The 288,358-nt window shown below is 43.2% G+C and overlaps 10 protein-coding genes, 1 long non-coding RNA gene and 1 pseudogene across 31 annotated transcripts in view; 7 read left to right on the top strand and 5 right to left on the bottom strand.

Moving 5' to 3' along the window:
- LOC124040858 (leukotriene B4 receptor 1-like) overlaps positions 1–284 on the top strand; it is a 3,758-nt gene extending 3,474 nt beyond the window's left edge. The window contains exon 5 of the mRNA XM_046357960.1: positions 1–284. This exon is cut by the window's left edge and continues 505 nt beyond it. The gene's annotated coding sequence lies outside the window, so the exon portion shown is untranslated.
- A 50,149-nt stretch (positions 285–50,433) lies between these two features.
- On the bottom strand, positions 50,434–69,989 carry LOC124041605 (E3 ubiquitin-protein ligase znrf1-like). 2 transcript variants are annotated; one of them, XM_046359372.1, is made up of 5 exons: positions 69,263–69,989; positions 65,844–65,939; positions 65,177–65,282; positions 54,988–55,087; positions 50,434–50,701 (listed from the first exon to the last, which is right to left on the bottom strand). In XM_046359372.1, the coding sequence occupies exons 1-4, from the start codon at positions 69,774–69,776 to the stop codon at positions 55,030–55,032; spliced, it is 774 nt and encodes a 257-aa protein (XP_046215328.1). In that variant the 5' UTR covers positions 69,777–69,989; the 3' UTR covers positions 50,434–50,701; positions 54,988–55,029. The 2 variants fall into 2 exon arrangements, with proteins under 2 accessions (XP_046215328.1, XP_046215327.1); XM_046359371.1 differs by lacking the exon at positions 50,434–50,701 and adding an exon at positions 53,185–54,828.
- Positions 69,990–85,968: 15,979 nt separating this feature from the next.
- Positions 85,969–123,971, top strand: LOC124041604. 4 transcript variants are annotated; one of them, XM_046359368.1, is made up of 22 exons: positions 85,969–86,052; positions 86,244–86,300; positions 106,717–106,788; positions 106,886–106,948; positions 107,021–107,092; positions 107,393–107,470; positions 107,556–107,627; positions 107,771–107,845; positions 109,414–109,491; positions 116,047–116,097; positions 116,214–116,291; positions 116,591–116,668; positions 116,758–116,817; positions 116,946–117,026; positions 117,281–117,334; positions 118,587–118,664; positions 118,880–118,939; positions 120,473–120,535; positions 121,213–121,287; positions 121,470–121,509; positions 121,696–121,747; positions 121,898–123,971. In XM_046359368.1, exons 1-22 carry the CDS (start codon positions 86,050–86,052, stop codon positions 122,862–122,864), a joined length of 2,307 nt encoding a protein of 768 aa, XP_046215324.1. In that variant the 5' UTR covers positions 85,969–86,049; the 3' UTR covers positions 122,865–123,971. The 4 variants fall into 4 exon arrangements, with proteins under 4 accessions (XP_046215324.1, XP_046215323.1, XP_046215326.1 ...); XM_046359367.1 differs by having other exon boundaries at positions 121,467–121,509; XM_046359370.1 differs by lacking the exon at positions 106,886–106,948 and having other exon boundaries at positions 121,467–121,509.
- Positions 123,972–129,293: 5,322 nt separating this feature from the next.
- LOC124041603 lies at positions 129,294–170,575 on the top strand. Its single transcript, XM_046359366.1, has 39 exons — positions 129,294–129,332; positions 140,891–140,948; positions 141,257–141,286; positions 144,171–144,220; positions 144,569–144,655; positions 144,832–144,891; positions 144,994–145,065; positions 145,232–145,297; positions 145,425–145,520; positions 145,647–145,718; positions 146,309–146,383; positions 146,821–146,889; positions 147,004–147,075; positions 147,226–147,282; positions 147,370–147,441; positions 150,079–150,150; positions 150,236–150,304; positions 150,420–150,494; positions 150,735–150,806; positions 150,902–150,970; positions 152,600–152,668; positions 158,134–158,205; positions 158,291–158,359; positions 158,493–158,567; positions 159,700–159,771; positions 159,863–159,931; positions 161,561–161,629; positions 168,294–168,341; positions 168,432–168,521; positions 168,616–168,684; positions 168,776–168,847; positions 168,949–169,008; positions 169,164–169,238; positions 169,426–169,484; positions 169,615–169,677; positions 169,765–169,842; positions 169,944–169,983; positions 170,108–170,159; positions 170,278–170,575. Exons 4-39 carry the CDS (start codon positions 144,209–144,211, stop codon positions 170,424–170,426), a joined length of 2,517 nt encoding a protein of 838 aa, XP_046215322.1. The 5' UTR covers positions 129,294–129,332; positions 140,891–140,948; positions 141,257–141,286; positions 144,171–144,208; the 3' UTR covers positions 170,427–170,575.
- A 7,007-nt stretch (positions 170,576–177,582) lies between these two features.
- LOC124041602 lies at positions 177,583–182,139 on the top strand. Its single transcript, XR_006839968.1, has 2 exons — positions 177,583–178,957; positions 181,747–182,139. It is a non-coding gene; the product is annotated as an uncharacterized LOC124041602 (long non-coding RNA).
- On the bottom strand, positions 179,498–199,807 carry LOC124041601 (heterogeneous nuclear ribonucleoprotein C-like). 12 transcript variants are annotated; one of them, XM_046359355.1, is made up of 10 exons: positions 199,436–199,776; positions 199,254–199,345; positions 190,166–190,326; positions 188,599–188,864; positions 188,305–188,389; positions 188,123–188,173; positions 183,352–183,518; positions 182,201–182,314; positions 181,732–181,871; positions 179,498–180,171 (listed from the first exon to the last, which is right to left on the bottom strand). In XM_046359355.1, exons 3-10 carry the CDS (start codon positions 190,168–190,170, stop codon positions 180,052–180,054), a joined length of 948 nt encoding a protein of 315 aa, XP_046215311.1. In that variant the 5' UTR covers positions 190,171–190,326; positions 199,254–199,345; positions 199,436–199,776; the 3' UTR covers positions 179,498–180,051. The 12 variants fall into 12 exon arrangements, with proteins under 12 accessions (XP_046215311.1, XP_046215312.1, XP_046215314.1 ...); XM_046359356.1 differs by having other exon boundaries at positions 196,235–199,345; positions 199,659–199,754; XM_046359358.1 differs by having other exon boundaries at positions 199,659–199,754.
- A 14,314-nt stretch (positions 199,808–214,121) lies between these two features.
- On the bottom strand, positions 214,122–235,885 carry LOC124041600 (DDB1- and CUL4-associated factor 8-like). 2 transcript variants are annotated; one of them, XM_046359350.1, is made up of 13 exons: positions 235,638–235,885; positions 233,027–233,097; positions 222,904–222,993; positions 222,079–222,713; positions 221,768–221,908; positions 220,853–220,947; positions 220,575–220,685; positions 220,321–220,451; positions 220,087–220,194; positions 219,678–219,808; positions 219,399–219,518; positions 216,324–216,440; positions 214,122–216,204 (listed from the first exon to the last, which is right to left on the bottom strand). In XM_046359350.1, the coding sequence occupies exons 2-13, from the start codon at positions 233,061–233,063 to the stop codon at positions 216,097–216,099; spliced, it is 1,824 nt and encodes a 607-aa protein (XP_046215306.1). In that variant the 5' UTR covers positions 233,064–233,097; positions 235,638–235,885; the 3' UTR covers positions 214,122–216,096. The 2 variants fall into 2 exon arrangements, with proteins under 2 accessions (XP_046215306.1, XP_046215307.1); XM_046359351.1 differs by having other exon boundaries at positions 233,048–233,097.
- A 3,591-nt stretch (positions 235,886–239,476) lies between these two features.
- LOC124041598 (calsequestrin-1-like) lies at positions 239,477–264,160 on the top strand. The gene is made up of 11 exons (XM_046359344.1): positions 239,477–239,891; positions 255,385–255,478; positions 255,967–256,067; positions 256,229–256,340; positions 256,527–256,600; positions 256,708–256,838; positions 261,704–261,749; positions 262,510–262,564; positions 262,689–262,789; positions 262,905–262,979; positions 263,102–264,160. Exons 1-11 carry the CDS (start codon positions 239,655–239,657, stop codon positions 263,360–263,362), a joined length of 1,287 nt encoding a protein of 428 aa, XP_046215300.1. The 5' UTR covers positions 239,477–239,654; the 3' UTR covers positions 263,363–264,160.
- Positions 264,161–264,289: 129 nt separating this feature from the next.
- Positions 264,290–267,738, top strand: LOC124041599 (zinc finger protein 880-like). Of its 4 annotated transcripts, none has more exons than XM_046359348.1 (4): positions 264,290–264,962; positions 265,222–265,337; positions 265,516–265,533; positions 265,723–267,738. In XM_046359348.1, exon 4 carries the CDS (start codon positions 265,796–265,798, stop codon positions 266,681–266,683), a length of 888 nt encoding a protein of 295 aa, XP_046215304.1. In that variant the 5' UTR covers positions 264,290–264,962; positions 265,222–265,337; positions 265,516–265,533; positions 265,723–265,795; the 3' UTR covers positions 266,684–267,738. The 4 variants fall into 4 exon arrangements, with proteins under 4 accessions (XP_046215304.1, XP_046215302.1, XP_046215303.1 ...); XM_046359346.1 differs by having other exon boundaries at positions 265,516–265,600; XM_046359347.1 differs by having other exon boundaries at positions 265,516–265,619.
- Positions 267,739–267,937: 199 nt separating this feature from the next.
- LOC124041597 (E3 ubiquitin/ISG15 ligase TRIM25-like) lies at positions 267,938–276,864 on the top strand. 2 transcript variants are annotated; one of them, XM_046359342.1, is made up of 8 exons: positions 267,938–268,046; positions 268,238–268,520; positions 272,397–272,714; positions 273,710–273,802; positions 273,893–273,977; positions 275,755–275,844; positions 275,975–276,031; positions 276,150–276,864. In XM_046359342.1, exons 2-8 carry the CDS (start codon positions 268,251–268,253, stop codon positions 276,680–276,682), a joined length of 1,446 nt encoding a protein of 481 aa, XP_046215298.1. In that variant the 5' UTR covers positions 267,938–268,046; positions 268,238–268,250; the 3' UTR covers positions 276,683–276,864. The 2 variants fall into 2 exon arrangements, with proteins under 2 accessions (XP_046215298.1, XP_046215299.1); XM_046359343.1 differs by having other exon boundaries at positions 267,944–268,046; positions 268,235–268,520.
- Positions 276,865–277,948: 1,084 nt separating this feature from the next.
- Positions 277,949–285,664, bottom strand: tox4a (TOX high mobility group box family member 4 a). Its single transcript, XM_046359340.1, is given in 10 exon segments — positions 277,949–279,421; positions 279,595–279,749; positions 279,831–280,586; positions 280,704–280,784; positions 281,370–281,720; positions 283,648–283,902; positions 284,031–284,214; positions 284,216–284,328; positions 284,466–284,531; positions 284,706–285,664. Coding segments are annotated over 10 exon segments (2,124 nt in total). The 5' UTR covers positions 284,811–285,664; the 3' UTR covers positions 277,949–279,363.
- Positions 285,665–286,355: 691 nt separating this feature from the next.
- LOC124041596 lies at positions 286,356–287,380 on the bottom strand (annotated as a pseudogene).
- Between the last annotated feature and the right edge of the window lie 978 nt (positions 287,381–288,358).

The raw sequence follows: 288,358 nt of genomic DNA, 5'->3' as shown, positions 1-288,358 counted from the left end.
GCCTTTTTTACTTTTAATTAATTTCTTGTGCCTCTTGAATGTTTGTTGAATCGCACGCAGGCATTCAATGCCCTGCGTTGACAGCCACACACCCAACAACCACAGTACTAGCACACAAACACATATTCTCAACCCCTGCCCCATGGAGAGCATCACTCCAGACACCACACAGCCAGAGCAGCACACAGCCAGTGCAGCACACAGCCAGAGCAGCACACAGCCAGAGCAGCACACAGCCGGAGCAGCACACAGCCGGAGCAGCACACAGCCGGAGAACCACACAGCCGGAGCAGCACACAGCCAGACACCACCCAGCCAGAGCACCACACAGCCAGAGCAGCACACAGCCAGACACCACCCAGCCAGAGCACCACCCAGCCAGAGCAGCACACAGCCAGACACCACCCAGCCAGAGCACCACCCAGCCAGAGCACCACCCAGCCAGAGCACCACCCAGCCAGAGCAGCGCACAGCCAGAGCAGCACACAGCCAGACACCACCCAGCCAGAGAACCACCCAGCCAGAGCAGCACACAGGCAGAGCACCACACAGACAGAGCAGCACCCAGCCAGAGCAGCACACAGCCAGAGCACCACACAGCCAGAGCAGCACACAGCCAGAGCACCACACAGCCAGAGCACCACACAGCCAGAGCAGCACACAGCCAGAGCAGCACACAGAGGACAACATTGTCATCCTGTGTGACTCCAACGACAAATATCTTGATGGAAGACGGCTGTTCCAAAGAGAGGAGTGAGGAAGATCTGGTGCCCAACTATGCAGTCAGCCCTTGGGATCCTGGCAGAGCAGAGACTGAGACCACCAACTCACATAATCTTTCACACAGGGACGAAAAATCTCTGCAAGCAGGGTGGATGTAACCAAGGCTCTGACCAAGAGGTTTTATTTTTTATTTGTTTTATTCAGTTTAATTTAGTAAATACTAAATTGTTGGTTAAGGGCTTGTAAGTAAGCATTTCACTGTAAGGTCTACAGCTGTTGTATTCGGTCCATCTGACAAATAAAATGTGATTTGATTTGATGTTGATCTATTAACAATTTTAGAGACATGGTTGAGTAGGAACATTTCTGACACTGAGTTAAAAATCCAGGGTTACACATTATATAGCATTGATAGTGTTACGATAAATAAGTGAGGAGGTGTGGAGTCAGGCGCAGAGAGCAAAAGATGTGGGAAAAAACACGCTTTAATGTCCCGGAAACATAACATGAACAAAAGTAGGAAAACAAATGATCAGAAATATAAACGGACAACGTGAAACCCAAATACAAACAAAATACACTCAAACAACAAAACAGACGAACAAGCCCGCACGAAACAGAAGCGGGCTGAACAAACTATATATAACCCTACCCTAACAACCAAACAAGAAACAGGTGATACCAATCAGACAAAACCAAAGGAACACAGAACAACGGATCGGTGATAGCTAGTAGAACGGCGACGACGACCGCCGAGCGCCACCCGTACAAGAAGGGGAGTCACCTTCGGTAACATTCGTGACAGTACCCCCCTCTTGACGCGCAGCTCCCGCAGCGCGCCGACGCCGGCCTCGGGGACGACCCGGGGGCCGAGGCGCTGGGCGATCCGGACGGAGGCGATGGAACTCACTCAACATAGATGGATCTAGAATATCCCTCACCGGAACCCAGCACCTCTCCTCCGGACCGTACCCCTCCCAGTCAACGAGGTACTGCAAGCCCCTCACCCGGCGTCTCGAGTCCAGATTAGCTCGTATCTTGTACGCCGGGGACCCCTCGATGTCCAGAGGGGGCGGAGGAACCTCCGGAACCTCACCTTCCTGCATGGGACCAGCTACCACCGGCCTGAGAAGAGACACATGAAACGAGGGGTTAATACGATAATACGAAGGAAGTAATAATCGATAACAAACCTTGTTTATTCTCCTCATGACTTTAAATGGCCCTATACACTGCGGACCCAGCTTCCGGCAGGGCAAGCGGAGGGGCAGGTTTTGGGTCGAGAGCCAGACCCTGTCCCCAGGTGCAAACACGGGGGCCTCACTGCGGTGACGGTCAGCGCTCTTCTTCTGCCTTATACTCGCTTGCTGTAATGACTCTTGGACAGCCCTCCAGGTCTCCTTAGAGCGCTGCACCCACTCCTCCACCGCAGGAGCCGCAGTCTGGCTCTGATGCCACAGTGCCAGGACTGGCTGGTACCCCAACACGCACTCAAATGGTGACATGTTGGTAGAGGAGTGGCTTAGTGAGTTCTGGGCTATTTCTGCCCAGGGAATATATCTCGCCCACTCCCCTGGCCTGTCCTGGCAATACGACCGCAGAAACCTACCCACCTCCTGGTTTCACTCTCTCCACCTGCCCATTACTCTCCGGGTGATACCCTGAGGTCAGGTTGACCGAGACCCCCAGACGTTCCATAAATGCCCTCCAAACACGGGAGATAAACTGGGGGCCCCGATCAGAAACTATATCCTCGGGCACCCCGTAGTGCCGGAAGACATGGGTGAAAAGAGCTTCCGCAGTCTGTAGGGCCGTAGGGAGACCGGGCAATGGGATAAGACGGCAGGACTTAGAGAACCGATCCACAACGACCAGGATCATTGTTTTACCCTGAGAGGGGGGAAGGTCAGTAAGAAAATCCACCAATAGATTGGTCCACGGCCGTTGTGGAACGGGAAGAGGTTGTAATTTACCTCGTGGCAGGTGTCTAGGATCCTTACTCTGGGCGCACACCGAACAGGAGGAAACATAGAATCGCACATCCCTCCTCAAAGTCGGCCACCAGTACTTCCTCTCAAGACCTCGCACTGTCCTAAAAATACCTGGGTGACCCGACGAGGGTAGACAATGAGCCCATCGAATCAATTGATCACGAACAGCCAGCCAGACACTGTGGAGGTGCAGGTTCCTCCCTTAGCGCTCGCTCGATGTCCGCGTCCACATACCATACTACTGGTGCCACCAGCTTAACTGCCCGAATGATGGGAGTAGGATCGATGGACCTGTCCTCAGTGTCATAGAGTCTTGACAGCGCGTTGGCCTTAGTGTTGAGGGAACCTGGTCTATACGAGATAGTGAAACGAAATCTGGTGAAAAACATGGCCCACCTTGCCTGACGAGGATTCAGTCTCCTAGCTGATCGGATATACTCCAGGTTACGGTGGTCAGTCCAGATAAGGAATGGGTGCTTAGCCCCCTCAAGCCAGTGTCTCCACACCTTCAGGGCCTTAACCATAGCCAACAACTCCCTATCCCCCACATCATAATTCCGCTCCGCTGGCCCGAGTTTCTTCAGAAAAAAGGCACAGGGGCGGAGCTTCGGTGGCGCACCCGAACGCTGTGAGAGCACCGCTCCAACCCCAGCCTCGGATGCGTCCACCTCTACTATAAACGCCAAAGAAGGGTCCGGATGCGCCAACACCGGCGCCTCAGTAAACATCGCCTTCAACTTATGAAAAGCTCCGTCCGCCTCTGCTGACCACTGTAAACGCACCGGCCCGCCCTTCAGCAGTGAGGTAATAGGGGCAGCTACCTGACCAAAACCCCGGATAAATCTCCGGTAGTAATTGTCAAACCCCAAGAACCGCTGCACCTCCTTTACCGTGGTCGGAGTCTGCCAATTACGCACGGCCTTTACGCGGTCACCCTCCATTACAAACCCAGAGCTGGAAATGCGATAACCCAGGAAGGAAACTGATTGTTTGGAAAACTCACATTTCTCCACCTTCACATACAGGTCATGCTCCAGCAGTCGTCTAAGAACCTTGTGCACCAGAGATACATGCGCAGTGCGTGTAGATCAAAATATTGTCAATATACACCACTACACCCTGTCCGTGCAGGTCTCTGAGAATCTCATCCACGAAGGATTGAAATATAGCTGGAGCTGTCATGTTTTGTCATTGATTATCATGCCTTGTCCCTGTTCTTCTCCTTCTATTCGTTTCCCTCTGCTGGTCTTATTAGGTTCTTTCCCTCTTTCTATCCCTCTCTCTCCCCCTCCCTCTCTCACTCTCCCGCTCTCTCTTCTCTCTATCGTTCCGTTCCTGCTCCCAGCTGTTCCTATTCCCCTAATCATCATTTAGCCTTCCCACACCTGTTCCCGATCCTTTTCCCTGATTAGAGTCCCTATTTCTCTCCTTGTTATTCGTTTCTGCCCTGTCGGTTCCTTGTCTAGATTTCACCGTGCTGTGTTTGTGTATCGCCCTGTCGTGTCGTGTTTTCCTCAGATGCTGCGTGGTGAGCAGGTGTCTGAGTCTGTCTGGTTCAAGTGCCTTCCCGAGGCAACCTGCTGTTCACCTGCTGTTCAAGATCGAGTCTCCAGTTTGTCCTCGTCATTTCGAGTGAAAGTTGTGTTTTTTTGATTGTATTCACTTTACTGGATTAAAGACTCTGTTTTCGCCAAGTCGCTTTTGGGTCCTCTTTCACCTGCATGACAGAAGGAACCGACCAAGGAATGGACCCAGCGACTTCAGACGCTCGTTACACTGCCGTCGAGATCCAAGGAGCCATGCTCGGCAGACACGAGCAGGAATTGTCTGCTGCTCGCCATGCCGTGGAGAACCTGGCCGCTCAGGTTTCCGACCTCTCTGGACAGTTCCAGAGTCTACGTCTCGTGCCACCTGTTACTTCCTGGCCTGCCGAGCCTCCAGAACCTAGGGTTAATAACCCACCTTGCTACTCCGGGCAGCCCACTGAGTGCCGCTCCTTTCTCACGCAGTGTGAGATTGTGTTCTCTCTCCAACCCAACACATACTCTAGAGAGAGAGCTCGGGTTGCTTACGTCATTTCACTCCTTACTGGCCGGGCTCGAGAATGGGGCACAGCTATCTGGGAGGCAAGGGCTGATTGCTCTAACAAGTTCCAGAACTTTAAAGAGGAGATGATTCGGGTTTTTGACCGTTCAGTTTTTGGTAGGGAGGCTTCTAGGGCCCTGGCTTCCTTATGCCAAGGTGAACGGTCCATAACGGATTATTCTATTGAGTTTCGCACTCTTGCTGCCTCTAGTGAGTGGAACGAGCCGGCGCTGCTCGCTCGTTTTCTGGAGGGACTCCACGCAGTGGTTAAGGATGAGATTCTCTCCCGGGAGGTTCCTTCAGATGTGGACTCTTTGATTGCTCTCGCCATCCGCATAGAACGACGGGTAGATCTTCGTCACCGGGCTCGTGGAAGAGAGCTCGCATCAACGGTGTTTCCCTGCTCCGCATCGCAACCATCTCCCTCCTCTGGCTCAGAGACTGAGCCCATGCAGCTGGGAGGGATTCGCATCTCGACTAAGGAGAGGGAACGGAGGATCACCAACCGCCTGTGCCTCTATTGCGGAGTTGCTGGACATTTTGTTAATTCATGTCCAGTAAAAGCCAGAGCTCATCTGTAAGCGGAGGGCTACAGGTGAGCGCAACTACTCAAGTCTCTCCATCAAAATCCTGTACTACTTTGTCGGTCCATCTACGCTGGACCGGTTCGGGTGCTACATGTAGTGCCTTGATAGACTCTGGGGCTGAGGGTTGTTTCATGGACGAAGCATGGGTTCGGAAACATGACATTCCTTTCAGAGAGTTAGAGAAGCCTACGCCCATGTTCGCCTTAGATGGTAGTCATCTTCCCAGTATCAGATTTGAGACACTACCTTTAACCCTCACAGTATCTGGTAACCACAGTGAGACTATTTCTGTTTTGATTTTTCGTTCACCGTTTACACCTGTTGTTTTGGGTCATCCCTGGCTAGTATGTCATAATCCTTCTATTAATTGGTCTAGTAATTCTATCCTATCCTGGAACGTTTCTTGTCATGTGAAGTGTTTAATGTCTGCCATCCCTCCCGTTTCTTCTGTCCCTACTTCTCAGGAGGAACCTGGCGATTTGACAGGAGTGCCGGAGGAATATCATGATCTGCGCACGGTCTTCAGTCGGTCCCGAGCCAACTCCCTTCCTCCTCACCGGTCGTATGATTGTAGTATTGATCTCCTTCCGGGGACCACTCCTCCTCGGGGTAGACTATACTCTCTGTCGGCTCCCGAACGTAAGGCTCACGAGGATTATTTGTCTGTGTCTCTTGACGCCGGTACCATAGTGCCTTCTTCCTCTCCGGCCGGGGCGGGGTTCTTTTTGTTAAGAAGAAGGACGGTACTCTGCGCCCCTGCGTGGATTATCGAGGGCTGAATGACATAACGGTTAAGAATCGTTATCCGCTTCCCCTTATGTCATCAGCCTTCGAGATTCTGCAGGGAGCCAGGTGCTTTACTAAGTTGGACCTTCGTAACGCTTACCATCTCGTGCGCATCAGAGAGGGGGACGAGTGGAAAACGGCGTTTAACACTCCGTTAGGGCATTTTGAGTACCGGGTTCTGCCGTTCGGTCTCGCCAATGCGCCAGCTGTTTTTCAGGCATTAGTTAATGATGTTCTGAGAGACATGCTGAACATCTTTGTTTTTGTCTATCTTGACGATATCCTGATATTTTCTCCGTCACTCGAGATTCATGTTCAGCACGTTCGACGTGTTCTACAGCGCCTTTTAGAGAATTGTCTCTACGTAAAGGCTGAGAAGTGCTCTTTTCATGTCTCCTCCGTTACTTTTCTCGGTTCCGTTATTTCCGCTGAAGGCATTCAGATGGATTCCGCTAAGGTCCAAGCTGTCAGTGATTGGCCCGTTCCAAGGTCACGTGTCGAGTTGCAGCGCTTTTTAGGTTTCGCTAATTTCTATCGGCGTTTCATTCGTAATTTCGGTCAAGTTGCTGCCCCTCTCACAGCTCTTACTTCTGTCAAGACGTGTTTTAAGTGGTCCGGTTCCGCCCAGGGAGCTTTTGATCTTCTAAAAGAACGTTTTACGTCCGCTCCTATCCTCGTTACTCCTGACGTCACTAGACAATTCATTGTCGAGGTTGACGCTTCAGAGGTAGGCGTGGGAGCCATTCTATCCCAGCGCTTCCAGTCTGACGATAAGGTTCATCCTTGCGCTTATTTTTCTCATCGCCTGTCGCCATCTGAGCGCAACTATGATGTGGGTAACCGTGAACTGCTCGCCATCCGCTTAGCCCTAGGCGAATGGCGACAGTGGTTGGAGGGGGCGACCGTTCCTTTTGTCGTTTGGACAGACCATAAGAACCTTGAGTACATCCGTTCTGCCAAACGACTTAATGCCCGTCAAGCTCGTTGGGCGTTGTTTTTCGCTCGTTTCGAGTTTGTGATTTCTTACCGTCCGGGTAGCAAGAACACCAAGCCTGATGCCTTATCCCGTCTGTTTAGTTCTTCTGTGGCTTCTACTGATCCCGAGGGGATTCTTCCTTATGGGCGTGTTGTCGGGTTAACAGTCTGGGGAATTGAAAGACAGGTTAAGCAAGCACTCACGCACACTGCGTCGCCGCGCGCTTGTCCTAGTAACCTCCTTTTCGTTCCTGTTTCCACTCGTCTGGCTGTTCTTCAGTGGGCTCACTCTGCCAAGTTAGCTGGTCATCCCGGTGTTCGAGGCACTCTTGCGTCTATTCGCCAGCGCTTTTGGTGGCCGACTCAGGAGCGTGACACGCGCCGTTTCGTGGCTGCTTGTTCGGACTGCGCGCAGACTAAGTCGGGTAACTCTCCTCCTGCCGGTCGTCTCAGACCGCTCCCCATTCCTTCTCGACCATGGTCTCACATCGCCCTAGACTTCATTACCGGTCTGCCTTTGTCTGCGGGGAAGACTGTGATTCTTACGGTTGTCGATAGGTTCTCTAAGGCGGCACATTTCATTCCCCTCGCTAAACTTCCTTCCGCTAAGGAGACGGCACAAATCATTATCGAGAATGTATTCAGAATTCATGGCCTCCCCGTTAGACGCCGTTTCAGACAGAGGCCCGCAATTCACGTCACAGTTTTGGAGGGAGTTCTGTCGTTTGATTGGTGCGTCCGTCAGTCTCTCTTCCGGGTTTCATCCCCAGTCTAACGGTCAAGCAGAGAGGGCCAATCAGACGATTGGTCGCATACTACGCAGCCTTTCTTTCAGAAACCCTGCGTCTTGGGCAGAACAGCTCCCCTGGGCAGAATACGCTCACAATTCGCTTCCTTCGTCTGCTACCGGGTTATCTCCGTTTCAGAGTAGTCTGGGTTACCAGCCTCCTCTGTTCTCATCCCAGCTTGCCGAGTCCAGCGTTCCCTCCGCTCAAGCGTTTGTCCAACGTTGTGAGCGCACCTGGAGGAGGGTGAGGTCTGCACTTTGCCGTTACAGGGCACAGACTGTGAGAGCCGCCAATAAACGCAGGATTAAGAGTCCAAGGTATTGTTGCGGCCAGAGAGTGTGGCTTTCCACTCGCAACCTTCCTCTTACGACAGCTTCTCGTAAGTTGACTCCGCGGTTCATTGGTCCGTTCCGTGTCTCCCAGGTCGTCAATCCTGTCGCTGTGCGACTGCTTCTTCCGCGACATCTTCGTCGCGTCCATCCTGTCTTCCATGTCTCCTGTGTCAAGCCCTTTCTTCGCACTCCCGTTCGTCTTCCCTCCCCCTCCCGTCCTTGTCGAGAGCGCACCTATTTACAAGGTACATAAGATCATGGACATGCGTTCTCGGGGACGGGGTCACCAATACTTAGTGGATTGGGAGGGTTACGGTCCTGAGGAGAGGAGTTGGGTTCCGTCTCGGGACGTGCTGGACCGTACACTCATTGATGATTTCCTCCGTTGCCGCCAGGATTCCTCCTCGAGTGCGCCAGGAGGCGCTCGGTGAGTGGGGGGGTACTGTCATGTTTTGTCATTGATTATCATGCCTTGTCCCTGTTCTTCTCCTTCTATTCGTTTCCCTCTGCTGGTCTTATTAGGTTCTTTCCCTCTTTCTATCCCTCTCTCTCCCCCTCCCTCTCTCACTCTCCCGCTCTCTCTTCTCTCTATCGTTCCGTTCCTGCTCCCAGCTGTTCCTATTCCCCTAATCATCATTTAGCCTTCCCACACCTGTTCCCGATCCTTTTCCCTGATTAGAGTCCCTATTTCTCTCCTTGTTATTCGTTTCTGCCCTGTCGGTTCCTTGTCTAGATTTCACCGTGCTGTGTTTGTGTATCGCCCTGTCGTGTCGTGTTTTCCTCAGATGCTGCGTGGTGAGCAGGTGTCTGAGTCTGTCTGGTTCAAGTGCCTTCCCGAGGCAACCTGCTGTTCACCTGCTGTTCAAGATCGAGTCTCCAGTTTGTCCTCGTCATTTCGAGTGAAAGTTGTGTTTTTTTGATTGTATTCACTTTACTGGATTAAAGACTCTGTTTTCGCCAAGTCGCTTTTGGGTCCTCTTTCACCTGCATGACAGGAGCATTCTTTAAACCGTATGGCATGACGAGGTACTCATAATGGTCAGAAGTAGTGCTAAATGCAGTTTTCCACTCATCTCCATCCCGAATACGCACCAGATTATAAGCACTCCTGAGATCCAGTTTAGTGAAGAACTGCGCTCCGTGAAATGATTCCACTGCCGTAGCAATGAGGTAGTGGGTAACTAAAACCCACCGTGATGGAATTTAGACCTCTATAATCAATACACGGACGCAAACCACCATCTTTTTTCTTCACAAAAAAGAAACTCGAAGAGACAGGTGACATGGAGGGCTGAATGTACCCCTGTCCCAGAGCCTCGGTGATATAAGTTTCCATAGCCACCGTCTCCTCCTGGGACAAAGGATACACATGACTCCTGGGGAGTGCAGCGTTACCCTGGAGGTTTATCACGCAATCCCCCTGCCTATGGGGTGGTAATTGGGTCGCCTTCTTTGTACTGAAAACGATAGCCAAATCGTCATACTCAGCTGGAATGCGCACGGTGGAAACCTGGTCTGGACTCTCCACCGTTGTCGCACCAATGGAAACCCCTACACACCTGCCTGAACACTCATCAGACCACCCCTGTAGAGTTCCCTGTTTCCACGAAATCGTAGGATTATGAATAGCTAGCCAGGGAATCCCCAGTACCACTGGAAACGCAGGTGAATCGAGAAGGAACAAACTAATTAGCTCCTTGTGATTCCCCTGCGTAATCATCTCCAACGAAATTGTGGCTTTCCTCACCAGCCCTGACCCTAATGGTCGACTATCTAAAGAGTGCACGGGAAAAGGGGGGTCTACTTTTACTAACGGAATCCTCAACCTCTGAGCGAGTCCGCGATCTATAAAGTTTCCAGCTGTGCCTGAATCTACCAGTGCCTTATGCTGGAGAGAAGGAGAATAATTAGGGAAACAAATTAATAGGAACATGTGACCAACAGGAAACTCTAGGAGAGTATGGTGCTTACTCACCTGGGGTGACCGAGGAGTGTTCTGCCTGCCTTCTCGATTCCCAGATGAATTCCTCCAGCACCGACCAGACGTGTGCCCTCTCCGGCCACAACTGGTACAGGAGGAGCTTCCTCCTCCGATCTCCCTAGACGCGGTCCCTCCTAGCTCCATCGGGATAGGAGCAGGAGGGTCAGGAGGTAGAACTGACAGGACCCTTTCAGAAGGTCCGCGAGCAGCTAGCAGATGGTCCAACCGGATCGACAGGTCTATCAGTCCATCCAGGCTAAGTGTAGTATCCCGACAGGCCAGCTCCCTACGGACGTCCTCTCTCAGGCTACATCTGTAATGGTCTATCAGCGCTCTGTCGTTCCACCCTGCTCCAGTGGCCAAGGTCCGGAACTCCAGCGCGAAGTCCTGCGCACTCCTCGTCCCCTGTCTGAGATGGAACAATCTCTTACCCGCCGCTCGACCTTCTGGAGGGTGATCGAACACGGCCCTGAAACGGTGGGTGAACTCCGGGTAATTGTCCTTCGCTGAGTCGGGCCCGTTCCAGACCGCATTAGCCCACTCCAGGGCTCTACCGGTAAGGCATGTGATGAGGACCCACACTCTCTCCTCTTCCGAGGGAGCCGGCCGAACGGTGGCCAGGTAGAGGTCTAGTTGAAGCAGGAATCCCTGGCACCCCGTCGCTGCTCCATCGTACTCCCTCAGAGGCGTAATGCGCAGAGCACTGGAACCGGATCCAGATGGGGGAGATGGTAGAGTTGCTGGTGGGAGGGTCGGTGGGGTAGTAGGGAGACCATTCCTCTCCCAACGATCCATCCTCTCCATCATCTGATCCATCGCTGATCCTAGGCGATGGAGGATGGACGTGTGATTAAGGACTCTCTCCTCCATAGTGGGAAGAGGAGTGGTCGCTGCTCTGTGATAGCTAGTAGACCGGCGACGACGACCTCCGAGCGCCACCTGAACAAGAAGGGGAGTCACCTTCGGTAATATTCGTGACAGATAGGTGCACTCTAGGTGGGGAAGTAGCAACCTATGTCCTTGATAAATGACTGTTCATGAAGATTTCACATTAAATTGTCCCTCTACATTTTGAAGTTTTTTTGTGAAAATAACTCTACATGTCATTGATGAATGGTAACATTTACAAACCACCCAATGCCCAAGTAGACTCCATTAACAATATTATCACCACAGTAATTGAATGCATTGGTCAAATGAATGGATCATGTTAGGTGACTTCAATAAGAATCTGCTAAGGATTATAAAACTATTTTAAAAATATGTACTTTACTGAATTAAAGTACCAACTAGAGTCAATCCACAAACTCATAATGGGACTTTGGTGGATTGGATCTTGGTGACATGTCCTGACAGGATTATACACTGCTCAAAAAAATAAAGGGAACACTTAAACAACACAATGTAACTCCAAGTCAATCACACTTCTGTGAAATCAAACTGTCCACTTAGGAAGCAACACTGATTGACAATAAATGTCACATGCTGTTGTGAAAATGGAATAAACAGGTGGAAATTATAGGCAAGACACCCCCAATAAAGGAGTGGTTCTGCAGGTGGTGACCACAGACCACTTCTCAGTTCCTATGCTTCCTGGCTGATGTTTTGGTCACTTTTGAATGCTGGTGGTGCTTTCACTCTAGTGGTAGCATGAGACAGAGTCTACAACCCACACAAGTGGCTCAGGTAGTGCCGCTCATCCAGGATGGCACATCAATGCGAGCTGTGGCAAGGAGGTTTGTCTGTCAGCGTAGTGTCCAGAGCATGGAGGCGCTACCAAGAGACAGGCCAGTACATCAGGAGACGTGGAGGAGGCCGTAGGAAGGCAACAACCCAGCAGCAGGACCGCTACCTCCGCCTTTGTGCAAAGAGGAGCAGGAAGAGCACTGCCAGAGCCCTGCAAAATGACCTGCAGCAGGGCACTAATGTGCATGTGTCTGCTCAAACTGTCAGAAACAGACTCCATGAGGGTGGTATGAGGGCCTGACATCCACAGGTGGGGGTTGTGCTTACAGCCCAACACCGTGCAGGATGTTTGGCATTTGCCAGAGAACACCAAGATTGGCAAATTCGCCACTGGCGCCCTGTGCTCTTCACAGATGAAAGTAGGTTCACACTGAGCACATGTGACAGACGTGACAGAGTCTAGAGACGCAGTGGAGATCGTTCTGCTGCCTGCAACATCCTCCAGCATGACCGGTTTGGCGGTGGGTCAGTCATGGTGTGGGGTGGCATTTCTTTGGGGGGGGGGGGGGTAGCTCATTCAGAGCCATATAAGGAGTCATTGGCATGAGGCGGTTTCAAAAAATGCGCCACTTCCTGATTGGATTTTTATCTGGGTTTCGCCTGTAACATCAGTTCTGTTGCACTCACAGACAATATCTTTGCCGTTTTGGAATCGTCAGAGTATTGTCTATCCAAAGCTGTCAATTATATGCATAGTCGAGCATCTTTTCGTGACTGTCATGTTTTGTCATATATTGTCTTGTCATTATGCTTTCCCTTCTGTTCGTTTCCCCCTGCTGGTCTTATTAGGTTCGTTCCCTCTTTCTATCCCTCTCTCTCCCCCTCCCTCTCTCACTCTCTCGCTCTCTCTTCTCTCTATCGTTCCGTTCCTGCTCCCAGCTGTTCCTATTCCCCTAATCATCATTTAGTCTTCCCACACCTGTTCCCGATCCTTTTCCCTGATTAGAGTCCCTATTTCACTCCTTGTTTCCCGTACCTGCCCGGTCGGATCCTTGTATGTATTGGTCACCGTGCTGTGTTTGTGTATCGCCCAGTCGTGTCGTGTTTCCCTCAGATGCTGCGTGGTGAGCAGGTGTCTGAGTCTGCTAGGTTCAAGTGCCTTCCCGAGGCAACCTGCTGTTCAAGATCGAGTCTCCAGTCGGTTCTCGTCATTACGAGTGGAAGTTGTGTTTTTTGATTGTATTTTACTTTACTGGATTAAAGACTCTGTTTTCGCCAAGTCGCTTTTGGGTCCTCATTCACCTGCATAACAGAAGGATCCGACCAAGAATGGACCCAGCGACTATGGATTCTCTCTACTCTACTCTCGAGTTCCAGGGAGCGATGCTCGGCAGACACGAGCAGGAATTGTCTGCTGCTCGGCATGCCGTTGAGACCCTGGCCGCTCAGGTCTCCGACCTCTCAAGACAGTATCAGAGTCTTCGTCTTTACGTGTAGTATTATGCTTTTTGTTTTGTAAAGTTTATTCTGGATTAAATACTCTGTTTTCGCCAAGTCGCTTTTGGGTCCTCATTCACCAGCATGACAGTGACAAAATATCTTGTTTAAAACGGGAACGTTTTTTATCCAAAAATGAAAATACTGCCCCTAGAGTCGCAACAGGTTTTAAGGTTATGACTAAAGAATTCCACCATGAAAAGTAATTATTAGATTATGTAACATATATAATAAATTAGAATGATAAACTTCAGTCTAATAAGGTTTGGTCGAGACAAGTAGAAATGTGTGTGGCTAGGAAAATACAGAGAACAATTAAACTATGTATGACCTGACCTGGTTAGAAACTTATGACAGGACAGGGAGTCTTGTCAAGTTTCCTCTAATCTCGAGAGGAGGGAACTGCCAGCTTGGAAGTGATAAACGAGTGGTGAGAACTATGGGGAAAGATACATCCCATCTACTGTTTGTGTGTATGTATGTGCGTGTGGTAGGGAGGGAGTGAGTTATAAAATGGCATGTGTTTGTATTATGGACTTTAGAACGTTCTCGTAAATAAAGAGCCAACCGTTTGCGTAAGCTGAGTCTTTGCCTAATTATTGTTAAACCCAGGGTCTTACAAACCTTGGGGATTGGTCAAAGCTTAAATAATTGTTAGTTATCATCATTGGGATTGAACATTCTCATGACAAGGACTTTTTAATATTGGTTATTTTAATAACCCTTTGTATAAACATTTGTATGATTCTTCATTACACTGATAGAGCCAAAAGGTTTTCATTACACTGTAATAATCCTGGCTACTAGTTGCAATGAATATACAGAAAATATACAAAACATTGCTGTATTTTAAGAGCTGGATTGAGGTATTTTTTGCAGCCTTTTTTGCAGCCTCCAGTGTTTTTGTCCGTTCTTGTAGTACCTCTAAAAAGTGAATGCTGCTGTGGATCAGTTTATCAGTGGTCAAGCCTCTAATGGCCTCCGCAGTGCATACACGTAGGCTATAGTTCATCATCATTCTTGCCACCGCCAGAGAGAAGACAGGAAAGAAACCACCATTTACCTACCTCTAGGTTGCTGTACATATTTATTTGTTTTTTCATTCTATTGTTTTTCATGGAACGTTTGTGGTAATTAAATATAATTTATTTAGAAGTTATCAGAATAGATTTTCCAGGAATAGTTTTACCAGCTCCGTGCAATGTTCCCTCTAATTGTTTTCGTCACTGAGCAAATGTCAGGTCTGCTGAGAGCAAACTTGAAAGTCGTGAAAATTCTGTGCAACTTCCAGTGCACATTTACTGTGAATCATCAAATCAAATCAAAATGTATTTGTCACATGCGCAGAATACAGCAGGTGTAGAAATGATTATTTACAAGCCCTTAACCAGCAATGCAGTTAAGAAAAATACCTAAAAAAAAGAAACAAATTAAAGCAACAAATTATTAAAGAGCAGCAGTAAAATAACAATAGCGATGTTATGCAGGTGAGTGAGGACCCAAAAGCGACTTAACAGAAACTGAGTTTATTTAAGTCCAAACAGAAATAACGTAATCCTCAATCCTATACAGGAAATGTCCAAACGGGGATAACAGAAATCCTCTAGTTGTAGAGGGGAATTGCAGGATAAGCGGCAACCGACTGCAGGTCCCTTCGGGTAGGCGCGGGCCGTAGCTGACAGAGACACCTGCTCACACGCAGCATCTGAAGAAGGTAAAACACGACAGGATGGAACAAGAACACAGCAACAGCAAACAAGAATCCGACAAGGACAGAAGCAGAAACAGAGAGAGAAATAGAGACTTAATCAGAGGGCAAAATAGGGGACAGGTGTGAAAGAGTAAACGAGGTCGTTAGGAGAATGAGGAACAGCTGGGAGCAGGAACGGAACGATAGAGAGAGAGAGGAATAGAGAGAGAGAAAGAAACCTAATAAGACCAGCAGGGGGAAACGAATAGAAGAGAAAGCACAGGGACAAGACATGACAATATATGACAATACATGACAAGCGAGGCTATATACATGGGGTACGGTACAGAGTCAATGTGCGGGGGCACCGGGCTGTGCCCTCTTAAAGTTAGTTTTAACAGTGGTCAAGTAGGCTACTACTACATTATGTGATTATAATGTAGGCCTACCAGAGTGGCTTCCATCAAAAACAATGGAGAAAATGCATCCCATAACATTTTAACATGGACATATCTGTTCTATCGTTCAAACTATAGTAGTAGCCAATGTGTGGTGTTCAATGTAGGCCTATTACATTCCATGAGACTTTCGAAAGAAACATACAGGGCTTGACACTAACCAGTTTATTCATTTGTCCTTCAGGCAAGGATGTGACTGAAAAATGTTTTTGTTGTTTTATGCAAGAAACCACTTCACAAAACAAAATGCATCATTATTCACAGAGAATCAGACAAATTATGCTACCCTCTGCCTATTAGCTACTTAGCTTATTCAAGCCTGTCTCAAAATAAAACACTGCCCCTTTAAGACAAAAAAAAGCTCTTTATCTGACTGGCTTCTCAAAGATTTCTAGAAATGTACACGTTTTGTGCTCTTGTAGGAAGCAATCAGTCCCCCATTGCTGACATAAATGATCTTTAACTGGGCTAATAACTCACTAACTAGCGAAGGAAATGAACAAATGTACAAAGGTGCACACATTGCTACATGCAACTCTCGCTTTGATCTCAAAACATGCACTACTCATGACCACTCATGCTGTAAAAACAGTCCAGTTGAAAGTGAATGGCACAGATCCCCATATGGCAATAGTTGATTTGTATATAGACCTACTGCAGCTCTGATTGATTATGCCTGTCAGTGCAATAAAATCCTACTCTGATGTGTTCTGCCTACAACAAAATATCTTGCATAGTAGGTTTTGCATGCTAAGCCTTGCATAGTTAGTTTTGTTTTGGTATGTTGCTATAAAAGTGGCTAATATTGCATTGATTCGATCACAATTACTACAATGGGAAACGTTGATAGTGTTAACTAATGGGGTGAAGTGAACTAATGGGGTGAACTAATGGGGTGAAGTGAACTAATGGAGTGAAGTTCAATCTCATGCTTCTCTGTGAGTGCTATTTCTTCTGTGCTACAGTCCCAGGGAGCCACGGACGCGTGTGAGCGATCCCGGTGGCTGTCACCCTGGCCCGATGTTGCATATATTGGCTTCACTATCTAGCTACTTCCCTTCCTTCCCTCTCCTGCCAGACAGCAGTACATGCCAAGTGGCAGGGAAGCTGTGCCCCATGGTATTGTTGTGTTCCCGGCTTGCAGCACACAAACTCGCCCCATTGAGCGGTAATGTTAGACTGTATCACGACAAACAGATTACTACCAATGCAATATTATGAGTTATATCTTGTGTAGGCTGCTATCCTACTCAAAATAACATCTAAGTAAGATGGAACAAATTACCCAAGTAAACTACTACACTGCGACATGTGATAGAGCTGCCTAGTGGGAAGCAACTACATAGCACTTTGATGCAACACCGCAAGCATCGGCTTGTTGATGCATTAGCTAATTGTCACAGCGACATTCAAATGGTGCCCAATACTAAAAGTTATTTCTCCATCACCCATTGAAATAAACAACACATTATTTTGCAAGTTTTAACTACAGCCATGCTGATGTTATTGCCAGCTAGCCAGCATAAATTAGCTGGCTGGGAAGGGCTCATCAGGACAACTGACTGAACCTAAACTTTTTTTTAATAGTATTTTTTATTAACAATAATAAATCTACTTCCGGTTGGAGCGAGTGGTCGCATCTGCACTTCGCTCCCGCGGGTAGTATAACTTTTTCATTATATTTCATTATAGCACAACGGTTTGATTTGTCTAATCTTAGCAATTTCTTCTCAGCTAGCTACATAGCCGTCTTTGTATCAAAGATAATTGCGTAATTATCGTATTTCGCCGTCCTAACGTAGTCTTCACTAGCCAGCTAGCTAACGTCCACTGATTAGCTGCACTGGAGAAACTATTACACTCAACTGAACGACTTGATTAGTGTAGTGTTAGCTAGCTACATAGCTGTCTTTGCTGTCTTCGTATCATCGTATCCAAGATAATTGTGTTGTTTAGGTTTAGAGTGTGTAGTCTTAGAGTGATTATCTTAATTTACCGAGGTTAGCTAGCCAGCTATTTGTCGTCCTTAACGTAGGAGACTCTGCTAGCTAGCCAACGTCTTCTGAATAGAACTCAACAACCCGGTCGCATTCACAGGTAGTATCACATTTTCACTTCATTTCATTACAGTACAACGGTTTGATTTGTTTGATCGTAGCTAGCTACATAGCTAGCTACATAGCCGTCTTTGTATCAAAGATAATTGTGTAGTCTAGAGCGATTTTCTAGGTTCGCTAGCCAGCTATTGTCGTTCTTTTAACGCAACATAACGTAAACAACACTGCTAGCTAGCCAGCTAGCCCCCGAATAGCAACACTGCAGAAACTATTACACTCAATGGAACGACTTGATTAGTGTAGTGTCAACAACGCACCCACTGCCAGCTGGCCTACTTCAGCAGTACTGTATCATTTTAATCATTTTAGTCAATAAGATTCTTGCTACGTAGCTTAACTTTCTGAACATTCGAGACGTGTAGTCCACTTGTCATTCCAATCTCCTTTGCATTAGCGTAGCCTCTTCTGTAGCCTGTCAACTATGTGTCTGTTTATCCCTGTTCTCTCCTCTCTGCACAGACCATACAAACGCTCCACACCGCATGGCCGCGGCCACCCTACTCTGGTGGTCCCAGCGCGCACGACCCATGTGGAGTTCCAGGTCTCCGGTAGCCTCTGGAACTGCCAATCTGCGGTCAACAAGGCAGAGTTCATCTCAGCCTATGCCTCCCTCCAGTCCCTCGACTTCTTGGCACTGACGGAAACATGGATCACCACAGACAACACTGCTACTCCTACTGCTCTCTCTTCGTCCGCCCACGTGTTCTCGCACACCCCGAGAGCTTCTGGTCAGCGGGGTGGTGACACCGGGATCCTCATCTCTCCCAAGTGGTCATTCTCTCTTTCTCCCCTTATCCATCTGTCTATCGCCTCCTTTGAATTCCATGCTGTCACAGTTACTAGCCCTTTCAAGCTTAACATCCTCATCATTTATCGCCCTCCAGGTTCCCTCGGAGAGTTCATCAATGAGCTTGATGCCTTGATAAGCTCCTTTCCTGAGGACGGCTCACCTCTCACAGTTCTGGGCGACTTTAACCTCCCCACGTCTACCTTTGACTCTTTCCTCTCTGCCTCCTTCTTTCCACTCCTCTCCTCTTTTGACCTCACCCTCTCACCTTCCCCCCCTACTCACAAGGCAGGCAATACGCTCGACCTCATCTTTACTAGATGCTGTTCTTCCACTAACCTCATTGCAACTCCCCTCCAAGTCTCCGACCACTACCTTGTATCCTTTTCCCTCTCGCTCTCATCCAACACCTCCCACACTGCCCCTACTCGGATGGTATCGCGCCGTCCCAACCTTCGCTCTCTCTCCCCCGCTACTCTCTCCTCTTCCATCCTATCATCTCTTCCCTCCGCTCAAACCTTCTCCCACCTATCTCCTGATTCTGCCTCCTCAACCCTCCTCTCCTCCCTCTCTGCATCCCTTGACTCTCTATGTCCCCTATCCTCCAGGCCGGCTCGGTCCTCCCCTCCCGCTCCGTGGCTCGATGACTCATTGCGAGCTCACAGAACAGGGCTCCGGGCAGCCGAGCGGAAATGGAGGAAAACTCGCCTCCCTGCGGACCTGGCATCCTTTCACTCCCTCCTCTCTACATTTTCCTCCTCTGTCTCTGCTGCTAAAGCCACTTTCTACCACGCTAAATTCCAAGCATCTGCCTCTAACCCTAGGAAGCTCTTTGCCACCTTCTCCTCCCTCCTGAATCCTCCTCCCCCTCCCCCCTCCTCCCTCTCTGCAGATGACTTCGTCAACCATTTTGAAAAGAAGGTCGACGACATCCGATCCTCGTTTGCTAAGTCAAACGACACCGCTGGTTCTGCTCACACTGCCCTACCCTGTGCTCTGACCTCTTTCTCCCCTCTCTCTCCAGATGAAATCTCGCGTCTTGTGACGGCCGGCCGCCCAACAACCTGCCCGCTTGACCCTATCCCCTCCTCTCTTCTCCAGACCATTTCCGGAGACCTTCTCCCTTACCTCACCTCGCTCATCAACTCATCCCTGACCGCTGGCTACGTCCCTTCCGTCTTCAAGAGAGCGAGAGTTGCACCCCTTCTGAAAAAACCTACACTCGATCCCTCCGATGTCAACAATTACAGACCAGTATCCCTTCTTTCTTTTCTCTCCAAAACTCTTGAACGTGCCGTCCTTGGCCAGCTCTCCCGCTATCTCTCTCTGAATGACCTTCTTGATCCAAATCAGTCAGGTTTCAAGACTAGTCATTCAACTGAGACTGCTCTCCTCTGTATCACGGAGGCGCTCCGCACTGCTAAAGCTAACTCTCTCTCCTCTGCTCTCATCCTTCTAGATCTATCGGCTGCCTTCGATACTGTGAACCATCAGATCCTCCTCTCCACCCTCTCCGAGTTGGGCATCTCCGGCGCGGCCCACGCTTGGATTGCGTCCTACCTGACAGGTCGCTCCTACCAGGTGGCGTGGCGAGAATCTGTCTCCTCACCACGCGCTCTCACCACTGGTGTCCCCCAGGGCTCTGTTCTTGGCCCTCTCCTATTCTCGCTATACACCAAGTCACTTGGCTCTGTCATAACCTCACATGGTCTCTCTTATCATTGCTATGCAGACGACACACAATTAATCTTCTCCTTTCCCCCTTCTGATGACCAGGTGGCGAATCGCATCTCTGCATGTCTGGCAGACATATCAGTGTGGATGACGGATCACCACCTCAAGCTGAACCTCGGCAAGACGGAGCTGCTCTTCCTCCCGGGGAAGGACTGCCCGTTCCATGATCTCGCCATCACGGTTGACAACTCCATTGTGTCCTCCTCCCAGAGCGCCAAGAACCTTGGCGTGATCCTGGACAACACCCTGTCGTTCTCAACCAACATCAAGGCGGTGGCCCGTTCCTGTAGGTTCATGCTCTACAACATCCGCAGAGTACGACCCTGCCTCACACAGGAAGCGGCGCAGGTCCTAATCCAGGCACTTGTCATCTCCCGTCTGGATTACTGCAACTCGCTGTTGGCTGGGCTCCCTGCCTGTGCCATTAAACCCCTTCAACTCATCCAGAACGCCGCAGCCCGTCTGGTGTTCAACCTTCCCAAGTTCTCTCACGTCACCCCGCTCCTCCGTTCTCTCCACTGGCTTCAAGTTGAAGCTCGCATCCGCTACAAGACCATGGTGCTTGCCTACGGAGCTGTGAGGGGAACGGCACCTCAGTACCTCCAGGCTCTGATCAGGCCCTACACCCAAACAAGGGCACTGCGTTCATCCACCTCTGGCCTGCTCGCCTCCCTACCACTGAGGAAGTACAGCTCCCGCTCAGCCCAGTCAGAACTGTTCGCTGCCCTGGCCCCGCAATGGTGGAACAAACTCCCTCACGACGCCAGGACAGCGGAGTCAATCACCACCTTCCGGAGACACCTGAAACCCCACCTCTTTAAGGAATACCTAGGATAGGATAAGTAATCCCTCTCACCCCCCCCCTTAAGATTTAGATGCACTATTGTAAAGTGACTGTTCCACTGGATGTCATAAGGTGAATGCACCAATTTGTAAGTCGCTCTGGATAAGAGCGTCTGCTAAATGAGTTAAATGTAAATGTCAATAAATCAATACAAAGGTGCATGGGAAACACAAGTACACATAAAGAGTATACAAAGGACAGTTGGGCTAGAGGGTACTATAACACATTACACAAAGACCATAAAAGCTGTTAACTCTGACCCCCTCTGGTGGCATTTTCTAAATTGCGTATAGTATTTTATTCTACCCCCAAAGTACATTTTGTTTTCAAAGCTACAAGTCCTACAAACACATGCTGTTAGAAAGGTAAGAAACAATGTGACTACTATAGAGCCTGAGATATAGCAGACCCAAAAAAGCTGAAACTTAGAAAATAAGATAATTGAAAGTCTAGGTTTTAGAGAAATTATGTCACCAATCACTGTTCCCAAAATAGTTTTTTTAAATGACAAAAAAATGGTTGGATCTAATGGTGGCACACTAAACATGCGCAAATTCCCATTGAAACACAGTGCTTGTGCAACGTGCCATACATTAATTTTCCGTCTTACAGGAGTTATATACAGTGGGGAGAACAAGTATTTGATAACCTGCAAAATCGGCAGTGTTTCCTACTTCCAAAGCATGTCATTTTTATCATAGGTACACTTCAACTGTGAGAGACGGAATCTAAAACAAAAATCCAGAAAATCACATTGTATGATTTTTAAGTCATTCATTTGCATTTTATTGCATGACATAAGTATTTGATACATCAGAAAAGCAGAACTTAATATTTGGTACAGAAACCTTTGTTTACAATTACAGAGATCATACGTTTCCTGTAGTTCTTGACCAGGTTTGCACACACTGCAGCAGGGATTTTAGCCCACTCCTCCATATAGACCTTCTCCAGATCCTTCAGGTTTCGGGGCTGTCGCTGGGCAATACGGACTTTCAGCTCCCTCCAAAGATTTTCTATTGGGTTCAGAACTGGAGACTGGCTAGGCCACTCCAGGACCTTGAGATGCTTCTTACAGATCCACTCCTTAGTTGCCCTGGCTGTGTGTTTCAGGTCATTGTCATGCTGGAAGACCCAGCGACGACCCATCTTCAATGCTCTTACTGAGGGAAGGAGGTTGTTGGCCAAGATCTCGCGATACATGTTCCCATCCATCCTCCCCTTAATATGGTGCAGTTGTCCTGTCCCCTTTGCAGAAAAGCATCCCCAAAGAATGATGTTTCCACCTCCATGCTTCACGGTTGGGATGGTGTTCTTGGGGTTGTACTCATCCTTCTTCTTCCTCCAAACACGGCGAGTGGAGTTTAGACCAAAAAGCTCTATTTTTGTCTCATCAGGTCCTGCCGTGTAGTTATGGGCTGATCCCTCACCTTCCTCATGATCATTGATGCCCCACGAGTTGAGATCTTGCATGGAGCCCCAAAACGAGGGTGGTTGACCGTCATCTTGAACTTCTTCCATTTTCTAATAATTGCGCCAACAGTTGTTGCCTTCTCACCAAGCTGCTTGCCTATTGTCCTGTAGCCCATCCTAGCCTTGTGCAGGTCTACAATTTTATCCCTGATGTCCTTACACAGCTCTCTGGTCTTGGCCATTGTGGAGAGGTTTGATTGAGTGTGTGGACAGTTGACTTTTATACAGGTAACGAGTTCAAACAGGTGCAGTTAATACAGGTAATTTAATTTTACCTTTACCTTTAATGAGTGGAGAACAGGAGGGTTTCTTAAAGAAAAATTAACAGGTCTGTGAAGGGCTAGAATTCTTACTGGTTGGTAGGTGATCAAATACTTATGTCATGCAATAAAATGCAAATGAATTACTTAAAAATCATACAATGGGATTTTCTGGATTTTTGTTTTAGATTCCGTCTCTCACAGTTGAAGTGTAACTATGATAAAAATTACAGACCTCTACATGCTTAGTAAGTAGAAAAACTTGCAAAATCGGCAGTGTATCAAATACTTGTTCTCCCCACTGTACATCTGAGGAGAAAGCTGAAGTCTCTTCCTATCCATTGACATAAACATATCCTCCGTCTGATTCCCTGTTAATCCAATAGATAGCAGTAGGAGAGCATATGACGTCTCTTAGCCAGTTTAAACCAGTTATGTCTGCTTTGGGTAGTGAGTCACTGTGCCAAAATGGCTGAACAGAATTTCAAGCCTCACATCTTAAAATGACCATAGCAATCAGGGCTTTTAAGAGATGGAGTTTTAAAAAACACAGACACAGACAGGTGAAGTAACTTCAAACCTCTTTTCCCACTTTTCAAATTGTAAACGATGAGCTAGCTAAAAAGCGCATGTGGATGGAGAAGGAAATGCATTGCTAATGACCATCAGGGTGTACCCTTTCCATGCATACTGTAACGGCTTTCTTCCTGGGAAGGAGAGGCGGACCAAAACGCAGCGTGGTTAGAGTTCATGTTCTTTAATAAGAGACACTTAACATAAACTAACTACAAAACAATAAATGTGAAAACCGAACAGTCTTATCTGGTGCATAGACACAAAGACAAGAAACAATCACCCACAAAACCCAACACAAAACAGGCTACCTAAATATGGTTCCGAATCAGAGACAATGGCGGATCCTGGCTGACTGGCGGCTCTGGCGGATCCTGGCGGCTCTGGCGGATCCTGGCTGGCTGGCGGCTCTGGCGGATACTGGCTGACTGGCGGCTCTGGAGGATCCTGGCTGACTGGCGGCTCTGGCGGATCCTGGCTGACTGGCGGCTCTGGCGGATCCTGGCGGCTCTGGCGGATCCTGGCTGACTGGCGGCTCTGGAGGATCCTGGCTGACTGGCGGCTCTGGAGGATCCTGGCTGACTGGCGGCTCTGGAGGATCCTGGCTGACTGGCGGCTCTGGAGGATCCTGGCTGACTGGCGGCTCTGGCGGATCCTGGCTGACTGGCGGCTCTGGCGGATCCTGGCGGCTCTGGCGGATCCTGGCTGACTGGCGGCTCTGGAGGATCCTGGCTGACTGGCGGCTCTGGAGGATCCTGGCTGACTGGCGGCTCTGGAGGATCCTGGCTGACTGGCGGCTCTGGAGGATCCTGGCTGACTGGCTGCTCTGGAGGATCCTGGCTGACTGGCGGCACTGGCGGATCCTGGCTGACTGGCGGCTCTGGCGGATCCTGGCTGACTGGCGGCTCTGGCGGATCCTGGCTGACTGGCGGCTCTGGTGGATCCTGGCTGACTGGCGGCTCTGGCGGATCCTGGCTGACTGGCGGCGCTGGCGGATCCTGGCTGACTGGCGGCGCTGGCGGATCCTGGCTGACTGGCGGCGCTGGCGGATCCTGGCTGACTGGCGGCGCTGGCGGATCCTGGCTGACTGGCGGCTCTGGACAGACGGGCAGCTCAGGCGGCGCTGGGCAGACGGGCAGCTCAGGCGGCGCTGGGCAGACGGGCAGCTCAGGCGGCGCTGGGCAGATGGGCAGCTCCGGCAACGCTGGAGAGGAGGAAGGCTCTGGCAGCGGTGGACAGAGGAGCTCTGGCGCCTCTGGACTGAGGGGCTCTAGTGCCTCTGGACTGAGGGGCGGAAGCTCTGGCAGCGCCGGCACTGGTGGTACTGGGCCGAGGACATGCACCTCAGGACGAGTGCGGAGAGCTGCCACCGGAGGGCTGATGGGTGGAGGTGGTACTGGTTAGACCGGACCGTGCATGCGCACTGGAGCTTTTGAGCACCGAGCCCGCTCAACCTTACCTGGTTGAATGTCTGGACACGTTCCTGAATAATAAAGCATCACCCCTGGGAATGGGATCAAAAACGATTGCAAAATCTTTAGGTGTTACAGGGATCTTGTAGAGTGATAAGAATTCCTCAGAAATAAGTTTTTAAAAAACAGCATTTACAAGTTGGCTCACCAATAGGATATTATTTTGGAACCAACAGGGTTCAAATTTAGGAAGCCTCTAGACTTTAGATCCTTAGTAATGGTTACGCCTAAATATGTAAGTTCTTCTTTCACTGGAATACCACAGTATTTGTATTTGTATTTGTATGTATTATGGATCCCCATTAGCTGCTGCCAAAGCAGCTACTTTTCCTGGGGTCCAGCAAAATTAAGGCAGTTTATACAATTTTAAAAACATTACAATACATTCACAGATTTCACAACACACTGTGTGCCCTCAGGCCCCTACTCCACCACTACCACATATCTACAGTACTAAATCCATGTGTATGTATAGTGCGTATGTTATTGCCTGCGTGTGTCTGTGCCAATGTATGTGTTGCTTCACAGTCCCCGCTGATCCATAAGGTGTATTTTTAATCTGTTTTTTAGATCAAATTTTACTGTTTGCGTCAGTTACTTGATGTGGATGTAGTCATTGCTCTATGTAGTACTGTGTGCCTTCCATAGTCTGTTCTGAACTTGGGGACTGTGAAGAGACCTCTTGTGGTATGTCTTGTGGGGCATGCATCGGTGTCAATACCTCTCATAAATAAAAGTAATGCTGAAGTCAATCTCTCCTCCACTTTCAGCCAGGAGAGATTGACAGGCATATGATTAATATTACCTCTGTGTACATCCAAGGGCCAGTCGTGCTGCCCTGTTCTGAGCCAATTGCAAAGTCATTTTTTGTCATATCGTCGCTGTCCCTCTAATCTCCTGTATTTCTCCTCGTAGTATCGCCGTTCCGCTTTCGCTGCCTCTAACTCCTCCTTAGGACAGCGATACTCTTCCGACTATGTCCAGGGTCCTGCTCCATCTAATACCTCCTCCCAGGTCCATTTCCCCATTAATCGCTGTTCCTCATTTTCACGCTGGTTGGTCCTGGTTTGGTGGGTTATTCTGTCACGTTCGTCATATTGATGAGACCAAGGCGCAGCGTGATAAGCATACATTCTTCTTTTAATGAAGGAAAAACACTAAACAAAGAAACAAAAACGACCGTGCCACTATATCACATAAGTGCTGCCAGGCAACTAACTACACATAGACAATAACCCACAAACTATCCAAGGCATATGGCTACCTAAATATGGTCCCCAATCAGAGACAACGATAAACAGCTGCCTCTGATTGAGAACCAATCTAGGCAACCATAGACATAAAAACACCTAGACTGGAAAACCCCATAAACAAACAAATCCCCTAGACAGGACAGAAACACATATATCACCCTCGTCACACCCTGACCTAACCAAAATAATAAAGAAAACAAAGATAACTAAGGTCAGGGCGTGACAGGTAAACTCGGTCTGTGTAACTATTTAGTTAGGTATTTATCAGTCGTATTGCTTGGGGATGGAAGCTGTTCAAGAGGCTGTTGATGTCAGACTTGACGCACCAGTCTTCTTGCCGTGCGGCAGCAGATAAAATAGTCTACGGCTTGGGTGGTTGGGGTCTTTGACAATGTTCCGGGCCTTCTTTTCACACCGCTGATATAGAGGTCCTGAATGGTAGGGAGCTCGGCCACGTAAAGTACTGGGCTGTCCACACAACCCTCTGTAGCCCCATGCAATATCAGTGTAGACGAAGGGTTAGATGACAAATATTAGTAAGGTGGTCCTAATGTTTTGTACACTTAAATCGTATATATTGTTGTGTTTGTATGCATAGATTGTGGGCTGTAGGCTTGAGAGAAGTGGAAATACTCGGTGAAATACACTAGCAAATGAGACATCAGAATGTGTTCAAACGTGGTAATATAATGTGTAATAACATACTGCAGTCTTCTGGGGACATTGGCTGCCTTTTCTTGTTTCTGGGATAAGACAGAGTAATTTCAATGACTATCATGTGTTTAGATATTAAAAGTACGTGGCTAGGCACAGTCACCTCCAAATTGATTTTCACCCTTGATGAAGATGAGCAAAAAAGACGTGTCACTAAAGACTCTGTTTTGATCCCAGGCTTTGTGGCAGCTGGCCGCAACAGGGAGACCCATGTGGCGGAGCACAATTGGCCCAGCATTGTCCGGGTTAGGGGACCGTTTGGTCGGCCGGGATGTCCTTGTCCCATCGAGCTCTAGCGATTGCTTGTGGCGGGCCGGGCGCATGCATGTTGACTTCGGTCGCCAGCTGTACAGTGTTTCCTCCAACACATTGGTGCGCTGGCTTCCGGGTTAAGCGAGCAGTGTGTGAAGAAGCAGTGCGGCTTGGCGGTGTCGAGTTTCGGAAGACGCATAGATCTCTTCCGAGTCCGTATGGGAGTTGCAGAGATGGAACAAGACTGTAACTACCAATTTGGGAGAACAATGGGTAAAAAGTACCCCAAAAAATAATAAGTAATAATAATAATTTACGCGGATAATGGCACCTAGCCTTTTTCTATAATGCTTTATGAGATTGAAGACCACATTGGGAGAGATCTTAGACCATTCCTCCATATAGAATCTTTCCAGATCCTTGATATCCTTCAGTCTTCACTTATGGACTCTTTAATTTAAACCACAGGCTTTCAATGGGATTCAAGTCCGGAGACTAAGATGGCCATTACAAAAGGTTGATTTTGTGGTCAAAACCATTTCTATGTGGATGTTTACGTGTGCTTGGGGTCTTGCTGGAAGATTAACTTGTATTCAAGTTGTATTCAAGTTTCAGCCTCCTGGCTAAAATGTTCTTGGTAGAGTTTGTGATGCTATTGACCTTAAAACCTCTTAAGGATTAGATCCTTTTTTTATGTTAAAAAATTTGAATAAAATGACAAACTCAAATCTAACTGCCTGTAGCTCAGGACCTGAAGCAAGGACATGCTTATTCTTGATGTAACTTGAAACAGCAGGGGTTCAAACTATAGAACCCAGTTCCTAGATTTGAATATGAAAATTGATTTTTATCAAACAAAACTATGATTCATGTTATCTCTGGGACCCTCAGGATGACAAATCAGAGCAGGATTACTGAATGGAAGTACATTATTTACCTTCAGAGGTGAATGTATCAAACCAAGTAACGTGATAAAAGTGTTTTGTTGTTGTGCACTCTCCTCAAACAATAGCATGGTATGTTTTCACTGCAATAGCTACTGTAAATTGGACAGTGCAGTTAGATTAACACAAATTTAAGCTTTCCGCACATATAAGACAGGTCTATGGCCGGGAAAGTTGGATGTTACTAACAACGTCATTCTAGCGCACGTTAGCAACAACCACACCGATCACGTAGAGGTTAATAAGGGCCCCAGGAGCAGTGGAAGCAAAACAGTCCCATAACATCAGTTCCACCACCATATTTTAATGTAGTTATGAGTTTCTTTCTGCATATGCATACTTCTTTCGATACCAATCCCACCCGCTGGTGTGCGAGGCCAAAGAGCTCAACTTTCGTCTCATCTGACCATAGCACTCTGTTCCAATCCAAGTGCCAATGCCGTTGAGCAAACTTCAGATGTTTACATTTGTTGGTTGTCAATAGAGGCAAGTTTTCTGCTGTTCCCAGGGACTTTAAACTTCTGAAATTGTTGCCCGAATAAAGGTAAGTGGAATATTTGGTCATTTCAGTGGGTTTCTCTACCCATAGCCATATTTATGAAAGTCAACAACCATTTCTCTCTTCATTTGTGAGTAAATTTCCTTTCCCATGGTGATGTATGACAAAGGGATTTTACTTGCGTGTTACCTCATTTTTATACACCAGTGAAACAAGAAGCCATGGAAGTTCACAGTACAGTTCCTTAAACTTAGAATAATTTATAAAAGTACAATGTTAATGCAGATTTTATTTTGTCCGATTTTATTTCAAATCATTTTTATAGGTGCCAATCATTTTTTTAAATGTGTTTTTATTTTTTACCCCCTTTTCTCCCCAATTTCGTGATATCCAATTGTTAGTAGTTACTATCTTGTCTCATCGCTTCAACTCCCGTACGGGATTCGGGAGAGACAAAGGTCGAAAGCCATGCGTCCTCCGAAACACAACCCAACCAAGCCGCACTGCTTCTTAACACAGCGCGCATCCAACCCGGAAGCCAGCCGCACCAATGTGTCGGAGGAAACAGCGTGCACCTGGTGACCTGGTTAGCATGCACTGCTCCCGGCCCACCACAGGAGTCGCTAGTGCGCGATGAGACAAGGATATCCCTACCGGCCAAACCCTCCCTAACCCGGACAACGCTAGACCAATTGTGCGTCGCCCCATGGACCTCCCAGTCGCGGCCGGCTGTGACAGAGCCTGGACTCGAACCCAGAGTCTCGAACCAGAAACCGTGGATTGATGGCAACATTCGCGAGAAACTGAAAGCGCGAACCACTGCTTTTAATCAGGGCAAGGTGACTGGAAACATGACCAAATACAAACAGTGTAACTATTCCCTCCGCAAGGCAATCAAACAAGCTAAGCGTCAGTATAGAGACAAAGTAGAATCTCAATTCAACGGCTCAGACGCAAGAGGTATGTGGCAGGATCTACAGTCAATCACGGATTACAAAAAGAAAACCAGCACTGTCACGGACCAGGATGTCTTGCTCCCAGGCAGACTAAATAACTTTTTTGCCCGATTTGAGGACAATACAGTGCCACTGACACTGCCCGCAACGAAAACATGCGGACTCTCCTTCACTGCAGGCGACGTGAGGAAAACATTTAAACGTGTCAACCCTCGCAAGGCTGCAGGCCCAGACGGCATCCCCAGCCGCGCCCTCAGAGCATGCACAGACCAGCTGGCTGGTGTGTTTACGGACATATTCAATCAATCACTATCCCAGTCTGTTGTTCCCACATGCTTCAAGAGGGCCACCATTGTTCCTGTTCTCAAGAAAGCTAAGGTAACTGAGCTAAACGACTACCGCCCGTAGCACTCACTTCCGTCATCATGAAGTGCTTTGAGAGACTAGTCAAGGACCATATCACCTCCACCCTACCTGACACCCTAGACCCACTCCAATTTGCTTACCGCCCAAATAGGTCCACAGACAATGCAATCTCAACCACACTGCACACTGCCCTAACCCATCTGGACAAGAGGAATACCTATGTGAGAATGCTGTTCATTGACTACAGTTCGGCATTTAACACCATAGTGCCCTCCAAGCTCGTCATCAAGCTCGAGACCCTGGGTGTCGACCCCGCCCTGTGCAACTGGGTACTGGACTTCCTGATGGGCCGCTCCCAGGTGGTGAGGGTAGGCAACAACATCTCCACCCTGCTGATCCTCAACACTGGGGCCCCACAAGGGTGCGTTCTGAGCCCTCTCCTGTACTCCCTGTTCACCCACGACTGTGTGGCCACGCACGCCTCCAACTCAATCATCAAGTTTGCGGACGACACAACAGTGGTAGGCTTGATTACCAACAACGACGAGACGGCCTACAGGGAGGAGATGAGGGCCCTCGGAGTGTGGTGTCAGGAAAATAACCACACTCAACGTCAACAAAACTAAGGAGATGATTGTGGACTTCAGGAAACAGCAGAGGGAACACCCCCCTATCCACATCGATGGAACAGTAGTAGTGTTATGCAGGTGAATGAGGACCCAAAAGCGACTTAACGGAAATAGAGTCTTTATTCCAGTCTTAAACAAAAGCGATAATCCTGGATATTATCTAGGTAAATGCAAAAACAGGAAAACTGAAATCCACTCGTCAGTAGAGAGGAATGACTGGAGACGCGACCACAGACTGCAGGTCGCTTCGGGAAGGCACCGGCCGTAGCTGACATTGACACCTGCTCACACGCAGCATCTGAAGAAGGTAAAACACGACAGGGCGGAACAAGGACACAGAACAGCGAACATTAAACAAGGATCCGACAAGGACAGAAGCGGAAAACAGAGGGAGAAATAGGGACTCTAATCAGAGGGCAAAATAGGGGACAGGTGTGAAAAGAGTAAATGAGGTAGTTAAGAGAATGAGGAACAGCTGGGAGCAGGAACGGAACGATAGAGAGAGAGAGCGAGAGAGGGAGAGAGGGAGGGGGAGAGAGAGGGATAGAAAGAGGGAAAGAACCTAATAAGACCAGCAGAGGGAAACGAATAGAAGGGAAGCACAGAGACAAGACATGATAATCAATGACAAAACATGACAGCACCCCCCCACTCACCGAGCGCCTCCTGGCGCACTCGAGGAGGAACCCTGGCGGCAACGGAGGAAATCATCAATCAACGAACGGTCCAGCACGTCCCGAGATGGAACCCAACTCCTCTCCTCAGGACCGTAACCCTCCCAATCCACTAAGTACTGGTGACCACGTCCCCGAGAACGCATGTCCATGATCTTCCGTACCTTGTAAATAGGTGCGCCCTCGACAAGGACGGGGGGTGGGAAGACGAACGGGGCGCGAAGAAAAGGCTTGACACAGGAGACATGGAAGACAGGGTGGACGCGACGAAGATGTCGCGGAAGAAGCAGTCGCACAGCGACAGGATTGACGACCTGAGAGACACGGAACGGATCAATGAACCGCGGAGTCAACTTGCGAGAAGCTGTCGTAAGGGGAAGGTTACGAGTGGAAAGCCACACTCTCTGACCGCGACAATACCTAGGACTCTTAATCCTACGTTTATTGGCGGCTCTCACAGTCTGCGCCCTGTAACGGCAAAGTGCAGACCTGACCCTCCTCCAGGTGCGCTCACAACGTTGGACAAAAGCCTGAGCGGAGGGAACGCTGGACTCGGCGAGCTGGGACGAGAACAGAGGAGGCTGGTACCCCAGACTACTCTGAAACGGAGATAGCCCGGTAGCAGACGAAGGAAGCGAGTTGTGAGCGTATTCTGCCCAGGGGAGCTGTTCTGCCCAAGACGCAGGGTTTCGAAAAAAAAGGCTGCGTAATATGCGACCAATCGTCTGATTGGCCCTTTCTACTTGACCGTTAGACTGGGGATGAAAACCGGAAGAGAGACTGACGGAAGCACCAATCAAACGACAGAACTCCCTCTAAAACTGTGACGTGAATTGCGGGCCTCTGTCTGAAACGGCGTCTAACGGGAGGCCATGAATTCTGAACACATTCTCAATCATGATTTGTGCCGTCTCCTTAGCGGAAGGAAGCTTAGCGAGGGGAATGAAATGTGCCGCCTTAGAGAACCTATCGACAACCGTAAGAATCACAGTCTTCCCCGCAGACGAAGGCAGACCGGTAATAAAGTCTAAGGCGATGTGAGACCATGGTCGAGAAGGAATGGGAAGCGGTCTGTGATGACCGGCGGGAGGAGAGTTACCTGACTTAGTCTGCGCGCAGTCCGAACAAGCAGCCACGAAACGGCGCGTGTCACGCTCCTGAGTAGGCCACCAAAACCGCTGGCGAATAGAAGCAAGCGTACCCCGAACTCCGGGGTGGCCAGCTAACTTGGCAGAGTGAGCCCACTGAAGAACAGCCAGACGAGTAGAGACAGGAACGAAAAGAAGGTTACTAGGACAAGCGCGCGGCGACGCAGTGTGAGTGAGTGCTTGCTTTACCTGTCTCTCAATTCCCCAGACAGTCAACCCGACAACACGCCCTTCAGGGAGAATCCCCTCGGGGTCGGTAGAAGCCACAGAAGAACTAAAGAGATGGGATAAGGCATCAGGCTTGGTGTTCTTATTACCCGGGCGATAAGAAATCACGAACTCGAAACGAGCGAAAAACAACGCCCAACGAGCTTGACGTGCATTAAGTCGTTTGGCAGAACGGATGTACTCAAGGTTCTTATGGTCAGTCCAAACGACAAAAGGAACGGTCGCCCCCTCCAACCACTGTCGCCATTCGCCTAGGGCTAAGCGGATGGCGAGCAGTTCGCGATTACCCACATCATAGTTGCGTTCCGATGGCGACAGGCGATGAGAAAAATAAGCGCAAGGATGGACCTTATCGTCAGAATGGAAGCGCTGGGATAGAATGGCTCCCACGCCCACCTCTGAAGCGTCAACCTCGACAATGAATTGTTTAGTGACGTCAGGAGTAACAAGGATAGGAGCGGATGTAAAACGCTTCTTGAGGAGATCAAAAGCTCCCTGGGCGGAACCGGACCACTTAAAGCACGTCTTGACAGAAGTAAGAGCTGTGAGAGGGGCAGCAACTTGACCGAAATTACGAATGAAACGCCGATAGAAATTAGCGAAACCTAGAAAGCGCTGCAACTCGACACGTGACTTTGGAACGGGCCAATCACTGACAGCCTGGACCTTAGCGGGATCCATCTGAATGCCTTCAGCGGAAATAACAGAACCGAGAAATGTGACAGAGGAGACATGAAAGGCGCACTTCTCAGCCTTCACGTAGAGACAATTCTCTAAAAGGTGCTGGAGTACACGTCGAACGTGCTGAACATGAATCTCGATTGACGGTGAAAAAATCAGGATATCGTCAAGGTAGACGAAAACAAAGATGTTCAGCATGTCTCTCAGTACATCATTAACTAATGCCTGAAAGACAGCTGGAGCATTAGCGAGACCGAACGGCAGAACCCGGTATTCAAAATGCCCTAACGGAGTGTTAAACGCCGTTTTCCACTCGTCCCCCTCTCTGATGCGCACGAGATGGTAAGCGTTACGAAGGTCCAACTTAGTAAAGAACCTGGCTCCCTGCAGAATTTCGAAGGCTGACGACATAAGGGGAAGTGGATAACGATTCTTAACCGTTATGTCATTCAGCCCTCGATAATCCACGCAGGGGCGCAGAGTACCGTCCTTCTTCTTAACAAAAAAAACACCCGCTCCGGCGGGAGAGGAAGAAGGCACCACGGTATCGGCGTCGAGAGAAACAGACAAATAATCCTCGAGAGCCTTACGTTCGGGAGCCGACAGAGAGTATAGTCTACCCCGAGGGGGAGTGGTCCCCGGAAGGAGATCAATACAACAATCATACGACCGGTGAGGAGGAAGGGAGTTGGCTCTGGACCGACTGAAGACCGTGCGCAGATCATGATATTCCTCCGGCACTCCTGTCAAATCACCAGGTTCCTCCTGAGAAGAGGGGACAGAAGAAACAGGAGGGATAGCAGACATTAAACACTTCACATGACAAGAAACGTTCCAGGATAGGATAGAATTACTAGACCAATTAATAGAAGGATTATGACATACTAGCCAGGGATGACCCAAAACAACAGGTGTAAAAGGTGAACGAAAAATCAAAAAGTAAATGGTCTCACTGTGGTTACCAGATACTGTGAGGGTTAAAGGTAGTGTCTCACATCTGATAATGGGGAGAAGACTACCATCTAAGGCGAACATGGGCGTGGGCTTCCCTAACTGTCTGAGAGGAATGTCATGTTTCCGAGCCCATGCTTCGTCCATAAAACAACCCTCAGCCCCAGAGTCTATCAAGGCACTGCAGGAAGCAGCCGAACCGGTCCAGCGTAGATGGACCGACAAGGTAGTACAGGATCTTGATGGAGAGACCTGAGTAGTAGCGCTCACCAGTAGCCCTCCGCTTACTGATGAGCTCTGGCTTTTACTGGACATGAAATTACAAAATGTCCAGCAGAACCGCAATAGAGGCAAAGGCGGTTGGTGATCCTCCGTTCCCTCTCCTTAGTCGAGATGCGAATACCTCCCAGCTGCATGGGCTCAGTCTCTGAGCCGGAGGGAGGAGATGGTTGAGATGCGGAGAGGGGAACACCGTTAACGCGAGCTCTCTTCCACGAGCTCGGTGACGAAGATCTACCCGTCGTTCTATGCGGATGGCGAGTGCAATCAAAGAGTCCACGCTGGAAGGAACCTCCCGGGAGAGAATCTCATCTTTAACCTCAGCGTGGAGTCCCTCCAGAAAACGAGCGAGCAACGCCGGCTCGTTCCAGTCACTGGAGGCAGCAAGAGTGCGAAACTCTATAGAGTAATCCGTTATGGATCGATCACCTTGACATAGGGAAGCCAGGGCCCTGGAAGCCTCCTTACCAAAAACTGAACGATCAAAAACCCGAATCATCTCCTCTTTAAAGTTCAGATAATTGTTAGAACACTCAGCCCTTGCCTCCCAGATAGCTGTGCCCCACTCCCGAGCCCGACCAGTAAGGAGTGAAATGACGTAAGCGATCCGAGCTCTCTCTCTTGAGTATGTGTTGGGTTGGAGAGAGAACACAATATCACACTGGGTGAGAAAGGAGCGGCACTCAGTGGGCTGCCCAGAGTAACATGGTGGGTTATTAACCCTAGGTTCCGGAGACTCTGAAGACCAGGAAGTAGCTGGTGGCACGAGACGAAGACTCTGAAACTGTCCTGAGAGGTCGGAAACCTGAGCGGCCAGGGTCTCAACGGCATGACGAGCAGCAGACAATTCCTGCTCGTGTCTGCCGAGCATTGCTCCCTGGATCTCGACAGCAGTGTTGCGAGAATCCGTAGTCGCTGGGTCCATTCTTGGTCGGATCCTTCTGTTATGCAGGTGAATGAGGACCCAAAAGCGACTTAACGGAAACAGAGTCTTTATTCCAGTCTTAAACAAAAGCGATAATCCTGGATATTATCTAGGTAAATGCAAAAACAGGAAAACTGAAATCCACTCGTCAGTAGAGAGGAATGACTGGAGACGCGACCACAGACTGCAGGTCGCTTCGGGAAGGCACCGGCCGTAGCTGACATTGACACCTGCTCACACGCAGCATCTGAAGAAGGTAAAACACGACAGGGCGGAACAAGGACACAGAACAGCGAACATCAAACAAGGATCCGACAAGGACAGAAGCGTAAAACAGAGGGAGAAATAGGGACTCTAATCAGAGGGCAAAATAGGGAACAGGTGTGAAAAGAGTAAATGAGGTAGTTAGGAGAATGAGGAACAGCTGGGAGCAGGAACGGAACGATAGAGAGAGAGAGCGAGAGAGGGAGAGAGGGAGGGGGAGAGAGAGGGATAGAAAGAGGGAAAGAACCTAATAAGACCAGCAGAGGGAAACGAATAGAAGGGAAGCACAGAGACAAGACATGATAATCAATGACAAAACATGACAAGTAGAGAGGGTAGTAAGTTTTAAGTTCCTCGGCGTACACATCACAGACAAACTGAATTGGTCCACCCACACAGACAGCATCGTGAAGAAGGCGCAGCAGCGCCTCTTCAACCTCAGGAGGCTGAAGAAATTCGGCTTGTCACCAAAAGCACTCACAAACTTCTACAGATGCACAATCGAGAGCATCCTGTCGGGCTGTATCACCGCCTGGTACGGCAACTGCTCCGCCCACAACCGTAAGGCTCTCCAGAGGGTAGTGAGGTCTGCACAACGCATCACCGGGGGCAAACTACCTGCCCTCCAGGACACCTACACCACCCGATGTCACAGGAAGGCCATAAAGATCATCAAGGACAGCAACCACCCGAGCCACTGCCTGTTCACCCCGCTATCATCCAGAAGGCGAGGTCAGTACAGGTGCATCAAAGCTGGGACCGAGAGACTGAAAAACAGCTTCTATCTCAAGGCCATCAGACTGTTAAACAGCCACCACTAACATTGAGTGGTTGCTGCCAACACACTGACTCCAGCCACTTTAATAATGGGAAATGATGTAAAATATATCACTAGCCACTCTAAACAATGCTACCTAATATAATGTTTACATACCCTACATTATTCATCTCATATGTATACGTATATACTGTACTCTATATCATTTACTGCATCCTTATGTAATACATGTATCACTAGCCACTTTTACTATGCCACTTTGTTTACATACTCATCTCATATGTATATACTGCACTCAATACCATCTACTGTATCTATGCCGCTCTGTACCATCACTCATTCATATATCTTTATGTACATATTCTTTATCCCCTTACACTTGTGTCTGTCTATAAGGTAGTAGTTTTGGAATTGTTAGCTAGATTACTTGTTGGTTATTACTGCATTGTCGGAACTAGAAGCACAAGCATTTCGCTACACTCGCACTAACATCTGCTAACCATGTGTATGTGACAAATAAAAATTAGATTTGATTTGGTGGCACAGCTAGCACTGAGGTGCCAATAATTTTGACACTTATCTTTTTGATAGTAGTTTTTTTTAGCAGTTGTATTAGCTAGTATAAAATAATGTATTTCCCACATTTTGCATACAATATAGCTCTGTATTTGTATTATTTACTTTATACACAATTATCAAGGGTGCCGATCATTTTGGGGGTGACTGTACTGTATATGTTAAAGAGAGTGAGACCTTAAGTTGTGCGTTTCTGGTATCCATAAGTGTCTGGACGCCCTCTTTCGTCTCATTTTCCAACAACACCTTCAACATGAACAGAGTTCAAAGAAAAGAGGTTGGGGTAATTCTTGGTAATATTACTGATTGTATACAGGAGGAGCTGGTCTTTCTCCACAGAGTGAGTATGGCATCTCCCCTCTCCTTCTGACTGGCCAATTCTGACAGAGAAAAGTCCCCCACCACCAGGTCAAATTGCACCTGAAAGTATACACAGCATCATCATCACCACTAAAGCCAACACATTGTTAGCTTTTCACATAATCAGACACAAAGACGGGAAATTAGACAGGTTCATCATTTTCACTGCCGCCTGGTCAACAAAGGACAGCATAATGACTATGTAATCTCTCAGTCTGTCTGTACATTGACATGAATGACTGGACATGCATGCCCCTAAGAAGGAGATCTGCTATAGTGTTCATTGCCCCGGAGTTGTCCACACACACCATCTCCTTCACCGTATCAGTCCAAAAGGAGTATGATGCCCTGGGGGAAAGGAGGAAGAATATTAATGTGAGGTCTCACTACACAAACAGACAACTGAAATTATGTTTTTGTTCTGATCCTTACCAGAGAGCTGTTTCTAACACTGAACCGAAGTCCAGGAGATAATGAGGAGAGGAGGGATCTATTTTCTTTATCAGGAAAGAGTGGTGGCATAAAAAAGAGAGAGGTTCATGTAATGCTCTCAATGTTGCCAAGAGGGGATTAGACTGTACGTAGCATGGCTGTATTAGCCCTTTCAAACCAGGACGAAAAGCCACCAACTATTTTTTCTGCCTTTTCTTAATATCTGAAAGGTATTGCAGGTAACAAAGCCTGTACTTTTATTTTCAACCAACCAAGGTAGTCATGAATGCGGTAATATGTCCCGCCAACGCCTTAGTTTAACGCCTCTTACACACCAGTTGCGTCAAACTGTATGGTCCGGCAGAAGTCGGAATGGTTCCGACATCATTTTTAGCCGACACTGTCAGCTACCGTTCACGGGCACGATCAAAGACCCTTGCCCAATCCATGATGAATCCATGTGCTGTGCTGAAATGAATTGAGTAAAGTGTTGAACTTCTTCCGTCCCATTTCTCCGTCTTAGCTAGCCACTGACTACTCTTTAGCTAGCTTGTTAGCAGAGCAGTAGATCCAAAAATAATTTTGTATTACTTTGCCTAGATAATTGTTTGTACACTATGTCGACTTTGGTGTCTATTTCAGACCTTATGGTATTTTTCAAGGATGAGCATAAGCGCATTTAAAAGGGGAGAAGACCCCTATAAGTCTGGCCATGTGGAGAAGTGCAGCTATAGTGAGGGGCAACTTACCAGTCTGGTCAGGGCGAGCATGAGGGATAAAGTGAATTCCTGTGTTGGTGAGTGTAGCTATTAAGTTTCAGCATCTTAGCAATACAACGTGTTCTATACTGCTGTCAACATTCTACAAGGAAAGAGACACTTAATCCATTTTAAAATCTTTAACCAGATCACCCCGGATACCAGACTCTCAGTACGAGAATGTTGTCATTGATGAGAATTAATGTAAAAATCTATTAACAGTCGGAATTGACTTTTTTTAGACATCCAGCCTGCATTGTAGTTTCATGACCAAAGACCAATCTTCAAAGGCACAGTATGTATTTATTCAGAGTGGTACATGCATTCAAACAGTCTTGATTTATAGGATCCTTCCCACTATAACACTGTCATTTTCACATGAGGAAAACTGCAGTTTTTCCATAAACTTTGAATTGATAACATAGGATTTTATCACTTGACATATGTCAAGTTTTCCTCATTTGAAAATGACAGTTGATTAAATATTCTACAGCTGTAATGTCATCAGTTAAATCAAACTGTATTTATACAGTTTCAAAGTCATACATTGAAAGGCATGTGGCACTTAACATCCTTCCTGTTGGCAGATTCTCTCTACCACATGCGAATGCCTCCGTGGAGCTCAGAAGTGTAGCAATGCAGCCTATTTTGGCTGTTCACAATATCGACCATACGGATGTGGAATGCGAGTGGAGGAAGCCAGCCGTGCCCAACCAGGTTTAGTCAGTGGAGGACCTGTCCAGATGAGCCCAGAGAGAAGAATCTTCAGTGTCTAAGGATCTGTCTCCGGGGCACGTTCAGTGGGATGGTATGTCTCCTTGAACCTGAGCCAGAACAACTGCTACCCTCACTGTAATCCCTGTCTGTACCAAACATTGTTAAAAAACAACGGCACCTGGGGCATGCAGGCATCCTGGCTGGCATGGTGCTGTCGGTGGAGCAGAAGGAGGCTATATGGCAGACAACAGTTGGACAGCGCACAAACCCCAACTGGCACACCATGACGAGATCGAGGTTGACAGCCAACAATTATGGAGCAGTGGTTAGGGCAAAGCATGTAACTCCGTTGCTGCTAAAAAGGGTGTTGTCCGTAAAGTGGGGGGCATTCAAAATGGCTACCGGGATAGATGTGCAGGAGTCAGAGGTTTGGGTCACAGGGTCTGGGATCCTGGGAGCCTCACTGGATGGTCTGGTGGGCATCACAGCAGTGGCGGAGGGCCCCTGAGACCCTCAACAACTTTTACAGATGCACCATTGAGAGTATCCTGTCGGGCTGTATCACGGCCTGGAACAGTAACTGCATCGTCCGCAATGGTAGGGCTCTCCAGAGGGTGGTGCGGCCTGCCCAACTCATCACCGGAAGCACATACAGTGGGCGTGGTCATCAGCACTGAGCACTCCTTCCCAAGGCCGACCCGCCCGCCCGTTAGGCAGGATTATCCCACTTGGAGTTTGCCAAAAGGCACCTTAAGGACTCTCAGACCATGATGAAACCAAGATTGAACTCTTTGGCCTGAATGCCAAGAATCACATCTGGAGGAAACCTGGCACCATTCCTACAGTGAAGCATGGCGGTGGTGGCAGCATCATGCTGTGGGAATGATTTTCAGCAGCAGGGACTGGGAGAATAGTTAGGATCAAGGGAAAGGAGCAAAGTACAGAGAGATCCTTGATGAAAACCTGTTCCAGAGCCCTCTGGACCTTAGACTGGGGCAAAGTTTCACCTTCCAACAGATCGACCCTAAGCCCACCGTCAGGACAACGCAGGAGTGGCTTTGGGACAACTAGAGCCTGGACTTGAACCCGGTCGAACATCTCTGGAGAGACCTGAAAATAGCTGTGCAGTGATGCTACCCATCCAACCTGACAGATCTTAAGAGGATCCGCGGAGAAGAAGGAGAGGAACTCCCAAAATTCAGGTGTGCCAAGCTTGTGGCATCATACCTGAGAAGACTCAATGCTGTAATCACTGCCAAAGGTACTTCAACAAAATACTGAGTAAAGGGTCTGAATACTTATTTAAATGGAATATTTCCATTTTTTAATTTAAAATCAGTTAGCAAAAATGTCAAACAGTTTTTGCATTGTCATTATAGTAACAAAACGTGGAAAAAGTCAAGGGGTCTGAATACTTTTCAAATGAACTGGATATACAGAACCAGTCACCTACTCATTCAAGGGTTTTTCTTTATTTTTTAATATTTTCAACATTGTAGAATAATATTGAAGACATCAAAACTATGAAATAGGACATATGGAATCATGAAGTAAGCAAAACAGTGTTAAACAAATTCAAATATATTTTATATTTGAGATTATTCAAAGTAGCCACCCTTTGCTTTGATGACAGCTTTGCACACTCTTCGCATTCTCTCAACCAGCTTCATGGGGTAGTCACCTGGAATGCATGTCAATTAAGAGGTGTGCCTTTAATTAATTTGTGGGATTTCTTTCCTTCTAAATGTGTTTGATCCAATCAATTGTATTGTGACAACGTATATTCGTATCAGTGGCAACCCATCATTCAAGGCACCTGTTTTGAGCCCCACATTTTTAGCTAAATCAAAATATATATACAGTTGAAGTCGGACGTTTATATACACCTTAGCCAAATACATTTAAACTCCGTTTTTCACAATTCCTGACATTTAGTACTCGTAAATATTCCCTGTCTTAGGTCAGGTAAGAATGTGAAATGTCAGAAAAAAAGAAGAGAGAACGATTTATTTCAGCTTTCATTTCTTTCATCACATTCCCAGTGGGTCAGAAGTTTACATGCACTCAAAAGTATTTGGTAGCATTGCCTTTAAATTGTTTAACTTGGGTCAAACATTTTGAGTAGCCTTCCACAAGATTACCACAATAAGTTGGGTGAATTTTGGCCCATTCCTCCTGACAGAGCTGGTGTAACTGAGTCAGGGTTGAAGGCCTCCTTGCACGCACACGCTTTTTCGGTTCTGCCCACAAATGTTCTATATGATTGAGGTCAGGGCTTTGTGATGGCCACTCCAATACCTTTGTTATCTTTAAGCCATTTTGCCACAACTTTGGATGTATGCTTGGGGTCATTGTACATTTGGAAGACCCATTTGCGACCAAGCTTTAACTTCCTGACTGATGTCTTGAGATGTTTCTCAATATATCCACTTCATTTTCCTACCTCATGATGCCATCTATTTTGTGAAGTGCACCAGTCCCTCCTGCAGCAAAGCACCCCCACAACATGATGCTGCCACCCCTGTGCTTCAAGGTAGGAATGGTGTTCTTCGGCTTGTAAGCATCCCCGTTTTTCCTCCAAACATGACGATGGTCATTATGGCCAAACAGTTCTATTTTTGTTTCATCAAACCAGAGGACATTTCTCAAAAAAATAAGATCTTTGTCCCCATGTGCAGTTGCAAACCGTAGTCTGGCTTTTTTTATGGTGGCTTTGAAGTAGTGGCTTCTTCCTTGCTGAGCGGCCTTTCAGGTTATGTCGATATAGGACTCATTTTGACTGTGGATATAAATAATTTTGTTCCTGTTTCCTCCAGCATCTTCACAGGGTCATTTGCTGTTTATCTGGGATTGATATGCACTTTTCGCACCAAAATACCTTCATCTCTAGGAGACAGAACGCGTCTCTTCCTGAGCGGTATGACGACTGCGTGGTCCCATGGTGTTTATACGTGCGTACACTTGTTTGTACAGATGAATGTGGTACCTTCAGGCATTTGGAAATTGCTCCCAAGGATGAACCAGACTTGTGGAGGTCTAAATTTTTTTCTGAGGTCTTGGCCGATTTATTTTGATTTTCCCATGATGTCAAGCAAAGAGGCACAGAGTTTGAAGGTAGGCCTTGAAATACATCCACAGGTACACCTGCAATTAACTAAAATGATGTCAGAAGCTTCTAAAGCCATGACATAATTTTCTGGAATTTTCAAAGCTGTTTAAAGGCAGAGTCAACTTAGTGTATGTAAACTTCTGACCCACTGGAATTGTGATACAGTGAATTATAAGTTAAATAATATGTCTGTAAACAATTGTTGGAAAATTACTTGTGTCATGCACAAAGTAGATGTCCTAACCGACTTTCCAAAACTATAGTTTGTTAACAAGAAATTTGTGGTGGTTGAAAAAACGAGTTCTAATGACTCCAACTTAAGAGTATGCAGACTTCAACTGTATATATTGTAGATATATATACACTATCGTTGAAACGTTTGTGATCACTTAGAAATTTCCTTGTATTTAAAAGAAAAGCATTTTTTTGTCCTTTAATATGACATCAAATTGATCAGAAATACAGTTTAGACATGGTTAATGTTGTAAATGACTAAATGGCAGATTCTTTATGGAACATCTGCATAGGGGTAGAGAGGCCCATTAACAGTAACCATCACTCCTGTGTTCCAATGGCACGTTGTTTTAGCTAATACAAGTATGTCATTTTAAAAGGCTAATTGATCATTAGAAAACCCTTATGCAATTATGTTAGCACACCTGAAAAATGTTGTCCTGATTAAAACTTGCTATGGGATAGGGTCCTTTTTCCCCAATTTCCGCCTGACTGACTTCCCCAAAGTAAACTGCCTGTTACTCAGGCCCAGAAGCCAGGATATGCATATAATTGGTACCATTGTATAGAAAACACGCTGAAGTTTGTAGAAATGTTAAAATAATGTATGAGACTATAACTCAATTGTTATGGGAGGAAAACATCCAAAGAAAATCGTTTTTTTTTGAGACCCCATGCTTGTATAATGGAAAGCTATGGGTCATATGCAATTCCAGCTCCCAGATTGCAATTCCTATGGCTTCCTATAGATGTCAACAGTCTTTGTTCAAGGTTTCAGGCCTGTTTCTTCCCAAAAGAGGAAGAATTTTGAGTTTTGGTACTGGGAGTCAGAGTTGGAAATCAGTCTGTCCCCGCGCGCCAAAGAGGACACAGACCTGCTAATTTTACTTTCCTATTGAACATACTTCTTTACTTATGAAATATTATAGATTAATTACATTTTAGGGTACATGATGATTACGTAGAAATGTATTTTGACTTGTTTTAACAAAGTTTAGCGGTAGCTTTTTGAATTCCTTTCTCTGCATGTTAAATGAGTGGATTACTCAAATTGATGGTGCCAACTAAACAGACGTTTTGGGATATAAAGAAGGATTTTATCTAACAAAACAACCATGTATTTTGTAGCTGGGACCCTTGGGATTGCAAATCAGAGGAAGATTTTCAAGAAGTAAGTGAATATTTAATTGCTATTTGTGATTTTACAAAGCCTATGCTGGTTGAAAAATATTTTGATGTGGGGCGCCGTCCTCAAACAATTGCATGGCATGCATTCGCTGTAAAGTCTATTGTAAATCGGACAATGCAGTTAGATTAACAAGAATTTAAGCTTTTAAATCAAATCAAATGTATTTATTTATGTAGCCCTTCGTACATCAGCTGATATCTCAAAGTGCTGTACAGAAACCCAGCCTAAAACCCCAAACAGCAAGCAATGCAGGTGTAGAAGCACGGTGGCTAGGAAAAACTCCCTAGAAAGGCAAAAACCTAGGAAGAAACCTAGAGAGGAACCAGGCTATGTGGGGTGGCCTGTCCTCTTCTGGCTGTGCCGGGTGGAGATTATAACAGAACATGGCCAAGATGTTCAAATGTTCATAAATGACCAGCATGGTCGAATAATAATAAGGCAGAACAGTTGACACTGGAGCAGTAGCACGGTCAGGTGGACTGGGGACAGCAAGGAGTCATCATGTCAGGTAGTCCTGGGGCATGGTCCTAGGGCTCAGGTCCTCCGAGAGAGAGAGAGAAAGAGAGAATTAGAGAGAGCATATGTGGGGTGGTCAGTCCTCTTCTGGCTGTGCCGGGTGGAGATTATAACAGAACATGGCCAAGATGTTCATAAATGACCAGCATGGTCGAATAATAATAAGGCAGAACAGTTGAAACTGGAGCAGCAGCACGGCCAGGTGGACTGGGGACAGCAAGGAGTCATCATGTCCTGGGTCCTGGGGCATGGTCCTAGGGCTCAGGTCCTCCGAGAGAGAGAAAGAAAGAGAGAAGGAGAGAATTAGAGAACGCACACTTAGATTCACACAGGACACCGAATAGGACAGGAGAAGTACTCCAGATATAACAAACTGACCCTAGCCCCCGACACATAAACTACTGCAGCATAAATACTGGACCAGGAGGGGTCAGGAGACACTGTGGCCCCATCCGAGGACACCCCCGGACAGGGCCAAACATGAAGGATATAACCCCACCCACTTTGCCAAAGCACAGCCCCCACACCACTAGAGGGATATCTTCAACCACCAACTTACCATCCTGAGACAAGGCTGAGTATAGCCCACAAAGATCTCCGCCATGGCACAACCCAAGGGGGGGCGCCAACCCAGGCAGGATGACCACATCAGTGAATCAACCCACTCAGGTGATGCACCCCTTCCAGGGACGGCATGAGAGAGACCCAGCAAGCCAGTGACTCAGCCCCTGTAATAGGGTTAGAGGCAGAGAATCCCAGTGGAAAGAGGGGAACCGGCCAGGCAGAGACAGCAAGGGTGGTTCGTTGCTCCAGAGCCTTTCCGTTCACCTTCCCACTCCTGGGCCAGACTACACTCAATCATATGACCCACTGAAGAGATGAGTCTTCAGTAAAGTCTTAAAGGTTGAGACCGAGTTTGCGTCTCTCACATGGGTAGGCAGACCGTTCCGTAAAAATGGAGCTCTATAGGAGAAAGCCCTGCCTCCAGCTGTTTGCTTAGAAATTCTAGGGACAATTAGGAGGCCTGCGTCTTGTGACCATAGCGTACGTGTAGGTATGTACGGCAGGACCAAATCAGAGAGATATAGGTAGGAGCAAGCCCATGTAATGCTTTGTAGGTTAGCAGTAAACGATATAAGACACTTGTATGTACCTAGATGTTTAATAACCATAATTTTTATGATTATTTATTTGAATTGCTCGCCATCCAATTTCACCGGAAGTTGTCGATGGGACACTAGCCCTAAGTAGAAGCAATAAAAATGGCCTTCTTTAGACTAGTTGATTATCTGAAGCATCAGCCTTTGTGGGTTCGATTACAGGCTCAAAATGGACAGAAACAAAGACTTTCTTCTGAAACTTGTCAGTCTATTATTGTTCTGAGAAATTAAAACTATTCCAGATTACCTGGCCTCCACAATCACCTGACCTCAACCCAATTGAGATGGTTTGGGATGAGTTGGACCGCAGAGTGAAGGAAAAGCAGCCAACAAGTGCTCAGCATGTGGGAACTCCTTCAAGACTGTTGGAAAAGCATTCCAGATGAAGCTGGTTGAGAGAATGCCAAGAGTGTGCAAAGCTGTAATCAAGTCAAAGTTGACTACTCAAAGGGTGACTAAAAATGAAGAGTAGCCTTGAATGAGTAGGTGTCCAAACTTTTGACTGGTACTGTGTGTACTGTATATACAGTGCATTCGGAAAGTATTCAGACACCTTGACTTTTTCAACATTTTGAGTGAGTTCTGTATCAGTGAGGAGAGCAGGGCTCCCAGAGATCCGTAGACTATCTGCAGCACATGGGAGTGGTAGAAACAGCAGAAGAAGCTGAACATGAGAAGGTCCACTGCCAGCACCAGCAGGATGCCATTGCAAAACGTGAAGTCCACTCGAGTCTGCAGACCAAAGAGAGGAGAGTGATTCACTTTTATTTCTGAATTCCAAAGCGACCCTGGGCAATATGGTATTTGTTGTCCAATAAGCTTGGTCACCTGACCACAAACTGATGTGGTATGGTCGATTTGGAATTAGGCATAATACCATGTTTTTAGTGATTTGAAAAGACAGTCAGACCTGGGCTGAGAAGATGATGATTATGAGATGACCACTGTTGCTCCCATGGCGATGACTACAGCAGTGTTGTTGAATGAGGCCACAGTGCCGACCATGTAGGAAAGGCTGAGAGCGACCACTGACTAGAGGCAGTACACACACCATAACACTTAAAATACCACTCACTCAATCCCAAATCTCACATTATCCTATCATTGTGTTTAAGTGGTGATAGAATCAAAACAAAGCAAGATCAAAGATGATGTTCTCATTAGTCATGCAACCAAGTTCTAGGAGAATGCATTTGGCATTAACTAATAGGGAACTGTGAATACAGTAAGATACATTTATAACCATCACCGGTAACTTCACTTTTTAAATAATGTTTGTGAACACATCTAAAAAACAATTGTATAATTTATATCTATATGTGAACAAATACATTTAGAGCTCAATTCAGTCTAAACCACACTTCAGTATTTACTTAGTGACTTTGCATGGGCCAGTTGGTCAGTCGCTGGTCTAGCTAGTTGTGATGGGGTTGTGTTTATGTGTTTGTGAGTGCGCGTGACCCACCAGGGTCCAGGGATGGCTACTGCTAAATGAGCTGCAGCAGATCAGGCAGATGGCCACTGAAGCAAACAGGATGGAGGAGCTGAGGTAAATCAAATGTTATTTGTCACATGCTTCGTAAACAACTGGTGTGAACTTAACAGTACAATGCTTACTTACGGGCCCTTCCCAGCAATGCAGAGAGGAAGAAGTGCAATGCTTACTTACGGGCCCTTCCCAGCAATGCAGAGAGGAAGAAGTGCAATGCTTACTTACGGGTCCTTTCCAACAATGCAGAGAAGGAAAATGGAGAAATAATATAAAAATTGTCCATATGTTGCTCTGCACCACTGCCCTCACCATACTGGAGAAAGTGTTCACACACAATGCTGAAGGTCACCGGCAACTGCAGGGTCACAATACTGAACACCGGGTAGAAAGACAGGATTACCATTAGCCCCTTGGCAGGTATACTTGGGAGGATACCAAGAAACTTAGGGCTCCAAGACCAAATCTCTCTGACATATCAGTACAAACCTTTCTGATATTGTCTCGTGATCAAAAGATGATCTTTTGTGAGTGACAGAACAACAGTCTCATATTATTGGCCAAGACAACACTGGAATATTGTAGTGACTTTGCAGACTTTTCAGTGGTCATGTAACCCAACAAGTCAATTCAACAGACATACATTATTCCAGCAGAAATGTTCAATTTTGCATTGACATTTTATTGTAATTGGCAGTAATACGAGGAGAGACCTGATTAATCCACCAGCATGACAGATTCCCCTCTTTCCTTGCTATTGCAGGACGGGATAGATAGTTACCTGGCTCTCCCACATGGTTGCACTCTCTAGGTGGGAGGGGTTCGAAGTCCACCCATGCCTGTAGTGGGTACAGGACTGGGGGGTAGAGTAGGGCACACTGAGCCTCTGTGGGCGTGGGGTAGTTCTGTGCACCTGTCATTCTGAGCGAGGGCGTAGTGTGAAGAGGAGTGGGTTGGAAGATACTGATGTTTGGAGGAAAATATAGAGGGCTTAGATGATATCAAAAGGCCTGTGAGAAAAGAGATGTGAGATACTAGCCTGGGGGATTCCACTGTCCACATGAGGAACCTGGAATTGAGTAAACCTTCATGAAGTAATGTAACAGTTACATGTCAGAACAATGCAACAACAACATCCTTGCATTTATGACCAATTCAGCATACCGTGTATGTTAATATCACCAAGGAATGTTTTGTATTAGTGTTCTCGCTGACACATTGTTTTGTCTATAGATGTGTGTGAATGCAGATATTTCTTAGTAACTACAGTTCTCAATAACAGGATTCAGTAGGTCAAACCACTGGGATAAACTGAATTCAAAAACATAAATATCTTTCCTTAAAAGATATATATTTTTTTCCTTAAAATATATATTTTTTCTCCATAAAATATTATAATTTGTATTTTATTTTTTACAAATTACAACTGGAAAACTGACCCCAAAAAGATTAAATCAATTATTTTACTATAGCATTCATTCACAATTAGATCACATGTTTGTGTTGTCCAATTTATTTCATTATTTTGTCCAAACTGGCACATCATCCTCTACCAACTGGAGATTTTTGACAACCCCAAAATGATGTCATCTTAGTTCCTTGAAGTAGTGGACCAATTGGGAAATGACTAACTGAGCACTTACCTTCTTTATACCTGGGTTTCACTTGTGCTGAACCTCAATTACCACACTGCACTTCCTGTGTAGTGGAGTGATGATCTAGTGGCTAGCCTACACAGACTGGCGCTTTGCTGTTTGACTCAGACTGAGAAACTGTTACTTCTACCTTCACCTTTAGCAGCTTGTGCCCGTTTGGGTTATTTCCAGAACTGAAATGTCACTGACAGTGATGTTGAACTAAGGCCTTGTTCACCCTGCAGGCCTTAATGCTCAAATCAATGTCATTTTTCAAATCCATTTTGGACTACTGACTGTCCAAACAGCAAGTTACAAGTGACCAAATAGAATTTGTGTGTATTCAGACAGCATTCATTTGCTGACAAGGCTACGCTTGTTGTTATAATAACGATGAGTGTGTGCAGTGGGGTAGGCTGACTGGTGGTGGTGCTCAGGGTTCCTATCAGAAGTTATGTAGCAAGCTGTAGCAATGTTATGTAGCAATGTTCCCCAGTTGCTTTGAATGCTCAAAATCATAGGGTAAGAACACATTTAAAGCCTCAAAGGACAAGATGATCCAACTTTCAAAACGAGTCGCTAGTCACAGCAGTCAACTAGCGAGCTCGTCACAGCAGTCAACTAGCGAGCTAGTCACAGCAGTCAACTAGCGAGCTATAGTCACAGCAGTCAACTAGCGAGCTAGTCACAGCAGTCAACTAGCGAGCTCGTCACAGCAGTCAACTAGCAACTAGTCACAGCAGTCAACTAGCGAGCTCGTCACAGCAGTCAACTAGCAAGCTCGTCAAAGCAGTCAACTAGCTAGCTAGCCACAAAAGTAAACTAGCTAGCTGGGTACTATAGCTGTTCAGCTTTCTAGCACATTCACTAATTTGTTTGAACAATTCAGACTTCAGGAAAAATAACAGACTTGAATCGGATATCGGATATGAAAATAAATCGGATGAGAATCACTGCAAATGTGAACTTGGCTTAAGTGATAGATCATACAGTGCCTTCAGAAAGTATTCATACCCCTTGACCTATTCTACAGTTTGTTGTTAGTCTGAATACAAATGGATTAAATATTTTCTCTCACCCATCTACACACAATACCCCCTAATAAAGTGAAAACATGTTTTTAGACATTTTTGCAAATGTATTAAATGAAATACAAAAATCTAATTTACGTAAGCATTCCCACAAGAGTCTACTTTGTAGAAGCACCATTGGCAGCAATTCCAGCTGTGTGTCTTTCTGGTGACACAGCATTCCACACCTGGATTGTGGAACATTAGTCTATGATTCTTTTTTAAATTCAAGCCCTGTCAAATTGATTGTTGAGCATGGCTAATTAGGAAGGATATTTTTTAACTCATCTACCAATAGGTGCCCCCTTCTTTGCGAGGATTTGGAAAACCTCCCTGGTCTTTGAGGTGGAATCTGTGTTTGAAATACTCGACTGAGGAACAATACAGGTAATTGTATGTGTGGGGTATAGAGATGAGGTAATTGTTCAAAAATACCTGTTAAAGGAGAGCCACAGTCGGTGCAACATGTGCAAGAAAGCATTTAGCTCAAAACATCGTTTTATCCATTGTGTTTTATACTTGATATCGCTTCTCACCAATAAAAGTTGTATTTATCACCAGAAGAGATCTAAAGGATTGAGTAACCAGTACCATATTTTTTTTTAATCCAACTAATGCAGGAAGGAATATAACATTTCACATGGTTGAATTTATTTTTATTTTTAAGATATGCTAGTTTTCCATGTATGCTAGTCATTTACAGTAGATAACTGAATCTGTCACAGCAGTCAGCACTGCCTATTTGGCAAAGACCTTTAACAAAAATGCCATAAAAGTTAACAGTAACCTAAACAAGGACATTGACAAAACAGGGCTCAAAAGTATATTTATTGTAAAAAATACATATAAAACCAATTTTGAGACATACAAAAGACTGGAGCTTAGAAACAGTCAAATGAACAGACAAAGACCAAGCCAGTTTGAATTGCAATACATATTTACACTTTAATAAATAAACATAATTGTTCTATTATACCAAAGAGAAGGCAGATTGTCCATATCTTGGGATGCAGATATCGCTGTGGTGACAAACATTCTCATTGAATATATCAGCATAACCGTCACAAAGCTCCGCGTCTAGGAGGAACAGAACCCTGTGATTAAACGCCAAGAATGCACATAGAAAATATCATCCCTGGAGAATAGTTATGCTTTTGTATTTGTAAAAATTGAGGTATTGCACCACACAGTAAAAAGGGAGAATAGTAATGTAACATTTGGGGCTTCAGATTGTCCAGATTTTTACTGACAACCCCTCCTCCTCCTCTTCAAAGTACACAACATAATTATTCATCATATTCACCACACAAAAAAAGTACATTTAGGGCTTATGATCAATTCCTCTTTTTCACACACATCCCTTCCCACGGTTTCAGTTACACAGACATACATCATTTTGGCGTAATAGTTTCTTTTTTGAAGTGGAAAGAGTAACATGCACAGGGCTGGCAGGGCACAACACGTCGTAGCACCTCAGCGAGTGCAGGATGTGGTGCAACAACTCAGGGAGATCATCCAATAGGAATGCTGAACAGGATTGATCCTCATGCTGGTCTACAGCAGTCCGCCTGTGCTTTGATAAACTCACTGTAGCGTCACCACAGATCCCCAGACTAGACTACACCATAGGAGCCTGGACAGACACAAACCTCTCACCAGGCAAAGGCAGCCAACACAGGCAACGGTAGCTTGTTTAACACATATGGTAATAATACAATGTCTAAAAATCCTCTTATGGGGAAGGGTGGTGGCTTAATACAACAAATCCCCCCCATCAGATGTTCATTGCCTCCAGCAATGGGAATCATGGGATAGGCGAGGCAGATGCCTCATGGCGTAATCATGCCCTAAAATACATCATCCCTCACATTGACATGAACACAGCCAGATGGCCAGACAAGTGCACAGGGCCTGGTCCAATATTCCGGACTACACCCCAGACAGAGCGAGAGAGGCAGGGGGAGACACCACCACATGTCTTCAGCACGACAGGACGGGTTGGTCTCACTGAGACGAGGGCCAAGTCATCGTAGCAGTATGGTTTTTAATCACACTGCTTTAGGAACAAAGTAGCACTATGGTCGTTCCACCTTCGTTCCTAAGGTGGAACGACCATAGTGCTACTTTGTTCCTAAAGCAGAGGAAAGAGGGTAGACATCAACCATCATTGATTGTTCTAAAATCATTTCTGTTAGAAACATAAGATTAGCATTTATGCAACATATTTTTGAAAGCTAACTGATTGCATCCAAATTGGGCATTTTAATATATAGGATTCATATAATATTTATTCAATATAGAACCTAACATCTGAATTGGGCCACACTTTCTTCAAACAATGAGTTAGACATGAGGAATCCAAAGGAATGGTCAAAAGCCAGGCACTGACCCCCCACACCAGTCCCAACCCAACAAGTATATACAGTGCCTTTGGAAAGTATTCAGACCCCTTGACTTTCTCCGCATTTTGTTAGGTTACAGCCTTATTCAAAAATGTATGAAAAATGTTTCCCCTCAATCTACACACAATACCCCATAATGACAAAGCAAACATTTTTTGTGGAAATATTCCACTTACACAAGTGTTCAGACCATTTACTCAATACTTTGTTGAAGCACCTTTAGCAGTGATTACAGCCTCAAGTCTTCTTGGGTATGACACTACAAGCTTGGCACACCTGTATTTGGGAAGCTTCTCTCATTCTTCTCTGCAGATGCTCTCAAGCTCTGTCAGGTTGGATGGGAAGCATTGCTGCACAGCTATTTTCAGATCTCTCCAGAGATGTTTGATCGGGTTCAAGTCCCGGCTCTGGCTGGGCCACTCAAGGATATTCAGAGACTTGTCCAGAAGCAACTCCTGTATTGTCTTGGCTATGTGCTTAGGGTCATTGTCATATTGGAAGGTGAACCTTCTCCCCAGTCTGAGGTACTGAGCACTCTGAAGCAGGTTTTCAACAAGGATCTCTGATGTACTTCGTTCCGTTCATTTTTGCCTTGAACCTGACTGGTCTCCCAGTCCCTGCCGCTGAAAAACATTCCCACAGCATGATCCTGCCACCACCATGCTTCAACGTAGGGATGGTGCCAGGTTTCCTCCAGATGTGATGCTTGGCATTCAGGTTAAAGAGTTCAATCTTGTTTCACATGGTCTGAGAGTCTTTAGGTGCCTTTTGGCAAACTCCAAGCAGGCTGTTATGTACCTTTTACTAAAGAAATGCATACATCTGTCCACTCTACCATAAGGGCTTGATTGGTGGAGTGCTGCAGAGATGGTTGACCTTCTGGAAGGTTCTCCCATCTCCACAGAAAAACTCTGGAGCTCTGTCAGAGTGACCATCGGGTTCTTGGTCACTTCCCTGACCAAGGCCCTCTCCCTGATTGCTCAGTTTGGCCAGGCAGCAAGCTCTAGGAAGAGTCTTGGTGATAGCAAACTTCTTCCATTTAAGAATGATGGAGGCTACTGTGTTCTTGGGGACCTTGAATGCTGCAGACATTCTTTGGTACCCTTCCCCAGATCTGTGCCTCGACACAATCCTGTCTTGGAACTCTTCGTACAATTCCTTTGACATCATGGCTTGGTTTTTGCTCTGACATGCACGATCAACTGTGGAACCTTATATAGACAGGTGTGTGCTTTTCCAAATCATGTCCAATTGATTGGAATCCATCTGTGTTAAATTCAATTAAGTAGTAGAAACATCAATGGAAACAGGCTGCACCTGAGCTCAATTTCCAGTCTTATAGCAAAGGGTCTGAATACGTATGTAAGTTAGTTATCTGTTGACACATTTTCTTTTGCAATTTAAAAAAATAATAATACTGTTTTCGCCATTTCATTAAAGGGTATTGAGTGTAGATTTATGAGGATTTAATTTTTTAAAATCCATTTTAGAATAAGGCTGTAACGAAACAAAAATGTGGAAAAAGTCAAGGGATCTGAATACTTTCCGAAGGCACTGTAGTATCAGTTCTCTGTGACAGACAAGCAGTGTCAGGAACTCTTATCGGTTACTAACTACAGAAACAATTTCTGAACAATCTGAGATGTTGGGTGTCATGGCTTGCTGAAATGACATGTAACAACGCTAGGGTTAAAACAAATCTCACCCAGAGGGTATAAGGGCACTAAGAACACACACACACACCTCTCATTTACACAGCCAGTGAGAAGTCTGCAGTTCGCCTCTGCTGTCCAGAGTCGGGCGCTGTCATCCAGGACATTGACTGTCCACACCGCTCACACACACACACACAACTGTTGTTACTAAATTAGCAACTGTGGTTCAGTCAAGCACACCTTATCTAAGAAGTGCTCAGCCTTGGGGTAAGAAGTGCTCAGTATGGGCATAACACCAGTACTATGGCCTAGGAAATGCCAACAACCTACTGTAGTTGCGGTAAAAGGCGCTAACACAGTGGGTTCAGCACCAACCAACATCATCCGCTTTTAACTCCACAATCAACTCACACCCACCATCCCTCTCCTGAAATGTATCATGGCGACAATAGAAAACCACCTACAATCAATACTACTACAGCAACCCCATCCACAAAATAAAGACCTGCTTTCCAACATCGGGCTATAAAAAAAAACAATGCATTGCAATATTTAAGCATGAACAGTTAACATTTTCAGAGCTGAGTTGTTTTTTTTTATGGACAGAAACATTTATTCACTGGAACGCGAATCTCTGCCCAATATTGTTTTGCTGCATCATAAGACAAAAATGACCTATCCCATATGGAAAAGTCCACATTAGGGGAAGAGGAATGCATGGGACAACAGAAACACACATTTTTCCTCGCCTCCTCGAGTTAAAAAAGGACTTTCACGGGACTGTCAACCTTGTATGATAATATATCGATTTACCATTTTTCTGGAGTGCAGCAGTTTATCGTTTGGGCTATGTTCACAGAGGAGAGGTGGCTGTCTATTCCAGCGGTAGTTATAGTGGTCTGAGTTGAGATCAAACGGACTGAACCAGCTCAAATGGACTGAACCAGGTCGAAGAGAAAAAAAGTGGTCTGCGGTCGCATCCTTGTGGGGCTGTGTCTGGGTCAGTAAAATTAGGAGGCTTGCCTCTGGTATTTTTCATTGACATCCTTGTGGGGCTGTGTCTGGTTCAGTAAAATTAGGAGGCTTGCCTCTGGTATTTTTCATTGGCATAATATATTTGCTGCAATTATAGAAACATTGCAGTCTCCTGTGGGGAAAAAAGTACATCAAATATTTATACTTTCCTCACACTTGGAATGTAACTCTTCCTATTTCACATAATATTTTGTCCACACTAACTTCTGCCCTGTTGGCTAGTGTGACATCATGGGGTTGGAACTAAATGGAGTCATGAACACGTACGTACCCGAGTCAGGTGTGTCCCTGAGCAGGACATGTGACCCATGAGTCAATCAAAAGGGTGTTCGGGACAGCATGGCTTCACCTTGGACCAGGAGTCTATACAGCTGGACAGAGAAAGAGAGAGACAAAGACATGTAATGAGACATACAGAAATGGAATGGCTGTTTTCCCTTTTGATTATCACTTATTCTGGACCATGCAGAACACATGTATTACAGCAGTTTAAGTTCCATAATTCAATCCCATCTGCGGTCCCAGGGTGGGACTTAACCCGGACCATGGTGCAGGCAGCTGACTGACTCACTGTGAGACAGCCAGATTAGAAACACTGGTTGTGGTTACTGTATTTCTTTCAAAAGGAGGTTCACACCTTAAAATACCTCTTAGTCAAACAGAGGTGAATGACTTGCGATAAGGTTCGGTCATTCTGGTAAAGAAAATAAGGTTATAGCCGCTCACTGCTTGACGCTCCCGCAAGTGTTCTTCAAAATCAAAAAGCAAATAAAAATGTGAAACGCTTAATTATGGGCCATTTCCAACAATGCAGAGAGGAAAAATAGAAAAATAAAAAGAGGAATAAATAATACCTTGGCTATACATTGAGTATACCAAACATTAATAACAAACATTAGGAACACCTTCCTAATATTGAGTTGCACCCCCCTCCCCCTTTTTGCCCTCAGAACAGCCTCAAGTTGTCTGACATGGACTCTAAAACATGAATAAAGTGTTCCACAGGGATGCTGGCCCATGTACACACGGGAAACTGTTGAGCGTGAAAAACCCAGCAGCGTTGAAGTTCTTGACACTAAAAATATTTTGCCTCCCATACACCCTCTGAATGGCACAAACACACACACAATCCACATCTCAATTGTCCCGAGGCTTAAAAATCCTTCTTTAAGCAGTCTCCTTCCCTTCATCTACACTGATTGAAGTGAATTTACAAGTGACGTCAATAAGGGATCATAGTTTTCACCTGGATTCACCAGGTCAGTCTGTCATGTTCTTAATGTTTTGTATACTCCGTATATGCATGGGGTACTGTATACTGAATAAAAAACTAAAGCAACATGTAAGGTGTTGGTGCCATATTTCATGAGCTGAAATAAAAGATCGCAGAAAATGTTCCATATGCACAAAAAGGTTATTTCTCTCATATTTTCTACAATAATTAGTGAGCATTTCTCCTTTGCCAAGATATCCATCCATCTGACAGGTGTGGCATATCAAGTGGCTGATTAAACAGCATGATCATTACACTGTGTGCTGGGGACAATAAATGGCCACTCATATGTGCAGATTTGTCACACAACACAATGCCACAAATGTCTCAAGTTGAAGGTGCAATTGGCATGCTGACTACAGGAACGTCAACCAGAGCTGTTGCTAGAGAATTTAATGTTCCTTTCTCTACCATAAGCCGCCGACAATGTCATTTTAGAGAATTTGGCAGTACGTCCAACCAACTTTACAACCGCAGACCACGTGTAAGCATGCCAGCCCAGGACCTCCACATCCCGCTTCTTCACCTGCGGGATCATCTGAGACCAGCCAGCAGGACAGCTGATGATGTCCTAGCTCCCCAGCGGGTGGGCCTGGCTCCCAAGTGGGTGGGCCTTTACCCTCCCTGGCCCATCCATGGATGCGCTCCTGTGCAGTCATGTGAAATCCATAGATTAGGTCCTAATGAATTTATTTCAATTGACTAATTTCCTTCTATGAACTGTAACTCAGTAAAATTGTTAATTGTTGCATTTATATTTTAGTTCAGTATACATACAGGAAGGGGCAAAGTGACAGGAAACAGGATAGATAATTAGTAGTAGCAGCAGCATATGTGAAGATTTAAGAGTTAGAGCAAAGGGGGTCAATGCAGATAACCAAATAGCTACTCGGACTAACTATTTAGCAGACTTATGGCTTGGGGGGGTAGAAGCTGTTCAGGGTCCTGTTGGTTCCTGACTTGGTGCATCGGTACCACTTTCCATGCCGTGGCAGAGAAAACTGTCTATGACTTGGATGGTTGGAGTCTTTGATACATTTTAGGATCTTCCTCTGACACCGCCTGGTATAGACTGGATTGCAGGGAGCTCAGCCCCAGTGATGTACACTGCCGTAAGTACTACCCTCTAGCGCTTTGTGGTCAGATGCCAAGCAGTTGCAGAGATGCAGTCAGTCAAGATGCTTTTAACTGTGCAGCTGTATAACCTTTTGATGATCTGAGGGCCATTGACAAATCTTTTCAACCTCTTCACGACTGTGCTGGTGTGGGTGGACCATGTTTAATTCCTTATGCTGGGCATACACTATACAACTTCTAAAATCTTAAAATTGTCCATTCTTTAATTCTGTCCATTCTCAACCCCAGGTCGTGGGTGCTCACAGTACACGATAATTCCCTAGTTGATCCTGCCGACACGCAAACAGGGAGTTGCTTTATAAAAGTGTGCAAATTATTATGTGCAGAAAAATAAAAAAAATGTTTAAAAAAATTAAGATACGGAAGTGAAGAAATAGACCCACAAATGGTTGGGCCGACGTGGACAATCTGGACCTATATTCTCGAGGGAAATGGAGGTGAAAACATTTCATATTGAAAAAGGCAGCTGCATTCTCTCCACGGCTCCACCAATCTGTCATAATTAAGGCTAAACCATGCTTATTTCTACAATCTCTCCTTTAAAATCTGATTTTAAACCTAACCTTAACTATACTGATAATTTAAGGTTAAGCAAAAGGTTTAGGTCTTTATGAATTTTTACGATATAGAACATTTTGACTGTGGCAACTAGTGACAATCTGCGCGTTGTTGTTGCTTTCTTCTTCGCCATCATTGTTTTGGTCTCACATGTTGAGTGGTCCTTGGCTATTAGCTGCAGTCCTTGTCCAATCACGTTGAGGCACCGCTCATACTACAAGATGGACAACCAAAATTTGACACTTCAGAACATTTTCTGGACAACAAAAGGTTGTTGTCCTGGCACCACACTGCCAGATCATGACCTCTTCCCTATAGGCCGTCTCATCATCGTTGGTGATCAGGCCTACCACAGTCTTGTCGTCAACAAACTTAATGAGGGTGTTGGAGTCGTGTGTGGCCATGCAGTCATGGGTGAACAGGGAGTACAGGAGGGGACTAAGCATGCACCCTGAGGGGCCCCCGTATTGAGAGTCAGCGTGGCGGATGTGTTGTTGCCTACCCCCTACCTATCACCTGGGGGGCAGCGCGCCAGGAAGTCCAGGATCCAGTTGCAGAGGGAGGTGTTCAGTCCCAGGGTCCTGAGCTTAGTGATGAGCTTGGAGGGTACTATGGTGTTGAACGCTGAGCAGTAGTCAATGAACAACGTTCTCAATTCTTAAATTATTCAATGGAGCTTTTAGTGATATCAAAGATGACTTGTGGGAGAAAAACATTACATGATTTCTTTTCGCAGTAAGCAGTGACAAAATAACCATGTAATTTCACACGGAAGGCATATTACTAAATGAGAGTTCCAAAGAATGCAACTCATGATTGCATCACAACTCTTTGCACAGATCTGTGCTTGGTTCCCCCTTTGTCTCCTGGGCCACATGTACAGTGCTTTCAGAAACTATTCACCACTCCTTGACTTTTTCCACATTTTGAGATTTTGTGTCACTGGCCTATACACAATAACCCATAATGTCAAAGTGGAATTATGTTTTTAGAAATGTTTTCAAATTATTTAAAAATGAAAAGCTGAAATGTCTTCAGTCAATAAGTATTCAACCCCTTTGTTATGGTGAGCCTAAATACGTTCAGGAGTAAACATTTGCTTAACAAGTCGCATAGACTCACTCTGTGCAATAATAGTGTTTAACATGATTTTTGAATGACTACTTCATCTCTGTACCCCAAACATACAGATGTAAGTCGCTTTGGATAAAAGCGTCTGCTAAATGGCATATATTATTATTATTATTATAATTGTAAGGTCCCTCACTCAAGCAGTGAATTTCAAACATGTTCAATCACAAAGACCACACTATTGGTAAATGGCACAAAAAAAACAAATGTTGAATACCCCTTTGAGCATGGTGAAGTTATTATTTACACTTTGGATGGTGTATCAATACACCCAGTCACTACAAAGATACAGGCGTCCTTCCTAACTCAGTTGCTGGAGAGGAAGGAAACCACTCAGGGGATTTCACCATGAGGCCAATGGTGACTATAAAACAATTACAGAGTTTAATGGCTGTGATAGGAGAAAGCTGATAATGGATCAACAATACTAACCTAAGTGTACAGATTCAAACAATTACAAAACATGCATCCTGTTTCTAATAAGGCACTAAAGTAATACTGCAAAAAAGGTGGCAAAGAAATGTACCTTTTGTCCTGAATACAAAGCGTTATGTTTGGGACAAATCCAACACGTCACAGAGTACCACTTCATATTTTCAAGCATAGTAGTGGCTGCATCATGTTATGAGTATGCTCGTCATCGGCAAGGACTAGGGAGCTTTTTTTTTAGGATAATAAGAAACGGAATAGAGCTAAGCACAGGCAAAATCCTAGAGGAAAACCTGGTTCAGTCTGCTTTCCAACGAACAAATTCACATTTCAGCAGGACAAAAAACACAAGGTCAAATATACACTGGAGTAAGCTTATCAAGATGGTGCCAAAATAGCCAGCGTGAAACAGGGTCAAGAACAATGCATAGAATCTTCACTGTCCAATCACAAAAGCTGCACTTTCACTTACTTTGCATATGCTTGTGATTCGTTCTGCACGCAATTTTGACAAGTACATGTATACTATGGTTCACAAGACTGTCTGATTCGCGCCTGTCTCAGTGGACTAATCCATTGCGGAGGCCACGGGGATGGCACATTCCATCACTAAGACATGTGATACTGAAATTGTATATGGTTATATTATGGAAAAATAACGGTGCAACACTATAAAATCTAATATTTTATAACAAATGCGCTTTCTCCCGCATTGGATAAGTTAGTGGTTTGTGGTTCTGAAACAATATTCAGTGCGCAGTAGAATTGGCGCCTTCCCCTATGTTGCTATGTGCAAAATAGCTAAATTAACCAGCATATTGGGATTGAGAACAATGCGATGGAGGCAGCAGCGGAGACGAGGAAAAAGCCCTGGCCTTAGCTTAATTGAATATTGAGGAGACAGGAAACCCCAACTTAATTAGGCTTATAATCAATAGCCTAACTGCTAAATGTGCTTGACTTTATAAATCCTCCATATACATCTACAGAACTAAGACAGATATTGCTTCTGTTGCCTGTTTGTTTAATACCCTACTGATTCTGTGAGCACCAAGCCTCATGCTTGGTAGGCAGTCATTGCAAATAAGGATTGGTTCTTAACTGACTTGCCTAGTTACAACAGCAAAATTTTGGAAAAAGCAATTTCACAGATTCGGTTGCTTTATCATTTATTTTGTTAGAACAGACTGGTATTACTTATAAATGTATTGTTTACACTGTTCCAAACAGGCAGAACAATAATATTGTGATCTAACAGCACCTGTTTGTTACACATATGCACGCAGCACTCGCTCCTATACCCTCCTTTTTCTTGATCTCCTTATTGTTATTATTACAATTATTATAATTACCATTATAGTAATAAGTAGTCGTTATCATTGGTAGGCTTTGTATAGTAGCCTTGTATAACCACCATCGAGCTGCAGGCCTAAGAGAGGGTACTGTTTGATCTTAAAATCACAACTTACTTAAACCTACATTTCAATATACAGGCTACTGTATCAATCAATCATTCATTCATTCGTCCATGCCATCACACAGCATATGCTTTGAAATGCAAATCAAGCATTTTAGTTTTAAAATTAACCAAAGGGCGCTATAAATAATTAGCCTAAATGATACAAACTGCAATGCACGAACGCATGCAATTGTTTTTAGGTCTGCTGTAATAAAGGCTTTATAGATCTTTTGTCCCCGTTAGAAAAGACTCCTCGGTACACTTATTTATTTTGTGTTGTTTACACGGTTTCAAATGGTCTGAAAAAATACACACAATACTCACGCAACCCTTGCTCCTATACCTTCCTTTTTCAAATGCCAAATGTTTTCCACAGACCTGACTTCCTCTTTCCCTCCTGAGCCACCAGTAAACATTTGCCTGTTTCCGAGTTTCTCTTTCACTTCCTCCACATACATTTTGCTGTCATGTGTTACTGTGTTTAGAGTTTGCTATAACAAATGCATTGTTGTAATTATGATGGGCTATAGGTCAGGCCCTATTGGTCACATGCATGCAATGCTTACATGTTTCACGTAAAGAGAGCAAGGGTTGAGGGAGTGTTTCTCCAAATTAGGGATTTTGGTAACCAAACTTCTCAGTCAGAAACAAGTAAAAAAACGAAATGGCTGAAATGTTGCAGCTTCAGCACGGACAGCACAATAAACCCTTGCTCTGCTGTGGTTCCTTTTCTCTGCAGTAGACCCTTCTCCTTTCTTCCTGTGCCAATCTAATTATCCTAAACCTACTGTCACGTTACCAGGAGGCTGCATAACAGTGAATTTGCAAAGTCTACTCAGACTGGTCTGTGCTCTAACTATAACAGGCGATGAAACAATGCATCAACATTGCTCTCTGCTCGAATGTAACAAATGTACAACTCTGACAGAACACTCATCAGGGTCTGGGTCTGCATCCCGCTCGCCATCACGTCAAACTTTGATTTGAAAAAAAAACAGATGGAATAGACACGAGTGAAGAGAAGGTGAGAAGCAGGTGAGTGAGGGCTGATAGGGTCTGCGGGATATGGCTCGCATGAAAGTATAGTGGATATTATTGGACCTGCACATACAAGAGACAAGTGACTGGTGCTTAAATGTATAAACAAAACTGACTTCATAAACATTTCATAACAGGCACAAGCAGAATCTTTAGATTGGTAGGGGTGAAAAAGTCGTTGATATCATATGAAAACGGTACTCTAAAAATGTTGGTATCATAACTATCATGAGGTTTTGGTACGATGATATTACCATCGTACAGATATACCGTGCAACACTAATGTCCGGCCTATTGGGCCAAAATCAATGATAGACCATTGTATAGATAATAGAACGAAAATGAACTAAACTTTTAAAAGATCAGATTTCTGGTTTGTTTATTTTGCTAAAAGGACATACTTTTCCAGCTACCCACCTCGTTCCTTTCTGCTAGCATGTGCACGTTTGTTCACCCAACCTAGAATACCTCAATCAAATGTCAACCGCATTACCGCCCAAGAGAATTCTCTTCGGTCATCGTCACAGCCGTATATATTCCCCCCCAAGCCGATACCGCGAAGGCTCTCAGGGAACTACACCGCATATCCCGAGGCAGCATTTATTGTAGCTGGGTAGTTAACACATTGCCTGCAGTACTCAAGCTTCAAAAACTCAACCATTGTTACACTCCCTTTCGGAATGGCTACAAGGCCCTCCCCCACCCTCCCTTTGGCAAATCAGATCACAACTCCATTCTGCACCCCCTTCCTATAGGCAGAAACGCAAACAGGAAGTACCATGCAAAGGTCTACTCAACGCTGGTCTGACCAATCAGAATCCATGCTTCAATATTGTTTTGATTACGCGGACTGGGGTATGTTCCGGGTTACCTCTGAGAATAACATTGACACGGTGACTGAGGTCATCAGGAAGTGTATAGGGGATGCTGTTCGCACTGTGATGATTAAAACCTATCCAAACGCAAAAACGTGGATAAATCTAAAATATCGAACCACTGCATTTAACCACAGCAAGGTGACTGGGAATATGGTTGAATAGAAACAGTCCAAGTAAGGCATTCAAAAAGGCAAAACGTCAGTACAGAAACAAAATGGAGTCACAATTCAGCGGCTCAGACATGAGATGTATGTGGCAGGGACTCCAGACAATCACGGATTATAAAGGGAAAACCAGCCACGTCGCTGATACCGACGTCTTGCTCCTGGACAGCTAAACATGTTCTGCGACCGCTTTGAGGATAACGCCGTGCCGCAAACACGGGCCACTTCCCAAGGACTGAGCTCTCGTTCTCCCTGGCCAACACGAGTAAGACATTTAAGCATGTTAACCATCGCAAGGCTGCTGGCCCAGAATGCATTCCTAGCCACGTCCTCAGAGCATGTGCAGACCAGCTGGCTGGAGTATTTACGGACATATTCAATATCGTCCTATCCCAGTCTGCTGTCCCCACTTGCTTCAAAATGGCCAGCTTTGTTCCTGCACCCAAGAAAGCGAAGGTAACTGAACAAAATCACTATTGCCCCGTAGCACTCACTTCTGCCATCATGAAGTGTTCTTAGGGGCAAGTTTTTTTTTCTCCTCGGCTGAATGATCTGAATCTAGGATTACAGGGACTCTCCGCAACTATATTCAATGTGCGGGACAAAATTGAGGCTATGATTAAGAAGTTGGAGCTGTCTGCATTATCAAGTACAATATACAGATCTTTCCATCATTGTATGATTTTTTGTGTGCAAATGAACTCAAGCTTACAGACAATGGCAAACCATCGAATCCCCAAGCTGACATGGTAAAAATCTGTCGTTCTGCCCCTGAACAAGGCAGTTAACCCACTGTTTCCCGGTAGGCCATCGTTGCAAATAAGATTTTTTTCTGAAATGACTTTCCTAGTTAAATAAAAGTTTAAAAAAAATGTCAAATGTGATATAGCGAAGAACCCGAGTGAGTTGTGTGAGCAATTACACGGGTACTTTCCCGAAATGGATGACAACAACTGGATTAGTTATCCCTTTCATGCCCTGCCTCCAGTCCACGTACAGATATCTGAACAAGAGACTTATCGAAATTGCAACAAGCGGTTCTGTGAAAATGTCATTTAAATCAGATGCCACTGCCAGATTTCTGGATTGGGCTGCGCTCAGAGCTTTGTCTATTTCAACAGTATATCTTTGCCGAATATTAAAATACATTTCAGATCATGATCGAAAATAAATAAATTTGGCAAATTTGCCTTAGCAAATCACGCTGTTAAGACACTGATGCCCTTTGCAACCACGTACCTATGTGAGAGTGGGTTTTCGGCCCTCACTAGCATGAAAACTAAATACAGGCACAAACTGTGTGTGGAAAATGATTTAAGACAGACTCTCTCCAATACAACCCAACATTGCAGAGTTATGTGAATCCTTTCAAGCACACCCTTCTCATTAACCCGTGGTGAATTATTCACAATTTTCAATTAACAAATAAGGTTTTATGTGTAGAATGGTTAAATAAAGAGCACAATTATTGATTATTAATAAGAGCTGTCACTTCCCACGAGCCTGGTTGTGACAAAAAAAAGTATTGTATGTGGCAGGCTTACAATGATGGCAAAAAACAACATTTCAGAGTGCGCTGACTGACCCTGGTGATAGAGGGAAGGGTACGCAGCTGGAGGTTGAATGTTTGAAGGGGTACAGGACTATAAAAAGTTTGGGAACTACTGAGAAGGAAATCGGTCAATTTAAATAAATACATTAGGCCTTAATATGGCTATAGCAAAAGACGGGGAGCCTAAATGCATGCTGGGCCGGGCATGTCATGAACTGGTGAAGTGAGCACAACTGGAGGGGATGTGTTAACAAGGGCCTTATTGCTTTATATCATTGGTCACGTGGCTGAGATTGGCACAAGCACTGTCCATGACAAACTGTTCACACCCTTCTTGTTGGCGAAGAGAACATTTTGCAGGTTTACGCGCTTATTTCCTGCTATTCGACAACTTTTTGCCATGTCTTGTGTGTTCATGTGATATCTGAGTGACTCAAACACAACAAAATCAATGGGCTAAAAAAAAAACTAGCTAAATAACATTAGCTGAAATGGGCTAGTTGATCTAGACATTTCTGCCAAGTTACGAATAGCTCTTTTTTAGGTCTGCAATTACGAGAGGGAAAGTGACGATTTGAAAATTGCACCTCGTGCATTGTAATATTACAACTTTCAAGAGTAAGCCTGACTGAGCTCCTTAAAAAAAAATGTAAGTTTAGGAACCACTGGCCCAGGGTTTTGAGAAGTGTGAGTCCTTAGCCCTGAGCTCGAGCTTAGCCCATGTTAACAAAGGCTTGGTGAACACAGGATAAGCTAGCCCAGGGTCAGCCATAGCCTGGGGCTAAGATAGCCAGAGGTCGAGGTTAAAAACAACGCGTGTGAAAAGGCCTAGTGCCATTACCCCTTGTGGTAGACACATAGGCAGGCCAGCCGGGCAATGGTCTCTCCTTGCTGCAGCTCCTCCAGACAGATGGAACACTCACCGCTGTCCTTACTGAGCACGTCCGCTGAGAACACAACACACACACATCACAAACATGACAGTTAGACGTTAAAGTATCCTCACAAACCCAGGGGGGCAGGGAAGGGGCTTTTAACATACATACTTTCAACACACATTATGCCTGAACTTTCATATATGCTACTGTTTGTGTAATAGACTGTAAATATTATTATTTGGTGGGTGCTTACATTCATCCTATTTCAAACATGTACAAGTGTGTATTAATGTGTGTGATTTGGAAATGTGTTTTTTCCATATCCCTCTGAGAACAGGGTCACGGCCAGGGTCTGCCATTCAAAGGTAACCCTGGAGCAAATATGATTTAAGTGCCTTGCTCAAGAGCACAGACAGATTTTTCACCTTTGTCGGCTCGGAGATTTGAACTAGCAACATTACGGTTACTGGCTCAACGCTCTAACCGCTAGGCTACCTGCCACCACTATAACGCCACTGTTTTACCATCCAATGTCAACCCTTTCTCTGGGTGAATGTAAAGAGCCTCTTTTGTTTGTAACAAATGAAACAGGCCTCTGCTCTGAGTTTTTTTTGGTGCACTCATACCCACTGTTGTAAGGGAGAGACGGAGATGTGAGGCAGCTCAACAGGTGATTCTCAATCTTGCCCCCCGAGAAAGACTTGGAGCAGAACGGACAGCGGATATCTGTGGATGAGATGGCAAAGAACATGCACATGATTAACAACGAAACATTAGACAAACAAAGGAGGGGAGAAGATCAAATCAACTTGTCCATCATGCATGCCATGGGTCTTTAGTAGATGTTGACATTTGTGTGATCCGAGTATCATCCTGACAATGGTGAAGTCAGGTCAACTCAACTCATGATTCGTTTTCCAGTCATCATCATTCCACCAGAACAACATGCATAACTAGGAGTTCAGCCCCAGGGGTGGGACGACAAGGGGAAAGAGTGTGCCCAGTTGGATTCCATATCCCCTCCCTCCCTGGCCCTGCTGTCAGCTGTGCCCATGTGATTACTTTGACCCATTTCCTAGACTTGCTTGGGGGCTGGATTAATGGCGCGTGGGAAAATAAATCCAAAGCTTGGTTTGGGTAGGGGTCTCACTGACATACAACCACTTCTGTCCATCTGTCTGATTAATAATGTAGGCCTACACTGAGATTCTTCCTTGTCAGTCAGGACCTGGCCATATGTGAAAGCTTCTTTAAAAAAAATAGCTGTGGATTGTTTCGTAGGCCTATGACTATAAGGAAAGCTTTTTTTAATTTTGATAAATTCCCCATTACATGCCACCAGTAGTACATGCGCAGTTAATCCCTGTAATTTGGTTACATCAATTTCTGTTCCTGCATGTATAAATTACAGTCATTTACCGATCTCATTCTCAGAGTGGAAATGTTGTTTGTAGAGTTCACAACCTGCTACACAATCTGAAACTAGTTTTGGTTAATTTCATAACCATAATTGACGAGTTGTCCATTTTTTTCATTGTCTTTTGTTTGGAGTGGTCCATGTGACCAATGAGCATGTGTCTAGTTTCTCTGTCCTGTTAATGTTGAGGGAGCGTGGGCGCCTGAGCACATCTAGAAATACCTGGCCTGCTGCACAGCAATGTAGGAAAGTCAAAGTATTTTTTATTTTATTTTTTACATCCATTGCGAACAACAATATAAAGCTATTAATACTTTAGTTCCTCACTGGAGGTTATTTGAAAAATCTTTCCAACAATCTCCCCCTTGATAATCACCAAGCCTCAGTGTTTAAGAGCAAAATGTAATGTGGTGATCTCATACAGCGCAATTGGAAAGTATTCAGACCACTTGACTCTTTCCACATTGTTACGTTACAGCCTTGTTCTAAAATTGATTAAATCGTTTTTTCCCCTCAACAATCTACACAATACCCCATAATGACAAAGCAAAAAAAGTTTAGAAATGTTTGTAAATGTCTTAAAAAATAAAAAACTGATATACCTTATTTACATAAGTATTCAGGCCATTTGCTATGAGACTCGACATTGAGCTCAGGTGCATCCTGTTTCCATTGATCATCCTTGAAAATGTTTGTACCACTTGATTGGAGTCCATCTGTGGTAAATTCAAGTCATTGGACATGATTTGGAAAGAAACACCTATCTATATAAGGTCCCACAGTTGACAGTGCATGTCAGAGCAAAGACCAAGCCATGAGGTCGAAGGAATTGTCCGTAGAGTTCCGAGACAGGATTGAGTCCCAGATCTAGGGAAGGGTACCAAAAAATGTCTGCAGCATTGAAGGTCTCCAAGAAGTGGCCCCCATCATTCTTAAATGGTAGAAGTTTAGAATCAACAAGACTCCTAGAGCTGGCCGCCTGGCCAAACTGAGAAATCGGGGAGAAGGGCCTTGATCAGGGAGGTGACCATGAACCAGATGATCACTCTGACAGAGCTCCAGAGTTCCTCTGTGGAGATGGGAGAACCTCCCAGAAGGACAACCATTTCTGCAGCACTCCACCAATTTATGGTAGAGTGGCCAGACGGAAGCCATTCCTCAGTAAAAGGCACATGACAGCCCGCTTGGAGTTTGCCAAAATGTCGCTAAAGGACTAACAGACCATGAGAAACAAGATTCTCTGGTCTGATGAATCAAGATTGAACTCTTTGGCCTGAATGCCAAGCGTCACGTCTGGAGGAAACCTGGTACCTTCCCTACGGTGAAGCATGGTGGTGGCAGCATCATGCTGTGGGGATATTTTTCAGGGGGAGGTAGACTAGTCAGGATCGAGGGAAAGATGAACAGAGAAAAGTAGAGAGATTCTTGATGGGAACCTACTCCAGTGCGCTCAGGACCTCAGTGGTCCTTCTGTAGCTCAGTTGGTAGAGCATGGCGCTTGTAACGCCAGGGTAGTGGGTTCGATCCCCGGGACCACCCATACGTAGAATGTATGCACACATGACTGTAAGTCGCTTTGGATAAAAGCGTCTGCTAAATGGCATATATTATTATTATTAAATAGGGGCGAATGTTCACCTTCCAACAGGACAACGACCCTAAGCAAACAGCCAAGACAAACGCAGGAGTGGCTTCAGAACTAGTCTCTGAATGCCCTTGAGTGGCCCAGCCAGAGCCCGGACTTGAACCCAATCGAACACCGCTGGAGACCTGAAAATAGCTGTGCATCTAACCTGACAGAGCTTGAGAGGAACTTGAGAGGAACTGCAGAGAGGAATGCAAGAAACTCCCCAAATACAGGTGTGCCAAGTTTATAGCGTTAGGGTCTGAATACTTATGGAAATGTACTATTGTTTTAATATTTGTTTACATTTGCAAAAATGTCAACCTGTTTTTGCTTGGTCAAACATTGAGTCACCATCAGTCGATTCTTGTAAAAATGGCAATTCTGAAAATGTTTGTCCTGTACAACAGTGGTCCTTCTGCAGGGTGCTGAAATTCATACTTCTAATAAAAACTATTAGCAAACTTTTACTGGGAAGGCACTAGCATAAACTAACATTAACCCCTGCCCAAAACTTAAGCATAACCCTTACCATAACCCTTACCATAACCATTTAAAATGTAAACTTCCATTGCGTAGGGGCATCCCAATCATCCCATCCTCTGTCTCTAACTACAGAAAACATTTCAGCACAATCTGAGATGGTGGGAGTCAATTCCCTTTCTTGTGCTTTTTGAGGTGGAACGACGCAGCAGCCTGATTATCACAACTTAATACAATGGGTTCAGCTGTAAGTCAAGTAGCCTGTATGCATGAGAGAAAAATCACCCCTCCAAGAATGCCGTTTCAGTAGTAAGTCTGACCAATTTGTGTCACGTCTCACATATTAGCTATAACAGATGTTTGCGCCCAAGCCAATTAACGTTGCTACCTAGGGTACATTTGTGTTTTTGTTCACACTGACTGACTGCCTAAATGATGCCGTGTACAGGATTTAAATCTGCCAAAAGTGAATAGCAACTGCAACTTAATAAAGCAATACATAAAAAACACAAAAAGGGTTGTCACCATGTCGGTTGTTGACACGGTAGAGGCCAATCCAAGCCTCCGACGCCGGGCGTTGATTGATGCCTCTCATTCGTGCGGATCTTGCGCTGACGTTGCGCCAGTTAGAGTGTCGATTGCCGGGTAAACGTTCAGAGAAAGTGCGGTGAGACACGCGGCCTGTCTCCTCTCCAGGCAGATGTTCCCCGTTGACAGCACCCTCGGGACTGCTATTACCGTCTTCCTCGCGCTTGCATTCGCTGTTGTCTTCCGCTGGTGATGACTGGCTGATGGATGGGTGGCTGTTGTGGTCGGCGGGGCTTCCAACGGCACTCGCCTGTTGCCCTATGTCCGAATCGCTGCCCTCCTCCGATCGGCTAGGGTTAGTCTCCGAATCGTCAAAACTCCCCGAAAAGTCTATTTTAAGACTGGCGGGCCTATTGCAGCGGGGTCGTCGATAGGAATCCCGCTTTATGCCATCTTTGACGAAAGCCGAAGACACTGGGTCCTCTTGTAAACGACTAGCTCTTGTCCCCATCTCTTTCGTTTTTTACCCACAAAACAGGAGATTTAGCTAAAAATGTGATATTTTCGAAATGTCTATTTAAATTCTTACCACGATCTCTTAAACTATCTTCGTTCTATAAATAGAGTATTGTCAAACGGTTCCTTTCCTGTTTCTGAATCGTCTCTTCTCTCCACATTTAATTTTCTTTGACATCCCTCACGTCTGACTGCTTTTGGTTACCAGCGGAAGTGAATTCAGTTTCATCTTCTTCTTCTTCTTTGGGTTTAATTGCGAACTACGCGCAAAAAAAGGTGTATCGTCGCCACCAACTGGATGGTTGTGAAGAAATTCACAAAAGAAAAGTACATTCCATTATGGGAAAGAGAACCTTGTAATTAATCCACACAAACTTCAAAATAATTTACAAAAATAAATAATATATATTCCCACTCCTTCAGACAATTCAAAACTTTAAATCCCCTGCTCAGGCTCTGGGGCCTGAGAGTGTGGCACTGCATGAGCCAATACTCCAATAGCTCCTCAGATGTATTTTAATCCCAAAGGGGAACATCAGTGATGTCAATCTATTTTTTTTCCAACTTGCACAGTACCATTCATCACCATTGCTATAAAAGCCGATAACCATATGATCCATCATACGAACATCGACCACTCCAAAATTATTCTTTAGTATATCAATGTCAACTTCTTCCGGCACTCCAGACATTACTCTTTTGACATGTGCCCTGCTCCGTAGCTCAATGCACGACCCAGGATAATCATCAACTTGAGTGAGGCCCAACACACATTCCCTCTGATCAGCACAAACACAATAAATCAAAACATGCACACTTCTCGTGATCTTCACAGATGGTACTTTACCCAAAACTTTCATACCAAGGTAAAGACAGTTTCAAGTTGGATATTCAACTGATATTCATGCTTTCAAACCACTTGAGTCACAGACTCCAAATAAGTGTCATGATGTTGGAAAAATTGCACACAACATTGCACAGGTCTTATTTTCACGATTTGGACATTAATTCGCTTTCCAAAGCTAATACACATGTGGAAATGTGAGCAGCATTTTGTATTTTGCTGACCAACTGGCAGGTGTCTTCACTGACATTTTCAACATGTCCCTGATTGAGTCTGTAATACCAACATGTTTCAAGCAGATCACCATAGTCCCTGTGCCCAAGAACACAAAGACAACCTGCCTAAATGACCACAGACCCGTAGCACTCACGTCCATGAAGTGCTTTGAAAGGCTGGTCATGGCTCACATCAACACCATTATCCCAGGAACCCTAGACCCTCTCCCATTTGCATACCACCCAAACAGATCCACATGTGATGCCATCTCTATTGCACTCCACACTGCCCTTTCCCACCTGGACAAAAGGAACACTTATTTGAGAATGCTATTCATTGACTACAGCTCAGCGTTAAACACCATAGTACCCTCAAAGCTCATCACTAAGCTAAGGATCCTGGGACTAAACGCCTCCCTCTGCAACTGGATCCTGGACTTCCTGATGGGCCGACCCCAGGTGGTGAGGGTAGGTAGCAACACATCTGCTACGCTGATCCTCAACACTGGAGCACCTCAGGGGTGCGTGCTCAGTCCCCTCCTGTACTCCCTGTTCACCCATGACTGCATGGCCAGGCATGACTCCAACACCATCATTAAGTTTGCAGACGACACAACAGTGGTAGTCCTGATCGCCGACAATGACAAGACAGCCTATAGGGAGGAGGTCAGATACCTGGCCGGCTGGTGCAAGAATAAGAATGTAACCAAGACTATGGAGATGATTGTGGACTACAGGAAAAGGAGGACCAAGCACGCCCCCATTCTCATCGACAGGGCTCATCGACAGGGCTGTAGTGGAGCAGGTTGAGAGCTTCAAGTTCCTTGAACAACAAACGAGAATGGTCCAAACACACCAAGACAGTCGTGAAGAGGGCACAACAATGCCTATGTCTGTTTATCAAATATGCATAGTCACTTTAACTATACATTCATGTACATACTACCTTAATTGGGCTGACCAACCAGTGCTCCCGCACATTGGCCAACCGGGCTATATGCATTGTGTCCTGCCACCCACCCCCTGCCAACCCCTCTTTTACACTACTGATACTCTCTGTTAATCATATATGCATAGTCACTTTACTACCTCAATCAGCCTGACTAACCGGTGTCTGTATGTAGCCTCGCTACTTTTATAGCCTCGCTATTGTACATAGCCTGTCTTTTTTTTGTGTGTGTGAATTTTACCCCCTTTTTCTTCCCAATTTCGTGATATCCAATTGTTAGTAGCTACTATCTTGTCTCATCGCTACAACTCCCGTACTGGCTTGGAGTTTGAAAGTTGTGCATCCTCAGATACACAACCCAACCAAGCTGCACTGCTTCTTAACACAGCGCGCATCCAACCCAAGCCAGGCACACCAATGTGTCGGAGGAAACACCGTGCACCTGGCAACCTTGGCTAGCGTGCACTGCTCCCGGCCCGCCACAGGAGTCGCTGGTGCGCGATGAGACAAGGATATCCCTACCGGCCAAACCCTCCCTAACCCGGATGACGCTAGGCCAATTGTGCGTTGCCCTATGGACCTCCCGGTCCCGGTCGCAGCCGGTTATGACAGAGCCTGGGCGCGAACCTAGAGTCTCTGGTGACACAGCTGGTGCTGCAGTACAGCGCCCTTAACCACTGCACAACCCAGGAGGCCTTTGTTTTATTTCTTTACTTACCTATTGTTCAACTTATACTTTTTTTGCACTTGTAAGTAAGAATTTCACTCTAAGGTGAATACAACACCTGTTGTATTCGGCGCACGTGACAAATAAACTTTGATATGATATTCCTAGATTAATTAGTTAAGGAGCGTAAACAAAGTACAAACTTTTTTTGAATTCAAATTTTAATAGCTCCTTGGTCATGTGACCTACTGACCTCAACCAAGGTTCAGAATGTCCACTGACTACCCTTCTGTATTGCATACCCTTTAGTTTGTCCATTTTCATATCACTCAATTTTACATGATTTTTTTCCAAATGTACCATTTAAATAGCTCCTTGGTCATGTGACCTACTGACTTCAAACAAGGTTCAGAATGTACATTCAGTGGGCTTACACATTGCACACCCTTTAGTTTGTCCATTATCATCTCACACATTTTTACATTCATTTGTCAACTTTCTAATTTCAATAGCTCCTTGGTCGTGTGACCTACTGTCCCCAACCAAGGTTCAGAATGTCCACGGACTACCCTTCTATATTGCACACCCTTTAGTTTGTCCATTTTCATCTCGCACGGTTGTACATATTTTTTTTAACATGTTTAATTTCAATAGTTCCCTGGGTCATGTGACATTACATCCCTCAAACTACTTTCAGAATATCCACTGACTAGCCTTATACATGGCACACCCTTTTGTTTATCCATTTTTATCTCACATGATTTTACATTAATTGCCTGCTCTGATTCCCTGAAGGACAGTGTCACTCACACACCTATTCACTTGGGTCTTCTCCCTGGGGCCTTCCTGACCTCCAGGCATGCCCCCATTGACCTGGTGATTCCAGGCCTCTAGTGTGAGATGGAAATGGACAAACTGAAGGGTGTGCAATGTGTAGGCCCACTGAGTACATTTTGAACCTTGTTTGAGTCAAGTAGGTCACATGACCAGGGAGCTATTGAAATTAAAATGTTTGAAAAATTAATGTAAACGTGTGAGATGAAAATGGACAAACTAAAAGGGTGTGCAATGTGCAGGAACACTGAGAGTAAATTCTGAACCTTGTTTTAGGTCAGCAGTTCACATGACCAAGGATATATTGAAATTCAAAAGTTTTCAAAATTACAGTAAAATCATGTGAGATGAAAATGGACAAAATAAAGGGTGTGCAATGTTTAGGCCCACTGAGGGGACATTCTGAACCTTGTTTGAGGTCAGTAGGTCACACGACCAAGGAGCTATAGAAATTTACAATTTTGAAAAATTCATGTCAAATCACCTGATATGCAAAGGGACAAGCAAAATTGTGTGCAATATAGAAGGACATTGTGGACATTCTGAACCTTGTTTGGGGACAGTAGGTCACATGACCAAGGAGCTATAGAAATTTACAATTTTGAAAAATGCATGTAAAATCACCTGATATGCAAAGGGACAAGCAAAATTGTGTGCAATATAGAAGGACATTGTGGACATTCTGAACCTTGGTTGAGGTCAGTGTCACATCCTGACCATAGTCCCTTTTGTAGGTCTCTATTTTAGGTTGGTCAGGGCGTGAGTTGGGGTGGGCATTCTGTTTTGTTCTTGTGTTTATATTTCTATGTGTTTGGCCTGGTATGGTTCCCAATCAGAGGCAGCTGTCGATCGTTGTCTCTGATTGAGAACCACACTTAGGTAGCCTGTTTTCCCACTCTTGTTTGTGGGTGGTTGTTTTCTGTTTAGTGTGTTGTTTCACCTGACAGGACTGTTTCGTTTCTTTCATTCACTTTGTTTTGTGTGTTCAGTTATTAAATAAATAAATTAACATGGACACTTACCACGTTGCATATTGGGCTGATCCTTCCTACTCCTCCACAGACGAAGAGCAGAAGCGTTACAGTCAGTAGGTCACATGACCAAGGAGCTATTTAAATGTGAGTGAAAATGTATGTATAATCTATTGAAATTAGAATCTTAAAATTATTTTAAAATCTCATGAGATGCAAATGGACAAACAAAAGGGTGTGCAATGTGTAGGTCCACTGAGTGGACATTATGAACCTTGTTGGAGGTGTGTGGGTCTAAAGTGTGTGCAATGTGTGTCTATGTCATCGGGTTAGCTAGAACCAGTTTTGAAAGTTTTAGGAGTATTGGTTAAAGAGCTATTAAAATGTGAACATTTTGATTTGTAACTGTTGACGGTCCCTAACTGCTGTTGGTGGACGTAAGGAAAACTACAGCCGAATATCCGTTGAATATCCAACCTGAATCTGTCTTTACCTCGGTAGCTATCATCACCAATATTCCCTGAATTGTTTCAATTTAGTTCACCTTTATTTAACCAGGTAGGCTAGTTAAGAACAAGTTCTCATTTGCAACTACGACCTGACCAAGATAAAACAAAGCCGTTCGACACACAACAACAGAGTTACACATGGAATAAACAAACATACAATCAATAGTACAGTAGAACAATCTATATACAGCATGTGCAAATGAGGTAGGATAAGAGAGGTAAGGCAATAAATAGGCCACAGTGGTGAAGTAATTAAAATATAGCAATTAAACACTGGAATGGTAGAATGTGCAGAAGATGAATGTGCAAGTAGAGATACTGGGGTGCAAAGGAGCAAGATAAATAAATAAATAAATTATGGGGATGAGGTAGAGTGGATGGGCTATTTACAGATGAGCTAGTGGGGCAAAATAGTATTTAGTCAGCCACCAATTGTGCAAGTTCTCCCACTTAAAGATGAGAGGCCTATAATTTATCATAGGTACACTTCAACTATGACAGACAAAATGATTTTTAATTTATTTATTTGCAAATTATGGTGGAAACTAAGTATTTGGTCAATAACAAAAGTTTCTCAATACTTTGTTATATACCCTTTTTTGGCAATGACAGAGGTCAAATGTTTTCTGTAAGTCTTCCCAAGGTTTTCACACTGTTGCTGGTATTTTGGCCCATTTCTCCACGCAGATCTCCTCTAGAGCAGTGATGTTTTGGGGCTGTTTCTGGGCAACAGACTTTCAACTGCCTCCAAAGATTTTCTATGGGGTTGAAATCTGGAGACTGGCTAGGCCAATCCAGGACCTTGAAATGCTTCTTACGAAGCCACTCCTTCGTTGCCCGGGCTGTGTGTTTGGGATAATTGTCATGCTGAAAGACCCAGCCACGTTTCATCTTCAATGCCCTTGCTGATGGAAGGAGGTTTTCACTCAATCTCATGATACATGGCCCCATTCATTCTTTCCTTTACACGGATCAGTCGTCCTGGTCCCTTTGCAGAAAAACAGCCCCAAATCATGATGTTTCCACCCTCATGCTTCACAGTAGATATGGTGTTCTTTGGATACAACTCAGCATTCTGTGTCCTCCAAACACGACGAGTTGAGTTTTTCAAAAGTTATATTTTGGTTTCATCTGACCATATGACATTCTCCCAATCTTCTTCTGGATCATCCAAATGCTCTCTAGCAAACTTCAGACGGGCCTGGACATGTACTGGCTTAAGCAGGGGGACACATCTGGCACTGCAGGATTTGAGTCCCTGGCGGCGTAGTGTGTTACTGATGGCAGGCTTTGTTACTTTGGACTCAGCTCTCTGCAGGTCATTCACTAGGTCCCCCCGTGTGGTTCTGGGATTTTTGCTCACCGTTCTTGTGATCATTTTGACCCCACGGGGTGAGATCTTGAGTGGAGCCCCAGATCGAGGGAGATTATCAGTGGTCTTGTATGTCTTATATTTCCTAATTACTCCCACAGTTGATTTCTTCAAACCAAGCTGCTTACCTATTGCAGATTCAGTCTTCCCAGCCTGGTGCAGGTCTACAATTTTGTTTCTGGTGTCCTTTGATAGCTCTTTGGTCTTGGCCATAGTGGAGTTTGGAGTGTAACTGGTTGAGGTTGTGGACAGGTGTCTTTTATACTGATAACAAGTTCAAACAGGTGCCATTAATACAGGTAACGAGTGGAGGACAGAGGAGCCTCTTGAAGAAGTTACAGGTCTGTGAGAGCCAGAAATCTTGCTTGTTTGTAGGTGACTGACCAAATACTTATTTTCCACCATAATTTGCAAATAAACTCATTAAAAATCCTACAATGTGATTTTCTGGATTTTTTTTCTCATTTTGTCTGTCATAGTTGATAATTACAGGCCTCATCTTTTTAAGTGGGAGAACTTGCACAATTGGTGGCTGACTAAATACTTTTTTGCCCCACTGTATGTACAGGTGCAGTGATCTGTGAGCTGCTCTGACAGCTGGTGCTTAAAGCTAGTGAGGGAGGTAAGAGTCTCCAGCTTTAGTGATTTTTGCAGTTCGTTCCAGTCATTGGCATCAGATAACTGGAAGGAGAGGCGGCCAAAGGAATAATTGGCTTTGAGGGTGACCAGTGAGATATACCTGCTGGAGCACGTGCTACAGGTGGGTACTGCTATGGTGACCAGTGAGCTGAGATGAGGCGGGGCTTTACCCAGCAGAGAATTGTAGATGACCTGAAGCCAGTGGGTTTGGAAACATAGGCTACTAGATACTGTACAATATTATCAACACTAGATGTTCTCACCCACATTTTAGTTTATTTTTTCTATTATTTTGGACAAAAGTCTATTCATCCTTATTTCCACTGCCATCAGATTTAAGCTCCATATCCACTTCTGCCATTGTCTCATCGTCCGCTGAATGTAAAATGCTAATGCTCAGCGGGCCAGAGTTCAGTTTGCGTTTTTAGAATGACAATTACTGTAGGGCAGGCCCATTTTGAATACTTTTAAGCACACCCTTCTCCCCTACCTTAAAATATCACTGGTCTGATGACTGGACAGTAGATTTGTTTTAAATTTGACACCCTCTCTACATCCCTCTCATTTTCCTGTGGGTGAAAACAACTAGTTGATGAGAGGGGTCGAAGGAGAATGGCAAGAATCGTGCAACCTAACAGGTGGGCCACAAACAGAAAAATAAGAGCGCAGCATCTCAGCAGACGACCACAACGAGTTTCACTCCTAGCAGCTAAAAACAAGAAGCAGCTGTTCCAGTGGGCACGTGATCACCAACACTAGGCAATTGAGAAGTGGAAAAACATCACCTGGAACATGACAGTGAGATCTGTTTCCTTGAGTGGCCTGCACAGTCCCCAGACCTCAAGCCATTAGAGCATCTATTGAGAGATGGAACAGGCTGTTCACAGCATGAATGTAACCACCGTCCAATCAGCAGCAACTGCGTGATGCCATGACGTCAGCATGGACCAACATCGCTGTGCAACGTTTCCGACATCAAATCCCCAGCTGACCTCTTGGGGGAGGAGAAGATGGAACTAATTGAGTTACAAAATAAACTGGATAATATATATAAATTAAAAGCAGAAGGAGCCTTTTAGATCTACGAAAAAAATGGATTGAGGAGGGAGAACAGAATTCATCCTATTTCTATAGACTTGAGAAATTTCACTCTAAAAATAACACTATCCATAAGTTAAACATTGATGGTGTTATTACAGATGACCAAAAATTAATCGCTAAATACTGCAGCAATTATTACAGAAAATTGTATAGCTCTAAGTACTGTCAGGAATCCACAGATATGTTTTTTAACTCACTGAATAATGTTCACTCTATCAGTGATATAGAATCTAAACAGTGTGAGGAACCCATCAAAGTTGAAGAGATTAGAGTCTATCAAACATCTAAAGAACAATAAATCACCAGGTGTTGATGGAATTACATCAGAATTTTACAAATTGTTTTCTGAAGAAGTAGCTCCTTTCATATTTGAAGTCTTTTTAGAGAGTATTAAAAACAATGTTCTCCCTCCTACAATGAGTCAGGGGTTAATAACACTGATACCTAAACCTAAAAAAGAAGTGCTGCTCATCGATAACTGGCATCCAATTTGTCTTCTTAATAATGACTGTAAGATATTAGCCTCACTACTTGCAAAAATAATTAAAGAAGTCCTGGATGCAATCATTGATGAAACACAGTCTGGCTTCATGAGGAACAAACATATTTCTAACAATGTCAGACTAGTATTAGACGTACTTGACTACTCAGACCTAATAACTGAGGATAGCTTCATATTATTTATGATTTTTCTAAAGCATTTGACACAGTAGAGCATCAGTTTCTCTTCCACTCCCTTGAGAGACTTGGCTTTGGGGATTTTTTTCTGTAAGGCTATTAAGACTCTATGCAAATGGTAACAGCTCTATCAAATTGAAATATGGCACCTCACCTAGATTTGAGTTAAAGAGAGGAATTAGGCAAGGTTGTCCTATCTCTCCGTACCGGTTTTTGTTAATCACCCAACTTCTTGCAAATTCTTTAAATAATAGTCCCGTACAAGGTATTTCCATAGCTGGTAAAGAAATTATTATAAGCCAGCTGGCTGACGATACTACACTTTTTCTGAAAGACGCTAACCAAATTCCCATATCGATCAATGTGATACAATCCTTTTCCAAAGCGTCTGGTCTATATCTTAACATTAAGAAATGTGAACTCATGGCTGTCAAAGATTGTGTGACACCTTCATATTATGGTATTCCAGTAAAAGAAGAACTTACATATTTAGGCATAACCATTACAAAGGATCAGAAGTCTAGAGGCTTACTCAATTTTAACCCTCTTATTTAAAAAACCCAGAAGAAACTAAATCAATGGCTACAGAGGGACTTATCTTTAAAAGGTAGAGTCCTAATAACCAAGGCTGAAGGTATCTCTAGACTAACAAATGGTGCGCAATCTTTATATCTTGACTGTAAAATAAGCAAGGAGATAGTTGAAAAGCATCTGGTCTTTCTTTGGAGAAACTGTACCCATTACATTAGGAAAACTGTTGTAATGAACACTTATGAGAATGGTGGACTGAATTTTCTGGATTTTACTACTTTAAATAATACTTTCAAGATCAATTGGATAAAACAATTCCTAAGAAGACCCACTTCTATCTGGAATTATATTCCTCATCATGTCTTCTCTACTTTTGGTGGCCTTAACTTCATGTTGTTTTGCAATTATATATAATATTGAGTTCCAGTGAAACTTTCTGCTTTTCATCGGCAGGTTTTCTTGTCATGGTCCTTAATTTATAAACACAATTTTTCTCCACACAGATATTATATATGGAATAATCGGGATATATTGTATAAAAATACCTCTGTTTTTAGAATATTGGTTCAGAAATAATATCCTATTGGTGAGCCAACTGGTAAATGCAGAGGGTCTTTTACTCAGTTATAAAGAATTCTTATCACTTTACAAGGTCCCTGTAACACCTAAAGATTTTGCAATTGTTTTAGATGCCATTCCCTCAGGTGTTGCTATGTTATTCAGGAACATGTCAAGACCTGACCCTCAGAGCCTACCTTCTGTTGACCCTGTTGACTCATCAGTAGGAAAGATTTGTTTCTCTTTTGGTCCATTCAACAACAGAGCGATACGAACCTTGTTTCAGCAGGATGTTGTATCTATACCTTATGTCATGCCTTATTGGAATGGATTTATTGATAATATCTGTTGGGAAAAAGTTTGGATGTTGCCACACACATACCTACTTGTTAACAAAGTTAAGGAAGTTTCCTTTAAAATTATTCATAAATATTATCCTGCCAACCACTATATGAAGAAGTTTAAGGAAAACATCAACTCAAATTGCTCCTTTTGTAATGACCACCCAGAAACAGTTGTGCATCTTTTTTTGGCATTGTATGCATGTAAGAAAACTGTGGCAAGACATCAGTAGGTTTATAATTGAACACATTTATGAAGATTTTACACTATTGTGGAGAGATGTACTGTTTGGATTCTTTACATACAATAGAAATAAGCGGAATCATTTTTATGTAATTAATTTCCTTATTCTTTTGGCCAAATTTCATATACACAAATGTAAATTTACAAACAGAAAACCACATTTTCGTACCCTACAAAAAGAAATTGAACTGTATTTTAAGACGGTTAAATGCTCTACTAACAAAAAAGCTGTTAGAATTGTAAGTATCTGCATGTCCCTTAAGGTCCTTGTGTAATTGTAATGTGATTATTGTACCCCCTAGCTCGATTGTCTATAGTTTGTAATCTATGTATGCTTGTGTTCCCTCATGTGCTTTATGTATTGATTTGATATAAAAAATAAATTAAAAAACGTTTCCGACATCAAAACATTGATGTAGCAATTAAGTAATCTAGATTTAACATGTGCGTTAAAAATCTGTCAGTGGCGGCCACCTGGGCAGCTTGGTCCCGTTTCAATTTAAACCCCTGAAACATATCAAAGCCAGCCCATGGAAACATAGGGCAGGCCTAGTTCTATCACATTCTTTTGTCATTTTCTTACTCTCTTTCTTGAGAGACAACTCTCTTATTGTGACCTGTGTATTATATGTTAACTTTGACGCCCTCTATTGACGAGATACAGATCTTTACGTAGCCAGGGTTGGATCTCACTACAGCTTCCTCTCCACTTCCGCTTTAATAATCTCACTGATTTGAAATAATTTAACAGGTGAAACCAAAATCCCAGTATCCACCATATTGCTTTCACCTGTCCAGGGTTTTCAGATCTTTGCAGGTGAAGGGAAGGAGCCAAGGAGATGAGCCAAGAGTATTGACATTTCCCCAGTGTACGTGTATGAAAATGACTCAAATGAAGTAGGTTTAGTATGCTGCCTGCCAATAATTCTTGTCAGCAGTTCATTGATAAATGCCAACTTCAGTTTGCAAGTGACAGCTGCACCCTATTTCAGCCAACCGTTCTTGTGAGGTAAGAGGAACCCACCTTACTCGTTTGGACGCTTTCTTATGTTCTTCGAGAGGGAGAGTCAACAAAGGGAGGACAGGGAAGTAGGTTACTTTTTACAGCCTCGCTCAAATAATCAATGGTTTGCGCAATCCGGGATCCCTGGGACGTCCCTACACTAAACTCTAACCACTACCCTAACCCTTACCTAAACCCAACCTTAGCCATTTTAAATGTCAACTTCAATTGGGTGATGTCAGAGTCTGGAAAGTCCCAAGGATTCAGTTTCAAATAATCAACAAACAAAAAACTATTCGGCACAACCCCCCTTTCAACAACCACAGCAACTTCTTTTACAATTGGTAAAGGCTAGGTGGGCAAATTATATATTGCCACAAGTTCACAGACAAACAAATACCACACGCAATCCTAACGGTAAGAGGTGGAAAGCATCGCCGTGGGAAGTAGTTTGGGGTGGGGGTGTTGCATTTTTTTTTTTTAGGGGTGAGAAATAAAAAGCCCATGCTGAAGATGTAAATATTGGTCAGGACTAGTAAAGGCTCAGTGCACTACTTTTGTGAACAAATTTAAACTAAATGTATTTACCAGCATTTGTAACTTGAGTCTAATCATTATCTGTACAAAAAAGTGAATCTGATAAACAGGATCTGTCCAGTTTGTATAAATACTTTGCAAATGCACTTATTTCTATGTGAAAACTGAAATGGTCTATTCATTATTTTGTAGACGCTCTTATCCAGAGCAACTTACATTAGTGAGTGCATACATTATCATACTATTTCAAACTGGTACCCCATGGGACTTGAACCCACAACCCTGGCATTACAAACACCATGCTCTACCAACTGCACCACATTACATAAACCCAAACTAACTTTGCACTTTTTGATGTATCCTAAATGTTTGAGGACAGTGTTTGTCCTTTCTAGATTCCATTAGAATCAAACGTATTTATGAAGCCCTTTTTTACATCAGCCGATGTCAAAGTGCTTTACAGAAACCCAGCTTAAAACCACAAACAGCAAGCACTGTAGATGTAGACGCACAGTGGCTAGGAATATCTCCCTAGAAAGGCAGGAACCTAGGAAGAAACCTAGAGAGGAAACATGCTTTGAGGGGTATCCAGTCCTCTTCTTGTTGTGGCGGGTGGAGATTATAACAGTACATGGCCAAGATGTTCATAGATGACCAGCAGGGTCAAATAATAATAATCACAGTGGGTGTAGAGGGTGCAACAGGTCAGCACCTCAGGAGTAAATGTCAGTTGGCTTTTCATAGCCGAGCATTCAGAGTTAGAGACAGCAGGTGGGGTAGAGAGAGAGAGAGTCGAAAATAGTCAGTCTGGTACAAGGTAGCACGTCCGGTGAACTGGTCAGGGTTCCATAGCCGAAGGCAGAACAGTTGAAACTGGAGCAGCAGCACGACCAGGTGGACTGGGGACAGCAAGGAGTCATCAGGCCAGGTAGTCCTGAGGCATGTTCCCAGGGCTCAGGTCCTCCGCGAGGGGAGGGAGAGAGAGGGTGCATACTTAAATTCACACAGGACACAGGATAAGACAGGATAAATATTCCAGATATAACAGACTGACCCTAGCCCCCAGACACAAACTATTGCAGCATAAATACTGGAGGCTGAGACAGGATGGGTCGGGAGACACTGATGCCCCGTCCAACAATACCCCTGGACAGGGCCAACCAGACAGGATAGAACCCCACAGCAGGGGTTCAAACTGTAGAACCCAGTTCCTACATTTGAATACAAAAATGTATTTTATCAAAGAAAACTATGCTACATTTTATTTCTGGGACCCTCAAGATGACAAATAAGAGCAATATTACTGAATGTAAGTACATTATATACCTTCAGAGGTGAATATATCAAACCAGTTGCCGTGATAATTGTTGTTGTTGTGCACTCCCCTCAAACAATAGCATGGCATAGCTACTGTAAATTTTACAGTGCATTTAGATTAACAAGAATTTAAGCTTTCTACCCATATAAGATATTTCTATGTCCTGGGAAATGTTCTTGTTGCTTACAACGTCATGCTAATCATGTTAGCTTACGTTTGCGCAACCGTCCCGGTGGAGGTTCACCGATCCCGGAGAGGTTTTTAAGAGACCGAATCTGCGTCTCTCACATGGGTAGGCAGACCATTCCATAAAAATGTTGCTCTATAGGAGAAAGCCTTGACTCCAGCTGTTTGCTTAGAAATTCTAGGGACAATAAGGAGGCCTGCGTCTTGTGACCATAGTGTAGGTATGTACAGCAGGACAGATAGGTAGGAGCAAGCCCATGTTATGCTTTGTAGGTTAGCAGTAAAACCTTGAAATCAAGCACTAGCCCTGGAAACCAGTGTAGAGGGGCTAGCACTGGAGTAATATGATCAATTGTTTTTGTTCTAGTCAAGATTCATGAGGTGGCAGGTAGCCTGGTGGTTAGAGCTTTGGACTAGTAACCAAAAGGTTGCAAGATCGAATTCCAGAGCTGACATAGTAAAGAAAAAGCTGTCGTTCTGCCCCTGAACAAGGCAGTTAACCCACTGTTCCTGGGCTGTCATTGAAAATACTAATTTGTTCTTAACTGACTTGCCGAGTTAAATAAAGATCAAATGTAAAAAATAATAAAATAATAAAACAATTTAGCAGCTGTGTTCGTACCTAACTGAAGTTTATTTAGTAGTTTATCCGGGTAGTCGGAAAGTAGAGCATTGCAGTAGTCTAATCTAAAAAAGCATGGATTCACTTTTCTGCATCATTTTAGAACAGAAAGTTTCAGATTTTTGCAATGTTACGTAGATGGAAAAAAGCTGTCCTTAGAATGACAATTGCAGAGAAAGGGACAAGGCAACAACTCTTACAATTCCAACTATTGAATCATGCAAGATACTGTTCTTAATTATACAACTACCTTTTTTGCCAAAGCTGAGATGTGAAAATGTTTTTTTTTTTTGCCAGGGCTACAGATGTCTATCGTTCACTAATACAAGTAAAGGCAAAGTGCACTAGTTTTGGAAAATACCCCCCCCCAATTTTTTTTTTTTTTTTTTACAAGCACCCTCAGCACCCCTACTTCCTGTGGCCATGGCCCGAAGGGATTCATGAAGTTGTAAATATTCAAACTATTTTGGTTATAATTTTAAGGGATATTTTGATCTGTTGTCAGCCGAGATGCATTATTGACTGGGGGAAATACAATACTGTAAATTGTAAGCGGATGGTAAATTGCTCATGCGTTATTATGGGAGATTGCTTAACATTTGTTTTGACAGGATCGGAAAGGGCGATATGATGACATGCTGGATTTGGAGTGTGAGGGAGAAGTTATGGTTAGACTTGCACTGTTGAATAGCATCATTCTATTCTAATCTGAGTAGCCTACATATGTTTTCTTTAATCCGAGACACAGGACCAATCCCTCTGTGTAAATTGTATAAGTCCTCTGTGAAAGAATACATAGGCTACCTAGCTCCAAGAATGTACTGTTAAGGAGTGTAGCCGACCCTTCCCAGTGGGCAAAACCTGATTTGAATCATGAAGTATTAGCTCGAACATCCCCCCCCAAAATTTACTGACCAGAATGAGATTTACACTACATGACCAAATGTATGTGGACACGTGCTCTTCAAACATCTCATTCCAAAATCATGGCCATTAATATGTAGTTGGTCCCCCCTTTGTTGTGAAAACAGCCTACACTCTTCTGGGAAGGATTTTCACTAGATGTTGGAACATTGCTGTGGGGACTTGCTTCCACTCAGCCACAAGAGCATTAGTGAGGTTTGGCACAATGTTATTGTATGCTGTAGCATTACGATTTCCCTTCACTGGAACTAAGGGGCCTAGCCCGAACCATGAAAAACAGCCCCAACCCATTATTCCTCCTCCCTCAAACTTTACATTTGGCACTATGCATTTGGGAAGGTAGAGTTCTCCTGGCATCCGCCAAACACAGATTTGACCTTCGGACTGACAGATGTTGAATCTTGTTTCATCACTCCAGAGAACGCGTTTCCACTCCAGCCGTCGCTTGGCATTGCATATTGTGATCTTAGGCTTGTGTGCGGATGCTCGGCCATAGAAACCCATTTCAAGAAGCTCTCAACAAACTGTTCTTGTTCTGACTTTGTTTCCAGAGACGATATGTAACTCAGTAGTGAGTGTTGCAACCGAGGACAGGTAAGAGCGTCTGCTAAATTACTTAAATGTAAATGTAAATGTGATTGTTACGCACTACGCGCTTCAGGACTCGGATGTCCTGTTCTGTGAGCTTTTGTAGTCTACCACTTCGCGCCTGAGCCGTTGTTGCTCCTTCACAGTAACAGCATTTAAACCCACTACCCTGGCGTTACAAGCGCCATACTCTACCAACTGAGCTACAGAAGGACCGCATCATATGACGGTGCCACATTGAAAGTCACTGAGCTCTTCAGTAAGGCCATTCTACTGCCAATGTCTGTCAATGGAGATTGCATGGCTGTGTGCTCGATTTTTATACACCTGTATGCAACAGGTCTGGCTGAAATAGAGTTTCCACATACTTTTGTATATTTAGTGTAATTTTCTGACCACCATACGACCAGCTGGTCATAATTCTGACCACTATATTAAGTGCTATATTTTGTAGTCTACTGGCCATAGGGATAACGTCAGTGCTTCGACGTCCCAAGGATCCCGTTTAGACATTTCAAACAATCAAGTCCAGACAGAAACTATTCGGCACACCCTGCTTTTCAGCAACCACCAGCTAAGCGAGCAAATCGTATATTGCCATTAGTTCACAGACCAACAACCACTGCAGGCAGTCCCAATGGTAAGCGGCGGAGCACTGCTCACACTTGAAGCAACTCCTGTCATTTTGAATATTGGAACTATTATGGTTATACATTTAAGTGGTGTTAGCCGATGTATTATTTGTTGGGGGAAATACAATGTTTTAAATTGTAAACGGATGGTAAATTGCTCTTGAGTTAGCCTAACATTGGTTAACATTTGTGTTGACAGGATCTGAAAGGGCGATATGATGCTATGGTGGATTTGGAGTGTGAGGGAGAAGTTATGGTGAGCCTTGCACTGTTGAATAGCATAATTCTAATCTGAGTAGACTACATATGTTTTCTTTCATCCAAGAGCAAGGACCAATCCGTGTAATTTTATAAATCTGTGAATGAATGCATATTTACATTTACATTTAAGTCATTTAGCAGACGCTCTTATCCAGAGCGACTTACAAATTGCATATAGGCTACCTAGCCCAAGAATGTACTGTTAAGGAGTGTATCCTACCCTTCCCAGTTGGTAAAACCTGACTGAATTACATAATATTCTTGTCGCGAACTGGTTGAAAAAATAAATAAATATATATATATATATTTATTACTTTACAGTTGGTCTTAATTCTGACCATAATATTATGTAGCCTACTGGTCATAGTTAAGACCTCATAACCTGGTAATGACCACCTGACTACAGTTTACCTACTGTAAAAGTATTGCAGAGGATGGTTGGATATTGAAAACACAATTCATCACATTTGTATTTGTTTCCATAGTCACCAATTAAAGTTGAAATATCCAACATTCTTACATTTAAAATAGATCAAGCAATGGCAAAAACAAATCTTTCGCACATCTGCATACAGTAATTGTTTCATAATTCACCCACATACATTACATGCATAGAAATACTGGGACACAGAGTATATAAAGGCTGATTGTTTTATTTGATTGATTAATAAAAGTGATGGGTTAGATCCTCATCTAGGACCTCTGAGCACAGAAGGTCATCTGGAGCGTGGTTTCTCTCTCGAAGAGTTGTGCATTACAACTGTATCTTCCCTGAAGACATTTTTTGGACATTTTTTGGATTTTTTGGCTAAAGTATTTCCATGGTACTAGTTGAAGAAGCTTGTGGCAGTTATCACTAAGTTATATCTTCAAAAAATAGCAATTTTTTTATGCAGACTTTGCATCCTCCTCCACCACTGTGGTCAGGGGCATATTTTAGGGCTTTCCAGAGGGCCCGCAACTCATTAACCTCCTACATTTTCTGGCTTTTCATGACACTTCAGCATACAAAGCGAAGAACATAAGTTAACGAATGGCATATTGTGGGCATGCAAGACAACAGTAACGCAGAGTATAATATCTTTAAAAAGTCAGAATCTACAAAGAAATTCTCATTGTCTATGTCAAATGTCTCAACTGCTTACATTTACTTACCAACTACAATGGAGCACACACACGAGTGGTAGCGAAGGCATGTTTGCTCCTCTGTCTCTTCATATTGAAGTGGGATCATTCATTGGTCATCAATCTGAAACATTTTAAGAAAGAGGATATCAATATTAGATAGTAGTTGGATAATTATAGTTTTGAACTAATCTCTACATTTTAAAGTTTTGCTTAATGTTAATACATGTTGTAATATTCAAATAACTTTTTCTAAATGCACCACTCCGTATTCCTGAGGACATGGTCCGGGACAGAGGTTCCCCAAATTGAGGACAGCTTGGCAGTCTTAAACGGATACTTCAGGCCCGATATCTACTTCCCCAGAGTTGAATTAACTATTGGATACCACTTGTCTCTGTGTCCAGTATGAAGCATGTTAAGAACTAGTTTCTTGAGCCAATGTTAATTAGCGTTACCGCAATGCAAGCAGATATCGCACAGAACTGTACGTGAACGGACCTCTGTCTGGCTTGGCGTCAGAGAATTTCTCAATAATGATTTGTGCCGTCTCCTTAGCGGAAGGAAGGAATGAAATGTGCCGCCTTGCAATGAGTCTTCCCATGAGCAAAGGCAGACCTCAATGTGTGAGGCCATGGTCGAGAAGGAATGGGGAGCAGACGACCGGCAGGAGGAGAGTTACCCGACTTAGTCTGCGCGCAGTCCGAACAGGCAGCCACGAAACGGCGGTGTCACGCTCCTGAGTCGAGCCACCAAAAGCTGAAGCAAGAGTGCCAACACCGGGATGACCCGCTAACTTGGCAGAGTGAGCCCACTGAAGAACAGCCAGACGAGTGGAAACAGGAACGAAAAGGAGGTTACTAGGACAACCGCGGCGGCGCAGTGTGCGTGAGTGCTTGCTTAACCTGTCTTTCAATTCCCCAGACTGTTAACCCGACAACACGCCCATAAGGAAGAATCCCTCGGGATCAGTCGAAGCCACAGAAGAACTAAACAGACGGGATAAGGCATCAGGCTTGGTGTTCTTGCTACCCGGACGGTAGACTTCCAGTCATTGAGCTATCGCTAGTCTGACTCTGGAGAAGTAGATAAAGGACCCGAAGTATCATTTAAAAAAAAATAAAGGTAAATAAAATACAATATGAAAAATGGGAGAAACTTTACATGACTCACCAAGGGAGGTGTCTGTTGAATCAGGACACAAGGGTTTTGCACCAAAAAAAAAAGGCGAGTTAAAATAGGATTTTATTTGCTTTACACAGACTTATATTATTAGAAGCAGTGCTAATTTAAGTTGGACCTACTTACACTACACTCTTAGAAAAAAGGGTTCCAAAAGAGTTCTTTGGCTGTCCCCATAGGAGAAACCTTTTTGGTTCCGCATTTAACTCTTTTTCTTGTTCCAGGTAGAACCCTTTTGGGTTCCATGTTGAACTTTGTGGAAAGGGTTCTACATGGAACCCAAAAGGGTTATTCAAAGGGTTCTCCTACGGGGACAGCTGATGAACCCTTTTAGGTTCTAGCTAGCATCTTTATTGTTCGGGAGCCGACAGAGAGCATAGGCCTCCCGAGGAGGAGTGGTCCCCGGAAGGAGATCAATACTACAATCATTTGCCAGGTCCTCCTGAGAAGACATGAGGGATGGCAGACATTTTCACATGACAAGAAACGTTCCAGGATAGGATAGAATTACTAGACCAATTAATAGAAGGATTATGACATACAAGCCAGGGTGACCCAAAACAACAGGTGTAAACGGTGAACGGAAAATGTAAGATCAAACAATCATGGGCAGCTGAATAGCATGTCTCTTGGGAAATCCAGTCTCAGTGAGACCTGATGCAGAGAAAATGTTAATTATCATCAGCATAGCTAGTACAACCCTACTGTAGTTTGTACAAAGCTGGTTAGTAGGAATATATACACATTGAAGATCATAGTATCAAACTGAAAAAAAAATGGAAAAGAATTGCACAAAAAAAAACTTACTGCCAATACTGGATTTAAGGAGTAGTGGTGCTGCTCTCTCCTTTTGTGGCAGAATAGGTCACTGGTAATGGAGTTGGCCATGCATTAGGTCATTGACATGTTTCAGGAATTGTAAAGACCGAGAGAAATCACGATTAACCATTACCTATAAGGCCTTCACTTCACTAAGACTTAGCCTAGCAAGTTCATTGATTGTTGCCCCTCAGCAGTCTGGCAGACATAGAGACAGAGAGAGAGAGAGAGAGCAAAACATATGCTATTTACATTATCTTAGTCAGCCGGCTGGATAACTTCTGTACTCCTTCCCTTGGTTCCCTCCTCCATCCTGGCATCCAAGCTAGAAGATTCCTGCAAAAAAAGTAACGTTGGAATGAGTGTTGAGGGGGAGCAGGGATAGGAAAACTGTATCCTATTCTGTAATCATCAGGAACTGATTTTCTTATTTACAATGACGGCCTACCCCGGCCAAACCTGGACGACGCTGGGCCAATTGTGCGCCGCCCTATGGGACTCCCAATCAAGGCCGGATGTGATCTAGCCTGATATGCATACCACCTTATTTAGCTATTAAAATTAAATGACTGCACGTATGTTAATTGCTTAAAAGCGTTAAGGGAAAATATAGTCATGTTCAAATTGAGGTGCAATAATTTTTGACTGATTATGGGAATAAATGTGATTAAAAATAGGGTTGCGTAAATCCTGGTGGATTGAAGTAGGATATTGAAAGAAAAAAGACAGACCGAAGTGTTAAATTCTGAAAAATGTAGTTAGTCGTATTAAAACATCAAAACAGCATTCAGTGGAACAGAAGAAACATGCAGCACAATAAACAGTGCAATTAGCTAACACTGACAAAATATTACCATTAGAAGCCAACACACAGTAAGCTATCAGATATCATTAATTAAACCACCATTACTTAATTGTTCTGCAGTTTTACGGCAAATCATTTTTTGTTAGGGTATCCTGTATTATTGTACATGGGGCGGCAGAGTAGCCTAGTGGTTAGAGCGTTGGACGAGTAACCGGAAGGTTGCAAGTTCAAATCCCCGAGTTGACAAGGTACAAATCTGTTGTTCTGCCCCTGAACAGGCAGTTAACCCACTGTTCCTAGGCCGTCATTGAAAATAAGAATTTGTTCTTAACTGACTTGCCCCCGAGCTGACAAGGCACAAATCTGTCGTTCTGCCCCTGAACAGGCAGTTAACCCACAGTTCCTAGGCCGTCATTGCCTGGTTAAATAAAGGTAAAATATACGGCCTACCACCTTGCCACAGCAAACATTACTATGGAGGTCAATTTGACAAATGAAAAAATCTTACATGCTGGTACCTAGAACAAATTTTATGGAAGTGAATGTGCACTTTCAAATTGGATGGACTGCAAACTACAAAAACACTGTCATTGCCTGTAGTAAAAGAATCAGAGATTCTCTAAATTAGGGACCATCTCTGATAGCAAGAGGACCAGAGACTGTCACAAATGTTTGCTTTTATTTTACCTATCAAATTCGCTGAATTGGTGGTGAAATATCAAATTTTTGATTAAAAAAATCACTGCTCAAATAAATAAAGGGAACACTAAAATAACACATCCTAGATCTGAATGAATTAAATACTTTTTTCTTTACATAGTTGAATGTGCTGACAACAAAATCACACAATTATCAATTCAAATCAAATGTATCAACCCATGGAGGTCTGCATTTGGAGTCACACTCAAAATTAAAGTGGGAAACTACACTACAGGCTGATCCAACTTTGATGTAATGTCCTTAAAAACAAGTCAAAATGAGGCTCAGTAGTGTGTGTGGCCTCCACGTGCCTGTATGACCTCCCTACAACGCCTGGGCATGCTCCTGATGAGGTGGCAGATGGTCTCCTGAGGGATCTCCTCCCAGACCTGGACTAAAGCATCCGCCAACTCCTGGACAGTCTGTGGTGCGACCCCCCCTTCTTGCCACAGCTTGCATTGATGTGCCATCCTGGATGAGCTGCACTACCTGAGCCACTTGTGTGGGTTGTAGACTCCGTCTCATGCTACCACTAGAGTGAAAGCACCGCCAGCATTCAAGTGACCAAAACATCAGCCAGGAAGCATAGGAACTGAGAAGTGGTCTGTGGTTATCACCTGCAGAACCACTCCTTTATTGGGGGTGTCTCGCTAATTGCCTATAATTTCCACCTGTTGTCTACTCCATTTGCACAATAGCACGTGAAATTTATTGTCAATCAGTGTTACTTCCTAAGTGGACAGTTTGATTTCACAGAAGTGTGATTGACTTGGTTGTTTGTTTAAGTGTTCCCTTTATTTTTTTGGAGCCGTGTATATATTTCATCACCTGGTGAGTAAAAACCTCAAATGGCCCTACTCCTGAAGAAATTAATCTGTCTGGATAAGCTGAAGTGGACTCGGCCCGAATACCATTATCAAATAAAATTGTATTTGTCACATGCTCCAAATACAACCTTAGCGTGAAATGCTTACTTTTACAAGCCATTAACCAACAATGCAGTTAAGAAAAATAAGGGTTAAGAAAATATTTACTGAATAAACTAAAGTATAGCACAAATAAGTCCCACAATAAAATAAGAATAACGAGGTTATATACAGGGGTACTGGTACCAAGTCAATGTGCGGTGGGACATGTAGGTAGGGGTAAAGTGACTATGCATAGATAATAAACAGCGAGTAGAAGTAGCGTAAAAAAAATGGGGGTGTCAATACAAATAGTCCAGGTAGCCATTTGATGAACTGTTCAGAAATGCTACGGCTTGGGGTAAAAGCTGTTAAGGAGTCTTTTTGACCTAGACTTTGTGCTCCGGTACTGCTTGCCGAGCGGTAGCAGAGAGAACAGTCTATGATTAGGGTGGCTGGAGTCTGACCATTTTTAGGGCCCTCCTCTGACACCGCCTGGTAGAGAGGTCCCGGATGGCAGGAAGCCCCGGTACTGGGCCATACGCACTACCCTCTGTAGAGCATTGTGATCGGATGCCGAGCAGTTGCCATACCAGGCAGTGACGCAACCAGTCAGGATGCTCGATGGTGCAGCTGTAGACCCTTTTGTGGATCTGAGGACCTATGCCAAATCCTTTCAGCCTCCAAGGGGGAATGGGCAGTGTTGTGCCCTCTTCACAACTGTCTCGGTGTGTTTGGACCATGATAGTTTGTTGGTGATGTGGACACCAAGGAATATGAAGCTCTCAACCTGCTCCACTACAGCCCCATCGATGTGTATGGGGGCCGTGCTAGGCCCGCCTTCTCCTGTAGTCCATGATCATCTCCTTTGTCTTGATCACGTTGAGGGAGAAGTTGTTGTCCTGGCACCACTCTGCCAGGTCTCTGACCTCCTCCCTATAGGCTGTCTCATCGTTGTCGATGATCAGGCCTACCACCATTGTGTCATCGGCAAACTTAAGAATGGTGTTGGAGTCGTGCTTGGCCTCGCAGTCGTGGGTGAACTGGGAGTATAGGAGGGGACTAAGCACACACCCTTAAAGCGCCTCCGTTTTGAGGATCAGCGTGGCAGATGTGTTGCTGCCTACCCTCACCACCTGAGGGCGGCCCGTCAGGAAGTCCAGGATCCAGCTGCAGAGAGTTGTTTAGTCCCAAGCTCCTTTGTTTAATCAAATCAAATGTATTTATATAGTCCTTCGTACATCAGCTGATATCTCAAAGTGCTGTACAGAAACCCAGCCTAAAACCCCAAACAGCAAGCAATGCAGGTGTAGAAGCACGGTGGCTAGGAAAAACTCCCTAGAAAGGCCAAAACCTAGGAAGAAACCTAGAGAGGAACCAGGCTATGTGGGGTGGCCAGTCCTCTTCTAGCTGTGCCGGGTGGAGATTATAACAGAACATGGCCAAGTTGTTCAAATGTTCATAAATGACCAGCATGGTCAAATAATAGTAAGGCAGAACAGTTGAAACTGGAGCAGCAGCATGGCCAGGTGGACTGGGGACAGCAAGGAGTCATCATGTCAGGTAGTCCTGGGGCATGGTCCTGGGGCTCAGGTCCTCCGAGAGACAGAAAGAAAGAAGGAGAGAAAGGAGAGATTTAGAGAACACACACTTAGATTCACACAGGACACCGAATAGGACAGGAGAAGTACTCCAGATATAACAAACTGAACCTAGCCCCCCGACACAAACTACTGCAGCATAAATACTGGAGGCTGAGACAGGAGGGGTCAGGAGACACTGTGGCCCCATCCGAGGACACCCCCGGACAGGGCCAAACAGGAAGGATATAACCCCACCCACTTTGCCAAAGCACAGCCCCCACACCACTAGAGGGATATCTTCAACCACCAACTTACCATCCTGAGACAAGGCTGAGTATAGCCCACAAAGATCTCCGCCACGGCACAACCCAAGGGGGGGGGGTCGCCAACCCAGACAGGATGACCACAACAGTGAATCAACCCACTCAGGTGACGCACCACCTGCAGGGAGGGCATGATGAGCTTTGAGGTCACTGTGGTCTTTAATACTGAGCTGTAGTCAATGAACAACATTCTCACGTAGGTGCTCCTTTTGTCCAGGTGGGAAAGGGTAATGTAATTTGTGGATCTGGTATGCAAATTGGGGTGGGTCTAAGGTTTCTGGAATGATGGTGTTGATGTATATACTTACGCTAGCGAAGGGTTTTCTCAACCGAGTAGGTAATCACTTGTAACTGCGTTAACGTTAACTGCGTTCATTAACGGGAGGTGCTACAGAGCATCCTGGTAACACACTTCTGAGACCCGAGAGACAGTGGCCCTTGTGTCGAACTGCACATCCAAGTCCTTTCCATACAAGGAATGTCTCTTTGTAATGCCATTTTTCCCCATTGGAGGTAGTGTAAGTTTGAACAACATAGCCTAGGTTTGAACAGCCTGTTTAGTGCCCTGCCTGGATAAGAATATGCTTATTTATCAGATTAAGCGTGAGTTTCCAATTCCTTATACAATGGCACATTTATAAAACACATACTAGACAGCTAGCACATAAGTCTGTGGCTAAAATACTGCTAGAGATACATGGAACCGCATTGCCACACGCAACAAACTGAGCATTCATGTTCATTGACACCCGTCTGCTCTGTTAAAAATGTTGGGAGTTGAGACATAAAAAGGGTATCGTTAAGGTCAAGTTCTCCTTTATTACAGTAAAATAATGCCAATATGTTTGGGTGTCCATATAACAAATGTCACACCAACCCTCAAATGCAAATAGCGAGTTGAAACTGCTTGTCAGACAGGATAGTCTTTCATCTTTGTTGTTGTGAGTGGCAGGGTGTGGGGCTTGGTGTCTGTGTGTGAGTGGGAAGGTGCACAGATCCCACAGCACAAAAGGGGCGAAGGAGACGAGACCAAAAAGACAACACATAAAAACTGAAAAAAATTAAACCTCAATTCTTGCGGTACAGGTGTTTGGAACATATTGAAACATACATTTGAATTAATTCGATATATCACCCAGCAGCAAAGATTTCAAAGTAACGATAACACACCTTGACACTCAGTCCATTTTCCAGAAGGCAAGAACAGTGCCATGCGCATTGAAGGAAGCTGTGGACAACGAGTTGGATATGCTCGAGGAAACAAAGATGACCAAATTCGTTCCAGAGAGTGTAACGATTATAAGGCCACCATCAACCAGAGTGTGAAAGAGGCTTATCCCTTACCAAGCACAGTGAGGGACTTAAATAGCTCAACCTGCTGGATGTACATCAGTCAGCAAGTTGGATCCCTTGCACGCCTACCAGTTGGATGCAGATTCTGAGAAAAACCTGACAATCAACACTCACCTTGGGCTGTGCAAGTATCGTCGCCTTAGCCACGGTGTCTCAAGTGCTACTTACCTTTTTTTAGTTGGTCATGGACCTACAAGGAATCACTGCACTGATCTCCCACATCATGGACAACAGATAATAAAACCCCATTGTGTTTGCTTTGCGGACACTATTGGACACAGAAAAGAACTAGGCCCAGATTGAAAAAGAGGCCCTGCCAATCTTCGGAGTCAAGAAATTACATAAGCATCTATACGGACAAAAGGTCATGTTGATTACAGACCAAAAGCCTCTTCTGGCTATCTTGGGACGCAAGTCTGCTGTTCTAACCTTAGCAGCATTGAGAATGCAAAGATTGCACTCCTACTCATGCCCAAATGGCGACATCGAATACAGAAAGTCATCTGTTCAAAGTAACACGGACGTGTTGTCAGGACTACCAAGAGAAGACAAAGACATATTATACTTCTCACATGTGGATGAGCTGCCAGTTTTTGCAAAATACTGAGCAAAGTACAAGAAAAGATCCTCTACTCAGCAAAGTGTGGCTCACAGTAAATGGGTGGCCATGCTACGTGACAGGTGAAACCATACTTCGTGAGAAGACACGAGTTGTCTAAACATCCTGGCACCTGTCGTATGACAGCCTTAGCCCGTAGCTACATCTGATGGCCAGAGTTGGACAGTGACATTCGGAAGGAAGTGCAGAGTTGCCAAACAGTACAGAAGATGCCGGCTGTCGCACCACTTCACCCTTAGAGAATTCACATTCGTTTTCACTGAAAAGGACAAGCAGAACTTTTTAGAGATCAACAGCTATTCAATGTGTTTGGAAGTTATTCACGTGACATCAGCAAACCTCATCAAAAAGCTACAAAGGATGTTCGCAGCCTACAGATTTTGCAAAACAAAATCATCCCAGACAATGGACCCCAGCTGGTCTCTTCAGATTTGAAACAATTCCTGAAAAACAATGGGATCAAGCAGACCCTTCTTCCCAACTACCATCCCGCCTCGAACAGCCAGTACTTAATTTGTGTAACATATACGCTGGGAGTCAGGAAGCAGGTGCAGAAGGGGAGTTTAATGATAAGGCAGGTGTACTGAGTGTGACCAAAACTGCCTGATTACTGAGGGCTAAATAAAGGGAGAGTAATCAAGGTGATGAGGCCAGGTGTGCATAATTGGGAGAAGGTGTTCGTAATGATGGTTGCCAGGACCAGTGGTTAGTAGACCTGCGACATCGAGCGCTGGATCCACCTCTCCTTTTTGGACTGTTTCATTTTGGGAACTATTTGGCCAGTATTTGCACTTCATAATTTATGTCCTTATAGAATCATAGCTGCGCAAAGGGTTCGGGGGGAGGGGGGTCCGCAGCACCCCTGATAGAGTTACAGATGTATGTTCAGAAATAAATTAAATAATTCAGAATAGCATAATTTAACCAAAATAGTTGATCAACTTCTAAATAGTCTTTTTGTTTTGAGAGAGAGAGAGAGAGACTTATGGCACTAGTGCATCGGCCATCACCAGCCAGTGAGTCAGTGAAATTGAAAAGCTTAAGACACATTTCCTCCTCATAGTGTAGCCTACAATATGTGTCTCCATATGCCTAGGCAATTGATGGATTTAAGACAAGGTTGTTTTCATTGATCTCAGTTTTATCAATGTCAAAGTAGCCTGTCATTTCGAATTCCGAGTTGGATGACCGCTCAAAACGAATTTTCCCAGTTGGAGCAAATGTTTTCTTCCAGACTTCCCAGTTGTCTTGAACACACTGACGTTGGAAGTCGGAGCTTAAAAAGATTATGCCAAAGTCCAGTCATGTAGAATTGCATGAAATGCGTTTATGAAAGGCCACATTTTTTCCTCAGACTCTAGGCCACAAAAAATGGTATCCATGTGTGACTCTACTGCTCTATGCCACTATGCAAATGCGATGATAAGGTGATCTCCTTTTTCCGGTACCTCAGAGGTCCCTAGGTCAGTGTTTACAACTTCCATGCAGTGACCCTTTAAAGATTCACTGGACATTTGAGAAGCAGTGCTGAAGGTCAGCAGCACTCCATATTTGGTTTTCACCTGGTTGAGTGTTTCAAATCTCTCATCCACTCTCTCACAGAAGAGTCGACCACAATGTTGAAGTAGTTGACTTCAAGGTTTTTCAGTGCGTCAGTCACTGGTTCATCAGGAGCCTCATAGCTGAAATTCCTCCGGCTGTTTCTCAATCTCTTCTCTTTCAGAACAGCCTCCACATTCATTTCTTAATAAATACTTTTGGCTGTTGTCTGGGCCTCAGAATCCAGTTATGTACTGAGGGAGGCCTTTGCATTTGAGATTAAATTCACTGCGATATCCAAATGCATTGAGGTGGATTAGAGGAGCTTGTTCACCTTGTTTGACATTGTCAGTATCTCACCCCATACGACACAGAAAATCAAGTAGCGGTAGAACCCAACTTCCTCTGCAAGTGCTTGTGCCTCCACTTTGGCCACAGGATCGTTGATCGTCTGTCTGGGTTCCAGTAATGCCTCCCAAACTTCAGAAGCCTGATACCTGTTTGCATGAACACTTTGGAGCCTAAACTCCCATCATGTGTCACTCCACACATCTTTGTGTGCCAGCTGAGAAGGTGAAGAGCTTTTACACATGCCCAAAAAACCCAACTGCATCTTTTGAAGATTTGGCAGCATCTGCAATGACAAGGTTTAGAGTATGTGCTCCACATGGGATGAACATGGTTCTGGGATTTCTTTTGAGCAGTCTGGCTTGTACTCCTTGGTGCTTGCCCTTCATTTTGGGCCCCACTATCATAAGCTTGCCCTCCAATCTTCAAATGGAATCTTCAACTCGTTCAGCTTAACTAAGATGACAGTGGACAGATTCAAGACTGTTGTAACCTCAACATTCACAAAGCCGAGGAAGTGCTCCTTGATCTCTGGCTTTCCCTTTAAAGCCACGCTTCTCAGAATAATGGACATTTGCTCCTGGTGACTGTCAGGTGTACAGTCCAAGAGAGAAGTACATTGAGTCTCTTACATGATTCACTATTGCTTCCAGAATCTTGTCACGCTCATACTGTGTGCGCTTCCCAAGGTGTCTCAATCTTTAAATTTTGCTGAGATTATTTTCCATAACTGGGTCAAATTTTGCCAGTAATTTAACCTCTTTTTAGGAAATCTCCATTATCTGGTTGGAAGAGCTTGTCTGATGAACCCCTGAATGCTAGGTTTCTTTCAGCCAGACACTCTGTGATACTCATTAAACATGCATGAACATCCAGCCATTTCTTTCAGCCTACAAATTAGTAATTTGTATCTGGTCAAGAGTCTGTCCCCGACTTAGGCGCAGATCAAGTTCTCTCCACTTAATCATATTATCTGTGTTCAGGACTACCCTCATGGTGTTTCAGAATCGCGTTGATATTTGACCAGTCATTCACGCCTTCCTTTATTATTTTGTAGGCTTTTGTAGAAAAGAGCTTACAGCAAAAACAATACACAGCGTTGTTTTTGAGTGTGAAAGCCAGCTCCTGGTAATCTATTCCCCATTTGACAACTGTCTATGTAATAAGCCTGAATGGAAAACCTTTTCTAGACTTGTCTGGACCTCTGCGCACTAACTTGGTCCTCATAAAGTCTGTTAAGCAGCAACTGTTCTATTCGGGTCTGAGTTGTTTGTATCTGATGGTGGCTGGATGTGGATCAACTGAGTCTGCTTGTACTGGCTGATGATCCAGCATCTCCTCTACTGACAAACTTAAGCATAGCACCTGTAAATTTAAGCTGCATATCAGGCCCATTCAGGCTCGCCCCATGGACCTCCCGGTCACGAACCCAGAGTCTCTGGTGACACAGCTAGCGCTGCAATGCAGTGCCTTAGCCCACTATGCCACTGCTTTCCATCTTGCATTAGTCCAGAGTTGTAACTAAACCTTGATTGAGAGACTAGATAATCATTGCCTTGTTTTAACATGATGTGCGCCTATGAGGAGTGCAATCACTCATATTGTCTCGACTGGTCCCCACAGAGGTTGCTGCTGGAAAGCGCAAGTTTCATTTTGTGCACTCGCATATGAACTCATGTTCACGCACGACACAGTTATCCTTTCCGAGCTGCAGTTTATAAACACCATTACCCGTTGGCGTTTATCAAAAGTAATAAATAGTTGTATTTCACTCTCACTTTTGTCAGGCACAAAGTCACAGAACACAGTCCTGGAAGTGGCTGGCAAGCGAGACACAGACAGACCAAGAGATATCACTGCCCAGCTAGGTTAGCAAGACAGACAGACTAGAGAGAGATGCACTGCAAGCTAGCACATCAACTTAACGTCACTGTTAACATCAAACTTGGAGAGGAGAGAACATAAGTTTACCTGATTGCTCTTTCCACAATTCACTGTGTTTTTTTTCTCTTTTTGTGATCAGAAGGATAGTTCTGCCTCATCCTCTCATCGAAGTTGTAAACATTGACACGAAGGGGAGACCGGCCCTTGCGTAATTTGCAGGGCCCTACACAACTTGCGTATAGGGCCGCCCGGCTCTGCCCAACAGACCGCTCCAGTCCTGACCACTCACCAATGTTCCCACACAGCAACCTCAGCCCAAGTCAAGTTGCTCAACCAGCACTGGAAACTTACCAGCTAAAGTGAACTCAAAGATTGCCACAAAAGTCTGCAGAGCGCAGGTACCCTGAAAGGAGCCGTATGGTTCCTAAAAAACTTGACCTGTAAATAAACCGAAACAAAAGAGTGCTCAGTTAAGAGACTGAGTTCAAAGACTAGAAAATAAAAAAACTAGACTAAAAAGGTAAAAGGAGACATTCTTAGTTCAGTTGTTGAAGTTTATTGAAAGAAAATATTTAAAAAGAAAATCAAAAGCATAAAAAAATACAATTAAAAAAATTTAAAAACCCGACCTCAAATTTGTATCTCAAACAGATCGTTGAGAAAATGATTGCTTTTGCCTCAGAGGATGATATCATGAACTGGCCAATCAGCGATCTACTGTCGTTGTAAGGACAGACGCTGGAAGATTAGAAGCAAGTTCAGGGAGTGAAGATTTAATGAAAAAACAGATAGGAAACAAACCACGGAGAGCGTCTGGACAAGGGAAATATAACAACATTAATGCTGACACAGGGATCAAACTGAGGAATAGACAGATATAGAGGAGGCAATCAATAAAGTGATGGAGTCCAGGTGAGTCCAATGAAGCACTGATGCATGTAACGATGGTGACAGGTGTGTGTAATGATGGACCGTCTAGCGCCCTTGAGTGCCAGAGAGGGATAGTGGGAGAAGGTATGACAGTTGCTGGTACGCCCACACCATCCCAACACACAAAAGCTGCTATTCAACATACCCAATAAAAAAAAGTTGGAAGGAAAACTATTTATCTTTAATTGTAATGAATTATTGGTCATATTTCATAGAAATCTGGAAGGACAGTTACTGTAGGGGAAAAAGTGTAATAGATTGGTCTTTAATACCACTTTAATACCACTAATACCACAAATTCCACACCAGCCTAGCCTGAAAATATTTTTCCTATCACAGATTGCCAGAACAATCCTCACATAGTACTTGAAGAAAGGAAAAACCCACTCACTGAAATATTCTTTACGTTTTAATGTACTGTATATATTTATTTTTTTGCAGGACAAATGCAAAACAAATGGACCTCGTTTCGGTGGCAGCCTTCATCAGCATTCTCACATAGTAACTTCATTGGGAGGAAGGATGTTTGACGTGCTTTTACTTTTTTTCATTTATTCAACATAAAGAATATTAATACTGTATTGGTATCTCAAAAGCACCCCTTTAGACATATTGTTTGTGACAATATACTCCAAACATGTCAAATGTTCAGTGTGGGGGCTCTGGTACTTTTAATGATATGACTCATTTTATACAGTGCCTTCAGAAAGTATTCATACAAAAATATATAATTTGCATAACTATTTTACACCCCTGAGTCAATACTTTGTAGAAGCACCTTTCTATTACAACTGAGTCTTTTTGGGTAAGTCTCTGAGCTTTGCACACCTGGATTGTACAATATTTGCCCTTTTTTAAATATTTTTTATTCTTCAAGCTCTATCACGTTGATTGTTGATCATTGCTAGACAGCCATTCTCATGTCTTGCCATAGAGTTTCAAGCTGATTTAAGTTAAAACTAACTAAGCCACTCAGGAACATTCAATGTCATCTTGGTAAGCAAATCCAGTGTAGATTTGGCGTTGTGTTTTAGGTTTTTGTCCTTCTGAAAGTTGAATTAGTCTTCCAGTGTCTGTTGGAAAGCAGACTGAACTAGGTTTTCCTCTGAGCATATAGCTTTATTCGGTTTATTTCCCCCTCTAAAAAACTCCCTAGACCTTGCTGATGACAAGCATACCCATAACATGATGCAGCCACCACCATGCTTCAAATATGAAGAGTGTACTCAATATTGTGTTGAATTTTCCAAACATAATGCTTTGTATTCAGGATAAAAGGCTCATTTATTTGCCACCTTTTTTTCAGTATTACTTAAATCCCTGAGCAGTTTGCTTCCTATCCAGCAACTGAGTTAGGAAGGACACCTGTATCTTTGTAGTGACTGGGTGTATTGATACACCATCCAATAGCCTCATTAATAACTTCACCATGCTGAAAGGGTTATTCAGTGTCTGCTTTTTATGTATGTAATTTTTTTACACATACCAAACGATGCCCTTCTTTGCAAGGTATTGAAACACCTCTGGTCTTTGTGGTTGAATCTGTGCTTGAAATTCACTTCTAGATTGAGGAACCTTACAGATCATTGTATGTGTGGGGTACAAAGATGGGGTAGTTTTTCAAAAAATCATGTTAACCCTTATTATTGAACAGGAAATGAGTCCATGCAACTTATTGTGCGATTTGTTAAGTATATTTTTACTGCTGAACTTATTTAGACCCACCATAACAAAGGGGTTGAATACTTATTGACTGAAGACATTACAGATTCACTTTTTTATTAATTTGAAAACTGTATTGTGTGTAGATCAGTGACACAAATCTAAATAATCAATGTTACATTCAGGCTGTAACACAACATGTGGAAAATGTCAAAGGGTGTAAATAATTTCTGAAGACACTGTACACAGAAATGGACATAATTGTCATGTTTTGTCATTAATTATCATGTCTTGTCCCTGTGCTTCCCCTTCTATTCGTTTCCCTCTGCTGGTCTTATTAGGTTCTTTCCCTCTTTCTATCCCTCTCTCTCCCCCTCCCTCTCTCACTCTCTCGCTCTCTCTTCTCTCTATCGTTCCGTTCCTGCTCCCAGCTGTTCCTATTCCCCTAATCAATCATTTAGTCTTCCCACACCTGTTCCCGATCCTTTTCCCTGATTAGAGTCCCTATTTCTCTCCTTGTTTTCCGTACCTGCCCTGTCGGATCCTTGTCTATATTCACCGTGCTGTGTCTATGTTTTGCCCTGTCGTGTCGTGTTTCCCTCAGATGCTGCGTGGTGAGCAGGTGTCTGAGTCTGCTAGGTTCAAGTGCCTTCCCGAGGCAACCTGCAGTTCTTGATCAAGTCTCCAGTCTGTTCTCGTCTTTACGAGTAGTATTATGCCTTTTGTTTTGTTAAGTATCTTACTGGATTAAAAACTCTGTTTTCGCCAAGTCGCTTTTGGGTCCTCATTCACCTGCATAACAATAATGGGCTCTATTTTCGGCTTGCGAAAGTGAGCACAATTATCAAATGCATGCTTGTTTGCAATTTCGACCTTTTACAGCAGTTGTTCTTCTACACTGAACAAAAATATAAATGCAACATGTAAAGTGTTGGTCCCATGTTGTTTCATGAGCTGAAATAAAAGATCCCAGAAATGTTCCATATGCACAAAAAGCTTATTTCTCTCAAATGTGTTTACATCCCCATTGGTGAGCATTTCTCCTTTGCCGAGATAATCCATCCAGCTAACAGGTGTGGCATATCAAGAAGCTGATTAAACTTCTTATGGCTGCAATCCCGTTAACGGGAGCGATATGTCAGCCAGTGAAAGTGGCTCAAACATACATGTATCTCATACCATTTTAAAGCTAATCTCGTTGTTAATCCCATCAGTGTCCGATTTCAAATATTCTTTACAGCAAAAGCACCACAAACGATTGTTAGGTCACCACATAGCTACAGAAAAACACAGCAATTTTTCCAGCAAAAGATTTCAGACAGTCACAAAAACCACAAATAGTGAAAATGAATCACTAACCTTTGATCATCTTCATCAGATGACAATCGTAGGACTTCATGTTACACAATACATGTATGTTTTGTTTGATAAAGTTAATATTTATCAAAATATGAGTTTACATTGGCGCGTTACATTCACTAGTTCCAAAAGCATCCTGTTATGCAGGTGAATGAGGACCCAAAAGCGACTTGGTGAAAACAGAGTCTTTATTCCAGTAAAGGAAATAGGCAATACTCCTAGACAAATCAGAGCAGAAAACAAAACATAAAAAACTAATTCCACTCGTAGTGACGAGGACAGACTGGAGACTCGACCATAAACTGTAGGTTGCCTCGGGAAGGCACCGACCGTAGCAGACTCAGACACCTGCTCACACGCAGCATCTGAGGGAAACAAGACACAGCACGGCGAACAATATACAAGGATCCGACAGGACAGAAACGGAAGACAAGGGGAGAAATAGGGACTCTAATCAGAGGGCAAGATACGGAACAGGTGTGAAAAGAATAGAAGATTGATTAGGGGAATAGGAACAGCTGGGAGCAGGAACGGAACGATAGAGAGAGGAGAGAGAGGGAGGGGGAGAGAGAGGGATAGAAAAAGGGAACGAACCTAAAAAGACCAGCAGGGGGAAAACGAACAGAAGGGAAAGCATAATGACAAGACAATATAAGACAAAACATGACACATCCAGTGATTTTGCAAAGCCACATCATTAAAACAGAAATACTCATCATAAATGTAGATGATAATATAAGTTATACCCATGGAATGATAGATATACCTCTCCTTAATGCAACCGGTGTCAGATTTTAAAAAACTTTACGGAAAAAGAAACCCATGCAATAATCTGAGACGGCGCTCAGAAGTAAAAATCACAATAGCCGCAACGATGGCGCCAACATAAACAAGAAATTGCGTGATAAATATTCCCTTACCTTTGATCTACATCAGAAAGCACTCCAGGAATCGTTTGGTATATCGTTTGGTATACATATCCAAATGCTCATTCTGGTCAGCGTTGCATCGGACAAAAACTTTAAAGTTATATTACAGGTCGAAGAAACATTTCAAACTAAGTACAGAATCAATCATTAGGATGTTTTTAACATATAGCTTCAATAAAGTTCCAACCGGAGTATTCCTTCGTGTCTTCATGAGCAATAGAACGCAAGTGGGTTCCATGAGGAATAAGCGTGATCAGAAAATGCCTGACTGCCAGTCACCTGATAGATTCTGCTCTCATTCAGTCCCACAACGTAGAAGTCTCATTCAAATTTCTATTGATGGTTGACATCTAGTGGAACCCCTAGGCAGTGCAACATCATTAATATCTCAAGGGGATTTCATTTTGGACTCTGGTGAATACATACTAAACTCAGATTTCTCACTTCTTTTTTTGATTTCTCCTTAGGATTTTGTCTGCTTTATGAGTTCTGTTATACTCACAGACATCATTCAAACAGTTTTAGAAACGTTAGTGTTTCCTATTCAATACTAATAATAATATGCATATATTAGCAACTGAGCCTGAGGAGCAGGCCGTTTACTTTGGACACCTTATTCATCCAAGCTACTCAATACTGTCCCCAGCCATAAGAAGTTAAACAGCATGATCATTACACAGGTGCACCTTGTGCTGGGACAATAAAAGGCTTCTCTAAAATGTGCAGTTTTGTCACACAACACAATGCCACAGATGTCTCAAGTTTTGAGGGAGCGTGCAATTGGCATGCTGACTGCAGGAATGTCCAGCAGAGCTGTTGCCAGATAATTTGATGTTAATTTCTCTATCATAAGCCACTTCCAATGTCATTTTAGAGAATTTGGCAGTATGTCCAACCAGCCTCACAACCGCAGACCCACCTGTATGGTGTTGTGTCAGGGGAGCTGTTCGCTGATGTCCACGTTGTGAACAGAGTGCCCCATGTTTGGCGGTTGGGTCACGGTACAGTATGGGCAGGAATAAGCTACAGACAATGAACACAATTGCATTTTATCGATGGCAATTTGATTGCACAAAGATACCGTAACGAGAGGCCCATGTCATTGAGCATGTTTGGGATGATCTGCATCGACGTGTACGACAGCGTGTTCCAGTTCCCGCCATCATCCAGCAACTTTGCACAGCCATTGAAGAGGAGTGGGACAACATTTCACAGGCCACAATCAACAACCTGATCAACTTTATGCAAAGGAGATGTGTCGTGATGCATGATGCAAATGGTGGTCACACCAGATACTGACTGGTTTTCTGATCCACGCCAGCACTTTTTGTTGAAGGTACTATATTTGTGACCAACAGATGCACATCTGTATTCGGTAAAATGTTTGAAAATATTGTATTTTAGTTGCTAAGGGCAGCCTGCAGTACCTCAGTCGGCTTTCAACTTCAGTTATTCAATGAGAGGGTGCAGCACTGAACTAGTCTGCAACGTCACTTTCTGGTGTAGCTCAAACGAAGCATGGTATGTCTCCATGAGACGCAATCTTAACTGACTTAATTTGTCTTCAATGCGCTATTGGCTGCAGTCCAAACGCAAAGTAGACAGCCCTTGGCCCTTGAATGGCGTTTTACATCGTCACATCCGAGTGTACTTCAAATGTCCCTTGCTCAAGCGAGGGAGAGTGATGATCAGAGAAGCAACCTAAAGCTATTAATGTACCTAGCAAGCTAGCTATCACTCCTGTCATCTAGGTAGCTACAGTTACCCATAGCTGGCTAGCTAGTTTTATAGTTTTGGTAATTTATTCCAATACATTTCAGAATTACACAAAATATGTTTATGAAGCTAGCTACGTTGTATAGGCTCCTTCCTATGAGACTACGCCAATTTGAGTGTCATTCTCATTTGCCAACTCTAAAATCAATGTCATCTATATATTTTCTTTAGCAAGCTAGCGTCATAATTATGTCTCACATGCTGAAAATGCAGCCGTGTTGATTACGTTTGACATTTCGTGGCCACCAGAGTTTGACACAACTACGGTTTGCATTAAACTGTGGGTCTTGTTATCAAAGTTCTTCACTCTCTAACTTGAGGGCCGAGGGGGCAATGTTTGTTTGTGAATTGGACCTCTACTTAATTAAGTTGGCAATCAAACTGCATCCAATTTTGACGGGGATCTCCCCAAGGGAAAGTGGCTAGGGCGACGGCTGAGGGGGTAAAATGAACTTGTTTGGACTGCAGCCATTGAGTCTTTAAATAGGAATGAATGGTGTCACGTGATCGATGGCTTTGTCCATTCATATATACAGTCATTGATTTCCACTCTTACCCCACTCTTTCCCAGGAAAAAGGAGGAAAATTCAGTGGGATGTTCAAAAGATCCTCCAAACCAGCAGAACACTCAGTACCTGTGCAGGTGATAATGATGTCAATATATTAAACTATTACAATGTATCTACACCTTGATTTGATGAAGTCTGACTGTATTGACCTAACATACATCCTATTGATAGGATCATTTGTCTATAAACACTGAGCTCTCAGCCAGCAACGTCAGCCTCAACAACAACACTAAGGTATGTGTGAGGCTGGGGGATTGATTGATCAATGGGCAAAATTATCAACTTGCCTCCTACTTTTTTTTCCAGGAGAAAGGAGGGATGTTCAAAGGAATTTTAAAGAAGTCTCCCAAGCCTTCCCGAGATGTAACACATGCTCAGGTGTGTGTGTCCATGTCTCAAGGCTTATAAATCCTTCTTTAATCTGTCTCCTCCCCTTCAGCTACACTGATTTGAAGTGGATTTAACAAGTGACATCAATAAGGGATCATACTCTAGCTTTCACTTGGATTCACCTGGTCAGTCTGTCATGGAAAGAGAAGGTGTCCTTAATGTTTTGTATACTCAGTGTATATTATCTTAACTGATATGTTTCAGAAATTGGAGGATATTGTATGAAAAATGTTTTTATGCACAAGTATATGTATTTTTAGAACACATGTACTGTTTACTGTGTCTCAGGATCATTTGTCAACAGACAGTGAGCTTTCATCCAGGCGAGGCAGCGATGACAGTCTCATTGTCAACATCAACACTAAGGTTTGTCTTCAGTTAACAGATTCCTCATTTGACTACTTCCAATGGCATACAGTAGGATCACCACTGACCTGCCCTTATTTTACAGGAGAAGGGGGGAGTGTTCAGTGGAATGTTTAGAAAGTCCCCCAAGCCCCTGGGGGCTAGGACACATTCTCAGGTGAGTGTGATGTCTCTTCAGAGGTATAGTTTACCTAACAGAAACTGTAAACAACCTTGTAACGGAATAGTAGTTTTTCACGTGGCAACATTGATAGTCACAGGTAAACCTAAAATGCATATTGTCATCTTTGTGTCTTTTAGGGTAATCTGGATGACCTATCTACTCACAGTGATCTCTTAGCCAGCACTGCCAGTCTCTCGGAAAAGACCTCGAAGGCGAGTCTTACCCATAAACTTAGCATAGTCCTCATTTTACTTTTATGATTTCTGCTTCACGTTGATTTATACTATTTGCTTGTACCTGTACTAATTCTCTGTATAATTATTTGACTCAGTTAGTCCTACTATATGTAGGGTATCCACCCACTCTATCTAGAGTCGGTGAAAATTAGCTTTGATGAAATTTTACTTCCTTATGTTAGAAAATACATTTAACCAAGACAAATATGATGATTCATGTTCTGAATTGTTCATTGGGGTCTTTCACTAACATTTGATGAACATTTATATCAACAAATTCGGATTTCGTAATGTACTACATCAGATAATAAGCACCGAGCTCTGTTGACAGAGCGGTGCAGCTTTCTCGCAACAACTTTTGAGGATATTACATGTTGTGGGGGTTGTCTTCAAAAAAAAATTATGCGGGTCACAAAAAGAGAAATTAGCTTGACACTAACTGAATTAAATGTAAAAGCGTTTGAAAATAAAACGCTTGCGGTATGCTCAGTGCTCCGTTGACATTTCACTGAGATACACTTGTTTTTGTGAGAAGCTTTTCATATTAATTTTGCATTACTATGAAAAGCGTATACTAAAATATGAAAATACCACGTCATGTCTCAAAATTGATATCTCTATATTGTTTTATGCCCTGCGGATTCAAGAAGACAGATCACGAGTTCAACTGGAAAGTAATGTGATCTGATTATAATAAACCAATGACTGTTCATCTGGGTAAGGGGGTGGCTCTAGACCATCCTATCAGGGCTGTGTATGTAAATATCTTCACATTTGTTTCCTGAGGTCCACACGATCAAAACTGAGCATTTCTAGGGCCAAAGGAGGCTCAGGGGAACAAAATATTGCAAATATATTTGGGAATTATTTTCATTAAATAAACACATACAGGGGTTTTATTAGACATGCAAAGCATTCTGAAAGTATTCAGACCCCTTCAATTTTTCCACATTTTGTTTCATTACAGCCTTGATCAAATATTTTTTTCCCTCATCAATCTACAGACACCCCATGATGACGAAGAAAAAAACGTTTTTTTAATCAATTTTATGAAAAATAATTTAACTGAACTATCACGTATTTCTGTTTATTTAAAAAAAAATGTTACAAACATTTCTAAAAACCTGTTTTTGCTTTGTTGTTATGGGAAAAGGTGAAGGGTCTAAATACTTTCTGAATACTTTTGATTTAAAAATAAAATGACAAAAACTACTTTGGGGTTTTAACTTTAGCTGACATAAAGCTGTGAAATTTTCCTTATTTTTGACCTGTTTTTTTCTGTCCTCCATTGAATTAGTCACCCTAATTTTGGCCATCCTACAAGGGTAAAAACTCTAATAGCTTTTGAACGAATTATGATAACGACATGAGGTTTGCACCATTGGTTTTCTTAGAGGATTATCTACACATTGGTTAAAATATACAGTTTTGATTGGACACCCTACTATATAAAAAGGACAACTAAACAATATCATCCAGTAGGCTTTAACTCCTCTAGATGCTTTTGATATTGATGATTGATGACATTTTATACTTTATTGCAGGATAAGGAAAGGGATGAAGACCTATCAGGCTCTAGGGAGAAACTCACCTTTTCTGACAAACACTTTGAAGCTAAGCAGGTGAGGATTTTGGTGGGGTTTATTTTTGTACTATTTTTGGTACTCTTTATACTTAAATTGGGAACTTCAGTTCTCAAAACATACTTAGTATTTATTTTTCATATAACAACTTTAGTGTTCAGGTCAAGTCTAAGGTACTTGTTCTCTCTCTGCGTGTGTCAGGGCGAACGTTCTACAAACAATGATCTCTCAGCCAGCAATGAAAGTTTATCAGAAAAAACCTGCCCACCAACCTACACCAGTCCTTACATACACTATATATACAAAAGTATGTGGACATCCCTTTAAAATGGTCGATTAGAATATTTCAGCCACACGCGTTGCTGACAGGTACATAAAATCATACACACTGCCATGCAATCTCCAAAGACAAACATTGGCAGTAAAATGGCCTTACTGAAGAGTTCAGTGACTTTCAACGTGGCACCGTCATAGGATGCCAGCTTTCCAACAAGTCAGTTCCTCAAATTTCTGCCATGCTAGAGTTGCCCCGGTCAACTGTAAGTGCTGTTATTGTGAAGTGGAAACATTTAGGAGCAACAACTGCTCAGCCACGAAGTGGTAGGCCACACAAGGTCACAGAATGGGACAGCCGGAGTGCTAAAGTGCCTAGCGCTGTTGTCAGTTGCAACACTCACTACCAAGTTCCAAACTGTCTCTGGAAGCAACGTGAGCACAATAAATGTTTGTCGGGAGCTTCATGAAATGGGTTTCCATGGACGAGCAGCCACACACATGCCTAAGATCACCATGCGCAATGCCAAGTGTTAACTGGAGTAGTGTAAAGCTCGCCGCAATTGGACTCTACAGCAGTGGAACTGGAGTGACGAATCACGCTTCACCATCTGGCAGTTCAACGGACTAATCTGGGTTTGGCGGATGCCAGGAGAACTCTACCTGACCGAATGCATAGTGCAACTGTAAAGTTTGGTGGATGAGGAATAATGGTCTGGGGCTGTTTTTCATTGTTCAGGCTAGGCACCTTAGTTCCACTGAAGGGAAATCTTAACGCTACAGAATACAATGACATTGTAGATGATTCTGTGCTTCCAACTTTGTGGCAACAGTTTGGGGAAGGTCCTTCCCTGTTTCAGCATGACAATGCCCCGTGCACAAAGCGAGGTACATACAGAAATGGTTGCCGACTGCGAGCCAGGCCTAATTGCCCAACATCAGTGCTTGACCTCACTAATGCTCTTGTGGCTGAATGGAAGAAAGTCCCCACACAGAAGTGTTGATGCTGTTATAGCAGCAAAGGGGGGACCAATTCCATATTAATGGCCATGATTTTGGAATGAGATATTTGACGAGCAGGTGTCCACATACTTTTTGTCATGTAATGTACCTTTTTTATCATTTATTAATAATATTGATGTATCTTACTTACTTAGAGACCCATGCAGATTTGCGGGAAGGATATACGTGTTTATATCAAATCAAATTTTATTAGTCACATGCTCTGAATACAACAGGTTACAGTGAAATGCTTACTTAACCCCTAACCAACAATGCAGTTGAATAAATACTGATAAGAAATAAAAGTAGCAAATAATTAAAGAGCAGCAGTAAAATAACAATAGCGAGACTATATACAGGGGGATACCGGTACAGAGTCAATGTGCGGGGGTACCGGTTAGCTGAGGTTATATGTACATGTAGGTAGAGTTATTAAAGTGACTATGCATAGATGATAACAACAGAGAGTAGCAGTGGTGTAAAAGAGGGGGAGAGGGGGGGCAATGCAAATAGTCTGGGTAGCCATTTGATTAGATGTTCAGGGGTATTATGGCTTGGGGGTAGAAGCTATTTAGAAGCCTCTTGGACCTACACTTGGCGCTCCGGTACCACTTGCCGTGCGGTAGCAGAGAGAACGGTCTATGACTAGGGTGGCTGGAGTCTTTGACCATTTTTAGGGCCTTCCTCTGATACCACCTGTTATATAGGTCCTGGAAGGCAGGAATCTTGGCCCCAGTGATGTACTGGTCCGTTCGCATTACCCTCTGTAGTGCCTTGCGGTCAGAGGCTGAGCAGTTGCCATACCAGGCAGTGATGCAACCAGTCAGGATTAGAGGTCGGCAGATTAATCGGAATGGCCGATTAATTAGGGCCGATTTCAAGTTTTCATAACAATCGGAAATCGGTATTTTGGGGACCGTTTTTGCCAATATATATATATTTTTTTACACTTTTATTTAATCTTTATTTAACTAGGAAAGTCAGTTAAGAAATTCTTATTTTCAATGTCGGCCTAGGAACGGTGGGTTAACTGCCTCGTTCAGGGGCAGAATGACAGATTATCACCTTGTCAGCTCGGGGGATCCAATCTTGCAACCTTACAGTTAACTAGTCCAATGCAATAACGACCTGCCTCTTGTTGCACTCCACAAGGAGACTGACTGCCTGTTACTCTAATGCAGTAAGCCAAGGTAAATTGCTAGCTAGCATTAAACTTATCTTATAAAAAAACAATCAATCAATCATAATCCCTAGTTAACTACACATGGTTGATGATATTACTAGATATTATTTAGCGTGTTATGCGTTGCGTATTTCATTTACATTACATTTAAGTCATTTAGCAGACACTCTTATCCAGAGTGACTTACAAATTGGTGCATTCACCTTATGACATCCAGTGGAACAGCCACTTTACAATAGTGCATCTAAATATTTTAAGGGGGGTGAGAAGGATTACTTTATCCTATCCTAGGTATTCCTTAAAGAGGTGGGGTTTCAGGTGTCTCCGGAAGGTGGTGATTGACTCCGCTGTCCTGGCGTCGTGAGGGAGTTTGTTCCACCATTGGGGAGCCAGAGCAGCGAACAGTTTTGACTGGGCTGAGCGGGAACTGTACTTCCTCAGTGGTAGGGAGGCGAGCAGGCCAGAGGTGGATGAACGCAGTGCCCTTATTTGGGTGTAGGGCCTGAGCAGAGCCTGGAGGTACTGAGGTGCCGTTCCCCTCACAGCTCCGTAGGCAAGCACCATGGTCTTGTAGCGGATGCGAGCTTCAACTGGAAGCCAGTGGAGAGAGCGGAGGAGCGGGGTGACGTAAGAGAACTTGGGAAGGTTGAACACTAGACGGGCTGCGGCGTTCTGGATGAGTTGTAGGGGTTTAATGGCACAGGCAGGGAGCCCAGCCAACAGCAAGTTGCAGTAATCCAGACGGGAGATGACAAGTGCCTGGATTAGGACCTGCGCCGCTTCCTGTGTGAGGCAGGGTCGTACTCTGCGGATGTTGTAGAGCATGAACCTACAGGAACGGGCCACCACCTTGATGTTAGTTGAGAACGACAGGGTGTTGTCCAGGATCACGCCAAGGTTCTTAGCGCTCTGGGAGGAGGACACAATGGAGTTGTCAACCGTGATGGCGAGATCATGGAACGGGCAGTCCTTCCCCGGGAGGAAGAGCAGCTCCGTCTTGCCGAAGTTCAGCTTGAGGTGGTGATCCGTCATCCACACTGATATGTCTGCCAGACATGCAGAGATGCGATTCGCCACCTGGTCATCAGAAGGGGGAAAGGAGAAGATTAATTGTGTGTCGTCTGCATAGCAATGATAGGAGAGACCATGTGAGGTTATGACAGAGCCAAGTGACTTGGTGTATAGCGAGAATAGGAGAGGGCCTAGAACAGAGCCCTGGGGGACACCAGTGGTGAGAGCGCATGGTGAGGAGACAGATTCTTGCCACGCCACCTGGTAGGAGCGACCTGTCAGGTAGGACGCAATCCAAGCGTGGGCCTCGCCGGATATGCCCAACTCGGAGAGGGTGGAGAGGAGGATCTGATGGTTCACAGTATCGAAGGCAGCCGATAGGTCTAGAAGGATGAGAGCAGAGGAGAGAGAGTTAGCTTTAGCGGTGCGGAGCGCCTCCGTGATACAGAGAAGAGCAGTCTCAGTTGAATGACTAGTCTTGAAACCTGACTGATTTGGATCAAGAAGGTCATTCCGAGAGAGATAGCGGGAGAGCTGACCAAGGACGGCACGTTCAAGAGTTTTGGAGAGAAAAGAAAGAAGGGATACTGGTCTGTAGTTGTTGACATCGGAGGGATCGAGTGTAGGTTTTTTCAGAAGGGGTGCAACTCTCGCTCTCTTGAAGACGGAAGGGACGTAGCCAGCGGTCAGGGATAAGTTGATGAGCGAGGTGAGGTAAGGGAGAAGGTCTCCGGAAATGGTCTGGAGAAGAGAGGAGGGGATAGGGTCGAGCGGGCAGGTTGTTGGGCGGCCGGCCGTCACAAGACGCGAGATTTCATCTGGAGAGAGAGGGGAGAAAGAGGTCAGAGCACAGGGTAGGGCAGTGAGAGCAGAACCAGCGGTGTCGTTTGACTTAGCAAACGAGGATCGGATGTCGTCGACCTTCTTTTCAAAATGGTTGACGAAGTCATCTGCAGAGAGGGAGGAGGGGGGAGGATTCAGGAGGGAGGAGAAGGTGGCAAAGAGCTTCCTAGGGTTAGAGGCAGATGCTTGGAATTTAGAGTGGTAGAAAGTGGCTTTAGCAGCAGAGACAGAGGAGGAAAATGTAGAGAGGAGGGAGTGAAAGGATGCCAGGTCCGCAGGGAGGCGAGTTTTCCTCCATTTCCGCTCGGCTGCCCGGAGCCCTGTTCTGTGAGCTCGCAATGAGTCGTCAAGCCACGGAGCGGGAGGGGAGGACCGAGCCGGCCTGGAAGATAGGGGACATAGAGAGTCAAAGGATGCAGAAAGGGAGGAGAGGAGGGTTGAGGAGGCAGAATCAGGAGATAGGTTGGAGAAGGTTTGAGCAGAGGGAAGAGATGATAGGATGGAAGAGGAGAGAGTAGCGGGGGAGAGAGAGCGAAGGTTGGGACGGCGCGATACCATCCGAGTAGGGGCAGTGTGGGAAGTGTTGGATGAGAGCGAGAGGGAAAAGGATACAAGGTAGTGGTCGGAGACTTGGAGGGGAGTTGCAATGAGGTTAGTATAACCTGTGTGTGTATAATCTGACTGAGCATACAAGTATCTAAGTATCTGACTGAGCGGTGGTAGGCAGAAGCAGGCACGTAAACATTAATTTAAACAGCACTTTCGTGTGTTTTGCCAGCAGCTATTCGTTGTGTGTCAAGCATTGCAATGTTTAAGATTTCAAGCATATCAACTCCCGAGATGAGGCTGGTGTAACCGAAGCGAAAGGGCTGGCTAGTTAGCTTGCGCTAATAGCGTTTCAAACGTCACTCGCTTGCTCTGAGCCTTGGAGTGGTTGTTTCCCTTGCTCTGCATGGGTAACGCTGCTTCGAGGGTGGCTGTTGTCGTTGTGTTGCTGGTTCGAGCCCAGGGAGGAGCGAGGAGAGGGACGGAAGCTATACTGTTACACTGGCAATACTAAAGTGCCTATAAGAACATCCAATAGTCAAAGGTAAATGAAATACAAATGGTATAGAGAGAAATAGTCCTATAATTCCTATAATAACTACAACCTAAAACTTCTTTCCTGGGAATATTGAAGACTCATATTAAAAGGAACCACCAGCTTTCATATGTTATCATGTTCTGAGCAAGGAACTTAAACGTTAGCTTTCTTACATGGCACATATTGCACTTTTAATTTCTTCTCCAACACTTTGTTTTTGCATTATTTAAACCAATTTGAACATGTTTCATTATTTCTTTGAGGCTAAATTGATTTTATTGATGTATTATATTAGAGTAAAACAAGTGTTTATTCAGTATTGTTGTAATTGTCATTATTACAAATAAAATAAATTCGGTATCGGCGTTGAAAAATCATAATCGGTCGACCTCTAGTCAGGATGCCCTCGTTGGTGCAGCTATAGAACCTTTTGAAGATCTGAGAACCCATGCCAAATCTTTTCAGTCTCCTGAGGGGGAATAGGTTTTGTCGTGCCCTCTTCACGACTGTCTTGGTGTGCTTGGACCATGTTTGTTGGTGATGTGGACACAGCTCTTAACCTGCTCCACTACAGCCCTGTCGATGAGAATGGGAGTGTGCTCTGTCCTCCTTTTCCTGTAATCTACAATCATCTCCTTTGTCTTGATCATGTTGAGGGAGAGGTTGTTGTCCTGGCACCACACGCCTAGGTCTCTGACCTCCTCCCTATAGGCTGTTGCGTCGTTGTCGGTGATCTGGCCTACCACTGTTGCGTCATCGGCAAACTTAATGATGGTGTTGGAGTCGTGCCTGGGCATACAGTCATGAGTGAACAGGGAGTACAGGAGGGGACTGAGCATTCACCCATGAGGGGCCACTGTGTTGAGGATCAGCGTGGCGGATGTGTTGTTACCGACCCTTACCACCTGGGAGCGGTCTGTCAGGATGTCCAGGATCCAGTTGCAGAGGGAGGTGTTTAGTCCCAGGGTCCTTAGCTTATTGATGAGCTTTGAGGGCACTATGGTGTTGAACGCTAAGCTGTAGTCAATGAATAGCATTCTCAAATTGGTGTTCCTTTTGTCCAGGTGGGAAAGGACAGCTGTGCTTCCCTTTGTAGTCTGTAATGGTTTGCAAGCCCTGCCACATCCGACGAGCGTCGGAGCCGGTGTAGATTCGATCTTTGCCTGTTTGATGGCGATTCAATCTTGTTTTGTTTTAGGGTGGCATAATGGGGAAGATGTTCAGGAATCCATTTAACTCCTCAACTCAGGTAATCCAATACTGTATAAAAATTACCAGACTGTCTGACCAAGTAGCCTTTCATTCTTCTTTATGCTTCAAGTAATGGTATTTATGATGAGATTGATAACATTCCTTCAATCGCAGGATAAGGAGAGGACTGAAGACACATCAAGATCAAGTGACAAACTAATGTCATCTGATAAACATTCCAATGCCAAAGATGTAAGCATTTTAGTAGAATGTCTTTCAGTACTCTTCAATTCTACAATATGGTATCTCAATGCTGAATATATACTGTTACTTACCTTTGATAGAGTATATTTTTTATATTTTTAATATGGCAACATAAACATTCAAATATTCAAATATCTGCTAAATGGCATATATATAAATAAAATAAAAAACTGAGTTTGTTACATAATTTATACGACACACACATTCCCAGCAGCCTTTGCTTCTCTCCAACTCCCACAAAAAAAAACAGGACCAGAACAGTGAGTGACTGTGTGTGTCCTTGTCAGGTCAAAAGCAATCTTATCCAGAGAGATAGGAAGGAAGGAAATGAAATGCCAGCAGTTGCTCCTAGACCCACTGAAGAGGTAGGCAAACAGATCAAACTGCTCCTCCTCACCGTATGTCTAATTTTATAACTTCTCTGCTAAGGTTGTCTGTCACTTCTCCTCAACAGGAGCTGAAGGGTACAGCCTTACATGACCGACTGAAGAAGAGAGAGATGGGTGAAAATCAGGTGTGGTTTACACCAGTCATGTTAATTTGTTGATGTATGTGTAAGAACATCTGTATGTAGCGTACCCGTATCTCTGTAAATTAATGCACAGGTTCGAGTGACTATATTTGTCCTTCTTGCTAATTCAGGCTAACAGGAATATGATCCCGAGAGAGAGGACAGAGAAAACTGCTGAAACTCCAGAGGTTCCTCCCAGACCTACAGAAGAGGTAGGCGATTGATATTCATATCTAAATTATCTGTATCTATCAGTTGTCCTGTGTAATAGTGGCTCATAGGCTGTGTTTAGACAGGCTGCCCAATTCTGATATTTTTTTTCACTAATTGCCATTGGTCTTTTGACCATTCAGATCTGAAGTAGGTCTGATGTGAAAAGATCTGATATGATTGGTCAAAAGTAGATCAGAACTGGGTTGCCTTTCTAAATGCAGCAGTACAGGAGGACTTTGTCTTCTGATTCCAGGAGATTAACATACCAGCCAGACTTGGTCAGCTAAAAAATCAAAAAGACAATCAGGTACACACACACACACACACATACAACTACCCTTGTGGGAACCTACAATTGATTTCCATTCAAAATCCTATTTTCCTTAACCCCTAAACCTAACCTTAACCGCTAACCCTAACTCTAACTTTGATGAGGCTGCCTTTCACTGGCCTCATCACCATTTTAAAATAGTGATGAAGTTTGTATTATCTCAAATGCTTAAGTGTCTACATGTGTGGTTTGGATAAAGTGCACTAGTCCATTGCCATGCATACCGTAGTTATCCACCAGTTTAGGTGTGCCTGACCTTAATTGTTTTTTAATGAGTTGATTGCTCCAGTTGAGTGCTTAGTTCACCCATGCTTTCAGTCTCCCTGAATCATATTCTATTTAATGTAGCTCTGTCTTTTCAACTAAAGTGTAGTTGACCAAATATGGTCATTTAAACTAATTAATGCAATTAACGTAAATCGTGTTTTCCATAGTATTTCCCGGTCTAATTAACAAAGTAACATTCAACTAATTAAATGTACAGTACATTCGCATTGGTTAATCATTATGGGCATTTGTGCTAATGTGTAAATGCTGTCCTTTTCTTATCAACTTTGAGTGTAACACCATTTTACATTATGCTCCATAGCAGTTTGTTTGTTGCGTCCTGTGTGTACAGTCAGTTGAGTTTAGCTGTTCTGGACTCTCTTTAGTCCCAGTAACGGGGAGAATAAGGCTCTGTTTAGAGCTAGAAATGGGGTAAATCCCTAGTTATGCCGTTTAGCATTTAGGCCTCGGTTTTTGCTGCAGTAGGAACCCTATTGAAGGACTGAGCTTTAGACTCGCCGTCATCTGTCATTTTTGTGAGTTTTCATATCCTGAATGTTGCTGCTATGGACAACTGTTTGTCAAGCCATGTTTCCTAAAATCCTACATTTGCAATAAATCAAGTGCTATTTTTCTACCACCATGGCTCCTCCTCATTCCCACCTATCACCTCCCTTGGCTACTCTGGGTCCACTATTCTACACTAACCCTAAACCTAACCACTAAGCCTAAAATATACTTTGTTCTTGTGGAAACCTGGGAAATGTCCCCACGAGGGAGAAACTTTTGTTTTACTATCTTTGTGGGAATTTCCGGTACCCACGAAGATAGTAATACAAGCCCACAAGTGAAGCACACACAGAGACTCACACACACACACACTCTTACTCTGTCATATTTTCTGTAATATGATTTTGTCTGACAATCTATCGGAATGACATTTGTTTGTTGGTTATTTCAGGACCAATCTGATGATCTTAAAGAGGGTGAATCTCTCCTCACTGGGGAAAAGGAGGAGGGAGAAGACAAGGACGGAGAGGTGATGGTTAACCCTACGGATAGCACAGCTTCCACTAGACCAGTGTTCCTTACTGTGGCCATGCAATCTTGCCAATATCAGGGTTTCGCTTTAATTTCGTTTGTTATTATTCCATTACAAAATACTGGTATTTTCCAGATTTTCTCACAATGTTTCTAACTTCCCTTTACTTTCCCTTTGAATTCATGTATATTGTTTTATTCTATTGTTCTTAGGCCAAGATGAGAAAACCGAGGCGACACAATCCGTTCATGCCACGCGGTGCAGGAGGCAAGGTAACATGTAAATGAGCTCCCATCATATTGTGTCCACTACGTTTCACTTCCTCCAGGTGTTAACCATAGTTTGTGTCTGGGTTTACAATATGTACAGTGCCTTCGGAAAGTATTCAAACCCCTTTACTTTTTTTATGTTACAGCCTTATTCTAAAATGGATTAAATAATTTTTAAAAGATCCTCAGCAATCTACACACAATACCACATAATGACAAAGTGAAAACAGGTTTTTAGAAATGTTTGCAAATGTATTAGAAATGAAAAACACATAAACCTTATTTACATAAGTATTCAGACCATTTCCTTTGAGACTTGAAATTGAGCTCCGGTGCATCCTGTTTCCATTGATCATCCTTGAGATGTTTCTACAACTTGATTGGAGTCCACCTGTGGTAAATTATATTGATTGGACATGATTTGGAAAGGCACACACACCTGTCTTTAAGGTCCCACAGGAATTTTCCGTAGAGCTGCGAGACAGGATTTTGTCGAGACACAGATCTGGAGAAGGGTACCAAAACATTTCTGCAGCATTGAATGTCCCCAAGAACACAGTGGCCTCCATCATTCTTAATTGGAAGAAGTTTGGAACCACCAAGACTTTTACTAGAGCTGGCAGCCCGACCAAACTGAGCAATCGGGGGAGAAGGGCCTTGGTCAGGGAGGAGACCAAGAACCTGATGGTCACTCTGACAGAGCTCTAGTGTTCCTCTGTGGAGATCAGAGAACCTTCCAGAAGGACAACCATCTCTGCAGCACTCTACCAATCAGGTATTTTATGGTAGAGTGGCCAGACGGAAGCCACTCCTCGGTAAACGGCACATGACAGCCCGCTTGGAGCTTACCAAAAGGAAACTAAAGACTCTCAGACCACGAGAAACAAGATTCTCTGGTCTGATGAAACAAGATGTAACTTTTTGGCCTGAATGCCAAGCGTCACGTCTGGAGGAAACCTGGCAGCATCCCTACAGGGAAGCATGGTGGTGGCAAAATCATGCTGTGGGGATGTTTTTCAGTGGCAGGGACTGGAAGACTAGTCAGTATCGAGGCAAAGATGAATGGCGCAAAGTACAGAGAGTACCTTGATAGAAACCTGCTCCAGAGCTCTCAGGACCTCAGACTGGGGCGAAGGTTCACCTTTCAACAGGACAATAACCTTAACTGTAACGTAACAAAATGTGAGAAAAGTGAAGGGGTATGAATACTTTCCGAAGGCACTATATGTTATGGTTGCGTTGTGGGAAAACTGTATAATACTGTAGAGTAAAAGTTTTTCTATTTGATTACATTTGAAACAGTGCCACTTGCCCCTAAGTGCATTTCTTATAGTTTTTGTTTTGAGGAAATGAGCATCCAGCATCATTGTAAAACATCTACTACATTCTCTGCTGTTGTATCGCGTGTGGATTGATGAGGGGGAAAAAAATAAAATTATGTTGTTTGAGGTAACGTCTTTGTTGTTGTAATATAGCAAACGTACGTGGCAATTTCACTGCTATGGATTCCACCTTTTAACAGAGTGTCTGTTTCAGGGTAAAGCCATGCCGAAGAAGGTTGAAACCCAGCCGGGAGCTACAGGCAGTGACTCAAAAGAGGTAACTCTACTCCATGATCCTCCTTCTAACACTGTTCTTCCACATACCGGTACCGTTATAATGGATACCTAGGTTTTGTTTTTGTATCTGAAGGCTTGACTGTCACGGCTGGCAGACTGAAAAGTTGTCCAGGATTGCAAAATGGCCGTCACATTGGCTGATCCATTAGATGACTCGGTTCTTTTTCTAGCCCTTTGACTCCTAACTAAGAACATTATGTTCAAGTGGTGTTTTGTTCTCTCCTTTTCTTTTTCTTTCTTTCTCTACCTACCTAACTGCCGCCCACACCACCACTCCCAGATTGTTGTGCCAATTCCTTTCCACTGCGGATTAGATTAGATTGCTATGTGCCCAAACTTGTTCCCTTGCTTCCTTGTTCTTTGAACCCAGGAAGATTTTAATGTCCCACTTCTGCAAAACAGCAGAGCTAGTATATGCACCATTTCCCTCTTTCTGTCTGTAATCTGAAATTGTCCACACATTTTCTATTTTAATTTTGGGCCTGTGAATGTGATCTCTGTATCATTCTCCTGTATCCCTCAGTACAATGTTACTACCATGGCATGACAAACATTGTTTTGCCAAGACATATTCTATGTTTCTCTACTGTGTTAAATGTATAGACAGACCTACAGTACATAACAGCATGTATTCACCCCCCCCCCTTCCTATCTCAGAATGACGGTGGAAATAAATCTTTATTCGACCAATTGGAAGAATTCCGTGTTAATCCGGCAGAGCCAGAGGAGCAGGTTGGTTGCTGTAGACAATGCTAAATAATGTCAATTTGTACTCTTTAAGATTACTTTTCAAACTTGGTTTCCTCTCACTGACTGCTAACTGCCATCGAGTTTTGCAATGGATTTTTGATTGAAAAGTATGGAGTTTCTAAAGTGGCGATTCAAAGCTGACTTAGAGAAATGTCTCTCAGCAGGATATGGATGGCCTGATGGACTGGTGGGGCACAGTGGAGCGTGAGTCCAACACACACACACACACACACACACACACACACACACACACACACACACACACACACACACACACACACACACACACACACACACACACACACACACACACACACACACACACACACACACACACACACACACACACACAAACTTCATCCAAATTATGCCATTTTTATTTTGCTACAGAGTGGGAAGACATGCCTCAAGATGATGACTTGACTGAAAAAGAGGAGGCCAAGTAAGTGATGCTATAGTTGAGTCTCACTTTGTGTACAGGCACACACACATACAGAAGAGCCTTGTTATAAAGCCCCTGGGTAAACAGTAGTAAGCCCCTGGGTCACACTGTAGTAAGCATTGACGATGGTTATATGAACTCGTTTTCCAGGGCGTTTGCAGTGACAGCTGAGAAGGTGCAGAAAGGTATCCGTGTGTTCAACAAGCTGTTCTCAGAGCGTGCAGAGAGCCTGTGGCAGCACGTCATTGACCTGAACAGCATCGCAGATGCCCTCGACTGCTTCAACAAGAAGACCAAGATCGCCCAAATCACTGGCGGCTCCACCAGCGCTGTAGGAGGCGTGTGTACCATTGTAGGCCTCGCCCTGGCCCCTGTCACCATGGGAACCTCCCTGATCATCACAGCGGTGGGACTGAGCGTGGCCACAGCGGGCGGCCTGACCTCAGCCGGAGCTGGACTCTCCAACACGGTCAACAACTCCATGGACCGTAAGAAGGTGGAGGCCATCGTGACGGACTACCAGAAGAAGATGACCGACATCAACAAGTGCATGCTGTTCATCAAGCAAGGGATAGAGAGCCTGCGCAGGTTCGATCTGCTGAAGATGAAGAAGCATGCGTACAACCGTGACTTCCCGGGCCTCAACAACATCTATGAGGACGGTGCCATGGCTGGGAAGGCCATCCTCATCAACGCCAACGAGATCATGCGTGTGGTGCAGATAGCCAACGTGGCTGGCAGCACCGCGGCCAGGGCTGTCCAGATTGCCAGCATGGCCACCGGAGTGCTCACCGGCCTCTTTGTGGGCATGGACATCTACTTTGTGGCCAAGGACTCTAAGGAGCTGAAGAAGGGAGCCAAGTCTGAGTTTGCAGCCAAGATCAGGGAGGTGGCGACCCAGCTGCATGATGGACTGGTGGAGCTTAATGGCATACGGGTTGAGCTGCAGTCCACAGATCCAGACAACACCAATGGCACCAACACCCCAGACAGTACCAATAATCGGAAAAAGCTGGACAGTGATGACGACACAGACAATTATAAAACTTCTGACAGCAAAATCATTGTTGATAACAGCAATACTGCAGATAACAGCCATAAGACCAGCAAAGCCTAAACTGTACTTCATTCCAACCCATCTCTACAACTACACAAACTATCCTGTCAGCATTAAAACCACTCGAAGCCGGAACTCTGAGGCTATGATTCATATGTCTCTCTTTGATGGCACAAGCACCAATGCCTGAAACTTTTGTTTGACATAGACTGCGCATAGGCAGGTGAAAAGATGACATCACCAGTCACCACTGGCTAGGGTGAAGAATTATTAATAAAACGCTCTGTAATATCTGGGGAAATTACATGTTGTACGACAAGCCCATGTCCACATTTTGTAATTGTAGATGTGTGCATTGAGCCTGTCTTGACAACATTATCTACAGTACTTTATGAAACGTAAGGGTTGTGAGCTAAAGCAATTTGTTCGTGGAGGCAGGAAACTGTTCAGAGATGCAAATTATGAAATGAGGTTACAAAATGTTAAAAATACATTCTCATGCACATTATTGGAGGGATCATGCTAACAGTCTTTTCCTTAGAGCCAAATGTAAAAGCTAAATATAATATTTTCAAGTTCAGCCAAATACGTATTTTGATGGTTTAGATTATTCATAGGCTATGTATTTACAGTATGAAGGGTATGGGTTTAGTCACTATTTGATTCCGAAGATTATTGCTTGTTACATTGCTTTGTTTTATTTTTTAGGTTGGTAGAGGAATATTAGTTCATATTGAAACATTCAGGTTTTTATCAAGTCTAATTTGTATTTTAGATTAGGATTGTATGTTCTATTACTGTTGAGTGCCTTCCTCATTTATATGATGCCTTTCAAGCACTTTAGGATTATTCTATTTCCCTGTCTGGGGTTAAATCTATAAGTTTGATGTCATGGATGGTCAGTCCTTGCATCTATAGCTCCATCTATGAATTTGAGAGTGGTTACATGTGTCCAGGCTCATCTCTCAGCTTTAACCAAAACAGAGGCTGGCCAATTTGTTATTGTTTCATAGAAGGATTCTAAGCTTTAATTCTAGTATATTTTTGTTGTAATTTTTCATTGGTCAACTTTAGTAGTTTTTTTGTATTTATTTAAAGATATATGAAATGTAGTTGCCAATAAACTTTGAAATGTATGTTAACATACAGTTCTTTGAATTCCATGGACAGGGTTGCAGACATTTCCTTCTTTCTGCCAGTGCTGCTGTGTCAATAGGCCTTTGATATTGTATTTGTTTGACAAATAGCTGAGCTCATTTGTCAAATTGACCTCCATAGTAATGTTTGCTGTGGCAAGGTGGTAGGCCGTATATTTGACCTTTATTTAACCAGGCAATGACGGCCTAGGAACTGTGGGTTAACTGCCTGTTCAGGGGCAGAACGACAGATTTGTGCCTTGTCAGCTCGGGGGCTTGAACTTGCAACCTTCCGGTTACTAGTCCAACGCTCTAACCACTAAGCTACCCTGTATGCGCTGCACTTGAAAGGCAAAGGTAAGCAATTGATTTAGTAGCTGCAGGGAAGGGGCAAAGGCAAGTGTGTTGTTTTCATTTACTAACTCTAATTTCTCTAACAAGTCTGGTTCATCCTTGGGAGCAATTTCCAAACGCCTGAAGGTACCACGTTCATCTGTACAAACAACAGTACGCAAGTATAAACACCATGGGACCATGCAGCCGTCATACTGCTCAGGAAGGAGACGCGTTCTGTCTCCTAGACTTCGGTGTGAAAAGTGCAAATCAATCACAGAACAACAACAAAGGACCTTGTGAAGATGCTGGAGGAAACAGGTACAAAAGTATCTATATCCACAGTAAAAAGAGTCCTATATCAACATAACCTGGAAGGCCGCTCAGCAAGGAAGAAGCCACTGCTCCAAAACTGCCATAAAAAAGCCAGACTATGGTTTGCAACTGCATATGGGGACAAAGATCGTACTTTTTGGAGAAATGTCCTCTAGTCTGATGAAACAAATATAGAACTGTTTGGCCATAATGACCATCGTTATGTTTGGAGGAAAAAGGGGGAGGCTTGCAAGCCGAAGAACACCATCCCTATCATGAAGCACGGGGGTGGCATTATCATGTTGTTGGGGTGCTTTGCTGCAGGAGGGACTGGTGCACGTCACAAAGTAGATGGCATCATGAGGTAGGAAAATGATGTGGATATATTGAAGCAACATTTCAAGACATCAGTCAGGAAGTTAAAGCTTGGTCGCAAATGGGTCTTCCAAATGGACAATGACCCCAAGCATATACATCCAAAGTTGTGGCAAAATGGCTTAAGGACAACAAAGTCAAGGTATTGGAGTGGCCATCACAAAGCCCTGACCTCAATCCTATAGAAAATGTGTGGGCAGAGCTGAAAAAGCATGTGTGAGCAAGGAGGCCTACAAACCTGACTCGGTTACACCAGCTCTGTCAGGAGGAATGGGACAAAATTCACCCAACTTATTGTGGAAAGCTTGTGGAAGGCTACTCGAAACATTTGACCCAAGTTAAACAATTTAAAGGCAATGCTACTAAATACTAATTGAGTGTATGTACACTTCTGACCCAGTGGGAATGTGATGAAAGAAATAAAAGCTGAAATAAATAATTCTCTCAACTATTATTCTGACATTTCACCTTCTTAAAATAAAGTGGTGATCCTAACTGACCCCAAACAGGGAATTTTTACTAGGATTACATGTCAGGAATTGTGAAAAACTGAGTTTAAATGTATTTGGCTGAGGTGTATGTAAACTTCCGACTTCAACTGTAACATTGAAGGTTGTGCAATATAACAGCAGTATTTAGACTTAGGGTTGCCACCCGTTCGATAAAATACAGAAAGGTTCCGTATTTCACTGAAAGAATAAATGTTTTTTCGAAATGATAGTTTCCGGATTTGACCATATTACTGACCAAAGGGTCGTATTTCTGTGTTTATTATATTATAATTAAGTCTATGATTTGATATTTGATAGAGCAGTCTGACTGAGCGGTGGTAGGCAGCAGCAGGCTCGTAAGCATTCATTCAAACTTTACTGCATTTGCAAGCAGCTCTTAGCAATGCTTGAGTCACAGCGCTGTTTATGACTTCAAGCCTATCAACTCCTGAGATTAGGCTGGCAATACTAAAGTGCCTATTAGAACATCCAAAAGTCAAAGGTATATGAAATACAAATGGTATAGAGAGAAAGTCGACAAGTCATTTCCTATTATAACTAAAACCTAAAATGTCTTAACTGAGAATATTGAACCACCAGCTCTCATATGTTCTGAGCAAGGAACTTAAACGTTAGCTTTTTTACATGACACATATTGCACTTTTACTTACTTCTCCAACACTGTGCTTTTGCACTATTTAAATCAAATTGAACATGTTTCATTATTTATTTGAGACTAAATAGATTTATTCAAGTATTATATTAAGTTAAAATAAGTGTTCATTGTTCATTCAGTATTGTTGTAATTTTCATTATTACAAATATATACAGTGTGTGTGTATATATATATATATATATATATATATACATATATATAATGACAGATTAATCGGTATCGGCTTTTTTTGGCCCTCCAATTATCGGTATCGTCATTAAAATCATAATCGGCTCCTTGTTTAACAGAACATAGGATCATAAGTACAGCAAATTTTCTATGGCAGCATCCTCATCACCACTGACCTGGACACTACTGGACTGGATTCTAAAATTGATTAAAATAGTTTTTCTTCATCAATACACAGCCTAGAGTCTTCTTGGCTATGATGCTACAAGCTTGGCACACATGTATTTGGCGAGTTTCTCCCATTCTTCTCTCAGATCCTCTCGAGCATTGCTGCACAGCTATTTTCAGGTCTCTCCAGAGATGTTAAATCGGGTTCAAGTCCGGGCTCTGGCTGGGCAATTCAAGGACATTCAGAGACTTGTCCCGAAGCCACTCCTGCGTTGACTTGGCTCGGGGCTTAGGGTGAACCTTCGCCCCAGTCTTAGGTCCTGAGCACTCTGGAGTAGGTTCCCATCAAGGATCTCTCTGTACTTTGCTTCATTCATCTTTGCCTCGATCCTGACGAGTCTTCCCCGTCCCTGCCATTGAAAAACATCTCCCACAGCATGATGCTGCCACCACCATGCTTCACCGTAGGTATGGTACCAGGTTTCCCCCAGACATGATGCTTGACATTCAGGCCAAAGAGTTCAATGTTGGTTTCATCAGACCAGAGAATCTTGTTTCTCATTACTGAGGCCTGATTGGTGGAGTGCTGCGGAGATGGTTGTCCTTCTGGAAGGTTCTCCCATCTCCACAGAGGAATGCTAGAGCTCTGTCAGTGTCACCTCCCTGACCAAGGCCCTTCTCCCCCGATTGCTTAGTTTGGCCGTGCGGCCAGCTCTTGGAAGAGACTTTGTGGTTCCAAACTTTTTCAATTTAAGAATGATGGAGGCCACTGTGTTCTTGAGGACCTTCAATGCTGCAGAAATGTTTTGGTACCTTTCTCCAGATCTGTGCCTCGACACAATCCTGTCTCGCAGCTCTACGGACAATTCCTGTGAGACCTTATAAAGACAGGTGTGTGTGCCTTTCCAAATCATGTCCAATCAAGTGAATTTACCACAGGTGGACTCCAATCAAGTTGCAGAAACATCTCAAGAATGATCAATGGAAACAGGATGCACCTGAGCTAAATTTCTAGTCTCATAGCAAAGGGTCTGAATACATATGTAAATAAGGCATTTCAGTTTTTTATCTTTTATAAATTTGCAACAATTTCTAAAAACCTGTATTCGCTTCATCTTGATGTGGTATAGTCTGTAGATTGCTGAGGACTTATTTTTAATCAATTTTAGACTAAGGATGTAAGATAACAAAATGTGGAAAAAGCCAAGGCTATGTATGGCTCACTGGTTTGCCAACAATACTAGCATTTGATTTGAATTTTCCCAGATGGTCTCTCATCTTGGTAGCAACTATACCCAGCCCTTGAATCTAGCCAAAAAAGGTGAGGAGGATGTTTCAACTGCTGTTAATTTACACTTGAGCTTTTAATCGTGTCTATTAAAATCTCATCTATTTATTTATTCTTATTGCCAATGTATTTTTGAGACAGGGAAATGGCAGACAGGGAAACTACAGTTATGAGTCAGTCACATAGGAAACCTAGCTCCTTTGTTACACTGGTCCACAGGTGACCAGGTGACCACGCCCCATTCCCCAGCCTGGTCTCATAGACTACCCGTAACATAGTAAATGTAAATCTGACACTAATTAGTATATGTTACGTTTGGTATGGTTACAGTGAAGGAATACTCTCCTATTTTACTTGTCTGTGACCCACTGAAAACTGGTCAGAGGAATAAGGCAACCTCACACGTTATTGCCAAACAGGGGTATGGACATGGAAATGGTCTGAAAGGTACAGAGAATGGGAGATAATGAATTTATATGGATGCAGTAAATAGAACAGAATAACTATACATGTAATAACATGGATATAACAGTGCAAAGGAATGGAATAGAATATTGACAGCAATAGCACAACAGTGATAAATATACTGAACAAAAATAAAAACGCAACATGTAAAGTGTTGATCCTATGTCTCATGAGCTGAAATAAAAGATCCCAGATATTTTCCATACGCACATCCCTGTTAGTGAACATTTTCCCTTTGCCAAGATAATCCATCCACCTGACAGGTGTGGCATATCAATAATCTGATTAAACAGCATGATCATTACACAGGTGCACTTTGTGCAGTTTTGTCACACAACACAATGTCGCAGATGTCTCAAGTTTTGAGGCAGCGTGCAATTGGCATACTGACTGCAGGAATGTCCACCAGAGCTGTTGCCAGAGAATTGTTTGTTCATTTCCCTACCATAAATGGCCTCCAATGTCATTTTAAAGAATTTGGCTGAGGGGAAGATGGCTCATAATAATCTCTGGAATGGAGCAAATGGAATGTCATCAAACAAATGGAATCCATATGTTTGTATTTGATACCATTCCACTTATTCCACAACCCCGTCCTCCCAAATGAAGGTGCCACTAGCCTCCTGTGTCTCATAATGCAAATTCATAACATATTGAATGAATTGCAATTCATAACATATTATATGAATTGTAATTTGTAAAATATTATATTAATTGTAATTTGTAAAATATTATATGAATTGTAATTTGTAAAATATTATATGAATTGTAATTTGTATCATATTATATCAATTGTAATTGGTAATATATCATATGACATGGTTGATGGACTTCCACAAATTAATAGCCACCATATGAAACGCAATGTGTAATACTAAATGGAGAGTTACAGATTTACGTTTACTACGTTACGTCTACCCCTGACTTCAGGTTGCAGCAGCCAGCCCAACCCATTCCCAGGTGAATTGGGACCGCAAGGCACTGAGGTAAGAAAGAGAAAAAGGTGAGTTTCGTGTCTCACACCCTCACCACCAGAGAGGAACAACAAAGAAAGTGTTTTGACAAGTTTTGGACTGGGATCCCTCTTCACTGGATAGGGACCCTTTCCTGTCTGTAAGTCACTTTTAAAATAATCAAGTGTGCAGTGGTGTAAAGAACTTAAGAACTTACGTATAAATACTGTAACTGTACTTAACTATTTATATTTTGTACAACGTTTACTTTTACTCCACTACATTCCTAAATATTTACATTTTACTCCAATACCGTTTCCCAGACACCCAAACCTACATGTTACATTTCGAATGCTCAGACAGGACAGCAATATGGTCTAATTCACACACCTACCAAGATAATAATAATAATAATAATAATAATAATAATAAGATAATGTGTTGTCATCCCCACTGCCTCTGATATGGCGGAATCATTAAACACAAATACTGAGTTTGTAAATTATGGCTGAGTGTTCCAAATCAAATCAAATCAAATTTTATTTGTCACATACACATGGTTAGCAGATGTTAATGCGAGTGTAGCGAAATGCTTGTGCTTCTAGTTCCGACAATGCAGTGATAACCAACAAGTAATCTAACTAACAATTCCAAAACTACTGTCTTATACACAGTGTAAGGGGATAAGGAACATGTACATAAGGATATATGAATGAGTGATGGTACAGAGCAGCATACAGTAGATGGTATCGAGTACAGTATATACATATGAGATGAGTGTGTAGACAAAGTAAACAAAGTGGCATAGTTAAAGTGGCTAGTGATACATGTGTTACATAAGGATGCAGTCGATGTTGTAGAGTACAGTATATACATATGCATATGAGATGAATAATGTAGGGTAAGTAACATTATATAAGGTAGCATTGTTTAAAGTGGCTAGTGATATATTTACATCATTAGAGTTTCCCCTCCGTCTGTCTGTAAAAAAAGAAAAATGAAATCATGCTGGCTGGTTTGCTTAATTAATATAAGTAATGTGATGTACAGCATTTACTTTAACTTGGAACTTTTACTCAAGTGTGAGAATTGAGTATTTTTTCGACCACTGTACTTAAGTACATTTAAAACCAGATAATTTTCCTCAAGTAGGCTTGTATTATACTGGGTGACTCACTTCTACTTGAGTCATTTTCTATTAAGATATGTTTACTTTTATTTAAGTATGACAATTTAGTATATTTTCAACAACTGCAAATACTCTATAGTATTATGCAAGGGACTGGCTTGTTTTTCAAAGCTAGATTAGGCTATTTGACAAGGTGTTTTATTATAAGAATGTGTTGCTTGTTGCTGTGGGTTGGAACGACTTAACACAATACAGATGTGCCTGGCTGGCAGGCAGGTGCTATTGGTATGAGCTTCTAAAAAAGATAAGTGATGCTGAAATTCTAGGAGTTGCCTCCCACTGATATATACACTGCTCAAAAAATAAAGGGAACACTAAAATAACACATCCTAGATCTGAATGAATGAAATGTTCTTATTAAATACTTTTTTCTTTACATAGTTGAATGTGCTGACAACAAAATCACACAAAAATGATCAATGGAAATCAAATTTATCAACCCATGGAGGTCTGGATTTAGAGTCACACTCAAAATTAAAGTGGAAAACCACACTACAGGCTGATCCAACTTTGATATAATGTCCTTAAAACAAGTCAAAATGAGGCTCAGTAGTGTGTGTGGCCTCCACGTGCCTCTATGACCTCCCTACAACGCCTGGGCATGCTCCTGATGAGGTGGCGGATGGTCTCCTGAGGGATCTCCTCCCAGACCTGGACTAAAGCATCCGCCAACTCTTGGACAGTCTGTTGGTGGATGGAGCGAGACATGATGTCCCAGATGTGCTCAATTGGATTCAGTTCTGGGGAACTGGCGGGCCAGTCCATAGCATCAATGGCCTTCCTCTTGCAGGAACTGCTGACACACTCCAGCCACATGAGGTCTAGCATTGTCTTGCATTAGGAGGAACCCAGGGCCAACCGCACCAGCATATGGTCTCACAAGGGGTCTGAGGATCTCATCTCGCTACCTAATGGCAGTCAAGCTACCTCTGGCGAGCACATGGAGGGCTGTGCGACCCCCCCCAAAGAAATGCCACCCCACACCATGACTGACCCACCGCCAAACCGGTCATGCTGGAGGATGTTGCAGGCAGCAGAACATTCTCCGCGGCGTCTCCAGACTCACGTCTGTCATGTGCTCAGTGTGAACCTGCTTTCATCTGTGAAAAGCACAGAGTGACAGTGGCCAATTTGCCAATCTTGGTGTTCTCTGGCAAATGCCAAACGTCCTGCACGGTGTTTGGCTGTAAGCACAACCCCCACCTGTGGACGTCGGGCCCTCATACCTACCACCCTCATGGAGTCTGTTTCTGACCGTTTGAGCAGACACATGCACATTTGTGGCCTGCTGGAGGTCATTTTGCAGGGCTCTGGCAGTGCTCCTCCTGCTCCTCCTTGCACAACGGCGGAGGTAGTGGTCCTGCTGCTGGGTTGTTGCCCTCCTACGGCCTCCTCCACGTCTCCTGATGTACTGGCCTGTCTCTTGGTAGCACCTCCATGCTCTGGACACTACGCTGACAGACACAGCAAACCTTCTTGCCACAGCTCGCATTGATGTTCCATCCTGGATGAGCTACACTACCTGAGCCACTTGTGTGGGTTGTAGACTCAGTGTCATGCTACCACTAGAGTGAAAGCACCGCCAGCATTCAAAAGTGACCAAAACATCAGCCAGGAAGCATAGGAACTGAGAAGTGGTCTGTGGTCATCACCTGCAGAACCACTCCTTTATTGGGGGTGTCTTGCTATTTGCCTATAATTTCCACCTGTTGTCTATTCCATTTGCAATTTAAAATGTATTTATTTATTTGAAATGTATTGTCAATCAGTGTTGCTTCCAAGTGGACAGTTTGATTTCACAGAAGTGTGATTGACTTGGAGTTACATTGTTGTCAGGACCCGGTTACGAACCCGGGTCTCTGGAGTGAGAAACAGTCACTTAACCAACTGAGCCACGAATAGTCGGCAGAACCCAGAAGATGAGGCAGACACAGCAGTACTTGAGACGGTGTATTTAATGAAGTAAAAAGTGAAGTTCTTCAGGAAAACATGTAACTCCACAACCTCAAAAGGAATTCCACAAGAACAAAGGTAATCCTCCAAGACAAAAAGGTAAATCCACAAGGTGGAAGGAAAAGCACAAAAAGCCTCAAAAGATACTCAAAAACAAACAAACAAGAACAAAAAACAGAATTCCACAAGAGAGTCCACCGGGATCAACAAGAGTTCACAGAGTACTAGGGCTGGGTGCTAACATACAAACACAGAGCAAAGAACTGAGGAAAACAAAGGTTTAAATACAATCAGGGGAAACGAGGCACAGGTGCAAATAATAATGGGGATCAAGGGAAAACAAAAGGTCAAAAGCACAATGGGGGCATCTAGTGACCAAAAACCGGAACAACCCTGGCCAAATCCTGACCGAACCCCCCCCCCCTAGGAACGGCTCCTGACGTTCCTACCAGCTCTCTCAGGGTGGAGGGCCCTGAACTGACGAATGAGGTCAGGGTCCAGTATGTCTTTGGCAGGAACCCAGGAGCGCTCCTCGGGACCGTAGCCTTCCCAGTCCACCAGATACTGCCAGGACCGCTGCACCCGGCGGGAATCCATTATCCGATGAACGGTATAAGCCTGCTGGCCTCCAATGACACGAGGCGGAGGGGGAGGTCTGTCTGCAGGGACAAGGGGAGAAAAACAACAGGTTTTAATAAGGAAATGTGAAATGTGGGATTAATCTTAAGGGATCTGGGTAAGTGTAGGCGATAAGAAACTGGGTAAACTCTCCTGGCAACCTTAAAGGGACCTATGTATTTTTGGGACAGCTTGCGAGACTCCACCCGTAGTGGTAAGTCTCTTGTGGAGAGCCAGACTCTCTGGCCGGGGCGCAGGATAGGCCCGGGACGGCGACGTCTGTTGGCTTGTTGTTGGTACCTCTGTGAAGAACGCATAAGATTAAGACGGGTCTTCCTCCACATAAGCCGACAGTGTCTGACGAACTTCAAGGCTGAAGGCACTCTGACTTCTGCCTCCTGGTCCGGGAACAATGGAGGGGCATAGCCAAACTGACACTCGTGCGGGGACATACCAGTGGAGGAGGAGCGCAAGGTGTTGTGCGCGTATTCGGCCCAAACAATGAAGGACGACCATGTGGACGGGTTGTTACGTGTCATACATCGGAGGGTGGTTTCCAGCTCTTGATTCATCCTCTCAGTTTGGCCGTTGGACTCCGGATGGTACCCTGAAGATAGACTGGCAGAAGCCCCCATGAGTTGGCAGAAGGCCTTCCAAAACCTAGAGGCGAACTGGGGACCTCTGTCAGAAACCATATCTTGAGGAATGCCGAAGACTCGGAACACATGATTAATTACCAACTCAGCTGTTTCCTTGGCAGAAGGTAACTTAGTCAGAGGGACGAACCTGGCCGCCTTTGAAAACCTGTCGATAATGACTAGGATAGTAGTATTGCCATGGGATGGAGGAAGGCCAGTAATGAAGTCCAATGAGATATGGGACCAGGGTCTGTGGGGAACAGGTAAAGGGTGAAGGAGTCCTTGCGGGCGGAGGTGAGAAGATTTGCCCTGGCAGCACACGGGGCAGGCATTGACGAAAGTGGCAACGTCTTCTCTTATGGTAGGCCACCAGAACTTACGCTGGATGAACTCCAAGGTGCGACCTACGCCCGGGTGACAGGTGAGGCGAGAGGAGTGCCCCCACAGAAGGACCTGAGTCCTCACTGCCTTGGGAACAAACAACCGATTGGCAGGACCTCCTTTCGGGTCCGGTTCAATAGCTTGAGCTCGTCTCACGGTATCCTCAACTTGCCACGAGATCGGAGCCACGATCTTAGCAGCAGGAAGGACAGGCATGTCCGTGTCATCTCGAATGGCAGGAGCGTAGACTCGGGACAGGGCATCCGGTTTGAGATTCTTCGACCCGGGCCGATAGGTAAGGATAAACTGGAATCTATTGAAGAAAAGAGACCATCTAGCTTGTCTAGAGTTCAACCGCTTCGCCTGCTGGATATACTCCAGATTTTTGTGGTCCGTAAGCACTTGAAACGGGTGAGAAGCCCCCTCGAGCCAGTGTCTCCATTCCTTCAATGCCATCTTAACCGCTAGGAGTTCACGATCCCCCACATCGTAGTTCCTCTCAGCCAGGGTAAGCCGGTGTGAGAAGAAAGCGCACGGATGAAGCTTCTTGTCTTCACCCCTCTGAGACAGGACAACTCCAACACCAACATCTGAGGCGTCTACCTCCACCACAAACGGTTCATCCGTAGTCGGTAGTATCAGGATGGGAGCAGAGAGGACGCGCTGCTTGAGTCCTTGGAAGGCCGTCTCAGCTTCTCTTCCCCACAAAAACCTTGCATTGCCACCCTTGGTTAAAGCTGAGAGGGGCTGCCACCAAGCTGAAGTTCTTGATGAATTTGCGGTAAAAGTTAGTGAAGCCTAGGAAACGCTGAACTTCCTTAAAGGATTTGGGGGTGGGCCAATCCGCTACCGCCCCTACCTTCCTGGGGTCCATTTGGACTCGACCGGGTTCCACTACAAATCCCAGGAATTGTACTCGGGATGAATGAAATTCACATTTTTCCGGCTTAACGTACAGATGGTTGTCTAGGAGGCGTTTGAGTACTTGTCTGACATGCTTAGTGTGTTCTTGAAGAGAGCTCGAAAAGATGAGGATGTCATCCAAGTAAACGAACACAAATATGTTAAGCATATCCCTAAGCACATCGTTTATGAGCGCTTGGAACACCGCTGGGGCGTTGGTCAGGCCGAAGGGCATCACCAAGTATTCATAGTGACCAGTAGGCATGTTGAAAGCGGTCTTCCACTCGTCACCAGGTCTGATCCGCAAAAGATGGTATGCGTTCCGCAGGTCAAGCTTAGTGAAAACAACTGCTTCCTGGAGCAGCTCGAAGGCTGTGGCCATAAGGGGTAGCGGGTAACGGTTACGGACGGTTATGGCATTGAGTCCCCGGTAGTCGATGCAAGGACGTAATCCACCGTCTTTCTTGGCCACAAAGAAAAACCCTGCTCCCGCCGGGGAGGTGGATGGACGCATGAGGCCTGCTTCCAGAGCGTCCTTGATGTAGGTATCCATAGCAGCTCGTTCGGGTGGAGATAGGGAAAAGATCCGACCCCTGGGGGGGCAAGTGCCCGGAAACAGTTCGATGGGGCAATCATAAGGTCTATGGGGTGGTAGCATGGTGGCCCTCTGTTTGCTAAATACCAGTTTGAGGTCATGGTAACACGGGAACTCGGGTCAGGTCGATGGATTCTAAAGACTCGGGAGTAGAACTCGGGGAATTCGGGAAAATACAAGTAGCTTGGCACGTAGGACCCCACTGCTTGATAGTGCCCACAGACCAGTCGATGTGAGGGTTATGGCTGTGAAGCCAGGGGTATCCAAGGACGAGAGGGAACTCGGAACAGGAGATCAAATGAAAGTTCATCAATTCCTGGTGTTGTGAAACTGAAAGTCGCAAGGAGGTAGTGACATGAGTGACAAGTCCAGATCCCAAAGGGCTTCCATCCAATGTAGTAACCCTCATGGGGTCACTTAGAGGTTCAGAGGGAACGCCATTCTCCTTCGCCCAGACACCATCCATGAAGTTACCTGTGGCTCCAGAGTCTACCAAGGCTTGAAGGTGAAGCTTGTGGTTGTCCCAGGAAAGAGTGACAGGAATGAGCAGACGGGAGTTGGACGGATGGGAGGAGGTTATGTTTCCCGTTACAGTTTCCCCCGGTCTGTACGGGACAGAGCGTTTCCCTGGAGCCCGGGACATGTGGAACGGAAATGGCCCGGTTTGCCGCAATATAGACAGCGTCGCTCCCTCATCCGGTGGTCTCTCTCAGCCTGGGAGATGCGTCCAATCTGCATGGGTTCCGGTGGAGCCAGCGAGGATAAAGGTGGGGACTCGGAGCTGGGACTGATAGGGGCTAGAGGTCTACGGTTGAGTTCTCTCTCTCTCAGACGCTGGTCAATGCGTGAGGCCAACTTGATCAGGGACTCGAGATTGTCCGGTGGTTCCCGAGTGGCCAGTTCATCTTGGATAGTGTCGGAAAGGCCTTTCAGAAAGCACACCGTGAGCGCCTCGTTGTTCCAGCCACTCGCTGCTGCCACCGTGCGGAACTGGATGGCATAGTCCGTCACGCTGCGCCAACCTTGGTGGAGAGTCAGGAGCTGTTTGGCTGAGTCAGGACCACTGCTTGGGCCTTGAAACACTCGTTTGAATTCCTCAGCAAAGGCAGAGTAGCTGGCACAGCAGGAACTATGGGCATCCCACACAGCAGTAGCCCAGGCCAGGGCTTTTTCCGACAGCAGGGTGATGATATATGCAATCTTAGACCGGTCGGTGGGGAATGACGAGGGTTGCAGCTCGAAGGAGAGAGAACATTGGGTGAGAAACCCTTTACAAGCACTTGGATCACCTGAGAACTGTTGGGGAGGTGGAAGACGAGGTTCAGCCAGAGGGTTAACTGCCATTGGTACGTGAATCTGAGGTACTGGGACAGGAACTGTTGCCAGGGTAAGTCGATCAGATATCTGCTTTATGGAAGTCAGCATCTCCAACAGGAGATGAGAATGTCTAGCCATTAAGGCCTTTTGCTGAACCAGGGCGGCTTCGTGGCGTTGGACAGTCTCCTGGTGGTGGGACAGCATGGCAACAAGGTCCTGGGAACTGGCTGCCTCTGGGTTCATTTTTTGGCTCTGTGTTTCTGTCAGGACCTGGTTACGAACCCGGGTCTCCGGAGTGAGAAACAGTCACTTAATCAACTGAGCCACGAATAGTCAGCAGAACCCAGAAGATGAGGCAGACACAGCAGTACTTGAGACGGTGTATTTAATGAAGTAAAAAGTGAAGTTCTTCAGGAAAACATGTAACTCCACAACCTCAAAAGGAATTCCACAAGAACAAAGGTAATCCTCCAAGACAAAAGGGTAAATCCACAAGGTGGAAGGAAAAGCACAAAAAGCCTCAAAAGATACTCAAAAACAAACAAACAAACAAGAACAAAAAACAGAATTCCACAAGAGAGTCCACCGGGATCAACAAGAGTACACAGAGTACTAGGGCTGGGTGCTAACATACAAACACAGAGCAAAGAACTGAGGAAAACAAAGGGTTTAAATACAATCAGGGGAAACGAGGCACAGGTGCAAATAATAATGGGGATCAAGGGAAAACAAAAGGTCAAAAGGCACAATGGGGGCATCTAGTGACCAAAAACCGGAACAACCCTGGCCAAATCCTGACAATTGTGTTGTTTAAGTGTTCCCTTTATTTTTTGGAGCAGTGTATATTATTAATGTTGTAAATGACTATTGACTAGTTGAGTATCTGGAGCATCAGCATTTGTGGGTTTGATAACAGGCTCAAAATGGCCAGAAACAAATAACTTTCTTCTGATACTCGTCAGTCTATTCTTATTCGGAGAAATGAAGACTATTCAATGCGAGAAATTGCCAAGAAACTGAACATCTCGTACAACGCTGCTCCCTTCACAGAACAGCGCAAACTGGCCCTAACCAGAATAGAAAGAGGAGTGGGCGGCAGCGTAGCCTCGTGGTTAGAGCTTTGGACTAGTAACCGGAAGGTTGTGAGTTCAAACCCCCGAGCTGACAAGGTACAAATCTGTCGTTCTGCCCCTGAACAGGCAGTTAACCCACTGTTCCCAGGCCGTCATTGAAAATAAGAATGTATTCTTAACTGACTTGCCTGGTTAAATAAAGGTTAAAAAAAAACTGAGCAGGAGGACAAGTACACAAGTGTCTAGTTAAGGAAACAGATGCCTCAAGTCCTCAACTGAGCTTCAAATCAAATTTTATTTGTCACATACACATGGTTAGCAGATGTTAAATGTGAGTGTAGCGAAATGCTTGTGCTTCTAGTTCCGACAATGCAGTGATAACCAACAAGTAATCTAACTAACAATTCCAAAACTACTGTCTTATACACAGTGTAAGGGGATAAGGAACATGTACATAAGGATATATGAATGAGTGATGGTACAGAGCAGCATACAGTAGATGGTATCGAGTACAGTATATACATATGAGATGAGTGTGTAGACAAAGTAAACAAAGTGGCATAGTTAAAGTGGCTAGTGATACATGTGTTACATAAGGATGCAGTCGATGATGTAGAGTACAGTATATACATATGCATATGAGATGAATAATGTAGGGTAAGTAACATTATATAAGGTAGCATTGTTTAAAGTGGCTAGTGATATATTTACATCATTTCCCATCAATTCCCATTATTAAAATGGCTGGAGTTGGGTCAGTGTCAATGACAGTGTGTTGGCAGCAGCCACTCAATGTTAGTGGTGGCTGTTTAACAGTCTGGCTGTTTAATGGTCTGTGGTGGCCTTGAGATTAAATTAAATAGTACCTGCAAAACACCAGTCTCAACATCAACAGTGAAGAGGCTACTCCGAGATGTTGGCCTTCTTAGGCAGAGTTGCAAAGAAAAAGCCATATCTCAGACTGGCCAACAAAAAGAAAAGATTAAGATTGGCAAAAGAACTTACACTGGACAGAGGAAGATTGGAAAAAAAGTGTTATTGACAGACAAATCTAAGTTTGAGGTGTTCGGATCACAGAGAACATTCGTGAGACGCAGAAAAAATGAAAAGATGCTGGAAGAGTGCTTGATGCCATTTGTCAAGCATGGTGGGGGCAATGTGATGGTCTGGGGGTGCTTTGGTGGTGGTAAAGTGGGAGATTTGTACAGGGTAAAAGGGTTCTTGAAGAAGGAAGGCTATCACTCCATTTTGCAATGCCATGCCATACACAGTGGACGGCACTTAATTGGAGCCAATTTTCTCCTACAACAGGACAATGACCCAAAGGTCAGCTCCAAACTATGCAATAACTATTTAGGAAATAAGCAAACAGCTGGTATTCTGTCTATAATGGAAGGAGTGGCCAGCACAGTCACCGGATCTCAACCTTATTGAGCTGTTGTGGGAGCAGCTTGACCGTATGGTACGTAAGAAGTGCCCATCAAGCCAATCCAGTTTGTGGGAGGTGCTTCAGGAAGCATGGGGTGAAATCTCTTCAGATTACTTCAACAAATTGACAACTAGAATGCCAAAGGTCTGCATGGCTGTAATTGCTGCAAATGGAGGATTCCTTGACTAAAGTAAAGTTTGAAGGACACAATCATTATTTCAATTAAAAATCATTATTTAGAACCTTGTCAACGTCTTGACTATATTTCCTATTCATTTTGCAACTAATTTCATGCATGTTTTCATGGAAAACAAGGACATTTCTAAGTGACCACAAACTTTATTTTTACTATTTTCTACATTGTAGAATAATAGTGAAGACACCAAAACTTTGAAATAACACATGTGGAATCATGTAGTAATCAAAAAAGTGTTAAAACAAATATATTTTTTATTTTCTATTTGAGATTCTTCAAAGTAGCCACCCTTTGCCTTGATGACAGCTTTGCACACTCTTGGCATTCTCTCAACCAGCTTCATGAGGTAGTCACCAGGAATGCATTTCAATTAACAATTGGCTGGTACTGTATATATAGACACACTGAACAAAAATATAAATGCAACATGTAACAATTTCAAAGATTTTACTGAATTACAGTTCATAGAAGGAAATTAGTCAATGGAAAAAAACGAATTAGGCCCTAATTTATGGATTTCACATGACTGGGCAGGGGCACAGCCATGGGGGGGTCATAGACCCAACCACACCCACTAGGGAGCCAGGCCCAGACAATCAGAACTAGTTTTTCTTCAGACGATCCCGCAGGTGAAGAAGCCGGATGTGGAGGTCCTGGGCTGGCGTGGTTACACATGGTCTGAGCTTGTGAGGCCAGTTGGATGTACTGCCAAATCCTCTAAAATGACGTTGGAGGTGGCTTATGGTAGAGAAATTAACATTCCATTATCTGACAACAGCTCTGGTGGACATTCCTGCAGTCAGCATGCCAATTGCACTTTCCCTCAAAACTTGAGACATCTGTGGCACAAAACTGCACATTTTAGAGTGTCCTTTTATTGTCCCCAACACAAGGTGCACCCTTGTGATGATAAGTATGTTTAATCAGCTTCTTGAAATACTCACTAACAGGGATGTAAACAAATGTGTACCAAAATTTTGAGAGAATTAAGCTTTTTGTGCGTATGGAAAATGTAAGAAATATTTGATTTCAGATCATGAAACATGGGACTAACACTTTACATGTTGCGTTTCATATACAGTAGGAGACAGGAATTGGGGTTCACAGCATGATCTCTCTTGGAATTGTCTCCATATCGAGATGTTATACCACTTTGTGCAGCCACAGTCTGTATTTTGTATAGTTTCAATAGTTACTGATATTTTAAAACTTCTGCTACTGTTAGGGAAGAAGTGGTCTCCGTGCGTTTCCTCTGAACTAAATTAGCATTTGTAGACACTGTTTTCGGATTGACCGACAAGATAATGATCTTGGTTCAGTTGTCTGTTGTGAGATCTGAGCGTCTTAAGCAAGCCCTATTCCCCTCCCTTTCCTTTTTGCTGCTTGCCCTGTACGATTTTACAAGCATATCACTGTGGTTTCCCAGAGGCAGGATGGAACAGTGCACGTTGAAGCCAGATGTGAAAAGAAATCAACAGAAACAGGTAAGAGCATACTACTACAGGAAAACAACTTATCTCTTATACAACACTTCTAAAACACTTCTACTTAAAAAAAACAAAATTATAATAACTTATCTGACCCTATAACACAAACCACCACATCAAAACTCTACTTGAATACATTACGAGACTCGTTACAAAACGAACACTGAAGATATCATTCTATAAACACAATTTCAGATGAATAAACCAAGAAAGAACATTAAACTGAACATAGGACTACTGTCAATACCACATAGTTGAAAACACTAACTCTTATCTCCTCTCTCATTACGTCCCTCTCTCCACAGCCTTTACCTCCACCGAAGCCTGCAAAGGAGGTATACTATAATATTTAAAAGCTTTAGATTACAGAGGACTCACCTTCCTCCTGAGTTATGTAATTTCATGTTTGAAACTTCTGTTCTGTTTGAGAAACCCTGCTGTAGGGTAGCATCATGGTGTAGGCGGAGGACAGCTAGTCTTTGTCCTCCTCTGGCTACATTGACTTCAATACAAAACCAAGAAGGCTCATGGTTCTCACCCCTTCCATATATTTACATTTGAATTAAGTCCTCCAACCTATCAGAGCTATTGCAGCATGAACTGACATGTTGTCCACCCAATGACAGGATCTAGTACTAAAAGCATAAGCTAAAGCTAGCTAGCGCTGCACTGCATAAAATGTGGTGAGTAGTTGACTCAAAAAGAAAGACAATAGTTGAACAGTTTTGAACAAATGTATTTCTTCAAAAATAAAGAAGCAATATTTTAATATTTTTTTCCACCCTCACATTCTCTTATTTAGCTATCAAATGCAGCTAACGTTAGCTAGCTAGTTTAGACTACTCAAAAACCCGGTTCTAAACAGAGAGATGCTATTTATCTAGCTTGCTATGGATATCCAACACCGGAACTCTTCCAAGTCAAGGTAAGCTTTTGGTTTCATTAATTTATTGCCACCAGAGCCCGCCAGTGTAACTGCTAAACTACTTGCTAACTGTACACTGTACTGCCTGGTTGTAGCTGGTTTACTAACTCATTATTATTATTAGCAATTATTATTATTATTAGCTATGTTGTTGACTTAAAATTAGCTAATGGCAACGATAAAGGCTGTATGTAGCGTTTAGTGTTTATCATATGACGGTTTGGCATGGAAAGAGTTTTCCACTTGGTCACAGACGGCTGATGTTTTGTGCACTGAACTCCACAAGCGAATGGAAAAGTTGAGGTACAACGATCTGGCTGCTATGAAAGTGAACTGATTTTGCATGTGATTAGGGTGTATTCATTCCTCCGATTCTGTTGAAAAATGAAAGGGGATAAACGTACCTGAATGTGTCCAGTAGAAAATCTTTTGCTACTGTTGGACTAATGATTACGCCCTAGATCAGCTAGATGCAGGCAAGATTGGCACATTCCGTGCCTAATGACGGCGCGTAAAATTTTGAGCTATATGTGCAACACAGCATTCCTAAACTAGCCCACAATGTCTGCTGTGTGGATCAAGCAATCAACAAGTCAAGTTGTCATTTGAAAAAGTAACAACGTTTCAGCGAGACAACTCAAAGGCGAAATCGGTTAAAGCGAAGATAATGGAATTCATTGCCCTTGACAAACAACCGTTCTCTGTTGTGGGTGATGTTGGCTTTCGCAGACTGGTTGAGCACCGGTTAACACAACCAGGTGCGCTATTTTTCCGATGTTGCCCAACCGGAGTTACACAGTAATAGCATCACTGCTAATAGCTTCATTTGGAACGCAATTTGGGTCTTTGTGTGTCAAAAAAGATACAGAAGCACTGTCAAAGCTGTACAAAAAAAGTCAGCAAACAAGCAAACACCGGCCACGACCGCAACTTCTGGGGTAACTAGCTTCTGGGGTAGCTAACTTTAGCTTGGTACCTAGCTAGCACCAATACAACCAGCATGAAGATAATGACCAGAAACTGCAGTCATTTTCATTATTCTTTTCATTATTCTTAGCAATGATTTAGGATTCTTTGTGAGTATGTATTAGCTAGGTTGCCACTTGTTGTTGGCCTATTGAAATTGAACTTCAGTTCACGAAAATAACTAGCCAGCTAATTATCCCTGTTGGCCATAGCTAACGTTATAAGCAGCCAACTAGCTTCATCTAGCTAGTTGAGGCTCAACCGGACTGGTTTATGTGTTGTGAAGCAAGCCATAATAAGGATTAGGCACACTAGTGGAATTTGCAGTTTGCCTTCAAAATAAAAGTATATCATTGGCAGTGATGCAAACGAATACAAATAAGTAGAATTATGCAATACTTTTATTTTCAAGGCTAACCGCAAAGCCCACTTGTGGCCAATCCTTTTTGTGGCTAGTCTCACATAGATGGGTCCGACCACCATTAATCAAATATCAACTGTCGTATAAATTAGGGTTATTTTAGATGACACCTAGCTATAGCTACTGAAACAGATTATGTCGCTTTGCTATGTTTTTGAGGGGAGAACATTGTTTGCATCCATGAGCTAGCTAACTTTTTTTTATGACCAGCGCTGTAAGTGTGCGAGACAACTTTACCAGCATCATAGCATACGTATATATGAATCATGACATATGAAATATGAGTGATAAGTGTAATCAATGTGTAGTAACTACGTGAAGATGTATGAACGCGTTACATTAGTATGTGACGTACGTTCATATTAAGGTCCTGATTGGTCAACACATTTATTTGACAAGTCAAATAGTGTTAAATAGTATATTTTTTGACACGGAAAGGCCCAAACGGCATACCATAGAAATCGTGGTTGAGAATTAAACTGAACAAATTAACAAGGAAACGGCACGGTAAGTAAGTGAAATAAATAGGTTTTGATTATGTTTTACTGGCAATGGGGACACACGTAAATGCCTACAAATTAAGTTTTTGGTCAGTGTGGTGTGCGTGTGTGTAAAGTTTATTTAACTTGGCAAGTCATTTAAGAACAAATTCTTATTTACAATGACTGCCTGCCCCGGCCAAACCCGGACGGGACTCCCAATCACGGCTGGATGTGATACAGCCTGGATTCGAACCAGAGACTGTAGTGACGCCTCTTGCGCTGAGATGCAGTGCCTTAGACCGCTGCGTCCATGTGTGGGTGTGTGTTAACTATTTAACTGTACTAGAATGCTTAAAAGGCCATGATTTTTTTAACATCCGTTGTGTTTTTATATCCGTTTTTTTATATCATCTTTTTTTGGCAAGGAAAATATCGGATATCTGTATCAGCCAAAAATGTCATAATGGTGCATCATGTAAGTAGCCTAAACATATTCATGTTATATTGAGCTGGGTGACTGGAATATGAATGACAGTCATTGAATATGCTGTAATATTACAAAATAATCATCCTCCCTCATCTTAAGGCACCGACTGCCACTGCTTGAATTCAGACATTGATTTATGTGGGATGTGTCTACCTCCTGGTTATATTTCATATATATTATATTTAATTTAGCAAAGATATAAAGTTTTTGACCTGACAAAGATTTTCCTCATCAGAAATGATGAGGAAAAATAATTTGTCTGTGAGTGTTCAAATCAGTTGGATCGGGTATACAATTCAGCTGAAAATATAAGAACAGACTATTTTTGTCCGTCAGGCCAACAGGAACTTGATCCAGACAGAGACTAGAGGGAAACAAGCCAGAACTCCAGTGGTTCCATCCAGAGTTAGACCCACTGCAAAGGTAGGCCTATCAGCTCCCACCATAACCACCACACTACTGCATCCCTCACACACTGCTGGCATAAACTTGTACTGGCAGAGAGGTTCCATAGAGGTTCCACATGGCCAGTAAATCTCAATGTTTCATATCTCATTGAAATTGTATCTTTTTCCACATGGTTACGCGGGTAATATCAGGAACCTAATGTTATGGCCAGAAACGGCAGTCGCAAGAGGACACAGGCAGAGCACATAAAGGTACATGCACACGCACAGATTTTGACAATGATATGTCATGTTCCTCTGCCTTAGTTTGAACCTTCTCAGGCCTTTAGTCTCAAACCACTGTCTCTTCATCAGGGCTCAACAGAAATGGACATTTCACCGATTAAGGCCTCTGATCCCCGAGAAGATGAGACCGACTTCAAGCAGGTATGTTCGGTGCTTCTGGTTTCATTGAAGAGAAATGTCATAGTATAAAACCATGTTTGCTACAGGTCTCTCTTATAAAATACATTTGATCTCAATTAGAATATCCTGTATAAATAAAGGTTGAATACAAATGCTTCACTCTCTTTATCATGGATATCTTTTTTAGGACAAATTTGGGGGTCTTGGTGGAATGTTTCAGAAATTACAAAAAGAGCCAACCCCTACCTTTACAGTGAGTGGACAGAGCATTGTCTGACTATCTTTGTAGTGGTGTATGCAGAAACACCTGTCAGTTAGTTGGCACACCAATCAACTATGTTTTCCTTATGATTGATCTTATAGTTTCTCTTCTCTCTCAGAGCTACATGACAGATAATGAGACGCTTGAAGAGCCCACCCCAGAAAAGGAGCAGTCCTCTGAGAACACCATGAAGAGGCTGAGTCAGGCCAAACAAGTGTGTGTGGGAGAGGAGAGCGATATCTATAGACTACTAAACATATGCGATTGCATTAGAGAAACAATGAGAGACAAAGTTTGTTATGAAATAGTGGACGATTTTCAACATATATCACTCTTTCAGGACAAAGGAGGACTGATGGGAGGAATGTTCCAGAAAGCAACTAAAGACAAACTCTCTTCTCCTTCACTGACGGTAACATTTTCTTATTTTCTACTCTTGTTTATCTGTTGTTAACTTTGCTGTTTGGGTGCTCTACTACAACTATGATTTTGAAGTGCTTACAAGGTGTCATTGTTTTCATTGGTCCTAGGTCAGTACAGTAAGTAGTGATCCCAATGACAAACGAGAACAGACAGCTGAAAGCACTCCTGTATGTATCATGATAGGATGATACAAACAAACAAAAAAGATTCAAGCCTGGTTATTTTGTCATCCTGAAAAATGCAAATAAGTCTAACTGTAATTCATGTATCTCCTCTATTGTTCTGGAGAAGGGGGGGGGGTTGTTCATTGGAATCCAAAGACACCCCCCAAACTGCTGGAGAGGGGACACCTGCACACGTGTGTAGCATATGTTGTAATCTTTTTTTGTACTGGAATACACATTTTCTGTTCCAGGACAATCTCTCAGTTCACAGTGAGCTTTTAGCCAGCAACAACAGTCTCTCTGACAACAACAACATCAAGATAAGCTGGTTTAAGGAAGTTAAACTCTGCTCATTTGATCCCGCTGATAACTTCATGGTGGTGTTCTGTGTAAACGGTCCCTCTGTGTGTTTCAGGAGAAGGGAGGCATCTTCAGTGGAATGTTCAAGAAGTCTACCAAACCTGTGGAAGAACCACCTCAAACAGAAGAGGTAAAGTAATACGGTATACTATTTACCTGTTGTAAATTATGTATACGATTTCTGTTCTCTTGACAAATCTGCAATCACAACACTTAAACTCTTAATGGCAATTTTATGTTGCCATTACATTTGATTTAATATCAAGCAAATAGATTAATAATTCATTTGTTCACATATTGTCACTGTGCAGGTAACATAATTTGATGAAAAAAAGTATACCCAAACTCTCTTCAGCCCAGCTTAAACAAAAAAAACATTCCTTACCCCGGGACACTTCAACTGTTGACTATCCAGGACAATAAAGAAAAATGATCACTCAGTTTTTGCATAAATCTGATAGATTTATTGACGGGACAAACAAACAATAGGCTTACGTTTCTGCATGGATCACCGACATCGGAGCATAACATCATTTCCTCTTTGTGTTGCCTGTCATTGTCATACAGGACCAGCAGTCACTACACAGTGAGCTCTCAGCCAGCAATGACAGTCTCTCTGACAACAACAACCCTAAGGTGAGGCAGAGTTGAGTACTATATTCATGTGCGCAGTAAGAGGGTTATGACTAAAGTATTACGGATATTATCATAGAAATAGTTGACAACCTGATTATGTTCTGATGCCATTAGGCAAAAGGAGGACTTTTCAGTGGAATCCTCAAAAAATCCCCCAAAGCTCCTCGAGAGGGCACACTTGCAGAGGTGAGCGTTCTGGAGATCAACACGTGACTCAAAATATTATTTCCGACCTACTTGTAAATATGCTGACTTGTATAGAAAATGTACCCCATAGCAAATGTTATTATGCATTCTCACTGGCTGAACAGATATCTTGATCTGTTTCTCAACCAGGCATTACACGGTGAACATTCAGGCAGCAATGACAGTCTTTCTAAAAACAACAGTAAAGTGAGTAAGGTTTGACAGTTCTTCACATCTGCTGAAGTGTTCTTCACAAATAGCTTCCATTGTTTATTGGAAACGATTGGGTTCCAGGAGAAAGGAGGCATATTCAGTGGAATGTTCATAAAATCCCCCAAGCCTGCTGCTGATGCTTCTCAACCTGAGGTAATATAGCGGAGTCAAGTGTTTGGCTTGGACCAGTCTTACATTTTCTATTTGTTCAGCTTATTCTATGCGTACATACTACTGGTAGCTAGTTACGTAAGCGGTGTCTGCTCACATTACAACACACTTGTGAGTCCAAAACAACAATGTGTGTACAAAACAAGTGAACTAAACTAGAAGGGGTATCTTCAATTGGAGCACTGTTGTTTAAGTAACTGTTGTTTAAGTGTCTCAGATCAAGGGGTCATTACAGAGTGAGCTCTCAGCCAGCAATGACAGTCTGGCTGACAACAGCAACCCAAGTCAAATCAAATCCAATTTGATTTGTCACATACACATGGTTAGCAGATGTTAGTGCGAGTGTAGCGAAATGCTTGTGCTTCTAGTTCCGACAATGCAGTAATAACCAACAAGTAATCTAGCTAACAATTCCAAAACTACTACCTTATAGACACAAGTGTAAGGGGATAAAGAATATTACATAAAGATATATGAATGAGTGATGGTACAGAGCGGCATTGGCAAGATGCAGATGGTATCGAGTACAGTATATACATATGAGATGAGTATGTAAACAAAGTGGCATAGTTAAAGTGGCTAGTGATACATGTATTACATAAAGATGCTGTAAATGATATAGAATACAGTATATACGTATACATATGAGATGAATAATGTAGGGTATGTAAACATTATATTAGGTAGCATTGTTTAAAGGGGCTAGTGATATATTTTACATCATTTCCCATCAATTCCCATTATTAAAGTGGCTGGAGTTGAGTCAGTGTGTTGGCAGCAGCCACTCAATATTAGTGGTGGCTGTTTAACAGTCCGATGGCCTTGAGATAGAAGCTGTTTTTCAGTCTCTCGGTCCCAGCTTTGATGCACCTGTACTGACCCCCCCCCCCCCTCTGGATGATAGCGGGGTGAACAGGCAGTGGCTCGGGTGGTTGTTGTCCTTGATGATCTTTATGGCCTTCCTGTGACATCGGTTGGTGTAGGTGTCCTGGAGGGCAGGTAGTTTGCCCCCGGTGATGCGTTGTGCAGACCTCACTACCCTCTGGAGAGCCTTATGGTTGTGGGCGGAGCAGTTGCCGTACCAGGCGGTGATACAGCCCGACAGGATGCACTCGATTGTGCATCTGTAGAAGTTTGTGAGTGCTTTTGGTGACAAGCTGAATTTCTTCAGCCCCCTGAGGTTGAAGAGACGCTGCTGCGCCTTCTTCATGATGCTGTCTGTGTGGGTGGACCAATTCAGTTTGTCTGTGATGTGTACACAGAGGAACTTAAAACTTACCACCCTCTCCACTACTGTTCCATCGGTGTGGATAGGGGGGTGTTCCCTCTGCTGTTTCCTGAAGTCCACAATCATCTCCTTAGTTTTGTTGACGTTGAGTGTGAGGTTATTTTCCTGACACCACACTCCGAGGGCCATCACCTCCTCCATGTAGGCCGTCTCGTCGTTGTTGGTAATCAAGCCTACCACTGTTGTGTCGTACGCAAACTTGATGATTGAGTTGGAGGCGTGCGTGGCCACGCAGTCGTGGGAGTACAGGGAGTACAGGAGAGGGCTCAGAACGCACCCTTGTGGGGCCTCAGTGTTGAGGATCAGCGGGGTGGAGATGTTGTTGCCTACCCTCACCACCTGGGGGGGCCCGTCAGGAAGTCCAGTACCCAGTTGCACAGGGCGAGGTCGAGACCCAGGGTCTCGAGCTTGATGACGAGCTTGGAGGGTACTATGGTGTTGAACGCCGAGCTGTAGTCGATGAACAGCATTCTCACATAGGTATTCCTCTTGTCCAGGTGGGTTAGGGCAGTGTGCAGTGTGGTTGAGATTGCATCGTCTGTGGACCTATTTGGGCGGTAAGAAAATTGGAGTGGGTCTAGGGTGTCAGGTAGGGTGGAGGTGATATGGTCCTTGACTAGTCTCTCAAAGCACTTCATGATGACGGAAGTGAGTGCTACGGGGCGGTAGTCGTTTAGCTCAGTTACCTTAGCTTTCTTGGGAACAGGAACAATGGTGGCCCTCTTGAAGCATGTGGGAACAACAGACTGGGATAGGGATTGATTGAATATGTCCGTAAACACACCAGCCAGCTGGTCTGCGCATGCTCTGAGGGCGCGGCTGAGGATGCCGTCTGGGCCTGCAGCCTTGCGAGGGTTGACACTTTTAAATGTTTTCCTCACGTTGGCTGCAGTGAAGGAGAGTCTGCATGTTTTGGTTGCGGGCCGTGTCCGTGGCACTGTATTGTCCTCAAAGCGGGCAAAAAAGTTATTTAGTCTGCCTGGGAGCAAGACATCCTGGTCCATGACGGGCTGGTTTTCTTTTTGTAATCCGTGATTGACTGTAGACCCTGCCACCTCTTGTGTCTGAGCCGTTGAATTGAGATTCTACTTTGTCTCTATACTGACGCTTAGCTTGTTTGATTGCCGTGCGGAGGGAATAGCTACACTGTTTGTATTCGGTCATGTTTCCGGTCACCTTGCCCTGATTAAAAGCAGTGGTTTGCGCTTTCAGTTTCACGCGAATGCTGCCATCAATCCACGGTTTCTGGTGAGGCAGAGTTACTGCATTTAGAATTTGAGAAAACCACTTACTCAAATGGAAATTCAAATGACACTGTCTTCTTCTATCAGGGAAAAAAGGGGCTATTCAGTGGAATCCTTAAGAAGACCCCCAAATCATCTGGAGATGAAACACCTGCGCAAGTGAGATCAAACATGTCTGTTTGCTTCAGTTACTTACTGTAAGAGTTTGTTCATTTTCTAACTACAGAACTGTGTTCTGTTCCAGGACAATCTTGCAACATGCAGTGAGCTCTCAGTCAGCAACAACAGCCTTTCTGATACCAACAACACCACGGTGAGGAGGTTTGGTGGAGTATAATCTTCAGACAATACTATGTATCCAGATAACAATATATGTCAACACAGTAAAACAAAAAAAATCTAATCTAAACAGTCTTTTTGTATTTCAGGAGAAAGGAAGTTTTTTCAGTGGAATGTTCAAGAAATCTCCTATTCCTGCCGATGAAGGCTCTCAACAAGAAGAGGTATCTAGAGATGACTATATTGGCTCTTAATTTGACGTGGACTAATGATATTTATAAGTCTATTATTATTAACCGTCGTTAATTGTTCTAGTAACACTTAATAGCCTCATAGGACAAGCGGTCATTACCAAGTGAGCTCTCAGCCAGTAATGACAGTCTCTCTGACAACCACACTATTAAGGTGAATAGATGTCCAGATACCTGAAGCAGGATATTACTACTATCACTTGTGTGTTTCAGGAGAGAGGTAAATTCAGTGGAATGTTCCAAAAATCACCTAAACCTGCCGATGAAGACTGTCAACCAGAAGAGGTAACTAACTACATTAGGTCTTAATTTGACCATGACTAGTCTGTCATATTTATAACTTTTGGCTCGTGTCATAGTAACACTCGATTGTCTCATAGGACAAGCGGTCATTACACAGTGAGCTCTCAGCCAGTAATGACAGTCTCTCTGACAACAGCAACCCTAAGGTGAGACTGAACTGCACCTCAGCCACGCTCAAGGTACTACACGATATCATAACCGCCATCGATAAAAGACAGTACTGTGCAGCCGTCTTCATCGACCTTGCCAAGGCTTTCGACTCTGTCAATCACCATATTCTTATCGGCAGACTCAGTAGCCTCGGTTTTTCGGATGACTGCTTTGCCTGGTTCACCAACTACTTTGCAGACAGAGTTCAGTGTGTCAAATCGGAGGGCATGCTGTCCGGTCCTCTGACAGTCTTTATGGGGGTGCCACAGGGTTCAATCCTCGGGCCGACTCTTTTCTCTGTATATATCAATGATGTTGCTCTTGCTGCGGGCGATTCCCTGATCCACCTCTACGCAGACGACACCAATTCCATATACTTCCGGCCCGTCCTTGGACACTGTGCTATCTAACCTCCAAACGAGCTTCAATGCCATACAACACTCCTTCCGTGGCCTCCAACTGCTCTTAAACACTAGTAAAACCAAATGCATGCTTTTCAACTGTTCGCTGCCTGCACCCCTGACCAGCATATCACCACCCTGGATGGTTCCGACCTTGAATATGTGGACATCTATAAGTACCTAGGTGTCTGGCTAGACTGTAAACTCTCCTTCCAGACTCATATCAAACATCTCCAATTGAAAATCAAATCTAGAGTCGGCTTTCTATTCCGCAACAAAGCCTCCTTCACTCACGACGCCAAACTTACCCTAGTAAAACTGACTATCCTACCGATCCTCGACTTCGGCGATGTCATCTACAAAATGGCTTCCAACACTCTACTCAGCAAACTGGATGCAGTTTATCACAGTGCCATCCGTTTTGTCACTAAAGCACCTTATACCACCCACCACTGCGACCTGTATGCTCTAGTCGGCTGGCCCTCGCTACATATTCGTCGCCAGACCCACTGGCTCCAGGTCATCTACAAGTCCATGCTAGGTAAAGCTCTGCCTTATCTCAGTTCACTGGTCACGATGGCAACACCCATCCGTAGCACGCGCTCCAGCAGGTGTATCTCACTGATCATCCCTAAAGCCAACACCTCATTTGGCCGCCTTTCGTTCCAGTTCTCTGCTGCCTGTGACTGGAACGAATTGCAAAAATCACTGAACTTGGAGACTTTTATCTCCCTCACCAACTTCAAACATCTGCTATCTGAGCAGCTAACCGATCGCTGCAGCTGTACATAGTCTATCGGTAAATAGCCCACCCATTTTTACCTACCTCATCCCCATACTGTTTTTATTTATTTACTTTTCTGCTCTTTTGCACACCAATATCTCTACCTGTACATGACCATCTGATCATTTATCACTCCAGTGTTAATCTGCAAAATTGTAATTATTCGCCTACCTCCTCATGCCTTTTGCACACAATGTATATAGACTCCCTTTTTTCTACTGTGTTATTGACTTGTTAATTGTTTACTCCATGTGTAACTCTGTGTTGTCTGTTCACACTGCTATGCTTTATCTTGGCCAGGTCGCAGTTGCAAATGAGAACTTGTTCTCAACTAGCCTACCTGGTTAAATAAAGGTGTAATCATTATTATTATTTTTTTACTTGATCTCCAGGTGACATGATTTCAGTTGCTCTTTCTAAACTGCATCTGTGTGTTTCAGGGTAAAGGTATATTCAGTGGAATGTTCCAAAAGGCTCCTAAAACAGCTGAAGCCTCGCAACCAGAAGAGGTAAACATGTTAGTCCTAAGAATCATTTCTATTCAATCTCTATGGTATATACAGTGCATTCTGAAAGTATTCAGACCCCTTCCCCTTTTCCATATTTTGTTACGTTACAGCCTTATTCTAAAATAGATTCTTTAAAAATGAATCGTCATCAATTTACACACAATACCCCGTAATGACAAAGCGAAAACAGGCGTATGACATTTTTGCAAATGTATTCAAAATAAAAAACAGAAATACCTTATTTACATAAGTATTCAGACTCTTTGCTATGAGACTCAAAATTGAGATCCATTGATCATCCTTGAGATGTTTCTACAACTAGATTGGAGTCCACCTGTGGTAAATTCAAATGACTGGACATGATTTGGAAAGGCACACACCTCTCTATATAAGGTCCCACAGTTGACAGTGCATGTCAGAGCAAAAACCAAGCCATGAGGTCGAAGGAATTATCTGTATAGCTCCGAGACAGAATTGTGTCGAGGCACAGATTTGGGGAAGATTACCAAAACATTTCTGCAGCATTGAAAGTCCTCAAGAACAGAGTAGCCTCCATCATTCTTAAAAATTGATCAAATTTGGAACCACCAAGACTCTTCCTAGAGCTGGTCACCCGGCCAAACTGAGCAATCGGTGGAGAAGGACCTTGGTCAGGGAGGTGACCAAGAACCCAATGGTCACTCAGACAGAGCTACAGAGTTCCTATTTGGAGATGGGAGAACCTTCCAGGAGGTCAACCATCTCTGCAGCACTCCACCAATCACGCCTTTATGGTAGAGTATCCAGACGGAAGCCACTCCTCAGTAAAAGGCACATGACAGCCCGCTTCGAGTTTACCAAAAATACACAAAGGTATCTCAGACCATGAAAAACAAGATTATCTGGTCTGATGAAACCAAGATTGAAATCTTTGGTCTAAATGCCAAGCGTCACGTCTGGAGGAAACCTGGCACCATCCCTACGGTGAAGAATGGTGGTGGCAGCATCATGCTGTGGGGATGTTTTTCAGTTGCAGGCATTAGGAGACTTGTCAGGATGGAAGGAAAAGTGAATGGAGCAAAGTGCAGAGAGATCCTTGATGAAAACCAGCTCCAGCGCGCTCAGGACCTCAGATTGGTGGCAAAGGTTCACCTTCCAACAGGACAACGACCTTAAGCACACTGCCAAGACAAAGCAGGAGTGGCTTCGGGACAAGTCTCTGAATGCCCTTGAGTGACCCAGCCAGAGCCCGGACTTGAACCCGATTGAACATCTCTGGAGAGACCTGAAAATAGCTGTGCAGCAACACTCCCCATCCAACCTGACAGAGGTTGAGAGATATTTTATTGATTTATTTAGCCTTTATTTAACTAGGCAAGCCAGTTAAGAACGGCCTACCCCGGCGAAGCCCGGACGACGCTGGGCCAGTTGTGCGCCGCTCTATGGGACTCCCAATCGCGGCTGGTTGTGATACAGCCTGCAATTGAATCAGGTCTGTAGTGACGCCTGTACCACTGAGATGCAGTGCCTTAGAATGCTGCGCCACTCGGGAGCTCTGCAGAGAAGAATGGTTGCAAGTTTCTTCTAGACAAAGGTTCCAACAATAAAAAAGAATAAAACATACGAATATGAACATGAAGTAAATGGCTCAGTAGATCATAATAAACATTTTTGCATATGTATAATACAGGGATGCACAATTTATAGTACAATATTTACACATGTATCAGGGAAGGTGGGATTGGGGGGCAAGTGTTTAAATTGTGCAATATTAGCAATAGTAAATAAGAGTCTGGTAGCAGCAGTTGTGATGTGTGTGTAGCATGAATGTATATGTGTACATGAGTGAGTGCATGTGTGCGGAGTCAGTACAGGTGATCAGTCACTTTGAAGTATTCAACAGTCTGATGGCTTGTAGATAGAAACCGTTTCTGAGCCTGTTGGTACCAGACCTCATGCTCCGATACCGTCTGCTCGACAGTAAGTGAGTGAACAGCTCATGGCTGCGGGACTTCCTCAGGCACCATTTCAAGTAGATGTCCTGGATGGATGGGAGCACAGTCCCAGTGATGTACTGGGCCGTCTTCAACAGGGCGGTAGGGCCTTGCGGTCGTGGATGGAGTACTAGGCCGTGATGCAACCGGTCAGGACGCTCTCGATGGTGCAGCGGTACTATTTGGGAGGACCCGGGGTGGCATGCCAAATTTATTCAGCCGCCTTAGGAAAGTAGACACGTTGTCGCGCCCTCTTGACAAGTGTGGTGATGTTGTTGATCCATGTCAAGTCCTCGGTGATGTGGACGCAGAGGATCTTCAACTGCTGACTCTCTCTACTGCAGTCCCGTTGATGTGGATCGGGGCGTGTTCCCCCTCCTCTGCTTCAACTCCTTTGTTTTGCTGACATTGAGGGAGAGGTTGTTGTCCTGGCACCACAATGCCAGTTCACCTACCTCCTCCCTACAGACTGGCTCATGGTTTTTGGTTATCAGGCCTACAACGGTGGTGTCGTCAGAAAACTTGATGATGGAGTTGGTGTCGTGTAAAAACAAGGGCTGAGGACACACCACTGGGGGGCCCCTGTGTTAAGAGTCGGTGTGAAGAATATGTTGTTGCCGATCCTCACAGCCTGTGGTCTGCCTGTCAGGAAGTAGAGGATCCAGTTGCAGAGGATGGTGTCCAGGACCAGGGCTCTGAGCTTGGACGGAACAATAGTGTTGAATGCTGAACTGTAGTCAATGAACAGCATTCTCACATAGGTGTTCCTCTTGTCCAGATGTGTTAGGGTTGTGTGAATGGCGATGGAAATGTCATCTTCCGTGGCTCTGTTGGAGCGGTAGGCAAATTGGAGTGGATCCAGTGTGGCTGGCATGTTGGCATTGATGTGGGCAATGACCCGCGTCTCAAATGACTTCATGGTGACAGGGGTGAGTGCGACTGGGCGACAGTCATTTGGGCATGTTGCAGTAATATTTCACGTGTCTATATGATATTATAAATACCTCACAATCGACTCGTAATGTGACTACGCAATTATACTATTAAAATGTTTATCTGACTCCTGGGCCACCATTTACTGTAGTGGGCGGTAATATTTGATATTTGAATATACAGTATATGACATACATCACATGCGACTCGTAATAATACTAAGCAATTGGCCCAGTCAAATGTTTATCTGACTGCATAAAGATTAGCAATATGCAAGAGACAATGGTTGAGTTACAGCAATACGCAATGAAGAAATGTCTGAGAACAGAATTCTAAATGCAAGTGTATTGTAGCTTAAGTTACAAGACATTAACAAGCATTACTAGGCATTATTCTAAGCATGGTCAGAGAGCGAGAGAAATCATAACCTGAACGGCCATGCCCCAAAAGTCCATGGGGTGGAGAGAGAAAAAATAGTGAGTCTCACCACAGCAGTTCAGGATTTTTTTAAAAGGAACATTTTATAAGCATCTAAGTTATTTAGATTCAAAAACTGAGTTGTTGACCAATAGAATTACTGTAAAGTTCATCTCCAATCAGATATCAGACCTACATGATGTAACGTCTGTATCTCAGAGGTGACACAATGGAGGGTTGGGAGAGATAATACAGAGAATGCTGAATCCCTAAGACAACACAGGAAATGATTGCATACAGTTGATAAGAAGAGTCACTTTGGATGCTGCCCTACAATGTGTCCTTGGTTTTCTTGGTCGCTGGAATGATGATGGTATCCTTGAAGCAAGTGGGGACTACAGCCTGAGACAAGGACAGGTTGAATATGTCTGATCAGCGAACACACTAGCCTCATTTATACCTGGTGCTAACATGCTGCCTTTGTCCTCATCTTATCCACATTCTGATAGTGCACATCGCATCTACACGTCAGTAAAATATGTCTTTTATCTGTCCACAGTGTCATTATTTTGACCAAATATCCTGGTCCCTGCCTGTATGCCAATTGTTTGACAGATATTCTTTCAAAATAATTTTTATTTGAAGACATTGATGCTTTAAATCAATGGCATCACCTGTCCATGATTTTAGAGGGCGGGATAATGATGATTTAAATAGTTTCACTGTCCAGACCTGCCTACACTTCTAAGATATCCAAATAGAATGCGTGTCTGACTACCTCTGGAGGTGGGTAGAAAGATCTGATCACGATGAGTCTTTTTATCATCTACACTTGCCCAAAAATGTGGGCACAATCTAAATGTGGAGAAGATCAGAACAAAGGATGTATGTTAGAACCAGGTATAAATGGGGCTTCTGAGGACATGGCCAGGAATTTTTGTTGGGGTATGTCCGGATTGTTATTGTGGGTACAACATCCTCAACACATTACCTAATGAAGCCTGTGACTGACTATGTATATTTGTCAGTGTTGATGGATGAGTTCTGGTTGGATGAATCTTTGAACATATTCCAATCAGTATCAGTATTCTCAAAACACTCCTGCAGCATTGAGTCTGCCTCTTCTGTCCAGGCCCTCACTATTCTCTGTGTTAGTGGCTCCCTCTTGAGTTTCTGTAGGAACAGAGAGACGTGATCTGATTGGCCGAAGTGGGGCTGGGGGACGGTTTTGTATGTATCGCGGATGTTTGTGTACAAATGGTCCAGCACATTGTTTCCTCTCATCAAATCAAATGATATTGGTCACATACAAATATTTAGCTAATGTTATTGCGGGTGTAATGAAATGCTTGTGTTCCTAGCTCCAACAGTGCACTAGTATCTAACAATTCACAACAATACACACAAATCTAAAAGTAAAAGAATGGAATTATGAAATATATAAATATTAGATTGAGCAATGTCAGAGAGGCACCTTTTACTGACCTCGCCCTCTGGATGGCAGCGGGGTAAACAGGCCGTGGCTTGGGTGGTTGATGTTCTTGATGATCTTCTTGGCCTTCCTGTGACATCAGGTGCTGTAGATGTCCTGGAGAGCAGGTAGTTTGCCCCCGGTGATGCATTGGGCAGACCACACCATCCTCTGGAGAGCCCTTCGGTTGTGGGCGGTGCAGTTGCCGTACCAGGCGGTGATAAAAAGGGCCAAGCCAAATTCTCAGCCTCCTGAGGATAAAGAGGTGCTGTTTGCACCTTCTTCACCACACGGTCTGCGTGGATGGACCATTTCTGATGTGTACGCCGAGGAACTTGAAGCTTTCCTACCTTCTCCACTGCGGTCCCGTCGATGTGGATAGGGGAGTGCTCCCTCTGCTGTTTCCTGAAGTCCACGATCAGCTCCTTTGTTTTGTTGACGTTGAGTGAGAGGTTATTTTCCTGGTTATTAACCCTCATGGGGCAGGATACACGTAGGCAGAGTTGTGGAGTCTGACTCGAGTCACAAATTTGATGAATTGAGGCTCGACTTGATTGAAAATAAATTCATTTGAGACTTCACTTGGACTCGGGACTCGACTTTGACTTGAGACTGACTTGAAATTATCTGGCCAGGTTTTGTCATCAAATGACACTGTCTTCTTCTATCAGGGAAAAAAGGGGCTATTCAGTGGAATCCTTAAAAAGACCCCCAAATCATCTGGAGATGAAACACCTGTGCAGGTGAGATCAAACATGTCTGTTTGCTTCAGTTACTTACTGTAAGAGTTTGTTCATTTTCTAACGACATAACTGTGTTCTGTTCCAGGACAATCTTGCAACATGCAGTGAGCTCTCAGTCAGCAACAACAGCCTTTCTGATACCAACAACACCACGGTGAGGAGGTTTGGTGGAGTATTATCTTCAGACAATACTATGTATCCAGATAACATTATATGTTAACACAGTAAAACAAAAAAAACAGTAAAACAAAAAAAAATCTAATCTAAACAGTCTTTTTGTATTTCAGGAGAAAGGAAGTTTATTCAGTGGAATGTTCAAGAAATCTCCTATTCCTGCCGATGAAGGCTCTCAACAAGAAGAGGTATCTAGAGATTTATATTTACATTTAAGTCATTTAGCAGACGCTCTTATCCAGAGCGACTTACAAATTGGTGCATTCACCTTATGACATCCAGTAGAACAGCCACTTTACAATAGTGCATCTAAATCTTTTAAGGGGGGTGAGAAGGATTACTTTATCCTATCCTAGGTATTCCTTAAAGAGGTGGGGTTTCAGGTGTCTCCGGAAGGTGGTGATTGACTCCGCTGTCCTGGCGTCGTGAGGGAGTTTGTTCCACCATTGGGGAGCCAGAGCAGCGAACAGTTTTGACTGGGCTGAGCGGGAACTGTACTTCCTCAGTGGTAGGGAGGCGAGCAGGCCAGAGGTGGATGAACGCAGTGCCCTTGTTTGGGTGTAGGGCCTGATCAGAGCCTGGAGGTACTGAGGTGCCGTTCCCCTCACAGCTCCGTAGGCAAGCACCATGGTCTTGTAGCGGATGCGAGCTTCAACTGGAAGCCAGTGGAGAGAGCGGAGGAGCGGGGTGACGTGAGAGAACTTGGGAAGGTTGAACACCAGACGGGCTGCAGCGTTCTGGATGAGTTGTAGGGGTTTAATGGCACAGGCAGGGAGCCCAGCCAACAGCGAGTTGCAGTAATCCAGATGGGAGATGACAAGTGCCTGGATTAGGACCTGCACCGCTTCCTGTGTGAGGCAGGGTCGTACTCTGCGGATGTTGTAGAGCATGAACCTACAGGAACGGCCACCGCCTTGATGTTAGTTGAGAACGACAGGGTGTTGTCCAGGATCACGCCAAGGTTCTTAGCGCTCTGGGAGGAGGACACAATGGAGTTGTCAACCGTGATGGCGAGATCATGGAACGGGCAGTCCTTCCCCGGGAGGAAGAGCAGCTCCGTCTTGCCGAGGTTCAGCTTGAGGTGGTGATCCGTCATGATGACTATATTGGCTCTAAATTTGACGTGGACTAATGATAATTATGAGTCTATTATTATTAACCGTCGTTAATTGTTCTAGTAACACTTAATAGCCTCATAGGACAAGCGGTCAGTGAGCTCTCAGCCAGTAATGACAGTCTCTCTGACAACAACACTATTAAGGTGAATAGATGTCCAGATACCTGGAGCAGGATATTACTACTATCACTTGTGTGTTTCAGGAGAGAGGTAAATTCAGTGGAATGTTCCAAAAATCACCTAAACCTGCCGATGAAGACTGTCAACCAGAAGAGGTAACTACATTAGGTCTTAATTTGACCATGACTAGTCGGTCATATTTATAACTTTTGGCTAGTGTCATAGTAACACTCGATTGTCTCATAGGACAAGCGGTCATTACACAGTGAGCTCTCAGCCAGTAATGACAGTCTCTCTGACAACAGCAACCCTAAGGTGAGACTGAACTGCACCTCAGCCACGCTCAAGGTACTACACGATATCATAACCGCCATCGATAAAAGACAGTACTGTGCAGCCGTCTTCATCGACCTTGCCAAGGCTTTCGACTCTGTCAATCACCATATTCTTATCGGCAGACTCAGTAGCCTCGGTTTTTCGGATGACTGCCTTGTCTTGTTCACCAACTACTTTGCAGACAGAGTTCAGTGTGTCAAATCGGAGGGCATGCTGTCCGGGCCTCTGGCAGTCTTTATGGGGGTGCCACAGGGTTCAATCCTCGGTTCGACTCTTTTCTCTGTATATATCAATGATGTTGCTCTTGCTGCGGGCGATTCCCTGATCCAGCTCTACGCAGACGACACCATTCTATATACTTCCGGCCCGTCCTTGGACACTGTGCTATCTAACCTCCAAACGAGCTTCAATGCCATACAACACTCCTTCCGTGGCCTCCAACTGCTCTTAAACGCTAGTAAAACCAAATGCATGCTTTTCAACTGTTCGCTGCCTGCACCCCTGATAAGCATATCACCACCCTGGATGGTTCCGACCTTGAATATGTGGACATCTATAAGTACCTAGGTGTCTGGCTAGACTGTAAACTCTCCTTCCAGACTCATATCAAACATCTCCAATTGAAAATCAAATCTAGAGTCTGCTTTCTATTCCTCAACAAAGCCTCCTTCACTCACGACGCCAAACTTACCCTAGTAAAACTGACTATCCTACCGATCATCGACTTCGGCGATGTCATCTACAAAATTGCTTCCAACACTCTACTCAGCAAACTGGATGCAGTTTATCATAGTGCCATCCGTTTTGTCACTAAAGCACCTTATACCACCCACCACTGCGACCTGTATGCTCTAGTCGGCTGGCCCTCGCTACATATTCGTCGCCAGACCCACTGGCTCCAGGTCATCTACAAGTCCATGCTAGGTAAAGCTCTGCCTTATCTCAGTTCACTGGTCACGATGGCAACACCCATCCGTAGCACGCGCTCCAGCAGGTGTATCTCACTGATCATCCCTAAAGCCAACACCTCATTTGGCCGCCTTTCGTTCCAGTTCTCTGCTGCCTGTGACTGGAACGAATTGCAAAAATCACTGAACTTGGAGACTTTTATCTCCCTCACCAACTTCAAACATCTGCTATCTGAGCAGCTAACCGATCGCTGCAGCTGTACATAGTCTATCGGTAAATAGCCCACCCATTTTTACCTACCTCATCCCCATACTGTTTTTATTTATTTACTTTTCTGCTCTTTTGCACACCAATATCTCTACCTGTACATGACCATCTGATCATTTATCACTCCAGTGTTAATCTGCAAAATTGTAATTATTTGCCTACCTCCTCATGCCTTTTGCACACAATATATATAGACTCCCTTTTTTCTACTGTGTTATTGACTTGTTAATTGTTTACTCCATGTGTAACTCTGTGTTGTCTGTTCACACTGCTATGCTTTATCTTGGCCAGGTCGCAGTTGCAAATGAGAACTTGTTCTCAACTAGCCTACCTGGTTAAATAAAGGTGTAATATATATATTTTTTTTTTTAACTTGATCTCCAGGTGACATGATTTCAGTTGCTCTTTCTAAACTGCATCTGTGTGTTTCAGGGTAAAGGTATATTCAGTGGAATGTTCCAAAAGGCTCCTAAAACAGCTGAAGCCTCGCAACCAGAAGAGGTAAACATGTTAGTCCTAAGAATCATTTCTATTCAATCTCTATGGTATATACAGTGCATTCTGAAAGTATTCAGACCCCTTCCCCTTTTCCACATTTTGTTACGTTACAGCCTTATTCTAAAATAGATTCTTTAAAAATGAATCGTCATCAATTTACACACAATACCCCGTAATGACAAAGCGAAAACAGGCGTATGACATTTTTGCAAATGTATTCAAAATAAAAACAGAAAATTTACAATATTTATATTTACATAAGTATTCAGACCCTTTGCTATGAGACTCAAAATTGAGATCAGGGGCATCATTGTTTCCATTGATCATCCTTGAGATGTTTCTACAACTAGATTGGAGTCCACCTGTGGTAAATTCAAATGACTGGACATGATTTGGAAAGGCACACACCTCTCTATATAAGGTCCCACAGTTGACAGTGCATGTCAGAGCAAAAACCAAGCCATGAGGTCGAAGGAATTATCCGTAGAGCTCCGAGACAGGATTGTGTCGAGGCACAGATTTGGGGAAGATTACCAAAACATTTCTGCAGCATTGAAGGTCCTCAAGAACACAGTAGCCTCCATCATTCTTAAAAATGTATCAAATTTGGAACCACCAAGACTCTTCCTAGAGCTGGTCACCCGGCCAAACTGAGCAATCGGTGAAGAAGGACCTTGGTCAGGGAGGTGACCAAGAACCCAATGGTCACTCAGACAGAGCTACAGAGTTCCTATGTGGAGATGGGAGAACCTTCCAGAAGGTCAACCATCTCTGCAGCACTCCACCAATCACGCCTTTATGGTAGAGTATCCAGATGGAAGCCACTCCTCAGTAAAAGGCACATGACAGCCCGCTTCGAGTTTACCAAAAATAAACATGAAAAACAAGATTATCTGATCTGATGAAACCAAGATTGAAATCTTTGGTCTAAATGCCAAGCGTCACGTCTGGAGGAAACCTGGCAGCATCCCTACGTTGAAGAATGGTGGTTGCAGCATCATGCTGTGGGGATTTTTTCAGTTGCAGGCATTAGGAGACTTGTCAGGATTGAAGGAAAAGTGAATGGAGCAAAGTGCAGAGAGATCCTTGATGAAAACCAGCTCCAGCGCGCTCAGGACCTCAGATTGGTGGCGAAGGTTCACTTTCCAACAGGACAACGACCTTAAGCACACAGCCAAGACAAAGCAGGAGTGGCTTCGGGACAAGTCTCTGAATGCCCTTGAGTGACCCAGCCAGAGCCCGGACTTGAACCCGATTGAACATCTCTGGAGAGACCTGAAAATAGCTGTGCAGCAACACTCCCCATCCAACCTGACAGAGCTTGAGAGATATTTTATTGATTTATTATTATTATTATTATGACATACATCACATGCGACTCGTAATAATACTAAGCAATTGGCCCAGTCAAATGTTTATCTGACTGCATAAAGATTAGCAATATGCAAGAGACAATGGTTGAGTTACAGCAATACGCAATGAAGAAACGTCTGAGAACAGAATTCTAAATACAAGTGTATTGTAGCTTAAGTTACAAGACATTAACAAGCATTACTAGGCATTATTCTAAGCATGGTCAGAGAGAGAGAGAAATCATAACCTGAACGGCCATGCCCCAAAAGTCCATGGGGTGGAGAGAGAAAAAATAGTGAGTCTCACCACAGCAGTTCAGGATTTTTAAAAAAGGAACATTTTATAAGCATCCAAGTTATTTAGATTCAAAAACTGAGTTGTTGACCAATAGAATTACTGTAAAGTTCATCTCCAATCAGATATCAGACCTACATGATGTAACGTCTGTATCTCAGAGGTGACACAATGGAGGGTTGGGAGAGATAATACAGAGAATGCTGAATCCCTAAGACAACACAGGAAATGATTGCATACAGTTGATAAGAAGAGTCACTTTGGATGCTGCCCTACAATGTGTCCTTGGTTTTCTTGGTCGCTGGAATGATGATGGTATCCTTGAAGCAAGTGGGGACTACAGCCTGAGACAAGGACAGGTTGAATATGTCTGATCAGCGAACACACTAGCCTCATTTATACCTGGTGCCAACATGCTGCCTTTGTCCTCATCTTATCCACATTCTGATAGTGCACATCGCATCTTCACGTCAGTAAAATATGTCTTTTATCTGTCCACAGTGTCATTATTTTGACCAAATATCCTGGTCCCTGCCTGTATGCCAATTGTTTGACAGATATTCTTTCAAAATAATATTTATTTGAAGACATTGATGCTTTAAGTCAATGGCATCACCTGTCCATGATTTTAGAGGGCGGGATAATGATGATTTAAATAGTTTCACTATCCAGACCTGCCTACACTTCTAAGATATCCAAATAGAATGCGTGTCTGACTACCTCTGGAGGTGGGTAGAAAGATCTGATCACGATGAGTCTTTTTATCATCTACACTTGCCCAAAAATGTGGGCACAATCTAAATGTGGAGAAGATCAGAACAAAGGATGTATGTTAGAACCAGGTATAAATGGGGCTTCTGAGGACATGGCCAGGAATTTTTGTTGGGGTATGTCCGGATTGTTATTGTGGGTACAACATCCTCAACACATTACCTAATGAAGCCTGTGACTGACTATGTATATTTGTCAGTGTTGATGGATGAGTTCTGGTTGGATGAATCTTTGAACATATTCCAATCAGTATTCTCAAAACACTCCTGCATCATTGAGTCTGCCTCTTCTGTCCAGGCCCTCACTATTCTCTGTGTTAGTGGCTCCCCCTCTTGAGTTTCTGTAGGAACAGAGAGACGTGATCTGATTGGCCGAAGTGGGGATGGGGGACGGTTTTGTATGTATCTCGGATGTTTGTGTACAAATGGTCCAGCACATTGTTTCCTCTCATCAAATCAAATGATATTGGTCACATACACATATTTAGCTAATGTTATTGCGGGTGTAATGAAATGCTTGTGTTCCTAGCTCCAACAGTGCACTAGTATCTAACAATTCACAACAATACACACAAATCTAAAAGTAAAAGAATGGAATTATGAAATATATAAATATTAGATTGAGCAATGTCAGAGAGGCACCTTTACTGACCTCGCCCTCTGGATGGCAGCGGGGTAAACAGGCCGTGGCTTGGGTGGTTGATGTTCTTGATGATCTTCTTGGCCTTCCTGTGACATCAGGTACTGTAGATGTCCTGGAGGGCAGGTAGTTTGCCCCCGGTGATGCATTGGGCAGACCACACCATCCTCTGGAGAGCCCTTCGGTTGTGGGCGGTGCAGTTGCCGTACCAGGCGGTGATAAAAAGGGCCAAGCCAAATTCTCAGCCTCCTGAGGTTAGAGGTGCTGTTTGCACCTTCTTCACCACACGGTCTGTGTGGATGGACCATTTCTGATCATTATTGATGTGTACGCCGAGGAACTTGAAGCTTTCTACCTTCTCCACTGCGGTCCCGTCGATGTGGATTGGGGAGTGCTCCCTCTGCTGTTTCCTGAAGTCCACGATCAGCTCCTTTGTTTTGTTGACGTTGAGTGAGAGGTTATTTTCCTGGTTATTAACCCTCATGGGGCAGGATACATGTAGGCAGAGTTGTGGAGTCTGACTCGAGTCACAAATTTGATGAATTGAGGCTCGACTTGATTGAAAATAAATTCATTTGAGACTTCACTTGGACTCGGGACTCGACTTTGACTTGAGACTGATGACTTGAAATTATCTGGCCAGGTTTTGTCATGTTTTGTCATTCATTCTATGGTACAGAGTCTCTGGATTTACTCTCCACAAAGCCAAAGACAGTAGCCGCACCACCGGCCTTGCAAAAAAACATGCGCAAGGATAGGGAAATGCACACTCTGCCCAATGACTGGACCAGCAAACTGTCAATCAACATAGGTTGGGTGAGCTAGCGAACAGATTGGGTGCGGCGCAAACATAAAAAATGTAGGGAGAGCTGAAAGAGAGCGACCGGGCTCCACGTATTTGACTGGTTTATTTATGACACCGCCCCGAGTTAGAGGGTAATTAAGTTGCTCAAGAGTTAGTACATACAGGAACTTTATTCAGACACACAGAGGAAGATGAACATGGGGATGGTGCTGTAATGGACACAAACTGAGAGATAATGAATATGCTATACAGGAGATAAATGCACTCGCCTGAATAGATATAGCCAGATAGGCCAATTTGACCCCCTCAATAATATACCATGATGAATTTGATGGATTGGAAATAAGTTTCCCACAAAAGCTACTGGCTTTCTGTGGCTTTACACTACACAGTACTACTCAATTCCTAATTTTATTATGCTTTTGGTTTGGCCCGGTCCTCAGAGGCCATGGTTTGTGAAGGGGAGAAAAGTTGAGTAACGCTTGAAAGGGAAATGAAGCAATAGCTTCTCTGTAACAAATAAAGAAGTACAGTCATATTTAACATGGTAAATTCACATAAAGTATATAGAAAATTATGTTTTAACAAGCATTACTAGGCATTATTCTAAGCATGGTCAGAGAGAGAGAGAGAAATCATAACCTGAACGGCCATGCCCCAAAAGTCCATGGGGTGGAGAGAGAAAAAATAGTGAGTCTCACCACAGTCTCACCACAGCAGTTCAAGGTGATGAGATGTGTGTCTCAAGTGTGAACAGTTTCTCAAAGCTAGTGATAATTGGTAATGGTCATATTGGGCTCAATTTGTTGAGTTCAAAGACAACTTTGGTAGTATTACAAACTTTGAAAGAACTGGTTTCTAGTAGGCTTCATAATTAGAAAAGGCCTGTTTCTCTGAACCTCAGGCAGTAGGTTCGAGAACACCGTTCCCTCACCAGTCAAAGGCAGACAGACTCTGACCAGCAGCAGCAACCTATCCTCCTTATTTACAGTGCATTCGGAAAGTATTCAGACCCCTTCACTTTTTACACATTTTGTTACGTTAACAGCAATATTCTAAAATGGAAAAAGGCTGTAATCGCTGCCAAAAGTGCTTCAACAAACTACTGATTAAAGGGTCTGAATACCTAAGTAAATGTGATACTTTTATATATATATATACATATATATATATACATGTGTATATATATAAATATATATATATATACATGTGTATATATATATATACATGTGTATATATATATACATGTGTATATATATATATATATACATGTGTATGTATATATATATACATGTGTATATATATATATATATACATACATGTGTATATATATATATATATATACATGTGTATATATATATATATATATATATATACATATATACATACATGTATATATATATATATAAACATACACACATTTGCTAAAAAAAAATCTAAAAACCTGTTTCTGCTTTGTCATTATGGGGTATTATGTGTAGATTGATGAGGGGGGGAACTATTTTATAGATTTTATAAGACTGTTAACATAACAAAATGTGGAAAAAGTGAAGGGGTCTGAATACTTTCCAAATGCACTTTGTTTTAGAAAACACATTTGAAAGCCAAAATTGAGGGGGGAAAGCACTCAATGTTTATGCAACCTAATAATCAACCCCTAAAAATACTTCCAGAACAACCTTTTATATATTTATTTTCAATTGAGAAAATCTATAACAGAAATCAGCCCACCCTACTCGTCATTGATAGGGATGTGACATTGATAGGGATGAGACATTGATAGGGATGTGACATTGATAGGGATGAGACATTTATAGGGATGTGACATTGATAGGGATGAGACATTGATAGGGATGTGACATTGATAGGGATGAGACATTGATAGGGATGTGACATTGATAGGGATGAGACATTGATAGGGATGTGACATTGATAGGGATGAGACATTGATAGGGATTTGACATTGATAGGGATGAGACATTGATAGGGATGAGACATTGATAGGGATGTGACATTGATAGGGATGTGACATTGCACAGCAGAAAGCTGGTTTATTTCTTTATTATCTGATTTATTCTTGATTTCAATATGGAAGGGAAACCATGTACTGGTGTTTGTATATTGATGAGTAAAATGTATTCTCATACAGGGTGTTGACCCTGGAACCCCCAAAAATATGTAAAACAAAGCTGCACAGCTATGGCTAACCAAAAAGGACTGGTTTTGAAAGTTGGATCATCAAATCCATTGAGGCTTTAAACGTTTTCTTAAACTATAGATTTTTTTAAACATTTAAAGCAACTGGGAAATGTCCATGGCAGGCATTGTTGTTACACATTGGGAGAGAGAGTCAGCTTTGGCAGTGCCTCTTTGACACAGAGAAGAGTCTCGGAAGTGACCTGTCTTGAAGCCTGACTGGTTAGGGTCAAGAAGATCATTCTGAGAGAGATAACGAGAAAGTTCATCAGAGGCAGCACACAAGTGTTTTTGGAAAGAAAAGAAAGTTCAATCGTTTTTGACGTCAGATGAGTCGGGAGTGTTGGTTTCTTGAGGAGGGAGAAACTGGCCATTTTGAAGTCAGAGGGGACACAGCCAGTCGTCAGGGATTAGTTGATGAGGGAAGTGAGAAGGTCTCCAGAGATGGTTTTGAGAGGGGATGGGGTCGAGCGGGCAGGTTGTTGGGCGGCCAGACCTCACTAGTCGCAGGATGTCACCTGAAGAGAGAGGGGAGAAAGAGGTCTCCGCTTCAAGATATCGCTGCTTCATTCACATTGAATGCTTACTGTGCTTTTGTTTTGAATTCAGGATTCAGATTTGGGAACAGACTGTAATGACAACCTCTCAGAAAGCAAGGTAATCTACCCTGAAAGGGTTGTCTCTGTTGTCTGGAACTTCTAGTGACGGTTAGTGTTAGTTTATTAACTCCCTCTGTATCTGATGTAGGAAAAAACAGGGATTTTGGGACTCACTGGGATTTTCAAAAGGTCTCCAAGACCATCGCCAAAGCCATCCCCACGCTTCACTGTTGATAAGGTAGTTAAGTTGTCACTATCTGGTGTTCTTTGTAACAGTATCAATGTACAATCAAACAAATGTTTCTAGTAACCCTGTGCTCTAAATATGTCAGGACCCTCTCACTGAGTACAAGGAACTCTCCGCCAGCAATGACAGCCTCTCAGACTTCACCACAATTAAGGTAAGATTTTGTATACCTACATTTACGTATAAATGTAAATACATTTGATTTCATATAATTATGTTTTAGAAAATGACTATTTTTGTTGTAGGAAAATCTCTCTGCACAAAGAGAACTCTCAGCCAGCAATGGTAGTTTTTCCGACACTACAACCACCAGCAAAGTGAGTCTTGCACCTTATTTTACCTACACCTACGTTTATCATCACTTTGTTAACCCACCAATGTGCCTTGTATGTTTACTGAGTATGTATTTTTGACACAGGAGAAAAAAGGAGGGTTTGCAGGAATCTTCAGGAGAACTCCAAAACCTTTCGAGCAACAGGTAATTACAGTCATGTAACATTAGCATGTAACATTAGCATGTAGCATTAGCATGTAGCATTAGCAACTGTAGCCAACTGATACATGTTACTATGCAGTTTACACCCAGAACAGAAAACAATGTACACAACATGTCATGTTTACACGTCCTATTAGGACAGTATGGACACAGAGCCACCTGTGAGAGGTAGTCAGCTGAAGCGCCGGAGGACAATCAAGAAGAAGAGACGGGTGAGTGATCAGTTATTTAGGTGATTCGATCCATGATTAACCTGTGATTTCAGAGATTTCACTCATGTCGCTACTCAATACAATTACTTGTCTGGTCCCAGTTGGTTTTGAGGCCATACTTTTGTTATGTACTATAAATGATTTTGTTTATTTTCATCTTGAATATTAAATCAAAGTTGCTTCTCAGGTTGTGTCATTCCAAGTGAAAAGAACTCTCCCGGGATTCCAAAACGTACTGCTGCTCGGGTATTGATATTTCTTCTTGCGTTCCTCAACCCCTCCAACTCAGTCCATCACTTAATGCCCCTCTATGTAAAACAGTTTGTAATACAGTAGTAGTAAAATACATGCTGTGGTTTTCTGATTTCTCCCTCAGGACTCTGATAAGGAGCCTATCATTGAGGAGGCTGTGGAGCTGCAAGGGCTGGCCCCACTGCAGGTCAGCTATAGAAGATGTGTATCATGCACACTGGCGCTTTATATGTTGCCTGTGTCCAGTGGTCTGATGTGTGTCTGTCTGTTCCAGGAGAGCACAGTGGAGATCCAGCCTGTGGAGATGGCAGCATACCCCACTGATGGAGTCAACCTCTTGGAGTCTGAAGAGGTATCTGTGTGTCTGTCTGTCTCTCGGTATCTGTCACTCATTCACACTCTCTGATTTGGAGACGACTCTGACATGTTTTCTCATTGTTGTTTCTTTTTCAGGAGAGCGACGGCCTGTTGGACTGGTGGAGATCAGTCGAAGGTGTGTTTCCACCTCAAACTATTTCTGTATGCCTGAGGGCCTTTAAGTGGCTGAGGGAATATTTATGTGCTGGTGAATGTATGTGTTGGAGAAGTGTGACGACTCTTGTGTTGTGGGTTACCAGGTTGGGAGCAATGGAATGAAACATCCCATTTCCAAGAGGATGAAGCAGATATGTGAGTCATTCATTTCTCTGTGCCTTACGTTCAAGTTCAAAACGTTATTGTCCATTTTCTGTTGACATGGAAAGTTCATTTTAAAACGCCTCTGTCCCTCCCTCTTTCCCTCCCTCAGGGCGGTGGAGCAGGTGGCTGACCGTGTGTTCATGGCGGCTCGGCTGTTTGTGCGTCTCTTCAACCAGCGGGGAGCGTCACTGCAGGGCCGTATCCTGGAGCTGCTGGCCCAGGCCGACGCTGCCGACCAGTTCCACAAGAGGACGGTGACGGCCGCTGTAGGGGGTGGCGTGGCCAGCGTGTGTGGCAGTGTGGCCACCATCACCGGCCTCATCCTTGCCCCCTTCACCTTCGGAGCCTCCATCATCGTCACCGCTGTAGGCATCTCCGTGGCGACCGCTGGAAGCATCGCCTCGGCAACGGCCAACATCACTGATACAGTGCACTCCAACATGGACTGTAAGAAAGTGGAGAAGATGATTCAGGGCTACCAGGAGGAGATCAAGGACATCAGGGAGTGTATGGAGTTTGTACAGGTGGGTTACTGTTCTTTCTCTCTCGCTTACTCACTAACGGGCACACGCATGCATGTTCACATCCTGTATACACATACACACTCCTCCCCCTCTGTCCCACACATGTCCTTTCTCTCTGTGTGTCTGCAGGAAGGTATGGAAGCTCTGCAGGAGGGGAACTTTGAAAAGTACACTGAGAGTGCAACCAAGAAGGCTCTGAACCACAACATTAAGCACGTAATGAAGGAGGGGGGGCGGGCCGGAAAGAAACTGATGATCAACACAGACAAGCTCATCAGCACCGTGCAGGTTCTAGGCGTAGCAGGGGGGGCCGCCAAAGCAGTTAAGGCCATCAGCGTTACCACGGGCGTCATGTCCGCTCTCTTCCTCGCACTTGACGTCTTCTTCCTCGCCAAGGATTCCCATGAGCTGCGCAAGGGCGCCAAGACAAAGTTCGCCTCCGAGATCCGAGAGATGTGCAAGGACCTGCAGGATGGGCTACTGGAGCTGAACAAGGTGAAAACCCAGCTGCAGAAAACAATGGATGGGATCGAGCTGGAAGAGTACGAGGAGGAGGAGGAAGTGGAGGTGGAAGTGGATGATGACCTGGAGTCAGACCCAGTTAAACTCGCTCAGCTGGAGCAAGAGCTGGACCAGTTAGAGGAGAAGTTGGACAAGAAGGTCCAGGAGGAACAGAAATGGAATAAAAGCAATGAGGAGGCAGCTAAGAGTGAGGAAAGGGAAATGAAGGAGGAGAAGAATAGTAAAAAGAAGGATAGTAATAAAGAGGAGGGAAAGAAGGCGAGACCTAAAAGTAAAACAATCGAGTTGGGTGAGACTGAGAAAGTGGAGATGGAGAAAGAGCGGACGACTGAGAGGGGAGACACTAGTGGTAGTGTGAAAGGTGATACTGGCAGCGTTCAGAATAAAAAAGGGTCAGAGAAAGGGAAAAAGAAAGATAAAGGAATGGAGAGTAGAAACACCAATGAAAAGGGAAATGTTGAGGGCAAAAAAGAGAAAAGAAATGACAGAGGCAGTACGAATGAGGAGGGTGAAGAAAAGGCAAGAGAGACTGAAAAACAAAGAGGTAGAGGCAATAAAAATGAGCTGGCTGATACAAAGAAAGAGATGTCAAATGAAAATGTAGAGTCTGAAAGGGGGAAGAGTGAAAGATTGAAGGAACAAAAAGTAGCTGGATGGGAGACTAAGATGAGGGTGAGGGAAACTTCAGAAAGAGGAAACGTAAGCAGACATAGCAGCAAGACTGACAATGAGCAAATCCCGAAGAGGAGTCCGAGGGAGAGAGGCAGTAGAGATGAAATACCAGGGATTGCTCCAGGGAGAAGACGCAGTAAAGATCTGAAGTGTGGGAGCATAACTGAAACGGGTGAGATGGAGAGACCGAGTAAGACTGAAAGGGGTGGGGTAGAGAGGGGGATTAGGAACTGGAGAGCAGAGATGGATAGGGGAAGTCAAGATAAGCACAGTGTTGACTTAAAGGGAGACTCAGAGAGGGGGAAGACAAAAGAGGAATCTGAGGTGAACAGAACGAGTGGGGTTGAGAGAGGGACAGCTAAAGGGACCTCTGAGGAGGAAGGAGTGATGGAGAGAATGTCCAGGAGGGAGAAAAAAGACAGGGAGTTGGGGTGTAAGAGGGAAAGAGCTGAGGAAAAGCATGGGAGTAAGATTGAGAAAATGCAAAGAAAATTTGAACGTGGTAGGGAGCGAGGCATCAGAAAGGAAGATGAGGAGGTTCATCAGAGTGAAAGGGGCAGGAAGGAGGGTGATGTTGAAAGGAAAAGGAGAGATGGTGACGCTGAGCAGAAGCCTCTCCGCCAAGGCGCTCATCCACGCTCCAAAGCCATCTGCCAATTTTACATCTGATGCATTATTAACTGAGTACTTAAAGAAGTATTTTAAAAGGGATTAACCTAGTGTTTGGTTTTATATTAATTACTTGGGGACAAATTGAGACAAAGACAGTCATTGTGTTTTAAATATTTGATAGAGCAATGGAACTCAAATGTGCATTTTTATACACATTTTTCTTGACAAAGATATTTTTTGTAACTGTAAAGATTGTTGTATGAAAATGAATTTCTCGTGGACAGACATACATCAACAATTGTCTGGAATGAATTGGATGTATGGAATAACAAGCTGCAGAAGTTGGTTATTTGGACAAGTCACAATTTCGCAGGTGTTAGTTAGCATGTTTAGAATTTCGGAAGTGAAGTGGACATTCGGCCATAACTTTCAAATATGGTGGAGCTCCTTGTTCCGCTCCTCATTCTAGCATCTCTTCCACCTATTCACTTAACATGTGTGGACCTAGAATTTAATCGAGCACCTGACCAAATGCTGGGGACTTTAGTTCTCGGTTAACCAACATTATTTGAAGAAATCGCTGTCCAAAAGCTGGTAGCAATTCATACAGATGTCAATTAACTCCATAGGAAGAGTCGCACTGACTCAAAGCACTTTATAGAGCAATGGCTGCTGCTCATTGGGCCGATTCTGACCCGAATTAAGCGCACATAAATGGAACGTAATTACTTTTTTTATGCACTATTCTCTCTATGCGTATTCTGACCTAAACTTAAGCAAGAGAAAAGCATGGTATTCACCCGCTATTTGTTCGGGGTGGAGATCTAATAAAATGGAGATGTGGCAGAGGTGTGTTTATAGATCCTCCTCCATATTCTGATTTTGCCTTAATTCCCTCATAACTCCACCACCTTTATGCAAAGGAAATCATGAATAAGGTTAGAACGAACCTGCCGGTTTCAAGTGGGAAAAGCATCTACTTTATATATATATATATATATAAACAGCATTCTCCATGCACTGTAATACATACATTGATAAGAGCTATATAAGTGAGTAACCCGTTTGGAGAAAGGGATTGCAAATACACATAGCAATTGTTTTAGATCATTCATCGCTATGATCCCTGGAGAAGAACGTGAAACCAGTCATATGGAAGAAAACTGAAAATCATATCAACATGACATGTATTGCGGCACCTTTTCCAAAGTGAAGTAGGCTCTAAAGAGCTGTACCGTTATTCTGAATTTTAATTGTGCGCCTTCATAATTTGCGTAGATGAAATTTGGAGATCTAAGCTATAGGCTTCTGTAGAGCTGAACCTGACGATTTGATGCATGCGCTTTCAAAATGTTTTACTGGTATGCCCGGGCATTTCTACGTTTTATTTTACAATTTGTATCATGTTAAATATGATCCACTATTGGGAACAACCACCAGTAATACCCACATACATTTACAACTGTCACTTTAATGTTCGTTTTCTTCAATTTGTAGCTTACATTTTGTATCATTCCATTCCGTTTACGTGTCTTTCCTCTGTCACGTCTGTGGAGTTGTTCCCGAGGGTCGCTAGCGTTAGTGGTTCATATTAGGCTAATGTTGTGCAATAATTTGGGACATGTAGCCTATTTGAATCATTATGGAACTCAGACCACACGTAGCAGGTTAAACCTGGAGCCTGGCACACGGTTCACGACGACTGGAGCAGTCACACAGTTCCATGATGAGTGAGGAATAGGATAGATATAATTATTGTTCATTCCTAATTGTGAACTTTTCCCCACCTTACAATATTTATTGGATTGAATATGACAACTTTCAGGGTGTATTTTTTTATTCATAAATGCATTATGTGCGTAAATGTTCTCCTATTTTTTTTAAATGATTCATACATACTTTCTTAACCCTAAAATGTGTTTAAATAATCAGAGTATTTTTAAATCTACCAGTTGGTGCTGAAACGGAGACGAATATGCATATATTTAGATGGCTTTCTTTTATTGATCTCTATATTCTGAACCCATTCTCAATGTATTCTAGTCAGTCTGTTGACAGAATTTGAATTTTTAAAAAGGTACACAGTATTTAAAAGGGATGGCTTAAAATGAACGTAGGTTACTGAAAATCCTGTTGAAAGAAAACTGACCAGGAAGTGAGAGGGATTTCAGCAGTTGAATTATTATTTGGACAAGTCACAATTTCGCAGGTGAGTGAGCGAGAGAGAGAGAGAGTGGAAGAATGAATCTGGTGAAAATGTAGCCTAACATGGAATGTGATTATCACAATACTGTGTGCATGGCAACACATGACACATTATTATGAGGTATAGTTAAGTTATCAGTTGTGTGTCTGTCTCTGTGTTATATCTTTATAGTGGCAGACATTTGAGCTAATTCCAGACCAGCTGATCAGCCTTCAAGGGGAACCCATCTTTAGCTTTTGTCAGGTCACACACAAGTTTACATACAGAGACATGTTGTATATTTGTGTTCACCAGCCCAATCTAGTGACCACTATCCTCTGGACTCAGCCAGCCTAAACGGAGAGGTATTACACATCACTGGGACATTGTTGATTCTAGGGCTGTCCTGGACTAATCTTGGTCGACCGAAAATAGTCTGTTCTTTTGACCAAATGTTTGTACAATCAACTATATGCATTGAGCTTGTCTGATGCTTTAAAGTTACGGTTTGATGAAATAAGACACAAATGACTCAAGAGGGAGACAGATCAAGATAACCAGAAGAAGAAAAACTTAACATTTACATTTACATTTAAGTCATTTAGCAGACGCTCTTATCCAGAGCGACTTACCTTATCCAACTATTCTCCTCCCGCTCCTGCTGGCTTTCGCAGATAATGCCATTACTCTCCTGAAGTTGTCGGTAATAGGCTACAAGAAGAGTCTGCAACTTTTCATGTGGAATTCAAATTTATCTTAACATTTCTACCAATCTGTGTGCCAGTTGTGGTTTTCATATGCACATTTTCATGAAATAGTTTAATTTAATTTTTAATAACAGCCTAATGCCGTTTATATCTCTATCAGTGTGATGTGATTCATCAAAATTCTATCCAAATCTAAATGAAAATGATAAACCTAAAAAGTAACTTCTATTGTCATTGTTAACTATATAAAAATAGCCTACATAAGGAGAACATATCCTGATGAAAATAAATATAATATAAATATATCATATTGGCTGCAACAAACTTGAAACATTGTATCAAGTATTAACTTGGGTCTGCCCGAAACTCAACAAATGTATCAAATATTCTGGGCCTCCAATATTCTGAGTTTCCTGCGCCAGTGAACTCAGGTCAGACACAGGTGTAGGCTATTTGCACAAGGGATAAGAAGCAGTGCTTGACATGGGCAGGAGCTCACAAGAGCGGAGTACCGGCACCTCAAATGTTCTACTTCTTGAGTTCCTGTTCCTCTTATAGAATATTATCTCAAAATATTTGTGAAGCACCTGCACATAAATATAAACAGTATCAGCACCCACAATTAGTTCTGGAACCTATTTTAGTCAAAGATAAGCAATGATAAGAAGTAATCAGGTAGGCCTATTTTATGACGTTTCCACTGGATCAGAGCATGACCTTTTTCCCTTTATCGAAAGGGAGAGAGCTAGAAATATTGTCATACTCAATGGTTGAAAAAACAGACTGTTTGCTTGCTGTTTGAGGTGAAGAAAACATTACTTTGAGAAGCTCCACAGCTCATTAGTGGTGGTGCCTTAAGCCAATCAGAAATACTATCAGATCCCCAGATGGGCACATTTACAGTGCCTTAAACTATTCAGACCCATTGACTTTTTCCACATTGTGTTATGTTACAGCCTTATTCTAAAATGGATTAAATAAAACAAAATGTCCTCAGCAATCTACACCCAATACCCCATAATGACAAAGCGAAAACAGGTTTTCCATCATACTTAAATGGAAGACGTTGGAAACCACCAAGACTCTTCCTAGAGTTAGCTGCCCAGTCAAACTGAGCAATCAGGGGAAAGGAGGGCCTTGGTCAGGGAGGTGAGCAAGAACCCAATGGTCACTGACAGAGCTCCAGAGACCCTCTGTGGAGATGGGAGAACCTTCCAGAAGGACAACCATCTCTGCAGCATTCCACCAATCAGGCCTTTATGGTAGACTGGGGGGGGGGGGGCGAAGGTTCATCTTCCAATACGTCAACGACCCTAAGCACACAGCCAAGACAACGCAGGAGTGGCTTCGGGACAAGTCTCTGAATGTCCTTGGAGTGGCCCAGCCAGAGCCTGGACTTGAACCCGATCGAACATCTCTGGACAGACCTGAAAATAGCTGTGCAGTAACACTCCCCATCCAACCTGGCAGAGCTTGAGAGAATCTGCAGAGAATAATCGGATAATCTCCCCAAATACTGGTGTGCCAAGCTTGTGATGTCATACCCAAGAAGATTTGAGGCTGTAATTGCTGCCGAATCTGCTTCAACAAAGTACTGAGTCAAGGGGTCTGAATACTTATGTAAATGTGATAGTTGAATTTGTTATAAATTAACAAATTCTGAAAAACGGTTTATGCCTTGCCATTATGGGGTAATGTGTGTAGATTGAGGGGGGAAAACAATTTAATATTTTTTAGAATAAGGCTGTAACTTAAAATGTGGAAAAAGTGAAGAGGTTTGAATACTTCAGGAAGGTACTGTATATGCCTACATTTGCGTGCAGGCCTTCTTCTCTGCGTAATCAGGTGTGCGTCCTTACTCAACATTGATCGGAGTGCTCCAAACAAAAGACAATGACTAAATTGACAATGGAATGAAATAAACCAAAACGTGTTTCTCACAAGTGAAGCAAAGGTTGTGCAGTCTGCAATGTGTCCACTCCGACATTGAGAATGATAAGACTGGAATACTAATATATTTAATGTATTAACAGAAATGTTTATAACCAAACAATGTAGATTTGGAATTATAGGAATTAACGGTAGATGTAGGCTACTACTGGTAGTAGGGAATAGACCCCAACAATCAAAACGCAAACAATTCACAGTGAAGTTATGAAACAATGAATGTGGACAAATTAGCGGGAGAGAGAATTCTGTAGAGAGAAGTGCATTGTGTGCTGCATGGTCAATCTGACATCTGCATTGGCCATGCAACATTTACCGTGATATGGCCTCTGCAGAAGTCAAGGTATTCAGACTGTACTAATTGCGATTTGCGGAGCAGCACAGAGCTGTTGTGAAGGAAGTTGTCAAGGAAGTGAGTTTGATTATACAAGATGTACCGCCCCCACCTACTGTCACCAAATATGTCAATGCGGAGCTATTCAGAGCACTCATTCTTATAACATTTGGGAGTTCGCACAGCGGTGTAGTACAGAGCTCAATTTTGCCTTTGTATGCCTCCACAATTGTGTCACACCTTCCATATGGACAATGGCGACCGTCATTCAGAGCAGGCCCCACCCGTTTAGCAACAAAAAAAAGTGTTGTTTGTTTTACATGTTATTTTGTCCGTTTTTAAACAATGTATACATTGTTTTTTAGTTAAAACACTTTGTTTCTTTGAGTAAGGCAATCCCAGTGTTTCGGCCAAGCACAGTGCTTTCTGTGCTGGTGGGGCAGCCAGCTGGAAAATACGGAGCGTGGGGGGGGTAATGTTCTCTAGTTGCGCCGTGATTGCCTCCGTGGTCTGTCACTCACACAAGGAGTCATCATCATGAATCAAGTCGACAATCTACTGGCAAATCCTTTTCATATGAAGAGAAGTTATAGATAAAACTATAGGTGCTCGTCGACCATTGGACAAAAATTACACAAATTGGAAATCGCAAATTCAACAATGAGCGGTTTGGAAGGAATCAGTGGCTAACTGCAAGCATTGCAAAGCAATCACTAGCCTGCTAGTCAGTGGAGAGGGTGTGTGGTCCAAGTCTGGGTTTAAGGGTCTCTTTTCCAAGCTTAAAAAGGATCAACATTGACGTGGACCAGGAAAGGTTGAATACATTGGCCATGCTGTCAATCCAGCATGACTTCTGCAGCGTTCAAAACAAATGGAAACTCTAAAAAAAACATACTTGAGCGAGTTCAAGACAACTGGGAACTACGGGAAGAAAAAAAAACACAGATCCGACTGGGAAAATATGTTGAGTGTATAAGTCAGGAGCTCGGGCCTCTTTCTAGAGCTCCGACCTGAAGATCGCTGACGTCAGGATGGAGGCTGAAGTCCTGAACAAATAGTTATATTGACTACGTCCGTCCCAGCTCACTCATTAATGTCTTCATCAAAATTATGGATTGCCTCTTATCCGCTCGTCATTCCCGTATGCAGTTTGTACATCTCAATCGTCAGTAGAAACAACATTTGTTTAACCAAGTCAGCCATGTTTTTTTTTAAGGCAGTAAATGAGGCTGAATTAACTGTTTCACTGCCAGACAAAGCTCTGCTGATAGCCAGGTATAGCAGTGGTAAGGATTCACTCCATGGTGCTGAAAAGAAGGCTCTGCTCTTGGGACAGTTTTATGTAGGCATTAACAGTTTGTGGGCACCTTTTGTCTTATAGTGCAATTCAGTATAGTGCAATTAATGCATTGTTTATTGGTTTTGCTGGCATGCATCTAAAAATATGTATTTTAAAAATTATATGGGGGGAGCTTGCCCCACCAAGATTTACATGCTAAAATCACCACTTCATATGGAGACTCCAACCACATTTTCAGATCAAGCATAAATTGGCTTTTAGTCTAGGCTTCCACAAATGGGGACAGCCCTAGTGTACCTACTACCTGTATGAACACCAACACATCTGTTTGCATGCCTGGTTGGGAGGTTCTTGAAGTGGAACCATGATAAAGGATATGAGAAGGGACTGTTTAAAGTGATCTGATATCCAAACACTGCCAGTTATTTATTGTTGTGCTATCATCACCCAAACACAATAATACCTGATAAATTAGGTGTGCATCTGAAAACCTATTTCAATGAAATAAAGCACTAATTAATTTGAGTATTTAATTGCAATTTATTATTACAGTACAACTTAGACCGAGTAGTATAAAAGAGTAATGACATGAAAATCAGGAACATACAAACTCAAGTGGACAATTTTTTTCTTCAAACGTTCACTCAATCTTTAGTTGTTGTCATTGATTGATTGCCAATGCTAGTAAAGCCAATGTGGTGGTTTGACTTGTGGCTCAGGTCAGAGAACAGCCATTTCTGCTCTATGCTGGTCAAAAGAGCAACAGCAGCACAACAAATCACTTCATAACGCTCGCCATCTACATCTCGTTTCAATGTACCTGGCTGCAAGACCATGCTAAATGAATAACACAATGATAGGAGTGAGATGAAACAAGGATAAACTAAATTGCACCAAGAAAAATAAAAAGACCTGTGGGACAATGGAAGGGTGGTAGACGGGGCAGGTGTTCTCTGAGTGTGTGCATTGACGTTTTCTCACGTTTCGGAGTAGTGTGGGTATTAAAATAGGAGTCGGAGGAGCCACTGGAAGCCATGTGGATGCGTTGTCTGTACAAGTGTGCATCAGTCTACGTGTGGTCTAAGAGTCCTCGTCTCCGTTGACACTGTCACCATCGTCGTCTCCATCCACATGCTCTCCTTCCTCCTCCTCATCATCATCCTCCTCCTCCTCCTCCTCCTCTCTTTGTTGATTCTTCACCTGCGAGAGCATATTAGGCGCTGTGCGTATAAATACTCAAATTACACTGAGCAAATATAAAATGCAACATGTATAGTGTTGGTCCAATGTTTCATGAGCTGAAATAAAATATACCAGAAATTTTCCATACGCGTTTTCTCTCAGATTGTGTGCAAATTGGTTTAGGTCACTGTTAGTGAGCATTTCTCATTTGCCAAGATAATCCAAGCTGATCTAAGCTGATTAAAACAGCATGATTATTACAAAGGTGCACCTTGTCCTGGGGACAATAAAACATCACTAAAACATGCCGTTTTGTCACAACGCAATGCCACAGATGTCTCAAGTTGAGGGAGCATGCAATTGGCATGCTGACTGCAGGAATGTCAATCAGAGCTGTTGTCAGAGAACTGAATGTTAATTTCTCTACCATAAGCTGCCTTTCAACGTCGTTTCAGAGAATTTGGCAGTACATCCAACCAGCCTCACAACCACAGACCATGTGTAACCAAGCCAGCCCAGGACCTCCACATCTGGCTTCTTCACCTGTGGGATAGTCTGAGACCAACCACCCGGACAGCTGATGACACTGGGTTTGCACAACCAAAATATTTCTGCACAAACTGTCAGAAAACATCTAAGGGAAGCTCATCTGCGTGCTCGTTGTCCTCACCAGGGTCTTGACCCGACTACAGATCGGGGGTCGTAAACGACTTCAGTGGGCAAATACTCACCTTCGATGGCCACTGGACAAGTGTGCTCTTCACAGATTAATCCCAGTTTCAACTGTACCGGAGCAGATGGCGTCATGTGGGCAAGCAGTATGCTGATGTCAACGTTGTGAACAGAGTGCCCCATTGTGCCGGTGGTGTTATGGTTTGGGGAGGCATAAGATACTGACAATGAACACAACTGCATTTTATCAATGGCAATTTGAATGCACAGAGATACAGTGACGAGATCCTGAGGGCCATTGTCGTGCCATTCATCCGCCCCCATTACCTCATGTTTCAACATGATAACGCACGGCCACATGTCGCAAGGACCTGTACACAATTCCCCCCGGAAGCTGAAAATGTCTCAGTTCTTCCATGGCCTGCATACTCAGACATGTCACCCATTGAGCATGTTTGCTATCGATGTGTATGACTGTGTTCCAGTTCCCACCAATATCCAGCGACTTCGCACAGCCATTGAAGAGGAGTGGGACAACATTCCACAGGCCATAATCAACAGCCTGATCAACTATGCAAATGAGATGTTGCGGTGCATGAAGCTAATATTGGTCACACCAGATACCGACTGGTTTCCTGATCCACGCCCCTACCCTACCTATTAATGTATCTGTGACCAACAGTCATGTGAAATCCATAGATTAGGGCCAAAATAAATAATTAATTAATACTTAATAATAATAATTCATAAATTTTTACTGATTTCCTTATATGTACTATAGCACAGTAAAATCTTTAAAGCTGTTGCATGTTGTGTTTACATTTTTGATCAGTGTTGAACACACTTCAACATACTGCCATTCATCAATATGTTTTCTCTTCCCCTCCCTCGTTTCTTCCATCTCACCTCCTCCTCTTCCAGCAGATCCCCCTCCTCCTCAGAGTCATTGAGATCCTCCCTCTCCCTCTTGATGCTCTCCTCCTTCTTGATGTTGCAGTGCTGCTGTGAGGACACCTGTCCAGGCTCAGGCTTTGCACCCTTCTCATCTGCTCGCAGAAAGAGAGCGATCCGGGTCAAACAAGCCAGAGAAAAAGTCGTCAAAAATTGAAAAATGAAATCACTTATCTGTACATACAAGTCATAGGAATGCTGAGATTGCCGAGAGTACAAACCAGCTCATTCATTTTTTTTTTTATGTTATAAAAGTTGACTGTCCACGTAACCTGGTTCAAACATCTACCATGTAACCCTGAAGGAGGCATTGTATGCCAATACATTGGTTGCTATACGCATTAAATGTTTGGGAGTATAGTGTGCGACTTTCTTTTTATAAAAGCATTGATCACATGGTTAAGGTGACACTCCTACGCCCTACCTGACTTCTTGCTGTGGTCCTTCTCCATGCGGTCTAGGCTCTCCAGCAGGTAGTCTACTTTGTGTTTAATCATTGTCAGCTCCTTCTTGATGGTCTGCAGGTCATCTGTTTTCACTGAGAGAAAGAGAGTGAGAAAAAAAAAAAAGAGACGGATAAAGGTTTAAGCGATTGACCCCAATACCTTATGAAGCTCTGTATGCGGTGCTGCGAGAGTAACCTTCAAGCCCTGCACCGTGAGCATCAGAGCATAAAACAAATATCTTTGGTCCACCAGCCACAACTTATTTTCTCTCTAAAATACAAAAAAAAAAAAAAAAGTATTATTCCTAAAACAATAAATTATTACTAGTAAGAAGTAATGGGTTATCGTTTCATTTCATTTCATTGTGTGACCTGAGTCTTAACCAAAATATCACAGATGAGACAAAACATTTCAGCTGCCCCTTTTAAGGACGGGAGGTTACCGTGGTAACACAACTTGTCATGTTCGTGCACGTGAGATTGAGTCTGACTAGTATAAGCGTGGTCTTCTCTTCCCTAGCAGTTGAAACCCAAACATAGATTGTTATTCGATCTTGTGAACAAAACAATGTAAATAGCCAAGAAACAAGGACAAGGTCTCACCTCAGTAGACTGGTTTCAAATAAATTAGACCAACTTTTATGCCTATGCGCAGAGCTTCTAAAAATGAATCTGTCACTCAGCTCTTCAAATGCACACAGCCTCCAGCCAGGCAGTGATGCAGCGCGAGGTGGAATAGGCTATTATATGATTAGTAGAGCTTTGACTTTGTGCGATTAATTTACCAGCTATAAAGCAAAAATGGCCAGAAATACTTTATAACAGTTACTGCAGCATTTATTTTACTATAAATGGGATCATACTTGACTTTCTATTCGCAAATGAAAGTGAAATGCTCGCACTGTGGAGCTCTTGACCACCCGCCAGGTGAAATAGACATCTTTACCCGCCAGGTGAAATAGACATCTTTACCCGCCAATGCCAAAATCTACCCGCATTTGGCAGATGTTAATATTAGTCCCTGGTGAGCATTGACAGCAGTTACTGCATGAAGGTGCTACAAATAGTCCACTGGGCAATGTGCAAGTTTACTGTGCTAGTTGAGTGGCTAGAGCAGAGGGGGCACTGACTTGTTCTTGAGGATGCCCTCTGGCTACTCTTGGAGGAAGAGGAGAAACTGGCCTTGCTGCGGCGGCTGCCCCCTCCAGTCATGCTGATCCGCGGGCGCTTGGACGGGATCACAGCTCGGGACAAGGGTGGAGGAGGAGGGGGCACACGGGATGGGTACGAGTACACTCTGAGAATAGAAGAGCGAGTAATGAATGAACAGACTACTGCCTTTACACTAATTCCTCTTGGATATAGAGTTATCTACACTGAACAAAAATGCAACACGTGTTGGACCCATATTTCATGAGCTGAAATAAATCCCAGAAATTTTCCATACGCACAAAATGCTCCATTCTCTCATTTTGTGCAGAAATTTGTTTACATTCCTGTTGGTGAGAATTTCTCCTTTGACAATATAATCCATCCACCCGACAGCTGTGGCATATCAAAAAGTTGATTACACAGCATTGTTACACTGGTGCACCTTGTGCTGGGAACAATAAAGATTCACTAAAATGTGCAGTTGTCACACAACACAATGCCACAGATGTCTCAAGTTGAGGGAGCATGCAATTGGCATGCTGACTGCAAGAATGTCCACCAGCTGTTGCTAGAATTTAATGTTATTTTCTCTACCATAAGCCATGTCCAAAGTCCTTTTAGATGTCGTGTCCAACCAGCCTTACAACCGCAGACCATGTGTATGGCGTCGTGTGGGCGAGCGGTTTGCTGATGTCAATGTTGTGAACATTGTCCCATGGTGGCGGTGGAGATATAGTATGGGCAGGCATAAGCTACTGACAATGAAAACTGCATTTTATTGATGACAATTTGAATGTACAGAAATACTGTGACGGGATTGTGAGGCCCATTTTAAGGAATCTCTGACCAACAGATGTATATCTGTATTCCCAGTCAAGTGAAATCCATAGATTAGAGCCTAATTTATTTATTTCAATATATGAACTGGTCACATTTCGTGAGCCGGTGATTGTCAAGCAAATAACTGGTCAATCTCACGGTACCTGACCGTTAATTAGCATAAACACATTTAGCATCTCCTGGCTTCCACACATAGCCTACAAGCCAATGATGCAGACCTTTGGAACATCTACATTTATAGTCTACACCTTCACAATAAATCCATTATTTATTTTAGACCGGTCTCAAGAAGAAAGATATGAAGAAAGTGTAGTCTATTTCAGAAGAACATAATGACAACTCCGAGTATGTTAGGTCCTGATCTGGCTATGCCAAATGGCTGTGGGCTACACTAGTTAATTTAGCAGACAAGATTTGCTTAGAATTCCATGGCATTATTTTATAGTATGAAGAATTACAATTGAACAAAGCTGAATGAAATAGAAAGGATATTTTCTCCAAACAATGAGTGCACACATGAGTCTCTTCTATTTTGAGAGGTTAAGAAATAGCTATTCCTTGATGCTTAATTTAGAGTTATTAATGTAACTTTAGTTGTTCTACAAACATTGGGCTATATGTTTAGATGTATAACCCTTGTGTAGTCTTAACATTCTGTATATTTCACTCAACCCCTAAAATAAAAGCAGCTTCATTGAATTTTAAACCCCAAATCTATTTTGCATCAAGAAACAACCCGTCATTCAAACTTTGTGAATATCTGGGTTTTCCCTCTGCACAATGCAGAAAGAATGCATTTAATCAGTGGACACCACTCGTTTTTATTACAACACACCTGTCAATTATTATTATTACTGCGTAGGTGTAAACAATAATATTTTAGCAAGAGATTGTAACGGCGTTCTTCGTTTGTTGAAAGAGAGTCGGACCGAAACGCAGCGTGGTGGTTACTCATGTCTTTAATGAAACAATCGCGATACATGAAATAACTGAAAGATACAAAAACAACAAACGGAACGTGAAATCTAATTACAGCCTATCTGGTGAACACTACACAGAGACAGGAACAATCACCCACGAAATACAAAGTGAAACCCAGGATACCTAAATACGGTTCCCCATCAGAGACAACAAGAATCACCTGACTCTGATTGAGAACCGCTTCAGGCAGCCAAGCCTATACTAGACACACCCCTAATCAACCACAATCCCAATGCCTACAAAAACCCCAATACGACAATACAATAACCCCATGTCACACCCTGGCCTGAACAAATAATTAAAGAAAACACAATATACTAAGACCAAGGCGTGACAGAGATAGCACTTGTATAGCCTAAGAAAGTAGTATAAATTTGCAGAAAGTAGTTTAGAATGCATTTTATTGAAGGGAAACAGTCTGGAACTTTTTTGCAACATAGTGATATATTCTTATATACTGTACAATGAGGAGCTCAACTACAACATACTAGTCTTCTCCCAATTAAAAAACAACAACATTGCCCCCACCCACAAGGTGTATGAACAATAAATATGATTAAAATAAGATACAAAAAAAAAATCAATAAACTCTAATCAGCACATGTAGGACAATATGCAAGGGTGTGTGCATGGTCTTTGCAGATGTATTTCTCACATGTGCAGCACATAGTATTTATTTTACAGTCCTTTGAGGGGGCAGAATTTGCATCTCCTCCTCTTGCCTGCCCCAGCTGCAGGGAGTGCCTGCCCCAGCTGAACAGCTTTCACAAGTGCTGCAGAGGCTGCTGTGCGGGGCAGGCACTCCCTTTGAATGTGAGGGGTTACAAGTGCCTTTCCCAGCTGCTCCAGGAACACCCTCCTCTTGTTCCGCATCCAGTCAGGGTTGATTTTGTTCCATATCACGAAGGCATTGTATGAGGACACATCAATGATGTTATGGAAGATGACCAGGGGCCAGCGGGCAGCCATCCTCCTGCAGCTATAAGTTCCAATCACGGTATCCAGGTTGTCCACGCCTCCTTTGTTGTGTTTGTAGTCCAGGATAATGGCTGGCTTCCTGTCCTCACGATCACTGATCTCAGCCGTTTTGTGCAGTGTGCTCAGGAGGACCACATTCTTGTTCCTCTTTGGGAGGTAAGAAACTAGTGGTGGTGGGGGTGAAGGCAAACTGATGAGAAGGCCTTTCTCCCCCTTGTTGCGAGGAGTGCAGGAGGGAGCTCAGAATTGTTCTTTCTAACTGTGCCAACCATGGTGATCTTCCTCTTCAGGAGCTACTGGCTGAGTTCAATCAGTAGCACACAATCTCAATTTCTCTGTGTGTGTCTTTGTGGTGTATAAATAATTTTATAACTGCCAGGTCAAAATTGACCCGAATACAATCTTTATACCCTGGTGGTGTACAGCCTTCATGGAAATATGAACAAAGGCGATGTTTCACGTTTTCTAATGTTGGTCACTCTAGGAAAAGTCATCAACTGCGAGCGTGCATGTTGAAGATATTGGAAGAACTGTCCACATTTACTTTGTCAGCCAACAAGATGAGTAGGCCTAACGAACAGCAAAAGCACTAGCCTATGTCAATCTACTATCCCGCATAGTACATAGGTTGACCTATTCTATTCTGTGTGAGAAATAAATATTCCAAAAATAGTCTGGGACAGTTGTGGGATGCAATAGATCCCAAATTAATACAACCATGACCATCCAAAAACATTTTTTTACACAATATGGGTGATGCAACAGATCAGAACATTTAGCTTAAAATGTTGATAAACTATTAGGCTATTTTTTCACATTATAAGTGCAGCAATGCACACAGTGTAGAAGGCTATATGCGCGCATATTCCATTCGCGGAAAACACCATTATCAAAAGTATATTTTTATGGTGAAAATGATATTCCCCAAACTTGAAATTCACACGTGGCATATGTATGTATGCCAGTTAGGCTCTACACCCCTTGTAAAGCGGATTAATGTGCTTAATTTTAATAAGTTATTTTGCTACTTTAGTTGTGATACAAACCTTATTAAAAACATATGGCTATGGGAAAGGTTACATGAGGTTTGGGACTATGAACCGAAAAAGGTCTCAAAAAAAGGCATTGTTTTTTATGCTGGGCATCATTCACAAGTAATAGGCTTATATTGTCATCTATCAGACTATTCTTGATTGAATCTGGTCTTTACATATACTAAATAATATGTGTGAAATTAGTTGATTTAAAATGGACCATTATCATGCACCTGTATCGAAACAGGGGCAGTGGGAAAAAAATACATGTAATCTTTGCACTTAAATAGGACGCTTTTCCCCGTGGTTTATTTTCATGCCAGCCAGGCTATACTTCTGTTGTAAATATAAGCAACGTGCTTAATATTAGGAAAGTTGAGAAATAAATATAATAGGCCTAGCCTATAGAAAGCTGATCCTCCTATTTTTAGTAGAGGCCATCGCTCCGTTTTCAGACAATTGCATAGCCTATTGAAATGTGGCGCAATATGAGCTCTCAAAGTGTTTGATTAGATTTTCGAATACATTTGTATTGATGTCAGAGTGATTAGAGGGACAGAGAGCTGAGTACCCGGCAGTTAGCAAGTTTGGTAGGCTCCCAATGACCAGCATCAGAGCTTGGAGAAGCCTAATTACTGTGACTAAACGGTCACATGGAATTTGACTGCCTTCATGACTCGTGTGTGTGTGTGTGTGTGTGTGTGTGTGTGTGTGTGTGTGTGTGTGTGTGTGTGTGTGTGTGTGTGTGTGTGTGTGTGTGTGTGTGTGTGTGTGTGTGGTAATACGCACCGAAAACAGCCCCAACTGTAACTCTGTTAGTAAAATTTGTCAAATTGTTGCATTTATATTTTTGTTCAGTATAGGTAAAATAGAGCTAAAACATAGGATGTGGGAACAGACAAAGCACTGGACTCACCGGTCATAGTAATCTCTCTGGAAGTCATAGTCCAGATCAAACGTGGGACTACTGTGGGGAGAAGAAAAAGAGCTGTCCAAACAAGATACACGTATGCAGTGGAGAAGAGGAATTATCAGAGTAAGATTTGGTGACCCAGAGGAGGTTCAAAATATTAGATATTTAAAAATGTGATTCTTTACATTGAATCAGACCTGTACATTTCTCCCGCCGAGCGCTTTGCGGTCTTTGACCTGTGGGGTTTGGGTTCTCCAGCCAAGTTAATGTCTGAGGAAGAGAGAGATAGTCTTAGTTGGCAGTTGGAAATACAATCTTTATTCATAGTCTATTACAGAGGCACCTTTAAAAAAATAATTTAAAAAAATTCTTATTCTCCACAAGCAGGTCGGGTATGGTCAGGTCAGTTTTGCACAATACCCATAGAACCGTGAGTTTGAGGCATTGCTCACCAGCCCCAGGCTGGCTTTAGTCCTTACCCAGCACCTGTCCCACGATCATGCGTCCATCCTCAGCCCCTACAGCGGCCCGGGCACATCTCTCGTTGGCGAACTGTACGAAGGCAAAGCCCTTGTGCACAGAACAGCCCACGATCTTGCCGTACTTGCTGAAGATTGCCTCCACGTCTGCCTTGGTGACCAGGAGCGTGTTGAGGTTCCCGATAAAGACCCGCGAGTTCAGCGAGCGCGGGTCCGTCTTGTTGGTCACGTTGCTGGCCATCAGGCTGCTGGTGGTGGGGGACAGACTGGTGGAGGAGGGGAGACGGGTGAAACCAATTATTAACTGTCAATACAAGATAAAACTACTCAACCATCTTTATATACAAACACGAGTGTCAAGGAATGTTCCGAATGAACACGGTTGACCTTGTTCAGCGTAATATTATATCAACAGTATCACCAAAATATGTCAAATAGTTTAAGCATCTCATGCTCCAGCCATGTAGCTTGCACAAATGTGTTTGTGGCGTATCTTAAAATCCGTCTTTGATGTCCCTTGTGTTGGTAATATAACAAACATTAGCCTTAAAGGGATACTTTGGATCTTGGCAATGAGACCCTATATCTACTTCCCCATAGTCGGGTTCATTTGTGGATACCATTGCTGTCCCAGTGTCCAGTATGAAGGAAGTTCAAGGTAGTTTTGCGAGCCAATGCTAACTAACGTTACCCATAGACTTTGTCATTGCGCATTCTGATAGCATGTATAGTAGATACCGACGGACTTCCAGTCATTATGCTAACACTAGTTAGCATTGGTTCGGAGAACTACCTCGAACTTCTTTCATACTGGACACAGAGACATAACAATGGAATCCACAAGTTCATCTGATTCTGGGGAAGTAGATAAAGGGCCTCATTGCCAAAATCCCAAAGTATCCCTTTAATATTGGTAGTACATATATAGGTCTACTGTTATGCATATGGCACAAATCCAGGAGGTCCTGCTGTAAAAAAAAAGATCCAGGATAAGCACAATAAGTAATCAGACAACTTCTATTACCATATGTGAAAAATACCATGACGTCGTATTTTTGTAGACATACAGAAGCTGCACACCCCATTTCATACACAAACCAACTCATTCAATAGCTTAATACAATTCACATTTCCAGGAAGAAATTGATGCACACGAGTTTCCGTGACTTCAGACAACAGCAGTGTGGAAGGGGGCAATGTCTGTATTCCAATCCACCTGTAGCAGGTTGTTGCAGGGTTTGTTTCATATTGCCTGAATTGCACATCTAGGGTCATAGTTAACAAGTGTCTCAAAGTAGTAAATGGATAAGTGCTTGAACATTGAGAATGTCACGCCATGGGCTACTATTTAGCACTGTAAGCATATGGTCGGCAAAGGGCTTGAGTGTGTACAAATTAGGCGCTTATAATACTAGTGGCACATGTGGTAATTTAAGGAAAGCTGAGCAAAGGAGTTTGGGCACAATCGGACGTTAGGGAGTGAGATCTCACTGGCACGGCATACAACCTGAGTGTCAAAAAAAGGAGACGTTAACAACCGTTGGGGGTTAAATAACCACTCACTCACTCCATAGCGTCTGTGTGCAGGGCGATCGTCTGTCTGTCAGTCAGTTCTGACACTGAGCGCAGGGCCAGTGTGTGCGGGCTGGTGTCTTGGGTGCTCTCAGCAAAAACTACAACTTCATCAGCACCCTCTCAGAACGCTGAACTTCGCCCCCACGACTTATACTGAGGCGGGCGACAGAGAACACACCTCAGTGACATTGTATGTACAGGGTTATTACAGTCTTACCTGGTTGGGTTTTGTACATAATTCAATTATGAGTCAAATGCAGAGCAAAAACAGGGTTCAGGGCAATCCTATAGAGGAGCACATTCAGGGGACACTTTCTGCTATTGTGTAACTGCCTAGCCTATCAACTTGTTTAAGAGATGCAATATACTTCAGGTACTTTTAATGACAGATTATGCAACAGCAGCAATATGTTGATAGATTTTATTACAGGTCAGGCATCCATTGCAAGACTAAGTTCCAGCGACAGCCAGTGGGCTCTAATTGCAATTAAGGGAATAAGCAATAGGAAGTAATGTGGTAATAGCTGAGGAGTCATAATAAGTACCAGATGAGCAGGCATGTGTGATGCACACAGGGAAATAACATTGGAACGTTATGTTGCATGAACACACTGAGAAGCTAAATAGTCTGAACGTAAGACAGGACAAGCAGGCCTATGCCTACTTTTGAGGATTTCCCCAACAGGGAATGTTCTATGCAGGGGCCACTAGAACACTCAAGCTGCTTATGGGCCTTCAGCAGCACTGCGTGGGGTGGTGTGCACTTCAGGGACTTGGTGTTAGTACTGTAGAGCTGAAGGTCCCGACTCCATTGTTTCAAGCAACCCAAGTGGACAAATCTAACATTTGTCAGAGCAGGTATACCCCCACGCCCCTTGTTTTTACACTGCTGCTACTCACTGGTTTGTTATCTATGCACTTTACCCCTACCTACACGTACAAATTCCCTCACCTAACCTGTACCCCCCCCAACATTGACTCGGTACCTGTACCCCCTGTATATAGCCTTGTTATTTTAGTATGTTATTTTTTTTAAATTACACATTTTTTACCTTAGGTTTAGTAAATATTTTCTTAACTGCATTGCTGGTTAAGAGATGGTAAGCATTTCACGGTAAGGTCTACCTGTTCAGCGCATGTGACAAATAAAATTTGCTAGGATACAAGTGAAAATAAGACTGTGTAGAGTAATTCAAGGGTAACAGTGATGTGGAGACTCAGATTGGCATACATTTTGAAGTGAACAGAACGAAAACCACTAATTGCAAAGTCAGACAAACAACAACGCCAAGGACAACTTCAACATTTTACAAACACATTTACTTGAGAGAGCAGATGCAAAGTTTGGTAAAAGAATCACAGGACAAACCATAATTATGTTACCAAACTTTGCACTGGCACTGTTCCTGAAGTGAATGTGTTTTTATACAATTGTGGAAATTGTTAAGTAGTCATTGTGCATAGAGTTATGGTTCGTTAACTTTTTGATATCATTGGTTTTTGTTTGGCCTACATTTTAGTGAAAGTGAAATCTTAGTCTCAGCATCACTCTTATTGTGAAATTGCCCTGTACTAGGCATGATGATTATTATTATTATTATTAGTAGTAGATGGGGGAGGGGAAATTGATAGTTACATATCGGGATATTAAAACTCCTTCTCAGCTCTCTGCAGCAGACATACGGTGAGCAAAATGTTTGGCACATTGAATCGCAATAAAAATCACAGTATCAAATAGCAATACATATTGTATCGGCACCCAAGTATCGTGGTAATATCGTGAGGTACCCAGCAATTCCTGGCCCTAATTAGGATAATTTCACATGACGTAAAACAGGTTGGGCTTTGCTTTAGCACTTAAAATGTTTGTGGTAGTGGAAGAGGTGTTCATATTTGAAAAGCAGACTAAGATTTCATACCCAAGTTGTCATCTAACTTGTTGGAAAAGTTGTAAAAAAACAAAAAAAACGGCAGTTGTTGCAAAGATTTCACGCGGTTAATAAAACAAGGCTCATACACATTTTGACAAATGGAATTTAATGACTTTTCCCATGACTTCTCCATGAGTTAACCAAAGGTCCATGTAAGTACAGTGCCAGTCAAAATTTGACACCTAATCATTCAAGGGTTTCTTTATTTTTACTATTTTCTACATTGTAAAATAGTGAAGACATCAAAACTATGAAATAACATAGTAGTAACCAAAAAAGGTTAAAAAAATATTATATTTGAGATTCTTCAAAGTAGCCACCCTTTGCCTTGACAGCTTTGCACGCGCTTGGCATTCACTCAGCCAGCTTCATGAGGTAGTCACTTGGAATACATTTCAATTAACAGGTGTCCCTTGTTAAAAATTAATTTGTGGAATTTCTTCCCTTCTTAATGCATTTGAGCCAATCAGTTGTGTTGTGACAAGGTAGGGGTGGTATACAGAAGATTTGGTAAAAAAAGACCAAGTCCATATTATGGCAACAACAGCTCAAATAAGCGAAGTGAAAAGAAAGTCCATCATTACTTTAAGACATTAAAAGGTCAGTTAATCCGGAACATTAAGAATTTAAAGTTTCTTCAAGTGCATTCGCAAAAACCATCAAGCGATATGAAACTGGCTCTCATGAGGACCACCAGAGGAAAGGAAGACCCAGCGTTACCTCTGCTGCAAAGGAGGAGTTCATTAAAAGTTAACTGCACCTCAAATTGCAGCCAAAATAAATGCTAGAGTTAAAGTAACAGACACAAGAGACTGCGTGAAATCAGGCCTTCGTGGTCAAATTGCTGCAAAGAAACCACTACTAAATAAGAAGAGACATGGCTAGGGCCAAGAAACATGAGCAATGGACATTAGACCAGTGGAAATTGGTATTTTGGTCTATGAGTCCAAATTTGAGATTTTTGGATCCAACCACTGTTTTTGTGAGATGCAGAGTAGGTGAAAGGATGATCTCCGTATGTGTGGTTCCCACCGAGAAGCACGGAGATGGTGTGATGGTGCTTTGCTGGTGACGCAGTCAGTGATTTATTTAGAATTCAAGGCACACTTAACCAGCATGGCTACCACAGCATTCTGCAGCGATACGCCTTCCCATCTGGTTTGCGCTTCGTGGGACTGTCAATTGCTTTTCAACAAGACAATAACCCAACACACCTCCAGGCTGTGTGTGAAGTCTATTTGACAGGAGAGCTGCTGCATCAGAGGACATGGCCTCCACAATCACCCGACCTCAACCCAATTGAGATGGTTTGGGATGAGTTGGACCGCAGTGAAGGAGAAGCATACACAAGCATTCCTGGTGAAGTTGGTTGAGAGAATGCCAAGAGTGTGCAAAGCTGTCAAGGCAAAAGGTGGCTACTTTGAATAATATCAAATACAAAATACATTTTGATTTGATGAGACACTTCTTTGGTTACTACATGATTCCATACATGTTATTTCATAGTTTTGATGTAGCATAGACTCGTGATGCACCGATATTACATTTATGGCCGATATCTTCCTTGACAAAAAAGAAATTGAGTGATTAAATTTCAGCAGCATTTTAAGCATTCTAGAACAGTTAAATAGTACACACACATAGCAGGCATCACTACAGTCCCCAGTTTGAATCCAGTCTGTATCACATCACGACCGCTACTTCGATGCAGACAAGCAACAGGTTTTACGTGAAATGTTACATACACAGCTGGACAAGATGGAAACGGACACAGTGACAGTGCGCACAGAGGAAGAGAGGAGACGGACAGACAGAACTGAAACTTCACTGCTTGACATGTACTGTATGATAAAATCCTGGTTGAGAATGAAACAGCAAGCAAAATAAATGCGTTTTGATTACATTTTACTGGTAAAATGAGGACATACGTAAATGCCAACAAAATAACTATTGGGTCAGTGTGGTGTGTGTGTAACCTAGGCAAGTCAGTGAAGAACAAATTCTTATTTTTAATGACAGCCTACCCTGGCCAACGTTGGGCCAATTGTGGACCCCCCCTATGGGACTCCCAATCACGGCCGGATGTGATACAGCCTGGATTCGAACCAGGGACTGTAGTGGACGCATCTGGCACCGAGCTTTAGTGCCTTAACACACATGGACGCAGTGATCTAACTATTTAACTGTACTAGAATGCCGCTAATATGTTTTTTACAAGGAAAATATTGGAATCGTACAAATTCCATCTTGGTGCTTCACTAATTTCATATCAAAGATCAAATGGCTGTGGTAGGCTACAAATCATTCTATTCGGCTGAAGCAAGCCCACAAATGTACAGGAAATTTAGTCAATTTTAGCTACTTCATAAGTGTTTATTTTGCAGACTGAGAAGCATCTATTGAGTTGCAATGTCCAATACATTGAATGCCCAAATCAACTGGAAGCATCTATAACAAGTTTTGAAGCCACATAATCCAAAAGGCTACATGTAATCCTTTTCCCTAAAGTTACTGGTCGCAATTTACAAATTATTATTTTGTTTCACATTACGATTCATCAAGATTGAACCAAATCCCAACTAATACAATGGCAAAGTAAAAAATTTGCTTAGTCAAAAATATTTTTTAATCAGCGTTTCCCCAACCCTGGTACTGGAGTAGTACACATTTCATTGTAACCCTGGACAAGCACACCTGATTCAACTTGTCATCGAATCAATGAGTTGTGTCTGTCCTGGGCTACAACAAAAATGTGTACTGTTGGGGTATTCGAAGACCAGGGTTGGGAAACACTGGTTCAAATTAATCAACATTGTATATATCATTTAAATTAATCAACTTTGTATGGCCTTATTCAGGAGTGTCAGTGGAAAGTTTTGGGGACATGACAAAAACATAAATACATGCTAATAATAGCTAACTATAGGGTACAATATATGTTTGAATTGGCTGCCTAGTTAGTCTGTTCTCTATCATATTGTATAGGCTATATAGGTCTACCTGGTGCTGTTATGTCAGATTGTCTCTCTCCTTGAGCAACGGCCTACTCGTCTCGCACACATGCAGGTGATGTGCATAAACAGATGCGATAAAGTGTCATTCTGATCCTGGCTGCTACGTAGATTTGTATTTAATTGATACAATATTTTAAACTATGCCTAAATTACATTAACAGAAATTAATATCCATAACTTCTCCAAAACTGTTAGGATTTTCCAAAAATGTTCCTGGCCTGGAAAACACTATTTAAAAATTCCATGAGTTTTCCAGGATTATCCATGACCTTTTGAACACTGAAAACGTGTGTACCTCTAGATCTGTAAAAGTTGTTCGGATTCCAGATTTGAATGGCAAAGTGGAGGAAGATACCACACACTAACTTTGTTGAACTTGTCAAAGTAGATGTGTCAAAAGTTGCATTGTTCACAGTGAATGGAATCAGGGTGGGAAATTAACTTAGGTCCACCAGCCACTGTGGCAGGTAGATTTCTTTTTTTAATTAGACAAAATATTATTTTCTCAATAATTGCACACAAGAAATGAGCACGCTTTCTAATGTTTCAAAAAAAAGAAATGTACTACTCGTAATAAGTAATGGGTCGGCAGGATAGCTTTACGCTGACATTTTTTACAAGGACTACATGAGGTGCTCCTAAGTTGAAATGTAGACACATAATTCAACCTAGGAGAACAATGAATACACATTTTTAGGAGTGATGCATGCTCAATCAAGCACAAACATTAGTTGAGAAACATTTTCAGCTGGCACTTTAAGGGACAGGCCGTTACCATGGTAAATCTCTGACTGACGTCTTCCTAGATGAAGACAGTTGTAGCAAACTCTAACTTTGAAAAACCACCAAGTACGCAACCTAGACTACATAACTGGCCATGAAACGAGGAGAAAGTCCCACTTTAAAAGCCTTTGTCAATTTCAATCAACTTCTACATGTGGGTTTTGGATTAAAACTGTTCCAAAATGCTCTATGACCACCTGCCAACGTGGCTGGTGAAATATACATTCTTACCTGCCAGTGACAATCTACCAGCATTCAGCAGATGTTCATTTCCAACCCTGATTGGAATGTTGGAAATCATGTGACTAACAATGGGGAGCCTTACACGCTTACCAGACCACCTGCGGTGTTATAGCTTGCAAAATAAATTCACGTTATTCAATCATTTAATCCAAAATGCTTGCAGGAGTCTGTGTAGTCAGGCACTAGTGCGGTGCAAGTTCCGCCTCTTCCATCTACCTCTTCCATCTACTCATTGGTTTTTGAGCATATAGGCTACCCACGTGAGTGATAGAAAGATTAACGAGGTCCACGCGCCAGTCGGTGGCTGGCGGTAATATACCTTCAAGTTTGTTGCCAACAGCCATATAAAATCTACAGAAGAATGAACGAGGAGAGATTAATCAAGGAAACTAAAAACTAACTAGGTTTCCCATTTTATCTGTGGATTAATTGTTTGAGTAGAGAACACATGGCGTGACTGAAAATGAGTCAAATTCTACAAAGACTCAGCAAAAAAAAAAAATTGTCCTTGACAATCAACCGTTCTCTGTCGTGGGTGATGTTGGCTTTCGCCAACTGGCCTCGAGCCCCGGTACACACTACCAATTAGGCGCTATTTTTCAGATGTTGCTCAACCGGACTGTCACAGTATTTTTGGAAAGCACACCCATGAGCTACATGCTATGGGTGTCACCGCTATTAGCTTCATGACTGACATCTAGACCAGCGATTGTCACCCCCGTGAGCATGCTGAGCCTGAGAGCACAGTAGGTCGACGAGGATTTCGTACTGAGGAAAGCTGTATGCATACTCAAGAATGTGCTGGTTCTCATACCGCTGCTGCCATTTCAATGGCATTTGAGAACATGAACACGCTAGCTCCATTCAAACAACTGCGTCTGCAGCAGATGTGATATCCTCGGTCATGGTATTGAAATGCCTGCTCAAAACTTAGTTATCACAAATTGCAAAAGTACTCTACCAGAGGCTGCAAACAAGCGATTCCGTGGCGTTGTCTCAGCCTCTTTACGGTGTCGCCACCATGTTTGATGCTAGGTACAAGGACCGCTACTTCAATGTAAGAACCAGGGTTTACATGAAATGTTACACAGCTGGAAGATGGAAACGGACAGTGACACCGAGGAAGAGGCCACGGACAAACCTGAAACTTTACTGCTTGAAATCTTGGTTTGCGACTGAACAAATGAACAATGAAACAGCAAGTAATTGAAATAAATAGGTTGATTGTTTTACTGGTAATGGGGACATACGTAAATGCCAACAAAACAAATTTTTGATCAGAACGTTTCAACCAACTAAATTTGAAATAAAATCGGTATTGTTTTTTTGCCGAGGAAAATATTGGATATCGGTTAAAAAAAATTATATATATATATATATATATCGATGCATCCCTAATGTGCAGGTAAAACAACCCAATGTTTATCTCCCAGGACAAATTATTACGCAACAGCAAGCTAACTAAATGTCCATGAATGTGTCTAGGGGGAGACAAATCAACATGCACACACTGAGACGGTTTAGTCATCATGTTAGAATGTTGAAGAAATAAATCCCTTTAAAAATTGGACAAAAAGCTAAGAGCAATTGCTCCTAAAACCTCATTTAGATAACAGCATATGAGGAATAGATACGAGTCAGAAACACTACAAATTGACTACGTGTAAATAGGATAATTGGTCATAAAGCAAAGTCTCATCCAAAACAGAGTTTTGTACCTAAGTATTTCACAAGGTAAATGAAAGTTGGGTTCATTTCAATCCTGCCAGGGGGCACACAAGTAATTCATAAAAGTATAAAAGATATCAAAAAAGTTGTCTACAAGGCACAATGGTCCTGACCTCTACGCACATTTTAAAGTTCGAATTACACTTCTAGCTTAAACGTGTACTACAAAATACCGTTTCAAATAACAATTAGTATGACAAATATAAAGTGGAACTTTTTCCTCGCTTGTCCCAGTAATTAAACACACCAACAACCTGATCAATCAATGCCGAGGTCTCTGGCAGGGAGGGGCCTGAGGGAAAGCACCACTTCCAAAGTAAATGTAACTACTGTACTAGCTATTATCATAATGGAGAGTGGACAGTCAATGTCGTTTGAGCTGCACCTACCGATATCTTTAGCACTAGTTTTTAGTCTACGATGCAACTTGATCAAATCAGGTATATTAAAATAATTACTATTCCATCTGGAACAGTTTGAAAAACACACCCCTAGCCAGGAAGATCTAAGTAAACTCACAATCTGCACACTGTAATACAACATTAATATAAAAGCTGTGATGTAGCTAGCTATACCTTGGTTTAGGGTCTAGCAAAGAGACTGAGTAAGGACAGAGTACATAACTGCATTATTCATAAAGTAACGTTTAATTAGTGGTAACAAAAAGTACACATGTCCTTGTGTTTTCTGCCACATTGTTAATATTATCGAAGTAAAATATAAATGACGTAACTATGTGAAAAACGTGTCCAGAGAAAGGTGGCCAACCAGCATTTCTTGCAGAAAAAAATAATTCCCACAAAAATAGTGTTCCTGTATCAGTCTTTCTGTGGATATCCAAGGACTTCAAAACCAGCTAATCAATCACAAAAATGTAAAAACCACCACCGGCCAAAATCAAGGTTCAACCGGGAAGATTGCTAGTAAAAAAAATGTTAGCGTTAAAAACAGATTCCACAAGGTTAACTAGTTAGCTATGCTGCAAGCTAAAGTTAACCAGCCAAACTAACGTTAGCTGCAAAACGGCTGCAGTGCAGCGCGTTATTGTCCAGACAGAGCGCGTTATTCGCAGATAGTCATAAAAATGTAACTAGCTCGGCTTACACAATCATGAACTCAATTTGCAAGACAACAAAAGAGATGGCAAAAAAAGCTAACAAAAATGTTAAGGATCCTTCTAGCCAGCATTTTGCCGGACCAACTAGCTAGCTAAAACGCTAATGGAACCAAAGTCAGTAAGTACATCAGTATGTTTAGAAACTCTGTGATAGCTAACCGCTCGCTCAAATAGAAAAATAAATGGGGTTAAAAAATTAAAATTCCAAAGATATTGCAGTCAGAGAAAAAAAAAATCAAAACAGTCTTGAATCAAAATACTCACCAGGAGCTTAAAGGTTAAAATGACTTATTTCAGCAAAATGTCAATATAGTGCTGAGGTACTCTTCTTGTAGCTATAAGAAACTGGTTACACCCTGCACGAAATGGCGCAGCACATAAAGGGGAGGGAGTCAAGACATGTATTAAATCAAATATTATCTATATTGACAAGATAGTCGACTGACCGCTCTAACAATGGATGTCATGTCCGCAAAGGTAGAATGGAGGCGCGATCAGGTGGGAACATTCTAGCCAATGAGAGGGCAGATTCGCGTGTGAACGACGGACACAACTCTGAAATAAAATCGTTTTTCTCAAAGTTACTGGAATGCCACATGGACCCACCTACATCAGAATGCGTAACAACATAAACATTACGAAACGAGTAATCGATCAAATAAGCCTCACGTAGCGAATTCAATTCCATGTTTAGTTGACCAAATTCGACACTCTTCTCATAGTCCTCCAGAGGATAAAAAGGGGCGTGGGGGCACTTGGTCTACTTATCGAGCGAATCGGACCTCTCCTTCTTATCCGGCCTCTCGCTATCTGACTAAATCCGCTTTAGTAGACACCTATCAAATCTGATTGGCTGCTCGTTATAAAACCCAAGCCGTTCCTGTCAGTGGTTGATTACAATGTCTGTCACCTGCTTTTTTTGTTATAACCTTGCAGCTGATAGGTCGTGTTGATCAGGGTCAAGCTTGTGTTCAAATCGCAAGACCTCTCCCAACAGCAGTGGTATTCCAATTTGGGGGACGCAATTTCTTTCCAAAGAATTTCTCACGACGCACACACACAACACATTTGTTTATAATAGGGTTAATGAGTGGCGCAGCGGTCTAACCCTGGTTTGATTCCAGACTGTGTCACAGCCGGCTGTGATTGGGAGTCCAACAGGGCAGGGCACAATTGGCCCGGCGTCGTCTGGGTTTAGCCGGTGTAGGGCGTCATTGTAAATAAGAATTTCAGAACATACTTGCCTAACTAAATAAAGATTACATTAATAATAATAATAATACACTGAACTATAAACGCCACATGCACAAATATCAAGATTTTACTGCATTAAGGTTTATTTAACGAAATCAGTCAATTGAAATAAATTCATTAGGCCCTAATTCATGGATTTTACAAGACTAGGAATACAGATATGCATCTGTTGGTCACAGATACCTTTAAAAAAAGTAGGGGTGTGGATCAGAAAAGCAGTCCGTATCTGGTTCGACCACCATTTGCCTCATGCAGTACAACATTTTTGTACATAGCTCATCTGTAAATAGCTCATCCAATCTATCTCATCCCCATACTGTATTTATTTATCTTGCTCCTTTGTACCCCAGTATCTCTACTTGCACATTCATCTTCTGCACATTCTACCATTCCAGTGTTTAATTGCTATATTGTAATTACTTCGCCACCATGGCCTATTCATTGCCTTACCTCTCTTATCCTACCTCATTTGCACATGCTGTATATACATTTTTCTACTGTATTATTGATTGTATGTGTGTTTATTCCATGTGTAACTCTGTTGTATGTGTCGAACTGCTTTGCTTTATCTTGGCCAGGTTGCAGTTGCAAAGGAGAACTTGTTCTCAACTAGCCTACCTAGTTAAATAAAGGTGAAATAATATACAATAAAAAACATATCTCCTTCACATAGAGTTGACCAAGTGGTTGATTGTGGCCTGTGGAATGTTGTCCCACTCCTCTTCAATGGCTGTGCAAAGTTACTGGATATTGGAGGGAACTGGAACATGCTGTCATACACATCGATCCATAGCATCCCAAACATGCTCACATGTCTGATGAGTATGCAGCCCATGGAAGAACAAGGACATTTTCAGCTCCCAGGAATTGTGTACAGATCCTTGCGACATAGGGCTGAAAAATGAAGTGATCTTGTCACAGTATCTCTGTACATTCAAATTTCCATTGATAAAATGCAATCGTGTTTGTTTCCATAGCTTATGCCTGCCCATATCATAAGACCACTGCTGCCATGGGGCACTCTGTTCACAAAGTTTACATCAACAAACAATGCCATACAGGCTGTTTGCCATATGCCTGGTACAGTTGAAACTGTGATTCATCTGTGAAGACCACAATTCTCCAGCATGCCAGTGGCAATCAAAGGTGAGCATTTGCCCACTGTAGTCAGTTACGATGCCAAACTGCAGTCAGGTTAACACCCTGTAGATGAGCTTCCCTGAGACAGTTTCTGACAGTTTGTGCAGAAATTCTTTGGTTGTGCAATCCTACAGTTTCATCAGCTGTCTGGCTGGCTGTTCTAAGACAATCCCACATGTGAAGAAGCTGGGTGTGGAGATCTTGGGCTGGAGTGCTTACACGTGGTCTGCCAAAATCTCTGAAATGTCATTGGATGCGGCTTATGATAGAGAAATTAACATTAAATTCTCTGGCAACAGCACTGGTGGATGTTTCCTTCAACAAAGTACTGAGTAAAGGGTCTGAATACTTATGTAAATGTGATATTTCAGTTTATTATTTCGAAAAACCTGTTTTCGCTTTGTCATTATGAGGTATGTGTGTAGATTTATTAGGAAGAACATTTATTTATTTCATTTTAGAATAAGGCTGTAATGTAACAAAATGTGGAAAAGGGGAAGGGGTCTGAATACTTTCCAAATGCATTGTATATACAGTACCAGTCAAAAGTTTGGACACACCTACTCATTCATGGGTTTTTCTTTATTTTTTACTATATTCTACATTGTAGAATAATAGTGACGACATCAAAACTATGAAATAACACGTGGAATCATGTACTAACCAAAAAAGGCTTAAACAAATCAAAATATATTTTATATTTCAGATTCTTCAAAGTAGCCACCCTTTGCCTTATTGACAGCTTTGCACACTTTTGGCATTCTCTCAATCAGCTTCATGATGTAGTCCCCTGAAATGCATTTCAATTAACAGGTGTCCCTTGTTAAAAGTTAATTTGTGTAATTTCTTTCCTTCTGAATGCGTTTCAACCAATCAGTTGTGTTGTGACAAGGTAGGGGTAGTATACAGTAGATGACCCTATTTGGTAAATGATCAAGTCCATATTATGGCAAGAACAGCACAACTAAACAAAGGGAAACGACAGTCCATCATTACTTTAAGACATGAAAGTCTTCAAGTTTCTTCAAGTGCTTTTGCAAAAACACCAAGTTCTATGATGAAACTGGCTCTCACGAGAACTGCCACAGGAAAGGAAGACCCAGAGTTACTTCTGCTGGAGAGGAGAAGTTCATTAGAGTTAACAGCACCTCTGATTGCAGCCAAAATAAATGCTTCAGTGAGTTCAAGTAACAGACGCATTTTCATCATCAACTGTTCAGAGGAGACTGTGTGAATCAGGCCTTCTTGGTCTAAATGCTGCAAAGAAAACACTACTAAAGGACACTAATAATAATAAGAGACTTGCTTGGGCCAAGAAATACGAGCAATGGACATTAGACCGGTGGAAAACTGTTCTTTGGTCTGATGAGTCCAAATTTGAGATTTTTGGTTGCAACCGCCTTGTCTTTGTGAGACGCAGAATAGGTGAACGGATGATCACCACGTGTGGTTCCCACCGTGAAGCATGGAGGAGGAGACGGTGTGATGGTGTGGGGCTGCTTTGCTGGTGACACTGTCAGTGATTTATTTAAAATTCAAGGCACAGTTAACCAGCATGGCTACCACAGCATTCTGCAGCGATACACCATCCCATCTGGTTTGCACTTAGTGGGACTATCATTTGTTTTTCAAACAGGACATTGACCCAAAACACACCTCCAGGCTGAAGGAGAGGGATGGAGTGCTGCATCAGATATTGACCTCTACCCAATTGAGTTGGTTTGGGATGAGTTGGACCTCAGAGTGAAGGAAAAGCAGCCAACAAGTGCCCAGCATATGTGGGAACTCCTTCAAGACTGTTGGAAAAGCATTCCAGGTGATCTCATGAAGCTGGTTGAGAAAATGCCAAGAGTGTGCAAAGCTGTTTTCAAGACAAAGGGTGGCTACTTTGAATGACCTCAAATATATTTAGATTTGTTTAGCACTTTTTTGGTTAATACATTATTCCATATGTGTTATTTTATAATTTTGATGTAGAAAAGTCCAAATTAAGAAAAAACATTGAATGAGTAGGTGTGTCCAAACTTTTGACTGGTACTGTAATTCATATAGGAACGGCTCAAGCTGCTTGCTATAGCTAGCTAGCTAACTAGTTAGTCTGTCAGGCAAGAAAAGTTGTGTTTTGGTAAATTTGGGCAGCGCTCACTAAGCGTCAACTTCAGCTGTCACTTTCACTAGCTAGTAATACAGACAACCTGCTAACTAGCCACCGAAATGAAGACAGAGTCATTTGTGTTTATATCTGTTGAGCTTAGGTTATGGTTTGTCATGTTTACTAGGTGCAGATATTCATAGGCTATACATTGCCTCATTTCCTTTTTATTTGACAGTTTAGCTGTCGAGTTAAGGTAGTAGATGCCCACACAGTTTAGCTCATATGATGAGTTAGATATGTTTCCACTACCGTTCTAAAGTTTGGGGTCACTAAAAAATTCCCTTGTTTTTTAAACGAGAGCACATTAAAATAACATCAAATTGATCAGAAATACAGTGTAGACATTAACATTGTAAATGACTATTGTAGCTGGAAACGGCTGATTTTTAATGGAATATCTATAGGCATACAGAGGCCACATTCAGCAACCATCACTCCTGTGTTCCAATGGCACGTTGTTAGCTAATCTATTCATTTTAATAGGCGAATTGACCATTAGAAAACCCTTATGCAATTATGTTAGCACAGCTGAAAACTGTCGTTCTGATTAAAGACAATAAAACTGGCCTTCTTCAGACTAGTTGAGTATCTGGAGCATCAGCACTTGTGGGTTGGATTACAGGCTCAAAATGGCTAGAAACAAAGACTTTCTTCTGAAACTTGTTCTGAGAAATGAAAGCTATTCCATGCGAGAAATTGCCAAGAAACTGAAGATCTCGTACAATGCTGAATACTACTCCCTTCACAGAACAGCGCAAACTGGGGCTAACCAGAATAGAAAGAGGAGTGGGAGGCCCCGGTGTACATTAATGTCTAGTTTGAGAAACAGACGCCTGACAAGTCCTCAACTGGCAGCTTCATTAAATAGACCCACAAAATACCAGTCTCAACGTCAACAATGAAGAGGCGACTCTGGAATGCTGGTCTTCTAAGCAGAGCTCCTCTGTCCAGTGTCTGTGTTATTTTGCCCATTAATCTTTTATTTTTATTGGCCAGTCTGAGATATGGCTTTTTCTTTACAACCCTGCCTAGAAGCCCATCATCCCGGAGTCACAACTTCACTGTCGACGTTGAATCCCTATTTTGAAAGCATTGCATGATATATTTTATTAAACTAAATCACCAGTGCTGTGGCAAATGCCACCTCACCACACGTTTATGGCGGCCCAGTATGGGTGCAAATCCAATTCAAAAGTCGAACATGCACGAGATGGTGCACGTTAGCAAGATGAAACATCATTGCACGAGCAACCTGAGTCGAGAGAGAAAAAATGTGGTCGAGCGAGCAGAGGACGGGTCCCACGAGTGCACATGCCAGTCGAGAGCGCTATAATTAAACTTGAGATCCGCGATTCAAATGTGTAAAAAAAAAATCATTTGGACAGACCATTGGCCAGTCCAGTGATGTGATTGGCTATTACAGGCCTTCTGTTTGCGATGCACTGCAGAGGCGTCTATTTAGCTAGCTAGCCGGTTTGAGAAGTAAGCACTGAACATCTTGAGAAACCCAACATTCTCATAACCAAATTAATTGGGAAATAAATTCTAATAAATATACTATACCTTGAGTGGAATCTACTTGCCGAGGGAGAGATTACATTTACACAATAGTTCAGGGGTGCAACTTTGGTTTTAGACGTGGGGGTACTTAATTGTTTTTTTATATATTTTTTTATCTGAACAGATAAACACTCCAAATATTTCCCCTGCAATATTTACCCAGAGGGAAATGGGGGAGGGTTGTGCTTTTTCAATTTCAGTCAAGGGGAGGGTTTAGTATTTTGCAGCATATTTGACTAGAATAAATACTTGCCGTAGGCCTACTTGCGCAATGTACTGAACTATGCATACCACAGTAAGGGATGGATATTCCAACCCTGAGCCCCGGCCTGCTCTGCTCTTGCTGATCAATTTTTTGTGTGTGCACTGCCTAACCAATGGCTGTGCTGTGTAGGCCTACGGTGGCAGTTCAAGAGGAGTCAAAGGCTTCTTCCAAAAATTGTTTTTAATTAGGCCTTGTCCAAAACATTTATTTTGGACTAGCCTATAACCTATGTTCTGTTCAATTTGAGAAGGAGAGTGTGAAGATGAGGAATATGTTTCTTGCTCATGATGTAGGCCTATTTATCAGAGTTATTGACCACACAATAAGCCAGATTCGAGTAATTTACATTGTGGTCCTGAAACTTGAAGCAGCAACTGGGCACAATCAATCAGAAATGGACAACTCACGGTGCTGAAAGTAGGCAAATTGTAGTAGGCATAATTAATTTAAACCCTCTTATTTTAGAGACGTACTAACAACAAGAGGGCTTTGTGTTGAAGCTTGTTTCTTCCTATTTAAGAAATAAGAGGTAGGCCTACCTATTTGACAGATACAATTAGGCTATAGGCTGCTATATACATAGATTTCATATAGCAGCCTGCATTCCTCCACCCACCGTAAAATAGTCTATCTCTGTGTCAGTGAAGGGCTGTTAAGTTATAAATTGAGGGAGTATGAGAGGGTATGCCATAGGCCTACTTTAGAAAATGGCAAAAAGCACAGACCTACCCTTTGTTAGCTTACAATAAAACTGATCCAATTATATAACAGCACTTTGGTCTACAATGCTTTGTTAGAAACAAGCTGTAAAATACCTGGGAAAGACGTGACTTCGATGCATATGATGATATCATTGTTAGTTTCTTTTACATTCAGAGGCTGAGCTACAACTTTCTACAGCAGAGGAGACAAAACATTGACTTGCATGGGAAGTAATCTAATTCTGTCACTATCAATTGATTAAGATATTCACTTTCTGTACAATAGAATATGTTTAAACCCAGACAGCTTTTAGGAAAACAATTGTGACCTTCCCTCGTTGGGTTAAGCCACAGAAGTAGCCAGCAGAACTTCTTCAGGATTGGTGTCCCATTTGCGGGATGGTTGAGCTAACGTAGGCTAATGTGATTAGCATGAGGTTGTAAGAAACAAAAAAAAATTCACAGGACATAGATATATTTCTGATATGGGCAGAAAGCTTAAATTCTTCTTAATCGAAACCGCACTGTCCAATTTACAGTAGCTACTAGAGTGAAAGAATACCATGCTATTGTTCGAGGAGAGTGCACAATTATGAACTTGAAAATGTATGAATAAACCAATTAGGCACATTTGGTCTTGATACAACATTTTGAATAGATATGCAAGATTTCACTGGATCACTCTAGAACTTTGCACTTACAGTGTTGCCATCTAGTGGCCAAAGTCTAAATTGCGTCTGCGCTAGAATAATTCCTAATTCCTTGCCTTTTCTCTTGCATTTCAAAGATGGTACAATTATTATTTTTTTTAATTGTTTTTTTCTTTGTATTATCTTTTACCAGATCTAATATGTTATATTCTCCTACATTCCTTTCACATTTAGACAAACTTCAAAAGTTTTTCCTTTCAAATGGTATCAATAATATGCATATCCTTGCTTCAGGGCCTGAGCTACAGGCAGTTAGATTTGGGTATGTCATTTTAGGCGAAAATTGAAAAAAAGGGGCAGATCCTTTCAAGCCTAAATATTTTTGCATCGGTAGGCCTAACTTTTGACAGTACTATGCTCAGATTCCTAATGACATCTCAGATGTAATCATTTGCAAACAGGGACAGTTTCGTTGCAAACAAGACACACTGATTTGGAGTTGGAGAAAAATGATAAGATGAACACAGACCTATCGCTGTCCATTATTAGCCTGTAATTTCTGTCATTTGTATGGCATTAAAAAAAGATTCTGATATGTACAATCAATATATGCGCTATCAAAAGTCCTGCTTTGCTATGCAATGCTTACAGGACAAAGAACAGTTTCTAAAACTGCAGTTCTAAGGCTCTGGTCTGTCCAAGAAGTGAGGGTAAATGGTAGAAATGTTCTCTGCTATCCATTTTATATTTTAATTATTATTTTGGGTATAGGGGAGGGTCACTTGTTTTTTTTCAAGCATTCAGGGACGGTTTAGGGAAAATACATTGGCTGAAGGGAGGGCCATCCATTTTCATTTCAGAGGTCAGATTTTCTCCATGAAACCCTTATTATAAATAACATTCACTCCCTCAGGTTCGGCAGGTTTTTTCTTTGCTTGCTTCTTGTTGTACTATATCTTGTAAAAATGTTCTTATTACAGATATTAGTACTGTTATTTCAGTGAATTCAGAACAATGTGGGACACATTTTGCATTTCTGTCTTCTTGTAACCTGTTCAGACATCTTATCCAACATATTAGCCCAACACATTTCTGAAATCATCAGATGTTTCCTAATCACACAAAATGTAATTGACATTGCAGTAAAATTAAGACTATAATAATGGTGTCCCAGTTGATCTAATAATAATAATAATAATACATGGGACTTATGTAGTGCTTTTCAAGGACCCAAAGTCTTTTAACAATTAAAGAAATGAAACAGAAAAATAACAGAACAGGACTCAAAACAAAAACACCAGACTTGACGAGACATGAATAGAAAGGGGGATGGGCTCAAAGAAGGGAAAGAGTGGGATGTATCAGTGTATGGGGAGGCGAGGGTTGGGATTTGGATACGAACCCGGTTTCGTGTAGGGGGTAGGGTAAGTGTTAGGTGCTGCTCAGTATGGTGCAGAGAGGAGTGTCTTAGTAGTGTATTTCTTTGCTTGCTTGTGTGTGTCAAATCATATCACATTTTATTGGTCACATACACATGGTTAGCAGATGTTCATGTGAGTGTAGCGAAATGCTTGTGCTTCTAGTTCCGACAGTGCAGTAATATCTAACAAGTAATTTATCAAATTCACAACGACTACCTTATACACACAAATGTAAAGGTATGAATAAGAATATGTACATATACATATATGGATGAGCGATGGCCATGCAGTATAGGCAAGCTGCAGTAGATGGTATAGAATACAGTATATACATATGATTGACAGTCATCTGAGTCAGTGCACTACAAGTTGAGTGCCTTTCCCTATATAGATTCTGAAAGTCAGTAGTTAAGTTTTTTATTAAATTTTTTAAAATAGCATTGTATTTGTTCAAACACAATTCTCTTCATCAGTTTGCTAAGGACAGGAGGAAAACAGGTGGGTGTTAAACGCCAGCAAAGGGTGCTTTAATATTTTTAGGTAGTGGAATTAGTTCAGCTTCCTTCCACACCTGTGGACACACACTCCTTTAGTCGTTGTTTAAAGACATAGCAAATAGGGTTGGCAATACAGTCTGCTACCATTCTCAATTGTTTCCTGTTAAGGTTGTCTATACCTGGTGGCTTATCATTATTGATGGACAACAACCGTTTTCCCACCTCTTCCACACCATCTTGACCAAATTCAAAACAGCAATCCTTCTCTTTCATTATTAGATCTTCAATACACAAATATGATGGTTCACTGTTCAATGTTGTCCTTTCACTTCTCAGTTTGTCTACTTTACAGGTGAAATGATTGGCCATATCAAAAGGTTTTGTTAAAAATTACCCATCAACTTCAATGAACGATGGAATGGGTTTTCTGCCCATAATATCATTTAAGATATTCTAGTTTTTCCCCTTGTTTTTTTTGTTTTGGTAATATAATTTATTTGTACAAAATTTCTCAATTTACAATGCGTCAACCAATCAGCTGAGCTGGTTGGTCACCTCCTTTGCATCACTTCTTTGAACCATACACATTTTCAATTCATCATCGGTCCAGGGGGATCTAACAGTTCTCACAGTTAGTTTCTTAACAGGTGCATGTTTGTCAACAATTGGCAAGAATAATTGTACAAATACTCCAAGTGCTGCAACTGGATTCACCTCCTTATACACATCAAACCAACGTAAATGTTTTTACATCTTCAACAAAAGAGTCCTGAGAAATGTGATCTCTTATAGATAACTTTAGGCCCTACCTTTGGAACTTTGGCTTTCCTTGTTATTGCCACAATGTAAGGGTCACTGCTACAGCCAGTGGGAGCTGATATTGCTTCGGAGCAAAGCTCTGCATCATTGGTGAAGACGCAATCAATAGAAGAGGATGTGTCACAGATCCGACACTATGGTATAAACTAGTTGGTTGAGTGATAACCTGGGTTATGTTACAGGTATTAGTCACATTAAGAAGCTTCCTCTTGAGAGGACATCTAGATGATAACCAGTCAATGTTTAGGTCACCAAGAAAATACATTTCCTATAGCAGCACCCTAAAATAAGAGGCTTCAGATGAGGCAGGTAAACCTGCAACCACTAACAACTGTTGATGTAAAAAAGGCTTTATAATTTTTTTGAAATCTTGTCTTTATTCATGTCTTTATCTTGCTGATTAAAAAAGAGCAAGTGGTTTTCAATAGTGTGTGTGGTGTATGTTTGAGCTATTATGTGGGTAGCCTCTAGCCTAGTAGCTAGATCCTTTTGTGCATTAGCAAACTCCTCGTCCGCTCAATAAATAACAGAAGATGGCTAAAGGACACAGAGACCACCTGGGATATACATTGTTGTTTGTTCCCAGACCTCGGACAAGTTTATACAAAAGCCACTGTTCAACCATGTGAAACGTAATGATTTGTTGGTGAATTTCTCTTATTTTTAAATTGTTGTAATAAAACAAATGTTTTGCATCTCTGGTGGCTGAAGACTTCTATACATTCTGTACATTTTAGACAAAATGTTTGACCAATGTGTGGGTCAAACGAGAACATCTGTGTTGACCTTGCTTTAAAAGAGTAAGCTCAACCTGGGGGGTATTCCTGAAAGATGGTGTTAGGGAATAATCAGAATTTGTTGGTAACATAGGTAAGATGTTTTATATTCATCAAATGTGTATAAGTTACTTCTCATCAGAATGGTATTTTTGTATAATACTGTGGTGGGGTTGCAGTTATCTGTTCTATGTCAAGACTAAGTTGCATGGGCCTCAGAGAGGGGAGAGGTCAAAGTGTCATCATGTGTAAACATGTCTTTTCCTCCACAATGTCTGTGTACCAGTCAGTGTGTCTCTGTGAGTTTGTCCAGGATTGGTTGTATTTAGAATTGGTTCTATCTAAATGACAATTTGATATATATCATAGGGTGGGGGTAATGTCATGGTACCATTTTGTACCAAGGACGAGATAAGAGCTTTGTTTAGGAGACCAAACTGAACGATAATTTATAGCCAACTCTGTCTGGCTAGGGGATACTCCTCTCTGAAGTAAAGTATTTCTTTGTGTAAGTTCCTAAGACCTGTGTTTTGTCATGTCGTCTAGGAGGGGGTGGATCTTTGCTATAAAGGAACCCATTTGCCATTATGTTGGGGACTCTCAACTTTTCATTAGAGATACTGAACTGTTGAAAGTCAAAATGCTATAGAGCTTATATAATTAAAGATGGACTTTGATAACTAACTCTGACTTGTGTGTGTGGTTTGCTCCCATGATTTGGTAAATAGAGGAAATTTCCACGACAATGGTTTAACAAATTCAGGATTCCCTGAACATATCCGGCTTTCCTTAACCAGATAAGGGAGTCCGGAATTTCTTGGTTCCAGAACGTGTTCTATTGAATATGTTCTATTCACGTAGTCTCCATCTGGTCCAGAGGGTCTTTGACTGAGGATATGTCCCATCTATAGAACCAATGGCGCTTGGAATCTGCAAGATAAATTAGGCTATTCGTCATGTTGTCTAGTCTTATCAATTTGAGATTAGCAAAGCATCACAGGCAGTCAACTGACCGGAGCCTACTGTACCTGCAATTCTGATGGCCAGGAAATGCAACAAAGACATGTCACCTGATTTTCCGCCTTTCACCCATGTGGACATAGATTACTTCGGCCCCATAGAGGTGAAGCGAGGCCGCGTTCATGTGAAGCGGTATGGTGTGATCTTTACTTGTCTTGTGAGTCGAGCTGCCCATCTAGAAGTTGCTAGTTATCTCGATGCTGATTCCTGCATCAATGCCCTGCCCCTGTCGAAGGGGCCCAGTAACAAGTATCAGAACAGACAATGGCACCAACTTTGTTGGAACACACAGAGAGCTAGGAGAGCTGTATCACAACAAGATTCAAAATGAATTACTGAAGGAAGGAGTGACATGGTCATTCAACCCTCCCTCTGGAGCCCAGCATGGGGGGGTGTGTGTGGGAGAGGTTGATCCGACTGGTGAAAAAGATCCTCTATTCAGTCCTTAAAGAGCAAGTACTGGATGATTTTTAAATATATATATATTTCACCTTTATTTAACCAGGTAGGCAAGTTGAGAACAAGTTCTCATTTACAATTGCGACCTGGCCAAGATAAAGCAAAGCAGTTTGACAGATACAACGACACAGAGTTACACATGGAGTAAAACAAACATACAGTCAATAATACAGTATAAACAAGTCTATATACAATGTGAGCAAATGAGGTGAGAAGGGAGGTAAAGGCAAAAAAGGCCATGGTGGCAAAGTAAATACAATATAGCAAGTAAAACACTGGAATGGAAGTTTTGCAATGGAAGAATGTGCAAAGTAGAAATAAAAATAATGGGAAATAAAAATTATGGGGTGCAAAGGAGCAAAATAAATAAATAAATGATCAGGCTTTGCAGACAGCCTTGTGTGAAGTTGAGGCGATTATGAACGACAGACCAATCACTACTGTAACAAATGACCCTAATGATCTAGAACCCCTGACTCCGAACCATCTGCTTCATCTGAAAGCTAAGCAAGTCCTGCCACCAGGACTATTCCAGAGAAGCGACCTATACTCATGAAGGAGATGGAAGCAAGTACAATATATCACTGACCTCTTCTGGAAGAGATGGATCAGGGAGTATCTTCCACTTATGCAGGAGCGGAACAAGTGGAACAAAACTAAGAGAAACTTCAGTCTTGGTGACCTTGTGGTCATCGTCAATGAATTCTTGGCTAATGGGGCGTGTGGTGGAGGCTTTGCCAGGAGCCAAAGGTCTTGTCCAGAGAGTCTTGGTTAAGACTAAGACCAATATCTTACAGAGACCTATCAATAAACTGTCTGCTCCTTGAGGCGACGGAGTGACACACACACACACACACAGTGCTCCATCTTAGAATCACGTGCATCTCTGATTCGTTGATGTCGTACTCTTACATCCTTCAATGTCGTAGTCATACATTTTTGGACGTCACACTCTTGACATTTTTGGAAGTTGAACACCTTTACACTTCAACTCAGACTGAGATCAATGGACTATTTTCCTATATGCCACCTTGTATATAGCTATGAACTGTAATAGTACTCTGGTATAGAATGTTTTGTGTATTGGCTCTACGTTTGAATATTAAGTCATTGTTGTGCATTCAGTGCAGTCAACAATTAGGGGCCGGTATGTCAGAGCCGATTTGGACATATTTGTATAAAAGACTGAACATACCGAGCTCCATGTATATTTGTGTAAATATAGTAAATATTAATGTACATGATGAAATATTAGGTATGTACCTTTATGATTTATATTTACCTGATTGAGATATATTCATTTGTTAGTGTAACTCAGTTTTTGCCCCCCCCCCCCCCCCCCTTGCCCATTCATTGTATTGTGGTAGTGTGTTAGAATAAAGGCAGGAAGTTGGGCTTTTGGGGGGGGGGGGGGGGGAGTCCTTGCTAGATTCGGGAGCGGTATAGTTTTCTGACCATACAGACATAAATGTCATATTGTGTATTTTCCATATCAAGTAATATATGCTTTAAGTTGATTGGAGAATTATTTATTTGTTAGATATAAGAAGAATAAACATTTTTGTTGCACCATATCCCTGGATGTCATTGAATGTTTGGCCGTTTGGAAACCTTGAGTGTGGACTGTATGCGTACCAAACAACCCCGCTTCAGGCTTGGGCAGTGGCTATGGTAAAGAGGATAGGAAGCCACTACAGAAACATCTCTTCAATGCGAGGCAGACTTCTTACGGCTCTACACAGTTGCCTTGCCAAATCGTTCCGCATTACCCACATTGTACAGGAAACTTCCAGTGGATATTTTCTTTTTTAATCGCTAAGCAATACAGTTTGCGTTGCAGTCACAGCAAAACTGCTTTGGGTTACAGTGCAACTGGTTAAGTATGTTGGCCAGATATGATTGATTCTGCGGGAAATAAAATATAACGTTCCTAAAGAAAACCTTCTGAATGATCTAACGTAGTGGTTCCCAACCTATAGTATCGTGAGTCTTTTCAAGAACACCCAGGGTGTCCTAGTACCCCTGGTTGAGAGTCACTGATCTAAAGGATCTACTCTAGGTCCAATAATTGATTCCCTTTGTAATGCATTGGGGACAATGCAGGCTCCGATGTAATTTGGATTTTCCGCAAATGGACAGTCCATAGGGACGGACAAGAATCTGATTGGCCGAGAGCCCTATCTTTATTCACCAGGCCAGGCTAAGATCAAGTTAACCTAGTAGGTAGCATGCTTGCTACAGAGCATTTGTTGCTATGGTTTCTGATCAGGCTATACGTCAAGCTCTCTTTCTGGAAACAGGAAATTCTGAGTATGCTCAAATTCTGGTTTGACAGATCTCGCTAACTCACTAATCTGGCTTTCTGGAATAACCCTCTGATGCCTGAAACAACCCATGTCAAAATAACACAAGGGACACGGTCTTCTGTTTATTGCACAAATCGTACATGTTTCCAACTGCACCAATAGAACACAATATTAGGCAGCAGTGGAATAAATCATTGATCAAAAGCCTAAAAGATGCATACAAGAACAAAGAAAAATAGGTCAAGATCTTGAAGGGAGAAAATTAAAAATTAAAAGGAACCAAACTCAATTCACTGTTCAACTGAATCCTGCCGATATAGGCTAATGTAACAATTAGGGAGGTAATTTACAAAAAAAAAAAAAATTACATCATCTTTGTCTCTTCATTTTAAAAGTACTTTGTCCTCATATATAATATAAACCTCTGCATCGATACCAATCAAATATTTTGACAAATTATTTCTTTAGTCAAACATAATTTGGTGAAGATGATTTCTTTACAGTTTTAATATATGTACATATCAATTGATCGAACTTCTATAATTCTCATACAAAATGAGAAAAAAGCTGGACTTTATCGCTGCCACAAAAAAAAAAAAAAAATGGCAAGCAGATCTATCCTCCCTTCTTCTGTCCCCCTGGCCTGAATGCTATAACAGACCAAGAGGCCTGAATGGGCAGATGGGCCCAGATATAGAGAATAATGGCTTCTGAAAGCCCACACAGGTCAAAAAGAGAGCCAAACAGCAGTCTCTACATCTGATCTCCAGAGCCTGATCAAACCTCGTTCCTTCTTTATGGAGTCTGATCTCTGGCAGAGGCTGACGGCTGGCATGAGCCGTGGATGTAGGTAGCAGGACCCGAGGCTTAGGGCCTCATCATCAGGGTTCCTCAAACAGAAAAGTGAGAAACCTTTTGGATGTATATACTGTATGCATTTTGCAATGAGACCATCCAGGTGGTCCTCAGTAGCCCTCCAGCTCACCGTCTCAGCGAAATGTACTCTCAACGGAAGAGAGGGTGGCTTAGGGAGGGAGGGGCTGAGGGAGGGGTGCTCGTCCAGGAGGAGTGTAAAGGAGAAGGATGGGGGAGGAATCTTTCTTCTCCTTGCTCCAGCCGGAGCTGTTTCAGACATTCCCGCTAAGTGCAAATCCCAAACTAAACAACTAGAGTCAAATGTACTCTCAGAGAAAGAAAGTACACCTTGACGTCACTGAGGTTGTTCCGGGGGCCAATGTAGCCAATGTTTCATAACATTGCATGGTTGGCCGCCAAACGAACACTTTGTCTAAGAAACTCACACCATTTATCCCTGATTAAAGTGCACTCAGTAGCGTGGTGGGGGTTGGGCTGAGGGATATGAAAAGCAACACAGCAGAGTGGAAGGGAAGAAGTCACCTGGTATAAGCCATCTGGAGGCTAAACTGATTGGCCACGTGCTGATGTTCTGAAACTAACTTCGAGAAGAAGAGGGTGTAGAAAGTGTAAGGGGCTCGGGTTTCAAATCTATGGAGTGAATCACATTTGGGGGATGATCAGAGGTTAGAAGGTGTATTTCCCATCCCTCCATTTCTGCCATCACCAACAGAAAAGTACGAGGGTGAGGGGTTGTTAAGAAGAGTGGGGTAAATGTGTGCTCTGATGTTCAGCAGATTGTGAAATGTGTGTGTTGTTGAAGTGGGTAAGTTCTTAGGGGCTTGGCAGAGCACATGTATGGGTGTACGAGTCCAAGTGGTTGTCTAGGGATGTGTGCATTCATCAGCCTCCCTCTAATACAGATCAGAACAAAATCAGGGTTGAGACTATTTGCATCAGCAGACTGTATGAACAAAAATGTCTACAATTCAGTCCCTGTCGGATAAGAAATTCGATTTTGTGTCTTGGTTTATACGAGTCAACCTCCCTACCCCTTATCTGTGTGTATGTACTTATGTCTGCCTGTGTGTGTATGCTGTGTGTGTATATGTGAATACCTTTACTGTTACTTATGGTCTCTCAGTGTTCATGTGTGTCGATAGTGCCTGCCTATGTGGATAAATTCTAGGGCAATAAAGAGTGTGTGTACTCTCACATGTCTCTTTGGCTCAAGAGGACATGCACTGGACGTGGTCTGGCCCTCCGTCCTCTTCATCAGAGGAATCTGGAGAGCTCCACGATTCATCAGTGTCTCCCTCTGCACCCTCGCGACGTGTCTGGAAAAGAAAAGGGAGGGAGAGAGGGAAAGGGAAAGAGAGAGAGAGCGGGGTGTAGTGATTTGATTACTGGAATAGAGATTACACATGGTGGGTGGGTTGTGGTGTGTTCAACTTACCCTCTGGGGCCGTCTGTTTCTCATGTGCCTCATGAGGAACCACAGGAGCTGTGTGTCGTACTGGTCTCCATGGCGAACACTGTCCTCATCACGCTCACGCTTGTTCTTCTTCATCACCTGAACGACCACAACAACAGTCACATCAAAACTCACAGCTTTGGTATGCAGTATTCAAATCAAACTTTGTCACTTGCGCCGAATACAACAAGTGTAGACTTTACCGTGAAATGCCTACTTACAAGCTCTTAACCAACAGTGCAGTTCAAGAAGAGTTAAGAAATTATTTACCAAATAAAGTAAAAAGTAATAAAAAGTAACACAATAAGAATAACGAGGCTATATACTGGGGGCATCAGTACAGAGTCAGTGTACAGACTAATTGAGGTAATCTGTATAGGTCTTGGATGGCAGGAAGCTTGGCCCCAGTGATGTACTGGGCGGTTCGTACTACCCTCTGTAGCGCCTTGCGGTCAGATGTCGAGCAGTTGCCATACCAGGTCGGTGATGCAACCGGTCAGGATGCTCTCGATGGTGCAGCTGTAGAACCTTTTGAGGATCTGGGGACCCATGCCAAATCTGTTACGTCTCCTGAGGGGGAAAAGGTTTTGTCATGCCCTCTTCACGACTGTCTTAGTATGTTTGGACCATGATAGTTCATTGGTGATGTGAACACCAAGGAACTTTAAACTCTCGACCCTCTCCACTAAAGCCCTGTCGATGGTAATGGGGGCCTGTTCGGCCCACCTTTTCCTGTAGTCCACGATCAGCTCCTTTGTCTTGCTCACATTGAGGGAGAAGTTGTTGTCCTGGCATCACACTGCCAGGACTCTGAACTCCTGCCTATAGGGCGTCTCATCGTTGTTGATGATCAGGCCTACCATTGTTGTGTCATCAGCAAACTTAATGATGGTGTTGGAGTCGTGTTTGGCCACGCAGTCGTGGGTGAACAGGGAATACAGGAGGGGACTAAGTACACACCCCGAGGGGCCCCAGTGTTAAGGATCAGCGTGGCAGATGTGTTGTTACCACCTGGGGTCGGCCCGTCAGGAAGTCCAGGGTCCAGTTGCAGAGGGAGGTGTTTAGTCCCAGAATCCTTAGCTTAGTGATGAGATTCGTGGGCACTATGGTGTTGAACGCTGAGCTGTAGTCAATGAACAGCATTCTCGCATATGTGTTCCTTTTGTCCAGGTGAGAAAGGGCAGTGTTGAGTGCGATTGAGATTGCATCATCTGTCGATTTGTTGGGGCGGTATTCGAATTAGAGTGGGTCTAGGTTTTCCGGGAGGATGCTGTTGATGTGAGCCATGACCAGCCTTTCAAAGCACTTCATGGCTACCGACGTGAGTGCCATGGGGCGGTAATCATCTAGGCAGGTTACCTTCGCTTCCTTGGGCACAGGGACTATGGTGGTCTGCTTGAAACATGTAGGTATTACAGACTCTGTCAGGGAGAGGTTGAAAATATCAGTGAAGACACTTGACAGTTGGTCCACGCATGTTTGAGTACACGTCCTGGTAATCCATCTGGCCTCGCGGCTTTGTGAATGTTGACCTGTTTAAAGGTTTTGTTCACATTGGCTACCGAGAGGATAAACACCCAGTCATCCAGAACAGCTGGTTATTTCGTGCATGCTTCAGTGTTGCTTGCCTTGAAGCGAGCGTAAAAGGCATTTAGCTCATTGGGTAGGCCCACGTCACTGGGCAGCTTGCATCTGGGTTTCCCTTTGTAGTCCGTAATAGTTTTCAAGCCCTGCCACATCCGACGAGCGTCAGAGCCGGTGTAGTAGGATTTAATCTTAATCCTGCATTGACGCTTTTCTTGTTTGATGGTTCGTCAGAGGGCATAGCGGAATTTCTTATAAGAGTGCGGATTAGTCTTCCGCTCATTGACAAAACGGCAGCTCTAGCCTTTAGCTTGATGTGGATGTTGTCAGTAATCCATGGCTTCTAGTTGGGATATGTACATACAGTCACTGTGGGGACGACTTCGTCGATGAACTTATTGATGAAGCCGATGACTGACGTGGTGTACTCCTCAATGTAATTGGATGAATCCTGGAACATATTCCAGTCTGTGCTAGCAAAACAGTCCTGTAGTGTAGCATCTGACCACTTTCGTATTGAGCAAGACACTGGTACTTGCTGCTTTAGTTTTTGCTTGTAAGCAGGAATCAGGAGGATAGAATTATGGTCAGATTTGCCTTATGGGGGTGTGGGAGAGCTTTGTATGCATCTCTGTGTGTGAGGAAAGATGGTCTTAGATTTTTTTTTCTCTGGTTGCACATGTGACATGCTGGTAAAAATGTTGTAAAACTGATTTAAGTTTGTCTTCATTAAAGTCCCACTCCACTTCTGGGTGAGCATTTTCTTCTTTGCTTATTGCCTAGAGTTGGTTGAGAGCAGTCTTAGTGCCAGCTTCGTTCTGTGGTGGTAAATAGCCGGCTACAAATAATAGATAAGAACTCTTGGTAGATAGTGTGGTCTACAGCTTATCATAAGGTACTCTACCTCATACCTCGAGACTTCATTCATTGTAGACATCGCGCACCAGCCGTTATTGACTCACCACCACCCCTAGTCTTAGAGGTAGTGCCTCTGTTCTGCCGGTGTATGGAAAATCCCGCTAGCCCTATATTGTCCGTATCGTCTCGGTGAAACATAAGAGGTCACAGTTTTTATTGTCCCGTTGGTAGGATAATCGTAAATCATCAATTTTATTTTCCAATGATTGCACATTAACAAGAAGAACAGATGGCTGCCCGATCTGCAGCCCCTTTTCAGGCGTCTTTTCACGCAAAAGGCGGGAATCTGGGCCTGTTCCAGTGAAAGCAGGATATCCTTCTCGTCGGACTTGTTAAAGGATCATAAGAGAAGGTAGCAGCAACATTATGTACACAATAAGAAGGAAAAAAAAGTTACACAAAACGCAAAAAAAATAACTAAACTAGCACAATTGGTTGGGAGAATGTAAAACGTCAGCCATGTTCTTCGGCGCCATCAAGCCTATATGTCGTGGGAATGTTTGGGATATTGGTGATATGTTGTGGTTTGTGTGGATAGAATGGTATGAACCGTACGTCTTTGAGGCCCTTGAGCCCTGTGAGATTCTCGGCAGTGGGGGACCACAGTTTAACGTCATGATCCAAACCACTGGTGGCCAGACCTGGGAGGTGAGGGTGGGGCTCCAGGCAGTTGACCTGGGAACAGAGGATGAGACAAAGTGTGAAGTGACAGATTGAGATGAATGAGTGAAACTGACACGGTACAATTTTGTTTGAGAGTGTTGCTTGCCCTCGCCAGCTTCTTCAAGCACCGCACACAGCTTCCCATCCACCATCCCTCCTTCCCTCTCTCACCACTCCTCCTCGGTCTCCCTCCATGAACTGGACAATGCGAGCGGAGACCTTGTCCCACAGGTAGATGTGTCCACAGTCACTGCCACTGATCACAAACTCACTGCTAGGGCCATAGAAGTTCACCCCTTTCACTGTGAAACGGAGAAATAGAGAGGTCCAGAGGTTAGAGCATTGGGCCAGTAAGCAAAAGGTCGCTGGTGAGAATACCCGAGCAGACAAGATGAAAAATCTGTCAATGTGCCCTAGAGTGAGGCACATAGATCTAATTTGCACCAGGGGCGCCGTAGTACAATGGCTGACCTGTAAAAATAAGAAATTTTACTGCACCTATCCGGTGTATGTGTTGCTGTTTTCTTTACTTATAATTGACTAGTTCATAATCATTCCTTCCCCTTTTGTCCCCCAGTACCCGTAGCGTTGTTGCGATGGCCCTTGTATCTCCTGCGGTAGTCTGCACCGTCACTGTGGCTGGAGTCAAACAAGTAGATATCCTCATCGTTGTAACTAGTCAGGAGCTCTGAACAGACAGACCGAGAGAGACATGGTCACTGATGGGGAGAACAGACATGAGGACAGTCATAACAGCAAGAGTCAGAGGACCTCAGAGTTGTGAATAAAAATGTGTTTGAGTCATGAGCTTTACCTGTGCCATCATGACTGTACACTAAGCAGGTAATGTTTGTTTTGGACTCGCTGGATACCAGGTGAGATGGACAGAACTTCTTCAGTACGCCATTATTTTCATTCTCATTAATCTTCCTCTGGTCATATATCCTAAAAAGGTTGAAGATGAGGAGTGGTAAGAGAGAACATAGTAAGAATGTGCAGAATCCAAAGAATGCACTTTGCACTTCCTCTGCTTTACGATTCACCTATAAAAAGGGATTTGAGTCTCACCTAACATACTGATCTCTCCCACCCACAGCAAAGTGGTGTGTGTTGACAGGGTTCACAAATATGGTGTACAACCCCACTTTCTTATCCCCCTCCTTCACCACCACCAGTTTACTGAGAGAAAAGGAAAATAGTAAAACAAAGTGGGTAAAGGGTTAAACGGCTGTTATGTTATACATTGGGCCTGGAGTTATTCCTGGTCTGGTCACATGGTCAGGGAAAACGAATGACCTTAGTACAGTAATGTCCAAGTGATCTTGCATTAAGGCGTTATCACTCACTTGGCAGGCCGGTCGAGGCGCAGGTCGATGGCAAACACTATGGCGTCCTCCCCAGCCGACAGGAAGGTGCAGGGAGAGTCTGGCTCCAGGGCCAGCTGACACACAGACAGAATAAACACAACACACTTAAATCACCTCAGGTCTCCGCTTAAAAAGGCGTAGAACTACTGCATCTCAAATGATAACCAGTTCCCCACATTGTGCCCTACTTTTGACCAAAGCTGCCATACACTGAGTGTATAAAACATTAAGAATACCTGCTCTTTCCATGACATAGACTGACCAGGTGAATCCAGGTGAAAGCTATGATCCATCTTGATGTCACTTGTTAAACCGACTTCAATCAGTATAGTTGAAGGGAGGAGACAGGTGAAAGAAGGATTTTTAAGCCTTGAAACAATTGAGAAATTGATTGTGTATGTGTGCCATTCAGAGGGTGAATGGGCAAGACAAAAGATGTGCCTTTGAACAAGGGATGGTAGTAGGTGCCAGGTGCACCGGTTTGTGTCAAGTACTGCAACGCTGCTGGGTTTTTCGAGCTCAACAGTTTCCCGTGTGTATCAAGGCTGTTCTACCACCCAAAGGACATCCAGCCAACTTGACACAACTGTGGAAAGCATTGGAGTCAACATGGGCCAGCATACCTGTGGAATGCTTTTGACACCTTTAGAGTCCATGTCCTGACGAATTGAGGCTGTTCTGAGGGCAGGGGTGGGAACAACTCTATATTAGAAAGGTGTTCTTAGTAATGTTGTAAACACTCCTTGTAGGGTTCTGGTGGTCGAAAGTTATGTAATATATGTAGAATAGGGTTTCATTTGAGCCGCAAACTGAAGTCTGGCTTCTTGAACAAATGTTGAAATTCATTATCACGAATACAACCACACTCCTGAGGTATACACATGGTCTTCATACCTTGTGTGCTGCCCCTTTATGCTGAGCCACTCTCTTGGTGTTCTTGCAGCGCTGAGTGGCAGAGAGCTCAGCCACTCTGATCTGACCGTCCCGGGCACACATGGCCAGAGTGGAGTCTCCACTGTGTGGCAGGAACTTTGCCTGGGGAGGAAGAAAGGTACATTTCAACATCTCTCAAAAGTCCCCTACCACATTTATAGCTTACCTTTCTCATTTTACAAACAATAAATGGCTGTCTGTCAACAACACAAGAAATGTTGCACTTTTCTACAATCCCATCCTATCCTAGCCTGATTGTCCTCTCCCCTAACCTGAAAGACGTTGCTCTTATGCCCGCTGTCAAACTCGAGCTCAGCACGGCGACGTGCCCAGTCCCACACTACCACCCGCAGGTCATCACTGCCGGAGGCCAGGCGTGTGCCTGAAGGGTTGAAGTGCAGGGTGTTCACACAGCCAGTGTGTCTCTCCAGGCGCCCCTGGAGCTCCAGCCTCTGGACCAAGCCTCGTGCACCACACACACGCCTCACAAACTGGTGCGAGCCCCAGCCAATCTCCCTCGATTTCAGGGAGGGCACAGCCCGCCATGACAGCCTGCTGAGGTCACGCAGCTCTGCCCCCAACCACGAGTCCATGGCCTGCTCGTCCTCTTCCTCCTCTTGATCTTCCTCCTCTTCCTCATCCTCGTCATCCTCGTCAGAGCTGGAGGAGTGGTGTGCGGTGCCACCACTCGGGCGGTTCCTCTTTCTGGCGGCCCGCTTTCCTGCATCCCTCTCATTCACTCTCTCTCTTCTACCTCCCTCGCTCTCTCGCTCCCCTTCCTCGGTCAGCGAGTAGAGGCCACTGCCGTCCATGCTGTCTGTGTCCTCCTCCTCCTCTCCAGGCACCCTTGCAACCTTAGCATCTGGCATTGGCTTGTTCTTAGCCTCGTCTCCTGCCTCTCTGGGAGCTAAGGGAAGCATTTGGGCAAGAGAGCAAGTTGTCACACATTGAGTAAAAAGAGTTACTGTCAAGAAGTGTTGAGGAAACTCATCCATTGTAAAACAAATATTAAGTGTATAATATCAAAGTCATGGTGTCCTGTGTCGTGGCTAGATGTTGAACTATGACAGCTATTTGCTATAGTCCTCTCCTACTACCTGCTTGAGAGCCAGAGTGTCCCTCTGTGGCTGCGGAAGCATCTCCCTCCCTTCGCTGGTCTTCTCCTGGATCTGGCTCCTCAGACCCATCTGAAAAACAAAAGTACAGAGATGCCCACATTAGTTTTACGTAGCAGGTTCTGGTGGAGTTAGTATTTCCAGTCAGCCAAAAGCAGAACATGGAGTAGCCAGCCAAATAGAAAAAGTAGCCAGCAAGGGAATTCCGGGCTTGGGCCAGAGGATGTGAATGGAGTGGAGCGGGCCGAGCGTCTGCCTTCTCTTTCGCTCCGGTACTGCTCAGCCACGAGCTCTGGGCATGCTCTGCACAGCATTTTTAATTTCCTTCATCATTGTTCTTTTAAATTAGATCTATTCTGTTGTATTTATTTAAAAAAAATAGTTTAGCAGTTTCTAAGTTGTCTATCAACTGTAAGTTGGAAATCGCCACAGAGCCAGTTACAACTGAAGTATCTGATAATCAATAGAGTAGAGAAAAAGCTATTTGTTTTTTTAACACAGTGGCCGCATCTCACCAGGTAGGTCCTTGTTTAACAGCCTACGACATGAGGTTGAAATGTTGAAGCTTCTTACAATAGCCTACTTCCAAACCAAATGGTACATAGTCACAAAAGTAGATGGGGTGTTTGTTAAATTATTAACAAAAAAATGAATGGAGCTGCATTTTCCTTTCCTGTGAGCGCTGAGGTATTTTTGGGGAAGTGGAACAATATAGAATTGCAGGAAAATGGTTTGTGCACCACCACTTTTACACAAAGTCAGGCACCCATGAATAAACCTACAGGTAGGATGGAAGAATGAGGCAGGTGTTAAACATGGGCTTTGCTACACAGAAAGCAGCAGTTGACTACTCCATTGTCAACACTTTACTCAAATCAGTAGGCCTAGAGTAGCCAGCCAAATAAAAAAACTACAGGGTTCTACATATTTTTGCTGAAGGAGCTCTATTTTGGTGGCCTCGAGTACACAGCGAAATGACTAAATACTGTCATGACTGTCCTGTGAGGATCTGAAAGGGTCAGATCAGACAGTAATCAGACCCTCTCTCACCCACAGAAAAGTGGAGGGAGCTGGTGGGGGTTGACACCTCACACTCTGTTGTAAATCAAGGAGCGAGAACATCCCTCTCCAAATTTCACAGAGGAATGCGCTTTGTCCACACAGAGGTTTCCCACCGAAACTAACACGCTTTAAAGCGGATAATGGAAAAATATTCCTAACAGAGAATGTGGGGAATGGTCAGTAGTGAGCTATACAGTGTTTCCTCCTTTAAAAGTTGCATCATACTGCCACACACCTTGCAGGCTGCTGCAGCATTCTATAGCATGTTATTTAATTGTCAGCCATTTTTTACATTAATGCAAGTTAGTGCTAGTTTGACCACCAGATGGCATCTTTGAGAAGCATTTGATAGTCTCCCATATTGGCATTACTAGAGAATTTCAAACCTTTTTTGTAATAATATAGTACATGGGATTGATTTTAAGAAATTTGGCTTAATAAATTGTATTAATATTATGGTCTCTCTATTTAGAGAAAAACGAAACCCTCAGGGTTTCCTTTAGGATGGAATGGAAAACATGGCGCTGTACAACACGACGGTCAGGAGTAGGCTACAGCACAAGAGGATTGGAGGATTCTAAATTGTTTGCCTTCATTAAACAACTTTGTTCCAATATTTCTGTAAATCAATTATATTTATTCGCATAGTAATTTATTATGGATCCATAACTAAAATCAACATCTGCATTTTGAAAGAGTATTTTTATCATTATTTTATTGACGAAAGCATAAAGATGAAGAAATACAGTACTGTACAGTATATGCTTTTATATTTGGATAATAAAGCATTGAAAGCATTTTGAAGATATAAACCACCTGCATTTGTTTATTAGGCTACTGTGCAGTCTGACAAGTAATCATAGTAAACATGCTTGTCTCAGAACAGCGCAAAACCGTGCTGAAATAGACATCCACAGTGGGAAGGCGTATATATATATATAAAAACAAGATTTTGGAGATTATTTCGTTTAAAAAAAAGTGAGCTATTGTAATCTGAATAAAGGCCAAAATAATATTTATAAAGGCCATAATATAGCCCTTCTAATAGGCATAATGTGTAGTTTCGAACCAATGAATAATCTGACAAAGAACTTTGTGTCCCGCAGGCCTAGGCATGGATCAAAGCTGGCGAGACATTCAATGACTATAAACTAATCAAAATAAAGAAAGTCGCAAACTCCATGTGTAATCTCCTAGCAATTTAATGGGTATTTACCAACATTTTGGCATCACTGTGCCTTTCTCAGGGTAATGTCATGAATACTTGAACCAGGTTATGTAGAACCACAGTGCAATTAGTGTAACCAATGACAGTAGAGTGAGGGTTGTGTCATAATGATTAAGTTAATTGAAATTAATTTGTGAAGCTGTTTAAAAATAGTATATGACATTAAATATATTATTCTATTGTTACATAGAAACATAATAGAATATTGTACATCATATTAGCATCAACATACATTATTGTAGTATACTGGAGTATTTATCCTGTCTTATCCAGTGTCCTGTGTGAATTTAAGTATGCTCTCTCTAATTATTTCTCTCTCTCTCTCTTTCTCCCTCTCTCTCAGGACCATGCCTCAGGACCACCTGGCCTGATGACTCCTTGCTGAGCCCAGTCCACCTGGCTGTGCTGCTGCTCCAGTTTCAACTGTTCTGCCTGCGGCTATGGAACCCTGACCTGTTCACCGGACGTGCTACCTGTCCCAGACCTGCTGTTTTCAGTGGTAGAGATACTCTGAATGATTGGCTATGAAAATTCAACTGACATTTACTGCTGAGGTGCTGATCTGTTGCACCCTCGACAACCACTGTGATTATTATTATTTGACCCTGCTGGTCATCTATGAATATTTGAACATCTTGGTCATGTTCTGTTATAATCTCCAGCCGGCACAACCAGAAGAGGACTGACCACCCCTCATAGCCTGGTTCCTCTCCAGGTTTCTTCCTAGGTTCTGGCCTTTCTGGGGAGTTTTTCCTAGCCACCGTGCTTCTACAACTGCATTGCTTGCTGTTTGGGGTTTTAGGCTGGGTTTCTGTACAGCACTTTGTGACATCAGCTGATGTAAGAAGGGATTTATAAATAAATGCATTTGATTGATAGTGATTTTGCTCTGTGCACATGAGCCACATTTGTAGTTCCCATTTGGGATAGGTGTCAAGAGTGTCTCAGTGGGCAAGTCAGATCTCACCAAACTATTTCCAATATTGTGACCACGCTTATAGACCACCATTGGGGGTTCCTTGAAGGGGTGTGCGATTTTTTGGTCTGATTGCAGAATATGCCACTGCTTTTTCAGGATTGCTTTCATTTTCTCCGAACCCTTGGTGTACTTAGTGCATGAGACGGTTGCGTTGTTTTTCTTCTTTGGTTGAGTTTAGTAATTCCACTCTTTTTGATATATTTTCATCATTGCAGCATCAAAGGTTTTGTCCTTGTGCCTCTCTTTTTTTTAGCATTGCTGTCACAATCTGACTGGTGGCCACAGATTCGTTTAACCCTGCATAACTGGCTATATGGTAGACCATTTTTGAGGGGAAGGGGATGCATACTATCCGCACATAGCAAGGTATTGCGATCTGTGGGCTTTGTGTACAAGTGTGTGTAATGCATCATTATCTTTGATGATCCATAAGTCCAGGTAGTTTATTTCTCTCTCATCAGTCTGCATGGTGAATTTGAGGTATTCAGAGCTCTCGTTTAGTAGAGTTTGGAATTCATTTAGTTCCTGCTGACTTCCTTCCCAGAGCACAAAGACATCTATGTATCTCTTCCATAGAAGTATTTTAGAAAGTAAGGGGCATGTCTCTGTTTTAAAAAGGAATGCTTCTTCAAATTGTCCCATATACAGGTTTGAATAGTTGGGGGAAAAGGGGAGCCCACGGCTACACCCCGAATTTGAAGGAAAAAGTCTGACTCAAAGACAAAAGTAGTTATGGGATAATACCAGTTCAGTAAGTTGTAAGATGCAATCATTGGATGGAGCAAGGGTAGAGTCTCTCTGCTGAAGGAAGTGTTGTAGCGCCTGCAAGCCACAAGTGTGTAGGATGTTAGTGTACAAGCTCTCCACATCAAGTGGCCAGCAGGGTGCCCCCTGGTATCCTTCCTAAGCCCTCTATCAATGAGATCATGTGACGTGGTCCTTCTGTAGCTCAGTTGGTAGAGCATGGCGCTTGTAACGCCATGGTAGTGGGTTCGATTCCCGGGACCACCCATACGTAGAATGTATGCACACATGACTGTAAGTCGCTTTGGATAAAAGCGTCCGCTAAATGGCATATATTATTATTATTATATTACTAGTGTCTTTGACTTAAGATGGGAGATTCTCAACCATCGGTTTAATGTGGTACTCCACAAATTTAGAAATGTTGGATTTCAGACATTCAATGATGTCATCTTCACCGACTAATCAACCGTGGACATTGAGCAATTTGCTCAAAATTGCAACAGAAAAAAAAGGAAGAAGATCAAGCAGGCCGAGTTCCAAGCATCCGCTCACAGTCCATGTGTGGGGGGGGGAATTTCTCGCCAGGGACCAGTCCCATATTTGATTTTGGATGGTAAGTTTGGCAATTTAAAAAGCAAAATGTACATAAAATATTGTAGCCTACACCTCACGGACTGTTGTGTGTTCCACAATAATTTACTCTTGCCTCCTTTTTCAGGTATCATGGCTCAAGATTTCTTTGAGGAAGAAATCACCAAGAGATATGCTGGACCCTATGTCAGAGGTGTTTCTGGGACCACATAGTTTCTATCAAGGTAGGATTATAGCGATATTTTGTTACGTTTAGGCCCATTTACATGTATATTTCTATTATTGTACCTAATGTTGGCTGTTAGGTTTAATGTCTTTATTTCTTCTCCAAATGCAGACCAAAACACACTGCCGGCCCCGGGTTTGCGTTGCAAACGAGAACAAAAATGGGTCAAGAAGCCAGCAGAGTAAGTAGACCTTTGTAGTAAAATAAAGGTTAAATGAAATGACAGACAACACCTTCGGTAGGCCTACAGTATATCTAAAAATATTTTCTCTCATCTCTACATGTAGGTCTCCTGATTTAAACCCGATCGAACTTGTTTGGCATCAACTGAAAACATTCATCCGTAACTTTGACCAGTTCATCTTTGCTTGTCGGCTTGGCAAGGCCATCAAGATGTTTTGTCTAGAAGAATTGACAATACAATGCAACAAATGCATTGACCATCTCACAAAAGTTTTTTACCTGTGGCCGTGGAGCTGGGTGGAAGTGTGACTAAAATGTTGTTTAAATAAACATCTGCATTTGAATGCATTTTTTCTCGTTATTTAATTAACGAAAGCATAAAGATGTTGATGAAGAAACACTTTAGAGGACTTAAGCATTGAATGCATTGCAAGAGAAAGGATTTTCACAACAGTAGCCAGGATATAAAACGGATATTGCCCTGCTAATAGGAAACATTTGCATGATGGGCAACACCTGCTGAGAGTACTACAGTACACTTGTGGAAAACAAGTGTTTGAAAACCTGTTTTCAAAATGCCTCCAGTTGTCCATCACTACTGTAAATAAAAACACAGCATCTTGTTTACATTCTTTATTGCAACCACAATGTCACAAATAATTTGTATCTACCTTTCCAATTACTTTTGTAAATCCCTAAACTCTAAATGTGCGCTTTTCATTATTAGCTACATTGCACATTCGAACGTGCAGACTTTTTTTCTTTAATCATTTATTTATGTAGGATTCTACATTTTTGACCAGTTGCAATTGTAAGTAGGCCTAATAAAAAAAATCCTACTTCTATTAGGCTGTTAAGCCTCAGCCTACCTCAGCCAGTGAAGACATTTTATATAGATCTAGGCTCCGAGTAGACTCCAATTAAGCCCTCTTGTTGTTTGTAAAGTCAAATTAAAATGAAGATTATTGTTGAAATGAATTACTCAACTGGTGTAGGTTCTCAATCGGTTGGTGTGCAACACTTACATAACAAGTTTTCAGCACCAACCACTGTTTTCCTCCTATTGATTGCGCTACGGTTGCCGCCGGTTGTTTTTTGAATTGAACCTTTATTTAACTAGGCAAGTCAGGTAAGAACAAATTCTTATTTACAATGACGGCCTACCCCGGCCAAACCCGGATGACGCAGGGCCAATTGTTCACCGCCCTATGGCACTCCCAATCATGGTCGGATGTGATAGAGCAGTGGTTCTTAACCTGGGTTCGATCGAACCCCAGGGGTTCGCGGAGTCAGTCTCAGGGGTTCGGCGGAGGTCAAGACACACATCCGACTCATGATTCGTGATGACACGCCCCGCTTGGCCATCATTGGCTGCAGGTGATCACGCTACATCGCTTGGCCTATCTGTGCTGCAGGGAATTTGGTGCGCTCAGTAGTCGACTTGTGACTGTCGTGATGGTACGTCTTGTGATTTCTTTCTTAATATTTTAATCCCTTCATACTTCCTATGTCGAGCAAAAAAAGAAAGTTGTCAGACGAATATGTACAATATGGATTCACATGTATAACGGAACGTGATGGGAGTCAGTGTCCTAACTGCATGATTTGCAATGCCAAGTTGAGCAATTCTAGTCTAGCACCGGCAAAACTAAGAGAACACTTCCTTAAGCTGCATGGAGATGGAAAATACAAGACCACAACGCTCGCTGAATTCAAGGTGAAGAGAGCCAGATTCGATGAAAAGGCTACTCTGCCTGTTCTCGGCTTTGTACCCATCAACAAACCGATCCTCACAGCATCGTACGAAGTTGCTTAACTGATCGCAAAGCAGGGCAAACCACACACCATAATTTGCAAATAAATTCCTTTAAAATCTTACAATGTGATTTTCTGGATTTTTTTTCTCATTTTGTCTGTCATAGTTGAAGTGTACCTATGATGACAATTACAGACCTCTCATCTTTTTAAGTGGGAGAACCTGCACAATTGGTGGCTGACTAAATAACTTTCTTGCTCGGCTATTAGACAATTCTTTAGTAAAGGTTCAATAGTCTATTGTTCAGCTAATAGCCCATCCTAGAAATGTTGTGAGCAGAATTCGCTTGTGAAAAACAAATAATAATACTTATTCTCCATTTTCACTCAGACAATGAGAAGACTGGAATAACAATATTGAATGCATTAAAATAATTACCAAAACCAAAAGAAAAACATTGTAGGTTAGAAATTATAGGAGTTAACGGTAAATGTACTACAGGTGATCTATTAATGGGGAATTGATATACACTAACAATCAAATGCAAACAATTCACACAATGAAGTTATGAAACAATGAATGTGCACAAATTTGCGGAAGAGAGCACATTCTGGAGAGAGAGAAGTGCTTTGTGCATCTGGGTGCATGGTCAATCCGACGTCTGCATTGGCCATGCAGCATTTACGGTGATATGGCCTCAACAGAATTCAGGGCATTCATAAACTCAGAAGAAGAAAAAAATCCCTTTTTCCAGGACCCTGTCTTTCAAAGATAATTCGTACAAATCCAAATAACTTCACAAATCTTCACTGTAAAGGGTTTAAACACATTTCCCGTGCTTGTTCAATGAACCATAAACAATTAATGAACATGTACCTGTGGAATGGTCGTTAAGACACTAACGGCTTACAGACGGTAGCCAATTAAGGTCACAGTTATGAAAACTTACGACACTAAAGAGGCCTTTCTACTGACTCTGAAAAACACCAAAAGAAAGATGGCCAAAGTCCCTCCTCATCTGTGTGAACGTGCCTTAGGCATGCTGCAAGGATGCATGAGGACTACAGACGTGGCCATGGCAGGAAATTGCAATGTCCATACTATGAGACGCCTAAGATAGCGCTACAGGGAGACAGGACGGACAGCTGATCGTCCTCGCAGTGGTAGACCACGTTTAACAACACCTGCACAGGATCAGTACATCTAAAAGTCACACCTGTGGGAAAGGTACAGGATGGCAACAACAACTGCCCGAGTTACACCAGGAACGCACAATCCCTCCATCAGTGCTCAGACTGTCAGCAATAGGCTGAACTGAGGGCTTGTAGGCCTGTTGTAAGGCAGGTCCTCACCAGACATCACCAGCAACAACGTCGTCTATGGGCACACACCCACCGTCGCTGGACCAGACAGGACTGGCAAAAAGTGTGCTTCACCGACAAGTCACGGTTTTGTCTCACCAGGTGTTATGGTCGGACTCACATTTATCATCGAAGAAATTAGCCTAACACTGAGGCCTGTACTCTGGAGCGGGATCGAGGTGGAGGGTCCATCATGTTCTTGGGCAGTGTGTCACAGCATCATCGGACTGAGCTTGTTGTCATTGCAGGCAAACTCAACGCTGTGCGTTACAGGGAAGACATCCTCCTCCCTCATGTGGTACCCTTCAAGGCAGGCTCATCCTAACATGACCGTCCAGCATGACAATGCCACCAGCCATACTGCTCATTTTGTGCGTGATTTCCTGCAAGACAGGAATGTCAGTGTTCTGCCATGGCCAGCAAAGAGCCCGAATCTCAATCCCATTGAGCACCTCTAGGACCTGCTGGATCGGAGGGTGAGGGCTAGGGCCATTCCCCTCAGAAATGTCCGGGAACTTGCAGGCGCCTGTGGAACTTCTACAGTTTATGTCTCAGTTGTTAACTCTTGACTCTTGCTATGTTCATAAAAATATTTACACATGTTAAGTTTGCTGATAATAAACGCAGTTGACAGTGAAAGGATGTTTATGTTTTTGCTGAGTTTACTTCTTGCGCTTCACGGAGCAGTGCAGAGCTGTTGACAAGGAAGTGAGTTTATGTTTATACAGGATGTACCGCCCTCACCCACTGTCAACCAATCATGTCAATGCGGAGCTATACAAAGTTAATATTTTGGTTTGCTTGTCCCGATGGTTTAGCATGGACATATAACCACGTTGCATGATTTATGAATGGCAAAGGGATATAGGAGATCGATTTTCAGTCAGTTCGACACTTTTTATAAAACTAGTCAACACTTGCTCTTCAGTTGTCAATCAAAGCACAGTAAATAGGCTGTGCACCACAACTCCGCGTGTTTAACCGACGGCCGGCTCTAATGAAAAACACTCAATGAGGCTGTCTCTCCACTACCTATGGTTCCTGCAGTGAGGATTCAACATCTTCATCACATTTCTTTCATAACTTATCTGCAGATAATTGCCAAAAAGCAGTTAGTAGCCTACCAGTATGCAAATTAAGGAGCCAAATGAACAACCTTCTCACTGATGCAATTCGGGTTTGTTCTGTTGACCTAAACATTTTTATTTTTTAAAAGAGCCTTTCGTTTGCGAACAACCCAACCCATAACTAGGCTACACTGACAAGTCACTTTAGAGGTCACTGGCAAGTCTCAACATGGGCTTCGAATCCTAGGAAAATACAAACAAGATCTTTGGTTTACTTGTCCTGATGTGATACCATGGACATGAATACATTATATGATTTATGAATAGCAAATGGATTTAAGAGATTGACTTTATTCAGTCAGTTTGACACTTTTTATAAACGAGTCAACACAAGCTGTTTGGTCATCAATCAAAGCACAGTAAATAGCCTATGGGTCCCGACTCAGTGGAAGGCTATAAGAATCTGCCACAAAACAATAATTAAGTGGATTTCAACTCATCGTTACCACTTACATTACACGGGACGTGTAAATTCACTCACAGGAGACTCATGCTCTCCCTCTGTGAAAATACATTTGACTACAGCCAAACACAGCGTACAAAAATAACACTGGTAGCGAGAGGTGGGACAGACAGCAGACTGACAAACCAGCAGTGTTTTCTTGTCGTCGCTCGCTTTGTGACTGACAGGCGCCTGTCCCATCCATAGATCAGTAAAATATGTATATAGTTTATTCTAGCGGAAGACTTTTCTGACTGGCGAATTGAAACAATTTTATGAAATGATGCCTAGTTAATAAAGTGGAAAAAGTAGCCGACAGACAATGATTCTGTTACCGGCTGTTTAGCCGACAGCCAGCGCTTATGGAAAACTATGCAACAGCGAGGCCTGTGTGATCCCTCACCGTTAAGCACACTGGATTTACCATCTGCCTCTGCCATCCTGTTTCTTTCTTCCTGCGGACAGGAGGAGAGCCTGGAATGAACAGAGAGACAGAGTCAAGTGAATTACATTGTTGGTTGCTTTTGAAGACACCTAATTATATTGATTGTCATTGCAATATGTCCAAACAACTGACTTGACCTTCTAAGTTATAGCAATGTAGCAAGACATCACTCAAGACAGCGAGCCAGTTTTGTCAGCTAGCTAAGGTGACTAATGAACAAATTAAGCTATCATATGATTGAAATCTTGCAAACTAGCTAGCTAAACACATCAGCAACTAGGCCTTAAAGGAAAATTCCACCCCAAAACTATTTTGGTATTTGTTTCCATTGTTGATATAGTCTGAAAATGTTTTACATGTCAGCAATCAAGTTAAGATATATTTCCGTTTCAAAATGCAGACAGCAAAATGCATTAAACCAGCTGTATTTCCGTACTATCTTGAAGACTTGATTGCTGACATGCAACACATTTTGGGACTATATCAACAATGGACTAATTAAACAAATATCAAAAGATACATTAACAGGGAAGTTTTCCATTAATGAAATCAAGTGTGCACTTACCTATAGACTGGCAGTTAGTTTCATGTGTATCTAACTTTGCAGCCAGTAGCTTGGAGTAAGCTAGCTGATTTAACACCACTCCACAGTGAAGGAAGTATCTGATGAAATCCACCAACGGACTAGAGCAGAGACCAGGCTGTGTGTAATCTAGCTCAGACAACATTGATTCGCCCATGATCACTACTTAACGCTAACCTTGTACCTATGTTTGTCCTCTGTAGCCTGTGTTAGATGAAATCCATACTTTTTCAATAAAACACTAATGAAAATGGCCCACTGTTTCCTATTTGAGATTAAATTAGCACCTGCGCATTTGCAAAGGCACGCAACTACAGAGGACAAACATAGGTACAAGGTTTGCGTTTCATCATTTAAATGTTTTGAAATATTGATCTGGGGTGAATCGTTGTAGTCTGAGCTAGATTCCACAAAGCCTGGTCCCTGCTCCATTTTGTTGGTGGTTCATCAGAAACTTCCCTCACCATGGAGTGGTTTAGTCCACTAGGAGTAAGCTAGGCTGTAATAGACAATTATTTGGTATATACAGCCTGGAACTGCCTGCAAAATCGTGTAAATGTTCCTTACGAGTCAGAATGTAGAATACAATTACATTTGAATGTACTCTACCGGTTACCTGTGCAGTTTACCCTTCAGATGCTCATAATTTGACACAAAATATCCACAAGAAAGTATTGTTGACCCATTTCTATCACATGCACAAAACCATGTAAATACCTGCAGACTTCAGTTAGTATGTATGCATCGCGTGCACATGTTTGCTCATGACCAAAGGCACGTGCACTATAGGGCTGGGAATTTTCAGGGACCTCACGATATGATATTATCATGATACTATATATATTGCGACTCTCGTGATTATATATGTATTGCGACTCAATGTGATTTTTATTGCAATTAGTTGTTCCAAACACATTGCTCATGTCTGCTGCAGAGGGACAAGAAAGAACCATGAGAAAACAAGTTTTAGTCAGTCGAAATAAAAGTGCTAAAAACAAATTGGCTCCCTATTTAAAAAGAAGATGGAGAAAAGCCTATGATGATGATTGGTGCAGGTACAGCTAATTTGAGCAAAATAATATTGTCAAGAAGATACATCCTCGAAAAAGAATATCCTGATAAGTAACTGTATGGATTGTTCCCCCCGCTTGAACGTTTTCTACGTTGCTGAACAGTTTGTACTGAATGGCACCTTTTCCCAAAATGTTATTGTAGTTCTTGAACTGACAGGCTGTGGCTTGAAGCAATGAGTGACGTTTTAAAAGGGTAGCGGTGCATTTTGAATCTGCAACCCAACCCCTCCCCGTTTTTCAACTGCATCGTTTCCATTAATTGAACGTTCTATTACGTTTTAAATGTACTTAATGCTGCCTTGAAGTCGTTTAGATGGTTGTGCGCATGTGCCAGGTGATAGAAATGTCAACTTCAGTACTGGCGCTCTAAAAAGTCGGATAATCATTGCTTTCCTGTCGATATTTTGTTTAAAACATGTATACCATCTGAAGGACTAACACCACGGACAAACGGTAGAGTACGTTAAATGCAATTTTATAAAACATTCTGGCTTGTGGGAACATTTATTTACACGATGTTGCAGTCATTAGTTTCAGGCTGTACATACATACATACATACATACATACATACATACATACATACATACATACATACATACATACATACATACATACATACCAATGAATTATGTATTACAGCCTGATTAATCAGACGGAGTAAGCTAACTAACAGTAACTATCAAACTAATCTTAGCTACTTGCTGCAGCAACAGACATTTAACAAAACAGCTGACAGGCCATGTTACTTCAAATTAACCAGAGATAGCTAGCTAAGTATTAACACGAAGTATTCCGTTGGTTGTTTTGAAACGCTAATCTACACATGTTGGTACATTTTAGTTAAATGTTGTTCAGGACTTTGACCAATTTCACGGTAGTTACCACATAAACATGCTAGCTAGCTAATGTTACCTCTAGTCGTAGGCCCAACGAGGCGCACGTCGTTTAGTCCTAATCTTCGGTGTAATGTATTGTCTTCAAGCTATTACTTAGCTAGCTATAGCATATTGGGTAGAAAATCTTGGGGAAACACACGACATGAGGAATGTGTGTATAAAGAGACAGTCAAATTAAAGACGACGCGTGTTTGCTCTGTTTATGTTTTGACGTTCAGCTTGTTATTTTTTCATCATTCCTTTTCCGGCGAAGGACTTTTTTTCACCGGAAGTTTGTGTACAACAATGCACCGTTCTTATTACACGGTGCAATGCACCGTTTCATCTAATCTAAATATTTTAACTATTTATACAATGTACTTTCTGTAATCGATCATATTTGTCCTACACATAACAGTAAGTGAAGTGAAAATGGTTTCCCACCTGTAGTCCATAAACATGGCATCCTGATGCGCATAATAGCTGATATTATTAATAACTATTACAATTTAATAACCTTTAGCGATGGGGAGGTCGAGCAGAGGGGTTTACTACAAAGCAGAATCAATGAGTTAGTCAGCTAACTTGTCTAAATATTCTGAAAAACCTTTTTATGTTTTACAAGGATACGCTTGAAATGGGCGTATTAATTGACTCAACAACCAAAAACACAAAACAAAGTTAAGCTTTCTTAATTAATCAGAACATCTATAGTTACAGTGCCTTCAGAAAGTATTCTTACCCTTTAATTTATTCCACATTTTATTGTGTTATAGCCTAAATTTCAAAAAATAATTCTCACCCATCTACACACATTACCCCAAAAAGTGAAAACATGTATTTTATCTTAGCACATTTTTTTTAATGGTTGCATTTATATTTTTTGTTCAGTGTGTATATATATCCGACTCCCTCCCAGATAAATAACTAGTACTGATAGGTTTTACATTTCCAAATGAAAAAGTAGTAGAGAAAGCTTTATGTAGGAGAAAATTGTATGCTAATAAGAAACAGAAAGACTGAAAGGGAATGAGAGGGTCAGGATTAAATAGTAGGAATTACATTTCAGGTTTATCATCATGACCAAATAATAGTGGTTCAGTTCGCCATGCTGAGATGCTGGTTAAAGATTAGAGTTAAATGGAGGGTGATTGAAAAATGCACATGACTTGAGTTTTTACTGCTTTTTCACAATTCACTATTATTTACTACTTTATCACTGAACTCACTTTCCTTGAGAGTCAAGTGTAATTTCTGGTAGTTGTTTTAATAGGGATTTTTTGTCCCAAAATCCATTTACATTGACCAGTGGTGTTCTATATTAGTTGCTGACCAAAATAAAAACGTTATTACAATTAATTCAAGTCTTGAGTTTATATTGGTTACATTTAAACTGCGTAGGTCTCACACATTATATCAAGTCAAGATATCAACGCAATCAAATTGTATCTGATTGAATTGTAAATGCATTTGGAAACAACAGTTCACTGGCTGAAGAAGATGAGCAACCATGGGAGACTGCCTGGTTGACACGACTCTCGTGGTACAGAGCGAAGGAGAGCTATGACGCATTGGTCTGGACAAGAGTCAGTTTGTTGGTGCAATATTTTCAGAAATTCTGACAGATAAATGTAGTATATTTAATTAACCTGCTAATAATACTAGGTAAATTTCATATTAACAAATGCAAATGGTCTAATTCAAAACCTAACTTTTTTTGACTTTATAAATTAGTTTAAGCAATATGGCACTACTTTAACTAAAATGAAAAACAAAAAGGCAATTAAAACGTGTTGTATTATTAATTAATATGATTTGTTTGTTTAGGATTCCTGGCGATGTAAATCGTTTGTTTGTATGCTTGTTTGCATGTGTAACAAAGTATGATTTTTACGTCCGTCCCCTCGCCCATACCCGGGCGCGAACCAGGGACCTTCTGCACACATCAACAACAGTCACCCATGAAGCATCGTTACCCATCGCTCCACAAAAGTCGCGGCCCTTGCAGAGCAAGGGGAACTACTACTTCAAGGTCTCAGAGCAGGTGACGTAACCGATTGAAACGCTATTTAGCGCACACAGCTATTCCTCTTTTGTTTGTTGATATTTGTTAATAAAAAGTCAAATAAAAAATGTTGGTGCAATATTCGCGTAAACATTTACTCAACTTTGATTGGTTATCTCAAACGTTTATTTTTTTTCAGGGGGTTGAACTCTTGTTGTTTGGATTTGAAAAAACATCAGTTGTGTTGAAAGCGGACGATTCCAGAGGCTGTGTGTGCTTGTCCGTGTGGGTGTTTGAGTGAGAAAGACACAGAGGAGAACCAATCAGTAAATAAAGAACAGCCCCGTTTATTATCAACGCTTTGTGCCTACAACATCAAGGAGCCTTTCCAGGCTCTGAAGTCAGGAAGACTTCGAGTTTGGTGTCAGCCATACTATGGGAGACTGCTTGGCTCCAAATTACTGCACATATTTTCTGCCATGTCATATCATGCCACTAGAGGCTGCTGTTGCCTAGACGTGGGCAATGCATTTCAGTAGCATGAATTTACATCAATCACAGTGGATATCACAGAAGGACCATGTAGAGAAAAACACAACATTTCAGCAGCTACAACTAACACCAATGAGGACACATTAGGATACACAGTTGTTTAGGATACACAGTTGTTTGAAATACACAAGGCTTACAAAAGCCATATTGTGTGAGTTTTCAAAGGACCTCCCCCCAAAAAACACTCCTTTCCTTTTATTTCTCTCAGATACAGTAACAAACGAAGCTTAACAGGCCATGGGTTAAGCAAACGGCCTTCATTTTCTACAGTCAACCAGATATGCTTGGCATCCCAGTCAACACTCCTCCTGTCTCCCTGTCCCCTTACAGTACACATTCCCCATCTCTACATTCCGTTCCCCCTCATATCCCTCTCCACAAGGGCCCGGAGGTGACTAAATAGGAATTAGCACTGCTAGCCACTGAATACCTAAGGAGGGGGGAGTTAGTATGAGATCATGTAGCAGACTTGTATTTATAACTCACCTCTCCCCTTTCAATTTGTAAACTTATCTCACAGGCAACACACACACATACACACAGACACACAGACAGACACTTGCAAGTCGACAAATTCACAGAGCACAGACAAAATAAAAATGCTTTTACCATAGTAAAACTATCTGTTGGTTATCACGGAGTCAAGACTGATTAGCCCCCAGGGCAGGCTAACTGACCTATGTATTTTATGTCTAGTGACACCAAACCAGAAGTGTCACCCTTACCTCTAAACCCCTGTCCCTGTGTATCCTAGTGCCACATTGTAGTGCCAGGCCAGTGCCAAGAGAAGCAAACTGGATACCAGCACCCCTGCCAACATGTCCCTCATCGTCCTACATCTATTATTTTTAGCCAGGATCGGAGCCCATCTTAACTAAATATGGGAAAAGTGTCTCTGATCTCCAGGACCATGTCTGACCATCATTCCTAGTCTCTCTTCATTTGTCTCCCTCTAGGTAGTGGACTGTCATTCAATCACTTTTTTCTATTTCAAACGCTCCGTCTTTCACAATCCTCTTCTTTATTGAAGAAGGGGAGGGGGGGCTGTTCCTCCTCTCTTATGCCACCTACTTTTAACCTGCCACACAAACACGCAGGCGCATGCACACACACACTCATGCATGCATGCAGGATCGGTCCCTTACTCTCGTCAGCCCTGTCACCTCAGCAGCCGCTCTAATCCCCTCCCACCTTATTTCTCACACACACACACACACACACACACACACACACACACACACACACACACACACACACACACACACACACACACACACACACACATAGAGAATTAAGCCCACCCCCTCTCGCTCACTCTGCCCTGTCTCCAGCTCCCTGTGTCAGGGGGTTTAATAAGGGGGGCTCAGGAGTTGGTCTTGCTCTGTTCTGGGTGGTGGGGATTGGACGTCCTTCCTCATTTTTATCAAATTTATTTATTTATTTATTCTTTTTTTTTACTCATTGAAACTATATTAATTCCCAAATAAGTAAGGAAACATGAATTGGAGCTGGGTGGTTGTGGCAGTCCTTCTGTCTTGCGGGGGACCGTCATGGGGTGAGGAGGGTTTGGACTTCCCTGAGTACGATGGCACGGACCGGGTCATCGAGCTGACTACGAAGAACTACAAGTCTGAGATGAAGAAGTATGATGTGATGGTTCTGTACTACCATGAGCATCCCGGAACAGACACCGTTTCCCAGAAACAGTTTGAGATCGAGGAACTGGCCCTAGAGGTGGGTCAGGGGACTGGGAGAACCTGATCAGGGGGCTGGGAGGGCTTGGTCAGAGGGCAGGGAGGATTTGGTCAGGGGGCTGGGAAGACTTGGTCAGAGGGCTGGGAGGACTTGGTCAGGGGACTGGGATAACAGGGTCAGAGGACTGGGAGGACTGGATCAGGGGCTGGGAGGACTTGGTCAGAGGGCTGGGAAAACAGGGCCAGGGGGCTGGGAAAACAGGGCCAGGGGACTGGGAAAACAGGGCAAGGGGACTGGGAAAACAGGGTCAGGGGGCTGGGAGGATTGGATCAGGGGCTGGGAGAACTGGGTCAGAGGGCTGGGAAGACTGGGTCATGCGTTTGGGAGGACTCGGGCAACTGGGTGGGGGATGGTGAGGAGAGGGAAGGGAAGGGGTAACTGGGAGGTAGAAGTGGGACACAGTGCCTGGGTAGGGATGCACCATCTCTGCTATAATTGATCAATGCGTTGAGGCATTATGGACTGTGAAAGAAGTGTGTAATAAGGGCTAGGTGGATACAGACAGCATTGACAGGTAACTGAGTGTTGTTGTTAAGGGCATAACAATTCAAATGTGACCTTTGCAACAATTTTCACAACAAAGATGATGATTGAAATTAAGATGTTCAAGGCAAGAGATCAGAAGCAACAGTTGCAAGGGTCAGACTATTAAATTGATTTGGACAAAGTTAATTACATTTTAAAGGCTGTTTAGATGATGAATTTAGTCATCAAGGTAGATGGGTAGACGCAGACGAGATATAGTCCATGGGCCTGCAGAAACATTCATCCACTTTGGGGTGGCAAAGGTTTGATGGTATTAAATTGTTCTCCACAAGCCCCTGATCAAATTTATATATGATAGCCACTTCAAAATAGTATATTTTTTTAGTTTTTCACACTTGTATATTGTTGGCGATAAAGGAATGTTCACATGCTTATTGAAAACGACCGTGTCAAACACCAATGACATTCTATTGGGTGGATCTCATCTTAAAAACCATGGAATTTGGTTCATTTTTGCTAACAGATCTAATGATTTACCTAGACTGGCACATCATTGAAACAATGTTACAAAGTACGACAGATCAAAATCTAGTAGCGTATTGGTTTTATAGTTGCCACCTGTAATAGTACTCAGCATTACTCAGCTAAAATAAAAGGCGTGCACTGTCATTTGCTGAGTTGTCCCAGCAAGTTAACACAAATATTTAGGTAAACACAATCATCTCTAAAAAGGAGCATTGGTGATTATAATCTCTTCTGTCCTTGACCATCAAGATTTTAAAATGATGCTCTCTGACCTTCAACTTTACAAGTTATTTAATGAAATACAGTGAGCTCCTTTTTTTTGGCTCTGTACTCCAGCACTTTAGATTTGAAATGTCACAATGACTATGAGGTTAAAGTGCAGACTGTCAGCTTTATTTTGAGGGTATTTTCATCCATGTCAGGGGAATCGTTTAGAAATTACAGAACTTTATGTACATTGTCTCCACATTTTAGAGGACCAAAAGTATTGGGACAAATTCCCTTAAATATTTTTTAAAGTAGTAAAAAGTTGAGTATTTGGCCCCATATTCATAACACACAATCACTAAATCAGGTTTACACATTTGTAGGGTGCTTTTGCTGTTTGTTTCAGATTATTTTGTGCCCAATAGAAATGAATGGTAAATAATGTATGATATTTGTGCATCTGTAACTTTCTCTCTCATCATTATTCACAATTAATTTATGATTATCCGTAATCAGATTAGCATCCACATTAATGTAGAAGTGTTTACAAACACATTCTATTCTTATTTACAATGAAAGTGATTCCAAAATGACACAATACATTATTTACCATTCATTTTATTGGGCACAAAATAATACTTTTTGGAGCTTACTTTGTTAGCTAATCATTTTGGAGCTTACTTTATGTTAGCTAATCATTTTGGAGCCATTAGTTCAGTGGCTGGTTGATGAATTTAATAGAAATGAGAAAAAAATCCAGCTTTTTAGCAATTGGGCCATTGCTGATACCCTCGACAACCCTTAGCAGCCACTAATAATGCATATTTCAGTAGACCCTATACTACAATATACATGTTTTGCATAAATAGTGTAACAAGACACCATCTATAAACGGCTGTAAACCTAAGGCTTTAATACTTCACCAGCTATGTAAGTTGATGCCCTTATCCGGCAGTTTGTTCGAATGTTATGTTGGAATACAGTGTATATGACAGGATTCAAGACATAGATTTTATATTTAACTATATACAGCACCAGTCCAAAGTTTGGACACACCTACTCATTCAAGGGTTCTTTATTTTTACTATTTTCTACATTGTAGAATAATAGTGAAGACAATTATGAAATAACACATGGAATCATGTAGTATCCAAAAATTGCTAAACAAATCAAAATATATTTAACATTTTAGATTATTCAAAGTAGCCACCCTTTGCCTTGATGACAGCTATGCACACTCTTGGCATTCTCTCAACCAGCTTCACCTGGAATGCTTTTCCAAAAGTCTTGAAGGAGTTCCCACAAATAAGCAAAGAAAAATGACAGTCCATCGTTACTTTAAGACATGAAGGTCAGACAATGTGGAACATTTCTTGAACTTTGAAAGTTTCTTCAATTGCAGTTGCAAAAACCATCAAGCGCTATGATGAAACTGGCTCTCATGAGGACTGCCACAGGACAGGAAGACCCAGAGTTACCTCTGCTGCAGAGGATAAGTTCATTAGAGTGACCAGCCTTAGAAATTGCAGCCCAAAAAAATGCATCACGGAGTTCAAGTAACAGACACATCTCAACATTAACTGTTCAGAGGAGACTGCACGAATTGCTGCAAAGAAACCACTACTAAAAGACACCAATAAGAAGAAGACAAGACTTGCTTGGGCCAAGAAACACGAGCAATGGACATTAGACAGGTGAAAATCTGTCCTTTGGTCTGATGAGTCCAAATTTGAGATTTTTGGTTCAACCCGCCATGTCTTTGTGAGAACCAGAGTAGGTGAACGGATGATCTCCGCATGTGTGGTTTCCACCGTGAAGCATGGAGGAGGTGTGATGGTGTGGAGGTGCTTTGCTGGTGACACTTTCTGTGATTTATTTATCATTTAAAGCACCCTTAACCAGTATGGCTACCACAGCATTTGCGCTTAGTGGGACTATCATTTGTTTTTCAACAAGGCAATGACCCAACACACCTCCAGGCTGTGTAAGGGTTATTTGACCAAGAAGGAGAGTGATGGAGTTGACCTGGCCTCCAAAATCACCTGACCTCAACCCAATTGAGATAGTTTGGGATGAGATGGACCGCAGAGTGAAGGAAAAGCAGCCAACAAGGGCTCAGCATATGTGGGAACTCCTTCAAGACTGTTGGAAAAGCATTCCAGGTGAAGCTGGTTGATAGAATGCCTAGCGTGTACAAAGCTGTCATCAAGGCAAAGGGGTGGCTACTTTGAAGATTCTCAAATATAACTATATTTTATATTTGGTTACTACATGATTCCATATGTGTTATTTCACAGTTTTAGTGTCTTCACTATTATTCTACAACAGTGGTTCTTAACCTTGTTGGAGGTACTGAAACCCAACAGTTTCATATGCGCATTCACCGAACCCTTCTTAATTGAAAAAAAAATCTAATTCAAAACATAGGTATATATTTGACTGGTGCACAAAATGAACCGTGCATCAACATCACTGTGTTCAAAGAACAAAATCATCAAAACATTTTCACACAGATTATCATTTTCACACAAAAACAAAAACATAATAATGAATATTTACTGCAAATCAGTGTGACTTCTGCTGTTGCCTTTCAGAGACCAGCTCAGAAATGCGCGGCTTCACCTTGGCAAGTGCCACTCTCATGTCATTTTCGCAACAAAGTCTGTTCCTTTTCTTCGTTTTTATGTCCAGCATCCTCGAAAAGGATTGCTTGCAAAGATATGTTGTAACAAACGGTATGAAAATCTCCAGAGCTTTCTCAGCAATAACAGGGTACGTTACCATTTGTTGACACCAAAACGTTGAAAGCGTTGTTGTTCTGAAAAGTTGCTGTTGAACCTGGCTCTGCTGAATTTCAATGATTTCATCGAGGTATTCATCATTGACATCTGTTGTCTCAACACTAAATGTGAACGGCTGTCTCACCCATGCTGGATGTGACTCTCTTGTAGGGAAGTATCCATCGAGAGACTTTGCAAGCTCATCTAAGTGCATGGCAATTGCTTGCTTCAGTTCAGCGGGTACAGAAATGTCTCCGATTCCAGATACATCTTCGATCTTACTTACACAGTCGTCCAGCAGGGGAAAGTTTGCGAAGTTATTGTTCTCTGTTCGTCATTTCCATAACAGTAGCTTTTTTTGAAAAGCCTTCAGGTTTTCCTCAGCTTCGATGATGTTGACTCCACCGCCCTGCATCTTTTGATTGAGATGATTGAGAGCTGCGAAGATATCGGCCATGTACGCTAAAATGAGAATGAACTCAGAATTTTTGAAGCAATCTGCATGACAATGTTGGTGCTCTTGCAAAAACAGGGCTAATTCCACACGCACGGCAAAAACACGATTCAGCACCTGTCCCCAGGATAACCACCTAACGTTAGAATGGTACAGAAGTACCTCAAATTCAGAGTCCATTTCTTTACACAGCTCACTGAAGATGCGATGCTGCAGAGCACTAGTTCGCCCATAGTTCACGCATTCAACTACAATTTTTAATACTTCTGCCAGTTTTGGAGGCAAGGTTTTTGTTGCCAACGCATGCCTGTGCAGAATACAATGCGTAACAATGATGTGTGGTGCATTGGCTTTCACTAGCGCACCTAAAACAGACTTTCTTCCCAGCATGACTGGAGCTCCGTCCGAACAAACTGCAGAAACCATATCCCACGAAAGATTGTTGTCTTTGAAGAAGTCATCCACAAGTTTCTTCACATCGGCTGCCTTGGTTGTTGTTGTAAGAGGCTTACAAAATAAAAATTCTTCCTTTATCACGTCGTCTTTCACATAGCGCACGAATACAGCAAGCTGGCTTAGATTGGAAACGTCTGTGGTCTCGTGGAGTTGAAGGCTGAATTTTGCCGGGCTTGAAATCAGATCTGCAACTACTTGAGCCAAGATGTCTTTGCTCATGTCCTCTATTCTGTCGCTGATGGTGTCATTTCAAAGAGGAATTTGGGATAACTTAACTTCAGCCTCTTTTCCTAGCATGATATTCGCCATCTTCAACACAGCTGGTTTTATGAGTATTTCACCAATGGTGTGTGGTTTGCCCTGCTTTGCGATCAGGTAAGCAACTTCGTACGATGCTGTGAGGATCGGTTTGTTGATGGGTACAAAGCCGAGAACAGGCAGAGTAGCCTTTTCATCGAATCTGGCTCTCTTCACCTTGAATTCAGCGAGCGTTGTGTTCTTGTATTTTCCATCTCCATGCAGCTTAAGGAAGTGTTCTCTTAGTTTTGAAGGTGCTAGACTAGAATAGCTCAACTTGGCATTGCAAATCATGCAGTTAGGACACTGACTCCCATCACGTTCGGTTATACATGTAAATCCATATTGTACATATTCGTCCGACCACTTTCTTTTTTTGCTCGACATAGTAAGTATGAAGGGATTAAAATATTAAGAAAGAAATCACAAGACGTACCATCACCACAGTCACAAACTGAGCGCACCAAATTCCCTGCAGCACAGATAGGCCAAGCGATGTAGCGTGATCACCTGCAGCCAATGATGGCCAAGCGGAGCGTGACATCACGAATCATATGAATCGGATGTTTGTCTTGACCTCCGCGGAACCCCTGAGACCGACTCACCGAACCCCTGGGGTTCGATCGAACCCAGGTTAAGAACCACTGTTCTACAATGTAAAAATAAAGAAAAAGTCTTGAATGAGTAGGTGTGTCCAAACTTTTGACTGGTATTGTATATGTGTGTGTGTGTGTGTGTGTGTGTGTGTGTGTGTGTGTGTGTGTGTGTGTGTGTGTGTGTGTGTGTGTGTGTGTGTGTGTGTGTGTGTGTGTGTGTGTGTGTGTGTGTGTGTGTGTGTGTGTGTGTGTGTGTGTGTGTAAATATATATATATATATATGTGTGTGTGCCTTGCGAAAATATTCGACCCCCTTGAACTTTGCGACCTTTTGCCACATTTCAGCCTTTTTTTGTGAAGAATCAACAACAAGTGGGACACAATCATGAAGTGGAACGACATTTATTGGATATTTCAAACTTTTTTAACAAATCAAAAACTGAAAAATTGGGCATGCAAAATTATTCGGCCCCTTTACTTTCAGAGCAGCAAACTCTCTCCAGAAGTTCAGTGAGGATCTCTGAATGATCCAATGTTGACCTAAATGACTAATGATGATAAATACAATCCACCTGTGTGTAATCAATTATCCGTATAAATGCACCTGCACTGTGATAGTCTCAGAGGTCCGTTAAAAGCGCAGAGGGCATCATGAAGAACAAGGAACACACCAGGCAGGTCCGAGATACTGTTGTGAAGAAGTTTAAAGCCGGATTTGGATACAAAAAGATTTCCCAAGCTTTAAACATCCCAAGGAGCACTGTGCAAGCGATAATATTGAAATGGAAGGAGTATCAGACCACTGCAAATCTACCAAGACCTGGCCGTCCCTCTAAACTTTCAGCTCATACAAGGAGAAGACTGATCAGAGATGCAGCCAAGAGGCCCATGATCACTCTGGATGAACTGCAGAGATCTACAGCTGAGGTGGGAGACTCTGTCCATAGGACAACAATCAGTCGTATATTGCACAAATCTGGCCTTTATGGAAGAGTGGCAAGAAGAAAGACATTTCTTAAAGATATCCATAAAAAGTGTCGTTTAAAGTTTGCCACAAGCCACCTGGGAGACACACCAAACACGTGGGAGACACACCAAACACGTGGAAGAAGGTGCTCTGGTCAGATGAAACCAAAATTGAACTTTTTGGCAACAATGCAAAACGTTATGTTTGGCGTAAAAGCAACACAGCTCATCACCCTGAACACACCATCCCCACTGTCAAACATGGTGGTGGCAGCATCATGGTTTGGGCCTGCTTTTCTTCAGCAGGGACAGGGAAGATGGTTAAAATTGATGGGAAGATGGATGGAGCCAAATACAGGACCATTCTGGAAGAAAACCCGATGGAGTCTGCAAAAGACCTGAGACTGGGACAGAGATTTGTCTTCCAACAAGACAATGATCCAAAACATAAAGCAAAATCTACAATGGAATGGTTCAAAAATAAACATATCCAGGTGTTAGAATGGCCAAGTCAAAGTCCAGACCTGAAACCAATCGAGAATCTGTGGAAAGAACTGAAAACTGCTGTTCACAAATGCTCTCCATCCAACCTCATTGAGCTCGAGCTGTTTTGCAAGGAGGAATGGGAAAAAATTTCAGTCTCTCGATGTGCAAAACTGATAGAAACATACCCCAAGCGACTTACAGCTGTAATCGCAGCAAAAGGTGGCGCTACAAAGTATTAACTTAAGGGGGCTGAATAATTTTGCACGCCCAATTTTTCAGTTTTTGATTTGTTAAAAAAGTTTTAAATATCCAATAAATGTCGTTCCACTTTATGATTGTGTCCCATTTGTTGTTGATTCTTCACAAAAAAATACAGTTTTATATCTTTATGTTTGAAGCCTGAAATGTGGCAAAAGGTCGCAAAGTTCAAGGGGGCCGAATACTTTCGCAAGGCACTGTATATATATATATATATTATTTCATACCCTATATATATATATAATCATTACTACAAACCAGTGAACAATCCTGTTACGAGTAATATAGACACTTAAAAAAAAATATTGATAAATTAGGAAACCAAATACTGACCAAAACAGTTTTTGGCAAATTTTGAGAAAACGTTTGCTAATATTTTACAAATATCATATATTTTGCAAACCTGGCTAAATTGGTTGTGTTATCTGCATATCTATAATATACTTGTTATTATCATTAACCATATTCCACCTATTATTGAATGAATTGTGGCAATGACAGACCAATCTAATTCAAACCAATGGAGCTAGTTGGCGGCCATATTGGAAAATGTGTACCCTATGATTAAATTAGCAATAGCTAGGCATCATTGTTTAGACTTTTCCTAGCTTTATGTATTGTTTGGTGCACATTTTGTGAAAATGGGTTAGCTGTATGTCTTTGCTGGACGTGATGTATTCCAATGGGATTTAATATAGGGTGCAATGTACGGGGTAGGGTTCACTTCATATTTCTTGATGTTAGCACAATTTATACAATCATATTGCATATTGTTTTAATTATTAGACATCAGTGAATGCTTCTAGAACATTTTCTAAGTGTTTTAATCTAATGTACTTTAAGAGGATACAAAACTCAGCAATTCTGACAGGTTTTTTGGTATGTTTTTACCACTATTCTGGTAATAACTTGCTAAATACATTTAACTGACATACTTGGGACATCCTCATTGTAACACACATTTTAAACCATTATTGGTCTTATTACATCAATCATTAAGTTATGGCCATGCAAAAAGTTACCTTTTATTAACGAGGCAAGTCAGTTCAAAACAAACTCTTATTTTATGATGACGGCCTACTGGGGAACAGTGGGTTAACTGCCTTGTTCAGGGGCAGAACAACAGATTTTTACCTTGTCAGCTTGGGGATTAGATTCAGCAACCACTAGGCTACCTGCCACCCCAAAATGCAGTTCCTTTCCATTGAAATGAATGGCGGCCATCTTGAAAATACGCTCCTGGGACTGATCATTGACAAAATCTATGACGGCTCTATAAACCTAATAAAAAAAAAGAATGGCTCTCCTTGTTCTGTGTGTAATTTGGTGTAGTTATCATCTAGGGTACCATGTGATAATAGAGAAAATCCCAATACTGTCCATTCTGGCTCGAAATTCCCTAAAATGAATACATGTGTGACATTTGACCCCACCCCCGCACCATGTGGGCCCATAGATATGTCATTACCATTCCAATTGTTTCATACCTTATGAAGGTAATAACATGTCAATTGCCTTGGATTGAGAAGATTGTTCCCTGATAATACAAAATGACATTTCATACCCTCAATCCTGTTGGCCCAACTAACCGCATAAGGGTCATAACATATAATGCAGTGATTGCCACATTTAGCTACCTCCAACACATGGCTGTCATACCAAAATATAACCAACAGACATGGACCTTACTAATGAAAATCATCATTAAACTTTGTCCCCCCCAAAGTGGACGCATTTGTTACATGTGGCCCTCTAGCCCATGGACTAATAGTAACAGGAATGAATAATCAACTGATACTATACATTTCCAATTGAGAGCTACTGCCTGATGGGAAATGTTGGGGGGAGCATATTGACCCACCTGCTGATCCAGGAATCTCTTGGTTGCTGGAAATGTCCCTGAGATGTATTGTTTTAAGACTGACTCATGGTTTTGTGGTCTTAGACGAAATGGGATAATGGTAGGGATGGGCATGTCTTTGAGGAATGGTCAAACTGTCTATGTCTCAAACATGACACCGACAGAAGTAGTAGGACCTCAAGTCATCAGCTGATCTGACATCTATCAGAAATGTGCATTACTGAATATTCTGTACATATGGTATGTTGAGTTGACCCAGATGTGTGTACATGGACATATTTCTATGTGTGTGTGTGTGTGTGTGTGTGTGTGTGTGTGTGTGTGTGTGTGTGTGTGTGTGTGTGTGTGTGTGTGTGTGTGTGTGTGTGTGTGTGTGTGTGTGTGTGTGTGTGTGTGTGTGTGTGTGTGTGTGTGTGTGACCATGTTCTTTGAAGTACGCCCCTCACTACATATTCATATATCATATACCCTGGGGCGGCAGGGTAGCCTAGTGGTTAGAGCGTTGGACAAGTAACCAAAAGGTTGCAAGATCGAATCCCTGAGCTGACAATGTAAAAATCTGTTGTTCTGCCCCTGAACAAGGCAGTTAACCCACTGTTCCTAGGCCGTCATTGAAAATAAGAATTGGTTCTTAACTGACTTGCCTAGTAAAATAAAATAAAAATTCCCTCACGTCTTTGGGTGGCAGGTAGTCTAGTGGTTAGAGGCGAACCAGCAACTGAAGGGTTGCCATTTCAAATCCCTGATCCGATGGGAAAAATCTGTCACGAAGTGAGTTGGCAACCTTAGGGTTGCTGGTATCAAAACCTTGATGCCATTGCCTGCTGCAGTGCCTTTAAGCAAGGCACTTAACCACCCACAACAACAGCTCCCTGAAAGCCCAGTGTGGCACCCACTCCACACCTCTCCAAAATCTGTATATGTACAGTGTCTATCTATCTATGTATGTATGTATATGTGTGTACAAAACATTAGGAACACTGGCATTTTCCATGACATAGACTGACCAGGTGAACGCAATCAAGTGTAGTTAAAGGGGAGGGGACCAGTTAAAGAAGGAATTTTAGGCCTTGAGACAATTGGGACATTGATTGTATAAGCTTACCATTTGCAGGGTGAATGGCAAGACAAAATATTTAAGTGCCTTTGAACAGGGTATGATAGTAGGTGCCAGGCGCACCGGTTTGAGTGTGTCAAGAACTGCAACGCTACTGGGTTTTTCGTACTCAAAAGTTTTCTGTGTTTATCAAGAATGGTCCACCACCCAAAGGACATCCAGCCAACTTGACACAATGTGGGAAGCATTGGAGTCAATATGGGCCAGCATCCCTGTGGAATGCTTTCGGCACCTTGTTGAGTCCATGCCATGACAAGTTGAGGCTGTTCTAAGAGCAAAATAGGGTGGAACTCAATATTAGGAAGGTGTTCCTAATGTTCTGTCCACTTTCAGAAGGGTTGGGTTAAAAGCAAAGTCTAATTTAGGTTGGAGTAATCTTAATCTGAGCACTACGGATGTCAAGAATGTAAGGCATGAAACATTACCTCATTCAGCTGTGAGACCCATAGGCCCCCTGGATGGTGTGAAACTGAGAAGAAAAGGCTGTTATGGCGCTCCCGTGTGGCGCAACGGTCTAAGTTACTGCATCCCAATGATAGAGAATTCACTACACCCTGGTTCGATTCCAGGCTGTATCACACCCGGCTGTGATTGAGAGTCCCATAGGGCGGTGTACAATTGGCCCAGTGTCGTCCGGGTTAGGATTTGGCTGGGGTAGGCCGCCATTGTAAATAAGAATTTGTTCTTAACTGACTTGCCTAGTTAAATAAAGGTTAAATAAAAAAATATAAATAAATGATTGACTGGTGGCAATCAGTACATTTCTTAAAGAAGTGCATCTCTTAGGACTTCTGACATACAGGGCCTACCGTAGAGGCTGCCGTTTTCTTTTGTCATGCTGGCCAATGAGCTAATCCTCTCAAATCCAGCTCTGCCAGGACTGGACCAGCTTTATAGGACTGCAATTTGACTACTTTGGACTACAACACCCATCATTCCTGAAAGAGAAACACAACACAGCTCTGATGGTGGAGAATCTATTTTGAGACTGTTGCCTCTTAAGGAGTTGTATGGTTTTGTTTTCCTTGGACTCATTTAATCAACAGGAGATTGAATAATCAACAAATAGAGCAAAGTCTGATGGAGATATAAAACACCTTTTGGAAATGGTGCCATGACAAGGTGCCACAGTTGGAAACAAACACTTCAGGGAACGAACACGTGCATGTGTGGGTGTGTGTATTTGCATGTACGCAGGTGCGTGTGAGACATATGCCTACTCATCAGGGTGTTTTGATTAATGATATGTTAATCATCATCTGAGAATGCGTGTTCACCCCCCCCCCCTTTCCTCTTTATGTTATAGACATTGAGGCCTAGCCCAAGGTTGGGGGCAGTACAGCAGGATTTGGCCTCAGTACTGCGGTGTCGGCTAACTGGGCTGGCTGACTGACAGATGCATTACTGTAACTGTCAGCAGATCCTAGAGACTTGAGCGTCACTAGCACCTTGCCAAAATAGTCCTGGGTCAGTGTGGCTTTGGGTCTATATTTATCCAGTGCTGCTGTTGTGGCTGTTTGTGCGTCCTACAGTGCGTTCTGAGTATTCAGACCCCTTCCCTTTTTGCACATTTTCTTTACGTTACAGCCTTATTCTAAAATAGATTAAATACCGGAAATTGACAAAGTGAAAACAGGTTTTTACATAAGTATTCAGACCCTTTGCTATGAGACTCAAAATTGAGCTCAGGTGCATCCTGTTTCCATTGATCATTCTTGAGATGTTTCTACAACTTGATTGGTAAATTCAATTGCTTGGACATGATTTGGAAAAGCACACACCTCTCGATATTTGGTCCCCCAGTTGACAGTGCATGTCAGAGCAAAAACCAAGCCATGAGGTCGAAGGAATTATCCATAGAGCCCGAGACCGGATTGTGTCGAGGCACAGATCTGGGGAAGTGTACCAAAACATCTCTGCAGCATTGAAGGTCCCCAAGAACACAATGGCCTCCATCATTCTTAAATGGAAGAAGTTTGGAACCACCAAGACTCTTCCTAGAGCTGGCCACCCAGCCAAACTGAGCATTCGGGGGCGAAGGGCTTTGGTCAGGGAGGTGACCAAGAACCCGATGGTCACTCTGACAGAGCTCCAGAGTTCCTCTGTGGAGATGGGAGAACCTTCCAGGAGGACAACCATCTCTGCAGCATTCCACCAATCAGGCCTCTATGTTAGAGTGGCCAGACGGAAGCCCCTCCTCAGTAAAAGGCACACGACAGCCCGCTTTCACTTTGCCAAAAGGTACCTAAAGGACTCTCAGACCATGAGAAACAAGATTATCTTGTCTGATGTAACCGAGATTGATCTCTTTGGCCTGAATGCCAAGTGTCACGTCTGGAGGAAACCTGGCACCATCCCTACGTTGAAGCAGGTGATGTCAGCATCATGCTGTGGGGATGTTTTTCCGCGGCAGGGACTGGGAGACTATTCAGGATCGAGAGAAAGATGCACAGAGCCAAATACAAAGAGCTCCTTGATGAAAACCTGCTCCAGAGCACTCATGACCTCAAACTGGGGCAAAGGTTCACCTTCAAACAGGACAACTACACTAAGCACACAGCCAAGACAATGCAGGACTTTATTCGGGACAAGTCTCTGAATGTCTTTGTGTGGCCCAGCCAGAGCCCGGACTTGAACCCGATCGAACATCTCTGTAGAGACTTGAAAATAGTTGTGCAGCGACGCTCCCCATCCAACCTGACAGAGCTTGAGGAGATCTGCAGATGAATGGGAGAAACTCCCCAAATACAGGTGTGCCACGCTTGTAGCATCATACCCAAGAAGACTCGAAGCTGTAATCGCTGCCAACGAAGTACTGAGTAAAGGGTCTGAATACTTATGTGAATGTGATATTTCAGTTGATCTTTTAATACATTTGCAAACATTTCTAATCCTGTTTTTGCTTTCCCATTATGGGGTATTGTGTGTAGATTGATGAGGGAAAAAAAGCAATTGAATCAATTTTAGAATAAGGCTGTAACGTAACAAAATGTGGAAAAAGTCAAGGGGTTTGAATACTTTCCAAATGCACTGTATACTGCTGTGTCGCTTCTTACAGAGTACATACTCAATCTGGAGCATCTAGAGTCAACTCGGATTGCTGTTGGTTTGAGCACTAGTATGCTGTGTATCTTTTATATGTATAGGGTAGATAGAACATTGTTAGCTGGATCTTTTGCCCTGATTCCCCCCCCATGGGGAATAGTGTTGTAGGCTAGATAGTAGTGTCATGACATTCTGTGAAACTAATGTGCTGTGCACTCTGTTTTGGTCTATTGCTGAGAGAGAGAGAGTGTACTCTAGGTCAGTCAACGGCAATAGAAGAGGAGAGAGAGCATGTCAGCTCTTTTAGATCCCTTCCCTGATTTGTCATAAAGCGAACTCTCCCCTTGCAGTCAGGCAAGAAATCTGTGCTCTTGTCAACTCATGGCCCTACACAGCAACCTTATATAGCTGTAGTAATCTGTTTGGCTAAAAGCCATTAGCTGAGTTTAGCCCTCAATCTGTTTATCAGGCATATCTAGGCCCTGACCCCCTTAGGACCTCTTAATTTGAATTACCCCTCCCCATGACAAATATGGACAGATAATCCACTGGGCAGAGACGTCAGTTCAATGTCTAGTTTTGATTTATTTTTGATTTGAGTGGTCAACTAATGTGAAATCAACAGCAAAAATCGAACCATGTCATTGGATTTAGGTCAACGGTTGAGTGAAAGGTTGATGACTTTTCCACGTTGATTCAACGTCATGAGATATGTTCATGCTGTTGAAATGACATAGGAACAACGTTGATTCAACCAGTTTGTGCCCAGTGGGACGTGTCTACAGGGTAAAACCTATTAATCTGAGAAGTAAATAGTGTGGATACTGAAAATCAACTTTCCTGGGGCAGTCTGCTATTATACTATTATAACACTGTATAATAATTCAGCTCTGATATTCGGGCCACTGTTTTCTATTTACTCAGAACTAAAGATACATAATATATTTTATATAATATCAAAACAGGTACATAATATCAAACTGCATAAAAAGACATAAAGCATGAGCAACTATTGCTTGCATCCTGCGATTACTGGCTAGGATCTATAGGCCTACAGTCAGTGCCAGGCCAGCTATTATCATTGCCATGCTGTGGAACATGACAGGAACATCCCTGGTTATGGAACTATGCTATGCAATAAAAGTAACTGCACAGAAGCACTGATAAATTGTCCTTCATGCCAGTCTCTCTCTCTCTCTGTGTGTGTGTGTGTGTGTGTGTGTGTGTGTGTGTGTGTGTGTGTGTGTGTGTGTGTGTGTGTGTGTGTGTGTGTGTGTGTGTGTGTGTGTGTGTGTGTGTGTGTGTGTGTGTGTGTGTGTGTGTGTGTGTGTGTGTGTGGGGGTTAGGTGGGTAGGTAGGTGGGTGGGTGGGTGGGTGGGTGGGTGGGTGCCTGCACCTCCTTTATGAAGTGTGAGGAGAGATCTATGAAAGCAGGGTTGCACCTGTTGCTATCCGAACACCAAGTTCCCCTGGCACAGTCTGCAGAACTGTTATCCCGCCCCCTCTGTATGCATGCCACAGATGTGGCAACATCATTGGTTGAACTGGTTGTCAGACACAACGGTCAAGTTTCACACAGATTTAGAAAGTGCACGGACAGCGCTCTGAGTCCCAGGCTTTTATGGTGGTGGAACTGGAGGGAAATATGTGTGAAATAAGACAAGACATAAGAGAAGACAGCAACATTTTTGTTTGCTTTAGTGTGTACACAGTAAACTGAGTACAACACCTATCCCTCCATCAAACCCACAAAACTGAGGGCGTGGAAGTGAACGCATATATACATGTCCTTACAGAACACTGATGAATAATCCTTGAAAACAAACTCCCCATAAGTCCTTATAAATTGTCCACACACGACACAGAAGATATTCCTGCTCAGGCTTAAGGGTGCCACTGTATGTCTTCAGTTATATGACATATTATCTTATTTCACAGCTTGCAGCTCAGGTCCTTGACGACCTTGACGATGAGGAAATTGGATTCTGCCTTGTTGATGAAAAGAAGGGCAGTATTGTTGCTAAGAAACTAGGTAAATACACACTGAAATGGACACTATTACCTTTATTCAAGATTGGTTTGACCATTTAAAGTTCTGAGGTCAGTTATGATGAAATGTTACCATCTTTCAACACGATCCATCTAAGCATCACCACTGACCAGGTGGACAAAACTACCTAATAAACTAAACTACCTGACCTGTCTCACTGGATGCATCTCAATAGTCATAAGTAGATTCCTCTCTGCGTCTTGCCTCCTTCATTTGCACCGATCAGGAAACATACTTTAAGAGAAAGGAATATGGTGGACGTCTGTCACCCACCGAGACATCACCTTTTTAATTATGTCATCTCCGTGATGATGAAGGAAAGGAAACAACGAATTTAAGCCACAAGACTATTGAGATGCACCCCTTGTGTCACTGTGCTAAGGCAGCCCATAAGAAAGCCTGACCTCTAGTGGATTTAAAGGTTTAAGGGTATATGTAACCCCTGAGTTGAACTTCTGTTTTCTCCTCAGGACTGGAGGAGGTCGACAGCATCTATATCTTCACCGAGGACGAGATCATTGAGTATGATGGGGAGCTTGCTGCAGACACAATTGTGGAGTTCATATTTGATGTACGTGAGAATAATATCACCCAGGGATGCCCTCTTTTACCTAGCTGCAACTTGTAGAAACAGACTATTTGTCCACTTCTGATATATCCTGTACTGTTTATTTCTCTTTCCCCTCACCATTATCTCCCTCCACCATGCATCTCCCTTTTACTCCGTTCTAGGTTCTTGACGACCCCGTTGAGATCATTGAGAAAGATGGGGAAGTTAAAGGTTTCCACAACAATGAGGAGGACATCAAACTGGTGGGCTACTTTAAGAGTGAAAAGTCCGAACGTAAGAATCTATAATCTATTCCTTTGACATTGTAATTTCACACATGTTTTTACTGTGCGGTATAAGTCTGCTCATGTGTACAATATTTTCTGGATAAAACAATGTATTTATAGTGTATTTGTCAAATAAATATTGGAATTATCAAGATATTGAATAGGGTCTTAACAGGTACCTGTAACATTTCAGATTATTTGGCCTATGTGGACGCGGCTGAGGAGTTCCATCCACACATCAAGTTCTTTGCTACATTCACTCCCAAGGTGAACAACCTTACCCACTAACAACTACATCCTAAAAATGACAACGGAGCTGCACTCCACACAAAAAGTAGCCCATTGCTCTTTCTGACCGATCCTCTGTGTTCCAGGTTGCCAAAGATCTGGGCCTGAAGGTGAATGAAGTGGACTTCTATGAGCCCTTCATAGATGAACCCATAGTCATCCCTGGAAAACCCTACACAGAGGAGGAACTTGTTGCATACATTGAGGATCACGACAGGTGGGATTCATGAACACGGTGGCCAGAATGGCACAATATACACTACTTGACCAGATGTGTGTGGACACCTGCTCGTCATACATCTCATTCCAGAATCATGGGCATTCATATGGAGTTGGTCCCCCCCTTTGCTGCTATAACAGCCTCCACTCTTCTGGGAAGGCTTTCCACTAGATGTTGGAACATTGCTGCAGGGACTTGCTTCCATTATGTCGCAAGAGCATTAGTGAGGTTGGGCACTGATGTTGGTCGATTAGGTCTGGCTCGTAGTCGGCTTTCCGATACATCCCAAAGGTGTTGGAAGGAGTTGCGGTCAGGGCTATGTGCAGGCCAGTCAAGTTCTTCCACACTGATCTCGACAAACCATTTCTGTATGGACCTCGCTTTGTGCATTGGGGCATTGTCATGCTGAAACAGGAAAATGCCTTCCCCAAACTGTTGCCACAAAGTTGGAAACACAGAATGATCTAGAATGTCATTGTATGCTGTATCGTAAAGATTTCCCTTCATTGCAACTAAGGGGCCTAGTCCGAACAATAAAAAACAGCCCCAGACCATTATTCTTCCACCAAATTATACAGTTGGAACTATGCATTGGGGCAGGTAGCGTTCTCCTGGCATCCGCCAAACCCAGATTAGTCCATCAGACATTGCATGGCTGTGTGCTCGATTTTGTTCACCTGTCAGCAACGGGTGTGGCTGAAATTGCCGAATCCACTCATTTGAAGGGGTGTCCACTTCCTTTTGAATATATAGTGTATGATGTGGAGAGCCAAGCATTTTGTCCTGGCTGTGTGATTTGACCTGTAAAAACCCCAGGCCCTATAACTAGGTGTAAAGGAATTTTTAGGTGAACCAAAAGGCGAGCAGTCGTTGATAATATCAATCAAAATCAACAGGTAGTATCACATTTTCATTTCATTTCATTACAGTACAACGGTTTGATTTGTTTGATCGTAGCTAGCTACATAGCTAGCTACATAGCCGTCTTTGTATCAAAGATAATTGTGTAGTCTAGAGCGATTTTCTAGGTTAGCTAGCCAGCTATTGTCGTTCTTTTAACGCAACGTAACGTAATCAACACTGCTAGCGATCCAGCTAGCCCCCGAATAGCAGCACTGTAGAAACTATTACACTCAACGGAACGACTTGATTAGTGTAGTGTCAACAACGCAGCCACTGCCAGCTAGCCTACAAAGTCAACAACGCAGCCACTGCCAGCTAGCCTACTTCAGCAGTACTGTATCATTTTAATCATTTTAGTCAATAAGATTCTTGCTACGTAAGCTTAACTTTCTGAACATTCGAGACGTGTAGTCCACTTGTCATTCCAATCTCCTTTGCATTAGCGTAGCCTCTTCTGTAGCCTGTCAACTATGTGTCTGTCTATCCCTGTTCTCTCCTCTCTGCACAGACCATACAAACGCTCCACACTGCGTGGCCGCGGCCACCCTAATCTGGTGGTCCCAGTGCGCACGACCCATGTGGAGTTCCAGGTCTCCGGTAGCCTCTGGAACTGCCGATCTGCGGCCAACAAGGCAGAGTTCATCTCAGCCTATGCCTCCCTCCAGTCCCTCGACTTCTTGGCACTGACGGAAACATGGATCACCACAGACAACACTGCTACTCCTACTGCTCTCTCTTCGTCCGCCCACGTGTTCTCGCACACCCCGAGAGATTCTGGTCAGCGGGGTGGTGGCACCGGGATCCTCATCTCTCCCAAGTGGTCATTCTCTCTTTCTCCCCTTACCCATCTGTCTATAGCCTTCTTTGAATTCCATGCTGTCACAGTTACCAGCCCTTTCAAGCTTAACATCCTTATCATTTATCGCCCTCCGGGTTCCCTCGGAGAGTTCATCAATGAGCTTGATGCCTTGATAAGCTCCTTTCCTGAGGACGGCTCACCTCTCACAGTTCTGGGCGACTTTAACCTCCCCACGTCTACCTTTGACTCATTCCTCTCTGCCTCCTTCTTTCCACTCCTCTCCTCTTTTGACCTCACCCTCTCACCTTCCCCCCCTACTCACAAGGCAGGCAATACGCTCGACCTCATCTTTACTAGATGCTGTTCTTCCACTAACCTCATTGCAACTCCCCTCCATGTCTCCGACCACTACCTTGTATCCTTTTCCCTCTCGCTCTCATCCAACACTTCCCACACTGCCCCTACTCGGATGGTATCGCGCCGTCCCAACCTTTGCTCTCTCTCCCCCGCTACTCTCTCCTCTTCCATCCTATCATCTCTTCCCTCTGCTCAAACCTTCTCCAACCTATCTCCTGATTCTGCCTCCTCAACCCTCCTCTCCTCCCTTTCTGCATCCTTTGACTCTCTATGTCCCCTATCCTCCAGGCCGGCTCGGTCCTCCCCTCCCGCTCCGTGGCTCGATGACTCATTGCGAGCTCACAGAACAGGGCTCCGGGCAGCCGAGCGGAAATGGAGGAAAACTCGCCTCCCTGCGGACCTGGCATCCTTTCGCTCCCTCCTCTCTACATTTTCCTCTTCTGTCTCTGCTGCTAAAGCCACTTTCTACCACTCTAAATTCCAAGCTTCTGCCTCTAACCCTAGGAAGCTCTTTGCCACCTTCCCCTCCCTCCTGAATCCTCCTCCCCCTCCCCACCCCTCCTCCCTCTCTGCAGATGACTTCGTCAACCATTTTGAAAAGAAGGTCGACGACATCCGATCCTCGTTTGCTAAGTCAAACAACACCGCTGGTTCTGCTCACACTGCCCTACCCTGTGCTCTGACCTCTTTCTCCCCTCTCTCTCCAGATGAAATCTCGCGTCTTGTGACGGGTGGCCGCCCAACAACCTGCCCGCTTGACCCTATCCCCTCCTCTCTTCTCCAGACCATTTCCGGAGACCTTCTCCCTTACCTCACCTCGCTCATCAACTCATCCCTGACCGCTGGCTACGTCCCTTCCGTCTTCAAGAGAGCGAGAGTTGCACCCCTTCTGAAAAAACCTACACTCGATCCCTCTGATGTCAACAACTACAGACCAGTATCCCTTCTTTCTTTTCTCTCCAAAACTCTTGAACGTGCCGTCCTTGGTCAGCTCTCCCGCTATCTCTCTCAGAATGACCTTCTTGATCCAAATCAGTCAGGTTTCAAGACTAGTCATTCAACTGAGACTGCTCTTCTCTGTATCACGGAGGCGCTCCGCACCGCTAAAGCTAACTCTCTCTCCTCTGCTCTCATCCTTCTAGACCTATCGGCTGCCTTCGATACTGTGAACCATCAGATCCTCCTCTCCACCCTCTCCGAGTTGGGCATCTCCGGCGCGGCCCACGCTTGGATTGCGTCCTACCTGACAGGTCGCTCCTACCAGGTGGCGTGGCGAGAATCTGTCTCCTCACCACGCGCTCTCACCACTGGTGTCCCCCAGGGCTCTGTTCTAGGCCCTCTCCTATTCTCGCTATACACCAAGTCACTTGGCTCTGTCATAACCTCACATGGTCTCTCCTATCATTGCTATGCAGACGACACACAATTAATCTTCTCCTTTCCCCCTTCTGATGACCAGGTGGCGAATCGCATCTCTGCATGTCTGGCAGACATATCAGTGTGGATGACGGATCACCACCTCAAGCTGAACCTCGGCAAGACGGAGCTGCTCTTCCTCCCGGGGAAGGACTGCCCGTTCCATGATCTCGCCATCACGGTTGACAACTCCATTGTGTCCTCCTCCCAGAGCGCTAAGAACCTTGGCGTGATCCTGGACAACACCCTGTCGTTCTCAACTAACATCAAGGCGGTGGCCCGTTCCTGTAGGTTCATGCTCTACAACATCCGCAGAGTACGACCCTGCCTCACACAGGAAGCGGCGCAGGTCCTAATCCAGGCACTTGTCATCTCCCGTCTGGATTACTGCAACTCGCTGTTGGCTGGGCTCCCTGCCTGTGCCATTAAACCCCTACAACTCATCCAGAACGCCGCAGCCCGTCTGGTGTTCAACCTTCCCAAGTTCTCCCACGTCACCCCGCTCCTCCGCTCTCTCCACTGGCTTCCAGTTGAAGCTTGCATCCGCTACAAGACCATGGTGCTTGCCTACGGAGCTGTGAGGGGAACGGCACCTCAGTACCTCCAGGCTCTGATCAGGCCCTACACCCAAACAAGGGCACTGCGTTCATCCACCTCTGGCCTGCTCGCCTCCCTACCACTGAGGAAGTACAGTTCCCGCTCAGCCCAGTCAAAACTGTTCGCTGCTCTGGCCCCCCAATGGTGGAACAAACTCCCTCACGACGCCAGGACAGCGGAGTCAATCACCACCTTCCGGAGACACCTGAAACCCCACCTCTTTAAGGAATACCTAGGATAGGATAAAGTAATCCTTCTCACCCCCCCCACCTTTAAGATTTAGATGCACTATTGTAAAGTGGCTGTTCCACTGGATGTCATAAGGTGAATGCACCAATTTGTAAGTCGCTCTGGATAAGAGCGTCTGCTAAATGACTTAAATGTAAATGTAAATGAGAGACACCTCCAGGAAAAATGTCTAACAGGCCTCTTGGAAACAGTACTAAATATTCTCTAAACATCAACCCGAGAGGTTTGTACGAAGTCAAAACAAAAGACAGTGACTTTGCCAGCTGCTACAGAATCACAGTGTGTCCTCGGTCCTTGTACCTTCAGTAGCTCTGGCGTCAATCATTGCCAAACGATAGAATAATCCATAACATTCAGCAACAAGTCTAGCGACCACCAACCCATACACAACTTGTGTGTCACAAATAGAGCACTGGAAAGCATGTACGTTGCAGAAAATGACAACTTAGAAAATATGCTAAGTAATAGAATCCCAAATTTTAAAAGTGTAAACTTCCTCATTGAACAATAAAAAAATATCTTGCGTCCTATTTCTTTGCAGACCAACCATGAGGAAGATGGAACCAGATAACATGTATGAGATCTGGGTAAGCTATGCAAACTATTCCCATAAAAATCACCCTACAAAACAAAATGGAAGCATACCTCCCCAATTGTAATTGATAAGCTAAGTATTTATGTGGCCTAAATGTGCAGATACTGATGGAAATATACTTGTAGGTACTCACTGGGCACAAACAGGTTGAATCAGTGTTGTTTCCATCTGTGGCCAGTGGGTAGTCTATATGCATTTATCATGGATCCCCATTAGCTGCTGCCAAGGCAGTAGCTATTCTTCCTGGGGTCCAAACATATTAAGGTACTTACATTACATATAAAACAGTACATCATATAACAATATTACACCACTACATATCTACAATACAAATAGTATAATACCACCATACAACAATATTACAATGTACTGTATGTGTGTGTAAAGTGCGTGTGCTAGCGCTTGTGTGCGTATGCGTGGGTCTGTACCTTCGTGTTTGTCTCTTCACAGTTCCGGCTATTCCATAAGGTATATTTTTAATCTTGATTTTTAAATCTGATTATACTGCTTTCATCAGTAATCTGATGTGGAATAGAGTTCCATGTAGTCATGGCTGTATGTAGTACTGTGCACCTCCCATAGTCTTTTCTGGACTTGGGGATTGTGAAGAGACCTCTGTTTTGTGGGGTATGCATGTCTTGTGGGGTATGCATGGGTGTCCGAGCTGTGTGCTAGCAGTTTAAACAGACAGCTCGGTGGATTCAGCTCGATGCATTCTATATTCCCCATCTCCCTTTGCATACTTTTCTTAGGAGGACGACATCGATGGCGAGCACATCATTGCATTCGCAGAGGAGGATGACCCAGGTACAGAACCAATGGAGCAACTAATGAGTCAATAGGACTGGGTAGGGGAGGAATGAACCATTTTCAGCAAGAGGGGTTTCACAAGGCTTAATGTGCATTTAACCCTTGACCTTTGACTTCCCAGACGGTTTTGAGTTTCTGGAAATCCTGAAGGAAGTAGCAGAGGAGCACAATGATAATCCCAACCTCAGCATTGTCTGGATTGACCCAGATGATTTCCCCCTGGTAAGATCATGGTCATGGTTGGTCACTTATCAATACAATAAGATCCATCTATCCAAAGATATGAGATTCTAATTGCTGTTGCTTTCTTCCTGAAATATTTTCCTCCCTCTTTAAGCTTGTCCCATACTGGGAGAAGACCTTTGGAATTGACCTGGGCTCTCCCCAGATTGGTGTTGTGGATGTTGAAGATGTGAGTAACGTTCCTGTTATGATCCAAATTGTCATGTACGAGGAGCCATGTGGTTCTACTAGCTTTCAAAAAATCCAATAGTCTATTTTTGGCACCGAATTACTTTGTGTCTCTCTCTATAGGCTGACAGTGTGTGGATGGAAATCGACGATGATGACGACCTGCCAAGCGCAGATGAGCTTGAGGAATGGATCGAAGATGTTCTGTCCGATGAAATTGATCCAGATGATGATGACGATGATGACGATGATGATGATGATGATGATGACGATGACGATGATGACGATGATGATGATGACGATGATGACGACGACGATGATGACGACGATGATGACGACGATGATGATGATGATGATGATGATGATGATGATGATGATGAGTAAATTGTTGATGTCATCAATGTATAAATCTGGCCAATATAACAATCTGGCCAATCAACATCATCACCTTCCTCAAATCTTCCTTGTTCTCTGTTGAAATAAGTCATTAGGTTAAATCTGTCAGCTCATATGGACATCTTCATGTTTTCAACATCCTCACTCAGAGCATCTTTCAAAAAGATTGTTCCATTTCCCAAGCTATCCTAAACTCCCTTTGCTTTGAATTCATAAAATACAGTACTTTCTCAAAGTCCCAGTCAATTTTTTATTCACACCTGTAACTTTGCCATCAGTACAATATGAAAAGGGAAAACATAAAACATTGATTTAGAAAATAATATTTTCACAACTGAATTATTGGATATTCACTAGCACTTACCCTAAAAACACCTAATGCTTCTGATTTTACATTTCAGACAAATAGAAGGGTTAACTCTGTTAATGCATTTTAAGTCTAAGGCCATCTGTAAACTTGTTGGTGGTATGTATTTTATTTTTGTTTTATTTTCTCTGGAATAAATGTTCGCCCCTCTCCCAATTTGTAAAATCCAAGGGTGCAAGCCGGTTTTTCCTGCAGGTCAAAGGTCATACCAGCCTACTCAGTTAAATTATTGTAACTTTACTTGAAAAGGGCGGTTAGCTTTTTTTCGTCTTGTGCACTGAAAAGTGCTGTAAATCACATGGATGTTTTCTACTGATAAAGAAATATAACAACAACAGTATTCTATTTTTTTAAACAAGAAAACTTAAACATACTGTAAAGTCTTAAAATAAATGACAGCTTGGAAAAAGATACAAAAATGACTGGTGTTCTGGATTCTTGTGCGCATGTGTGCTCTTGTGTGCGAGAGAGACAGAGAGAATAAACCGTCATTTCTATTATTTGTCATGCATTGGAACTGTACCATAAAACGATAAAAGATCAAAGCAATATGTCTCACTGTTAGAATTATTTTATTTTATATGACATGATGACATATGACCATATTACGCACCACGCTTTCCCGGAAATAAAGTGAATTTGGCGCGAGACGCTGAGCGAACTTGGTGATGGAACGTCAGATACACGCCCCCAGCTTCTCATACCATGTGGTTGATATAAACACAGTTCACTTTCGTGACAAGCTTTTTGGCTTCAACATTTTCTTAACTGTGCGCTCGTTTAACAGCTGTCAGCATGTCTGTGTCCGTCGACGTGAATTTTCAAACCCAGATTGTGTCTGTTTTGGATTCACTTACAAAGGTGGCCGTCGTGGAAATAACGAAACTGTTCGAGTGTCACTTCCTTGCTAAAGGAACCACTGTTCTCATTGAAGGGCGGACAAAACAAAATGAAATCCTGCAAACGGTGGACTCTGTCAAAAAGTCAGGCAAGAAATGTCTTCGCAGTATCGGAGTTCAAGTGGATGAGGAGTTACCTGGTATATGAAAGTGTTACTTCATCCCACTGTAACGTTGTTGCTGTTAAGATCCCAGTGAAACAGTTTACAATCTCATCCAACGGATCTTGCTGCTGGATACTTTGTTGCAACTAGCAAGTAGTACAATCATGTTCTCGGGGGAGCCATATGTAAAATTGTCACATATGGATAAATAAACACGGGTTAGTTTGATTGACGACTCAGTCTTATTATTCTCGCTGAATGTGACTGAAATGCAGTTTTTTTTACATGTTGGAAGGAATTGGGATACTGCAAAATATAGATGACTGACAAATTGTCAACAGACAACATTTGAAGCACAAAAAATAAGTTATGCACAATTAGTGATTTATTTAACCTCTACATTGTTATGCATGTCAGTGCTGATCAAACCAATGGAATGTTTGTGTGCTTTTCTCTCCCCCCTTCCATTCCCTCTAGCCCCAAAACAGTGCTCCGTCTCAAAGGTGAGCAGTGAGGAGGGTCCTGCACATCATATCACCATGTTGGAGGCTAATCAGCCTGCTGACCTAAAGTGCTATGTTCTAGAACACAAGGTAAGGTCAGTGAATCAGTGTTTGAGGTTAATGTGATTTGTGAACCATAAGATGTATTTGGTGTTTGTTAAAATAACCCATGGCGTTTTGACATGTAGTGTAGGCTAATTTGAGCTGCTGACACCTGTATTACAAGAGCTAAGTAGTTATATTTTATGGCTTGTCATCCATCTGCCAGGATGTGGAGATGGTGAAGGTGAGCAGTCTGGAACCAGAATCCCCAACAACCACTGAGCCAGAAGGAGAACAAGTTATATATTCCAGTAAACACATTAATTCTAGGTGGCGGTGAAGCTATAGATACATAAATATGTTTGTTAGAAAGACTTTGTATATAAAGGGTTGAGGTTACTATCTAACAACTATTTCATTTTCTGTCCTCTAGCCCCTAAGTATCCAAACCACCTCTCTGGTACTGTTCAAAGCTCCCCAACCTCAAGACAGAATCAGAGAATGGAATGAACACAGAATGGGTGACTAAAGTCATCTGTCAAATGGTCCCAAAGGCAGAAGAGCAGTATTCAACACCACAGGCAAATTGTAAAGAAAAGCCTATCCAGGTGGAGCCCCAAGAGGCCAGTGTCAGCACCGCAAAGGAGACAGCCTATAGCCCGTCCACCTCAGATGGGGCTTTGGCTCCTGAACAGGCTAAGAGAAAGTTGACATCTATGGGTGCATTGGACCCTCCCTCTGCAGTGAAGAATAAAAATGTGGACTTCAAGCTGGACCAGATGATGATTATGAAGACGGTGGATTTCAAGCTGGACCAGACCTCCCTGGAGCACAAATTGACGAGGGCCTGCTCGGTGCTGCTGGTGAACCTGCTTTTGGTGCCTGGAGGGAAGAAGGCTAATGGGAGCTACTGTCAAAACAGCAAGAGGTTCCCCATGCCCAAGGACATCAAGACCCACCAGGGCCTCCACACAGGCCGGCGCCTTTACTGCTTCACTCAGTGTGGGAACGATGTCTGGCGGCTTCAAAGCGTCCTCTCCCCGAGCCACTCCTACGGTTGCAAGATCTGCGGGAAGAGTTTCAAACGCAGGAAGATCTTGAGGAGGCACGAGCGCTTCCACAACGGGGAGAAGCCCTATTCATGCTACCAGTGCTCAAAGATGTTCGCCCTGCGGAAAAGCCTCCGCAGGCATGAGAGGTTCCACACGGGGGACAAGCCTCACAGCTGCCTCCAGTGTGGGAAAAGCTTCCGGCTTAGGGACAATCTGAAGGCTCACCTGCGCTTTCACACAGGTGAGAGACCTTTCACCTGCTCCTTCTGCTCCAAGAGCTTCAGAATCCTCAGTAACCTTGAGGAACACAGCGTTGATCACTTGGGGGTGACAGCGAAGTAGCTCACTTTCCGACAAAGAGCTGTTCCTAAGCATTAGCACCTAGCAGCCTTTATTGGCTGGTTGTGTAAGCCGCATTACAAAGCTTATCTACCTCTAACTGAAACTACTAAATGCCCATTCCTCATTTATAACTTATCGTTCAGCATTGGTTGTTTTTGAACGATACTATGATTGTAAATAACCATTATGACGGAAGATGGGGACAGTGGAAAGATCTGAAATGAGGCAGTCAACCATCCTGGGGTAGGTTTGGATTGTCCAGACTGATCATCTGAGTAAAGCTTTAGTGGACACTGTTATTAATAGCCATAATGTTTTTCCAGGCACCGATTTATGCCTAGTCCTAAACCAAAAAAGTTATTGCAATGGAGATTTTATATTGAGCATACTGGACTAGGCTTAATCTGGGTCTGGAAAACTGGCCCCTAGGTCTTTACACTATTTCTTTGGCCAAAACACTATGGACATGGAACTGTTGCATGTCTCTTTGAAGAATACATAGCGTTGTACATTGGCCAGGGCTGAGATTAGTGTGAGGTCTTTCTCAGAAAATCTGTTTTCATGATACATCTTTTCACTTTGTAGTAAATACAAACAAATTGTTCCTTTGTATTTTGGTTTGTAAGTAGTTGTAAAGGTAGGCTTAAATTGTTTGTTTTATACTTTTATCTTGAACCATTATGCCAAATACTATAGTAATGCAGCAACTGTCTCTCCTTATCTTTGTTCATAGTGCTGTTTTGTCAGGAAAACACCATCCTTAAACTTCCCTGATGTCTACACAGGAAAAAGTATCTAAAGACTCATGACTTAGTTTAAAATTAAAAGAATGGGAAGTATGATGCAGCCTTTACTTTTGCAAATACACATTTGACTGTTATTTCATATTTCATATTTTTTGATTGAAGCTGATTGAAGCTGATGTCTGACTGAGTCCAGGGGTCTGAAAACCTTCCTAATGCACTGTAATTCCCTGCGTTTGAGTGAAAAGGTCTGTTTTATGGTATGTACTGTGGTTGGCCCTTTTGTCTGGCAATAAAAAAACACTTGTATTATTGGTTTCACTAATGCCTTATAAAAATTGACACATCGGAAGTGTCTGGTTGTGTGAATCTCGTCTCTTTTGTTACAAACGTTAATGTATGTTAGTTTATTTTATAGCTTATTAAAGCTCATTATTAAAAAAGTAGCTCAAAAGATATAACTGCAGACTACTTCCCTGTTGTGAAGTGGCTCCAATGACAGTTGAGTCTAGCCCCGCCTCCAAAGGAAGTATACACAGGGAGCTTTGCTTTCACTTTTGAATGTTTGCACTGTATACAGTGAAGTACACACAGGCAAGGACCGAAAGCTGATTTTACAGGTAAATTATTGCATTTTGTGTGATTTAGCGGCAGTGCACAGACCTTCCCATGTCTAATTGCCTACTACGCTAACATGCCATTCCTTCAGCAGCTGGCTACTATTTGAAACGGACATTTTGGAGCACCACCTACAGCAGTCAGGGGATACTTCATTTCCTTTTAACCTTATTCTCCAATCTTTGAACAGCAGGAAAGGGAGCAAGATGGACGAAGACTGTACCATTCCTCTGTCAAGCAAAACCCAGCTTGAGGTGTTGCTGACATGCCCAGTGTGCCATGACATATTTAAAGACCCTCACCAGCTGTCCTGTGGGCACAGCTACTGTATGGTGTGTCTGGAGGGCATAATAGACTTCGGTTCAAACATGCCCTTCCGCTGCCCAGACTGCAGGGCCTACTTTGGATCCACGATTGACGTCCAGAAGAGCTATACCCTGGCTAACATCGCAGAGGACTTCAGAGAAAACCTAAAGGTGCTCCTCTCAATTTGTTCACAGATCTGGTTTATTACTTTTGCCAAGAATTATGTTCCATTTATCATAATTTGTGTCTCTATCGATCTGTCAGACCCGAGGCCATTATGAATCACTACGCCGGGCAGACATTTGATTTCCATAGGCTGGCCAGCTATTTGTGAACGATTTTTAAAATGGGTGTAATAGTAAAGACCATAGGCAGTTCATGTGTTTCAAGTTTTTGGAAGCTTACCATTTATCCTACCATTTCTACTGATATGCACATTTTCGTGGAACAGTTTCCTTTCCTCTCAAAATCATTGTCATCTAAAAGTTAAAAGTAAACTATGGTGAGAGCACTAGCCTCTGACACATTGATACACTGTGATCCATTGGCGGCTAAATAAGTGAGAGCATAGAACTCAAGAGAGAACTTCAATTATCAACTAATTAAAATACATAATAAAAACAGGTGAAAATATCTCTTTTCCGCCTGTCTGCCTCACTTTCTATCTGTCTTGACTTGAGTTTTTGCTAGTGAAGTTTTCACGTGGTCAGACCGGAAGCTGTAACGAACGAATTTGGGAACAGTGGATCAACTCGCCTATTCCGGGAGCTCAAAGTTTCCTTCGCCAGTGAGCTGCTTCTTCTTTGGTGGGGTTTATCGGGGTTGGCATCCAACGTTGTGGTGCATTACCCCCACCTACTGCAATGGAGTGTGGGCCAGCTAGAGAAACTAAATCCAGCCCCGTTGGTCTTAAAAAAAGAACCACATATTTGAGACTGTATCTAATGACGTCCTACTCGGTATTCTCTTTAAACTACTGTATGGTAAGCTTCCTGTATACTTCCTTCTGGTGAGCTTGGGACAGAAAGCTGTTTTTATTGCATTTCCACTGGATATTTTTTTATACCTTTATTTAACTAGGCAAGATCAGTTAAGAACAAATTCTTATTTTCAATGACGGCCTAATGAACAGTGGGTTAACTGCCTGTTCAGGGGCAGAACAACAGATCTTGTCAGCTCAGGGGTTTGAACTTGCAACCTTCCGGTTATTAGTCCAACGCTCTAACCACTAGGCTACCCTGCCACCACCAGTTATTTTGCTCTTTCGCACACTGGCTTGGTGATTATGAGGAACAATCATTCCCAATAGCTGTAAAATAAATTTTAAACAATTTAAAAAAAGCTTTGTTGACTTGTGTGAGGCAAAGAAAACAGTGGTGAGTTAAGACCAGTGGCAATTTTAGCATGTAATTCTTGGTGGGGCAAACTCAACATATATTTTGTTTTTAAACAGGCCAGCAAAGCCAATAAACAACGGTAAATAATGCATTAATTGCACTATAACGGTGACAAACTGTGCCTACAAACTGTTAGGGCCTACATAAAGCTGTGCCAACAGCAGAGATTTCTTTTCAGCATCGTGGAGTGAATCCTTACCCCTTCTACACCTGGCTATCAGCAGAACCTTGTCTGGCAGCGAAACAGTTCATTCAGCCTTGTTTACTGCCTTTAAAAAAACATAGCTGATATGGCTGACTTGCTTAAACAAATGAGGTTTCTACTGACAATTGAGATGTAAAAACTATGGCATAAGGGAATGTTGAGCGGATAAGAAACTATCTGTAACTTAGATTAAGACATTAATGAGCGAGCTAAGACCAGCGTAGTCAATATAACTATGTGTTGAGCACTTTTGAAATGTACAGCGACAGAATTCAGAATCCATGGGCCTTGCTTACAGTATTCTCCCCGTACAAGTCAGAACCGTAGGATAAATCGATGGGGCATATCTTACAATATTCAATGATGGCATTTCTCTAAAACAGGCTATAGGCTACATGTACACCACCAAGTCAGAACAGTAGGCTAAATTATAAGGGGGAAAGTGCCCAAATTATTAGGGTGAGTCACATGGGCTACTAACAGCTTTCTACACAACATACAATTAGTATTACTTTCTTAGCTACAGTATAGATATCTCCCTGGCATATTACATACTTTATGCAGCAGCATATAATATATTTTTGGACTCACGGTTGTGCTGTGCTCACTTGAACAGGAAGGCAGGGCGGCTGTCCTTCTTGTGGGCAAATTTTGTCATGGAACTCTGGCATTCTCTGTTATTGATGGTGCTTTAAAGGAAACTGGTAACTCGGATAAAAACAAGGTCGAATCATGATGTCAGTGATCTTCAGGTCAGTGCTTCAAAAAGAGGCCAGAGTTCCCGACTTGGAATTCTGAGTTGGATGACCGTTCAAAATGTATTTTCCTAGACAGAGCTCGTTTTTTTCCAGTTCTCAGTTGTCTTTAACTCACTGAACTCTGAGATTTCCTAGTTCTGAGGTTCCAGTTGTTTTGAACGCTGCAGAAGTCATGCTGGATTGACAGCATGGCCAATGTATTCAACCTTTTCTGGAAAAGAGACCCTTAAACAGAGACTTGAACCACACACCCTCTCCACTGAATAGCAGGCAGAGGAAGCAAAAGAGTGATTGCTTTGCAACGCTTGTAGTTAGCCTTCCTTCCAAACCACTCAAACCACTACGATTTCAAACTTGTTGTGTAATATTTATGTCCAATGGCCGATGAGCACTGATACCTTTTATCTCTAATTTCTCTACATATGACAAGGACTGAAATGGATTTGCCAGTAGATTGTCGACGTGATTCCTGATGACTGCATGCTAGTTAAGATTTTGAAAGTATGATGTTGACATGATCAGTCAAATCAAAGCTACGTTAGATATAACTTGATTTGTCATTTTATCTGTGGCCAATGACCTTGAGCCTTCTTGTATGGGCACTTCTAATGTAAATCTATGACAGCACCCAAGTAGGCTGGAACTTTCTAGCTCTCCCTGTAGTTTTTGCGGTGACGTAGTGTCCCCATGAGTGACAGAACACTGAGCCAATCCCGGACGTAATTAGAGAAGATTACCAACCTCTATGCTCTGTATTTTCCGCTGGCTGCCCCTCCACCACAGACAGCACTGAGCTAGGCTGCAACACCTGCAGCTTTATTAACTCAATAAATGTGTTTAGAAACTGATATGTGACACACATTAATGCCAAAATAACTTGCAGAATAGGCATGACCTTTTTTGGTATTATCATATACATTTTTATTTTAGCTAAACCGAAAGGACAAGGTAAAAATCTGTTGTTCTGCCCTTGAGCAAGGCAGTTAACCCACTGTTACCTGGGCGCCGAAGATGTGGACGTTGATTAAGGCAGCCCCCCGCACCTCTCTGATTCGGAGGGGTTGGGTTAAATGCGGAAGACACAGTTCAGTTGAAGGCATTCAGTTGTACAACTGACTAGGTATCCCCCCTTCCCTTTCCTAAACAGATGGGACTCAAAACCGAGATGCTCATGTCTCCGCCCTAACAATGGGACTCTTTGTCCCAAAGGCAGGAAGACGGGCAACAAGCTTAGGACTGCATATTATTCCCGTACACATTAGGCTTATACTGGACAGATTTTGTGAGCCCTCTCACTTCGCCTCTTCCTCTCTGCTGAAACTATATCACCGGAGAAATCATTTGAGCAAGAGAAACGGCACCCCTCTATATATAGCCCATATATCTGATGCTGTCTGGACAAAAATCGCATGACGTGCCATACTCTTTTGATCCAGACAGCATCAAATACATGGTCTACACATACTGAGACAGAGGGACGCTGCTTCGCTTGCTTGGACGCTTTAACTGAGATTGATGCGTCTCTCAGTCAAATAATTGATAAATATTTCAATATCTCATTTGGGAGGGCAAGGAAGTACGGTAGGGCGGGCCCATAACTCTGGCCCTGCTACCTGTCACTAGATTGGTTTTGCTGACTTCTAAATTAACCATGATTAACTGATTGATTTTCTGATTGAATTGAAGGCTAAGAAGACAGAGAGTACGTATTGTGACTGCTGTCCAGAGAAACAGAGACTGGCAGCGAAGACGTGTCTGAAGTGTGAGGTGTCACTGTGTCAGGAGCATGTCCAAGATCACCTGCAACTCCCTGCCTACATGGGACACCCTCTGGTCAAACCCCTGGGGGACCTGAGCAGGAGGAGGTGCCCTGAGCATGACGATGAGGTGCTGAGGTACTACTGCTCCATGTCGAAAACCTACATCTGTAATATCTGTGCCATGGACAAGAAGCAGATGAACCTCACCGTTGATACCACCAACGTTCTGGGCAGAAAACTGACTGTGAGTTTTTACCCTCTCTTCTTAAGGATAGCCATAGGAGAAATATATATACAATGCTAGTTTTACATTCTTGATTTATTTTCTGTTACCCTCCTTCAACCAGAGTAAATGGGGTGTGGTGTGGCGGGGTAGGATTTGGGGGGCAGAAAGTTTCTCATACACATAGTACACTTCCAGGCAAGTACTGTAGAAATCCCAGGTCTGAGAATGAAGTGAGGTTCTTCCGGTCTTAATCCAAAAAAGGTTGTCTCTCAAACACAAACTATATCGACTTTGTTATCCCACCAGGGGGAAATTTGTTTGTTCATGTGCTTAAAAGACACAAATAAATAAACCATAAAACACAGAATGATACACACACCACCCAGAGACACTGCCAATGCAGAATGATTGGCACACTATTGTAATGTATAATATCGCAGACAAACAAACACATCGGTATAATAGCACTATTTAAGCACAAGTACATATACATGGAGTATACCAAACATTAAGAACATTTACCCTCAGAACAGCCTCAATTCGTTGGGGTATGAACTCTAAAAGGTGTTGAAAGCGTTCCACAGGGATGCTGGCCCATGTTGACTCCAATGCTTCCCACAGTTGTGTCAAGTTGGCTGGATATCATTTGGGTGGTGGACCATTCTTGATACACACGGGAAATTGTTGTGTGGAAAACCCAGCAGCGTTGCAGTTCTTAATAAAAGCCGGTGCGCCTGGCACCCACTACCATACCCCGTTCAAAGGCACTTCAATTATTTGTCTTGCCACTTCACCCTCTGAATGGCACACATACACAATCCATGTCTCAATTGTCTCAAGGCTTAGAAATCCTTTAACTTTGTCTCCTCCCCTGATTGAAGTGGATTTAACAAATTACATCAATAAGGGATCATAGCTTTCACCCGGTCAGTCTGCCATGGAACAGAGCAGGTGTTCTTAATGTTTTGTATACCCGGTGTACAGCTGTGAGTATGTGTGTAAATGGCTTTCAGGCATTTATGGAGCAGCAGTTCCAGGTACTAGAGGGAAAGCTACAGGAATGCAAAGACTCTGTCAGCAAGTTGAAAGAAGACTTCAAAAACGAAGTTAGTCCTACGTTTGTGCACTCTACTGTAATGCTTTGATTGTTTTTTTGATTTGTTGTGAGATTCATAGTTTTATTTTTCTGTGAACAGAGGCAGAACTCTAATTCCAAAGACTCCCGCATTAACAGTGTAACTGTGGTGTTGCTGTGCCTCTGGTTCATTGTCCTTTATTATGGTGAGTAGATCTGATAATGACGCAGTCAGTCACGACTTGGATTTATTTTATATAGTATTAAATGAGTCATTTTACTCTCTTACTTGCCCCAAATAACATTGTCAACCATTGACCTGCATACACTTGGACTTCAGCAAGGTGTATGTGTGGGTGTATCAAATCAAATTATATGGGTCACATACATGTGATTAGCAGATGTTATAGCGAAATGTTTGTGCTTCTAGCTCCGACAGTGCAGTAATATCTAACAAGTAATGTCTAACAAAGTACACCACATATACCCAATACACACAAATCTAAGTAGGAATGAATTAAGACTATTAGACTATGGACGAGCGATGTCAGAATGGAACGGACAACGGTACAGTAGAATAGTATAGAAAAAACAGTATATACATATGAGATGAGTAATGTAAGATATGTAAGCATTATTAAGTGAATGAGATACCGTATAATAGTATAGAAAACAGTATATACATATGAGATGAGTATGCCAGATATGTAAACATTATTAAAGTGACTAGTGTTCCATACCTTAAAGTGGCCAGTAATTCCTAGTCTATGCCTATAGGCAGCAGCCTCTAATGTGCTAGTGATGTTTAACAGTCTGATGGCCTTGAGATAGAAGCTGTTTTCAGTCTCTCTGTCCCAGCTTTGATGCACCTGTACTGACCTCGCCTTCTGTATGATAGCTGGCTGAACAGGCAGTGGCTTGGGTGGTTGATGTCCTTGTTGATCTTTTTGGCCTTCCTGTGACATCGGGTGCTGTAGGTGTCCTGGAGGTTGGGTAGTTTGACCCCGGTAATGCGTTGGGCAGACCGCACCACCCACTTTCAATTGTGCATCTGTAAAAATGTGTGAGGGTTTTAGGTGACAAGCCACTTTTATTTAGCCTCCTGAGGTTGAAGAGGCTTTGTTGTACCTTCTTCACCACACCGTCTGTGTGGGTGATCCATTTCAGTTTGTCAGTGGTGTGTGCCTCAAGGAACTTGAAGCTTTCCACCTTCTCCACTGCGGTCCCTTCGATGTAGATAGGGGGGTGCACCCTCTGCTGTTTCTTGAAGTCCACGATCATCTCCTTTTTGTTTTGTTGAAGTTGAGCACCACTCTCCCAGAGCTCACACCTCCTCCCTGTAGGTTCTCTCGTCATCGTTGGTAATCAAGCCTACTACTGTTGTGTCGTCTGCAAACTTGATGATTGAGTTGGAGGCGTGCTTGGCCACGTAGTCATGGGTGAACAGGGACTACAGGAGGGGGCTGAGCACGCACCCTTGTGAGGCCCCAGTGTTGAGGATCAGCGGAGTGGGGGTGATGTTTCCTACCTTCACCACCTGGGGGCGGCCCGTCAGGAAGTCCAGGATCCAGTTGCACAGGGCAGGGTTCAGTCCCAGAGTCTTGAGTTTAATGATGAGCTTGGAGGGTACTATGGTGTTGAATGCTGAGCTATGGTCGATGAACAGCATTCTTACATGGATATTCCTCTTGTCCAGATGGGATAGGGCAGTGTGCAGTGTGATGGTGATTGCATCGTCTGTGGATCTATTGGGGCGGTAAGCAAACTGAAGTGGGTCTAGGGTGTCAGGTAAGGTAGAGGTGATATGATCATTGACTGGTCTCTCAAAGCACTTCATGATGACAGAGGTGAGTGCTGCGGGGCGATAGTCATTAAGCAGTTACCTTTGCCTTCCTGGGCACAGGCATAATGGTGGCCATCTTGCCTGAGTGTGTGGGTGCACGTGTGTGTGTGTGTCTGATGAACATTTTGTCTCCATCACAGCATATTGTTCCTCTCTGGAAAATCAAAACCTCACAGACACACTGAAGAAACAGGAGACTCTCTTGCACGATGTCTACTCCTCCTTGGCAGGTGAGAAGCAAATAAATAACTTTTGTTCTTTGTGGATGATCAAACTTGAAGATTCCTGTACTGTAGAAATAAGTATGGCAATACATCTTTGTTGCTGTGGTAATAAGCGATGTGATGTATTTGTTTACAGAATTCATAGTTGACAATCCAAATGGCTACAGAAATGCAGACACCAGAGAAGCCCAACGTAAGCAGTGATACAATGGGTCTATAGTGTGTGTGTGTGCGTCAGTCTATCACTGATCTGATGTGCTAGTTTGTGTGTGTGTGTGTCACTGATCTGTGTCCCCATTTGTCTTTCTTAGGTGCGCTGACTCTGGACGTAGACTCGGCCAGCCCTTTTCTCAAAGTGTCCCTTGATCTCCAGTCTGTGGAGAGAGTGGAGGACAAACTGTCCCTCCCCAGCCACCCCTCCCGCTTTGACAAAGCCCCCCAGGTTCTCACCACCCAGTGCTACTCCTCTGGGAGACATTACTGGGAGGTGGAGGCCAAGGGCTACTGGGACATCGCTGTGTCCTACCAGAGCATTAAGCGCAAGGGGACTGAGGGCCCTGTTTTTGGCCTCAACAATGAATCCTGGAGCATCACACACAATGCAAAGGGAAATCTGTTTGCCTACCACAACAAGATGAAGAGGGAAATCGCCAATTCATTGAAAGGCAACAGAGTGACAGTGGTAGTAGACTTTGCGAAGGGAACCATCACTTTTTCTGAGGTGAATATCAACCTGACCAAGCTGCACCAGTTCAATGCTCAGCTCAGTCAGCCTGTGTGCCTGGGATTTGGCCTGTACCGCGTAGATCCTCCCAGTAGAGTCGCCATTATAAAGACCCAGTAGTGGCCCTCCACGGCACTCATCACAAAGCACTGGACTGTAGAGAATAACCAAGTATTGTCTCTGCTGAAACAAATATGTAAATGTTTTACTTACAACTCCCGTTGTCTCAGGTTTTTATTATACAAATAATGTTGACATTATTCTATTGCATCTTGATTAAATAAGTTTAAATGATTGTTTTACCTGATGTGTCCAACGTATTTTTATTTTTTACATTAGTTGTTTAGCAGATGCTCTTATCCACAGCGACTTAGTGTATTCATCTAAGGATAGCTAGGTGGGACTACCACATCAGTCATAGTAGGTACATTTTTTTTCTCTCAAAGTAGCTATCAGCGAAGTCTGTGATAGTAGTAAAAAACAATTGCTCTATTCAATCCACATGGCCGAAGTTCAGCTTGATTGCAGTTTAAAGGCAAAGTTCCACTTTAGCGGAGACCCCATTCAAGATAAACGTGCCATTTGTCAGTTCAATCTGACATGACCTTTACATGTCTATCACAGAATCTGTAAACTCTTTAGCTTTACAGATTGAAGTCAAGTGAGAGTTTAAAAAAAATCCTTACCTGTTCTAATGTACTTTTTGGGGGTGTTTTAATTAAGATACTCTTTGAAGAGGTAGGGTTTCAGATGTTTTCGGGAACATGGGCAGGGACTCTGCTGTCCTAGCATCAGAGGGAATCTTGTTCCACCATTGGAGTGACAGAACAGAAAAGGGCTTTGACTGGGACAAGAGGGATATGCCCTCCCATAGGGGTGGGAGGGCCAGCAGACCCGAGGTGTCAAAACTAAGTACTCAGGGGTGAATGGTTTGAGCGTCACCTGAAGGTAGGGAGGGGCAGTTCCCCTTGCTGCTCTTTGTAGTTGATGCATCAACTGGAAGCCAGTGGAGTGTGTGGAGGAGTGGATTGACATGGGAGAATTTAGGAAGGTTGAACACCAGGTGTGCTGGGTATTCTTTAAAAATTGCAGGGGTTTGATGGCACAAGTGTGGAGCCCAGACAACAGCGAGTTGCAGTAGTCCAAACAGGAAATGACTAGGACCTGCGTGGTTTCCTGTGTGCATACCCATGGGAAGTAGCAACCCAATTTTTTTTTTCAAAATAGGCCTTTATTACTCCTGTATGAGTGGAGAATACTTTTGTTTATTGTAAAGGATGTGTTAAGTAAATTCAGTGAGAGGCTCATTAATTACTGTTGGTCTGTCACAGCCATCCCTTTTAGCACAAACATTCACCACTACTCACAGTAAATGAGACACCAGAGTTTGAGCTCTTTATCTTCTTTGCTCTTTTATTTAAAAATAATGGAATAACATGAAAGTCAAATTGACCTTTATTTCTAGTCATTTATTCACACCGGACTAGACACAGTGGACCTTTATTTTACAATAATCAAAAGTAAGAAAGTCTCTAGAGCCCACTAAACTATATGTGAACAGAAACCAAGAGCCTAGCATGATACCACTTTCCTCAATCTGATATTTCCTGACAGTTACTTAAAAAAAGAGATGCTGAGAATTTTTTTCAGAGAACCTAAAGGCAACCAGCAAAAGAAAGGTGGGTATCAAATATTTATCCAAATAGATAAGAATAAAGATGGGAAACTTTAAGAAGCTTTTGGCTGTCAAAACTGACTTCAAAAAGAAAAGTATGTGGACACCCCTTCAAATTAGTGTATTCGGCAATTTCAGCCACACCGTTGCTGACCGGTATATAAAATCGCGCACACAGTCATGTAATCTTCATAAACAAACATTGGCAGTAGGTTGGCCTTACTGAGCTCAGTGATTTTCGACATGGCACTGTCATAAGATGCCACCTTCCCAACAAGTCAGGTTGTGAAATTTCACCCCTGCTAGAGCTGCCCTGGTCAAATGGAAGTGCTGTTATTGTGAAGTGGAAATGGTCTAGGAGCAACAACGGCTCAGACGTGAAGTGATAGGCCACACGAGCTCACAGAACGGGACAGACGTATGCTGAAGTGCACTGAGCCCTGATCTCAACTCCATCAAACACCTTTGGGATGAATTGGAACACCGACTGCGAGCCAGGCCTAATCGCCAAACATCAGTGCCCGACCTCACGAATGCTTTTGTGACTGAATGGAAGCTCGTCCCTGCAACAACATTCAAACATTAATGGAAAACATTCCCAGAATAGTGGAGGCTGTCATTGCAGCAAAAGGGAGGACCAACTCCATATAAATGCCTATGATTTTGGAATGAGAGGTTCGATGAGCAGGTGTCCACATACTTTTGGTCATGTAGTGTATGTCAACATGTGACAGCACTATGATCCAATGTACCCTCTGGAATAGAGCCCTTTAGAACCCCACTATGATTTCAGGTTCCTCCATATGGTATACATCCTCTCATAACACCATCATTGTGAATGGACCCGTTGACAAAGTATGCACGTCCGAACAATACAACACACTGAAAAATATATACTTCACGTCCTGTCCTCGCACGTTTTATCTCGGCCGCTGTCCATCTCTAAATGAATCCCATGTGTTACGTTGATCATTTCCTTCCAATGAATCGCTTGGTGGTACATGGCACTCTTCCCCAAACGCCATTTCTTCCTCTCATCCCACTCAGTCTACCTTAGGCCTGTTATCACCCCTGACCCAACAAGACGCAAATCACAATTCTCCCCTTGTCTGGGTGTGGCCGGTCTTTACTTGACAACCATGGTGTTGTGATTCCTGATGGAGCACCAGGCCATGAAGATATCCCTGAAGGAGAGAAAGGGGGGGAAAAAAAGACTCGTCTTTTTAATTTTTAAGTCAACATAATCAATCACGTTCCTTTTTCTATTCCAACAACTTCTACTTAAACTTCCCAAAAAACGACAAACTTTTCTCAGTGAGAAAGGAACACAAATACGTTGATATCCAAACCCACAAACCTGCAGTGAGTGGCGACACATTCACTGCTGCAGTACTCTTTGTCCCAGTCCGTGCTCTCTATCGCAGGGTTGGTGCATCCTACTCGTACACAGAGAGTCAGGGGGCCAGAAGTAGCGTCAGTGGCACGTGGAGACACATTGAACTCCATTTCCATCTGAAGAAAAAAGAGGTGAAAGTTGAGCAAGAAGCAGAGAGGAATATCGTATTTAACATTGGGTCAGAAACCACAGCTAACCTCTCCCGAAGTGAACTCTTCCGTAACCAAATCCTCATCCGCACTCGTCGTCAAGTCAGTGGACTTCGCCAACTGCAGAGCCACTGCAGGGGTAGAATATGCCGATGCAGGCACAGCGGAAGTGGTGACACCAATTGAGTGGGCGGTTGCTGTTGTCGTAACAATAATAGGCAAGGATGACTCTGCCTGCAAAGAGGCCGGGACTATCTTGATCTGTAGTGGAGGGGGAGGTGTGGCGGTGATTGACACAGGAAGCCCCGGCCCGGCATTTCCTCCTCGGGGCTTGGCCTGTAGGGGAGGCGGGGCTGGGGAGTGTACCATCTGCTGGAGCCGCGGGGGAGGAGGGGCGTGCTGCATCTGCAGCAGAGGTGGGGGCTGGCGTGGGGCTGAGGGCAGCAGAGTGCGCACGCCGCCAGGGAGCACCGTCACCATGGAGTTGGGTATCTGATGGAGCTTAGCCCCGGCCTGGAGCATCTGTTTGGAGATGATGATCTTGGTGATGGTGGGGGTCAGGGTCGGGGTGGCTGTGGGGCCCAAGGTGGGGGGCTTGCAAGCTCCTGTGCGGGAACGCGTGGTGACTTGGGGGACGTCCAGAATAATGTTGGAGGCGCAGATGTTGGTGATGGTATTCTGGTCTGCGATGTGTTGGGGGAGACGGGGGGGGGGCGGGCGGGAGCCAGGGGGGGCCAGAGGCACTGGCTCAGGTATTGGAGGAGGTGATGGTGAAGAAGCTGTGTCCATCACGTCAATGGAGGGCTGGGGAAATGAGCACATTTATTGAAGAGGTAACAACAGCTTCTAGACATTTACAGTAAAATATTGTCAGCACTACAGTCACGGTTTCCAAGCAAAGACAGGCCAAGAGCTTCTTACCTGTGAGAGCTGGTTGGCTCTGTAAGCTGCTAGTGCCTTCAGGTACTCCTTTTTCGCTGCTTCCGTCTTTCTCTTATACACCTAATAGTAACAGGGTATAATTACAGAAATAAAGACGTGAGTAAAGGCTACATTTTAAAAATTTAATTTTTTTTTTACCACAAACATCCTTGAAATGTTGTAAATGTACAGTTAACTGACAAAATAAAGGAAACACCTACATAAAGTATCTTAATAGTGTCGGGCCACCACAAGAACAGCTTCAATGCGCTTTGGCATAGATTCTACAAGTGTTTGGAACTCTTTTGGAGGGATGCAACACCATTCTTCCACGAGTAATTCCATCATTTGGTGTTTTGTTGACGCTGGTGGAAAACACTGTCAGGCACCGATTCAGAATCTCCTATAAGTGGTTCAATTGGGTTGAGATCTGGTGACTGACACACACCCTTTAAACCCTCTATGCTTCTTTGAGACCCCTCTTTCAAAGCCACATCTCTTTTTCTAGCCATGGTCACCAAAATAAAAGAATAATTAACTCAGGAACCACACCTGTGTGAAAGTACCTGCTTTTTAATCTATTTTGTATCCCTCATTTACGCAAGTGTTCCCTTTATTTTGGCTGTTACCTACATGTGTATTAGTCAAAGTGTATGTACTGTATACCTGTTTCTGCTCTTCCCCAAGACTGTCCCACATGGAGGCTACTATTGTGGACACCTCTCCAAATGTGGCATTGGGGTTCTGGCCCTTGATGGCAGCCTGAGTGTCCCTGAAGAACAGGGCGTAGGCAGAGACGGGTTTCTGGGGCTCGTTGGGGTCTTTCTTCTTCTTCCCCTTCTTCCCTCCTCCAGGCCCTGCCGTAGCGGCCACCATGGCCGGCTTGCCCCCGCCGCGCCTCACCAAGGCAGGGGAGACGGAGGAGGAGAGCATGGGGGAAGAGGCTGGCATGGTGGAGAGGTGGGAGAGTACCGCAGGGGAGACAGACAGGGACATCGGAGAGTCGACCAGCACACTCTTCAGGGTGACAGTGGGACCAGTGGACAGAGAGAGACGGGGAAAGATACAAGGCTAGATCAGAAGATTTAGTAAGACTTAGCAAGACGCACCTTGCCGAAATTATTCAGACCCCTTGGATTTCTTCCAAAGCGTGTGTTAAACTGGGATTAAAATTGATTTAATTGTTTTTAAAAAAGCAAAAAATACTAATGGTAAAGTGGAAGAAAAATTAATTAAAAGAAATGAGTGACCAATGGACTCATGGTAACATTAGGTACCGTTTAAATGACGCTTAGCTTATAAAGCCTTCATAAGTGCTACATAAATGTGTTACAAAGAATCTATAACCATTTGTCATGCTTTCTAAAGGGTTCATAAATGTGGCACAGCTGAGACATATTCATATTGTGACACAACCCATGGTCAAATATGATAAACATGTGCTTCATACAGCGTGACATTTCGTGCTGAAAGATGGCATGCGCTCTAAAGTGAAGTCACGTTAGTCACATTACACCAAATTTCATTCCCAGACACTTTCGTCCAAATGTGTAGGCCTGGTGGTCCAATGCATCAAACTTCATTAGTTAGGGTTTGGTTTAAAATACAATTTTAAGAAGATAAATTGTAGAAATGGGTAGGGCTTATATATACTTACGACTTTTGACTGTGTAATGTAGTGACGATTACAAAAATGACCAAAGATTTACAACTCAAATATATAGTCATTGCATAAGTATTCAGCCCCTTTGTTAAGTCCAATTTGACTGTGTGAAATGAATAGGGGTTGATATGTTTAAATAACTAAACCTTCCCTCTGTCCCCCATACATACAAAATCTGCATGGTCCCTCAAGCACAGATTCAACTACAAATACCAGGGAGCTTTTCGAAAAGCCTCAGAAAAAAAAGGGCACTGATTGGTAGATTGGTTATTACCTATCAGACCTTGAATATCCATCTTAAAACATGGTCTAGTTAATAATTATGCTGTGCACCATGTATTAAACCACCCAGACACCTCAAAGATACAGTAGTCCTTCTGAACTGAGCTGCAGGACAGGAATGAAACCACTTAGGGGTGTTACCATGAGTCCATTGGTGATTTCAAAACAGCTACAGAGTTCAATGACTGTGATGGGAGAGAACTGGGGATGGATCAACAACATTGCAGTGACTCCACAATAATGACCTAAATGACAGAGTGAAAAGAAGAACACAAATGTTGTTAAGTGACTGTCCCACTGGATGTCATAAGGTGAATGCACCAATTTGTAAGTCGCTCTGGATAAGAGCGTCTGCTAAATGACTTAAATGTAAATGTACAAAATATTCCAAAACATGCATCTTGTATGCAACAAGGAACTAAAGTGATACTGTAAAAGAACATGGCAAAGGAACACACTTTTTGGCCTAAATGCAAAGCTCTGGGTTGGGGGAAATGCAACACACCACTGATTAATTGCCTCCATGAATGTTCCAAGTTACAATTTTGACTTAAATCTGCTTGAAATCCTATGGCAAGACTTGGAAATTGCCATCTAACCATGATCCCTAACATCTTGACAAAGCTTGAAGAATTTAGAAAATAATAATACAATTTAAAAAAAAATATTTTTTTAATTTTTTTTTTTTTAATCTGCAAATATTGCACAATCCAGGTGTGCAAAAGCTCTTAAGAGACTTACCCAAGAAGACTCCCAGCTGTAATGGCTGCCAAAGGTGTTTCTAACATGTATGGACTCAGGGAGCTGAATACTTATGCAACAACTATATTTTACTTGTATTCATCTTTTAATAACGTTAGAATTTTTGTCCCACTTAGAGAGTATTGTGTGTAGATTGTTGACAAACATGACTTTTGTAAGACAAAATGTGAAGAAATCCAAGGGGTCTGAATAATTTTGCAAGGCACTGTATAAACAAACATACAAACAGACACTCACCCTGAAGTCATCCATGTCATCATCCTGGAGGGAGCCCGCTGGAGAGGGCGTGGCAGACAGCTGGTCAGGTGATTTGGAACGAGACAGAATGTTCCCGCCATGAAGGCCAAGCCCGAGCTGGGCGCTCAGATCTGATTGGTCAATAGTGGTTAGCTGATTGTGTCCCAATAGACCATGATTCATGTCACCAAGTGGGACATCAATGGTCATTGGAGAGGAGCTGCTGAAATGGGAGCCAATGGAGTGGCCAAGTTCCTAGAGTGACAAGGCCAGGAGCGTTTACTTAGCATTAGCGCTTAACAAAAAGCATTTTAACAAAGCATTAACATTTGAGAAAAACACATTCTTGATGCACAAAGCTATTCATAAAGTACACTACTTACCACCCCTAGTGTTGAACTGAGCAGGGCCCCCCCTCCAGGCTGGCTCATCACCCCCAAGCTTAGGTGCTCCAGGCCCTGAGAGGTTGTGTTCACATAGGTGGAGGCAAAGGAGGGGTCATTGCCCCCCACAACAGCATTCCTCACCAGGCTTCCAGCACCCGCGAGGCCCCCCTGCTCCACCTGAGAGTTCCCCAAAATGGGAAACCACATCCCCCACACTGAGTGCCGTGTCCGGGTCCAGGGAGATTGGAGGGATCTCAAACACCTCATCACCAAGACTGGGGGTATGGAATGTCTGCTAAACAGAGAGAAGGAGAAGGACAACTGTTACTGTGAAAGATACATTGCATGAACATGTTAAGTGTAAATACACTGCACAATGTCAATAATATGTAGTATGGAAACTGTGCAAGCTTCTAGGATCATGATACCCACCTCAGAGGATAGAAAAGGATGACCTGCCCCAGATATGGTAAGGTAATTATCACTGCCCCCTGGAAACTGCAAAACAGAAATGGGATTTAGTACTTGTTTTCTCAGTACAGTGGATCACAGCTCCTTTCATATCAGGCTCAATTGGGACAATTGACTCGCCTGCGGACACATACACAACATAGGTTATTTTCATTTCGTGTGAATACTCTTTCCCCCCTTGTTTAGAAATAGGCCCCATACCTTGTTAATTGGGTCGTATCCATTATAAGCCTGTGCTTCCAAGAACTCCGGGTCGACATTCTGACCAGTGCCATCAGAAAGTTCAGAGTAAAAGTTAAGATCCATCGTGACAGACCAATCAAAATTGTGCGACTTAACTTCGAATCAACCAAGATTGGCGAGCTCTTTGCAGCTAATGTAGCTAGCTAGAGATCACCATCATGCCAGACAAGACGAATCAATCGACACACGTTTTCAACTGGTGTGCTAACTATAGCCGCTAGCAGTACATAAATAAAGGTAGCACGTCCAACTAATGTTAGCTAAGTAACCTCAGTTCACAAAATTAAATTGCAAATAACTGATTTGTTCAGCATTCTCAGATAAGATACTTGTAGCTCATCAAATGAAACTCAATTCGCTAACGTTAGCTAGCTAGCAGGCTAGCCAACAATGCTAACGCCATCTTCCAATGAAGCATTCGGATATAGCTCACGTTTGTTGTTATTTATTTTCTTACAAATTATTGGAAAGATATTTATTCCCCATAAGAACCGAAATCTGACCGTGAGATATTTAGCTAGCTATCAGGCAATTTGTCAAAATCACGTTGCTCGGGCTAACTCAGGTCCATATTCAGCCAACTCGACCAGGCTCGACGTTGTGATCTAGCCAATTAATATAGTAGTCGAACAAGTCTGTCTAATCGAGTAAACATAATCGATCGCGTACTCAGGACGAAAGAACATTTCAATTGAAATATCTCTAGAATATCTCCATTTATTTAACCTTACTGGACAACATAGTAATACAACTCTGCTCAGACCTATCCAAAATGTATAGGAAATTGGGATATGGGTCAATTTTGAATTATGCCCAACAACTTCTCGAAGTGCACACTCCCCCTCGTGGAATTTTAAGGAATGGATGGATGTGAGAACGGAGGAAACTTCCTCAATGCCAATCCAACACTCTTTATTGTGATGGACATAAGACTAAATATATGTTTCAAGACGATCCGATCATCCTAACTTGTAACGGGGTCCATTAAAATAGGTCGTTATACGTGTTATACGTGTTCTTCGATCTAAGTGTGTGAGATCAGCTCGGGTAGGAGTTGCATGACAAAGCAAAGGAGTTGAGTCCAGCGAGAGAACGTCTTGTTTACATTGAAAAACTAGCTACTTATACAAGTTAGTTAAATATTGTCATAGTAAAAAAAAGTGGTTTATTAGCTAAACAAATAACAGCCAGTGACGGTCGTGACTGTTGGTGAAGTTAACACAATCGTGGCAATTTTGGGAGATAAAATCAAAAGCTAGTTCAAGTGGCAAGATGGCAAAAAAGATGGAGTTCAGTAGATTTAGCTAACAATCATACTCGATCTTCAATAACGAAATATTCGTAAAGTATATCTTACCTCCATCCTCACTACATCGGTCCGCTGCTTTCCTAATTATATTTTGTGTTTCCTCTTTTCGATACTTGGCTTCCGGGTTTCCTTGGATTTATTCTGGGGAAATGACGTCACCCTGTAGCGCTTTCTTAGACTTCTTGGTACCGATGATAAACTTCATTAAAACAAGTATGACAAATCGTGCCATAAGAATGGTATTTACAACAGTTTTCACATACTTATTCAAATGAGTCAAACAGAACAGTGAAAGGTTGTTTAACAAAAACATGCTTTATTCCCTCATTCTCAACTTGAAGAAAACGAGTTGCCTATAGAGTGCAAATCAAAGTAATACAAAAAGTGATGTCAGATCAGATAACGTTTGATCACATAACCCAATATACCTCAAAGAAATGGATGTGTGTGTACAGTCAGCGAATACTGTTTTTGCTAGACTACTAGAGCACGGGTCTTGGTTGCTGAAAGAGAAGGAGCCCGAAGCGTTTCTTCAGTGGCACTCCGTGCGGAGAGAACTTGTCGTCGGGGGAAAACCGAGCCGGATGGGCCGAGCTGGTGGGCTGGCCCAGAAGGTTCACCTTCTAAGATTGAAATAATGGGTTTGTTACAGCCATATGTAATGAAAAGCGGACAGTACTATGCAATCAGAATGGGTTAGTTAGTGCCATTTGGAATAAAAAGCAGACATAATTACGCAATTAATGGCATTCGAGTGTAATTAAACATTTCACATCCAGGGAAAGAAATATTGAAGAAAAAAACGCAGATACGCAGGAAATGCTTACCTTCAGCGTCTACAACCTCTCTCCATTTTCGTTGAGGTAAAACTTAAGGAACATGGTCGCGCGCTCACGCTAAAGATCTCTACAAGTTTGATGGATGCTTCCAAGGTGAGAAAAAACAAACAAGTGAAGGTACCAAATAAGATGGTAGACCAGATTCCATCCTTCCCAGTAGACTGGTCTCCAGTGACTACATTTAAATTGGTTACAACAAACACTCTTATTTATGCGGGAGCAAATTTCCACGTGTAACGAACTTCCAGTATACTTGTACTGTTATTGTGCCCTCGCTGCCATGAACAACCGCGATATTGGGCAATGGGGTTCTGCCGTTTACAATGGACTTTCCCAAATCACCTTCTAAATACATACAGTACCAGTCAAAAGTTTAGAAACCTACTAATTCAAGGTTAATTTTAACTGTTTTATACATTGTAGAATAAGACAAAACTATGAAATCATGTAGTAAACAACAAACAAAAAAGTGTTAAATCAAAATATTTTTTATATTTCGATTCTTCAATGTAGCCACCCTTTGCTTTGAGCACTTGTTGGGTCCTTTCCTTCACTCTGCGGTCAAACTCATCCCAAACCATCTCAATTGGGTTGAGGTCGGGTGTTTGTGGAGGCCAGGCCATCTGATGCAGCACTCCATCACTCTCCTGGGTCAATTAGCCCTTACACAGCCTGGAGATTTGTTTTGGGTCAATGTCCTGTTGAAAAACAAATGATAGTTCCACTAAAATGCAAACCAGATGGGATGGCATATCACTGCTGTATGCTGTGGTAGCCATGCTGTTTAAGTGTGCCTTGAATTCTAAATAAATCACTGACAGTGTCACCACACACACACAGAGGTAATCCATTCACCTACTCTGCGTCTCACAAAGGCAAAAAAAATCTCACAAATCTCAAATTTAGGCTCATCAGACCAAAGGACAGATTTCCACTGGTCTAATGTCAACTGCTCATGTTTCTTGGCCCATGCAAGTCTCTTCTTATTGGTGTCCTTTAGTAGTGGTTTCTTTGCAGCAATTCCACCATTAAGGCCTGTTTCACACAGTCTTCTCTGAACAGTTAATGTTGAGATGTGTCTGTGACTTGATCTCTGTGAAACATTTATTTGGCCTGCAATCTGAGGTGCAGGTAATTGCTGATTTCTGAAGCTGGTAACTCTAATGAACTTATCCTCTGCAGCAGAGGTAACTCTGGGTCTTCCTTTCCTGTGGTGGTCCTCAGGAGAGCCCGTTTCATCATAGCACTTGATGGTTTTTGCTACTGCACTTGATGAAACTTTGAAAGTTCTTGAAATGTTGTCTTAAAGTAATGGACTGTCATTTCTCTTTGCTTATTTGAGCTGTTCTTGCATTTATATGGACTTGGTCTTATACCAAATAAGAACATGGCCCTAACAAGGCACACCTGTTAATTGAAATGCATTCCAGGTGACTACCTCATGAAGCTGGTTGAGAGAATGC

Source organism: Oncorhynchus gorbuscha, linkage group LG08 (genome assembly GCF_021184085.1).
Source record: "Oncorhynchus gorbuscha isolate QuinsamMale2020 ecotype Even-year linkage group LG08, OgorEven_v1.0, whole genome shotgun sequence".
NCBI classification, from domain to species: domain Eukaryota; kingdom Metazoa; phylum Chordata; class Actinopteri; order Salmoniformes; family Salmonidae; genus Oncorhynchus; species Oncorhynchus gorbuscha.
This window is presented reverse-complemented; position numbering and strand designations above follow the sequence as displayed.

Bases quoted from the DNA above. Each gene is read 5' to 3' on its own strand.
- LOC124041601 (XM_046359357.1), bottom strand. The intron at 188,174-188,304 runs GTAAAGAATCAC...TTCTCCCCACAG, and splicing joins ATGTACAGGTCTGATTCAAT to TAGTCCCACGTTTGATCTGG. The intron at 181,872-182,200 runs GTAGGGCGTAGG...TTCTGCGAGCAG, and splicing joins GGACCACAGCAAGAAGTCAG to ATGAGAAGGGTGCAAAGCCT.
- LOC124041604 (XM_046359367.1), top strand. The intron at 106,789-106,885 runs GTGATAATGATG...TCCTATTGATAG, and splicing joins AACACTCAGTACCTGTGCAG to GATCATTTGTCTATAAACAC. The intron at 109,492-116,046 runs GTGAGGATTTTG...GTTTTGTTTTAG, and splicing joins AACACTTTGAAGCTAAGCAG to GGTGGCATAATGGGGAAGAT.
- LOC124041600 (XM_046359350.1), bottom strand. From the start codon at position 233,063: ATGGCAGAGGCAGATGGTAAATCCAGTGTGCTTAACG. The intron at 220,948-221,767 runs GTATGAAGACCA...TCTGTGTGTCAG, and splicing joins ATAAAGGGGCAGCACACAAG to CTGGCCCTGGAGCCAGACTC. The intron at 220,195-220,320 runs GTAAAGCTCATG...CTGTCTGTTCAG, and splicing joins GTACAGTCATGATGGCACAG to AGCTCCTGACTAGTTACAAC.
- LOC124041603 (XM_046359366.1), top strand. The intron at 146,384-146,820 runs GTAAAGTAATAC...ATTGTCATACAG, and splicing joins AACCACCTCAAACAGAAGAG to GACCAGCAGTCACTACACAG. The intron at 147,442-150,078 runs GTAATATAGCGG...TTCTTCTATCAG, and splicing joins CTGATGCTTCTCAACCTGAG to GGAAAAAAGGGGCTATTCAG.
- LOC124041597 (XM_046359342.1), top strand. From the start codon at position 268,251: ATGGACGAAGACTGTACCATTCCTCTGTCAAGCAAAACCCAGCTTGAG. The intron at 272,715-273,709 runs GTGAGTTTTTAC...AATGGCTTTCAG, and splicing joins TTCTGGGCAGAAAACTGACT to GCATTTATGGAGCAGCAGTT. The intron at 273,803-273,892 runs GTTAGTCCTACG...TTCTGTGAACAG, and splicing joins AAGAAGACTTCAAAAACGAA to AGGCAGAACTCTAATTCCAA.
- LOC124041605 (XM_046359372.1), bottom strand. From the start codon at position 69,776: ATGGGGACAAGAGCTAGTCGTTTACAAGAGGACCCAGTGTCTTCGGCT. The intron at 65,940-69,262 runs GTGACAACCCTT...TCTCATCCACAG, and splicing joins CCGTGTCAACAACCGACATG to ATATCCGCTGTCCGTTCTGC. The intron at 65,283-65,843 runs GTGGGTATGAGT...TTGTGTTCTCAG, and splicing joins TCCGTCTCTCCCTTACAACA to CGGACGTGCTCAGTAAGGAC.
- LOC124041599 (XM_046359349.1), top strand. From the start codon at position 265,796: ATGAACACAGAATGGGTGACTAAAGTCATCTGTCAAATGGTCCCAAAG.
- LOC124041598 (XM_046359344.1), top strand. From the start codon at position 239,655: ATGAATTGGAGCTGGGTGGTTGTGGCAGTCCTTCTGTCTTGCGGGGGA. The intron at 262,790-262,904 runs GTAAGATCATGG...TCCCTCTTTAAG, and splicing joins ACCCAGATGATTTCCCCCTG to CTTGTCCCATACTGGGAGAA. The intron at 262,980-263,101 runs GTGAGTAACGTT...CTCTCTCTATAG, and splicing joins GTGTTGTGGATGTTGAAGAT to GCTGACAGTGTGTGGATGGA.